The sequence below is a fragment of the Phacochoerus africanus genome, chromosome 4 (genome assembly GCF_016906955.1).
Source record: "Phacochoerus africanus isolate WHEZ1 chromosome 4, ROS_Pafr_v1, whole genome shotgun sequence".
Taxonomy (NCBI): Eukaryota; Metazoa; Chordata; class Mammalia; order Artiodactyla; family Suidae; genus Phacochoerus; species Phacochoerus africanus.
The window spans coordinates 105843896-106132253 of record NC_062547.1 but is presented as its reverse complement, the minus strand read 5'-3'; the positions used below and the strand labels follow the sequence as shown (position 1 = coordinate 106132253).

General features: G+C 34.5%; 1 long non-coding RNA gene across 1 annotated transcript; it reads left to right on the top strand.

Moving 5' to 3' along the window:
- The first annotated feature begins 60037 nt into the window (after positions 1 to 60037).
- LOC125126201 (uncharacterized) lies at positions 60038 to 278914 on the top strand. The gene is made up of 3 exons (XR_007134555.1): positions 60038 to 60164; positions 227149 to 227231; positions 277907 to 278914. It is a non-coding gene; the product is annotated as an uncharacterized LOC125126201 (long non-coding RNA).
- Positions 278915 to 288358: the final 9444 nt, after the last annotated feature.

Below are 288358 nucleotides of genomic sequence, written 5' to 3'. Positions count from 1 at the left end.
ATTAATCAAGGAAATTAAAGAAGGTGTAAAGAAACAGAAAGATAGTCCATGTTCCAGGATTGGAAAAATTAATATTGTAAAAATGGCCATACTACCCAAAGCAATCTACAGATTCAGAGCAAACCCTATCAAATTACCCAGGACATTTTTCACAGAAGTAGAAGAAATGATCCAAAAATTTGTATGGAACCACAAAAAAACCCAGAATTGCTAAAGCAATCCTGAGATACAAAAACCAAGTAGGAGATATAACTCTCCCAGACTTCAGGCAATATTACAAAGCTACAGCCATCAAGATAGTGTGGCACTGGTATCAAAACAGACAGACCGACCAATGGAACAGAATAGAGAATCCGGAAATAAACCCAGACACCTGTGGCCAATTAATCTTTGACAAAGGAGGAAAGAACATAAAATGGGAAAAAGAAAGTCTATTCAGCAAGAATGCTGGGAAACCTGGACAGCTGCATGCAAATCAATGAAACTATAACACACCCTCACACCATGCATGAAAATAAACTCAAAATGGCTTAAAGACGTAAAAATATAAGACAAGACACCATTAAACTCCTGGAAGGGAACATAGGCAAAACATTCTCAGACATCAACCTTAAAAATATTTTCTCAGGTCAGTCTCCCAATGCATCAGAAATAAAAGCAAAAATCAGCCAGTAGGACCTCATCAATCTGACAAGCTTTTGCACAGCAAAGGAAACCAAAAAGAAAACAAAAAGACAACTTACAGAATGGGAGAAAATAGTTTCAAATGATGCAACTGACAAGGGCTTAATCGCTAGAATATACAAGCAACTTATACAACTCAACAGCAAAAAAAGCCAACAACCCAATTGAAAATGAAAAATAGGCAAAAGACCTAAATAGACAGTTCTCCAAGAAATATGTATAGACGGGCAACAAGCACATGACAAAATGCTCAACATCCCTGATTATAAGAGAAATGAAAATCACAGCTACCATGAGATACCACCTCAAACCAGTCAGAGTGGCCATCATTAATAAGTCCACAAACAAATGCTGGAGGGGGTGTGGAGAAAAGGGAACCCTCCTGCACTGTTAGTGGGAATGTAAGCTGGTACAGCCACTATGGAGAACAGTATGGAGGTACTTTAGAAATCTATACATAGAACTACCATATGATCCACAATCCCACTATTGGGCATATATCCGGACAAAACTTTCCTTGAAAACACACATGCACACACATGTTCATTCCGCACTATTCACAGTAGCCAATACCTGGAAACAACCCAAATGTCCTTCGACAGAGGATTGGATTAGGAAGATATGATATATATACACAATGGAATGCTACTGAGCCATAAAAAAAGAACAAAATAATGCCATTTGCAGCCACATGGATGGAACTAGAAACTCTCATCCTGAGTGAAGTAAGTCAAAAAGAAAAACAAATACCATATGATATCATTTCTATCTGGAATCTCATATATGGCACAAATGAACCTTTCCACAGAAAAGAAAATCATGGATTTGGAGAATAGACTTGTGGTTACCCAGGGGTAAGGGGAAGGAGTGGGAGGGATTGGGAGCTTGGGGTTAACAGATGCAAACTATTGCTTTTGGAATGGACTAACAATGAGATCCTGCTGTGTAGCACTGAAAACTATGTCTAGATACTTACAACACAACATGACAATGGGAGAAAAAATTATGTATACATGTATGTGTAACTGGGTCCCCATGCTGTACAGTGGGAAAAATATATATAATAAAAAAAAACAAACAAAAATAATAAAAATGACTTCTTGAGATATTTTAATTAGAAATTTGTTTTAGAGGCATATCCCGCATTTGATGTGCAACTGAATATAGACACACATCATGTAGTCACACTCAGGCACAATTTCATCACCATTTAAAATCTCTTTAAATGATAAGATGTCAGGGAAATTTAGAAGGTGGATTAGTTTTTTATTGCTGTGTAGCATGTTGTACTGAGCATACCAATTTAAACAATGTGCTTGTCTCAGTTTTCAGGCAAGGTTTAATTGGATCCTTTGATCAGGGTCTGGAGGTAACCATGAAGGTATTAGCAGGGCTGCCTTCCATTCTGGAGGCCAAGATCTTCTTTCTGGCTCACAGAGTTGTTGGTAGAACACAGTTCCTTACAGCTGTGGCAACTGTGTTTCTCTTTTGTTGGTGACTGTCAGCCAGAAGTTGCTCTCAGTTATAGAGGCTACTCACAAATCCTGGTACACGTAGCTGTCTCACTCTGGGGACTGTCAACACAGCAGCTCCTTACTTCAAGCCCAAGAAGATCTTTCCGTCTGCTAACATGAAGTCTTATGTAACATAATCAATGGAGTGATTAATCTATCATCTTTACCATGTTCTGTTGGCTAGCAGCAATTGACAGGTAATGCTTACACCCAAGGCATAGGTATGATAGAAAGCTGTGGCATACTGGGGTTCATCTTGTATTGTATCCTCCATGTGAATTGAGGGATATATTTACTAAGTACATAGTATACATTAATTATTTGAAATGAGTTATTTTATACGCACCTGATAAATAATGATTTCTAATTTACATCATTGGTGTGATCAGAGACTTTATAAATTTTCCTTTTTTTTCCATGCAGATAATTATCAGTTTCTGTATAAAAGTTAAATGCTACTCAATAAGAATTTCTGGTAGAGGAAAACAAACATTAATTTTGTCCTACAATATTTTAAAATGATGGAAGGAAAGTTAATTAATATAAAAATTCATTTCAAAGATTTGCGATGAACTTGTTAAAATATTATTAATACTGTTTCAGAGAGGATAAGGGCCAAGAAAAACTCATATCCTAACACTATGTTTTTCTCACATTTATTTATAAACTAAATAAATTTTAATTTATTTGAAATATGCTTGGATATTCCTTTTTAAAGTAAAATTTGAAAATAATTTTGTTTTATTGCATGACCTCTGCTGACTTTTCAACATATGAGCAGTTTTACATGCAATCCTCTATGTATCTCAAATTAGTAATGGTTGCTTTATGGTCTGAAAGTCTGTGTTCCCCCAAATTTTAGTGTTTGAAACCTAATCTTCAGTGTGATTGTGTTTTGAGGTAGGATCTTTGGAAATGATTAGGTTATAGGCAAAGTCCTCCTGAATGGGATTGATGCCCTGGAGCGATCTCAGTATCAGTGTTGATTATTTTCCTAATAGTCAGTAGCTACAATTCCAGTAACATTGGTGTAAATAACTGAAATTGTAAAAAATTACTCTATTCATCACAAATTCATTAGTATAGTCTTAGCCTTACTTAACAGGTTACTTTACAATATTAACTTAACAATATAAAACAATGCAAGAACAACTTAAAAACATGTATGTATTTTTACTATTTAGAAAGTTTAAGATTCACAAACATAAAGAAAAGATTGTATCTTTTAACAGTCAATAACTATTTATTCAAGTTTTGAGGGCATATTTAGAAAAAAATAGATTTTATAAATAGAACATTTTATCTAGAGAAATAAAAAGGACCACCACTCAGAAATTATCATCAGTATTTTAGTAAACATATTTCTAGATATTTTTCAGTAAATAATACAAATTTATATAAATTAGATATAAAATGCTCTTAGGCAACCATGTATAATGGAAATTCTTTCCATATAGGATGTGTTTTATCCACATCAATTAATATAGATGTATGTCATTTTTACTCTTTTCTAGTATTCTTCTTTGGTATGGGTATATATAGTTTTAGCAATACATTATTGATTTATTTTTAGTTCCCTTCAAGAATCTACTCTAAAGCAATGCTGCAGAGTATGTCTTTACATACAAAATACTTAAGGCTCCAAATTTTTTACCTTCAGCTAAAGAAAATATGCAGGCTTATATAAGCAGCATAAAACTGGAAGACCAAATAGGTTAGAGCCATTACAAATTACTACACCTGCCCTGAAGGAGTGTTTCTTTGTTTTTATGGCAGATGACAAATGTACTTTTTTTAAAAAGTAAATTCATGTAGGTTATTCTGGAGGTCCTGTGAATGCTGAACAGTGAAATTATTTTTTTAAAAAAAAGGACTGAAATTTCTTTTAAAATGACATTGTGGGAAGCAGGACTTCATAACTTGTTGACTAAAGGATCAGTCTAGCTTTTGGTGGGAGTAGTAAGTGGGGTTGTTTGTTTAGTTGACATTACTGGCCAGTGGAGTTAGAGCATATGTAGAGTTTAGTATGGAATGGCAGTTAGGCAAAGCATAATTCATGCTCCTGGTGAAATTGTCAGTTACAAGTGCTGGGGGAAGTAATTGAATATTGTTTCCTGGACTTAATCTGTATTTACTTCTCTTTTTGTTCCTATGTTATAGGTCTTTGTGTTTCTACTTGAGGTTTTAAGAAATTTCAACTTTCTTCTTTTGCTGATTTTAAAAGTCTATTGATTTACTTTTCAGAAACTCTTTAAAAAGGTTTACCATATCCCACCTCTTTGCTCTTTTAAATTAACTGGCTCTTTGTAAAAAATCAAGAGCTTTGAATATTCAGGGTAGTTTACACATAAGTGTATTTAACACTTTAGCAGCTTTAACACAAACCACGTTTTTAGGAGATTAACAATCAGAGAGATTAAAATGTAGTTCCTATCATAAAAGATGTAAACAGTTGTGAATTTAGTTTAACTGTCTTCCCAAGATCCAAAAGTTAAATTCTCTAGTTGAAAAGCAAAGTGTTTGAAAAATAATATAAAAATCTAGTTCTGAATATTTGTGAAGAACCTACATCGAAGAATTATGGACAAAAGTGAAAACAGAGAAAATTAACATTATTTTTTTCATTCCCCAAAGGTATCTTACAAACCTAATAGCTACAGATAATTCAAAGTTTAATATTTTTGACTACAGATTTGAAAATGTAATTACTTGTTTTTTACATGTGTTCTCCCTCAGAATTGTTTTGGCAATCCACAGTTTCTTCAGTAGTACAAGTTTTGTATTAACCTTTAGGGCAGCAGAATGGAATTGTTACAGGTTTTGTAATTAGCCGTGGTTGTAAAAGTCAGACATTCAGAAGGCAGAGCTCACTGTCAGCGTGAACATCTGATGAAAGTATAAATTCACAAGGCGGATAAATCTGTTGCTGTAGCAACCAATCTTCATTCTCCACCAAAAGAGGAAGAACGAACAGAAAACAAGTAAAATGCCTTATTTCAATCTTAAAAGATAGCAATTCCATATGGAATTATGGATACAATCTTTAAATTCAACATTTTAACCAGGAATAAGTGACAGCAACTGTTCTATTTTTAAATCAACCCATCAGAAAAAGGAAGGACAGGGGAAATACTTGTAAGCCTCTGAAATTATACATTTTGTGGCAATAGAAATTTTCTTGCTTTTGACAACTGGTTTGTCTTGTCTTAATTTCTTTAAAATGTATTGAGAAATGGCATGAAAGCATTTTTCTCTGAGAGTATCTGTTGCTTCCCCAGAGCTTCAAAAACATTTTCCACTGATGTAATATATTGATACATTTTATTCTACCTTAAGAGACATTTCATGGACATGATTTTGAAGATTAGAGAGAAATGGACCTTACTTGAGTTACAAATATTCCTGGCTTCTAATAATCAAATATATCAAAGGAAGAAAGCAAACATACAAACAAATAAAATGTATTTAAAGAGCAGAATAAAATGTGATAATAATACAGAGACAGTAAAACAAGTAAGCTTACATAAAAGTGCATTTTAAAGGGCAGGGGCTAAAAAGCACATACAGTCATGATTGGACACCCACAGATACCAAACCCCACAGATGCTCAAGTGCCATATAAAACATGGCACAATAAAGTCAGCCTTCCATATCTGTGGGTTCCACATGCTTGGATTCAGCCAACTCCATTCTAGCTGCAGTTGGTTGAATCAGTGAATGAACTGCAGATATGGAGGGCCATCTGTATTTGGAATGAAGTGTCAGGGGAACCACTGTGCAAAATATTCCTTGAGGCAGGATTGATTTAGAAATAGCTGGTGGCTCTCTTCTGATTAAACTAGGAAATATCCAGAATGATATGAAATTTTAGAATATGTCTGATGGAAAAAGTAATGGCCTGATGGAAGGAGAAAATAGGTGTTGCCAAATATATTATCTGGTTTGGCAAAGGGCTTGAAAGTGAAAATGGAAAAATTATCTAGATGGGTATTTGGACAAGTATATTTGCTAAAAGTTGAAAGTCTGGGCAAGACAGGTGGGATCACAGCAATCCTTCAGTTGAAAGATTTCTAATAAGCAGTTGCAAAACTAACTACTTTGTTGTACTTAGAAAATTAGCTCTCTTTTCTGATTTTCCAAATGTCTTCCCAGGATCTATATATTGCTGCTTATATATTGCACTATTAATCTGAAGTTGTTTCAGAAAGTCATAAATTAGTAAAAAAACAAGAAAAAAAAAAAAACCCCAAAAAACCTTCTACGTTGCAGTAGTAGAGTTTTAATATAGAGAAAAAATTATAAAAATAACCATAATGTGTGTTTATATTACCTGTTAGCACTGTCTCAGTATCTTTTAAGTAGAGATACCTGACAAAATAACATTTAATGTCTTTATTAGAATGCTATTTCATTTGTGCAACTTAGTAACTCATGAAAATAGGAGGGAGCTATATTGGATACTTAATCATATGGAAACTGTTTAAGTGAAAATCTCAAATGTGTGTATCTAGGAGTTCCTGTCATGGCGCAGTGGTTAATGAATCTGACTAGGAACCATGAGGTTGCAGGTTCAATCCCTGGCCTTGCTCAGTGGGTTAAGGATCCGGCGTTGCCGTGACCCTGTGGTGTAGGTCGCAGATTCGGCTCGGATCCCGCGTTGCTGTGGCTCTGGTGTAGGCCGGCGGCTACAGCTCCGATTCGACCCCTAGCCTGGGAACCTCCGTATGCCACAGGAGTGGCCCAAGAACAGGCAAAAAGCCAAAAAAAAGTGTGTACCTACTTGGATTTCTTTAACACACATACATGGTGCCTATGATGGTGAGCACAGTTAGCACCTCTTGTCAGTATATTTCTCTTTATATTAAAACATGTCCACCTTCTTTTGTGGCTGGAGTTGAGATATTATTGGAACTCTTGTCCTTATCCAAATTTATTTGGATAGAGGCTATAGAATATTTTTGTCCATTATTTCTATTGATGTCGACATTGAGCAAGACTTAGCACTGAATGAAATGTGGGAATATTTAAAATCCAGCATGAATTTAGGTGCTGATTGTATAAAGTTGCCTAACTGAGCTACCAGAGCCCATACACCTCACACTCTCTCTCTCACACGCACACACACAAGATGAGGTCACTAGTTGGAAAATCAGATTAAAACCTTTATATGGAGAAGCTGGTTCTGCTGATCTCTCCTGGTAATTCCTAATGCTTTTCATGAAATGAAATGACTGAAACAATTTGAGGTATGCAAAATGATGTTTCAATGTGGAAGTACGTGTAGTGTAGCCTACATAAGCTTTTCTGAAAACCTCCTCTTTCTGCTCATGAAACTGCCAATGTACCAGTTCATGGTTTCCCTGTTTTTGGATATTTCATCTAGAAGTGATAGAACTGCTAGTCAGAATATTACTCAAGGATCTAAAGATGAAGTAAAAATTCATATAATGTATAGTTTGTATATTAAATTTGATAGTGGACTGGTTGACTGCGTTCAAAATAGTTTCTCTTAAGGCTAATTGTAGGGTTGGCTAGTATCTGAAAAATGCTGTTTCTTATTTTCCCTACTTTTAAAGGTTGTTTAAAGTGGGAATGTAAATCTGACTGCTGTTATGCCATCATGACCAGCACTAAAAGCTCCATTACCAAGTTCCTAGAGCTAATGTATTGAATATTCCCAGAACTGTTTCTCTAGACTTGGTCATATGTACATCTGTGCTGCAGTTTCTTAATAAGCTCTAATGAGTTTTTCAGTCTAATGATAGCATGAATTCTTTTTAAGTTCTATCTATCAACATAAAAGCAAGTAAAAATATTAAGGATTTGTAAGCATGTGTAAAGAGGATCTTTTAAGGTCATTCAAGAAAGAAAAGTACTGCACACTTTGACATTGGTCAGCAACAGCAAGGATCAAAGACTAGATTCTCAAACTTCCTAAACCTCCTGAGATTAAAAATAAGACTTAAAATTTTGTATGACCAAGCATTCTCTTTTTCATGTTATTAAGCAGCATCCATTTTTGCCTGAAGGCTGGCACTCAAAAGAAATTTTATAATAAGAAACATTTTGAAATAATATGAATTTTAATTAAAGAATTGAAAGAAATATTTGCTTATGTTATTGTGCTTAAGCTTCTTTTAAAACATATTTAAGATGTTATCTTTGAATAGGGATTATGAAACAAAATGAAAATTGATTTGTAGTTATGACATCCAATGTTCAGGTTCAGACACTAATATGAAATTTTTTTATTTTTCAAAATGAGTCCTTGTTAACTGAATTACATAAGCCACTTTAAGGGAAAAAAAGCTCTTGATATAGAAATTCAGCACTTAGGTTCCTACCCCAAGAAAAAAATTACGGGTAGTTCACCAAAAAACTACTTAGCGTATACTTACTGAATGCCTACCATGTGAAAAAAACTCTCAAGAAGAGAGAAAAATGTGGTCTTGGGCATTGCCATGAGTGAATTTTCAATTTATCGAGAAGAGATGAGTGTAAATGACATAATATAATAATATTATAGGAAATAAAGTAGAAAGAAACTTTTCAGATAACCATCAAAGTTGATTGACATGTTAATAAATGTATCACCTTAAAGGTGTGATATCAAGAAAAAATGAAATGTAAAGTAAAATACTGTTACAGTGGTAAAGTGAAAAGGCCTTGGATAGGTGTGGAGGAAGAAGTAAAGTTTATTCTAGGATCCAGGCATTACTTAATTTGACTCAAAAGTAAAGGAAGAATAAATGGACAAGCAGAGTATTTCAGTTGTATCAGGGTCATTGTGTACAGCACTTTGAACCCCAGATGACCTTGTTCTTGCAATGAAATTAGATCATACCTCAGCTTCTCACTACAAGTATTAGCTGTTGGGAACTAGGTACAAAATAACAATAATGTTAAAAATATCAGCTTTATTAACAGTAATCAAGACTAGGGATATAGATTAGGTTTATGCCTCAAATTGTCTCTCTTGTCACAGTGTATTCTCTGTGAATGTCCCTAGAGGGAATGTATCAATAAGGACAATCTATGGGAATGAATGAAATCTCTATGATTATACACACACACACACACACACTCACACACACACAATGTACCTGAATGAAGGAAATATATATTAATGAAAATATAGGGATATTAATGAAAATATAGGGAGAATGGTGAATATGTAGAGAGAATCGATTTGTATTTGGTTTAGATTTTTTTCTTTTCTCCATTTTTTTATGATTTATTTATTTTATGATTTTATTTATTTCTGATTTCTTTAGTTATAATCTTTCTAAGATAAAATGTAACCATACATATCTACAAAATGATCTCTTCCTTGACCTAATTATTCATTTGGGGAATTAGTTTCACTTTTATCTATTTTTTTTGTTGCCATCACAACAAAAAATTTATATAATTTTATAGGGAACATAGTTTTAAAAAGTGTTGAATCTCTTGTGTAATAAACTTTCCACATCTTTCTTCTGCCAGAGTTTGTTGACTGCCTATGACAAGGAACTCAAGTCCTTCTGATATATCCCATGTCATGTTTCTAGATTTTACTGTAACACAGTCTGCAATGATTCCATTAAAAAACATTGACATCTACTGTAAACATGATTTGAATGGACATTTTGCGGTCAGTCACCCTAAAATCATCAGCTTTGTTTAGGGCTGAATAGATCATTTTTGTACAAATTCATTTCCCATAAAATTTTACTTTGCACTTACCCTGCAATGCTTTTTTTGTTTGTTTGTTTGGTCTTTTTTCCTTTTCTAGGGCCGCACCTGTGTCATATGGGGATTCCCAGACTAGGGGTCAAATCGGAGCTGTAGCTGCTGGCCTACACCAGAGCCACAGCAACTCGGGATCTGAGCCATGTCTGTGACCTACACCACAGCTCACGGCAACGCCGCATCTTAACCCACTAAGCAAGGCCAGGGATTGAACCTGCAACCTCATGGTTCCTAGTTGGATTTGTTAACCACTGAGCCATGACGGGAATTCCCTATAATGTTATCATCTAAGTGCTTTCTGTCTTGTGCAAATTTTCATTCAACAGATCATTTCTAATTTATGTTGATCCATGATTTCTTGATTTCTGAATCATAACTGGAACATTTCCGTATATATGTAAGAGTAATAGTTATGATCGAAGCAAACAATTTATGTAGCATTCACTGTGGTCTAGGCACATTGTTATAAGTATATAGACCTATATATACACATGACCCTTTATGGAAAGTAATCTTACTGTTCCCATTTTTCAGATAAGAAAACAAATGTGTGACTGGGGTTACACAATTTCCATATTGCGTACTGTTACATGGCTAGTAAGTGACAGAAATACAATTCAAAATGAGGCATGTTTGTCTACAAAGTCCTTGCTTCCACCACTGTTTCATGCTAGCTCTCATGTGCAAAGTGTCTTTCAAATAAAAAAGCCAAATTAGCGTTAACACAAACAGAAACTAATATTCTTCAAATTGTAGTATACAACAAATAGTAACAGCAGTAAACAATTCAAAAAGTATAGTTAAAAGTACTAAGATAGAAAGCATTTTCCTTTCTGCTGTGAGCTCTCTCTTTAATTGCTATGTTGTATTGGGTATTTAATGTCATTTTAAGTAAGGAAAAATGAAAACTTTAAGGCATTGTCATTAATTTTTAGTGTTCATCTTATACAATGACAGCTTCAGCGCAAATATAAGAGCATTTAATTTATATGGGGAATCACTAAAATTACACAGTTTTTTAGCTCATAGTACATATATGTATTTCACTATTACTATAAAAATAGAATTGCACAAAATAACATGATTTCTCATTTCACTTTTGGTACAAGTTAGCATATTTTATTAACATTCTACTGTTGGTTTACTGATAAGGAAGGATTGAAAGAAAAAGTAACTCTGAGTTGTTCACTCTTGAATTCTGGGTGATCATTTTCCAGTTGAAGTAGCTATTTAGCTAGTACAGTGAAGTTACAACTAAGAAAGTGTACAGGTTCCCTTGACTATTTGTGCTTAAAACTGTCTCTGCCTTCTGTTTAAAGTGAGTGCTAGTTTCAACAGAAAGCATGACCACTTGAGGCTGTAAATGTCTCTGCTCGCTCAGTTAGAGGAGTAACACGCTCCCTTTGTTCTTGTTTTGGTCTTGGTGAAGCCCACATTTCACTGTTGCAGCACAATTGTGTTCATCCTTATAGGGCATTGGGAATGTTATATGTGAATGGATAGAGGAATAACAGACACACATACTGTACAGAGCTCCTCTGCTTACACAGGTAATCTGTTTTCTCACCTGATTTCATTTTCAAAACACACAAAGATAAAATTGACAATAGTTGCAAGATGTGACAGCAGAGAATTAAGCTGAATGTGAATGCTATGAATGCAAGCCCTGTTTGACTGTACCAGTCATGCCCAAATTCTCTTTACTCAATTTCATTTAACTTTATTCTTTCACACTGTACCTCTTATTATAATTTTTGTATATAACTTTCTAACTATGGTATAACATGGACTTGTACATTAAATTGTTAATAGTGCTTATATTTTGAAGTGCTGGAGATACCAGGACCTTTGATTATATGTATGATCATACGCATGTCTGTGTTCATATATATATATACACACACCTGTAGATATATACACATAAATGTACACACACTACAGTACTACATCATACATATAGGTTGACTATTTGCTTACTGTGATGAAAGAGCATGGTAAACCCATTTTCAAAATAGTTCGTGATGTAATCTCAAAAGCATATTTTAAACAGCAAAAGAAATATTAATGTTTCAAAATAATCTTTAAATGTAAGTAAGGTAACATCTATTTGACAAATGTCTATGCATCATTTAGCTTACATTATAGCCTTATAGCTTTATCCTGCTTGTCCTAGTATTTAGGTACTTATTCTTTTTCTCTGGTACAAATAGTTACTTGACCATATTCAAATATACTATTTATGAAAAATATGGAATTATTCTCCTGCTTCTTTCTAAGACAGGCAGGTTCTGCTTCTTATTTATGGTTCTGTTAGCACAAGCTAATATTCTTTCTGTCCTTACTATGTGATCAGTACCACTTAATATTAAATTAATGAGTTTGTTAAAAGTAAACCCTTAATTTTTATTTTTTTCCCTAAAGAGTATGATAGATATGTTCTTATTTAACCGTATGTGGTTGAGTTTTAAGAAGTGTTAGCTAAGAATTTTGCAGAAAAACAGCAGCCAAAGAGTATTCAGAATATTTCTGCTCTGTTGGAAATAGGCAGAGTTAGACATCTGTACCTCCTCAGGCCAACGTAAGGAAACATCTGTGAAGCACATATTAAATTATTTTCTAGGGGAACCAACCAGCAAACAAAATCTACTGTATTCTCAGCCAGAGAGAAATGGTGTGGAGCCAGAAGGGAAAACAAAATAAATTTACAAAGTCAGAGAATTGCAGAAATGGAGTTGTGATTTATTGGTCTATTCCCACTATTGATATGGTGCTGATCTCAGTTGGCAACTGAATTTAACAAAGCATATCACTTAACAAGATTCAAGTGTAGATTGGACTATTCAACAGGATTAGGAAGTTTGCCACTTTTCATCTTAAACTTGAATCAGTTAAATAAACACAATTTTGAATAAAAAAATCCAATAGTATATAAAATCTATTATGTAAAAATCACAGTGATTCAGAAAGAACTATGAAGAATTTATTTCTTTGAACTTGTCATCAAAATCCTGTCCATCTTTGTTGTGAGGATAAAGTTGAAATCAGCAAAGGCAACACTGACTAAAGGAAATGGCCTGGGTGGTACTTGAAATGGGAGCTCTTGCTGCTTTTTAATCTTGACTTTCTATGTGACTGATTTCAAAGAAACCCCACCCTAGCCTTAACCACCATAACCCTCTCTGTTCTACTTTTGTTTTAAATAAACTTTTAACAAACATTTTCTTAGGAATAATTTCAGATTTAGAGAAATATTGTAAAAGTATAACAGAGAACTAATCCCCATGTACCTTTCACCCAGGTTTTCTCCGGATGTTAACAAAACCATGATACACTTGTCAAAACTAAAAAACTAACATTGGTACATGACTATTACCTAAACTACAGAGTTCACATTTCAGTAGGATTCTGTTCTGGGATCCAGTCTAAGATATCCCGTTGTGTGTAGGCATCGTCCTTAGCCTCCTCTAACTTGTGACAGTTTTCTATGCTTGTTTTCAAGACCTTGAGAATTTCAGAAAGTGTGCAGGTTGGGTACTATGTTTGGGTTTGTCTGATGTTTTTCTCATTATAAAGCTGGAGGTAAGGTATTTTGGAAACTATCCCACAGAGATGACTTATACTTCGTATTTTACCATATCAGAAGATGTGTGCTATCAATCTGACTTAATTATTGTGACATTAAACTTGTTCGCTTGGTTGAGCTCTTCTATCTCTACTGCAAGTTCCTATTTTTGCTTTTATACACTATATTCTGTGGAAGCAAGCCACTAAATCCAGACAATATTAAAAGAAAGAAGAATTAAGTTCCATCTCCTAGAGGGTAATTTTCTTCAAAAGTGTAACTTTTCTGTAGGAAAGATATGTTCGTTTCTACCTCATAGGGAGCTGATAGTTTTAACATGGATGGATTGAATGATAGATACGTTAAATAAATAAGATACAATTATATTTCACAATCCAAGATCACATAACCTATGTGGAAAAAGTAAATTATTTTGCAGTGACTAGTTCTTCCTGAGCCTCTGATATTTTTTCCCCAAATGTACAGACATCTATTTAGTAATCTTAGCGGATAAATTTTGCAGCTAAGTAACAGTTTTTTTACATGTTTATTGACTCTTTCACAGGAAAACATGTAAACTTCTTAAACATAATAATCATGTTTAGTACATCATTTTGTATCCAGTGCCTTGCGCAGTATCTGGACTTTAATGGTCATTCAGTAGGTATGCCAGCAATACTGTTCAGAACCCAATTTAGTATCTTTAAAAATTGTCATCTGGCTCCTTTCCTATTTTATGTTACTAAGAATATGTAATTGCTAAATATTTGCATTTGAAATGTGTCTAACATCCCAAATGCAATTTGTCTAATCCTAGAAATGGGAAGTCACTTAACATGGCCAGCTGCTCTCCTAGTTTCTCCTCACCTACAACTAAGAAAATAATTGACCAACTGGAACAGGAAGTGAAATTTAACAACAGGTATGGCTATAGCCAGCTGTACCAGCTGAACATTTGTGCTGGTTTAAGGTATTCATAATGATGAACAGTTATTTACCTCCTTGAATGCATTTGCTTATTAGAGAAAGTAGAAATAATGAGTCAACTCTCCCTTTGTATTTTCACAAAATTAAAGAAAAAATTATGTTGTGGTGATCGGAATTTTTTGCTAACATCAGCTTATTCTGCCATTTGCTTCTCTGACATTATTGCCCTGAATTTCTTTGAAATACTTGTTTGCCAAGCATTGCTCTGCATAATTCATATACAAGCATACCTTGGAGATACTGCAAGTTCAGTTCCAAATCATCACCATAAAGCGAATAGCATAATAAAACAAGTCATACATATATTTTAGTTTTCCAGTGCATATAAAAGTTAAGTAAATATGATATTGTCTATCAAGTGTGCAATAATAGCATTATGTCTAAAAATAATGTAAGTATGTTAGTTAAAACTTCTTTATTGCTAAAAAAGCCTAATCATCATCTGAGCCTAGAGAAAATCATTGTCTTTTTTTTTATTATTTATTTTTTAAACTGAGGGGTCTTGCCTCAGTGTTGATGGCTGCTGACTGATCAGTGTGGTGGTTGTTGAAGGTTGGGTGGCTGTGGCTGTGTAAATTTCTTAGAATAAGAGAATGATGAAATTTGCCAGATCAATCGACTCTTCCTTTCAAAAACTATTTTTCTATAGCATGCAATGCTGTCTAATAGTGTTTTGCTCACAGTGGAACTTCTTTCAATATTGGAATCAGTCCTTTCAAACCATGCTGCTGCCTGTCTTACCAACTAAGTTGTGTAATATTCTAAGTAGTTTGGAGTCATTTTAATAATCTTCATAGCATTTTCACCAGAAATAGTTTCCATCTCAAGAACCCACTCTTTTTGCTCATCTGTAGAAGTTTAACATGAGATTGCAGCAGTCCATTCACATCTTCAGGTTCAACTTCTAATTCTACTTCTCTTGCTATTTCCAACACACATGCAGTTATTTCCTCCACCAAAGTCTTGAAATCGTCGTAGTCATCCAAGAGGCCAGCATCAACTACTGTCAAATTCCTATTAATGTTGATATTTGTATCTTTTCTCATGAATCATAAATATTTTAGTGACATATACAATGATGAATCTTTTCTAGAAGGTTTTTATTGATTTTGCCCAGACGCATTTGGAAAACCACAATCTATGGCAGCCAGAGCCTTATAAAATGTATTTTTTGCATCATCATCATAATCATCATCATTATTATTATTACTGTTATTATTATTATTATTATGTGCTTTTTGTAGGGCCACACTTGCAGCATATGGAAGTTCCCAGGCTAAGGGTTGAATCAGAGCTGCAGCTGTTGGCCCATGCCACAGCCACAGCAATGTGGAATCCAAGCCGTGTCTGCAAACTACACACAGCTCATGGCAATGCCAAATCCTTAATCCCCTTCTAAGCTTTGTGAGGAAGTCATGTTGAAAGCCAAGATAAGTCAGTAGCTATGCCTCTTTCAACACGACTTCCTCACAAATCTTAATCATTTCTAGGTTTTTTATTTAAAGTGAGAGACTCCTCCTTTCATGTATTTATCATTTAGAAGCCATAGTAGTGTTGATGATTGGCCTAATTTCAATACTGTTGTGTCTCAGGGAATAGAGAGGCTGCTAAAGAGGGAGAGAGACAGAGGAACAGCCATTTGGTGGAGCAGGCAGAACACACACAACATTCATTAAGTTTGCTGTTTTATATGGGTATGGTTTGTAGAGCCTTAAAATAGTAGTATCAGGGATCACCCATTATAGATCACCATAGCAAATACAATAATAAAAAATTTTGAAATATTCTGAGAATTATCAATGTGACAGAGATATGAAGTGAACAAATGTTGTAAAAATGGCGCCAGTAGACTTGATTGTTGCAGGATTGCCACAAACCTTCAATCATAAAAAATAATTCAAAATCTGCAAAGTGCACTAGAACAAGCTATGGCTGTATATCAACTCATTGGTCTTCACAATTACACTTTGGATTGAGTACTATTTTAATCCTAGTTTTACAGATGAGGAAAGTGAGACAGGAAGAACTGAGATAAGTTGCCCAAGATCATACAGATGGAAAATATAGGAACTAGGATTCATATCTCAGCAGTCTGGCTCCAGAGCACATACTCTTAATCACCATGCCCTTGGATTCACTGTCATATTTTCTTAGCACTCTTTCATGCCCATCAAAGTACACACACAAGAATATTCGTAGCAGCTTTTCTAAAGCTCAAAACATTTTAATTGTCCATCTGTAATACAATGGATAAATACATTGTAGTATACTAATATAATGTTCATATACATTAATCAAAATGATAAGCTTAAAAACAGATACATTTAATCATGTTGTGCATAAAAGAAGCCAGGCAATAGAGTACATACTGTGTGATTCCATTTATATGGAATTGAAAAATGGGCCTCTCTGATGATTGAAGTCATGCTGCTTTCCTATTTGAGTATAAGGCTTTGACCTGAAAGGATGACATGCTGTGATTTAGGTGATGGGAAACATTCACCAAAATACACACTTAACATGTTTTACCTCATGTGCCTTCCTGTATTTATTGTATCCCTGTATTAAAACATAAATAAGCCATCTCTTCTAACATCCACTGAGCAACTCTTCTGTCATGATCTTTTCACTGTTTGAGGAATTATTGAAGTAGCTCCTAAAAGTTCAGAGTGTGTATCTAAATATAGTAATCATTCCTTTATAAAATTACAAGTGCATTTTAATCGTCGCTAACATTTTCTCATTACCAACCAATCAATTTTGGTAACGTCAGAAGAGTACACAGTTCGCCTCACTGTCCCTCAGGCCTCTAAGGGATACATTTGTGAACATTCAAATGAACAATGCAACTGCTTGCTGTTCTCTCTGGAGCAAAATGTAAATTAGAATCACTCTGTATTATCGCATTATTATTTTTTCCTTCACAGCACTAATTTGCGTTTTCTTTCTTTTATCAAAATTTCATTTTAAAGTGGCTTTTTTTTTTGGTTTGCTTTGTTTTATCACTTAACCAGCTTTCTTTGAAGGAGTTCTTCCCATTTTTTTCCAATATTCAACTCTCTATCTAGAAAATGTCTTTCGTTAGAATTTATTGTTGAGAAGAATATATATCATCTCCACAGTCTTCTAATCACTTTAAGTATACTCTTTCTCTACTAATGTCATATTCTTCCAATGAGGCAAGCCTTGAAAACAATGACTGTTATATTTAACATTTTAATTTGAAATTAGAGATTTCTTTGGCCATAGCAACCTTTCAGGATAGATTAGCAGCATTCAATATGAGTTTTTAGACTTTCACAAAAGTTCCAATCAGAGAATACTCAGGGAAAATAATTCAGCTGGCTCTGCCTGTCTTCTTCCATAGTACTCGCAGCTTGAAACTCACATTTCTTATTTTAATCTTTCTGTGTTTTGTAGCGTAACTTTTTTCACCATCTGGCACATATAAACCATTTTTATTTATTCACTGGAAAACTACTGCTTTAGCAGAAAGTCTAAATTTATCTCTTACCTGCTGAACAGTTACTGATAATGGATGAAGTTTTGTTTGTTTTTTGTCTTTTTGCCTTTTCTAGGGCCACTCCCTCAGCATATGGAGATTCGCAGGCTAGGGGGTCTAATCAGAGTTGTTGCCGCCGGCCTACGCCAGAGCCACAGCGACACAGGATCCGAGCCGCATCTGCGATCTACACCACAGCTCATGGCAACGCCGGATCCTTAACCCAGTGAGCAAGGCCAGGGATCTAACCCACAACCTCATGGTTCCTAGTTGGATTCATTAATCACTGTGCCACGACGGGAACTCCTGTTTGTTTGTTTTATTTTTCATTATTTACCTCTTCATATCTCTTTCAGTTCCCTCAAAAACATCTCTGCCAGCTCAGCTATCCTTTTGAATTATTCTTCATGTCTAATAATTCAGAGATATAAAGCCTTCCTGAAATTCTTTCTCTTCAGACATTGCTATATGAAAACCAAGCCATTGGGAAAATAGCTTTAATCGATAACATAAACATAGAATGTCTCCTGGAGCTTGCTGGGAAGTTTTCCTTAGTGAGTGGCTATTGAGGATCTCATTAATTAGAGTCCTTTGTAGTAAAACATGAATCTGTCTTTACCCTACCTGCTCACTAAGAGTCATATCAGATTTCTTGTCCTTAATCAAATCATTTTCTGCTTATTTCTTAAAAAATATTTTAGCACAAATAGTCAATTTGCTGCAAAACCATAGCCTATTTCAAATACTCCTTTATTATACTTTAACTTTGGTGTGCTGATAGATTACTACTGTTGAGAAGTAATATACATTTACATACACACAAAAAAATAGGTATGTATACAGACAAGCTAATTACAAGTACGTAATTACTTACGAAATAGTGTGTATGAATTATAAGTCTCTTAGGATGAATACAGTGCTTTTTTAGAAGAATGGCTTGATTAGTGCCTAAGGTAGAAGGTGGGACACCCAGCATTACAAAGGAGAAAATCATCTGCCTTATGGAGGTGAAAGAAATTGGGGCTCCAGAGAGCAAACCAGGAAGATGAAGGGAGGAGTAGAGATTAAAGAGATAAAAAACAAGAGAACCAATTAAGATTCTTTCCTGTCAAATATATGTATGAAGAATCTGCTGTGATCCAGGTATTATCCCAGTTATTGTGAACAAAAGTTGAATTAGAAACTCATGTCTAATTCCCAGTGGCCTGACATCTTAGTAGTCAATAAAAGACAACCAAGTCATTGAGTAGAACAAATTAAGAATGAAGAAAATAGGGCAACACAGTAGGGAGTGAAGGTAGGATGCTCTTTGAATAGCTCCATGAAGGTAGATGTCTCTCGATGAAGACCTGGTAAAGTGGTAGGAAGAGTATTAGAGGATAGGGAACAATTATGTGTGGTCTTTGAGGCTGTAGACCAAGTCCCACCAGCCTAGCATTTCAATGACTTCACTGAACTCCTCTTTCACTTGAGTAATTTTTAAAATATAGAAAAAAAAAAAAAAACATGCCTCTAGATTTCATAGTGAGGTCAAGATGGTGAGGGGCACACAATATGTGCAACTTGCAGATTCAGAGGAAGAAAAATCAGACTATAAGCAGCTCTAGGGAAGCTGCCTGACAAGGCATTTGGCTTCAGGGATTCTAGGTCCATATGTAGTACTTCCCTGTCATTTAATTAAGTATATTAACATATTTATAATGGTACCTGAACAATGAAAGAGAAAGTAAAGAGAGTTCCATTAAAAATGTGTGTTAAAGAATGTTTCTTAATCTAGCACTAATATTCTATTAATATTCTCCAAAGCACTAAGAACTTTACCATACTTATTATAACTTATGAAATATTCCAAATAGTAATAAATGTGTCTGAGTATGTATGTATATGTTTATATATACCCTGTCTTTTAGCTTCAGCAGTGGCAGATAGAAAACTTATCCCACAAAAGAATGGAATAAAGGAAGGAAACTGGCCTTGATATTTGAGGCATTTCTACCATTTGGTGCCTCTGCAAGAGCTGTGACATTCACCTCCCTATGATAGTTTCATCATACCTAAAACAAATCTGAGCGAGTCACATAGGGCTTGGGGGAAGAATAGATGAAATTATATAGCAACAGTTGTAACAATGATAGAGACAGCTGCTAAAATAGTGTGTTATTATTTAGAACGTAGAGTTTGGACTTAAACTGCCTGTGTTCAAATTCCAGCTTTGCCAATTAATATTTTTACTGCTTACTAACCTTGAGGAAGCCATATGACTTCTCCAAAAGTCATGGTTTTCAGAATTAACAAGGAATCATAACTTCTCTACTTATATATGTAGTATTACGTTCATCATTTCTGTAAAGCATGATTTGGAGCCAGTCTTTACTTTCAAAGTGATTACTAGTTTATTGGTTGTTTTGATTACTTTTCCTTATGACAATTCTGTTTTGAACTTTTGCTTTTTAAATCATCAGTGAGAGGGTGAGGTGTTTACATTTACTTTTTGCTTTTGGATAGCATTTATAATTTTATTATTAGACTTTGTTACCCATGCACAAGTTGAGTTTCAAGGATTTTCTGAAGATTTTAACTTTGAAAAAAAAATCTGCTTCTTGATACCAAGTGATCTGACTCTACTATACCTTCCTCTATTCTAATTCTAGGATATAGTAAGCTTCCAAAAGCAGCTAAAAATGATAATATTTCCATAGTTAAAATGCAGACATTCTCAGCCTTTTTAAATGGAGAGGTTAAATGTTTGGTTTATATCACCAGCTGTATTTATAGTAACCAATAGGGCAGCTGATCAGAGTCAGGACCTCTGTTTGGAAAGACCACTTTTCTCTGTTAAATGCCTCCCTCTTTATCTGCCCTTATCAGAGCCTTTTCATTCCCATTCTATTCAATTGGCCTCCACAATCTGAATTTACAGGAAAAAGATCCCTCTTTTTGCGACATCATATTCTCTTGGAAAATCATCTGGTAGCATGCCTTGCACTTTAGGTTTACACAGAGAGTACAGGAGTACACCTGAGGCTCTCTTGCACTGTAATACTTTGTTCTTAAAACTCTAACATTGACCCTAAAACTAATCCAAAGGAGGCTTGAATGAAGGACGTTTAGTGCTTATCACTGTACTATATAAAATTTAATATTCTAGCATATCTATCACTCTATCAAGGACAGCTCACATCCCAATATATATTCCAGTTAGTGGGTTCCAGGTTGACTCTCGTTCACCAGTAACTCGGTGAATCTCCCAGTATATAATTGCTAGTATCAAAATGGGTAGGCAATAGTTTTGTCTTTGTTTCATTTTCTTATTTGAGCCTGTGGTAGCATATGGCTGAATTGACAAAGACACAGCTCACGACATCACTGAAATTTCTATTAATGAATATAATTTCGTATATATTATTAGTGTGGAATTTTGATACATATTATAGATGTAAACACATCAACATATCTACCTTAGTCATGGTAATATAAGAATGGTACAGTGGTCTAAATCTTTGAAATCATTTGAGTAAATTTGATGTTCAGAATACAAATCTGAAGCTGCAGCCCTGAATATAAACATGAAAGAGACATGTTACTTGCTCCCTCCAAGAAGAAAATATGTAACAAGCAGTGTTGGTAGCTACTTGCATTTTGAAAAGGTGAGAAGATGTTGCTCTCTTACAGACATTTAGAACTGCTAGTTGCTGTCCTAGGCAAAAATAGGGTGGGTGGAGCTATGAATTTTGAATTTGAATTAAGATATCCTTTATTTATGAGTATCGTACAAAAATAAGGACAGCAAATAACTATAAAATCCCATTGTGCTGCGTTAACCTGTTTAAGTTCACACACAGAAAATATGTGGAGTCCACATAACAGTGTTGGAGGTAAAACTTTTCAGCTGACAGTAATTGTTTGGGGGGGAAAAAAAACTTTGGGCTGAAAATAGTTCGGGAAAAAAGGATCCAGCCAGTCTGTGATATCAGAGTTTGCCCAATAAAGAGTCAGTCATGAAACGGGAGAATTCAGTGCTTTACAGATACTAACAATTCTTAAGTCTGAATTTGCAGATACCTTATCAATTAAAAGGAAATATAAATTAAACTGCAAGGATTATATTATTTAATATCATACTTTGAAAAAACAGAGAAGCAAATGCTAAACACTTTTTAATTAATTTCTCAAATACACTCAAGTGACTATTTTATTATGCAGTGATGTGATGTGCAAGAAAAAGATTAATAGAATGTCATAATAGAAGTCCAGGAATCAGAATTTATTTAGTGTTGTCAATTAAATTGGAATCAACTTAGATTTCATTAATTGCTATAGAGGAATAAGTAGATGTAACATCTTTGTTATTTATAGATTTATGAGCATCCTGGGAACTTTAAATAACTTTAAAATATTTGTAAAGTTATTCTAAATGAACTACTTTATTGTCTATAAAATTTCAAGTGTTATTATCTCTCAAACTATTGCAATATTGATATTAAAATAGGAAAGTCTTTTATACTCATGTATAAAATAATGTCTGACTATGTAGTCAAGGAAAACAGCCTTCCAGAGAGGAAAAGAATTTTATAAAACTATTGCAACCTATTCATTTTTATCCTAAGTTGTCATTTTGCAGCTTAGAGCACACGTGTCTTCAAAATAGTCAAAGGTGTTCTCTCAAACAAATGACTCAGATGACTGACTGTCTTTGTAAATATTATTTGTTCTATATATTTAAGAAACTAATTTTATGATTCTATTTTTATAGAAGTCAAAGTAAGGTCTTAGTACATATCTTAGTATTTATTTTTCTAAAATAAAGAATGAGTTAATAAGATGTGTACCTAACACAAAGGAGGGATAAGGAAGATGTGGTGCATATACACAATGGAATATTACTCAACCACTAAAAGGAACAAAATAACTGCATTTATAGCAACTCAGATGGACCTAGAAATTACCATGCTAAGTAAAGTCAGTCAGACAATGAGACACCAACATCAAATGCTATCACTTACATGTGGAATCTAAAAAAAGGACACAATGAACTTCTTTGCAGAACAGATACTAACTCACAGACTTTGAAAAACTTATGGTTTCCAAATGAGACAGGTTGGGGAGTGGGGGGATGCACTGAATATTTCAGATGGAAATGCTATACAATTTGGTTGTAATGATTGTTGTACACCTATCAATGTAAAAAAAATAAAAATAAAAAATAATGTGTTAATATTGTCCTCTGATTATTTTTAGAACACATATTTTGCACAGTTTATACAAAGTAAAACATTGTAGCTGTGTTTTTACCAAACCATATTCCTGGGGAAAAATGGTTTTATTGTTACCATGCCAGTGTAAAAATTAAACAAAGTTGAAATTTTGATACAAAGATTACTTTTCAGTTGTATATTTTATACAGTATTTTTAGTAGAACAGACAGTTATCTTAAATATGTTCTGTTCAAGTTGTTTTCAGTCTCAGTGGGTAGTAAAACAAAATAGTAATTTTGTTGGGGAAAATAGAAATCAATTGGATGCATTAACTATCGTGTATGCTGTGAATTGAAAGACTTGCTTGAAATAATGTGTTTTTCACAAAGCAATCTGATTTTCAGGTTCACTCTTCCTAGACTTGGTCATTTAAAGTAAAACTTCAAGTTACATACATGTATTGAATGGGTAAATCATATTTATTTAGGTGCAATATACTAATCTCAAGATGGATCTAAATCCAATTTAAGGATGATTCAATTTTTAAAGACATCTAGGTAAGAGAAATGGATAAATCAATATGTGTGCCAGTTGTCATGGAAATCAGTGATGAAAATAAAGCATTTTACTCATGAACTGATTTTTGGTTCTGTTGTCAGTTCTAATCATCTACTCTCAATGTTTACAGGAAATGGGCTTTAAGTAGCACTTTCATATATTTTTATGTTTTGAAGTAGCCATAGCAACAAGTATAATTATCATTCTTACATTCATAGACTGCCTTCTCAGATGGCTGTTTTATGTATTAAATGTCTTAAATCAGAGAAAAACAGTCTCTTAAAAGAAGTATAGTAAAGCAGACAAAACTGACTTGGGTTATTACACGTGACATTTTAGTGTTTACTCTGTACACACTGAAAAATCTATTTAGGCTCAGAAAAAAAACAAACAAAAAGCAGGCATAGTCTAAAAGCAAATTTGCTTTTTTTTTTTTTTCTTTCTGCTATGTTGAGGACTAGTATCTATTTACCATAAGCTGATCACTGCTTTTCATATATCATTCAATTTTTTTATTCTAGGTAGATTATATAGGACTTTAAACAATCAATTTATTTTGCAGTTCTCATGACCATAAACAAAAGTTATGAGGTAGTTCATATGACAATTTTGATTCAGAAAAATACTGTTTAAGTAATGATGTATTGCAGGGAGAAAGTAAGAAGCCAGAGGTGAAGGCATGAAAAATATTAGAATTGGAGAGAATATCTATGGACCATGAATCAGGAGATGTTAGTTATATTTCAAAAATAACTGAAATTAAGAACAGTTGCTTCAAATAAGATAACCAACAGTAATTATATGGAAGGAAGAGTCATTTTTCAGATGTCCTCAATTGGTAGCTGGCATCTACTGAGCTATGAAATGTACTGTGTACTAGGTTGGAAGCTTATATTGATTTTCTCCATCTTCACATGTCTCTGAGTTACATGTTTATTCCTACTTTCTTGATAAAGATATCACATCTGTACCACATCATCATTGAATCATATATCATGTAAAGTTATGTATGTGTGTATCTGTTACTGAACTTTCCATTGTTTTCTGTCAGTTAGTTTGCCTACCTCTTTGTCAATACCACACTGTCTCAACTATTCTGGCTCCATTCATAATCAGACTTATTACGGAAATCTTAAAAGGCAACTTTCTTTTTCTTTGAGACTCATAGTTATTTTCAATCCTTTAGGGTTACATATTCCACACACATTTAGAATCACCTTGTCAATTTGAATGAAAAGTTTAGTTGGCATTTTAATCTATTTTTCCATAAATTTAAAAATTACCATTGAGGAAATTGATATCTTCAAAATTTTTCTTCTAATTTGTAAACCTAATACATTTTCCCACTTATTTTTGTGTTTACTAAATTCCTCTCCCTTTCTCTCTCTCTTACTTTTGCTGCTATTAATATATTTTATTAGATTTTTTTTGTTAAATATTTTAAATGATGCTATTGTACTTGATAGCAGTTTAAATTTTATTTCTTACTTATTGCTGGTATATACAAGTTCAATATATTTTTTATCTTTCCCTTACATCAAATTAATATGCCAAATCCACTCAATAAATCTAATAATTTTTCTGTGCATTATCCTAGATTTTCTTGGTGATAATTATTTCTATGACAAATAGTAGCAGTATTCTTTCCAATCATTCTTACCTTGCAGGCTAAGACTTCTAATATGTTGTGGGAAAGTGCTGATAATGAGGATTGTTAGCTCCTGGCTCTCAGAGATATTTGAATATTTTGCCATTTTGTATGATACTGGCTATATGTTGTCAGACGTATTATTTATGAATTTAAGGAAGTTCCTTTTATTCTTTTTTTTTTTTTGGCTTTTTGTCTTTTGCCATTTCTTGGGCCGCTCCCGCGGCATATGGAGGTTCCCAGGATAGGGGTCCAATCGGAGCTGTAGCCATCGGCCTACACCAGAGCCACAGCAACGCGGGATCCAAGCCGCATCTGCAACCTACACCACAGCTCATGGCAACGCCGGATCCTTAACCCACTGAGCAAGACCAGGGACCGAATCGGCAACCTCATGTTCTTAGTCGGATTTGTTAACCACTGAGCCACGATGGGAACTCCCCTTTTATTCTTTTATTGGAAAGCTCAGGTTAAATGTGTCTGTGGTTCACTCTTAACTTGAAATTATGGAGGGAACTACATCCTGATAAACCTACTCTAAAACTAAAATAATGCATACCCAATATCTCTGTATTAAAATGTGTCCCTATGAGACAGAAACAGGATCTTCTGCCCATTGTTTTTATCCTTAGTGACTATCTAAGGGCTTACTGTATGGCAGACACTCAAAACTATTGCATTAATAAATAGGTATTGAAAAATTGTTAATAAAAGTTGATGTGCAGAGATATCAAACACATTCATAAAAAGCAAGTAATGACATAATTTGCAGAAGTTTGTTGCATTGTAACGTCTATATACATATATGGATGCAATATATAACAACTAAGATGACTATACATGATGCTTATGTCTTTTATTTTACTGGAGGTGTGTGTACACATACAGGAAATTTACTTCCTAGAGGAAATAGAGATTGTTAAATAAAAATACTTCATAGAGGAGTACCCGTCGTGGCGCAGTGGTTAAGGAATCCGACTAGGAACCATGAGGTTGCGGGTTCGGTCCCTGCCCTTGCTCAGTGGGTTAACGATCCGGCATTGCTGTGAGCTGTGGTGTAGGTTGCAGACGCGGCTCGGATCCCGCGTTGCTGTGGCTCTGGCGTAGGCCGGTGGCTACAGCTCCGATTCGACCCCTAGCCTGGGAACCTCCATATGCCGCAGGAGCGGCCCAAAGAAATAGCAAAAAGACAAAAAAAAAAAAAAATTCATAGATACTTTTATACTTGTTTCCCAAATTTAGTTCACCAAATCCTTAACTTCTTGCTCATTAGATAGTGTTATGAGTCATTCAACTTGAAAAGAACTTTTTATTCCCATCATCTTATGACTCACCAAAAGCTGTGTCTTCTACTTCTCAATTCTTACCCTTTTCCTAAAATGCTATTCCTATTTCTCATACTTTCTCTGAAACTGAGTTTAAAACATCTTAGAAACTATCTTTGAAAAATAATACATACCAAAAATACATTTTCCCATATGTGTGAGAGGTAGCATTTGGTGGTGGAGAGTATAAGGAAAGATGGAGGAGAAAAAGAATTAGTCAGGTGAACAGGTAGAATTTGTACATTTTGGTAAGCTTGATGATAGAAAGAGACTAATTACTGTGCCAAATTTGGTGCTTAATTCAGCTTTCTTAGGAAGAATTTCAAGAAGTTTTCTCTTAGGAGGATTCATTAGAACAACACTGGTAATTTTTCAAAATAAAACAGCTTTTTTACTCTGATGGTAACTATAATGAAATTTTCTCTCTGCATCTAAACAGAAAAATAGAGCAAACTCACACTAGTTATATATTAAATTTGATATAGAGAGAATCATGTAGAATAGGACTGAGAAACCAAAACAAGCAAAAGGGAACACAATGATAGTAATGTATGAAGAAACAACCAACAGTAGGTCTAGGAGGACAATAGAAGAGATGATAGAGTTACTAGACCCTAGAAGCTTAGGAGATTGTCAAGGACAGGTATCCAGATTTCTGAGGAAGGGATGACCACCAGTTATCATTGAGGGGAACAAGTTTAAATCAGTTCTGTGTTGATGTAAAAACACCAGAAACTGGCACCGAGGAGAAATGTGGTTTTCAATCTCAACTCCAGCATCACAAAGCAGAATGCAGAGCATAGGTGTGTAGCACAGAAACAATACCTTGATAATCAGTGCAATACTTAATTAAATTTTTCTGAGAAGAGTAAATGAAACAAAAATAATATTCATTGTAATCTTACTACTCAAATAATTACTAATATTTCAGTAAATATTTCCAATATTAAGCTATATACATATAATCTTGCAAATGTAGCATAAGCTTTTAACAAGCTTTTACAGTTAGGTACTTTATTTAGGAGCCATGCATTTCTTCCCATGTCAATATTAAATATACATTATCATTTTAATGGCTGCCTATGATTTTGTTATATAAATATATGAGGAGCTTTATTTAGGAGCAATGCATTTCTTCCCATGTCAATATTAAATGTACATTATCATTTTAATGGTTGCCTATGATTTTGTTATATAAATATACCCTAATTTTCAGTTTACTATCCTAATATGATTTTTTAGGGAAATTTCTTTTTCTCGTCATTATGTTATATGAGTAATAATCTGTGCTAGGAATATGTGAAGAAATGATTGAAAAGGGAAATATTTAAGTGTTAAGTGGAAAATGTATAAAAATTTTATTTTTAAATACATTTTTATTTTAAATGTGATTAACGTGTTCTGTATGGAATAAAACCACATTTTTATAATAACAAATCATATATCACTAGTATTATTTGCTTTCTAACATGACATTATGTGAAAAAACTTCATCAGTAATATCCATGCAAGTAAGAGCCCCCTGGTGGCTCAGTGTGTTAAGGATATGGTGCTGTAACTGCTATGGCTTGGGTTGTTGCTGTAGTGCAGGTCTGAATTTCCACATGCGGTGGGTGTGGTCAAAAAATCTATGTAAATGAAAGATAAATCTTAAAGGATGATATAAATTGATTCACATATGATACTTCTGTGCATTTAATGAAGAAACTGTTTTACCATTGAATGTCAGGGCAATTGAGGAACTCAAATATTGGAGTAAGCAAGTGAGCATGCATCACTTCTAGAGAAAACAAAAATTTAAATAATTATATTTTATATAATATAAAGCATGTATATTTCCAAGTTAAAGGAGAGGAAAGATGATAGTGTAAATTTAATAAAAATACAATATTGTACAGAAAATTTTTGTTAGTAAACATAAAAGTAACGTATTTGAAATATTTTAGCAAGATTCTTTAATATATATATATGACTTATTTTTCAGAAGGTTACAATATTATCCAATGTAAATGCAGAGGAAATATTACACTTACATTTGTATTGAAGATACCTATGTATCAGTGTTTAGGTATCAAAAAAAAAAAAATTAGACTTGGTGATGACCCATAGTGAGAATAAAAGTTTCCTTACTTTACTTCAAACAATAGTTAGAAAAGAAATGAGCTATAAGCATTTTATAAATGCTTAATTTACAGTAATCTATCAATAAAAACTAAAACATAGAGAAGAAATAAACCATTTTAAGAAAAATATAACTTTATAAACTTTACTTCTCTGGCTTTCTCCTTCCAACACCTAAGTTTTGATTATTTAAATATAGCTTGATTTTACATTTTTTTAAAAAGCACTTTTATCTTCCTGTATGTCAATTTAATACAAGGCAAATTTACACCTGGGGCTAAATGTTCCAGAAGAAAATTAATGTAGTTTGACATGCTTTTAAAAGCAACCTTTTTTTCCCCTAACGAGAAAAGTGACTTTGGAAATGAATCTAAGTAAAATGAAAAATCTTGTGTTATTTTTAAAGGTAAGTTAAATGCCTAGACATAAAAACGTATTTTTATATTTTATAGTAGACTGGTTTGGAAAGGCAATTTCCTCAAGAAATTTAATTTGAAAATTAATATACAATGACCCAAATAATAACCTCACCATTGCCCCTAGAGATTGATGTAGCAGCATAAAGTAAGTGAAATCCCTTGTTGTTATTTTCACTAAGTGTGGAGAAAATAATTAACTGCCATTATTAGTCCATGTTGCCCATGTCATCTTTAGTTTTCATTTTTATTATGAAATTATTTATTTAATAATCTATTTAATGTAAAATAAAAACTAATAGAGCAGTTTATATATAAAATGTAATGTGTATGTACAGATATACATATAGTACAGGTACAGGAGTTCCTGTCATGGCTCAGTGGTTAATGAATGCAACTAGTATCCATGAGGATGTGGGTTTGATCCCTGGCCTTGTAGGCTGGCAGCTATAGCTCCAATTTGACCACTAGCCTGGGAACCTCCATATGCCCTGGATGCAGCCCTAAAAAGACAATAATAATAGTAATAACAATAATAATAGTAATAACAATAATATAGGTATAAAATATATGTAAATAAAAATAGCATGAACAATCCTCTACCCACAACAGAATATATAATTGAAAATTTCATGCATTAGATACCTTTAATTCGTTATTTCTTCCTGACACTGCCATTTATCTTTGGACTATATTGCTTGGGAAGTTATTTTTTCTTATTTTTTTTTAAGTTGAGGTATAAGTGACATAAAAATATTATGTTATTTTCAAGTATATAACATAATTATTCCATGTTTGTACATACTGCAAAATAAATGATCACCACTATAACCCTCATTGATATCCATCTCCAAATATAGTTACAAATTTCCTTCTAACGGAAACAGAAGATTTACTCTCTTAGCAAATTTGATATATGCAACTTAGTATTATTAACTTTTACTCTAGTCACCATGCTGTAGGCTATATTCCTATGACTTATTTATAACTGGAAATAAGTTATAAATTTGTACTTTTTGATCCCCTTAACTTACTTTGTCAATGCCACCTACCCTCTACCTCTGGCCACCACCAATTTGTGCTCTGTGTCTATGAGCTCATTTTTGTTTGTTTTTGTGTCTCTTTAGATTCTATGTGTAAGTGAGGCCCTAGAGTATTTGTCGTTCTCCCCCAGACTTATTTCACTTGGTATAATGCCCTCAAATTCCACCCATTTGTTTCAAATGGCAAGAAATCTTCTCTTTAATGGCTGAATAATATTCCATCTTCTTATTCTTCCTTCGAGAAATACTTTGTTTTTTTTTTTCCATATCTTGGCTATCATAAATAAAACTTCAATGAATGTGAGGGTGCTTGTCTATTTTTTAGTTAATGCTTTTATTTTCTGTGGATAAATACCCAGAAGTGCAGAAATGCAACTGCGGATCACATTGCACTTCTATTTTATTTTTTTTTTCACTTTTTAAAGTTTGATTGATGTATATTTGATTTACAAGGTTGTAATAATTTCTGCTATACAGCAAAGTGATTCAGTTATACATGTATACACATACCCACTCTCTTTCAGATCTTTTCACTGTGTAGATTATCACAGAATATCGCGTAGAGTTATCTGGGCTATACAGCAGGTCCCTGATGGCCAATCATTTCACATACCTCAGTGTGAATTTTCCAATCCCAAACCCCCATTCCATCCCTCCCCCAAACCTGTCCCCTTTGGTAACCATATTTTTAATATTTTGAGGAAACTCCACACTGTTCTCTACAGTGGCTGCACCAATTTATATTTGCAGCAGTGTACAAGGACTCCCTTTTCACCACATCCTGGGAAACTCTTATTTCTTGTCTTTTTAATAGTCGCCATCCCAACAAATGGGAAGTGATGCTTTATTGTGGTTATGATTTGCATGTTCCTGATGACTAGTGGTGTTGATCACCTTTTCATGTACCTCTTGGCCCTCTGTATGTCTTCTCTGGAAAAATGCCTTTTCACATGTTTTTGTTCTGCTGTTTTTGCTATTGAGTTATTTGTTTATTTTTTGATATTAAACCCTCATCATATACATGATTTAGAAATATTTTCTCCCATTCAGTACGTTGCCTTTCATTTTGTTGATGGTTTCCTTTACCATATAGAAACATTTTTGTTTGATGTACTCCTATGTTTAATTTACTGTATATTATCACTTATATGTGGAAACTAAAAAATAAACCAGACTCCCAGATATAGAAAGCAAACTAGGGGATACCAGTGGGGAGAAGGGTTGGGGTTGGGGGAGAAGTAAGATAGGAGTGTGGGACTAAGTGGTGCAAACTGCTCTGTGTAAAATAGATAAGCAGCAAGGATGTATTGTACAGCACACAGAGATACAGCCATTATTTTTTAATAACTTTAAATAGATTATAATCTATAAAAATATTAAGTCATTATGCTATATACCAGAAACTAATATAATAATATAAATCAACTATACTTTAATACAAACACTATATATTCACAAGGTCAGTTTCCTTCAAATTCTTTTAAGATCCAGGCAGATACATGACTGTGTAGAGTGACTTGGTTTATAAAAATGGGTAGGGTGGAAAAACGTGGTCCCATGGACAAGCATGTTTCCTTTAGAAGCACACAAAGTATTTAAACAATATCATGGCTAAATAACAGTGCCCCTCACAGAAGTCTGCAATAGGGATTCCAACTCGAACTATACTAAAATATGTCTTAATATCTTTAGATTCTTGCCTTTGGCAATTTTCTGTGAGTTGTTTGTAGTTTTCTAGAGAGTATTCCACACCCTTTGTGGACAGACTTCCAGTTAATTGTGATTTAGAACTTGTTGCCTAACCTTTCTGAATCTTATGTTGTTCTCTATCTCTATGCCTAAACATAATTACCAATTTAGTTACTGTAGAAATTGTTTTGCATATTTTAATTATCTCTTTTTGAAATGTTATTAAATCAAATGCCATTTAGTTATAAACATAGTAAGTCATCAGTCTGGAAATCTTAAATAGACCCCCACCTTTGTCCTATGAGAAGGTGAAAGTTTCTTTTTTGTTAGAGCATGTAGAATATATTTGCAAGGTTTAATGACTGAGCAATTTTATGAGCATAAGCTTATTAATTCCTGTAATATGTTCAGATAGGACATGATCTTGTGATAAATATGCTTATAAAAGAAACAGAGTGTAATTTATATCTTAACAGTATTGTGAGGGAGGAAAAAAATGAAAAAAATGAGGAATGACCTGAAATAAAGGGAATATAGATTATGTGGAAGTGATTGACTATCTCCTGCTGATCCAGAGCATCAAAGATTTTATTAGAAAAACAAGGAAATAATACAATAGGAACATTTTAATAAATGAATAGAAGTAGATTTCTAGTGGACAAGGAGATGAAGTTAACGCCAGTATGTAAAATAAGGTAAGCGAAAAGGCAGAGATAATAAAAAAAAAAAAAATACTCCTATACCAGTGAGGAAACCACACTTGTGGATCATGCACATCACAAAATAATGATAAAGCAGATTTAATTTGGTTTAAAGAAATAACTCTCATGTACCACAAATTGAACATTGCAACAGGCACAGTGTATGTAAGATTATGTGCAGTGTCTCACTTAATCTACCCAGATGTATTTTGAAATGCCTCCTTTTTTTGTTTTGCCTCGCACATGATATGCAGAAGTTCCTGGGGCAGGGATTGAATTTGCTCCACAACAGTAACCCGAGCCACGGCAGTGACAGTGCTAAATCCTTAACTACTAGGCCATCAGGGAACTCCTTGAAATGCCTACTTTTTATCTCAGTTTTTACAAATATAGAACCCAGACTCAGATAACTAGGTAACTTTGCTTAAGTAGAACAGCTAGAGACAGAGGTTAGGATTTGAAAGAAGTTCAGTCTGATTACAAAGCATCCTTTGTGTGAACAGAAACAACATCCTAAACCACTTTCCTTAACCTGGGATCACACTGTGGGGTGACAAAGTAAATTTAGTCTGGAGAGATAGCAAGGAGAATGGATGGGTTTACTTATTTTAGTTAGTAAAATTTACACTGCATTCTGTTATTTACCTCTTATTTTTAATGTTAATTTATGACTGTGCCTAATCATTGTCAGTGCCAGGTTTTGTAAAACAAATAGTAGAATAACATGGATATTTCTAATGACCCTTTTGCAAAGCTCAAGTTGGCGAAGACTAAAAATGCAGTATTATTACCTACACCCCTATTCAGTTACACCTGCTTCCTCCAATTACTTCAGTATCATCAAATTACATAAATTATAGTATAATGAAAACATAAAGATGTGTTACATATGTATTTTCATCATTATGATCATGTAAACTAAAATATTTTTATTATGGGAAATAAATGAAACTATTATCCATAGATGCACTACTGAACAGAATTTATGCAAAAATAGACCAAGTGGTAATTACTACATTGACAATAAAAGCCTAATAAGTTCGTTTTTGTGCTCCTACACAGCTGTCCAGAAGGTGCAGCTTTTTGTGTTTTTTATTTTTTTTAAACCAGTTTACTGCCCGTGGGAGAAACAGCTGTCTAAACCCATCATCGGCAGGACAAAGAGAAAACAATAACATCTTTCAGTTATGCAAAATAGAGGTGAGAAAGTCAACAGAACAACCTTGACAAGTCTGAGAACCTGGTAGAGAAAGGCTGTGAAAGGAAATACCATGAAAGTCAGGGAGTGTGGTGAGTTTAGACCTCAAAAAGTTCTCTGTGCTTCCTAAACTCTTTAGGATACAAGAAGGAAGAGTGTCTTTAAAGAAAGGATTAGAGTAAAATATTCCCAAACTGAGAACTGTCTCTTCTAGCTAGAGTCACTTCATTATTCATTGTGTGAGGAATAAACCATTGGATTATGAATGGCAGGGAGGCAGACACTGTAACAGTGAGAAAACAACAGAGACTAAAGACCTCCAACTAGGATAGGTTAATGCTGTCATCATTTAGCACACTGCAGAACACTTCCCTTCTATTGGTACAGTAAGCTTTTAGTGTTCATTACCCTCTAGAGGTATTTTAGATAAGGGGATTTTGTTGATTTGGATTTCATTGTTAAGTATGTGATTTATTTGGTAGCACAGTGCAATGTATTTATCCTGTTTCTGGGAAAGAAAAAAAAAAACAAACTTAGCCAAGGTTAAGAGCAGTGAAAGTAGCAAACAGAGAAAGGAACTAAGTTAATATATACAATTCCTTATGAAACAAAAAGATCCCTTTTACATTGTTCCTATAGACTTTAAAACCACCTAGGGATCTCCTGTTTCATTTATTGTATCTAACCAGGATAAAAATATAAATTCTACCTAGAGTAAAAATGAAAACATATCCAGTGATAAAGAAACTGTTGATTTCAGTAATTCTAAATATCTCTAAACTTTCTAAAATTTGTTACAGTATCAAACATTATATAAAAACCCTTCTCAATACTGGTAAAAGATAATGAAAATCAGATATTCTAATTTGCATAGGACAGCTTGTTAGGTCAATATTAAAGGAACTAGTATTCCTAAATAAAGACTTAATGACATGTGGTAAGCACAGTTATAATAACAGAAAGATACTGCTTAATTTTTTATGAAATTTGTAGAACAAAATCCATCTGTAATTAATATCTCATTTTATTCAATTGCACTAATCAAGCGACACCTTAATATGGCATAAATTTAATTATGCCGCAAGCACCCCATGAAGCCTCTGCAGGTTGCCTGAGAATTTAAAATGGTACTAAAGAGAAAAAAGAAAAAAAAAAACAACAGATATTTTTTTAAATATTTCAATTCTCTTTTAATGAGGAAAACACTTTTAACACTGATGACATGATATATTTATCCTTTCAATAAAATTGGAATTGCTTTAAACAGCTGTAAAACAATTGTCACTGGACACATCTCCAAAATCAAAGATATGCTAAAAATATGGAAATGCATTATAATCATACTATTTAGGTTAGATTAAAATTTTCTTGATAATTAAAGCTAATCCATCAATAGTTGCAATCAAATTAACCCTAATCATTTAAAAACTTAGCATTCCACAAGTAAATGAATACCACAAATCTGAGGGAATATTTATGTAATAGTATTTTCATCACTATAAATTTATGACCCAACTTTTCATATTTGAAAGATACCATGTTTGAAAGACATTGTGTATAGATGACATTTAAACAGTAGGGTGGATAAGATTGTTGAGGAGAAAAACTAGAGGAGAAAAAAAGGTACATGACAGATGCTGGAGATAGTCATTCATAGGTGGGGTAGAAGTTGAAGACTTATGGGGGAGAAAAAGGATACACCCTATCCTTACCTAGTGATGGGATGATAGATATTTTGCTTTGTGCTGAGTGGTTAAGTAATGTGGGACTGGTCATATGACAGCTGTACATTTAGCTATATAAAGATGGGGTGTGATAGACCACAGCACTTCTAGGGAGTAGAAGGGAATAAATCAGATTGAACTGGTTTGAAGTGAATATAGGAGATGTAAAAGAATCAGATTTTGAAAATAAGCCATATAAGTTGTGGTAATCATCTTGATTCTTTCCTGAAAAAGTAAAAAATTAATAGGAATTAATCATTGGGCAAGGAAATCTCTGAAATATGAAGGACAAACTTAATAAATTTAAGCATAGCCGTAGGTTGCTATGTATCTCAAGTCAGCAGGGATAGAAAAATGGCACACTTATATATAACATTAGTTAAAACTGTGAAATCTGCAGTTCACTTGCTCTCATTCAAATCAATATGGTAGGTAGAAAGTATAATTTATCTGCTTTAATGCAAAAAATACTCTCAAGTACTTCACATTTTTTGTTTGTTTTAACTCCTGCTGGCTCTATATACAAAGAAGGTTATATTGGACTTTCTTTCCAAGTGTTTAGACAGCAGGTTTCTTAATATGGTCTAAGTAGGAGGATTTTTTTTCCTGATTGCTCCAAACTAGGTACTAAAAGAAAACATAGAAACAGTAAAGATAAGGATCCAAAAAGAGCTTTATTGTTGCTCTTGTTTTACAGCAGTTTAGCCTGAGCTCATGCGTGTTTGAGGTGAAAATCTACAAGCTGAAACTCTACATTTCTTCCTTTTTTGACAGAGTCTGGGCAAGTAATTGAGGTAGTGAATCCTTCAGTTACTGGAATAATAATGATAACAATAAAAATAACCACTAGCTAAGCATTTTGTAAATATTGTTTCCCATAATTTTTACTCTAGTAAAATTTGACTCCTTGTTTTAATGTTCTACAGCACACACCTTTAAATCTCATTCCTCTCTCTCCCCCTTCTGCCCCACATTTTGGGAAGTTGAGAGGAAAGTCAGGGCGATGTTTCCTTTGACACTGGAGGGAAATTCAAGCCAAGTGTGAGAAACTTCACCTCAGCTCCATCTTGAATAAAACTCAAGGCCAGTTTCCTTTCTCTACTCCCTCAAGTCCTTTTTGGACCTGCTTGGGAGCTGCCTTGTTTTCTGCGAGAAGAATCATTATATGAGTAACAAACACTTTCATGCTCTTTTGTTTTGTGTTCCATAATCAGACTCAACACTGAAACCAAAGTTTTGATATATGGGAAGGACTTTCCTGGATTTGCAGAGTGATTATAATAATTCAGTAACTCAGTAAAAAAAAATTCCGTGTCTATTTTAGGAGAACAGTAAACTGAAATAGGCAGCAGTTAAATGACTTGCCTTTAAAGAGTGTGAGCCTTAGGATCTGTATTGGGCTACAACTTTAGATCTGCCAACTAATTATAGATCTGATATTGAAATATTTTAATTTATGAGCCTTTCCACAGAAAGAAAATCATGGACAAGGAGAACAGACTTGTGGTTGCCAAGGGGGAGGGGGAGGGAGTGGGATGGACTAGGAATTTGGGGTTAATAGATGCAAACTATTGCCTCTGGAAGATAAGAAATGAGATCCTGCTATATAGCACTGGGAATTATATCTGGTCATTTATGGTGGAGAATGATAATGTGAGGAAAAAGAATGTATACCTGTATGTGTGACTGGGTCACCTTGCTGTACAGTAGAAAATTGACAGACCACTGTAAACCAGCTGTAATGGAAAAAATAATCACTATAAAATTTTAAAAATATTTTATTTATATAATTAATAAAATACATTTTCCCATAAAAATAAACCTCAGCTTAAATTAATTCTGAATTAATCAAGCTAAAATCAATGAAGAAGCAACATCTTTCAAAAACTGTATAAATATCAGCCTAGGCCAAACAGTTAAAAAAAGGTAAAAATAATTCATTAAACTACAAATCTGAATTTATGCAGGCCACTGTATTTGATAGAAATATAAATGAAACCAAAAATAAATAATAAAAATCCTCTTTTGCCCAGAAATGTCAAATCTTACAAATTAAATAAATGCCACCTTATTCCACCAATAAAAATTATATATATATATATATATAAATAACAACTCTACAAAAGGGCGAAATAAACAGTTGTGGCAAAATATCCCATAAAAGATAGAGACACTTCATAGTCAATAGGAATCAAGTAAAATATAAACGAATGCCATATAAGCATTAAAAAAGAGAAGTAGAAATACCTGGATTAAAAAAGTAACAGGTAAACAACTCAAGAAAAATAAGCAGAATTGAAAGTGCAGAGTCAAAGGAAAAAAATAAACTATTGCGGGCATCAGTGAGATGGGCACATCTATGTCCAGCATGGCAGGCATGAGAAAAGGCTCTAGAGATAAGAATCTTAGGTAGAAGACTCTGTGGCATCACTTGAGAAAGGTACTGCATAAAAACAAGAGTCGATCAAAGTGAGATTACAAAGAAAGGGGATTTTCTGTTTTTTTTTTTTTAACTGAAATATATTTGACTTGCAACATTGTATAAATTTAAGTGGTACAACATGTTAAATAAAAATTTACATATTATAATATGATTGCCCATTGTAACAATAATTAGCAACCCATTACATAATTACCATTTTTTCCCACTGTTTGGAATAATTAATTTCTGGTTTCTTAGCAATTTTGATGATTATAATATAATATTGTTTTCTGTTTTTACTATACTATGTGAAAGTTTGGCTTTTTTAGGTCTCTCATGTAAGGGAAACTACACAGTAGTTATCTTTCTTTATCTGATTTATCTCAGTATATTGTACTCAAGTTCCACCCATATTGCCAATAGCAGGATGTATTTATTTCTCATGGATGAATAATATTCCATTATATGTATATACTGCATCTTCTTTATTCATCATTTGATGGGCATTTACATTGTTTTCCTACTGATGCTGTAATAAACATGAAGGTGCACACAGCTCTCTAATATCCTGTATTCATGTCTTTTGAGTATATACCCAGATGTGGAATTGCTCGATCATATGGTCCTTCTATTTTTACTTTTTTTGAGGAATCTCCCTTTCGTTTTTCCATAGTGCCTGAACCAACTGATTTTCCCATCAACAGTGTGTAAGTGTTTCCTTTTTGCCACATTCTCAACCAAATTTACCTCCTCTTACTGTGATAGCCATTCTAACTGGTGTGAGGTAATAGCTCATTATGGTTTTGATTTGTATTCCCCTGATGATTAATGATTTTGGCTATCTTTTCCTGAACCTGTTGGCCATTTGTCTGTATTCTTTTGAAAAAATGTCTATTGAATTTTCTGTTTCTTTTCTTTGTTAAATGAGTTGTATGAGCCCTTTGTATGTTATGAATATTAACCCCTTATTTGGTATATGGTTTGCTAAAATTTTCCCTTATTCTGTAGGTTGCCTTTTTATTTTCTTAATTGTTTCTTTTGCTGTGCAGAAGCCTTCATGTTTCATTAATCAAAGGCAGATCATCGTAGTATGCTTAAACAAGATATTTAGGAGTGAGGTCAGAGAGAAGTAAGTAGCCCATTCCTTTAAGGAAATAAGGAAGCCATAAGCAAAATAATTTGATCAGATAAACAGTTGTAATGGAGTTTTTTATTCTTCAAGAATAAACTCAGATACTAGAGTTAAAATTTTAAATTTTTTTCTATTATAATTACTGGACTTAAACATTGAATATCTTCCATATCATCACAGACTTCATAAATACCAAATTCTGTTTTTTCTTTTTATTTTATTTTTTCCAACTTTATTAAGATAAAATTGCAATATAACATGTGAGTTTAAGGTGTACTCTGTGTTGATTTGATGTACTTACATATCAATTACTACCATAGCACTATATAACACCTCCATCCTGTCACATAATTACATTTCTTTTTGTATGGTGAGAATATTTAAGGTCTATTCGCTCATCCACATTCAAGTATACGATAAATATTATAGCTGTAATCACCACACTGTATTATCCACAGAACTTATTCTTAGAAATAGAAGTTTGTACCCTTTGACCAGTATCTCCCATTTCATTGACCATGAAGCCCCTGGTAACCACCACTCTCCTCTGTTTCTGAGTTCTGCTCTTTTAGATTCCACATGTAAGTGATACTATATAATATACATCTTTGGTTTATTTCCCTTAGCATAATGCCCCCAAATTCCATCCAAGTTGGGACACATGGCAGGATTTACTTCCTTATTATTTTCTCATGGATGAATAATATTCACTTAGGTTTTTCCCATATTTAGGCTGTTGTGAATAATGCTGCAATGAATATATGAGTGCAGATCTGGATTTCAATTCCCTTGAATATATATCTAAAAGTAGAATTGCTGGATCATACGGTAGTTCTATTTTTAGCTTTTTGAGGAACCTCCATACTGTTTTCCCTAGTGGCTGTGCCCATTTCCATTCCCACTAGCAGTCCACAAGGATTCCCTTTTCTCCACACGCTTGCCAGTACTTGCTATCTCTTGTTTTTTGGATGATAGTCATTCTGACAGGTGTGATACAGTAGTTCACTGTGGTTTTTGATTTTCATTCCCTGATGGTTTGTGATGTCGAACACCTTTGCCTATAACTATTGGCCATTTCTTTGTCTTCTTCAGAAAATTGTTCCTCTGCCCATGTAAATAAATTTTTATGATTGAGTTGTAAGTTTTTTAAATATTTTGTATATTAACCTCTTATCAGATATGAGTTGCAAAAAAATTTTTTATTTTCATTTTGTTGATTATTTTGCTGTCCAGAAGCTTTTTGGTTTTAGTTCCACTTATTAATTTCTGCTTTTATTGCTTGTGAAAAACATAAAATTATTAATATAGAAAGTGAAAAACTATCTCATAGTGAATAGACTTGAAACCTGTAGTGATCAATTTTTTGCTCTTTGAAGTAAAAATAACAAAGGGAAGCACTATTAAAATTAAAAAATTAATAATTCATTAAGTACATATACATTTAAATTTATAAAAATTCTTCTATATTTTCTTTGTTATTTTCTCAATTAAAAATTCTTTAAGGGCAAGAAAGTATCTTAGGCAACGCCAAACTTGAGCTGTTATAGAGCAAGAGAGTTAAAATTAAAAAAAAAAACAAACAAAAAAAACAAAACGTAGATTAGCTGCCCGGGAAAGCAAAATCTGAGGTTTAGATATAGGAAGATAATTAAGGAATGCTCAGATAATCAACACCTGCCGCAAAGATGAAAGCTGAAATGTAAGGCCATATCAACAAAGGCCTCTGTCGGTCCTATGATGAGCTCTGGAGTTAATATGGCCACTTTGAATTCATTCCTCATTTGGGTAAGATACCTAGGCCAACACTGACTAGATATGAGATACAGGTTGCCCTTAGGAAGGAGAAATGATCTTGGGCTAAGCAGCTTTTTCCAGCTAAGGGAAAGTCCAAGAAAGGGATTTTAGCTGAGAGATGTAAATCACCAGAACTCATAGCAGCCAGGGTAATTGGGGCTTCTGTGATAAAGCAGGTACCTGGGTTACTCACCATGGCATCTACTACAATCCATCTCTTAAGGCACATAGAAACACTTGTTAGGGAGATTGGAGATTGCGTCTTTGGATTCTGCTGTGCATTGTTTCCTGGGATGAAGGTATAAAAGGAAGGTTAGTTTGATAAACTGCAATTTCTGACTCTTGAACTCGTCTTGATGGCATAACTGTACATCAGTACCATCTCCTCTCCCATCCACTCTAGATTCTCTGTAACATCAACTAGCACCTGGTTAAGGTAGCCGAGAAATTAATCCTACTTGGTGGGGAAGGTGGAAGTTTACTGTATTTGCCTGTTCACAATTAAAATTGGTCAAGGGAATACCAAATGACCAAAAAAGTAAGTCACGTGGCTCTCAGAGTGATTTTTCTCTATCCTCTCCATCATTAAACAAAAGCCTTAGCCTCTCCTGCTGATTAGGGTCAAATTACCCCTTCCAGGATTAATTCTTCTCTTTGTCTGATCATGACAAATAGAATGTGATTGGGTGGTTCCCATCTCTGGAGCTTAAATGGGAATATTTCTGTGTTTCTTGATGGAAATATACCTCCTCTGGGGCACAGGGTCATTAAACCCCAAGAAACCCAGAGTTACAGAGATGGAAGGCACACATTTTCTAAGTAGATTACTAGGAGTTAAGGTAAACAGAACCACTGCAGATTTCACTTCTTGATTCCAAAACTAATTAATTTACCACCTGGAGACACATCACAATATAATAGTAATTGGTTTATGGCCTCTTTAAGGAGGAAATCACCTTCAAGATGACATTTCACCTTCACTTTTCCCTCCTTTATCAGCTTTGCATATAGCATTATTTTGCCATGAGCTGAAGAAAAGATGATGATAAAACAGTTGTGGGTGACTTGGGACTCTGGGCCGTCTGTACCCCCAGCTTGCATTTACCTCCCACCTTTGTTCATTCCTAAGCAAAGGATCTTCCAACCTCTCATTTTATGGATTACTGGTGGGTCCATACAGACTTATGATTTGGTGGGTCTGAAACCAACTTGCTCATGAGGAGCAGTTATAGCTGCATAGTCACTTGTTGCATCGTCAGAGAATCATTCCTACCAAGTTCATTCAAAGTCATTTGTCTGTTATACTGCCCTTAGCCAATGACAATTTTCTATTTTCTTGTGCTTCACTATATCTACTGTTTCTTGTTTATCTTCATATATCCATCACTTCAACAAGTCTGCTTTTTCTTGGGGTTAATTCACTTTTTTTTCCTTTTTATGGCTGTGCCTTTGGCATATGGAAGTTCCCAGGCTAGGGGTCAAATCAGAGCTACAGCTGCCAGCCTACATCACAGCAACAGCAATGCCAGATCCAAGCCACATGTGTGCTTTACACCAGAGCTCACAGCAACACTGGAGCCTTAACCCACTGAACAAGGCCAGGAATTGAACCTACATCCTCATGGATGCTAGTTGGATTTTTAACCCGCTGAGCTGCAAGGGAAATTTCCTTAACTCACCTTTAAAAATATGCTGGGGAAAAAAAAAAAAAAAGGAGTTCCCATCGTGGTGCAGTGGTTAACGAATCCGACTAGGAACCATGAGGTTGCGGGTTCGGTCCCTGCCCTTGCTCAGTGGGTTAACGATCCCGCGTTGCCGTGAGCTGTGGTGTAGGTTGCAGACGTGGCTCAGATCCCGCTTTGCTGTGGCTCTCGCGTAGGCCGGTGGCTACAGCTCCGATTCAACCCCTAGCCTGGGAACCTCCATATGCCTCGGGAGCGGCCCAAGAAATAGCAACAACAACAACAACAACAAAAAAGACAAAAGACCAAAAAAAAAAAAAAAAAATGCTGGAAGAGGCCATGAGTTGTTTCCTTTTGCTTTAATCCAGGAACAGTTTATAATATGATTCATACTACTTTAAGAACAAAAGTAATGATATGTTTTCCTAAGGTTACTTTCTAATTCGCTGAGTCGAATCTGTCATGATTTTGTTTTATGATTGATTGACTAGTTATGTTATGAGAAAATGGCAAGAATCCTCTTAAATTACTGTCACAAATAAATTGCATAACTCTTGGCATGATTGCAAGGCTAAATCAGCCTCAGGTTGATTCATTAGGCTATGAAGCTAAGAATCCTTGTATGAAGAAATAAACTGAACAGCTGCCTGGTGTTCACTTACAACCTTATTGTAAATAGCTGAAAAGATGTTGTCCTCTTGGGAGATTAGCATTTAACCTTTAACAGGAAATTTTATTGCATGTGTTCCCTTGGGACAAGTCCACAGCTATCAGATATGAAAGGTAAAGTGTCTTCCTTGGATAAATAGAAACACTTCTCTTACTTGAGACTCAGAATTTGAATGTATTTACCTGGCATTGCTGCAATAGGGTCTGCCTCAAGCCCGGGAATGAAAGTTCACATCAACTGAGTTAGGGAGGAAGGCTAGATAAAACTTGCCAGCAACAACAATATCGATTAAATTCAATTATCAAGGAAAGCCTCTTAAAGCAAAGTGTTTTATCCTTGAATAAAAGTCACTTTCACTCTGAGTAAAGAGGAGTTTGTCATGGAGGATGAGTAAACTCTCACCTGAGCAGTGGTAACTGCCCCGTGGAGGCTCCTACACAGGAGTAGTGTCTGCATACTGTTGAGTGACAGTTCCTGGTACTTTTAAAAGGTCTGTGGGATAAATCTGCTAAACTATAATTTGGAATAATAAAATTTAGAAGGGAGAAAGAGAAAGAGATACCTAAGATTTGGGGAGTGAGGTTCCTGATTATGGTGAATTCATTTCAAAAGCATTAAATTTAGAAAGTTAGAATCAAGTAAAGGCCATTTCAGAGTACACATTCCCATCACTATAAAGATATAATTACTATTCTCACATTGCAGTTTCCTTTTGGGAAGCAGTATCTGCAACAGAACATGATTTTCATCTACCTTTTCTTACCTAAGTTTAGAGTTCTCAAAATTGGCAAGGAAAAATGTTAGAGGAAGGGAACCAGCTGCAGCCCGGTGGATACATGGAATATAGGCCAGTTATTTTGCAAAAAAGATGTGGAAAATTATCTTTAGGCACTGACACTGATGTTTCAAAAAGGAAAGAAAAAAGATGGTAAATGTCTTTAGCAGAGCCTACTAATGGTTCTAGCTTTCATCATTTTCTTTCTAATAAAATATTGAATATAGGTGATATTTAATATGCAAAAGTCAATGGATTGTTTTATGCATAGGAGGAGAGATTATTGTTATGAAAATTTTTAAAATATATTATAAAATTTTTGTTTAATTTATCCTGATGGACACAATAACTGATGATATAGTTCTATGATTTTTAATATGAGTTATCATGTTCTTTTTACTTCTAACTGTATGCTATTCTAATACACATCTAATGCGTATTCAATGATTCGATACTCGAGCAGGTCTTATTACATCCAGTATCCACTTAATTAAACTCATTAATGCACTTAACTATTTTCATTACTGTAACTTTTTTAACATTTTATGAAATAAGAGGAATTTTTAATATTTTAATAATTATGTCAATTTTAGACAAGGCTATGATCATGAAAATAAAGTTATCTGACAAATAATACCATATATGACAGATAAACATATTTGCTGATCAATTGAAATAGAGACGTCAATTCACCTGTTAGATTGGTGTCTTCAGTATAATGAAAGGAAGTAGGAGTTTTCAAAAGATGGTACCTCGAAACCTAAATAACAATGAGAATCTCTAGCTCTTTTTCTTTTTTTTTTTTTTTTTTTGCTTTTTAGGGCTGCACCCACGGCATATGGAGATTCCCCGGCTAGGGGTCAAATTGTAGCTGCCAGCCTACACCACAGCCACAGCAATGTGGAATCTGAGCCATGTCCATGACCTACACCACAGCTCAAGGCAAGGGCGGACCCTTACTCCACTGAACAAGGCCAGGGAAAGAACCTTCAACTCATGGTTCCTAGTCAGATTCCTTTCTATTGTACCATGATGGGAACTCCTCTAGCTCATTTTCTTAGGGGAAAATTCACAAAGTTAAAAAAAAAAGTAAAAAGAAATCAACTAAATAGTACCTAGTATCGCTACTCATAAGCAAAATTCTCCATTATAAAGGAGATGAACTTTTATGCACATATTTGATGAATATGTCAGGAAAGAAAAGAAATTTGAAACCCATTATATTTCAACACACTTGTAATTTCAAGAATTTTTAATGAATTCAGACTGAAAAATAAAAGCGACCTGAGAGAGTCAATTCAGAAATTATTAAGTGTTATTCACAATGCCATTGGAGATGTTTAAACATAATTTTAAACTGTAAAGACTTAACTGTATCTTGCAAAAAAAAATAGCTTTTTTAAAGCTCAAGATGTACAAAAATGAAAGGAAAGAACATCTCAAAGAATTGAGAGCACATAATGTTCAAATCAACCAATAAAATAAACCAAGTAGAACAATACCAAAAGTGGAAGAGAAGGAAGTCAATATATTTCTAAGGAAGGAGGGAAAAATCCAGAACAGGGGTGACTGGCATTCCTGAAAAAGAGGACATAACATTGAGAACAAAAACATTACTGAATAATCCTTTTTAAAAAAAGAAAAGAAGGAAAAAGTGACAAAATGAAATGCTGAGAAGCATCCAACTTCCAGAAAATCTGCTTTAAGTTTAAATGTAATCAACAGAGTTTGACAAAAAAACCCAATAAACATAAAAATAAAATAGCTCAACCTGGTCTCCTACCTTGGCTCCACAAATCTGAATACTTGAAGGCAGTCAGCATCTAAAATTTTAACTTGTAAATTCTATACTTACCCATATTATGTATTTATTTATAAATAAAATACATATAAATATCAGATGTCTAAATCAACATGAAATTTGTATATGTACAAAATGTATGAATATATTTTTCCTATAAAAGTTGAACATGAGGTTGCGGTTTCGATCCCTGGCCTCGCTCAGTGGGTTAAGGATCTGGCATTGCCATAAGCTGTGGCATAGGTTGCAGACGCAGCTCAGATCCTCTGTCGCTGTGGCTCTGGCGTAGGCTGGTGGCTACAGCTCCGATTGGACCCCTAGCCTGGGAACCTCCATATGCTGTGGGAGCGTCCCTAGGAAAGGCAAAAAGACAAAAAAAAAAGTTGAACACATAAACTGGTAAACCATCAGATAAGTTAAATGGAGAATAATGTCTACATAGCAATATGGTAAAAAACAGAATAAAACATTGTAATTTAAAAAATACAAACAGTATAAAAGCTATCAATTGAAATCTAAAATAGATATTAGCAATTTCACTTAGCAACTACAATAACTGAAAAGAATAAAACCTTAGAGATAAAAACTCAATAGAATTTTCCAATAGCAAAAATGTTGCTGATACAATAAAAAGAGTGAAAGAGGCTAATTCCAAGATTTCTTCGAAAAGCCAGAGCCAAAAATACATCTTTAGAAACATACCTAATGGTTAAAAGTATAACCTCTGCTGTTTGCTAACTCTCTGACCTTGAGTTAGTTACTTGGTAAAGTAAGTTATGAAAAGTACATTCAATGGAATAATACATAATATGACACAGGTCTAAGTGATTTAGGGGGGCGGCATCTACCACAAGCTTTTGAATGAAGAAAGGTAAGTTGAACTGTATATGTGCCATGAATATACTTAGATACAAATTGATGAAGATGATACTTGAATAAATAAACTAAAAGTAACTGAAAACATTTCATTCAAAAGCAAGTTTTCTTGCTTACTGTTATTAGGTGAAAGAGAAGAAGATGGAGAAATGTGAGTAATATTGATAAGGAATATCGAAGGAAAACAGCTTTAGTTTAGATTATTATCTTTAATCATGAGAATGCCTTTCTCTTGAACAAGTAATTTTTAAACTACATTAAAAAATTTAGCTCCTTGATTATTATATTTATAATAACAATTTAATGGAAAGTTTTCCGCCTAAAGGCATGTTCTCTAAGAACCAATCTGTGTTGGATGATAAGCAGGATGCTGTGCGTTGTTCTTGACTTTCCAGATAGGGGTCCTTCTTAGGGGAAAAAAAAAAATAAAGGAAAAGAAAAATGTTACAAAGAGCAAACACTGCTGGCAGGCAGTGGAAAAGAAAGAAAGCCACATATCTGACATCAAGAAAATGCTTGGAGACTTTGCTAATGGGGTAAGAAGATAGTCCTAGAAACCAGATGGACTGGACAGCCAGTCTGTACTTAGTGTTTAAGTGAAAATGATTTAAATCTGATGACGTTCAAACAGTGGTCCATCATTTGTGTTTCCTTGTGCAAAACCAATACCATCAGAGGTAAAGTACAATGGGATTTAAAAAGGGTAGACATGCCTAATGGCTCTGCCTACGGCCCCTGCATTCTTAGCTCAGTTGCCATAGACAACTCTATAAACGGTCCAAGTACCTAGCTTTAAAAATAGAAGTTCCAGAAATGATCTTTATCATACTACTAGGACAGGATAGCAAGAGGTAAATGAAGTTCCAGTTTAAAAAATAAAATAAAAGGCAGTTAAGTTAGTCTAAAATGCAGATTCCTTTAATGTTTTTAAGTGTTTAATGTGTTTTTAGTGTTTAAAGACATTAAATAAAAGTTCATTATCTCCACTATTCTCACATACCAAAATGGCATTAAGGTGTGTATTTTTAGTTTTGATTTTTCTGTCATCCCTTTCAATAAGTTACTTGTTTTCATTGTGGTGATTTCCTACATTACAGGTCCTGGGAACTTAGATGTATGATAGGGCTTTAAATAATGCTCCTTAATATCTTATGATCCATAGACCTCTTTAAAATATAATGAAAATGATGAATCTGGCTCTCCATAAGAAATGCAGATTCATGTATAAAATATGCAAGTAATATCAGGGATATTTATGCACATTTCCTTACTATTTCTGGATTTAACATCATGACTGCTGTAGCAGAGGAGAATGGCTTAATGATTGACCAGTGAATAATACATGTGCAGCTTCTTCACTGGAAGAACCATCAAACAGGAGTGACTCAACATGAGTAATGGATGGATATCTTTTCTCTGTGGTTCCTGTTCTCAGAGAAAAGAAACACTAAATCAAGCAGATTCCAGGATGTTATACTCTGAAACTAGAACACTATAGACAAAATATCAAAGGGGAAAATAAACAACCCTAATTTAGGCTGGAGTCAGCAAACCAAAATTTACACAGAATGCCCCATAAGCAAGGAAAGTTTTTTCACATATTTAAATTTAAAAAATTTTTAAAAGACTAGTATTTTTTGCCATGTGAAATTATATGGTATTTAAATCCCGGCGTCCATAGCACAATTTTATTGGAACACAGTCAAGCTCATCTGTTTACATGTTACTTCTGGTTGCTGTTGCTCTACTATTTGCAGAATTGAGTAATTGTGATAAAGACCACATGTCTTGGAAAGCCTAAAACATTTACTCTTTGGCCCTTTACAGAAAAAGACATTGCTGAATTCTGATTTAGAGTATGTAGTCAATTAAATAATAGCAGTATCCAAATTAGGACAGTAGGTTTCAACACAAAGCAAGATGAAAAGTGTGCCCTTATTTTTAGTCCTGTTACCAAACTCATGTTCCATTGCTCACTGCTCAAAAGCCAGTAATTGAGAGGCAAATTTAGTAGAAAGGAAATGTGCTTTATTCAGAAAAGCTGGCAAACTGGGGAGAAGGTTGACTTAGGTCCTGCACCAACTCCAAAGATTCTGCTCAGCCATGACAATTTTTAATGAGCAAAAGGGATCAGATTCTTCCTCATTTTTACATCATGTGCAGACCTGCTGACTTCTGATTTTCCTTTGAATGCTGTCTTACCCAAATTTCTGCCTAAAAATTTGCTAAGGGGGAAAGTGTGGGTGAAGGTCAGTAATCCCTTTTAATCCAGGGAGGGAATCAGCAGGTTGTGCAAGGCATTGCATACATTCAGTAGAGCAGAAATCAGAAGTTAGGTTCAATGTTACCTAATGATCACATTTTTATAATTAAGTTTTAATGGGAACAGAAATGGACAAACAGGAAAGGGGTAAAAGAGCTGCTTGCAAGCCTGCGGTCCCTCTAAAGTATGTGGAATGACTGCCTTGCTTCTGTCTAAAGGCCTTAAGAAAAATAGTCACTGAATAGTCTTCATTTCATAGGGAGTCATATGATTTCTGAATTTATATTTTTGGAATGCACAAGGGTAGTCTTAGGAAGTTCCAGTCCTTAGGTACTTCACTGCATTCATTATGAAGATTCTATATTCATTCTTCTATTAACTGGAATATACTAGTTTTTATATAATAAATCTTTTTGAAGGAATTAATATATATATTAAAAGATTTATAATTTATAAGCATAAAACTCAATTTTGACAAAGTGAATACTTTCATGTAATTAGCATCCAAACCTATAAACATGAAACTCAGAAATCTCCTAGTACCTCTCCTCACCACTGTTTTTGCATTCTCTCCAGAGTAGGTTCTATTGATTTCTAAAACCAAAGCCAAGTTTTTGTACTTTCTGCATTATCCTTTGAATCTTGTTCTGTTTTCACTCACCATTGTCTATGTGGCTCATCCAATTTGATTCTAGATCTAGTTGATAATTTCTGTTGATCTAGAGTATCCTGTTGTAAGTATGTGAGAATATATGATGCCATTTATGATCTACAGTTTATGAAATTTTCTTTTGTGTTGAAGGTTATTCCTGTTATGTAGAAGTGGAATTGGTAGGCTATAACATAAGCATGTTTATCCTTAGGAGGTACTTCCTTAGAATTTGCCGAAATGTTGAACAAATTGAAAATGCTACAAGCAGGTCATGAGAATTGAAGTTACCGCAAAGTTCCGCAAGTATCTGAAACTGGTGATTTAAAAAATCTGGCTACTTGAGTTAGTGTATAGAAAAACGAAGTCGTAGTTTTAATGTATAATAGTCTAATGAAGAACATGGTAAGAAAATTCATACTACATGATTTCAGATTTTACTATAAAGCTACATTAATCCTAACAATGCAATATTGTAGGGATAGGTATAGGTATAGCTCAGTAAGGAAGAATACCTGTGAGGTCAACTAATTTTAACAAATATGTAAATGACACACAATACAGAAAAAATCATCTTTTCAGCAAATAGTGCTGAAACATTTGGAAATCTATATGCAAACAGTAAACCTCAACTGCTACTTCAAGGTGTGTGTGTGTGTGTGTGTGTATAAGTTAACTCAAAGTGGATTATTTGAGATATTAATGTAAGAACTAAAATTATAAAATTTTAGAAGAAAACTTAAAAAAACTGGGGGGACCTTGGGTTAGGCAAAGATTTCTTAGATTGCAAAAAGCCCAAACTTTAATGGAAAATATATTTGCTGAAGTTAATAAAAATTTAAAAGATCTCCTTGGATGACACTGTTAATGAAACAAAATAAAAGACACAGACTGAGAGAAAAATGTTTGCAAAACGCTTATCTGGTAAAAGGCTTGAATTCAAAATCATAGAAGTTTCTTGCAACTCAGTAATAAGTGACGTCCCACTATAGGAAATCGGGCAGCATTTTTTATCTAAAAATGAGCAAATGCTCCCCCATAGTCATATATATATGAATGGCAAATAAGTCCATGACAAGATCTCTGTCATGATCATCATTAATTATTAGTTAGGAAAATGCAAATATAAACAGTAATGGATACTACAGCATGCCTTCAGGGATGGCTAAAATTAGAAACACTGACTCTACAAAGTGCTTGAGAAGATAAGAGAAACTGAGACTTTCAAGTAACTGAGGAGATAAGCAGAAAACTGTCCAATGTACAAACACTCTAGAAAACAGTTTAGCAGTTTCTTATGAACTAAAAAAATACTTATTACATGAATCAGCAATCCTACCACTAAGTATTTACCCAAGACAAATGAGAATAATATCCACATTGATTTGCCTGTATGCAAATATATTTAAGGAATATTTTAATAATTGCCTCCCTCACCATAAAGTGTTTGATGAAACAAACAGATGCAGGTACACCAATTCACCAATATGAAGGAGCAAACTACTGATACATACATTTACATACATCTATCATATATCTGTGTGGATGTGTCTCAAAAGCCTTACACCACGGAAAATAAGCCAGACTCAGCCTTACACATGTGTATGAATCTATTCACATTCTGTTCAGGCAAAGGCAAATGTTTAAGATGGATGTGGAAGTTTTAGAGATGGTAACTTTTATAAGTGATGTTATCATTATTTATTGTGTTTTTATTTTTTTCCCTTTGCCAGTCATTATTTATGCTAATTTGAATAGTAAATATTTGGGTAATGAGAGTTCCCAGTATTGATATATTTACTTTTTATAACTTTAATACAATTTACCTTAACCACATTCTAAACAATTTATATGTGCTAGCATAGACAGGAAAAAATAATAAAAAAATAATAATACATATCCTATGTGTATATGTGTATATGTGGAGTCTTATTTTATATGAAGGTGGTGTGTATATGTGGAGTCTTATTTTATATTTGATGAAGGTGAGAATATGGCTTTTTTTTTTTTCTTTTTAGTGCCATACCTGCAGCATATGGAAGTTCCTAGGCTAAGGGGTTGAATCAGAGCTATAGCTGCTGGCCTGCACCACAGCCACAGCAACGCAGGATCCTAGTCACTTCTGCAACCTACACCACAGTTCACGGCAACACCGGATCCTTAACCTAGTGATTGAGGCCAGAGATCATACCTGCACCCTCATGGATAGTAGTCGGATTCATTTCCTCTGCAGCACAACAGGAATTCCCTGGCTTTAAGTTTTTATGTGCCCTTTTCTTTTGATAAAATGATGTATCTAAGTAACAACAATTTACCATTAATATATCTGTAGATCTTTAGAATATTCACTGTATTCACATGATTCCAATTCTTACACCACTCTCTTACTTCTCCAAAATATCCATCTCTAAAATATCCACATCCTTCTCAAATAAATAAATAATTTATTTCTCATGGTTCCTATCTTTACCGTTTTGTACAAATGTCCCTATATTTAGAAGAAACACATTTTGGTTTTTTTTTTTTTCCTAATACCTAGGAAATGTTATGGAAAATGTTAACCTCCCTCTTTCTGGGCATTCCTGCTCCATTTTCCACCTATTCCTTCTGGTTTCCATTGTTTCGGTGTAACATACTGCTTTATATAAATTTCCTAATGGAAAAAGCAATTCCTATCGAAGGCAACTTTAATGATTCTTTTAATTATATAACAATACAATAATTAAATTGGCACAGTTGGAAAGTCAATATATGCCATTCCTGCTCTAAAGAACACAAATGTATTACATATATGTATTTTTTTTTTTGGTCGGGAGCCTCTCTCCAGGGGTATACTCATATTTAGGTACCGGGGGATTTTTGGAAAAAATGTTCTAGCATTGCTGTACATCAAGTATAGATGAGAGAAGATAGCAAAGTTCAGCTGTCATTTGCAAGAAAATGATGAAACGAGTAATTGTGAACAAGTGGATTCAAATGTGTGAGGCGGTAACTCTTGAAAAAAAATCCTCAGATACAGTGATATGGTGAAATTTAAAAGATTTGCTTAAGATTGGGCAAGGGACATAATGTAAGCTTTCTTCTAAGACTTGTACTACAAAACTTTTGGCCCTTAATCATATAATACCATACCATTTTAAAAAATATATTCAGGAGATCTTAATGTATCTATCTAATTACAAAGTTTAAATAAAAGACTTCATCATGTTTCGTGATGTGCTGGCTAGTCTTATCAGACTCATGGAAAGTGATTGTGTTTATTCCTTCCCAACTTCTCATTTAATGAGTGATGTCACACTGGTAGCTTAAAATTGACCTTGGTAGGATAATTTACTTCTGAAAAATTGTCGAATGTTACACATCAGTCTTTTTCTCTCTGAAGAAGCTATTGTTAAAAAAACAAGCATCTGACTGCATAAAATCAGTTTCTTTTTTTCATTGAGTAGACCAGGACAGTTCTGGATGCTCAAAATAGATATAAATAATCTAAATTAAAATATTTTTTAAATAACTCAGCATAGCACAAATCACTTTTTAGTAGAAATCACTGGTAAAATTAATGAATGTCATTTTACAAACCTTTCAGTAAATGAACAAAGTACAATAGCAAAAATGTGATTTCTTCTAAGGTAAAAGATATGGGTATCTAAGAAATCTCCATTGAGTTTCAGCTAGTAATCCTGCCAGAAACAAATTCATTGTAGTGAATCATTCACGACATTTCCTTATTCAGTAATTGATAGTTGGTACTTGGTGAGATCTCCTAGAAAGAACATTTGTCTGTAAACAAAAGAAGGTTGTTGAAATTATAGATAGAAGCTAAATATTATAGGAAAATAAATAAAAGCATAAAATTGCCATCCATGACAATCTGAACAAACCAATATATCAAATAACAAACTTAAAGAAAAAATATAGCAAGTAATCAGAATGCTAATAGAACAGAAAATTGTTTAGGTACTATTAATGCTATAGTGATTGATTTCTGAGCACTTGAGCTGTTTATTAATTTCCAAGGAGAGTCATTCATTTGTCTAGCATAATTTTATCCCTGATATTATTTTCAATAGCTTTTGTTTTTCAAATGGGCCTTTAAGAATGCCGATTAAGAAGGATTGACATTACATTGAGTAGGCTTTGCTGAGATTCGCAGTTGTTTTAATACCAATAACATTACATACAAAGTTACATCAGATAACTTCTTCAGTGATTTTCATTTGTAATATGGCACCACTGATCTTCTTATAAAAATATACTCTTTGTTCAAGTGGATATTTGTAATTATGGGCAAAATCCTGGCTGTTGAGAAAAGCTTAAGTAAAACATTATTGCATAATGGTCAGACTGTGGCTTTAAAATTACTAAGGGAAGAGCTGTTGAGAGTTCAGGTAACTCTTTTGTCCCACTTTTGATAGAACACAGGTAGGTAACATCACCAGTGTAATGAAAAGTAAGGAGTAAATCTCAGATATAAGACAATTAAGAAATTCAAGATTACAACAGATTGATTGGGATTTTTTTCAAGTCTGCTATTAGTTCCCAGTAAGTTTGAATGCAAATCTAGAATTTAATCCAGTATTGATTAAACCCTTATTAATAAACAGAATTTTCCTGTCTTAGTGGAAGGCTACTTGTTCTTGATTCATTGTTTCTCAGTTTATAACTAGGCACCCATGATAATACTTATAACCACCACACTGGCATCAGTCTCCTTTCAAAATGAATGGAAATGAAATAATAATAACTTTCCTGTATTACAAGTTTTCTTCACTCAAAACAATGTTGATGACTTTTAAAATGTAGTAAGATGGTGATAACTGTCTGCCACACTAGTTTGTAATTCATGGACTCTGACAAGCCAGTATTATAGAAGTGCTATACCACAAAAATCGTATTTATCACCACTTCACACAGATTATCTTTCCATTCCTATTCCATAATTTTAACAACTGGTATCCAATATAACTAGAGAAGGACAGGTTAGAGGAATGATTATTCTCTTGGATGCAGAGATAGTAGATAACTAAGCCATTTATCTGATGATACTAAGTGCTTTAGGATCAATGCCTGTTGAGATGGGAGTGGATTTTTATGTACAATTCATGTGTAAACAACTATAGACTTCTTTTGTAAAATGTGCAGGAAGTGAATTCAACAACCAAGCAGAATTCCAGCAGAAACTGCGGACAGCTTGTAGGCATCCTAACTTCAGTGAAGCAAATGCTCATCAATGACATTAGGTCGTTGATCTCTGAACAGTTTTCTTTTTTCAATAGCTCAAGTGAAGCTGAGAGCATTGAATGCAACCAGTGGTGAATGCTGGTCCTTACTAGATGCAGTGATTATGGACTATGAAAAATTATCCAAAACACTAGAAATCAGGACATGATCTAAAAATGTTGAAGATTATACTTAATATTTGTTACAAGAAATACTTTTAAAGGTATCTGCTTTGTATTCTTAAACAGAAAGTAAATGGAAAAAAAAAACATGTTGGAAAGACATGATAAAATCATATAGATCAATAAAAATAAGTCTGATGACATAGGGAACAAATGAAAAGAACCAAAAATTCATGGTAAAATAAAAATTATTTTGTCATTTAAAAAAATAATGAAAATGATATACCCAGAAAAGGAAAAAGAAAATAGGCCAGAGATGTGGAAAAGGATAAGTTTGTCACTGCCTTATGAATGCATGGAAGGAAAAATAAAGAGATGGAAACTGTGAAAACAAGTAACTAAAAAACTTCCATTTGGAATAAAAGTGATAGATTCTCCTAAAAGACACAAAAAAAAATTGAACTGGGACAAAATTCAGTGATGCAATAGATAAACTCATTCTTAACTTTAAAAAGGGTTGAATGTACAAATTGGATTTTGTTGTTTCAGAGACAATCAATTAAAAAAGAATCACCAGTTGGAAATTTCGAGCTTCACTATTAAATAACAAGTTCAATCAATAAGAAAGGAAGCCCCTCTAAATTCAGAAGGAATTATAAGAAATGTGTTTCCAGATTAATATCTCCTGCACGTAAATTACAGAACCTGATTTTGTTCTTGAAAAGAAGGACTATATTTGCAAAATACCAAGTGAATTCTACTTGATATTTTAGAAATTCTAAAGTCTTGACGCTATTTAGGTAGCAGGTAGTTTTCCTAGCAAAATTTTCCTTTTCTTCTTCTCATCCAAGTTGAATGTGTATCTTTTTAATAAGTAGGAAAAAATCTCAATTGAAGATGCAAAAATAAATTGTAAAGGTTTTCTATTTAATGGATTCCTAATATTTTCTCGTTATATTACCTAATGTAAAATAGGTTTCTACTGGATGCCTCATTAAAACAAACATTCAAACAAAAAGCTCTCAGTTTTTCTTGCTTCTATGAACAGATGTCAATTCCTTTGCAAAAGCCAAATGTTCTGATTAGTTTGTTCAATCTTATGCAATACTTGAAGATACTTTAGGAAGATTCCCATTGTAGCTCAGTGGGTTAAGAACCTGACTAGTATCCATGAGGATGCAATCCCTGGCCTTGCTCACAGGGTTAAGGATCTGGTGTTGCCACAAGCTGCAGTGTAGTTCAATGGATGAGGCTCAGTGCTGGCATTGCTGTGGCTGTGGTGTAGGCCTGTGGCTGTGGCTCCCCTAGCCTGGGAGTTTTCATATGCTGCAGATGAGGTTGTAAAAAGACCAAAAAAAAAAAAAAACCACCAAAAAACAAAACACCTGCCTATAAAACAACTTTAGGAAATTTCTATAGGGCAGACATGATCTGATTAAGATTAAAAACCCAAAGGTATAGTTTTAAAATATACAAATATGCATGTAATAGAATCCAATTGATATTTAAATATTTTAACTCTGAGAATGTCATTTTTTTCCTTTAAGGTTAGCATATATAACTATTTCAAAATAATGTTATTGATTTCCCTCATGAGTTAAGAGGATAAAATTATTTACCTGGATGTAATAGTTACTAATTGTTTTTTAACTGTATGTGGTAGTTGAACTGCATGAACCCAAGGCCAGGTACTTTTACTTAAAATTTATGGTAAAGTTACAGTCTCCGTGATTGTGTAAGTGGTCACTTTAGTAGCCATTTTCTATAGATTCAAAAAGAGTATATATTTCCGATTTTTTTTTCTTTTTAAGGCCATGCCTTTGGCATGTGGAAATTCCCCAGGCTAAGGGTCTTATTGGAGCTGCATCTGCAGGCCTATGCCACAGTCACAGTAACGTAGTATCTGAGCCACATCTTTGACCTATGCTACAGTTTGCAGCAATGCCAGATCCTTAACCCACTGAGTGAGACTAAGGATCTAACCTGCATCCTCGTGGACACTATGTTTGGTTCTTAACCTGCTGAGCCACAAAGAGAACTCTGCATTCTTAAATGTCTATTTAGATTTTTTACTCTCTCTATATATTTTTAACAGTTGTGATTTTTGTGATTGATTTAGTAAAATTATTTCCAGTCACTTCACTGTAGATCTATTAAGGCAAGAATCATGCAATCATCATTATATCCATAGTGCCTAGCTCAGCATATGGCAGGGCAGGCAATCAACAAATATTTGCTGCAGTCTTTGCAGGAAGTGCCTAACCCCATGATTGAATAATTAGACCTCAGTTATATTTACATAGATAATATGCTCTAGAAACACACATACCATCCATGACTACATGCATCATAATCTTCTAACAGTTTCCTTATGCTAGAAAAACATGGTGCTAGTTAATCTGAATTTAGGAGATGTGTAAGAGAAAGTTAGGAAGTAATTATGTACATGACTAAATTGAAGAAAGTTGGTAAAATTATTTTTAGATTTCATTCCCAAATATTTAAAATACAGGGACATATGGGTTCAGAAAAACTACGTAGGTTTGCTCTGCGTTATGAGCATACAGAATAAGGGATGGATCCATCTCCATGTTTGGTCATACTCTGAGTACATTTAGTTCTGAAATCCAGAGTTTTATGAGGGGCAATAGTCAGAATACCTGCAAACAAAGCAAACAGGATAGGAAACCACTGAAGACAGCGGATTTGAAAGGTTTTTGAATCAAATAAAGAATGTTATACCTACACTCAAATGTCTTATGAGCTGATAAGAGTATTTGTCTTATTCTGTGGTGCTCCATAGAACAACAAGAACAAAGGATTAAACATGACAAAGGATCAGCTCTTGGTTAGATATATGACAAATATTCTAATAGTTATATTTTCTCAAAGATGAAAAGGACTTAACATTCTGGCAAAGATGAATTGTTTCTCTGGACAGATCATAACCACAATTGGTGAGCATCTCTGTCATCTTCCAATTATCTGTCTTTCTGACTGAAAACAGTTAAAGGCATATTATTGTTCATTCTCTTTAGTAATTGTCATCCTTTAAAGAACAATCAGTGAAAGAATAATTATATTTTAATGGGAAGAAGTTATACAACTTTTATATTCTAATATATAAATAATACATTATATATGTATTTATATGAACATAAATATACACTAATATATAAAATATATTATATATACATATTGTATATATGTATGTATTTATGTATATTCTACTGTATAGCCTATGAATGCATCTTTTTAGGGAGGTTAAGTTTCATGAAAAAATAACCAGAATTGTAATGGTGTACATGAACCAAAAAAAATTAGACTTACAGCGTAAAAAATATTTTCTTGTTTTCTAAAGAAGATTTAAGAGATTAGTTTCTTCATTTATATTTTTGTTTGAATTTAATGATGACATGGCCTAAGTTATATTTTGAAGTAACTTTTAATTTTTAAAAATAGAACAACAAAATAACTCCTTCTAGTGTTGCCCACCCCCTTTTCTATTTGCAGGCATAAAATCATACATCAGTAGCTTTGTGGGTGAATGCAGATACAAGTAATGTAAGGCACCATTTTAATTTAAATGCAAAATATTTATTGCTCTTACATAAAGTCAATAACATCCATACTGGTGAATAAGTGCCTCTGATCCAAATCAATTTTTAAATTACATAAAAATTTATTATTGCTCATAACTTTATATTTCTCTAGATACTATGTAAATCTTTAAAAACAATTAGCAAATCCAAAAGCACTCTGTACATCTATGAATTTTTAATGCCCTTTTACATGCCATCTTTCTTCCAAGTTGGAAAACTAATTCCTTTAAATGTTCCCTCCCTCTTCAAACCCTTTAACTCCTAGCACTAAAGGCAGCTATGTGGCACATAAATAACATATTAATTTTCATGGCCTATGCATCAGATGGGTTTTCAACTGTTTTAAAATGCTGTCAATCACATCTGACTCCCATTTTGCCATTGGCTGAATATGTAGGAAATAAGCCTTTTAGATGACATGAAGTTCTATGAGGAAATGGCCTATCATCCTGAGGCCAAGGAGTTAATCATTAAAGAATATGGGAGGTGATTAAACACAGGATGGAAGCAGAAAATGGTGGCAATGAAACTAATATTCCACATGGTGAAAAACTGTGTATTCTCCAGATTCAAATGTATTTATGGGGAAGTGTCTTTATCATAGCCCAAATATTTATTAGCCAGGATTTATAGCATGAGTTACATTTGTTTCAGGAAGGGTTATAAATACAGATTTTGCCTAAGCTGTGGAAAGTGATAAACACAACTCCTTCAGATAACCTATTACTAGTCTTTAATCTTCATCAATCTTCAGTAAGTTGTTTTCTTTCCCCCCTCTCTTTTTTATTTCCTTTTTATGGCCATACCTGAAACATACGGAAATTCCCAGGCCAGCTTAAGCCACAGCCACGGCAACACTGGATCCTTAGTCCACTGAGCAAGGCCAGGGATCAAACCCACATCCTCACATCCTCATTGAGTCCTTAATCCTCTGAACCCCAATGGAAAATCCTCATTTTTATTTTTAATGGAAGTTTATCATGAATATCTCAAAGAGGACTATGCTTACCATTGTTTTGTAATGATAATGAGAATTTTCTGTGCTCTGCTGAAAGGGAATTAGTCTAGCTGGTGATATGTGACTAATCACTGAGCCTGAGAGGCAGACAAAAATTAGCTTCTATATCTTGATTTTCATTTACCTTTTAGCTGAAGGAAGTACATGTGTGAATTGGTGGAGTTGTAACAGGTTAGGAATGGAAATATATGATAGGATAGTTTGAGTCCCAAATATTGACATAAAATGGAGTTTGAATCACATGGAAAGAGAGGCTACAACCCCTTTTTCCCTAAAGAACTTTATGTGGCACAGCTTCTGAGAGGAGGTGACAGAAAACTTCTCAGAGTGGGGAAGATGGGCAAAAAGCCTGACTTGTAAGCACAGTAATAATAGAGAAAATAGACACATATCATTTCTTTGATTTTCAGGTTGGGGTGCATCAAGTGACACAGTTGTATCCAAATCAGAACCCTCCCAGTGAGCGGAGCCAGAACTCTCAGGCAGCCTCTCGGAAGACGGTACTCTGTTCGAAACCTGGCTTGGAGAAAACCACAACAGGTGCCTTCGTGTTGTTGTTTTTTTTTGTTTTATATTTGTATTTTATAGTCATTTTTAGATGTACAGAAAATTGCAAAGATAACATAGAGAATCTCCATATGCCTTTCATTCAGATCTGGCCAATGCTAATGACGGTGTATTTGTCAAAACTAAGAACTGCATTTGTACATTGCTGTCAACTAAATTCCATACTTTATTCAGGTTTCCTCAGATTTTTTTTTCCGGGAGTGGCTTCATGTTCCATTCAGGATTCCATATTCTACTTAATCATCATGCCTCTTTTGTTTCTTCCAATCTGTGACTGTGTCTAAAACTTGCTTTGTTTTAATATGACCTTGACAATTTTGAAAAAATACTTTAGAATTTAAGGATTATTATTTACAGATATTACCAAGAAATATCCAGAACCATAACACATGGTGTCCCTTCATTCTACCAGATAAAGGATGCCCAAGAGAAAATAATTAGAGAAGTCTGGGAGTTCCAAAGATGGAACAAGTGCCTTGGTGGGTGCTAGGAATGTCATTGGGACAAGAAAACCTTTTAAAACAAAAGATAAATCACGGGCAGTACATATGGGTCTAATTATCTGACAGAAGAAGGAAAGCACAAAAGTTGGAATAAGAAGAAAAGAAAGTCAAAGTGAATAATAAGGCAAACAGAATATACATATATATGTATGCATATAACATATTGTAAATGATTTAATAGATTTATAGTATATATGCATTTCAAATTGTTTATTATTTTACACTAGATTTTTTTCAGTCTAATTTTGTCACTCTAAATTTAGTATTGTTCCACATCATAATGAGAGTTTGGCATATTCTACATCTCTTCTATTTATTAGATATACCTAAAAAATAGTAGCAATAAAATAGAGCAGATGGTGGAGAATAGGCTTGTTAAAGAAGAAAATTGAAGATTACTTAACAGTCAAGAAAAGGTAAGTCTTTTACTTTATTTCTGTATACAAAAAACAATCTTTCTAGCAATGATTCTTCTAGGCACCATTTGTTGAAATTGATCTTCTGAAATAGTTCAAACTCTTATGGTAGGCTTTAATGTAGAATCTTATATTATCTATCTGTCAAGTTCTGATAGACAATGAAAAATGTGTTTGGGATTCATCTGTTTCCTGCATATTGTTTTCATTTTTTAAGTCACTTGCCTCAATTTAAATGCTGTTACCGATTCATCTGTTGAGAATTATTGATGGATATATATAGTTCTGTCAAAGACAAATTCACCAGACCGTGAAGAAGATGATTTTATTCAGGTTGTTGCAATAGGGAGAACAGACCTATGTCTGTTGAGTGTCTCAGCAAGGTATTTTTTGCCTTGACCATTTTCACAGGGAGGGTTAAATAAGTTGTAGATAAGGTGCTTTTCACTCAGGGTTATTTATTTATTTTTAAATTTTTATTGAAATATAGTTGATTTGCAATGTTGTATCAGTTTTAGCTGTATAGGAAAGTGATTGAATTATAAGAATCTTTTTTAGATTCTTTCTCATTATTGTTCCCTGTGTGAGTAGGTTAAGTCTCCATTATTTGAAGAGGAAATGTTTATCTCTGTGTCTAGCTAGTTTCAGGGGAACAAACAGTTCTAATCTTAGTTAATTACTCATGTGATGAGGAACATGACATTGGCTAGGAGTGAAAGGGTAAGAAACTATATGTGTCCTTGTCATCAGGTATAGGTAGAGCGAAAGTTCTGTTTGTGGTCTCATCAATACCCATCATAAAAAATATTCACGTTGCATCATTTTCTCCATTAAATGTTCCATCATTATCCTTGCTGTGTAATACTATGTTAAAGATTGACTGGATCTCACATAATCGTATTTGCAATTTCTAACTGGAATGTGAAGGCAGGCTGGATTTACAAATTTATTCATGAATCATAAATGTGGCAAAGATACCTATCAAAAAAAAAAAAACAAAACTTTCCTCTCCTCTCCTAGAGAAATGAATTGCCACAGTGTGAAATCCATGGTATTTCAGGGTTGTATTTGAGAATATAATGTTGTTCAAACATAGCAATAACTTCAGTTTTCTGGATATATAATCACAATAGATGTGTCATTTCTGAAGTTCAAGGCATTTGCTATCTCTAATACTACCATTTTGCTCTGTCTTGTTGATACTTTATTTTCAGATATTTCTCTCACAAGTCATGTCTACTTGAACTTTCAACTCAGTTTATAATTCTTGACTCTTTGCTTTTGTCTGTGAAATTTACTGCTAGCATCCAAAAAGGATTTTAGGCAATAGCTTTTTTTTATAATAACTAGTGAAAGTCACCATATTTTTAATTATTATGTATGTACAATGAAAGACTGTGTATAACATCTTATTTGTAGGTACATCATAAGTGTTAAAACTACTCATAGTGTGAGTTCAAATGCCATTTCTAAACAGATCACTTTGTATTCCAAGAACTGCTTTGGTGCTCCTGCTTTGCATGGTTTATCTTGGTGCTGAGTCCTGGGGGTATATGCCAAATAATAATGTGTTTTTTACTTTTGAAATGGGGTAAAGGAAATTCTTCCACCAGCCCGTCCTTTCCTGGTTATAAAGGAAGTATTAGAAAGCACTAGTAGATGATGGGAGTTGTCTTTTCTAGAACTTTACAAATGTAAGATCCTGTTTTATTTGGAGAGTTCATCTAAACATGGAGAAACAGTTTACCTAGATATATTCATTGGTGTGAAGAATTAACTGAAAATTTGATTTAAGAACTTAGAGTGCTTTCTCTACTCCCAAATATATGTCAGCCCCCCAAAATCTATTTACTATTACACAAAATGCCATTCACTGTCGGGAAAAAAAAAAACCTTTTTCTTAGACATTTTATAAATGTAAGAGAGGCATTAACAAATAAAAAGTATAGAGGATTTAACTTTTGTGGAAAAAGACTGTGTACTTGGTTTATGCAATAGTTTGCTGTCTTAACCCGGTAATATGGTGAATGATAACTATTAGAGGAGGTTGTTGATGCTTATAAAGGTAAGCATCTATGTAATTCTACAGATGGCAAATCATTTGAAAACTTTTTATGTGACAGAATTAGTAAGCTAAAAAAGTAATAATCCATATCAACTGTATATTCATAACAGGCAGACTGTTAGGTGAATCATGCTCATTCAGGTCATTCCACCTTTCTTCTTTCTACATGGTTTTGTTCCGTTGTCATTTAATATAGAAGAGTCGAGACCAGTGGAATAATCAGGTAAAAGCAAATTTATTTAGCATCAAAAGGGGACTAACTTGATTTGTCACAGAAAAGAGGATGTCAGCACAGTGAGAGGGCAGAATTAATTAAAGACAGAACGGAGTTGGAAGTGGACCACAAGTTTGAGGCAGTAGCCTTTGGGATGGTGGGACTGTGAAGGAAAAGCTGTGAATGAATTTTAGAACATTGGTGCTATGTACCAGGATGAAATTCCACTGTTTTTTCAGGCTTGCCTTGCAAGTAAGCTCTGTAAAAATCACACCATTTTCAAATCTTTTGGACTTGAATTTATGTTCCTTTGAATGTGATACACTGTTAAAATTGGCCTTACAGAGAAAACAAGGGTAAATTATACAAATAAAGCCATTTTGAGGAATTAGGCCTCCCATGACCACAAGGATATAAGCCAGCTTCTTGAGTCAAAAGTCTCCTGTAGCAGCCCCTGAGCCCTGGTGGAATCTGTATTTGTATGGCGTGTAAAGGTGGCTATAATTACTCTAGTCTGAGGTCTGCCAAAAAGAATGACGATTCAGTTATTTTTTTACATGCATCACTTTATCCAAAAATCTAAGCTGAGACTAAGGAAGTAAAATTGGAAAATGGAAGAAATTAAAGAATGGTATTTCCACTTCCTAATATTAGAGGCAAGCCCAGATTTGGTGGATGGATTGTAGAGACTATATTAGCATCACTGCTGCAGGAATCTTCACTGTCACTAGGGATGTCCAAGGGCCTAAAGAAAAAAGTTATGTAAAATTCAGGATTGAATTTGACACAGCAGAGGTGTTGTGTACTCAACTTTTATGTACCATATGGTCTTTTAATTTTGATTAAAAAAATTGGGGGGGGGGTAATGACAGGCAAACTAAGCACTTCTGTTGCTATATAGCACAGGGAATCCTACCCAATATTCTGTGATAATCTATTTGGGGAAAGTATCTTAGAAAAAGTGGATGTGTGTATATGTATAACCTAATTACTTTGTCGTAGTATGGCAGAAATCATTGCAACATTTTAAATCAACTATACTTCAATAAAACTTAAAAGAAAATGGAAGCTTAGTAATAATTTATTTGTATTATGACTATGTAGGTCATGCACAAAAGATCTGATCAAAAAAAGAAAAAAGAAAAAGAAAAAGCTTATGTGAGGAGTTCTCTTGTGGCACAGTAGGTTGAGGATCCAGCACTGTCACTACAGCAGCTTAGGTGGACTCTCACTCAGCATTCTTCTCCACTGAAGCATTAAGGATAAACCTGATTCCTGTGAGTGGGAAAACTACCTGGTTAAAAACACAAAGAAATGAAGCCAAAATGCTCAGTGAAAGTGAAAAAAAAAAGTTAAGATTTTTAAACTACAATGGCATCCACTCTGAGAGTATTAAAATGGAAATGACAGCAAACATGAGAAAGATCTTCATTCTTCAGAGTACTTCAGGAAATGATGATAAATACAGCCCTTAAATAAAAATAAGAAGCCCAAATTGGGTTATGCTAGATTCATTAGAAAACAGCAAAATACAGAGAAAAAAGAGGTGAAAATTTAAAGAAACAAAAGAAAAAAAAATCAGATATATACCCAAACAGTAGGGATTTTGTCCACAGTAAAGATTAGTGGTTAAAAAAAAAAAAAAAAGACTAAACCCTTTTACTTAAATGATAATAATAACAACACAAGAAAGAAAGAAATAAAATAACAATAGTAAACAATAGTAAAAAAAAAAAAAATATTCTTGAAGTTCCCGTCCTGGCACAGCGGAAACGAATCCAACTAGGAACCATGAGGTTGCGGGTTCAATCCCTGGCCTCGCTCAGTCAGTTAAGGATCTGGCATTGCTGTGAGCTGTGGTGTAGGTCGCAGACGCGGCTCGGATCTGGCATTGCTGTGGCTCTGGCATAGGCCAGCGGCAACAGGTCTGATTAGATCCCTAGCCTGGGAACCTCCATATGCCAAGGGTGCTGCCCTAAAAAGACAAAAGACAAAAAAAAAGTATATTCTTTTTCAAACAATTAACCTTATTAATGTGAAAAAGGTTCATTGAAGATTTAAAAATAAAGAAATCATAAAAGGATATAGTCAATTTAGACCAAATAATAACAATTAGAAATACTAATAAATACATAGATAACTTCATTTGTAATTTAAAAAAATAAAAATACAAACAGGATAACACTTTTTCCACTAGTGACACCTGTTAATTAAGAGAAAAATGAGACAGAGAAAGAGAAAATAGAATAAGTTAGGGAATAAATTCATGGCAACACCTAACCCTTTCACAGACAGAATTGATGATATCTATATAAATTAAAATTACATTTACATTATAAACAATTGATTCCACATGTATTAATCTGTCATAGGGTTATACTTTGAAAATATACTTACATACACCAAAATATGGTTTGCAGTATTGCATATAATAACAAAATAAATATCATTATGTGAAGTTTAATAAGCAGAAATTATTTAAATAAATTCTGGTGATTGTGTGTGTGTGTGTATGTGTGCATATATATATAATACAGTTAAATACAATGAACAAGTTAGATCTTTTGTACTGATATGGAAATACATCCAAAAAAAGATAAAAAAGCAATATAAAAATGTTCATTGTACAATGTACTATATACTGAAAGGATAAATAGTATTGAAAAAACTATATGTTCATATTAAAAGATATGAATTGACGTGTTTATTTTTTTATCTAGCTATATGTTTACTTTGATGAAATGCAAAAGAATGTTACCAGTAGGTACATTTGACAGGAAGGATAGGGAAATAGAGAAGGGAGTAGAGTATTGTCCTTTTCATTTTATACATTTGAAATTTAAATATACCTATTTATTTATATTTTCAAAATCATCAGTATTGATTATCTGGGAGATCTTTTTTCTCCTCATAATTTTATATTTTAAAAACTTTAATAGTTGAAATATTTATAAAAGTTTCTATAAATTTTTTTGGTTAAAATTAATAATATTGTCACTTTATTAACAGCCTCATGTTTTGTCTTTTAATCTCCTTTAAAACTACGTATACCATTATGTCCTTGTATCATACAAAATAGAATCATTTTGTACAGGCTCATATTCTAATTTTATCACCTTACCTTTAGCAAAATCCAATATTATCTGTTTCATGCTACCCTACTTGTATAGAATTTAGAAGATGAAATAAATATTCACCATTCTCATGTTCTTCAAAGCTAGTGATATTTTTAAAACACATTTTTCTGATAAAGTAGATTTTTAAGGCTATATTTCAAAGATTGTTTTACTGTGCTTTGCAAATAGGTTTATAATACAAATTAAAACACATTCCATACATCTTAAATTGAAGGATTGCTTCCATTTAAAGACAACCAAATACTAATTGTAAAGAAAATGGAGTTTCTTAATATTTATGACATCTCAAAACCAGTTTTTCAACCAGTTTACTTATAAATAGCATTAAAGTTTGCAAAATATAACATTCTCAGTTTTTTTTCAGTAGAGGATAAATATCAGCAATTATATCCTGAATTATTAATTTAAGTAATATGTACTAATGGCATCATTGCAATCTGATGGATACAAAATTGTTCAAAGGGAGTTCTTTTCATAATAGTCTATAAAATAAAAAAAATTTAAATATTGAAACAGATATTAGAATCTTAATAGAATGAATTCTAAATATTGAACCACATATAAATAGAGAAGAGAGTTTGAATGGAAATATTTTTTTTTCTTTTCTTTGTATTTTGGTCTTTTCTAGGGCTGCACCTGCGGCATATGAAAGTTCCCAGGCTAGGGGTCTAATCAGAGCTGTAGCCACCGGCCTATGCCAGAGCCACAGCAATGCGGGATCTGAGCTGCATCTGAGACCTACACCACAGCTCACGGCAATGCCGGATCCTTAACCCACTGAGCGAGGCCAGGGATTGAACCTGCAACCTCATGGTTACTAATCAGATTCATTTCTGTTGCACCACGGCGGGAACTCCTGGAAATCTTTTTATGGTTAAAGTTATAACTCAGTGATTAAATCACTGTCAGTACACAGACTGAAAGGTATGAAGTGGAAGGCAATAATATTATACATTTAATCAATACTAATAAAAAATAGAATGTCTCAAAAAAGCAGGTCCATAGATTATTGAAAATATCTCAAAATGACTTTGCAGCAATATTAAATGGGAAATTGAATTTGTTTTCTAATATAATAGCAGTGCAGCATAAAAATAGAAGTGGGCAATCTAAATTTAATAACACAAATTGCATTATTATTGAGAAGATAATACTGAATCATGCTAGCTCCTGCTTTTATATCATTGTTTAGGCACAAATATCTCTAATGTGTTGTGAATTCAGGGAAGTTTTATTTTCATCTAGATTCTAAGGAAAACATTTAGAATTACAAAAGGTTTGTTTCCCAAGTTTAATCATACTTAATTTGATACTTCTCTTTTGCTGTTACACTTATTAACAGCTGAATCCAACTAGATGATATCTGTTTATAAAGTCATTCACTAAAATGTGTCTTTCTTTGCATTAAAAACAATGTCATTCATTGCACACCTAAATTGGTGTATGAAAAACAACTGCTAATTTTTGTATCCATTTCTTTCCTTTTACCTTAGAATCTAGGTCAAAGCCTTTCATGTTTATGTATGAGGTTGCCCCTCAAGGCAGAGTAGTAAACTTAAAATTTCATCTCTGCTAAATTAGTGACATAAAAGTCAATTTGCTTACCTGAAGCAGACTTTTGAAATCAATAACAAGGATTAATGTCAATAGAAAGCACATCTTGCTCATTCTTGCAAGTAAGTGGTCAGTTGTAGAAAGAATTAAGTGAATTGCATGCATCACTCTCAAAATGTTGTCAGTGAAATTTTATAGTTTCCTATGGACTGCCTTCCAGTTGGTGTCGCTGATATCAAATTATAAGACCCAGAGTCTGTTCACAATTCATATTATGTTTGATTATCTACCCTCAATACAGAACCACAATTTTCCTGGCTTGAGTATTTCTACTTATTTGCACTCATCTTCGGAAGAGGAAAAATAAAAAACAGTAAGCATACATGATTTAGGAACTGCTAAGACCAGCTCAGCAGGATGGGGCTGAAGAATGGGTGCTATGGAACTTAAGGAAAGAAAGTTAACATAAAACAAGACACAGAGACATTTATCTTAAGTAAAGGTGGGAACTGGGGGACTCAAGGTCCCGGGGACCAAGAGCCCTGCCTTAGGAAACCACACTGCTTTTATTGCGCTCAAATGAAAAAGGGGTTGTAAGTGCAGGATATAGGGTTTTGTTTTATTATTTTGTAAGTTCTTTTATTATTTTAAAAGTCACTTAGCTGGTAGATGGTTAAACTTTAAACTTTACACATTTAAGAATCATTAGCATTGAATCTGTATGTTGCCTTAGGTAGTACAGTCATTTTGATAATATTAACTCGTCCAATCCACGAGCATGGTATATCTTTCCATCTATTTGTGTCATCTTTGATTTCTTTCATCAGTGGCTTGTAGTTTTCAGAGTATAGGTCTTTTGTTTCTTTAGGTAGGTTTACTCCTAGGTATTTTATTCTTTTGGATGCGATGGTAAATGGGATTGCTTCCCTAATTTCTCTTTCTGCTCCTTCATTGTTAGTGTATAGAAATGCTGTATTGATTGATTGTATCCTGCAACTTTGCCAAATTCGCAGATTCAATGCAATCCCTATCAAATTACCAAGGACATTTTTCACAGAACTTGAACAAAATATTTTAAAGTTTGTTTAGAAGCACAAAAGACCCAGAATAGCCAAAGACATCCTGAAAAAGAAAAATGGAGCTGGAGGAATCAAGCTCCCAGACTTCAGATTATACTACAAAGCAACAGTTGTCAAAACTGCATGGTACTGGTGCAAAGACAGAAATATAGATCAGTGGAACAGGATAGAAAGCCCAGAATTAAACCCACGCACCTACAGCCAACTCATCTATGATAAAGGAGGCAAGACTATACAATGGAGAAAGGACAGCTTGTTCAATAAGTGGTGCTGGGAAAACTGGACAGTCACATGGAAAAGAATGAAATTAGAACACTCCCTAACACCATACACAAAAATAAACTCCAAATGGATTAAAGACCTAGACAGAAGACCAGACACTATCAAACTCCTAGAGGAAAACATAGGCCAAACACTCTCTGACATAAACAACAGCAACATCTTCTCAGATTCACCTATCAGAGTATTGACAATAAAAAGAAAAATAAACAAATGGGACCTAATCAAACTTCAAAGTTTCTGCACAGCAAAGGAAACCCTAAACAGCATGAAAAGACAGCCCACAGAATGGGAGAAAATCTTTGCAAGTGAATCAACTGACAAGGGATTAATCTCCAAAATTTATAAACAACTTCTGCAGCTCCATACCAAAAAAACAAACAAGCCTATCAAAAAATGGGCAGAAGATCTAAACAGACAGTTCTCCAAAGAAGACATACAGATGGCCAAAGTACACATGAAAAGATGTTCAACATCACTCATTATTAGAAAAATGCAAATCAAAACTACCATGATGAACCACCTTATACCAGCCAGAATGGCCATCATCCAAAAGTCTACAAACAGTAAGTGCTGGAGAGGGTGTGGAATAAAAGGAACACTAGTACACTGTTGGTGGGATTGTAAATTGGTGCAACCACTGTGGAAAGCAATATGGAGATTCCTCAGAAAACTAAACATAGAACTACCATTTGATCTAGCAATCTCACTCCTGGGCATCTACCCAGAGAAAACCACGACTTGCAAAAACACATGTACTCCGATGTTCATTGCAGCACTATTTACAATAGCCAAGACATGGAAACAACCTAAATGTCCATCTACAGAGGAGTGGATCCAGAAGAGGTGGTACATATACATTATGGAATATTACTCAGCCATTAAAAGGAATGAAATACCAGCATTTTTTGCAACATGGATGGATGTAGAAATTATCATGCTAAGTGAAGTCAGCCATACAATGAGACACCAACATCAAATGCTTTCACTGACATGTGCAATCTGAAAAAAGGACAGACGGAACTTCTTTGCAGAACAGATGCTGACTCACAGACATTGAAAAACTTATGGTCTCCAGAGGAGACAGTTTGGGGGATGGGGGGATGTGCCTGGGCTGTGGGATGGAAATCCTGTGAAATCAGATTTTTATGATCATTATACAACTACAGATGTGATAAATTCATTTGAGTAATAAAAAAAATGGAAAAAAAACATAAAAAAAGAATCATTAGCATTTGAGTTAGCTATCCATGCATAGCATTTCAGAGAATCCTCACTGTGCTTCCGCAAATGGCATGCCTATTTGCGGCAACCCTGTGTGCCTAGGTTTGCACCTTGGTTTTCTTTGCTAATGTATATTCTGCTAACGACCACTCATACACCACTTGGCCATGAGGTTCCTCTTTCTCTTATTCTTTAGAGGACATACTATGCTGTGCAAATGGCATGCCAATCTGCACAGGTCCGGCGCACCTAGACCATTGTATTATGTCCTCATTCAGCTGCCCCATGAATAACCAATGTCTTTAGGTCTTTGTTCTTAAGCTTAAGTCATTTACCATCACTGTGGCTGTTTCTCAAGCAGGAAGACAGGACAAAGTAAGGAAGGACAAGATGGAGTTTTCAGCAAAGAGGCTAAGAAAATATTATAAAAACATGTCTCACAACAAGGAACCGTGTCCTAAGCGATTTCCATACATTCATGTAACTGTCATCTCTAAATTTTATGGTAGAGACTTAACAAATATTTCTAAGAAGACATAATTTTAAATCAGAAGACGAATGTGCATTTCAGGAAAGATAATTTCAAAGCTTGACTTTTAAAGGTATTTGAAGAAAGGATTTCTAATATAGGATATAATTTTATGAAATTGTATCATGTATTTTCAGAATTGGAGTATTACAAAAATAGTAATTAGAGTTATTTACAACCTTATCCTACTCTAATTGAACAGGTGAAAAATTTCTGGTTGTAGTTTCTCAGTAGTGTTTCTTTTTTCCTCTCTCTCTTTTTTTTTTTTACTTCTATCATTGAGATAGCTGACAAAAACAAACAAAACCTAGTAGATCTAAGCTATTAAAACATATAAATATTCAGTGCCACAAAGCCCTAAGTAAATAATTTAAGACTTCAGAATACTTGAGAGAATTCTTTGCTAATTGTTACTCAATATAGAAAGGTAAAGATACGGGAAGCAAAAGTCTTACCTCTTTGTGAACTTCCCTGCCACTTTTTTGTTGTTTTTGGCTTTTTCACCATATAAGGTTAAGAACAGATCTGACCTGGATAAATGATTTATTGAACAATTATTCACATTAAACACTAAATAGATACAGAAAACATGTATTCCACTGGAAGTCCTCCAGGAACTACAATCCAATATCAATGTGGATTCAGTCATGAAAACAGAAGTCATTCTGCATTGAATATTAAATTAGATCTTTACATGACTTTGAAATTTCTTGGGGAGCGAAATTCAGGGAAAGTTTTTAACAGTTGTTCGGGGAGCAGCCACTGGACATCATAGACATTGGCACTGATGAGCTGAATCAGAGGTCCTCATGTGTTTGCCTGAGAGCTGCTACATTCTTTGAAGACTTCTAAGGAGTTCTCACAAATTGTTTAGTCTGTTACAACCAGGAGGGTGGTCTTCAAAAGCTTGCCAGAGTGCTGCTGTGAATTTCATTTATGCCCATGGAATAATGGCTTCCCCATCACTTTAGCCTTCCAAAAGTCTTGAATTCCTCTCAAAAGAAAATCTTACCCAATGAGCATACAATGTAAGTGATTCATGAAAATGTAGTTCCGCTTCACAGTTTGAAGTGATTTCTGACTTCAAACTGTCCTGTCTAGTAGACATGTTTGTGGACTCAGCGTCTGTCTGCACGTCTTTTATACCTATTACAGTTCTGACCAAAAGGAAGTAGCATCACACTTTGCTTATCTTGTCAGAACTGTCCTTGTTAAGTCAAAGGCATAATCATACAAATCACATATGTCATTCTATTCATCTCACGTTGGTGTTCATATCTTTTCTAGCTTGGTCACTATCCCTCCTGGGTATTGGCGACGAAAATTCAATTAACTACCAAGTTAGAAGGAAAAAAGGAATTTTATTCACGCCAAATTGAGGATTAAAACACAAGAAACAGATTCTCAGAAAACTCTGAGAACTGTTCCACCTGTCAGAAGTTGAAGGAATAGTTATATATATTTTGAGACAAAGGGTCCTACATCAAAATGACATACTGGTGTTTTACATAAAGTTCATCAAGGATACAAAGTCCAGGTAAACACATACAAAGTGAACAACAGCAAGTCACGATGACTCTCTACAGAGCTGGAAAAGAACACTATTCTTATAAGATGTTATAATGATTTTTCCAGTTGAGCAGACACTCCTAGCTTTGAGGAGGTCTTGTTAATGTGTAATGCAGATGCACAGTGCACATTAGGGAGGGAAAAGGCTCAAATATACAGAGAATTTTTTGTTTAATTTTTCTTCTCTTGCCTAAAAATAGAAATTTTATTTCATCAGAATCTTGAAACTTAAAGATTTGAATATGCATTATATCTCTAGTGGCCCATTTACATCAAATAATAGAATCATAGAAATATGAAAAACTGATTTTTAATATCTATAAATTTACATGTATATAAAACCAAAGAAGAAAATATGAATAATCACTACAAGGCTTGCTTTTGTAAAAGGTCATAGCTGGTATTTGTATTTCCCTTTTCACTACCCCTTCCACATTCTCTTCATCCTCATCCAGCATGACAGCTAGTCATAGTTTTTTGTCTAGTGAGTTCTCAGATTTATTTCTAAAGGAACCTGTACCATAAGTAGTCTTCATGTGTGAAGTAGTTCTATTTTTTTCTATTACTTTCTACCACAAAAAAAAAAAAAACACAACCAGATAGGTAGTAAGAGACTCTCCTGAGTTCCAGGACTACTCTCTGATACTATGGGCTAGTAGAAATTAAGACAAATCAGCCCAGCTAATGCAGTAAAACTCTTCTTTTTACCTAATTCTGGAGTAACAGAAGAATCTGGAGTCCTTTGGGGAAAACACCTTTCCCCTAAGAACCATGTCTGTAAATCATCAGAGCTAAATATTGTAAAGATACAAAATACAAGTTTTGCTACTAGAAAATTGTGATTCATGGTCTGAAGAACTACTCTCACGTTCTTGGACCACTCCTTAGTCCCCAGACGTATGAATGCAGCTATAACAGGAAGAGCACTATCACACTAACCACTAGTACAGAGCATATAACCCATTCTAGAGGACACTGCCTAGCACATGAAGTATTCAGCTAGCAGGTATTGTTTTCCAAATATTCCACAGCTTTTTAACAGCTTTAAGCTTGTTGTGTGTATAACAAGGCTTTACGGTAGATGATGGTACATGATTGCAAATAGAGCATTATATAAGAAAGGTGTATATTCAGTATCTTGAGGGTATAGTTCAGTGGTAAACCATTTGTAGAATAAATATCTAGTCTTAGGAAACACAGATGCTGTCATTTCCAGTATGAAGATATGTAAGATAAACTGTTACCAAATAACATGTTTGTCCCAGGGGAATAATGTCATATTGGGAGCTCACTGTTTATCATTGCTACTGACAAGGGGGCTTCCTCCTTGGATAGAGGAAGTACTGTGTTTTAAAGTCCACAAGTAACTTCTATTCCTATCACCAGGGTCAATTAATTCAAGAGGCCATTGTGAAAGTTGAGCTAAAAAAGGTTTAAATAGTCATTTTACAAGACCAGAGCTCTAACCCCTGAGCTGTAGGGCCTCTAAATAGTCTTCTAAAAAGTTGTTGAAGGAGTTCCCACTGTGGTGCAGCAAAAAATGAATCCCATTAGTATCCATTAGGATGTGGATTCAATCCCTGGCCTCACTCAGTGGGTCTGGGATCTAGCATTGCCATGGGCTGTGGTGTGGGCTGCAGACACAGCTTGGGTCCTGAGTTGCTTTGGCTGTGGTGTAGGCCAGTAGTTGTAGCTCTAATTCAACTCCTAGCCTAGGACATTCCATATACCAAGGGCGAGGCCCTAAAAAGCAAAAAAAAAAAAAAAAAAAGCTGTTGAAAGAATGAAAATTATGAATGTAAAATGATGAATAATATATTAAGATTTTAAAATTCTTTGTGTGGCAGGCCACAACACATTGACATTCAGATTGATGAAAGTTAGAACTCTTTGTTACTTATAACTCTGGATGATAAAAAACTACCAGGCAAGGACACATAGGAGGTTGTACTCAGGGACAGAATAAAAAGCTGGATCCATAGCAGGAAACAAATGGGGTGAGGTTAACTAGATTTCATGGCTGTCCGTGGATTGGCTGATTTCAGCATCTTCTGGGGCACCAGAGGCCTATTAGGGTGAGTACTTAAAGGCCCCAGAGGTGAGAAAGCAAAGAAGTGATTAGGTTGTGGCTTTAATCAGCTCTTCATATAGGAGGGGTGGCCAGCTTCTAGCCAGGGCTTTAAAATTCTCAAGACAGCACTGGGGATAAAAACCCTAAAAATCAAAACAACAGCAACCCCTTAAAAGCTATATTACATCATGAAGCATATATTAAGTGAATTGTACTAAGAAGGAGCCTTGAAGTATAACAAAATTTCACAAGATTTGACACATGATTGATTAGTGCTATTGATAATAAGCATTTTAAAAGAAGAAGCTAATATGGATTAGTTGGTAGCAAAGTTTCTAAACTAACAAAAGTTTAATTTGTGAAATGGGTATACTTGAGTTAGCTTAAGAGGAGGGGAAGAATTCCAAGCAGGGAATGTAAGAGAAATAATGACTTGGGAAAATATGTGAAAGAAGCATTTCTATAATTAAGTATTAATAATTGTTTGCAAGTTGTAGCCACATATTATAGGGGATTCTATTTGAGGCCAATGGACCGTATTTTTAAAAGCTTTAATTTTGACACTAGCTTGCAAAGGTATTTCATACTTATCTGTGTAGATAAAACAACATAGCTATTATTAGAAAAAGTTGAGCCTTTGAAGAATAACAGTTGCTGTTTTTAAGAGCAATCATTATCCAAAGTGTATTGGTGGTACTAGTAATTTTGAGATAAGAATTATCCAGATGTATTGAAAGATAATATAAATGATATATATATATATATATTTATATATACACACACACACACACACACATCTATGTATACATAGATGTGTGTGTGTGTTTTGTGTGTGTGTGTGTGTTTGTGTGTATGGCATTTCAACTACCCAGCTATAAAGGAGAAAGAGAAAGAGTAAAGACAAATTAATGAAATAAGTAACATAAAAACCAGTAAAATAAATATACTCTGTCCATAAGGTTTTTAAGAGGAAACAAATATAAGATTAAAGGAATTGAAGGGGTCACAGGAAATTAAGAGAGAAAAGTGTACCTTGAGAGATGCTGTGACCTTGAGGTGACTGATGCAGTTAGCCTGAAATGACCCTCTGAGGAATTGATAGGATAATCAACATCATTCTCATTCTCCCTCAGATCCAGGTCCAGGGATCTTGTTGCCTGAATACAACAATAGAGGAAAGCATGGTCATTGATTTAGTCCATACTGGTCTGCTTCTTGTGGAAAGCAGGATGTAAAGTGCATCTAATGACACAAATAGAAAATACCTTTGCAAAGGACACAGTAGTGAATATCAGATGATTTATCTGCTTTTACCTCTTTGCCTGAAGGAACTACATACCATACAGTTTATAGGAAAAAAAATTCATACCCAGAATAGAGAGTAGGCATTTGACATAATTCAGAGCAACAAAAGAACATCCAAAGTCTGGCTATTTGATAGTTTCAGAAGTTAATGTGTAGCCCAAGCTGAGAAATCCAAAATCTTCCTATAGTTGTTAATGCCTGAGCTATTAGGAAAAATATATTCCTGAAAGGGACTTAGGAATTGTTGAGAGGTAAATTGATAGATTACTCAGCAAGTGGTGAGGTTGTCCTTGAAGAATCTATCCAAGCAAAGACTGTGGGAGTTATGACATGAGAAACAAAGGCCAGAGGTTAAGTCCACAGGTCCCTTGGCTGAAGCTTGCTGCAATCAACACTTCCCAGTTCTCAGCTGTCTGAATCAATATGTTGTTGGTTAAGCTAGTTTGATATAGGCTTTGGTCACAAATTTGATATTAGAAGATACAATATTTCAAGCAAAGGACCTGAAATGTAAAATTGTCCCAGTTGAAGTTGAAATCAGAGCAATAATTCCTTCACCTTCATTTGGGATGTTCACAGTACTTAGAGCAAAGCAGTTGAGTTATTGCTCATTGTGTATATGGAAATCAGAAAGTGTATTAATGAGACTAAAGGAAACAAGTATCTTTTACAAGTGTTTGTCAGCTGTTTCTTAGGTTGTTTTTTTTTTTTCAGTAAAGTTTTATAAAAATTTAAACCATTTATGTCCAAGCTAGCCACCTGTGGTCTAAAAAGGCATAAAATATGGGTTTTTAGATATAATTTCTTTCTGTTGTCAACAAGCATATTTAGTGGTTAAGTAATCACATTATCTTTGTATATAGCAAAACCTAATCCTCTGCTTCCAAAGAACTTTTTCCCCTTCATTTCCATTTCAGCCACACAACAAGATTTCTTTCTCTTTTTCTCAACTAGTGAGTACGGTTTGCTTGGTGGAGCTGGTTTCTGGCACTTAGTATTTTCTTCTGAATTTAGGTTTCTTTTTATGTTTAGAAGCAAAAAGGAGTCCATACAGCCTCAACTGCCACATTACCTAGGAAGACAGTTTTATCTTGTTGAATCTTACATTTTGTTGTATTTCTACTTGTTAATGGCATCCGACTGCTTTTGGACATAGGGGTGAGGGAAAGAAATGTAAACAATATATTGCAGTGGTTTCTGCCCATGAGTCATAGACACCTATAGCAGTGTCCTGATTGCAAAATTATTTTGATATCATTAATACAGAAAAAATCAGGAAAACTCTTAAATAAACAGCCTCATTATTTCTCCCCAAGAATTTAGACATGAGGGTGTGTATGGAAATGCTTTCATTGTAATCTGGATAAATATAAAAATATCACCTTTTTAAAGAAAAAGAGTGCTCTTTTTCCATCTGAATATCAGATAGTTATCAGATCAGATGAGTCACTGTAGCAGCCTTAGCCAATAGATGTAGGATGGCATATTCCCACACTTAAGCTCATCCCAGTTGTAGAGCCAACACTGGTTCTCTCAGCCAGTGATATCAATAACTACAGCTGCAATGATTAGATAAATCCTATTGTAGAGATAAATAAATGAGACTCTCTTAGAACTGATGTCATTGTACATTCTTTTGATTTAAATCAATAACTTTCGGATTATCATTTGGCGTTCCATGCAAGTCTGCCTTTTTGAATATCCTGGTTCATGTCCTATTGCAAAGTACAGGTAGTATTCTGTTTTTATAAACTAATTCTATTTCTGTTGTAGAAGGTTCATTGAAATTGTATTTCTGACTCTTCAACATGACCAAAACTTGAATTGTTGTGCTGTGATGAAATCACCAAGCAAATGTGTCTTGGGTGAGAGCCATTTATCACTTCCTGCTTCTCAATACTAGATGAATATGCATTGCTCTCTATTCTTCCTCTAATTAAACTCTCATCACATTCAGGGGAGACATGTCTGGGTAACTCTGAGTTTATGTAGGAGCTCTTATAAGGGAAAGATCACTTTCTCTGAAGGTGATTCATGTAAACTATGTCTGCATGCTTTTCTATTTAAATGTTACTTGGAAACAGATCTACCACAGCTGCTTCAATAATTTCTTCCAGGTCAGTTAGATTTATAGTTGGGTACAGCATGTAAACTATAGGTTCTGGCTCTATAGGCCATATATATCAGCTTTACTACTAGAATGATCATGAGAGTCTCTGAAAAAATAGCCAAGTTTTGGCTATGTAAGAAACAACTTATTTGTACAATGTCCATTTATTTGCAATCAGAATCTGACAGGGTGCCTGAAAATGCTGGGCAAGGTTTCAGAAATCACAGCCAAATCCTATGACAGTAAATTATATTGCCAGAAGAACTGATATATTTAATATGTGATAGATCTATATCCTAATCTACCTTTTGTTAACCTTTGCCCTTTATGAAATATTCTGCAAAATGATTTCTCTGTGAAGTACAAATTTTTATTATTGAGCAGTATGAGCTGTTTAATATCCAGCTCAGGCAGGAGAGGGGAGGAACGAAAAAAGAGATCCAATTTGCAATATTTGACAGTTTTTGTTGGGCAAATATTCTTGCTCCAATGGAATCCAAACAACTAACATGTCATCAGTGAATGTGGAGTTAGGAAGAGTTGTGCCCAAAATGCTTTCATGAACCAGAGGCATTTGGCTCCAACACATAAGTGGATAAGATAATTTTAATATAGAATTGGATATAATTTTTATCAGGGAAAAAATAAAGAATCCAAGTTTAACACACCATAGAGCAGTTATAAAGATGAACATATGAGGATTTTAGATTTATTTAAATTGAGTTTTAAATGAAATGATTTTGGTTGGAAGTAATATATTAGTATATTTTGCCCCAGTTCATTCATTTAACCGCTGAAGAGAAAACAATTTCCAGGGAATATAGAGACTTACCTTAATTGTAGGACTGATTAGTTGAAAAACTTGAAGTATGGCTAATTTTCTGTGTGCCTACCGTGAAAATTAAAAAAAAAAAAAATGGACTAGAAAAATGAATAAAGATTCAGTAGATCAAGGTTTAAAAGGATTTTTTTAATGTGCTATTTAGAGTTCCAAATTCAGTGACTTCTTTCTTTTAGGACTAATAATTGTACTTTTTGATGGAATAAAAAAAAGAATCATTAAATTATAAGTGAAGTGAAAAGTTATGCTTCCATGTAATGTGAAATAAACATGTTCCACTCCATCACCCACTGAATTCAGCTTTAAAAGCTGAACAGAAGGCATGGAACAGCTAGGGAGCTCTGAAAAGCAAATAGTAGCAAGTATACTGAGGAATAATACCAGAATTCAAAAGAGCATCAAAACCGTGGTAAGTTCTCACTTTCCTATGCTGGTATTCACACTGACTTGGGCTTAGCGCAGCTTAAACCTGAAGTGGGTGTGGACTCTGCCCTTGTGCACTCAAGGATAAACCTTCTGGTGCCGGTTTGAGAAAAAAAGGGTCTCCTAATATTCAGAGATAGTAGGAAGACTCCTTGAGTGTTTACTTCTCTGTTCTCCTAGATCTTAGCACCCAAGCAAAAGTATGGTGTAGCAGCGAAAATAGGTGGCTGCAGTATCTAAAAGCCTAAAATAGGGAAATTTCCTCTGATGGGACGACCATGATTCCAAGAAGTTAAGACAGATCTCTGTGATTTTTATTTTCCTCTCTCTGTCTTCTTGTCTCTGGAATCAGAGTACAATGTGGAAAGTTCATGGCAAGTGCAGGTAAATAAAGGCGAGACTTGTGCCAAACAATATAAAAAACAAGCACCACGGTACCACGAAGTGTTAAGGGGATTATGGAGAGAGACAAACTTTGGAAAGCAACCCTCTAGCTGTTGTTGTATTGAGCTCACTGCTAAGATGTGCACATGTGTATCTGATCTAAACTGGACGCAGGGACATGGGACACTGAACTGTGAGATAGACCGCTGCCAACATCCCAGACCAGACAGTGGGTGGGGCACAAATGAGACAGTTCTGAATAGCCCTTCAGAGATTTTAAAACAACGCTTATGTTGAGGCCATGACCCACAGACCTTACTGTCTTAACCAGCTTAGATTGGTTTTCTGTCAGAACAGCAAAAATACTAACAACATGCTCTGTAGGATTTAAATAAGATAGTCTCATAATAAAAATGAAGAACAGAATAAAATTTCTTAGCATAAAGAGAATCAGAAAAATATCAACTCTTGTGGGGGAAAAACACCAATGGACATCAAATTTGAGACAACAGATGTAACATTTATTTCAGGAAAACTTTAAAGCAGTGCTTTGTAAAAACATCCCAACAAATAAGGACATACACCTTGAAAAATAATGGAAAGATAGAAATTCTCAGCAAAGTAATTAATGATAGAAAGAATGCAAACATTATTTCTAAATAAAATGGAAGTAGTATAGTTTTAAATTCCAAATAGAAACTGTCCAATCTGACCAAAAGAGCTCCTTTGAGAGATCATCCCTCATAGAAATGGAGAAAGGTTTCATACAAAAAAAAAAGATATAAAAAAAATGGAGATTAAAGAAGAGCCAGAAAAATCCCAAATTTGGCAAAATACTTAAATATATAGATTCAAGAAGGTCGCTGAACCACAGACAGTATATGCATGTTGGTTTGCAACAGGAGCTTCCCAAGCAGTGTGAAGCTGGCTCTTGTTCACGGAGGAAAGGACAGACCAAAGAGGGAAGCAGGTCTCTCCAGAGTGGAAAATAGTAGGTTTTATAAGCAAGAGAACTTAACAAGGAGGCTTATCTTGGGTGTCCACAAGATAGACATTCACACCTGCTGGCCAGTTTATACATAGGCTTTAAAGGGGTACAAAGCACATACACAGTCCAGATATTCTCAACAATGCATTGGTCTCCCTAGATTGTATTCTTGAAACTGGCTCCTACTGTGGAAAAGGTGGGCAGAAGGGACATTTCAAAGACAGGGATGGGGTGAGGAGCCTCTGACTGGATGGTCTTCTCCTCTTGATAACCTCCTCCAACAATTAAAGACCTGCCAAAAATTAAAGACGAAGTACTGAAAGCAGCTGGAGAAAAATGGCCAACTACTTACAAGCTAACAATTCAAATGATGGTGTATTTCTCTTAAAAGACCACATAGGAGAGAAGTAGCACAACATGATTAAAGACCTGAAATAAATCACTAACCAGAAGCCTGTATGCAATGAAAATATCCTTTAAAAGATATGGTGAGATAAATATCTTCTCTGATTAAAGAAAATTAAGAGAATCCATTGCATGGAAAAAAAAAAAAAACCCTATCTTTGTTTTTGCTTTCTAAAATTGCTATACAAAGTTCTTTAGGCAGAAGATTGTATCAAATGACAAAGTAGACTATAGGTAAAACAAACAAACAAAAGCTATGAAGAATAAGAGGGATATTACATCATAAAAAAGTCAATTCACTAAAAAGATGTACTCTAAAATATGTTTGTGCCTAACAAAAGTACTTCAAAATACATGAAGCACATGTGGACTTTTTATTGAAATACAGCTGATTTACAACATTATAATAACTTCAGGTGTACAGTGTAGTGATTCAGTGCTGTTACAGATTGCACTCCATTAAAAAATATTACAAGATAATGCCTATAAATCCCCATGCTATATAACATATCCTTGTTACTTAAATATTTTATACCTAGTAGTTTGTATCTCTTCATCTCGTACCCCTGATTCCCCCCTCCCCATGTTTCCTCTTCCCTTTTGTAACCACTAGTTTGTTTTCAATATCTGTGAATTTGTTTCTGTTTTGCATATGCATTCATTTGTATTCCTTTTTGGATTCCATGTGTAAGTGATATCATACAGTATTGCTTTTCTCTGACTTGTTTCACTAAGAATAATATTCACTAGGTCCACGTTGCTGCAAATGGTAGAATTTCATTTGCTCTTACGGCTGAATAATATTCTATTGTATATACATACCATGTCTTCTTTAGCTATTCATATGTTGATGGGCACTTGGTTTGCTTTTTTATCTTGCACTATTATAAATAGTGATCCTTTGAAAATTGAGGTGCATGTGTCTTCCTAAATTGGTGTTTTCATTTTTTCCATATATGTATATACCCAGAAGTGGAATTGCTGGATCTTATGGTAGTTCTATTTTTAGTTTTTTTGTTCAACTATGTGTCCATGCTGTTTGACATATGTGCTGCACCAATTTAGCAAATACGGACTTAATAGAAAGAACAGATAAATCCACTGTGTAAATTTTGAGGCTTCAACACTCTTCTTCAGTAAATGACAGAATTACCAGAAAAACAACATAGAAGAACCGAAATACCATAAACCACTTGGATCTAGTTGACATTTATAGAGTACCTCACCCAACAGTAGAAAATATATTTTTTCTAGTGCACATAGAACATTCACTAAAATAGATGATATCTTGAGTCAGAATCTAAAGCTAAAACTAAGCATAAAAAAATTAGGGAAAATGTGATTTTAAGTACACATCTTATAGCTATCAATTCCTCTTTGCTCTGTCTTTCCACCTCCTATCAATTTTATCCATTTTATTTTTCAGATTTATGATATTTAACAGTTGGTTTCTTTCTATAATGCTTAGGGGTTTGGCTCTAAGTTATGTGATCATTATCAGTTATCTATTTGTTTTGTTTAGCACAGCTTCTCCATTGCTGATTATCTTATTTGTGTTTATTTTATTGTTGGTTGAAATACAGTCAAGGCCTTTCTTTAAGAATTTCTCACCTTTTTTTGGAATAGTTTCATCTTCATTTCATCACTATTGGTTTAATAGTTTATAACAGTTTGGCTAATTATAATATTTGGGTCAAAAGATCTCTGAAAAAAATTCTAATTTTCTTGTTTCATTGTCATATATTTGTGTTGGTTATGTGGAAGACACCATTGTCTTTGCTTTAAAATAAGGCCTTTGCTTTTTTTAATACCTGTTTTCTCATGAATTGATTTTATCCTTTAATTTAATAGCAAAGAGGCAATTTTTAGTATGATTCAGATCTTTCCACGGCAGTAGCTTCTAACCACCCACATGAGACAGTGACATGCAATAATAAGCATTGTTCGCATATCTGAATTTTGGCTGTGGAAACTCTGCTTCAGGCTGTTGATTGCCAGTCAGGTCAGCTGGAGAGGATCTGTTCTGTGCATCTCATTTTGGTATCCAGCTAATGGGACAGTGAGTTTCTAAAGGCAGTGATTACAGGCTTATAAAGGACATGCAGAATTGCTCAAAGCACTCAGAGCCTAGTTTTTGAACAGGTTGACTGGATCTCTTCCCATATGCCTTCAGTCAAAGGAGTTACTTGGCAGAAACAAACTTTGGGAGAGCGGGAAGTGGCTCTTTAATTGAGATTGCAGGGAAGGGAATGATTTACTGAATAATAATTCCATCTATCATAAAGCTTAATATTGACTTTTCAGCATCAATTTTTCTTGTTAGTCTGTGTGCATTTGTAAATCTACAAATTTGTTTCTTTCACAAAACTTATTTCTGTGACTGTCATCTTGTATATAATTTCTTAAAGTTCAACCACTCCCTGCCTTCAGGGTTTATAACTGAGAAGTTGTTCACACCAGTATTTTAATTGTTATCTGAGTCTAGCCAGTTTCTTGAAGGTCATAATATATTTTTCAAATGTGTAATGATGATTTTTCTTTATCATTTTGTTAATATTACTTGAAGTCATCCTGTTTACTCATTTCTTTGTTCATTTAACATGTATGTTTTAAGTATTTACTATGTGCCAGGTATCATTATAGATATAATGGTTAAACATAATAAAATAATTCAATCTCATGTACATTTTAGTTGGTGTATTAAACAAATTAATAAAATAAGTCATTGGGAGTTCCCGTCGTGGCACAGCGGAAACGAATCCGTCTAGGAACGATGAGGTTGCGGGTTCAATCCCTGGCCTTGCTCAGTGGGTAAGGATCTGGCATTGCTGTGAGCTGTGGTGTAGGTCGCAGACGCGGCTTGGGTCTTTCATTGCTGTGGCTGTGGCGTAGACCAGCGGCAACAACTCCGATTCATCCCCTAGCCTGGGAACCTCCATATGCTGCGGGTATGGCCCTAAAAACTCACAAAAAAGATAAAAAATAAAATAAATAATTTTAACCATCCTCATAATAATAATCATAGTAATTGTCTGTTGGTTAAGGTCTCTCTCCCTTGCATACTTACACATATATATTCCCTACTTATATATATGTTTTCTGCATACATATATATATACACATCTATTCTCTACAGACTATTTTTTTTTTACGACAGTGTTAATAAGTATAGTCACCAAGTTAGACTATCTCCTTAGACTTTATTCATCTTAGAGTTTGAAAGTTTGTACTCTTTCACCAACCTCTCTCTGTTCATTCCCTCCAGCTCCTGGCAGCCACTCTTCTACTCTGCTTCTATAGGTTTGACCTTTTTTGGGATTCTGCATAGAAGTAGTACCATGCATATTTGTTTTTCCCTGTCTGGCTTATTTCGCTTAGCTTAATGCCTTCAAGATCCATTCATGTTTTGGTAAATAGCAGGATTACCTTCTTTCTCATGGCTGAGTAATATTCTATTCTATTATATATATAATATACATATATATATAATATACATAACACATAATATATATAAATAGCACATCTTATTTATCCATTTATCTGTTAATGAACACTTAGGTTGCTTTCATCTCCTGACTTCTGTGAATAATGCTACAGTGGACACAGGTACCTCTTCAGTACCCTGTTTTCCTTTACTTTGGATAGCTACACAGAAGTGCTATACTGGATCACATGATAGGTCTATTTTCAACTTCTTGAGGAACCTCCTTACTCTTTCCTGTAGTAGCTGCACCAGTTTACATTCCCACCAGCAGTATACAATGGTTCCCTTTTTCCGTATCTGTGCCAAAACTTTTTTTCTTGTCTTTTGGTTGATAGCCATTCTAACAGGTGTGAGGTCATACCACCTTGTTGTTTTGATTTGCATTTCCATGATGATTATTGATGCTGAGCACCTTTCCATAGACCTGTTAGATATCTGTAAGTTTTCTTTGAAAAAATATTTATTCACTGCCTGTGCCTGTATTTATTTATTTATTTTTGGCGATGCCAGTGGTAAGTGGTCGTTCCCGGGCCAAGGATCAAACCCACGCCATAGCAGCCACCCAACCCACTGCAGTGACAACACCAGATCCTTAACCTGCTGAGCCATAAGAGAATGCCTTTGCCTATTTTTAAAACATTCTTATTATACTCCACTAGTAAAAGGAAAGGATCTGCTTCTTATTTTGGTTTATGGTTTTTAACATTCTATTTCTTCATTATTTGTATGTTATATATTCCTTCTTTCCCTTTTCATCTTTTTGGGGTTTTTTGCCTTGTGATTTGTTTTTTAACTGGTCCATGGAGAAGAGATGATAGACAACAAACTGCATATATTTAAACCATACATTTTGGTAAGTTTTAATGTTTGAATATATCTGTGAAATAATCACTATAATCAAGATATTAACATATTCTTAACTTTTAAAGTTTTACCCCTTTGGAATTTTTCTTACTGCCCTTTCCTCCACTCTGAACCAAGTCTGCAGGCAGTCACCATCTTTCTGTTTCTCTGACTGGCGTTTCTAGAATTTATGTTAATGGGATCATACTGTATGTACTCTGTTTTGGTCTTTTTGGCGTATATACATTTAACTGTCTAGAAATTAAACACTCTCTATTTGTACCAAAGATATCAGTCTTAGCTTCCAACAAAATCATATTATATCATTTCTATAAGCTGTCCATAGTTTCCCAGTCCACAAAAGAGATCACTTCCTTGTCTTACCACTTTTTAAAAAAAATTCTGGCATTAATCTATTTTTGGTTAATTTATGTACCTCTGTCCTCCATCTCTACTCACTTTGCATAAAATTATGAAATCCATATTAACTAATCTGCTTTTTTCCCTCTTTTTCTTACTACCCTCAAGTTGTCTTTTCTTTCTTTATCTACCTGTTAAATTCAGAGGTCACATGTGCTATATAGCTGTAAACTCATGTTGCAGGTGCTTTAGTCACTATGCTTTAAAAACAAGACACACAAGGAGTTCCCATCGTGGCACAGTGGTTAACGAATCCAACTAGGAACCATGAGGTTGCAGGTTTGATCCCTGGCCTTGCTCAGTGGGTTAAGGATCCAGCATTGCCGTGAGCTGTGGTGTAGGTTGCAGACACGGCTCGGATCCCACATTGCTGTGGCTGTGGCATAGGCCAGCGGCTACAGCTCCGATTAGACCTCTAGCCTGGGAACCTCTATATGCCACGAGAGTGGCCCAAGAAATGGCAAAAAAGACAAAAAAACAAAAACAAAAATAAAAAAACAAAAAAACAAGACACACAATTATGATACTTTTGTTATACTATTTGATTTATCAAATGCATTACTAAATGATTAACTTCTTAAGAGTAGAGATTGTTTATTTATGATTTTTCTTTCCAAGTGTCCCAGTAGAGGGCCTAGAACATGTCATTCTCCATAAGCATATATTGATGAACAAATGAAGTAATGAACAACAGTGTAAAAATAAAGGCTCATTTTGCTTGTTTGTCTTTGCTGTTTCTTCACCAGATATGTGAGCATTGGCAATAGTATAGCAATGAAGTTTCTGCACCAAGTCATTTCTGTGATGTCACTTCTGTGACAGTTTACAGCATCATATATGAAGCTCAGCTACCATCCTCTTAATGTCACCCTCACAATGCTTCTTTATAAAACAATTTTTTGTGATATAGTTTACACAGCACATAATTCATCCATTTATAATATATGGATTCAGTGGTTTTTAGTCTCTACACAGAGTTGTGAAACCATCACCTAAGTCAATTTTAGAACATTTGCATCATGACAAAGTAAAACCTTGAACACTTTAGCTGCCATATCCCTACTCTTCTATCCCCTCTCAACTCTAAGCAACCACTAATCTACATTTTATCTGTATAAATTTGCCTATCCTTTAGATCCCATATAAATGGTATCTTAAATGTGTTCTCTTTTGTGAAGGGCTTCTTTCACTTAGCATAATGTTTCAGGGATCTTCCATGTTAGAGTATGTATAAGTACTTCATTCTTTTTTATCAACAATATTCCATTGTTTGGATATAGTACCATACTTTGTTTATCCATGCATCATTTGGTAGACATTTCCACCATGTGGCTATTGTGAATGATGCTGCTATACATTCCTATATAAGTGTTGTGTAAGCATATATTTCATTCCTCTTGAATATATACCTATGAGTAGAATTGTTTGGATTAAGTGATAACTCTATATTTAATTGTTCAAGAATCTGCCAGAGCATCTTTCAAAGTGATTGAAACCATTTTACTTTCCTGTCACAATATATGAGGTCTTCATTTCTCCATACCTTGCCAACACTTATCTTTATTCTAGCCATCTCGGTGGGTTTGAATTCAAAGGTTTTTGGGATGTTAAAGTTAAAATAGCAAATTGGTGCATTACGACTTAAGAAGAAAAAATTATAACTAGTCTTTTGCAACAACCATGCTCTAAGCCTGATAATGAAAATAATTCCATTTGGCCAAAAACCTGATTGCAGTTCAGAGATCTATGCTTTTAAAGTCAAGTCATAATATCTAATTCAAAATTATCCCTTTTAAGAAGCAGTTTTTTTCATAGGAACTTTGGCATATTCTGACAATTTGTGGCTTCATAACATTTTGAGAATTAAGATAATTCCCCAGATTTTGTCTTATTTTTGGATAACAAAAGCCAGAAATCCTACAATTGCAGACTCCTCTATATCTAAGGTGCAGTTCATGACCTTGATTTCATTAGTCAGATGCATTGGATTTGGAATCAGTCAGTGTGATAATGAAGACTTTATTCTTTTGGGACTTTTGTAGCAGAAATGCTGGCACCCAGATGCAGGTGTCATTGATGTTAAATAGAGTGTCTGGGCATTGTTTTTACCGTCTAGCCCTCCAGAAGGATCTGTGAGCAACCCAACACATTTTAATAATCTACCTAGAATGGATTTTATTATTTGCATTCCTGATTGATATTGTTCTAAAATGCTTCTCCAATTTACTTCAAGTTACATATAAACCAGTAAAGGATTCAAATATACGCATATATAAACAAGTCCCTTTCTGATTCCCATTACATTTCCTTTCTATACCTCTAAAATGATAACAGAGATATAATAAAAATTTATTTAAGTATAGCAAAAAGTCAATTTTGTTTTAAATGTAATTCCAAGGGCATAATATTAAAAATTCTTCTTTTACTTCTACCAGCACCTGAAATTCATGTCAACAGTGTTTCAACAGATATTCTCCTGTACAGGCTTTTATTTTTCTCTTATCATTTTTGAATTATGGCTTTTTAGTGAGTAAAAATTAAGTTATAACAAATCTGTTTACACATTTTTGTTCCTATTCACTTCTCTTTAGAGTTTTAGGGAGCATTTTTGCTGTAATTTTTCCATGTATTTTTCCTTGATGCCTGCAAAAACCTGTTAATACAGATATCCAAATGCCACCCTAATAATACTCTTGGATGTGTGCAAACACATTTTCAGGAATCTTTTCCTTTTCATAAATTATAGCCTACCTTGGAAATGACAGAGTCAGGTAAAGTGATATCAAATTTTATTTCTGCTGGCTAGCAGACAGACTAGAATGAATAAAATGATATTTATGTTTTTGCAATTGAATGTTCAAAATAATCTTAAAACTCTCTAAGTAAAAATATGAAATTTTAATTTATTATATTTCTTTTATTTCTTTTTGTACCTCCCCTGCTCTTCTACTTTTTACTTTTTTCAGTCTTTACTATATATATATACACAATAAAGAAATCTAGGTATGTTGCAACCAATAGTGTCAAGAAAAATAAAGAAATAAATGTCTCAATTACTTTCTGTACAAAAATAAAATGCTAGTATCTAACTAACCATCTATCTATCTACCTCTTTTTTTCATTTTGTGTAGTTTGAGGTTTCCTTGGCCTATAAACTGTTAACATGTTGGGGACCTATGAGAACTTCAAAAGAAAACGCATCTCTCTAGAGTTCAGAACATTAAAGAATGCAATTTTTAAGGAAAAAAAAAAGCTGTTGCCTGGAGCATGTACTCTAGGCTGTTTTGGACTGGAACATCACCATAATGGTTTGAGAGGTATTCCTGCTCCAACACTAGCAGAGTTTCAGTATTTTGAGAGAACTCAGCAGTCTTTGGAAACAAAATGGCCAATAAAATCTCTGTAGAAAAATGGAATATAAGTAAGTCTGATTTCAGGAAATTTTTTAAAAATATGACATTTTCATATATTAAATTTGTGGGAGCACTTGTGAGGACCAGTTTTTATACTTGTGTAGTGCTAAGATGTTTGCTGTACTTTACCTGGGAGAGGGAATTTTGTACTAAATAAATAAACCATTCATGTATTCAAAATAATCAAATAGGCACCTACTCTGTCCTAGACAATGTGTGGTGCTAGTACTTTAGTGTGACAAAGCAGACATACTCTAGACTTTTATGGTGCTCATATTCCAGTGTGGCGACAAACAGAAAAGTAAATCAGTTTTAGACAGTGATACATAACATGGAGAAAATAAAACACAGTAATTAGGGAGTGGCCTTAGATGATTGGCCAAGGAAAGTCTCATGCTTTAGTAAGCATATTTAAGCTGAGTTGCAAATCATTAGATAGGAGCAATTGTGAAAATATCTACGAGTGTTCTCAGCAAAGAAAAAGACAAAACCAAAGAACCTATGGAAGGGACATATTTGCTGATTTCAGATAAAAAGACAGTATGATTAAAATGCAGTGATTAAGAGGTATAGTAGGACTAAATGACATACTGTATTATATATATACATTCCATATATACTTCAAGTATATTAAAAGATATTTATATGTATTAATTTTAATTAGAAGTTATTTAGAAAATAGAGTATTTTTCTCATTGAAATGTACATGTATGTGTAACTGGGTCACCATGCTGTACAGTAGAAAAAAAATTGTATTGGGGAAATGACAATTAAAAAAAAAGAAATGCTAAATACAAGGTTTCGTTCATGCAAATTGGGCATGGAATGGATATCTGGCCCAATGTCACCAATCTACAGGTGAGTCAGCAGTCTAACAATTAAGCTAGTAAATATCATCTGTTAAACAAAATAATCAGTCCTTCTGTATCGGAGAGTTTTGTATAAAACATGAAGAGCTAGAGTTGCAAGTAGTAGCATGATCAGAAGCTGAACAATACAAATAGAAGATGCAGGAGAAGCCATCATGATGCCGTGAAGTATGTGCTAGAATAGCAAATAATATGTACCTTTTGTATTCTAAATGATTACACTGTTTCTGAACAGAGTTACAGTCTCCATGAGGTATGAGTGAGCTGAAGCTAAGATTATACTGTTTAATGAATTCCTCATGTATTTTTAATACTGTATCATTAGTGTATCTGCACATATTTTTCCATTACGTTATAACAGAACTTTCAGGACATGTGCTATTTCATTCTCCTGGAAAATCATCTGATGAGATAAATGTACAAGGTTTTAATAGTAAAATCTGAAGGTCATACATTTAATAGGTAGAAAATACGGAATTAAAATTAAACCATATTTGACAGTAGAGTTAATATTCTAGAATGAACATAAATCTAGCCAAGTGTTTTACATAACAGTGACTTACATGTGGTCCAGTTTGCACTTTAGCACAGGTAGAAATTGGATGCAAATCAAGAGAATAAGAAGATAAGCCACAGGCTGGGAGAAGATATTTGCAAAAGATATATTTGACAAATGACTACTAAGAAAAATATGTAAAGAATAACATAAAACTAAATAAGGAAAAAATGAACAAATCAATTAAAAAATTAGCAAAGGATCTAAACAGATGTCTCACCAAAGAAGATATACAGATGAAGAATAAGCATATGAAGAGTGATTCAAAATCATATGCAATTAGGAAATTGTAAATTAAAACAATCATGAACTAATGCTACACACCTTGACAAAGTGACAACATTAAATGTTGGCTAGGATAGGGAGCAACAGGAGCTCTGAGTGGGAATACAAAATGGTATAGCCATTTTGGAAGACAGTTTAGCAATTTGTTATAAAACTCTTAGCATATTACCCAGCAAGGTGCTTTTGGTGTTTACCCAAATGAGTTCAAAATTTATGTCTCCACAAGAAGCCTCCCACAGATGTTTATAGCATCTTTATTCATAGTTGCCAAAACTAGAAGCAACAATGATGTCCTTCAACAGGCGAGTAGATAAATGAACCATAATATATCCAGATAATGCAGTATTATTTAGCATTAAAAAGAAATGAGCTACCAAGCCATGAAAAGACATGGAGGAAACCTAAATGCGGAGTACTAAAAGAAAAAAACAAAATGAAAATATTGTGTGATTTCATCTATTTGACATTCTGGCAAAGGCAAAACTATGAAAATAGTAAATGGATCAGTGATTGCCACAGGAGGGACAGAAAAACAGGGAGAGTACACCGGTTATCTAGGGCAGTGGAACTATCCTGTGTGACACTGTAGTCATGGATACATGTCGTTACATGTTTGTTAAATCCACAGATGCACAACACAGAGTGAAATCTAATGTAAACTATGGACATGAGTGGTAATGATGTGTCAATGTATGTTTATCAGTTGTGACAAATGTGCCCTTCTGGTGGGATTTCATTGTGCAGGAAAGTGTGCATGTGTAGTAGCCAGTGGTATGAAGGAACTATCTATACTTTCTGCTTAAATTTTGTTGTGAAACTAAAACTGTTCTAGACAAAAATTTGCTTATACAAAAAAGGATGTGAGAACTCTGAGAGAAAACAGAGGAGGTTTATCTATAGCCAAATAATTCTACATTACAAGAAAAAATTTTGTTTAATTTGTGGGGTTGAAGGCAAAGTCAGTTTGAAACAACACAAAGGTTTATGTAATTGCTTGTGTGTTAACCTTTCCAGTAAACTTACTTAAATCTTTTTATTTTAATGGTTTGGAGCTATTCCTGAAAAAAAAACATAAATATACTTCTATTAATTTCATATACCACCACAAGTAATAGTTTATAGTATTGTAGTGATAATAACACAATACGTTTATTAAAAACTGATAATTGGTTCTTCAGTTTTTAATTAGTTAAGGTATTATTTAATGATAGCCATTATAAAAATCATACCAGTGATTTCAGAATATCCCAGTTCTTTTAAAAGGCAAAAGGCCACACATTTGTCTCAAAACTTCATTCTTTTTTTCTTTTTTCTTTTTGACCATGCCTGTGGCATATGGAAGTTTCCAGGCCAGGCAGGGATCAAACCTGCACCACAGCAGTGACTGAGCCACTGCAGTGACAACACTAGATCCTTAACCTCCTATGCCACAAGGGAACTCCTTCAAAACTGTATTCTTGAGCAAAATATTGCTGTCTTTAATCAGAGCTTAAATACAGAGAATACATTTCTTCCTCAGAGATTTTGTCTTCTAAGGGGAATATATCTATATGGAAAAAAATCGATATAAAAATAAAAATTTTTGCCCAAAAGTAAGTGAAAATTTTTATGAAAAGGTACATGAGATTAAAAGAGAATGACTTGATTTGAGTACATTTTCACTTGTATCTACCCTACTTATTAATTACAGTGAAAGAGAGTCTATTTCTTGTATATTCATTTAGTACTTTGCTATAAAAGTGATTTGAGTTCCTGTTCACAGAGATGAGCTGAGAAATTATGAGACTTCTCAATATAGACAAAGAATGACTAATTTTCTCATCTAAAAATAGATTTGAAAAATTTTCTATATTTCTAATACATTTTATCCTATTTTAACATAGTGTAGATATTTGTAAAATTCCTTGAGATTTGGAATATAGGTCTCTCTTCCTCTTCCCTTCACATACATTTTTAAGAATCTAGAAACTTGTCAGCTTTGTCTTCTTCTTATTGAGAGTTTTGAGAACTACTTCTGAAATGGTGGATTTTTCTTTCAATTCCCTCTTGTAATTCTATAAATCTACATCCTGCTGTATACCAACTGGGAACTATGTCTGGTCACTTATGATGGAGCATGATAATGTGAGAAAAAAGAATGTATACGTGGATTGTAACTGGGTCATCATGCTGTACAGTAGAAAATTGACAGACGCTAAACCAGCTATAATGGAAAAAATAAAAATCATTATATAAAAAAATAAATAAAACAAAAAAATCTATGCTTATATTTATATTACTCTATATGCACTTAAATGTGGACAGTATACTTTACCTACATGCTTACCTTATTAGTCCTCCTTGTATCTGTGATTCCCTTTGTAGGATTATTTCCTTTTTTTGAAGGTCCAATTTATTTAATCTGTGAGGATTGCATGAGGCCTGAAATGAGAGCATTTGCCTCAGATAGGTGCACAAATACCACCATTCTGAGTAATTCTTGATTTCTTAGTGTGGAATTCTCCATCTCATACTGTTAATATAGAATCAACCTACAAACCCATATGAGAATGGCCAATGGTATACATTCCTAAGGATATTTTTTACACCAACTCTAAGCCAAATCAGTTATTTTTACTTCTTTTATTCTCTCTTTCTGGAAGGCACACTTTATAACCTTTAACTTTTAACTAAGGGCTGAATTTGTGAATATCTGTGGCTTCAAGGAGGGCTTTATGGTCCCACTAACCAAATTCCATGTGCTTAGTATCTAAGAGATTACTGTAGCCTGTACTATCCAGGAGGAGCCATGGCATTTATTGCTTACATGTTGGCTTCCTTTGTGCTTTAAATTTTTAGTTACTAGGAAAATGTGTTCCTTTGTTGTGAGTTTAACCATGCATTTAAATGTGTTTTATTTTCTAGCATTTCTGTTCATATATTAAATAGAAATTGTTGTGTCATATTCATATTTTTTTTCCTTTTAACTGTTTGTTGTTTGAGTAACAAGCTTATACTATTGCCAGAAAATTAAGTTGGTGTGAACAGGTATCCATTAACTCATTCTGAACCTAGGGGCATAACATTAAATCTTTATGATTTAAGTATTCTATTACTTAGAGATATCACTAAGATGGTATAACAGTAAGTCTTAGCACCCAATCCCCTGCACAAACCCCAATTTAATCTATATGGGAAAATAATCTGAAAGGAATGTATGTTGTGTGCATGTATAACTGAATCACTGTTGTACAGCAGTAATTACTACAACATTATAAACCAGCTATACTTGAATAAAACTTTTAAAAAAAAGAGAAAAATAAAAGACGAAACAGGAATCAGAATACCTTTATGACTTGACCAGAATCTGGTTAAGAAGTTGCAGTGCCCCTAACAGGTATAAAAATAAGAACAGCTGCATCAAAATGGGTAAGAAGAGCACTTTCATTTTACGAGCATCAAACTCTCCCTGCAATCCAGCACAGCTCAGTACTGAGGGACATCACCTTGGCCTGAAGTACCTGTTTCTGTCTTGCCTCTACAGGGAACATTGAGGACTCCAATACATTTGAATGTCTGTGGGCAGCTAAGAACAGGAAAAGTGATGGGGGCTTACTGTAGCTGGCACAGCTGTAGCCCTAAGACTTCTCCTGAAGGAAGGGAGAGAAGTGAAGTGTGCCTCTGGTGTTCTGAATGTTCAGCGCACTGCTCTAGGGAAAATGTGGCTACCAGGGCTCTGTAAGATTGGGAAAATGCTCACAGCCTTGAGACTCCTCCAGAGAGTATAATGTGTGCACCCACCGAAAAGTTTTGAGAGGCTCCCCAAATTTCTAGCCAAGGTGAATACTGAAGGTAAGGTCTTTCTCTCTTGAAAAGAAGCCATAAAGTCCAAGACAGATGGCTGTCTCTTCAAATGAACAGACATAAATGCAGAGCATGGAATAGAAAAAATGAGGGGAATATGACAAAACCTAAGGAGCAAAATCATCTCCAGTGATCTAAGGAAATGGATATCTATGAATTGTCTGAGAAATGCAAAATAAAGAGTATCAGTGAGTTGCAAGAGAACACAGATGGATAACTAAACAAAATCAAGAAAGTGATACATGAACCAAATAAGACTATGGACAAAGATATAAAAACCATAAATAAAGCCAAACAAATTCTGGACCCAAAGAATACACTAATTGAACTGGAAAAATCAATAAAAAGTTGCAACTATAACCTTGATGGAGAAGGAACTGGTGAATAATATCAAAAGGCAAGTCATTTGATATTATCCATTAAAAACATGGATTTACATAAGATTATACTATTGATTTGTAAATTATTTGAGGCTTTGCCCTAAGGCATCAGTAGTTATATTGCCCCTGAATTCAAAGAATTAATATTGTTAAAATGCCCATACTATCCAAAATAATCTATTGATTCATTTCAATCCTAATAAAAATACAGTGGCGTTTTTCACAGAAATAGAATAAACAACCCTAAAATTTATATGGAACCACAAATGACTCCTGAATAGCCAAAGCAATCTTGGTAAGAAAGAACAAAGCTAGAGGCATCATGTTACCTGATTTCAAGCTATCTTACAAAGCTATTATAATTAAAACAGTACAGGACTGACATACAAGCAGATACGAATAAATCAGTGGAATTGCAAACCTAAGTTTGTTACAATGATTGTATAATGAGAATGCAGTTGTGGGGGAGGTGGGCGCCTAAGCTCTGATGGGCAAATGCTCAATATGAGGGGCTTCCCCTTCTTGGTTTTGAGGGAGCTTGTGGACCTGAGGGCCAAGATGCAGGATGTGGTCTGATGCAGTCATTAGAGTTCACCATGTGTGGTTACCATCCCACAATTCTTATTTGTCTACTTCGGCCCCTTTTTTTTATCTGCCCTATTCATGTCTATTTGCTGCCTCCTACAGATTCACTTTACTTGAAATTATAAAATTTTTCTATTTCTATATTTATAAAGCACTGTTAACACTATTTAATAACATGGAAAAGCTTCACTCCTTATATTTTATAAGCAAACAAGAATAAACCTGTTATTTAGAATTGCTGTGTAAATAGCACTTTCTTCTAGAAAAATCAAACATTATTCTAAAAATGAGTTAAGTATTCAAAAGTCTCTCTAAACCAATTAACCTTGGCATTTCTGAAGAATTTGAGAGACTTTATAACCTGATGTATTAATTCAAGCCCATTTTGTGTTGTATCTTACTCTGTTGACAGATATTCCTAGAATATATACATAATGATAAAATTTATAAGCAACTGAAAAGGCTGTTATTGTCGAATTAAAAAGGTTTCCATTAAGGCATGAGGACTCAACTTTAAAGCTTGGCAGGACCATGTTTTACATAGAATAGACACAAAATTTTTCTTTTACAGATGAAAATCAGGATTAAATAAACCCAGAAAAGGATAGCAACAGCTTCTCTTCTCCAAAATCTAAAAGAGACAGCTAATCGAAACAAAGTTTAGAGGGAAAAAAAATGCTAAGAGAGTTAAAATGCAGTATCAGGACACCAGGACACCAGCCTGAGCACAGAAGCCCTCATGAAAGCAAGATTTGTTGATTTTTGTGGGCAAATGGCACAGCACTTGTGAGTGAGGCTCCTCAAGGAAATCTAAACGAAACAGATGGCATTGTTAAAGTGTAAAAAGACTACTGAAGCTCAAAACAAAACAAACAACAAAATGGACACAGAAAGCTGAGTCTATCAATTTTCCAGGGAAGTAAACCCATGGCAGGGAGAAAAATGAATGGATGGTCTGATGAGAAATATAATTAGGGTTTTTTTTAAGTGCAAGGAAGGGGAGTTTATCTTAGATGTGTTAATTAAAGATCAAAAATGGACAGGGAATTTATTGTTAGTAGATGCAAACTATTACATTTAGAATGGACGAGCAATGAAGTCCTATTATACAGCCCAGGGAACTGTGTCCAGTCTCTTTGAGAAGAACATGATGGAAGATAGTATGAGAAAAAGAATGTGTGTATACATACACACACACACACGTATGACGGGTCACTTTGCTATACAGCAGAAATTGACACAACACTGTAAATCAACTATATTCTAATAGAAAAAAAATTTTAATGAATTTATCAAATAGGCCTGTACTCAATGTATTAAAATAAATCTCCTTGCTCATTTAAGTTCATTAAAGGTCTGGTGATGGCCTTTTATCTCCTTCATCTGTTAAGGTCAATTGTTAAAAAAAAACTACATTCAGTTTTGATATCTCCTAGACCACACTGAGTATAAAATGTACCCTCTGAAACAGAACTGAAAAACTTGAAAACAGTGAACTACATTGCTTCAAAAAATGATGTTCTTTCAACTTGAAAGTATTTATGGACTGTTTCAATTAGTCTTGACCAGAAAAATGGAAATGTAACCAGGCTATTTAGTTTTTAGTACTGAAGAAAGTGCACTAGGATCTTAGATATCACCTAGTCCAAAATCTAGGGGTTTATTTTAGGTATAAACCCTCTTTGGTTCAAAAAGTGTTTCCCTTGAACAACATTAAAACGCATGTTAATAGGAGAAGCAAGACTGGTGTCCCTGTTGGAAAACACCAGGTGGCTGCTTTTCATCATGCTCATTGACTAGCTTGTAATTTATAACATATTTTAATATTTAAATATAACAAAAAATACTGAATTGTCAAAAAAATAATCTAAATACTTAAATGTAACAAAAACACACTGAATTGTCAAAAAAGTTTAGTCTAAACATGTTATAGCCACATTGTCTGAACATTCTGGCTGTATTTTCTAGGTTCTTTGTCTGTTTGCAGCAAAGAATTGGAGCAGTGGACACCTTGGAAAGATTAAGCAGGCTCTTACAAGCAAAAGTGTTACAGCTCTTTTGGATGCTTTGAAAGTGTTACAGCAAGTTTATTAAAGGGAAAGTGCACTCGCAGAGGGAGAGCAGGCTACCCTGTGAGTAGGGACTGGCCCCTCTTTACAGTTGGGTTTTCCTTTATATCCCCAGAGTGAAGACCTGGTCCCCCCACCCTACCCCCCACATGGGCCTAAGTGAGGGCTGAGGTTGATTGGTCTCAAGTGTATGCCACATCTGCATGGGGTATATTCAGTCTTCTGGTTGGTCTCAGGCAGGACACCTCACCTGCATGGGGCATGGATCATGGGGAAGACATTTGTTGTTGTGCAGATGCCTGTAGTGCATATATTGCCCCTATAGAGGAGGGATGAGGAGTGGGCCTCATACCTTTCCTAGTAGGGAGTAGGACAGAGCAGGCCAGATTGCTCAGGTGGGAAAAGGGGCATTACAGTGAGACAGGTGCAGTGATAATATGGGTCTGCTAATTCTTGTCTGGGCCAGAGGCTCTGAGTTCAGTCTCTTTGAAGGGGACCTGAAGCCCAACAAATAATTTAAAAAGAAAAATACAATTTTCCATCAAAAAAAAAGTAACATTTGTGTACCTACAATTCTCCTTTTTATTTCCTAAGTAAAATTAAGACTCCAAAACTTGTTTAGGGCTTATTATCTAACAGCAGTCACTGTTTCTGTCATAATTAACATTTCCGATTATTCTTTTTGGCTGGCAGTGAAATCATTTCAAAGACTATATTTAATCCCTCTAGTAATATATCTACAGCAGCCCAACCACTTTTATAAGTTTAATCTGACCTTTTCTAGAACTGTTTGAGTGGATAAATAGGGAAATGTAACTGTCTGTTGGCAGCCATTGACATTGTTGGGCTTTCTACTGAGATAATGAAAAAGTAAGTTTGCGGGGTGTTGATTTCATACAATTTTCAAACTGAGTTACTGCGCACCTCCATTAAAAATTCAAAATATAATGTCAGCATTATAGAAAGATATCCTCTTTGTATATACAAGACCCCCTTGGTGGCTTTTGTAAATTCAAATGCCAAGAATGAAGACATGGATGCTTGGAAATAAAGACTCATTAAAAAGAGTACAGAAGGTAGAACATGTAGGAACCTTATGAAACTTTACAATTTATTTTAGGTGACAGCATAATTATATAATGTTCTTAATTAAACCTAAAGAATCAGGGAAAACCCACAAAATATCTCTACTACTGAAATTTTATTTAACCCCTCCCCTAAATTTTGCTCTGATATAATGTGCAATGATAACTTGTTTTTCGAACATTGGGACTTAGAATAATGCCAAGATAGAAATTAATTCATATTTTAGCACCTTGAATATTGGTGCATAATTTTTTTTCCTCCAGTAATTCTTTAAAGTGGCTTTAACATCCTGTCAAACAATGTGTTCTGGGTTTGTTTGGGGATTATCACCCACTTTGAAAAAGTCTTGCCCTTTAAAACACTAGTAATCCTAAATACTGTCATTCAATATTTCTTTAGGGTTTAATGATTATGAGGTGGCAGAATTTGTCATTTTGTGCATCAGTTGAATTTGAATTAAATTGACCACCACATGGAATTCAGAATAAGAAACCTTTGCATAGAGTAAGGAGTATTTAGTTTGCTATTAAATGTTCGCATGATTATGCAATTAATTTCTTACTAAATATATGAGAATGTTTTAATTTTAAATGGTTTGCAAAATAACTCCTCTTAGATCTCTGTATACACTTAACCTCTTTAAAAAAAAATGGCCTATTTGTTTTGTTGAACTTACTTTAAAATTGTAGAATGAAGATGGTATAAAAAGGGGAAGTCCAGGGAGTTACCATTGTGGCACAGCAGAAACAAATCCAGTTAGTATCCATAGGGATGCAGCTTCTATCCCTGGCCTCGCTCAGTGAGTCAGGAATCTGGTGTTGCTGTGAGCTATGGTGTAGGTTGCAGACTTGGCTCAGATCCCACATTGCTGTGGCATAGGCCTGTAGCTATAGTTCCAATTCAACCCCTAGCCTGGGAACTTCCACATGTGGTAGACGCAGCCCTATAAAGCAAAAAAAAAGGGGGGGAGGAGTATTATTCTTTTTTTTTTATATTGAGATATAATTGACATATAACATTACATTAGTTTCAGGTTTACAAAACAATGATTAAATATTTGTATATATTGTAAAATGATCACAATAAGTCTAAGTCTAGTTAACATCCATCACCACACAGTTTCAAATTATTTTTGTGTGTGTGATAAGGATTTTAAGATAAACTCTTTTAGCAGTTTTGGAATATACAACGTGGTATTATCAGCTGTAGTCACAATGCTATATGTTACATTCCATGACTTGTTTATTTTGTAACTGGAAGTTTGTAACTTTTGACCCCCTGTGCCCCTGTTGCACCCCCACATTCTTCCCTGCTGCCTCTGGCAACCAATAATTTAATTTGTTTTCTATATCTAATGCTGCTGTGAACATGGAGGTGCAGATATCTTATTGAGTTAGTGTTAGTCCAAAAAAGGAAGAACAGCTGTTAGGGAATAAGTAGAAAGGTAATTCTTGACATGTAGAATTTGAAATGTGAGCCGTTGTTTTTTGTTTTTTTTTTTTAATAGAGATGACTTTGTTCCCATTTCATTAGAGTACTTAGAACATCCATGAATCCTTGATATCCATATATATATATATATATAAAGCAATAGTTGTATTTACTGTAAATAGCTGAGTTAATCTTCATGTTGCATAATATTCTAGTTAACATCATTTTACTTTAGCAAGAAAGTGACTTGATTAAATATTAAGTGGAAGATATGCTTAAGTGAGAGTAGATGCTGTAATGTGTCCTTTTCTATTTGAACTCCAGGATGCAACTTAATGCAAGTATGGATATGTACAGTTATGTAAGATAGCTCTTTGAATGATTTTTGAGTTTTTGAGAAAATTTAGAGAGTGAGGATTTCAGGGAATAAGGATTAAGGATTTAGGGAAAAGTTCAATTTATAATCTGGAGAGCTTAGAAACACAGGACACCACTAGGGCTTCAGAATACAAAACTGATATGGAGCCAGAGATTTTATACCAGGTACCATACCTAAATATTTGCATTTTGTTTTGTTTGTGAATCAGTCCTTCCTTGACTTTATATTGATTTGCATAAAAACTAGCATATGAATAACACATTAATGTATTACAAATCTTACCAGTTTTCTAACAGCTCAATATATCCCACTAGTGTTGAAACAAATTGGTCTACCTACATTTCTAGTCCAGAAATTAAACAGCTATATTCAGGCTTAGATAAGAACCTGTCAGAAAAACAAAATATATTCTGATCCCATCCTTAGATATTTTTCCTTCATCTTTACTGAAATACAATATTTGCAAAAGCTATTTGACATTTTGAGATGATTATCTTTCATTAAATATATATTATATATTTATTTATATTTATATTTAATATATAATATATATAATATGTATTTATAAATATATAAATTGCTTTACACCTGAAGCTAACACAACAATTTAAGTCAACTATGCTCCAATAATTTTTTTTTTAAATTGGGATTTAGTGGCACATAAGAGTTCAGTGAGGTAACATGGAATGAAATTTTGAGAGTTAATCCTCATGGTTCCAAATTTAGGCTGCAGAAACTCAAGAGGGAGGAAGACAGGGTTGGAGTTAATTGGTAGAATCACTACTACTTGTTAAAATAATAAATGCAGCAAGGATAAAACTAAACAGACTCACAGAATCAACAGTAATATTCAGCAAGTATTTATTGAATGCCTGTACTTTGCAGGACCCTTGGGTAGGTGTGTTGCCTATTTCTTTTGCTATCATGGATCAGATTGTTTTAATGGCTTCCTCAAGAGAAGAACTCGGGAAAGGACTGGGGAACAAGTAAGAAACTACCTAATTGAATCCTCTCTCATCTCTCACCTAAAGAGAATGCTGCCAGCAATAGGGACGAACTTATTGTGCAAACTAGAAAGTCAGTGGAGTAAATGAGACAGGAAAAGAGTCGTATAGGTTAATTTCTAGTTTTTGCTTAGGATACACTCTGGAAGTCTACAAAGACTTGTGCTACCAACCAGGGTTTTTGTCCTCCTTAATCAATAGAAATTGATAAGAGGCCAGACAAGAAAATTAGGCCAGGTTTTATTGGGACTGCTGCTGCAGCAGGAGGGAGCAAAAACAAGTAGCAGGTTCCCTTGCTGGCTCCCTGAGGCAGGCTCCTGGTTCCTTAAGCAGGATGAGAGTAGAGGTGGGTCCAGGGGCTGGGCTGGAGGTTAGGGTGGTCTGCACACCCCCTTGGTGGTGCTGTGTGCAGAGTGCATGCACAGTACCAGGCTTTTGCTCCAGGCTCCTCAGAAGTGGCAATTGAGTTTTTTGGTCTTTTTGTATCTTGTTCATGATTTGCTCCATAATTTGTGATTTAGAATTTTTTTGTATTTTCTAGCTAGAAAAAATATTTGTTCAAGTGCAAGCACTGTTAGCAAAGGGTCCAAGATACCAGGTTTCAACCTCAGTTGATCAAACTTACAGAGCATACATGATAGGATTTGTCAAACATTCAATTTATCAACTCTTAGATGAGCCTATTTGAGAATCTCAGCATATGACCTCCAAAATTATGAAAGTATAATTGTCAAAAATTTCTTTACTCCCAAGTACATATGAAATGAACATACATCAAATGTTTTATTTAACCCATTATTAAGGGTATTAGACAATCTGCTGTGCACAACTCCGTAACAAGCATAGGGACTTTCCAGACAGTAGTGATGAGAGATGAATTCAAGATGACGCTCAAGGTGATCCCATTTAGCACAAGATCCTCAGTGTGTGGACAGATTATTTTGATGTAGTTATCCCTTTCCATTCTTTCACCACATTGGTGGTCCCAGCCATAGACTTGAAAAAGTATACATTTCTAAAAGTTAAATCCATAACTTTCATGATTTTCAAACATAAAAGCATATACTAATGATTTTATATAACCAATTAATGAATGAGAGGAAAATTAAGTTGTTATGATTGCTCCAATGGGCATCTGTGGAGGGATTATCTCTAGTCAATTTAACAAAGAAATATTGAGATAACATTGGGTTAGATATGAAAATATTTAATGCTCAACAGGCCATAAATCTTTGGAGGAATCTGTTACACCAGGTAGAATCTCATATCATTACAGTATAAAAATGTGTAAATTAGGAAGAAATTTTTACTTAATCTGAGACTATTAATCAGTAGATAAAGTACATTAACTGAAACTATCATTAGATATTTTTGTCACCATTGTAACATCAAAAGGATTTGCCTCTTACATTTTTGCATCATTTTGCCACATTTTGGATAATGATTTTTTCCTGATAATCATTGTCACCTGTCTTCCCCACATGGATATTTCATATTGCCAAATCTCCTGGCACAAATATCTAACTATTTTAGTGATTTTACAAGCCCCCTCCTTCTGACTTGTGCTGAAAAGGGAAGAACCTCCCTTCCTTTCTCATGGTCATGAGAAAAAAAACATGTCATGCTCACAACTCTCCTTGGTGAAATCTTCCTTTCCAAGGTTCAGTCCCATCATTTTATATCTGGACATGGGTGAGCACTAATATAGGAAGAGTTGATTTGTGAAAAGCATAAAGGGTCATTTCCCTTTCCTTTACATGTTTGTAATATTATGTATGTTTCTTGGACTTTGGGGCTCAGCCATAGCAGTTATAGAGATTCCATATCAACATTCTGCTGTAGGAGTTCCCATCATGGTGCAGCGGAAATGAATCTGACTAGGAACCATGAGGTTGCGGGTTCAATCCCTGGCCTTGCTCAGTGGATTAAGGATCTGGCATTGCCGTGGGCTGTGGTCTATGTTGCAGACCCGGCTCGAATCCCGCGCTGCAGTGGCTGTGGTGTAGGCTGGCAGCTTCAGTTCCGATGCGACCCCTAGCCTGGAACCTCCATATGCCGCGGGTGAGGCCCTAAAAAAAAAGCAAAAAATAAATAAATAAATTCCACTCTCTCTAAGGCCCTAAAAAGTGCCCATGACTGATTGTTATCACTCTACACTACGTTCTATTTGGAGAGCTCCCTATCTCCCCTCATCTCTAAATTCTGAGCACATTGGGCTTTTGTCTCTAGTCTGAACTAAACAAAATTTCAATGTGCATTTTAAGTATCAGCACTATATTGAAATATAAAACTAATTTCCTGGTTTAGATCTGAACTGAGAAGGTAAGCCCTATAACTGTGGTCTCACATGACAGTCCATGTATGTGCAGTATTGACAACACTGGAGACACTCACTGAAATACAAACACCCAGTTTGGTTTGGGGGACTGAGTTAGAATTCTGTGGTTTGGGCAATTTCATGGATGGTCACAGTGCCCAACTCGGTTGTGGATGGTCTGCTTTTTTGTTGAATGTTGTTGGTTTAGAGACTCCTGGGTATCCACTGGAGCATTACTCCTTACAGCAGCAGTTGATCATTTTACTATTTAGCCATTTCGTGAAAATGTTCATATGGTTCTTTCCACTCCCCATTTAGACACAACAGAAAAACTAGGACAAAATTCAAAATTTTAAAGTCAGTTATAAATGATACTACTCAAATATTCAGTATCTTCATTTTATTTAAATATTTTAGTATTGGGAGTTCCTTTCATGGCTCAGCAGTTAATGAACCTGACTAGGATCCATGAAGATATGGGTTCCATCCCTGGTCTTGCTCAGCAGATTAAGGATCTGGCATTGCCATGGGCTATGGTGTAGGTCACAGAAGTGGCTCACTCAGATCTCGCATTGCTGTGGCTGTGGTGTAGGCCGGCAGTGTAGCTCTGATTCGACCTCTAGCCTGGGAACTTCCATGTGCCTCAGGGTGTGGCCCTTATAAAAGCAAAAAAAGAAAAAAGTATTATTTTTAAATGTGTTAAAAATAATAGAATAAAACTAACAGTAAAATCACATTTTACCATGGACATAGTTATATACAGTAGAGATACCCCAGCTCTCATTCAGGTTTTTATTTGATAGATAGGTGATAAAGAGCTATCCATAGTAATGTAGATGATCATGTTTAAACATCTGCAATCAGAAGTTTGCCTCCTAATAGAGCCCTTTGGGTAAAAGAGCTCAGTCCAGGGCGTGGGACGCCTCAAACAAAAGGATGATGCTCTGGGTGGTTCAGCAGAACTGTCAGTTTTAGGTTATGGCTTCTGGGCCTGGAGAGTGGGATGCAGTTCTTGGCCTTGTACTTATGTATATATTTTTAATGGCAGCTATTCACAGGCTGGCACACTGGCATGAAATTATGTTCAGTTTATTCCATATGGCTACTGAATCTGGTCCTCTAACCGAACTGGTATGTAGCCAGGAGAAAGTTGGAATTTCAGAGAGGTAACAGAGTGACAGGTTTTGAGCCGTGACTACAGTCATGACCCCTAAGATCTTAACAGGTCTACTTTATCAAGCTTTTCTCTTGTCTTTTTCTTTCTTGGACATCATGACATATAGACACCTTTATCCTTTGAATGTGACCTGTTTCTGGAGCCTCTCTGATAGTTCCCATTGGTCCCTCTGTGGGAAGTGAAAGTCTTCCACGTACACGTGACCAGTTCCCATCCAGTTTTACGGTTCAGCTGAGGGGACAGCTCATTCCAGAGGGCTTCAGTCATTATTTCTTTTGCTTCATAAAAAATTCGCTTTTCATGTATTATCATAAAAGCCTCCAAATGAATGTCATAAAATTATACTGGAACTATTTACTTGGCTGTGACCTCTGCTAGTCAAAGTGCCCTTGGACATTTTCTCTCTTTCAGTGTGATCACCTGATATGAGACTTATAACATAGCAGGCCTTCAAATAAGGACTGATAATTAAGTTAGGTATGCTTATTCTGCCTGGCTTTATCCAAGCCTGCTGACAATGTTCACACTTTTGAAATGTAGAAATAATCACAGGATTTTATTCAAAAGAAATTTTCCATGCAGTATTATTACTGTATTTTCTAATTGCTTTATTTATTTATTTTTTTGTCTTTTTGCCATTTCTAGGGCCGCTCCCGCAGCCCACATGGAGGTTCCCAGGCCAGGGGTCCAATTGGAGCTGTAGCTACCAGCCCACACCAGAGTCAGAGCAATGCAGGATCCAAGCTGCATCTGTAGCCTACACCACAGCTCTCGGCAATGCTGGATCCTCAACCCACTGAGCAAGGCCAGGGATTGAACCCACAACTTCATGGTTCATAGTCAGATTTGTTAACCACTGAGCCACAACAGAAACTCCTCTAATTGCTTTAAATGATATTTTCAGTTATGTATGTTATGTATTCATATTTTAGGTCATTTCTCAATTGTGTCAGTTCTGTAATATGCAAATTTTCAGTAACTTTAAAGTCTATGAAGTTACATTTATTAATTGTCCTGACATTTAGTAATACATATTCCTTTATTATACCCTAAAATTTCTACAAATGAATAATAAAGAAAATATATTTATTCCATAAAAATATTTAGATATTGATAAGAATCTCATAAATATTGGTTCTCATTTATTAGTTGAGCGAAGAATTGCAGTATTTCATAAAATTTCCCTCAGAGTCACGGAACATCTGAACATATGTATATCTAAATAAAACATCTGAATGTGTATTGGTTTAAAAATTTTACCAAATTGGAGTTCTCTGGTGACCTAGTGGTTGAGGATTTGGCATTGGCACTGCTGTGGCTCGGGTTCAGTCCCTGGCACAGGAATTACCACATGCCATGGGCATGGCCAAAAAAAAAATAATATTTCTAAAATAATTTTCTTCCATTAGAAAGTTCTTTGAATTAGGAAATTGGAATTTTCCATTAATGATGCTACTAATATCACTTTGATGCTACTAAAAGCATTCAATCTTTGTTGAATGATTTTATAAATCATACTGCTTTAGAATTAGGAAGTAAAATACTAAAGAATTTTGAATTTATACAGCAAAGATTTCATCTTGATTTGATTACTAATGATTTTACATCTGAAACAAATATGTTTATACATCTTCCTCCACTTACAGTGGGACTACATCCTGATAAACCTATTGTAAGTAGAAAATGCATTTAACACATCTAATCTACCAAAGGTTATAGCCTACCCTAATTTAAATGTGCTCGAAATAATTATATTAGCCTATAGTCAGGCAAATATAGTTTACTACAAAGCCTCTATTATAATAAAGTATTGAATATCTCATGTAGTTTATTGACTACTGTACTGAAATTAAAAAACAGAATGGTTGTATGGGTACAGAATGTTTCTAAGAGTATTAGTTGTTTACCCTTGTGCTGGCCTGGCTGACAGTTGTGGGTGCTCTCTGCTCAGCATCACAGTGAGTGTCCTACCAAATGTTGCAAGCCTGGGAAAAGATCAAAATTCAAAATGTAAAGGATGCTTGCTACTTAATGCATATTGCTTTTATACCATTGTAAAGTTGAACATTGTAAAACAGGAACCATTATGAAAACCTAAAGTGCTCAATTTATATTTTTATAGTATGTTCATTATAAACAAAATTATACTTTGTTTAATAACATTGTTCAGGAGTTTGCATCGTGGCTCAGCGCTTAAGGAACCCAACTAGTATCCATGAGGATGTGAGTTTGATCCCTTGCTCAGTGGGTTAAAGATCTGGCATTGTCATGATTGCAGAAATGGCTCAGATCCAGTGTTGCTGTGGCTGTGGTGTAAACTGGCAGCTACAGCTCCAGTTCCACCCCTAGCCAGGGAACCTCCATACGGCATGGGTGCGGCCCTAAAAAGACAAAAAAAAATTAGTAATAATAACATTGTTCACTTACTGAGAATGATACATTTTTCAATGATTTCTTTTTTGGTCCTCTAATTGGTATATTATTCTGAGAGAAAAAAATCACGTGGAAAAGCTGTGATTCTAAGTCCAAAGTGAAATTATTCTTTTCTCTACCATTTTGATGAGTAAAGCTGAAAGGCCTATGATGACCTTTAATCTAATTCCAAAGATATAACACAACAGAGATTTCTTAGTTCTAAATCTTGAAACAAGTATCAAATTGCAATGAACTGACATATAAAACTAAGCTTACTATATTCATAAAATAATTTTCCACAATAACATAAGGGAATATATAGTTGCATTTTTAATTAACCATGTGCAACATAGACATGACTTAATGACTATGGAAAAATAGCACTGACTTTAATTCACTACTTTTGGAAACATGAATTAGGGGATTAACATTATCTGAAGCTACTTAGACCTCCTCAAACATAAATTATCTTTCTTGGAATGTTAAAAATTTCAGCTATCTGTTGAAATAAAACAGTACATTTATACTTGGAAAATAATTGTTTATATTGTCTTAGGATAGTTTTTTTTTTTTTTTGAAGTGTCTTATTCCTTGGATAAATTAGCATTGTAAAAATCATTTTTTGGGGCATTCCTGTCGTGGCGCAGTGGTTAACAAATCCGACTAGGAACCATGAGGTTGTGGGTTCGATCTCTGCCCTTGCTCAGTGGGTTAATGATCCAGCGTTGCCCGTGAGCTGTGGTGTAGGTTGCAGATGTGGCTCGGATCCCGCGTTGCTGTGGCTCTGGCGTAGGCTGGCAGCTACAGCTTCAATTAGACCCCTACCCTGGGAACCTCCATATGCCGCAGGAGCAGCCCAAGAAATGGCTAAAAGACAAAAAAAAAAAAATCGTTTTTTGTAGGCTGGTGGCACTTAGGTTTTCCAAGCATAATTTGAAGTAATTATTTTTTATAGTACCATCTTCTTATCTGTAATTACAGTATACCTATCATCTCAGGTAATTTATTCCTTAATTTTGAACTAGTCATAGTAAAATAAATAATGAAACACATTTATAAACCATCTCCTTCCAAAAAAGAATCTGAGAACGAGTTGCAAAAAAATGGGAGCAACCAGTAAAGGTTGATATGGTGGGTTTTCAGCAGTCAGCAAAATCAGGTAAATATGGTAATTTATGAGGCAATATAAAATTTCCTTAAGAAAATCATTTGTATAAAATTGTTAATAGGTAATTCATGTGACCTACCCCAGTGACAGATATGATGCTTCAGTATTTGCTCCTTTTTTGGACCCAATTTCATTTCTTTGGAAACTTTGTTGATGCTTTGTGATTCTGGTATGATTATACATCATTGAGACCATTCTTCTTCCAATCTCAGGGGTGTCTCTAGACTGGTTAGGAAGTTGAATCTTGAGCAGAGACCCACCACTGAGGAATTCCTGACCTGATATATGGACTGGCACTAACCTAGACAAGAGCCCTAAACCTCTCCTAGTGAGTCTCATAGATGCTTTGTATCCTCTCCTTCACAACACCTGGCTGTTCAGTTTCTCACTTCATTCTTTGTTTATTCCTTCAGTAAAAGCTTATGCTCTAAGCTTAAAATCAATAACATCAAAAATCAACTATATAAAAAATTTTAAAAAAATAAAGTCTACAAAAAATTTTTCAGTAACACTAAATGATTTAGGCACCATGTAGAGCAATACATGAGGCAGTATTTGCCGTGGACAGTGTTGTCCACATCAACATTGTTAGCAAAGAAATCTGAACAAGATTGGTGGTCTGTTTTAATTAAGGATGAGGAACAGATTCAAAGTATGTTTCTTAGTTTCCCTAAATCACCTTACTCTCATATTTCACTGTAAAGAAATAAAACCTTGGCCATGCTTGTACTGGTACTGGTAGAAACGTTTCAGCTCTATTACTGTAAAAAACTATTTTGGAGATATTGTTGTATCAACACAAATGAGTGTACACATTAATTGATGTCACAGTATTGTATGACTAACTTATATATAAAAATACTTTTCTATTGTTAGTCATTTAGGTCAATTCCAAATTTTATATGTCGTAGAAAATTGTGTGACTCTATTTCAGAGTTTTTCTTCTTTTGTGTATGTGTAGATATACTGGGTATATTTCTAGGGGTTGTATTTTTGAGTCTAAAATAATGTATATTTTACATTTTCATGGATATTATCCAATTTTTTTCTAAAAATACAACACTGCATATCAAATGTATAATAGGAAACATAAAATATATTTCATATTCATTTCTTTTACCAATAATCTATAATTGTATAGAACTGACACACACAAGGAAGAGAACAATCTTTTTTCCCTGAACTGATAGCTAATTATGATAAAAATATCTGTTGAAAATTTCAAAATTTGCCACCAGTTTAAAATTCACATTTAATGATCTATTAATGTCTAACATGAATTTGGTTCAGTTTTCTATTTTTTATTCCATTCTATTTATCATTCCTTTTCCAGTGTCAAATAGTTTGATTTACTTTTCTTTAAGAATTCAAGATCAGAAAATTCTCATACTTAACATATTTCCCTACCTCATTCTATTTTCAACCTCCCAATTATCAATTACATTTTGTTCTACTGTTAATATGTTACTTTAATTTTTATTGATTTCAATAAGATACTAAAACTTTCCTGCGATATCGACTTTGAATATATAATCTGTCACATCATTAAGAAAAAATGCAGCAACGGATATACTTTGTCACTTCTTTACACTTCTAAATAGAACTTTTACTTTGTAATATTTACTGTGTTAAACTGTATGAAATTGGTTTTATTGTAGATGAAAATTTTCTTATATTAGCTCTCCTATATGTTTCAACATATGTGTTACTCAGTTCTCACAGCTCTTTAACATTAGTTTTATATTTAGATATATTCATTATTAAAGAAGTACAGTTTTTACTGTAAATTCTCAATTATCTAATTTTGCCCTCACTGCAAAAGGCTTATGATATGGTATTTCCTGAGCTAATGACTGTCATTTCTATCATAGTGTCCTAAGAATTTTGATAGGAATAATATTCTTGGACAACAGTTTTGCATGTGTGCATGTGTATTGGTGTATTTATTATAATTCAAGTACATGAAGTTCACCACTTTAACATGAACAACTAAGTGGTTTTTGTACATTTCCAAAGCTATACAACCGTCATAACCAATTCCAAAATATTTTCAACATTCCCCCCAAAAAAAAACTTCGTATGGGTAAGCAATCAGTCCCTCTCCTTTTTTCCCCTTGGCAACTAGTAATCACCTTTCTGACTATTTAAGTTTGCTTAATCTGGTTATTTCACATAACTGGAATCATACCAGGAGGCCCTTAGTGTTTGTCTTCTTTTACAGCATAATTTTTCGAGGTTTGTTGATGTAGTATGTATCAGTTCTTCTTTCTTTTTTATGAGTGAATAATATTCTAAAAATATGTAATGGATAAACAACTATACATGTATGTGTGTATGTATGTATTAGGTGTATGTCTACCTAGTCATCCACTGATGAACACTTGGGTTGCTTCCACCTTTCCACTACTGTGAATAATGTTACTCTAAACATTCATGTGGAAGTTTTTGTTTAAATATCTATTTTCATTTCTTTTAATTCTGATATAATTCCTGTAAAACAAGGAGTGGAATTGTTGGGTGATGTAGTAATTCTACTTTTAACTTTAAGAACTGACAAACTGTTTGCTGCAAACAGTGGTCGCAATCATTTTATGTTTTCATCAATAGTGTATGAGAGTTCAAATTGCTCCCCATCTTCAGCAACACTTATTATGTTTTTAAATCATTGTGTCATTCTTGTGGGTATGAAGTGGTATCACATTATGGTTTTGATTTGCATTTTCCAATGACAATGATTTGGGGCATTTTTTTGTGTTCTTATTGGCCACTTGTATATCTCCTGTGGAGAAATAACTAGTAAAATGTTTTTTTTCCTATTTTTAGATGGGTTACTTAACTTTTTAGGTTGAGCTTCAAAAGTGCTATACAGTTTTTTTTGTTTGTTTGTTTTTTTGGATACTATACTGTCATATATAGGACTTGGAAAAATTACCTTCTATTCTGTGGGTTATTTATTTATTTATTTTGTCTTTTTTGGGCTGAACCTGCACCATATGGAGGTTACCAGGCTAGGGGTCAAATTGAAGCAGTAGCTGCTGGCCTACACTACAGCACAACAATGCCAGATATGAGCTGTGTCTGCAACCTACACCACAGCTCACAGCAATGCCAGATCCCTAACCTACTGGGTGAGGCCAGGGATTGAACCTGCGTCCTCATGGATATTAATCGGGCTTGTTAACCACTGAGCCATGATGGGAACTCCAAAAGTTTTTGTATATTTGATGAGTTCCATTTGACCTGTTTTTCTATTTGTTTGCCTATGTTTTGGGTGTCACATTTAAGAAACTGTTGCCTAGCCCAAGGTCACAAAGGTTTATACAAATTTTTGTAAGTCTTCTATAATTTTTTTCTTTTACATTAGGTATTTTCTAAATTTTTTTTTCTTTTGTCTTTTTTGCCATTTCTTGGGCTGCTCCCTCAGCATATGGAGGTTCCCAGGCTAGGAGTCGAATCGGAGCTGTAGCCACCAGCCTACGCCACAGCCACAGCAATGCAGGGGATCCGAGCCGCATCTGCAACCTACACCACAGATCAAGGCAACACCAGATCTTTAACCCACTGAGCAAGGCCAGAGATCAAACCCGCAGCCCCATGGTTCCTAGTCAGATTTGTTAACCACTGAGCCACGACGGGAACTCCTATTTTCTAAATTTTGATTTAATTTTCAAAATTTAGAAAATAGGGTTCACATTTATTCTTTTGTACATGAATGACTCAGCAACAGAATGAAAAGATAGTTTGTTGAAAAGATCATTCTTTCCCCCATTAAATTTTCTCAGCATCTTTGTGAAAAGTCAATTAACCATAAATGTGAGAGTTTATTTCTGGACTCTAAATCTACTCCTTTGGTCTATATGTCTATTCTAATGACATATTTTTCATGAAATACATTTTCTTTCTTACTGTAGCTCTAAGTAGATGTTGAAGTTAGGAAGTCTGATCCTTTTTCTGAGTGTTAGGATCAGCCTGTATATTTTTGTAAAAAAAAAAAGTTGGAATTTTGATAGGGATTACACTGAGTATGTAGATCAATTTAGGAGTATTACTGTAACAATTTTAAGGCATCCTACCCATAAATATAAAGTATCTTTCAATTTATCTAGGTCTTTAATTGCTTTAGGTAAAGATTTACAGGATTTGTATTATTTTTTGTTTGTTTGTTTTTGTTTTGTTGCTTTTTAGGGCTGCACCAGCAGCATATGGATGTTCCCAGGCTAGGGTTTGAATCAGAGCTCCAGCTCCTGCCACAGCCACAGCCACATGGGATCCGAGCCTTGTCTGTGCCCTACACCCAGCTCATAGCAATGCCAGATCTTTAAACCACTGAACAAGGCCAGGGAATGAACCCACATCCTTGTGGGTACTAGTCAGGTTCATTACCACTGAGCCACAATGGGAACTCCTGATTTGTAGTTTTAAGTGTACAATCTTTCACCTCCTTGTTTAAACTTATTCCTAATTATTATTTTTGATGCCATTGTAAGTGGAATTATTAATTTTATGTTTTGATTGTAAATTGCAAGTGTATAAAACTGATTTAGGGGTACTGTTCTTGTGTCCTGAAACCTTGCTAAACTTAATCATTTTGCTAAACATCATTTTTAATATATTTTATGGATTCTTTAAGGATTTCTATATACATAAAATCAATCATCTACAGATGGGGTAATTTTCTTACTTTCAAATCTTGGTTATTCTTTTTCTTGCCTTAATGTCTTGTCTAGAATCTCCAATACAATGTTAAATAAAACTGACAAGAGCAGCCCTGTCTTTTTTACCTGACCTTCAGGTTAAGCTTTCAGTCTCTCGTCATTAAGGATGGTATTAGTTCTGGATTTTCTGTAGATGTTCTTTATCAGTTTATGGCATGTCCCATATTTATCTAGTTTATTGAATAGTTTATCATTAAGTAGTGTTGCGCTTTTTTAAATGCATTTTTTTGCATCTACTGTGATGGTCATTTGTCTCTTTTTTCCCAGTGTTCTACTAATATGATACATCACATTGATTAATTTATGTACTGAACCAGCCTTACATTCCTGAGATAAATAGTACTTGCTCATGGTATGTAGTCCTTTAAATATGCTGTTGAATTTGGTTTGTTGATAATTTGTTGAGACTGTGTCATTATCTGTGCCATTATTCATAGAGGACACTACCTATAGCATTTTCTTTTGAGAAATCGGTCTAATTTTACTATCAGGATAATTTCATCCTTCTAAAATGAGTTAAGAAGTGTTCCTTCATCTTATCTATTTCTTGTGTTAACTGTTTAAATGAATCCACTAGTGAAATCATCTATTCCTGAGTGATTATTTTTGTGGAGTTTTTTGATTACTAATTAAATCTGTTTACTCTTTATTTATTCAGGTTGTTTACTTTTCTTAAGTTTTGGTAGTATGTATCTTTCTAGAAATTTACAAAACATAATCTAATTAGTCACCATATAATTGTATGAAGTGGATTATAAGGAAATACTTCGATGTCTATAAAGTCTGTAATAATGGTCTATTTTTACTTCCTAATTTTAGCCATTTGAAACTTTTTTCTTGGTCAATGTAGCTAAAAAGTTATTATTAATTTTGTGGCTCTTTTCAAGGATCAACTTTTGGTTTTATTGATTTTCTCTAAAATTTTTCTAGTTCATTTTTTTATTCTCTATTCTTTACTCCTTTCTTCGGCTTTGCTTTAGATTTAGTTTGATATTCCTTTTTTAATTTCCTAAGGTTAAGATTAGGTTATTAATTTGAGAGCTTTCTTCTTTTTTATTGTAGGCAATTATAGCTATAATTTTTCATCTGAGCACTGCTTGGATTATATGCAATAAGTATTGATATTACAAAGTATTTTGTAATTGCTTTGTGAATTATTCCTATACTCTAGTTAATTAGGAGGGTGTCATTTAATTACCACATATTTGTGAGTTTCTTAAATTTCTTTCTGTTACTGATTTCTAATTTCAGAGAATATAATTTATATGATTTTAATTCCTTAAAATTTACTGAGGCTTGTTTTTTGAACAAACATATACAGTTGATCCCTGAACAATGTGGGTATGAGGGATGCCAATTCTAAACCCCGCATCAAAAATCCAAGTATAATTTATAGTCAACCCTTTGTACCCACTATTCTCTGTATTAATTTTCCTCTACAGCTGTAGTTCTGTATCTGTGGATTCAACCAACCACATATTGTGTACTACTGTATTTCTTATTATTCAAAAAAATGCATGTAGGTAGACCCACATAGTTCAAACCCATGTGTTCAAGACTCAGTCCTAGAAAATGTTCCATAAGCACTTGGGGAAAAAAACCTATACTCTCTCGTTGGGTGGAGTCCCCATTAGTTCTCATTGGCTTATAATGTTCATGTCTTCTATTTTTTTTTTGCTATCTTCTGTCTAGTTATTTTATTTATTATTTATAGTAGAGTATTGAAGTCTCCCAATATTATTGTTAAAATGTTTCTTTCTACCTTTAGCTCTCTTAGTTGGCACAGTGGATGTTGATACATTTGATGTCCTCACACAGGTCTCTGAAGCTCCATTCACTATTTTTTTTCTCATTTTTTTTTTCCTGTTCCTCAGATGGGTTAGTGTAAATTGATCTTTTCTCAGGTTTGCCAATATATTCTTATGCCTGGAAGAATCTGCTGTTGATCGTTGGTACTGAGTTTGCCATTTCAGTTATTTTAGTTTTCAACTACGGGATTCTTTCATACCTTTTTATTATTTATATCTCTGATAGAAATTCTCTGTTTCTTGAGACAGCATTCTTACATGGTCCTTTGATTATTAAGACATAATGTCCCTTAGCTCTTTGAACATACTTAAAATAGCTAATTTAAAGTCTTAGTCCAGTAAGTCTTACATCTGGGCTCCCTCAGGGACAGTTTATATTGACTGTTTTCCTTTGTGTTGGTCATACTTCCATGATTTTTGTATATATCATAATATTTTGATGAAAAACTCCCAGAGTTTCTTACTGCTACTTGCTTTTATTGTTAGGTTATTGATATTTCTGAACTAATTTTTAAAGTTCATTTCTTTGTAATGTATGTTTCTTTGTAATGTTTGGCAACTATACTATTTATTGGTCAGAAAAATGACTAAATAAAAATCTTAAATTTCTGGAATTAGTCTCCCAGTCTTTGCTGAGAGGCTCTGTGTGAGTGTTGGGATACACATTCAACATTCAATCGGGTATTTTTAACTCTGATTTAGCCTTTATTTTATGCTTGTGCAATGCTTAAGGTATATCACAGGTGAGACCTTAAGACTTTCTCATGTTTTTCCTAAACATGTACCTGCCCATCAATGCTTGTTGCTTCCCAGGAATATAGCAGTTTTTTAAAGCACCTGCGGACATCTCATCTTTCAGCTTTCCCCTTTTATGATTTTTAGTTGAAGCTGTTGTTAGTGACAACTTTTATAAATACCCCTAGGCAGTCATGATGTTAAAAGCTTTTGAAAAATACCTCTTGGGTATTGCTCTTAGCACAAAGTTCACATGAGGTCAAATAAAAATAAGCCATATCTACCAGGGAACCACTAAACAGGTGAAGTAATCACTCTTCTTTGAAAATAAAGCTTAATGATCTCTGGCACCATTTTGTTTCCTCTAATACCAGAAATATGGCCTACTGTCTTTTCTAGGCTCCTACTGGATATTAGCTACTGGAGTTTCATCTCATTCTCTCTAGAAGTCACTTTTACTTCCCACCAAGCTAGAAGGTATAAACATATCACATGAGTGAGAGGAACTAAGAATAAATAGGAAATGTTAGAAAAATTTTTGTTGAAGTATATTTGATTTACAATATTGTTTCATATATACAGCAAAGTGATTCAATTCTTTTTTAGTTTCATTCCTCTTATAGGTTATTACAAAATGTTGAGTATAGTTCCCTGTGCTATACAGTAGGTCCTTGTTATTTATTTTATGTATAGTAGTGCATATATGTGAATTTCAAATCCTAATTTATCTGTCCCCAACCCGCTTTCCCCTTTGCTAACCATGAATTTGTTTTCTATGACTGTGGATTTATTTCTCTTTTATAAATAGTTCATTTGTATAATTTTTAAATTAAATTACACATATAAGTGATATCATATAATATTTGTCTTTTGGGGTCTGGCTTCAGTAAATATGACAATCTCTAGGTCCATCCATCTTGCTGTAAATAGCATTATTTCATTCTTTTTTGTGGCTAATATTCCATTGTATCTACATACACACACATATACACTGCATCATTGTTATCCATTTGTCTAATGATAGACATTTAGGTTGCTTCCCTGTCTTGGCTATTGTGAATAGTGCTGCAGTGAATATCAGAGTGCATGCATTTTTGAATTACAGTTTTTTCTGGATATATGCCCAGGAGTAGGACTGCAGGATAGCATGTAACTTTGAGTTTTTTAAAGAACCTCCATGCAGTTCTCCACAGTGGCTGTACCAATTTACATTCCTACTAACAGTGTAGGAGGGCTCCTTTTTCTCCACATCTCTTCAGCATTTATTATTTGTAGATTTTTTTAATGATGGCATTCTGACTGGCATAAGATGATACCTCATTGTAGTTTTGATTTGCATTTCTCTGGTAATTGAGCTTTTTTTTTTCACATACATTCTGGCTGTATGTCTTTGGAGAGATATCTGTTTATATCATTTGCCTATTTTTTGACTTTTTTTGATATTGTAATGTTTATATATTTTGGAGATTAATCCTTTGTCAGTAGGCTTTTCATTTTGTTTATGGTTTCCTTTGCTGTGCAAAAGCTTTTCAGTTTAATTAGATTCCATTTGCTTATTTTTGTTTACATTACTCTAGGGGGTGGATCCAAAAAGATATTGCCATGGTTTATCTTAAAGAGTGTTCAGCCTATATTTTCTTCTAAGAGTTTTATAGTATCCAGTTTTATATATAGGTCTTTATTCCATTTTGAGTTTATGTGTATGGTGTTAGAGAATGTTCTAATTTCATTCTTTACATGTAGCTGTCCAGTTTTGCCAGCACCAATTATTTTTTATTTTTTATTTTTTTTGTCTTTTTGCTATTTCTTTGGGCCGCTCCTTCAGCATATGGAGGTTCCCAGGCTAGGGGTCTAATCGGAGCTGTAGCCCCCAGCCTACGCCAGAGCCACAGCAATGCAGGATCCAAGCTGGATCTGCAACCTACACCACAGCTCACGGCAACGCCGGATTGTTAACCCACTGAGCAAGGGCAGGGACCGAACCCACAACCTCGTGGTTCCTAGTCGGATTCGTTATCCGCTGTGCCATGAGGGGAACTCCTCAGCACCAATTATTGAAGAGAATGTCTTCTTGTATATTCTTGCCTCCATTGGTGTGGATTAATTGACCATAGGTACAGGGGTTTATTTCTGTGCTTTCTATCCTGTTCTATTGACCTATATGTGTATTTTTATCTTGATGCCATTTTGTTTTGATGACTGTAGCTTTGTTTGGTGTACTCTGAAGTCAGGGAGCCTGATTCTTCCAGCTTCATTTTTCTTTCTCGGTATTGTTTTAATTGTCCAGGGTCTTTTGTGTATCCATACAAATGTAATTTTTTTATTCTACTTATGTGAAAAATGCCATTGGTAATTTGATGGCATTGAATCTGTTGATTATCTTAAGTAGTATAGTCATCGTGACAATGTTGTTTCTTCCAATCCAAGAGCACATGGTATATCTTTCCATCTGCTTGTGTCATCTTTGATTTCATTCATCAGCATGTTATAGTTTTCAGAGTAAAGGTCTTGTGTCTTTTTAAGTAGATTTACTCCTAAGTATTTTATTCCTTTTGATATACTGGTAAATGGGATTGTTTCCTTAATTTTTCTTTTTGATTCTTCATTGTTAGTGTATAGGAATGCACGATTTTTTTGTATTAATTTTGTATCATGCAACTTTACCAAATTCACTGATGAGCTCTAGTAGTTTTCTGGTAATATCTTTAGGATTTTCTATGTATAATATCATGTCACCTGCAAACAGTCACAATTTTACTTCTTATTTTCCAATTTGGATTCCTTTTATCTCTTTTTCTCCTCTGATTGCCAGGGCTAGGACTTCCAAAACTATGCTGAATAACAGTGGTGAGAGTGGGCATCCTTTTCTTGTTTCTGACCTTAGAGGGAATGCTTTTAGCTATTCACCAATGAGTATTATGTTAGCCGTGGGTTGGTCATATATGGACTTTATTATGTAGAGGTAGGTTCACTCTCTGCATCATGGTAGAAACTATGAGAAAAAATAAAATGGAAATACTAGAATTTTTTATAAAAGTGATGACAGAAATGGAACATTATTTCTGACTGTGTCAATAGAACTAATAATTAGAAGAAATTCAAAATGCAAATCTATCATTAGGAATTATTAAAACTGAAATGCAAAGATAAAAGAAATAACACAAATATAACTAGATGCCATACTGGACCTAGATGACTGTATTAGAATCCAACTTATATATAACTGCAGAAGTAGAATAAAGAAAAAATAGTATAGAAGAGTGGAATGCCAAAGATTTTTTAAAGTTAATCGAAGACACTAAACCACAAATCCAAGAAACTCAGAGAACACTTAGCAGGATAAATTCCAAGAAAAAAAAAAAACATACGCATATTGATTAAAGCTCTGAAGACCAATGAAAATGAGAAAATACTAAAGGCAACAAGAAGGGAGGAGACAAGATGGTGGAAGAGTAAGAGGAACACTCACCCCCTCCCACAAACACATCAAAAAAACACATCTGCATGTAAAACGACTCGCACAGGACATCAACTGAATGCTGGCAGAAGAACTTAAACCTCCAAAAAAGGCAAGAAACTCTTGACATAATGGGGTAGAAGAAAAGAAAAAGGGAGAGAGAGAAAAGGAATCAGGATGGGACAAGCATTCCTGAGAGGGAGCAGTGAAGGAGAACAGGAACCCACACCCTGGGAAGCAACCTAACCAATGGAAATATCAGCCAAGTTGGAAGGATACCCAAGATGCTGAGGAACGTGCAGCAGGAGGTCTGAGAACTGAAGAGCAGAGTGAGAGAAGCACAGATCATCCGAACCACTGGCACAGACACCACAGCTTGTGATGCTCAGGTGGGGGCTGGGTGTTGAGACTTAGGCTCCAGAGGTCAGTCCATGTGAGCGGGCTGGGGTTGGCAGTTACACTAAGGGCTGGAGAGGGGAAAGCCACAGCCCAGGAGAATGTCCTGACCCAAAGAAGAGAAAAGGTGACATTGTTGTGGAGGGGAGAGAAAAAGGTGGTGGGCCTCCAGCATAGAAAACTCCTTGTGCCCCAGTGTGTGTACCCCAGGCCACCCCCACCCCCTTGGGCCCTAGACTGTGCATCTCAAGCAGAGCCCCTCACAACCAGAAGTCACTTGCTAGCCCACCATAGACCTGGTGTCTCCAGCAGTGGAAAGCCACTTGCTAGCCCACAGTGGACCAGACCTGAAAGTGGTGGGAGCAAACCACCACAATTATACCTGACTCCAGAAGTGGGCGTGGCCTACCACAACTGGGGATATCTGAACAAAAATCATTTGCAGCCCCAACCACTTCAGAGGGCATCACAGAGAAGGACACTATCATAGAACACCATCTGATGTTGCTCACACTCCCCCAGAGCACACCTGCACTGCAGCTGCCACTGCCAAACTTTCTGGGAGGGGCCCAAATGCTTGATCACTGTCCCTTCATAGGAACCTGCAACTAAGAGTGCCTTTTTCAGCACATCCTGTGGAGGCTAAGCAGGACCAGGTCCTTCTTGCATGACTTACAGGTGGCGGGGGCAAACTGCCACAGTTATCTCCGGCTCCAGAGGTGGCAGTGGCCCAACACAACTAGGGGTTGCTGAACAGTACCACTTGCAGTCCCATTCAAGGGGGCTGACCAATAGCCCCCTTGCTCTTGCACCCTTAGGAACATACTGACCCTGCTGCCGCCACTGCTGAATGTTCAGGGCAGTACCCACATACCAGATGTCTGTCACTTCCCAGGATCCTGAAACTAGGAACAGCCTATGCAGCACCTCCTATGTGGGCTAAGTACAACTGATCACCTCATGCACGGTCTACAGGTGGTGGAGGCAAACCACTGCAGTTATTTCTGAAACTAGAGATGGTCATGGCCCACTCCCAGTAGGGCACCCTAAACAGGCACCACCTGTGGTTCCAATCACCTCAGAGGAGGGCACTGCAATCACACACAAGCTGTTGTTGCTCTCACCCCCCTGGGAACTCACACACCCTGCTGCAGCTACAGCCAAATTTTCTGGTCACTGTGCAGATCCTTCTAGAGCCCATTATCACTTCCCAGGGCCCTGCAAATAGGAGTAACCTGTACCACCTTCCTGCAGGGCTTTGCTTCTGTTGAGAGCCCAACAACCAGGCACTGAATGCTGGCCCTGCTCATTGCCCCCTTCCTGAAAACACCAAGCATCCTGGGGATAACAGACTGCTTACACCAAGAAAGAGACAGCAAAGATTCAAACTCCTGCACCAAAAAAATAGTAACTCCCCCCCAAAAAATACAAAGGGGTATTCTTGCATAGAAATATAATTAGAAGACTATACTTTGGCTTCCCCAATCTCACAGAAAAAGAAAAACATAAGCAAGATGAAGAAGCTCAGAAACCAGTCCCAGTTAAAACAACAGGAGAACTCACCTAAAGCAGTTAACAATGAAACAGACCTCTGCAGTCTGACAGACTTTGAGTTCAAAAGGGAGATAGTGAAAATACTGAAGGAATTAAGATAGGATATGAACAGTAATGCAGATTCCCTCAAAAAGGAACTAGAAAATATAAGAAGGGGCCAAGAAAAACTGAAAATTCATTTGCAGAGATACAAACTGAGCTAAAGGCAATAAAGACCAGAATGAATAATGCAGACGAACGAATTAGTGATGTGGAAGATAGAAAAATGGGAATCACCCAAACATGACAGCAGACAGAAAACCAAATGAAAATACAAGAAAGCAATATAAAAGACCTACAGGATAATATAAAGTGGGCCAATCTACATTGAGAAGGAGAAGAAAAAGAAAAGGGTATTGAAAATATATTTGAAGAATTATGGCTGAAAACTTTCCAAATCTAAGGGATACTGATATCAAGATACAGGAAGTACAGAGGGCCCCAAACAAGTTGAACCCAACAGGCCCACACCAAGACATATTATAATAAAAATGGCAAAAGTTAAAGATAAAGAGAGGATTCTAAAGGCAGCAAGAGAAAAGCAAAGCATTAAGTATGAGGGAATCCCCATAAGGCTATCAGCTGATTTCTCTACAGAAACACTACAGGCAGAAGGGAGTGGCAGGATATATTTAAAGTGCTGAAAGGAAAAAAATCTGCAACCTAGAATACTCTATCCCGCAAGACTATCATTTAAAATAGAAGGGGAAATAAAGAATTTCCCCAGCAAACAAAAGCCAAAATACTACAGCAATATGAAACACATTCTACAAGAAATACTGAAAGGGCTTCTCTAAATTAAAAAAAAAAAAAAAAAAAGAGGACGGTCTAGGATGGAAGAAACCACATTTGGAAAGCAGCCCCTTAAATAAGCTAGCATACAGATCTAACCATGAAGATGTTAAAAAAAAAAAGACATTAAAACATACAATGTGGGCAAGAGAAGTAAGAAAAATTAGACTTTAAAAAAAACGTTTTAAGGATGTGTTTGAGCCTATATGATTATCAGACTAAAGCAGGCAGATATAGGAAGGGGTTAACATACTCAAAAAACAGGGCAACCACAAATCAAAACTGAACATGACATTCACAAAAACTGAAAATAAAAGTATTCGAGCATAAAATAAATGGAAATCATCCAACCAAAAAAAGAAAGGAAGAAAAGAGAAACAGAATCAACTGGAAAACAAGGTTTAAAATGGCATAAATACATATCTATCAATAATCACTAAAAATGTCAATGGACTGAATGATCCCATCGAGACACAGGCTGACAGAATGGATAAAAAAGCAAAAACCTTCAATCTGCTGCCTACAAAAGACTCACCTTAGGGCAAAGGGCACTTATAGATTGAAATTGAGGGGATGGGAAAAGATACTTCATGCCAAAGGACCAGACAGAAAAGCAGGAGTTGCAACACTCGTATCACACAAAATAGACTTTAAAACAAAGGCCATAAAGACAAAGAAGGACACTATTTAATGGTTAAAGGATCCATTCAAGAAGAGGATATTACAGTCATCAATGTATATGCCCTGAATACAGGAGCACCCAGATACCTACAACAAATACTAGCAGATATAAAAGGAGAAATCGATGGGAATACAATCATAGTAGGAAACTTTAACACCCCGCTCACAACAATGGACAGATCCTCTAGACAGAAAATAAAGCAAAAGATATTCTAAAAGAAACAATGGAAAAGTTAGACTTAATCGACATTTTCAGGACATTACATCCAAAAATATCAGAAAATACATTCCTTTCAAGTCCCCATGGATCATTCTCAAGGATCAATCACATACTGGGGCATAAAGCTAACCTCAACAAATTTAAGAGTATAGAAATAATTTCAAGTATCTTCTCTGACCACAGTGGCATGTAACTAGAAATCAACCACAGGAAAAGAAGTGAGAAAAAACCCACTGCATGGAGACTAAACAACATGCTATTAAAAACCAATGTATCAATGAGGAAATCAAGAAGGATATTAAAAAATACTTTGAGACAAATGATAACGAAGACACAACCACTCAAAATCTATGGGATGCTGCAAAAGTGTGCTCAGAGGGAATTTCATAGCAATATAGGCCTTCCTCAAAAAAGAAGAAAAATCTCAAATAGACAATTTAACCCATGACCTAAATGAATTAGAAAAAGAAGATCAAGCAAAACCTAAAGTCAGCAGAAGGAAGGAAATCATAAAGATCAAAGAGGAAATCAATAAAATAGAAATTCAAAAAACAATAGACAAATCACTCAAACCAAGAGCTGGTTCTTTGAAAAGGTAAACAAAATAGACAAACCTCTGGCTAGACTCATCAAGAAGAGGAGAGAAAAATCCCCCCAAAAATAATAAATTAAAAAGGAGAAGTCACAATGGATACTACAGAAATACAGAAAACCATAATAGAATACTATCAACAGTTATATGCCAACAAATTTGACAACCTAGAAGAAATGGACATTTTTCTAGAGACTTACAGCCTGTCCAAACTGAATCAAGAAGAAATAGATCAACTGAGCAGACCAATCCCTAGGAATTAAATTGAATATGTCATAAAAATACTCCCTACAAATAAAAGTCCAGGACCAGATGGCTTCACAGGCGAATTCTACCAAACATACAATGAGGAACTTAAACACATCCTCCTTAAACTTTTTCAAAAGGTTGAAGAAGAAGGAACACTCCCAAAGACATTCTATGATGCCACTATCACCCTAATTCCAAAACCAGACAAAGATACCACCAAAAAAGAAAACTATAGGCCAATATCTTTGATGTATATAGACACAAAAATTCTCAACAAAATTTTAGCTAACTGAATCCAACAACATAGAAAAAGGATGGTACACCATGACCACGTGGGATTCATCCCAGGTGCACAAAGAGGTTCAATATACGTAAACCAATCAACGTCATACACCACATTAACAAAAGAAAAGTCAAACAATACATGATCATCTCAATAGATGCAGAAAAAGCATTTGACAAAGTCCAACATCCATTCATGATCAAAACTCTTACCAAAGTGGGTACAGAGGAAACATACCTTAACGTAATCAAAGCCATTTATGACTAACCCACAACAAATATAATACTCAATTGAGGAAAGCTGAAAGCCTTCCCACTAAAATCTGAAACAAAACAAGGATGCTCACTCTCACCACTGTTACTCAACATAGTATTGGAAGTCCTAGTCACAGTGATCAGACAAACAAAAGAAATAAAAGGCATCCAAATAGGAAGAGAAGAGGTAAAACTGTCACTGTATGTAGATGATATGATACTATACATAGAAAACCCTAAGGACTCAACCCCAAAACTATTTGAACTGATCAACAAATTCAGCAAAGTAGAAGGATATAAAATTAACATTCAGAAAATAGTCACATGTCTGTATACTAACAATGAAATGTTAGAAAAGGAATACAGAAATACAATGCCTTTTAAAACTGCATCACAAAAAATCAAATACCTGTGAATGCACCTGACCAAGGAGGTAAAGGACTTATATGCAGAGAACTATAGAACATTAATGAAGGAAATTAAAGAAGATGTAAAGAAATGGAAAGATATTCCATGCTCCTTGGTTGGAAAAATTAATATTGTAAAAATGGCCATACTACCCAAAGCAATTTACAGATTCAATGCAAACCCTATCAAATTACCCAGGATAGTTTTCACAGAACTAGAAAAAACCATCCAAAAATTTAAATGGAACAGCAAAAGACCCAGAATTGCCAAAGCAATCCTGAGATACAAAAACCAAGCAGGAGGCATAACTCTCCCAGACTTCAGACAACATTACAAAGCCACAGTCATCAAGACAGTGTGGTACTGGTACCAAAGCAGACAGACGGATCAATAGAATAGAATAGAGAACCCAGAAATAAATCCAGACACCTATGGTCAATTAATCTTTGACAAGGGAGGCAAGAACATAAAATGGGAAAAAGAAAGTCTATTCAGCAAGTATTGCTGTGAAACCTGAACAGCTACATGCAAATCAATGAAACTATAACACACCCTCACACCATGCACCAAAATAAACTCAAAATGGCTGAAGGACAAGATACCATCAAACTCCTGGAAGACAACATAGGCAAAACATTCTCTGACATCAACCTTACAAATGTTTTCTCAGGTCAGTCTTCTCAAAGCAACAGAGATGAAAGCAAAAATAAACCAATGGGACCTAATCAAACTGACAAGCTTTTGCACAGCAAAGGAAACCAAAAAGAAAGCAAAAAGACAACTTACCAAATGGGAGAAAATAATTTCAAATGATGCAACTGACAAGGGCCTAATCTCTAAAATATACAAACAACTTATACAATGCAACAGCAAAAAAACCAAAAACCCAATTGAAAAATGGGCAAAAGACCTGAATAGACATTTCTTCAAGGAAGGTATACAGATGACGAACAAGCACTTGAAACTATGCTCAACATGACTGATTACTAGAGAAATGCAAATCAAAACTACCATGAGATACCACCTCACACCAATAAGAATGGTCATCATTCATAAGTCCACAAATAACAAATGCTAGAGGGGCTGTGGAGAATAGGGAACCCTCCTGCACTGTTGGTGGGAATGTAAGCTGGTACAGCCACTATGGAGAACAGTATGGAGATACCTTAGAAATCTATACATAGAACTACCATATGACCCAGCAATCCCACTCTTGGGCATATATCCAGACAAAACTCTCCTTAAAAAAGACACATGCACCCGCATGTTTATTGCAGCTCTATTCACAATAGCCAAGACATGGAATCAACCCAAATGTCTGCTGACAAATGACTGGATTAGGAAGATGTGGTATATATACACAACGGAATGCTACTGAGCCATAAAAAAAGAACAAAATAATGCCATTTGCAGCCACATGGATGGAACTAGAAACTCTCATACTGGGTGAAGAAAGTCAGAAAGAGAAAGACAAATACCATATGATATCACTTCTATCTGGAATCTAATATACGCCACAAAGGAAACTTTCCACAGAAAAGAAAATCATGGACTTGGAGAATAGCCTTGTGGCTGCCAATGGGGAGGGGGGAAGGGCATGGGGTGGATTGGGAGCTTGGGGTTAATAGATTCAGAATGTTGCCTTTGGAATGGATTAGAAATGGAATATTGCTGTGTAGCACTAGGAACTCTGTCTAGTCACTTATTATGGAACATGTAATATGAGAAAAAAGAATGTATACATGTAAATGTAACTGATTCACCATGCTGTACAGTAGAAAAAAATATACACATAAATAAAAGATAAAAAAATAAAATTAAAAAAAGCAACAAGAACAAAGAAAAATATTACTTACAGAATGACACGATAAGAATAAAGTAGTCCTTTTCATCACAAACTCTGGAAACGACAAGAGAGTGACATCTTTAATGTGCTGAAAAGAAAAAAAAGGTCAACGCATGATTCCATATCTGGTGAAAACATCTTTCAGAGTTAAAAGTAGAAATAAATATTTTCACAGTGAAACATAAACTGAATTAATTTGTTGCCATTAGACTTACTCTGGAAGAATGTTCAAGTAAAGTTTTTCAGAAAAGGGAATATAATCAATCAGAAACAAATAGGCAGAAAGAAATGAAGAATGTTGAAAATGGAAAAAAATGTATTTTATTTTCAGTTTTTCTAAAAGATGACTGAAGAAAATCAGACCAAACAATGTATTGGGTGTTGATAAAATAAAATTCATGACAACAATGGCAGAAAGAATGGAAGAGCAATTAGTAATGCCTAATTAAAAATATCTTACTCTGCACACGAAATGGTGGAAGTGGTTTTAGATTATTTTTAAAAGTATGATGTAGAACCTAGAGTGATCACTGAATTTATGTTTAAATAATATAACCAATAAATGAGATAAAAAAGAATCATTGAAAAACCAGGGAAGGCAGGAAAAAGAAAAAAAATACAAGGATCAAATGGAACAAATAAAAAATAGCTAATAAGCTGCTAGAACATACTCCAAACACATAATCACTTTAAATTTCAATGACCTAAATTCACCTATTCAAAGAGAATCTTATACTAGATTTTTAAAAATGATTCAGCTATATGTTGTCAATAAGAAATCCACTACAAGAGTTCCCTGGTGGCTCAGAGAGTTAAGGATCTGACATTGTCACTGCTGTGGCTTGGGTTTGATCTCTGACCTAGGAATTTCTGCATGCCATGGTTGTGGCCAAAAAAAAAAAATCCTCTACAAATATAAGACATTGATTGCATACTTATCCATCCTTTTATGTCAGCCAATCGTTCATCAAAGAAATCTAGAATAACTATATTCATTTTAGACAAATTGCACTTCAAAACAAAGTTTTTCAAGGATGAAGAAGAAAGTTACATAATGATAAAAAGGATGTATTTCCCCCAAATCCATAAGAATCCTAAATGTGTATACATCAAAATACATGATGAAATAATGGATAGAACTGAAAGTAGAAATACATGTATTTGCAAGTGGTTGGAAACATTAGTATTACTCTCTCAGTAACTGAGAGTACAAGTAGCCAAAAAGCTGATAAGGTACAGATAATCTGAAAAATACTATCAATGAACAGGATATAATTGAAATTTGTAGAACACTCCACCAAACAATAGCAGAATACACATTCTCTTCAAGTGCACAAAGAATATACATCTAGATAGACCACATCCTGTGATACAAAATAAACCTTAAAAAGGCAGAGATTATACAAAGTGTGTTCTTGGACCAAACAACATTAAACTAGAAGTCAGTGATATAAAGGCATCTGGAAAATCTCCAGCTATTTTAGAAATTTACAAAACACACTTCTGCCTAATCCATAAGTCAAAAAGAAAGTCTGAAGAGCGATTGCTTTAAGTTAGCTGCTTTTCCTCTTGGCTTAAAGAATAGTGATGGATGCAGTGGATACTGAATGGTTAAGTTGCAAGTCTACAGTAGATGAGTGTTAGCCTCTTTCACTCCCTGCGTACCTTCTTAAAATGGATCTTCCACAAGATAATTTTTAGTTAGTATTAAGTGTGGATGCCAGATTTTGTTCCCACACCTCACAACACTAAGAGGAGCGCAACTGTTGTGGATGGAGAATGTGCTCTCTTTCTAGATTCCTGTTAAGATAGTGATATTGTTGGATTTCTATTGGTGCCTTCCCCCTTTATTTTTATTTGTTTTTGTTTATTCCTATTTGTAGACAGAAAGGAGGTTCCATCTATACTTTTACTTGGAAGTTTTTTCTCTAGTGTTTGTAAATTTTTTTTTAAAGTATGCCATATTTTGTTTATGGTGACAAATTTTTCATCCAACAATAAGTTTATTGTATTTTGTAATAAGATTTCAACTTGACTAACATGATTCATAACTAGGGAACAAATCTGAAGATGAATTGTCAATTTCAAATGTAACTTGGTTGAGAAAAGAACTTTGAAGTGAAAAGTCATACTTAAAGTTGTGAGTAATTTCTAAGCCCACTATGTAATACTGCTGGTCTAATCATAGGGAAAAAAAGCATTTCTAAGACATTATTCACTCAGCTGCTTGCTTTCAGAGAGAAGATGGATCTTTAAAAGCACTATGCTAGGAGTGACATCTGACATTAACAGCAATTTCTTAATTTGGTCCATTAGATTTTCCTTTTATCACATTTCATCTTATCTCTTTGGATCCTTTTAAATAATGTTTTATCTTACAAGTTACCTTTGAAGGTGTAGCTTTCGATACACCTTTCAGAGAAGAATGTATGATACATGTGCCCAATTAAATCCCTAAATATTACTCAGAGAACATTTCATCATTATTATCCCCCAAATCCCTAGTATACTTTATAGTTTCATTTCATATAAAGGGTAAACATTAACTTCAGTTAGTGTAGAGATCCAAAAAATTATTTTTCCTTATGTTATTGCTTTTCTACCTTATAAATCTGACAACATTTTTTCCTCCCCTATTTTCCTTTTTCCTCAAGTGAACATGAAATTATTAAGCATCATGTGTAGTATCAATGTTTTAATTTGTTCAGCACTTAGCATGGTGCTGTAAGCATGGAATTTTGAAGGTGAGGGTTATTTAAAGGCATTTGTGTATTATAATATTGATAATATTATATATATGACATGTAGAATATATAATATATTATATATTTTATAATATAACTAATAGTATAATATGCATATATAGAAAGAATGTTAACATTCATAGTGGTAACTAATGGATCAAAATGTAGTATAATCCCCTTAGATATACCAACAAGAGAAAAAAATACATATATGTAGAAAAAGAGGCATTCCCAATGTGTTCAAAATACAAATAGTCCTGATTTAGCTGAACCTCTCTTTGGTTGGGGGTAGGACATTTGTAAACTTTTGTTTAACATATCTTCCGCTAATGATCATACACCAAATGACTAAACAAGGAGCTATTCTTTGTGAGAGCTCCCTAAGACTGATGCTAATCAGGTGTCTATTTCTCTAGTTTATTTTGAAATAATTTTAAGACTTAGAGTAGGTTTGCAAAGACTTGGAAGGACATCACAGCCAAGGTGCCAGTTAGACCATTTACCACTATGCAGCTGAACCACACTGACTCTACATTGTCAGCTCCATCTTAGACCAGAAGCCTTACTTCTTCCCCTTTTTTCATTTGCTGAGCTTTAGGCTACTTTGGAAAGCACCAACTAGATAAGTTCCTGATTGACACTTACTCTTGCTTTCATCTGATACGAAAACTATCTTTGGCTGAAGCAGATGGTTAATGGTCTGTGAAAAATAATGGTCATGAGACACCCCGGGAAAGCCCCAGTTCACATTGGTATGGACATACTTCTCCCTTAGTAGTCAGATTCTATCTTTTGCTTTGGTCCCTTTAAATTCCCATCCTGGTGGCATGGAGTGCAGCTGCCACTGCCTCTGGGTCCTGATCTATCTGATCCTGCCTGTGTGTAGGCAGACCTTACCCAAAACAGACTTCACGTTTGCACTTTACGGAGTTGCTTACATTGTTTTTTGGTCTCAAAGTTCCTTCTCAGTTCAGAGAGTATTATTCAGTACACCTGCAGTACACCAATCACTTTTCTTTAGAGAGCTCCCATATACTGCCTCACAACAATCTTTTAAAGCAAACATTGCCATTTAACAGAACAAAAAAGCAAAAAATAAAACAGTGAGGATCTCTCACCCAGCAAGTGTCAGGATTATATCTTCATCCATCTCACTCAAATCCATTATTCCTCCTCTTTATATTCCTCCTTCCTAAGGAATAGAGTAGTAACATTAAAACACACACACTTACACGTTCAGATTTAGATACCAGAATTTTATTGGTCTTGCAGCTAACAGGCTGTGACTTGAGGTATGTAACTGAATTTTTCTGGGCCTTAATTCCTTCATCTTGAGTAGAAAAGAAGTAGCTGAACCATAAAGCTCCATTAAACTCTGAAGTTTTATGATTATTTTGGATTCATTCTCATGAGCACAGGACATATGCCAGAGGCATATCGAAGATTTGTGTGGCCTAATTCCTCTTTAATCTGAGAGACTAGTTTAAATAATGAGAACAGAAAACTTGCTACTGCAGATTGTCTAAAATAGATCAATGTGAACACATTTATAGGGCCCTACAAGAATCTTAGAAGGGGTGCTTGCAAAGAAGGGGCCCAAAAGTTTATGCTTCACTGTAAATTTGCCTTCTATGGCCTGCTTTAGTGGTGGGTGCTAAACAGAAATGGATGGAATGTTTAAATTGTGCTGTCCTGGAATTCTCCTGATGTTCTTTTTGGTCAAAGTATTGGGGAGGAAAAAGTAGAGAAGTGGTCCATTTTTAGTGTGGACTCTAAGACAAAAGGAACATTACTTCCAGGAAAGTCCAAAAAGTCTCTTCCAAAACCATACCAAAGAGGTAAGATGAAGTTGCTTTGGTTATGGAGATAAAGATATGATAGGTAAAAAGCATCTACTTGCTTTCATTTCAAAATTAAGCACTCAACAATGCATCTAGTATACTATAAAAAAACAAGGACTTCCAAAAGCTGTTGTTAAAAAATACATTACCCAAGGACTATATATGAAAAATTTGGTAATCAAAGACTAAGGTAATTCGTGATGTGTCTCATGATTAAGTATATTTAAGAGCATTAAAATTGGGGGATGATGTCTAAATGTAATTGTAAATGTGTTAAATGTGGATAAATCAACATTAGGTTTCAGGCTACCTGCCTTATCTCATAGATTACTATGCATTTGAATTCACAAAATCCCACTGGATAGAAAAAGTAACTAACTCAACTTGCTGCAGACTAAAATAACTCATGCTTCTATTGATTTCACATCTGCCTAATGTAACATTTATTTTTGTTTTTATTTTTTTTAAAGGAGGATACAGCTTTCAAGTAATGATGAGAACATTTACTGCACTGACATCTCTCCAAGATAAATTACCAAATCCCCCAAGAGATAGGAAAATGGAGACTATTATTTTCCACATGTTGGGCAAGGTTACTGAGAAAAAAAATACTATGTAAAATAAATATAGCAAAAAATGTGCAAAAAAGACAACAAAATAATATTGGAGATTGAAAACATGTAGTATCCCCATAGTTCTGCCAGACTCAGTGTCTACACAAAGTACTGTCTTTCTTTCAAGTGCCAGTAACTTAGGTCAGTTACAGTTCTCTAAGAATAGATTTAATTGCTTTTTTTCAATTATAAATTTTTACCTCTCTTAGTAAAAATGATTTTATTTCATACAATGTCCCTTCCCTGTATTTCAGAATTGTGTGCCCTGGTATAGAATTTCCAATATACTTATTTCCTTTTCTGCTATAAAATAAACATAGCAAATAAAAATCTTGTGTATAACTTTCTAAAAAAGAGGATGTTACATTTCATTTGTTCATGGATGCAGATATTCTTTGAATTAATACATATCTTCGTTTTGAGAATTATTATCTAAGTTTGCTAAATGCAAGAAAAGTTTAATTTGATATTGCTAATGTTTAACTACTACTAACTTACAGATTAACACTAAGTGTGTTTTATTATAGGAATAAAAGAAATATACTATGACTGCCATCTTCTCATTTACAATTTCACTATTAGTTCTGTGGAAATTACCTAAAAAGTGCTTTATATATGAATTCAGCCCATTAATTACATTGATATTATTGCAATTATATTATCAGCTTTTCTGAACCAGTTTATCTTTTCTGTGCTTACAGCTGTGCTTAGAAGTAATTTTCTGTAACGCACATGTTCACTATGTTCTCTGAAGTAAGAAAGAACTGAGGAAATGATATACCTCAGAGTATGTTTAGACTGTATCTCTTATATAGCTAGTATATGTAATACAAGACTAGTTCTTCATCTGTAAACACTTAATGGTGGAAATGTGGTGGCAGCATAGATACTGGTCTTCCCAATTAGAGTAACTAGATTGAGAAACAAATGAACATACTTTCTCACACACTGAGATAAAAGCAGGTAGTAACCATAGGACCAGAAGTAGCATAGAGAGACTACAGACTATGATGCAAGTCTAACAACTGTCAAAGGAAGGAATGAATAGGAAGAATATTAGTCCACAGCCCAGTTCTGAGATAGATTCAACCTGGCTGATGGAGTGCCCTTTGATGGAGTCCTGAAATGGGCAGAAATCAGACGGATCTAGTATTCCAGACCAAACTCAAGTCTTAGGCCAGGAGCAACCTTGGGGAAGCAGGCCTTTAAATGCTGTGACACAGCCAATATGGGGCAGCCGATGGATGTTAGTTGTCAGCTGCCTTTTCCATAACAGTCTCCAAGAGATCTGAGCAGCATACCTCCATGGCTGCCAAAATCCACCCAATACAGCACATACAAACACTTTTCTAAACCCTTGCATGGTTCTCTTGGATCTTTATTTTTCCATGAAGGTTAATGACATGAATCACAGCTCCTTTTTCCCTCACTGTTGGTCTTGGGGCCACAACAGTGTAGGAATTGCAAGATAACTTTTAGAAAAGATAGAACACATATGTGAGGCTGGATACTGAGCATATATCTTGTGACCATGAGGTAAAAAGTGATAAAAGAATGAAGAGAGTATGTAAGAGGCAAAGAAGACATTATAAAAATTAAAATAGGTTTTCAATTTTTTGAAGCTAAACACAGAATTAAAAGTTCAAACTAGATAACTGAAAATTGAACTAAAACATATACCCAGATATATAGGTTAAATTCTGTAAAGAAAGGAGAGAAAATATGAAATGGAATTTGGAGTAGATAAGATTTTAAAAAATGTATTAGATTTCTAATAATGACTTCATAAAGTAAGAAGTAATTTAAGGAACATATTCTTTAATAAGGTAATATCAGTAATTTTCCTGAACTGACCTAAGATATGTATTATTTAACAAAGTAACAAAATTATAATAGACCTCACACATGAGAAACAAAAGCTAATCCATAACTAAGACATACAGTATCAAAACTACTGATTTATCAAGTAAAAAAGATAACCATCAAGATGAAGAACAGATTACCTATCAAGGAATAACACACTGATCACAAAGAACCACAATGGTTTTCAGAAGATACTGAAATAAGCTCATCAAAATGCTGAAGAAAATTACTATGAATATAATTTATACCAGCCACACTATTATTAAAGAAAAAGGGAAGGAGATATAAGCAGTAAATAAAATGATAAAACATGGGTAAATATGTATAGCTATTGTACGTAAATAATGACAAAAACTCAGTGTGAGATGGTTAAAAATCTGGTAGAACTGAATTTTAAAAACAATGTAGAAGATGAGAGAAATAGCTGGATCAATTTAAATCTTTCTAAATACCTTTCCTGGCACCACAGAAGAAGAAAGATAGCTAACCTTTTCTGAAAATTGCTTTAAAGTAACAACTAAAATCGTGCAAAATATGTACTCCAAATTGGCAGGAAAAAAAATGAATAAAAACATGTAATTTGGAACAGGCATTCTTAATATGGACGTTTTGGGTGAACTATTTCTTTGTTGTGTGGGGCTATCCTGTACATGTAGTAATACCCCTGGACTTACCCACGTGATGCTAGTAGCACCGCCTGCTGGTTGTGACCATATGACAGCCAAAAGAACCTTGCTTGGAACCATTGACCTAATCCAAGGCAGAAAAGGAGAAAGAAAACATAATCCATAGGAAACAAAATATACATGACAGAAACACTTCAAATATTTCAGTGATCATAATTGATGTAAAGTTTTAAAAATCATTTCTTTAAACAGACCCTTAAACTGAATTTTAAGAATCACAGCTACCTATTGTTTAAATTTTTTTTACTAAAATAACAATGATTTAGAAAGTTAGAAAATTGAGGAATGGCCAAAACAAAATAACAGACAATTTTGTAAAATAAAAGTGATATAAATAATAATATGAGAACTTAAACAGAATTGCTTAAGTAGGAATAAAGGACAGTATCTAAAATACAAAGAATAATTCACCAAGATATAAAAAGCATGCACTGTTATAGACCTTTTCCAATAAACTAAAAATACGTAAAGCATGAACTGTTAAAATTCAATAAAAATATTTTAATGTATTTTAATTTTTTCAAAATGAATTCTCCAATAGAAAATTAAAAACATTGACTAAAGAGTAGTTAATATATAGACTATGTATTTTTATTTTTATTTTTTTTGTCTGTTGTTGTTGTTGTTGTTGTTGTTGTTGTTGCTATTTCTTGGGCCTCTCCCGCGGCACATGGAGGTTCCCAGGCTAGGGGTCCAATCGGAGCTGTAGCCACTGGCCTACGCCAGAGCCACGCAGGATCCGAGCCGCGTCTGCAACCTACACCACAGCTCACTGCAACGCCGGATCGTTAACCCACTGAGCAAGGGCAGGGACCAAACCCGCAACCTCATGGTTCCTAGTCGGATTCGTTAACCACTGCGCCACGACGGGAACTCCTATTTTGTTCTTTAAAATATATATTTCATATATATGAACATATGAAATATGTATAATATATATGAAATTTAAAATGTATATATGTGTGTATATAAGTGAAATTTAAAATGTATATATATATGTGTGTGTGTGTAGACTGATAGATCAATTTCTCCATGTTAGTAATATCTCCATAACTACCACCGAACACATGAACTCTTTCCAAAATTTGATCATGTTTCAGGACACAAAATGACAAATTTATAAAAAGAAAATAATAACATTAGTAATCACCCACTATACAAATCATCTTCTTTACACACAATAGTAAAATAAAAGCCCTACACTATCTCTTTATATTTCTGGAACTTGAAAATAAACACTCCTAAAAAACTCTTCCACTTAAAATGAAATCACAATAGAAATTACAAAATAATTGAAAATACACGAAAATGGAAATAATATTATGTTTCTTCCTCTAAGCTCTCAAGGGCTTATCTTCAAGGTTGCGAAAGAAGTCTGCACAGTAGTTGTTAACACCCAGCCAGCTTCCCCACAAGTCACTTGATTCAAGGGGTGCAACAGAAACCTTCCATTAAAACCATTAGCATTAAACCCACATGTCTCAGAAACTTCTAATCCTGTTGTCTGTGAGAAGCCTCAGCACTTTGGGTAAGACATCCCTTTCCCTTGGACTTCTGCCTATTCAGGCAAGTAAATTCCAGAAACACACCCTGTTATATCCCATACTACACAAACATAGCAAGTAGCAACTACACTTATCTGCCATGAATCCATTGAGACTAATCTCATTATGTCTGTTTATATCAGCTACCAAAAGACTCCCTAAACTGCCAGGTTACCTTCTGTTTCTATACCTTAATCCAGTAAAGCTCTTTACTGGAGCTTTTATTTCTCCTTTTGCAGTTTTAACTCCTTGAATTCTTTTATCCTATCCACTGAAATCCACTGTTAGGCATAGGAGTTATGCTCACAGGACAGAGAATTTTATGTATATTATTTCAGTAGTCCTTTCATTTGTTTTGCTCAAATCCCAATCCATGGATACATGAATTAGTGCACCAATGCCCTTCAAGTTCTCTCAGTGGTGGCTTTCTTTTTCTTTTTCTCAGAGTTCTGATGTCAGTGTTCTTGAAAGCTAACTAGGAATTCTTTTATTTCTAAAGCCACGTGAGAATCTAGTTCCACATTTTTGGTAGCTATTTTCCAGGATAATCCCCAATACTCTTTATTTCTTTGGATTCACACATCCATGCAGTCCTCTCCCATGCTGACAAGGACTGCTCTGTATAACCAGTATGCTGTTGTGGGAAGTGACACTGTGACTTTAAAGACTAGGTCATACAAGACACTGAAGCTTCTGTGTTCTTGAATCCTTTGCTCTGAATCTGGCCGCTATGTTTTTCAGGATGCTTTGCCAGTCCTGTGGAGAACTCCACATTTTGAGTAATCGAGAACTCCTTCCAGCCACCAGGAGCAACTTGCCAACAATACAAGTGAGCCATTTTTGAAGAAAATCTTCCAGGCTCTGTAAATAAACTCTGATGATCCCAATCACAGCTGACATATAAAAATAGCAACATCATAAAAGAGATCCCAAGGCAGAAGCATGCTGCAAAACTGTTCCCAAATTCCTCACCAAATAGTATTTGCTGGGTTTTTAAACCTCTAAATTTTAATTAATCAGTTTGTAGCAAAGCATAAGTAAGAGAACCATTTTTTTTTTTCTACAATCCCTAGCTTTGAATCTCAGATCAACAGACTGTATCAGCCATCGCATTTCATTATTGCTATCATCTGCCTAACCCCCAGGACATCATCCTTAATTTTCTAATGATTTGGCCTACTGTCTCACTGTCACTCTTTCCAGTATTAGCTCCAGTCATAATTCTTGGAAGTTTCTATATATATATATAAAGATAACTCTTCCAACACTCTAGCCATTCAGTTCCTTGAACTATACTCCCCCAGTTATTTTGTCCATATTGCTATTTCAGATACTTACTTTAATGGTTATACCACAAAATTTACAATTGTCAGTTATTGTGATATTGCTATAATTTCAATTTTATGTATCCTACTGTGTTATCACCAGCTTCTCTCTGCCAGCTCACATACTCTAGTGCCCCAATGCCCATAATACTTCAGTCTTCTGAGAGTTCCCATTGTGGCGCAACATTTTACAAACCTGACTAGTATCCATGAGGATATGGGTTTGATCCCTGGGCCTTGCTCAGTGGCTGAAGGGTCCAGTGTTGCTGTGGCTGTGGTGTAGGCTGGCAGCTGCAGCTCCCATTGGACTCCTAGCCTGGGAACTTCTATATGTCACAGGGCCTTAAAAAGAAAAAAAAACTTTAAATCTTCTTTAGGTCTGTAATCTATGATTTGCCTTGACTTTCCCATGTCCTTCAAATGATGGGCCTAAGTTGTGGCTTACGCCAGGGTACTACTCCAAAAAAAAAAAATGTCCTTGTGAAGGTTAACAGTGATCTCCCATTGCTTAATCCAGCGGTCATTTTTTTGCTTTTTATCTTTGGGTTTTTTTTGCTTTTTAGGGCCACACCCATGACATATGGAGGTTCCCAGGCTCAGGGTCAAATGGGAGCTGCAGCCGCAAGCCTACACCACAGCCACAGAAATGCCGATCAGAACTGTGTCTGAGACCTACACCACATCTCATGGCAGTGCTGGATCCTTAACCCACTGAGGGAGGCCAGGAATTGAACCCCACAACCTCATGGTTACTAGTCAGATTTATTTCCGCTGTGCCACAGGGGAAATCCTTGTGGTCATTTTTTTCACATTTCCACATCTCACCTCTCAAACTTTTTATGACTACTGACACAATTTACCACTCCTCCTTCCCTTAGGTATTGTCTTCATTTTATTTCCAGAACACCAGACAGACTCTCTTACTTTTCCTCTTTCCATGTCTTTTTTTCTTTTTTGGTGGTTTCTTCTCTTTTACCTAAACTTTTACTGTTGAAATTCTCTGGGGTTCTGGCATTGGTACTCTTTCTCATCTCTACTTTCTTTGGTGATTCTTCCCATTCTAATGGTTTTAATACCATCTCTATGTTGAAAAATCCCAAAATTTTATCTCTAGCTCAGGCCTGTCCTGAACTCTAAACAAATATGATCTTACCAATTCCATATTTCAAGTTAGAGGTGTAAAAACTTTTCTCCTACTTGCAAGAAACTGACTTCAAAATATTTTCTTGCTCCACTTACAGGTCACCTCTTTGTTAATCATCCCATTATTTTATCTGGCCAAATATTTTGAAATCATAATTGTATATTATATCTAATACATTAGCATATCCTATCTTCTCTACTTTAAAAATGTATAGAAAGCATGCCCCGTGCTGTTATTCTTACCAGCTATTCACAGCCACCATTATTTCTCAGAGCATCTCTGATTCATTCCTACATCCCTTTAATCTGTACTTCTCAGCAGCCAGAGTTACTACCTAGACATGTAAGTCACATATCCCCTTGGCTAACTCTTTTACCTTTTTCAGTCTGCTCAAATTTCTCATTTTAATTGAAGCATACTCAGGCTTTCTCATTTGACATTGCATTGCACCACCACTTCCCTCCTGGTCTCTCCTAATCTGATCTGGGTTTTATATTTTCCATGGTACTTACCATTTTCTCACATAATCATGCAATTTTCTTATTTTTTGTTCTCCCTGTACAACCTTCCACCCCTCACCATATGAAAGCTCCATAAGGACAGGGCTGCTTCTGTTTGTTTTTTAGGTTCAAACTAATATATTTTTTTTTCTCACTGGTTTCATTTGAAAGCAGTTTTTACCACTCATTAGTTAACTCTTGACATTTAAGGCTTTAAAAGTTCTTGTCAATACTATAGGTAAAAAATAGCATATGAAGTTAATTTTATGAGTGTTTACAAAAATATATATTCTGGATACTTAATTTCTTTTTAAAAATTGTTATATAATTTTAAAGATTACTTTCCTTTTATAGTTATTACAAAATGTTAGATGTTTTCCCATGTTGTACAATACATCCTTGAGCCTATCTTACACCCAGTATTTTGTATCTCCCATACCCTCATGCCCCTCCCTACCTCCTCACAGAGGACTGTATCTGTGAGTTTATTTCTTTTTTTGTTATATTCGCTAGTTGTATTTTTTACATTCCACATGTGATATCATACAGCAGTATGTCTTTCTCTGTCTGCCTTAATTCACTTAACATAATGTTCTCAGAGTCCATCAATGTTGATGTAAATGGCAAAATTTCATTCTTTTTCATGACTGAGTAGCATTCCATTGTGTGTATTACAGTCATTATCCATTCATCTTTTGATGGACACATTGGTTGCTTCCCTGTCTTGGCAATTGTAAATACTACTATTGTGAATGTTGGGGTGCTTGTATCTTTTAAAATTAGTATTTTTTGTTGTTGTTGATGTATACCCAGAAGTGAAACTGCTGGGTCATAAGGTAGTTCTATTTTTAATTTTTTTGAGAAATCTCCATACTTTTTTCCACAATGGCTAAAATTTACATTCCTACTGACAGTATAGTAGGGTTCTTTTTTCCCCACATCCTGGCCAGTATTTGTTACTTTGTTCTTTTTGATGATAGCCATTCCAACAGGTGAGGTGATAGCTCATTGTGATTTTTATTTGCATTTCCCTGATGGTTAGGGATGTTGAGCATCCTTTCATGTGCCTTTTGGCCATCTCCCTTTCCTCTTTAGAAAGGTGCCTATTCAGTTCTTCTGCTCATTGTAAAACCAGTTTTTGGGTTTTTTTTATGTTGAGTTGTATGAGCTATTTATATATGTAGGATATTAATCCCTTATGGTTCATTTCAATTACAAATATTTTCTCCCATTCAATAGGTTTTCCTTTCATTTGTTGATGGTTTCCTTTGCTGCACAAAAGCTTTTAAGTTTAAAGTAAGCCCCATTTGTTTATTTCTTTGTTTATATTTGCTTAACTTTAGGAGATGGATACTGGTTTTGTTTGTTAATATTGGTATATTCCAATTATCAAGAATGGTATAGGTCAAAAGTAAATAATATATAAATATCTTCAAATAAATTAATAAAAGTATTATAAGTAAAATCAAAGGAAGTTGCTAACTCTGTATTTAGAATATAACCTTGCTATGTAACAGGTACAGTTAAAGACTGAAAATGCATGTTAAGCATTTAATCAATAATCTAGAAAATAGAAAAATTTAGAAAAAAGCAAAAGTTAATATAGTAGAATAAGAACTATTTATCTAAAAATTTAAATAAAATAGGTAAACTTCAAATAAAATGAATGAAATTGAGAGTGTTGAAATACAGTGTTAGAAATGAAATGGAAACACAATTAGAGATACAATATAAATTATCAAATAGGAAGAATACCGTGCACAAATTTCTGCCTATAAGTTTTTCCAAACTGATATGAGACAGGCATAATATTAATCTATTAAAGAACAAGAAAACCTGACGTCCCAATAGACAGAAAGTGGAATGAACAATAGTCCAAAAGCTTTGATAAACAACAACAGAAAAGTTGGCTCAGACACTGAAAAGCTGAATTTACTAAACACAGGTGAAAATGAGTATCCCTGACCAAGCAAGGACTCTGTGCAGAAAGCCAACTTCTGGTGAGCATTTGCAACAAAGCGAGGGTATTAGCAAGAGAGTGAAGTGAAGCAAGGAGATTATGCGCCAAAGATCCAACTCCCCAGTGGTTTTCAGGCAAAGGTTTTTAAAGACAGTTTTAGGAGAGGGTTGCAGGATGGTGATCATCCTGTGGACATTCTTCTTTCTGGTTGGTGGTGAGGTAATTGGGTGATGTTTCAGGAATCTTAATGTTCTGGTTCCAAACTGTCTGGGGTCTATTGCTTGTGGTCAGCATGTAGTCATCATCCTCTACCTGGGTGGGGGTCTCAGTTTCCACAGAACAACTCAAAGATTCACTTCAGATTGTTATCTATATCCCTTCAGGATGAACTTGAAGTCCTGTGCCTCTGTTGTCCTAATGATTAGATGCTTGAGTCTGTTCTTTGGAATTTGGGGAAAGCCTAGGAGATTAAGCTTTTTTCCTACAAAGGAACAAGACATGGCAGGGCTTCTTTTTACCTGGGAAGGGCCCCCCAAGGGTCCTTATTGATAGCAAGCCCCCCTTTTCTTTGACAATCCTTAATTCTGAGGGAAGCATGGATGGGACAAGAAAGGGAATAAAATTTTGGACAGAGAGATTCATCATAAACTCAGTAAGGGAATTTGGTTACATAGTAACTCAGTTTCAGTAAGACAAAATCTAGGCATGGATATAAAGGCACCTAAATAATTTTTTAAGTCTGATAAGTATTGTAAACTAGTAGCTTCCACTATAAGAAAAAATATAATGCTCCCTTAATATTGTTGATTTAAAAATAAAAAATATAATGCTCCCTTAATATTGTTGATTTAAAAATAAAAAATATAATGCTCCCTTAATATTGTTGATTTAAAAATAAAAAATATAATGCTCCCTTAATATTGTTGATTTAAAAATAAAAAATATTGTTGATTTAAAAATTTAAAAATAAAAAATAGCCCTCAAAATCCAGCCATTTGAAACAAAAGTTATCTATTCTAAGGGGAGGTTAGTTCAGAAATGCAGGAATGCTTCAAATTTTGGGGGAAAAAATGCTTACAAGGAAACATTTTATTCAATCAGAAAAAAACTTAGAAAATGCCCATCATTCAATCATGATAGAAATGTTTAGTAAACTAGAAATGGAAGGGAATATCTTACCCTTCCTACCAAAATAAAATTTGCCAAAAACTTCAATAAATATAATACCTAATTTAGAAATTCTTTCTTTCTTTTTTCTTTTTTTTTTGTCTTTTTAGGGCCACACCCATGGCATATGGAGGTTCCCAGGCTAATCGGAGCTACAGCTGCTGGCATATGCCACAGCCACATCAATGCCAAATCTAATCCATGTCTGTGACCTACACCACAGCTCACGGCAACACCAGATCCTTAACCCACTGAGCAAGTCCTCATTCAAATTAACTTTCACCAATAGTTTGTTGCTATTAAAAAAATTGTAAAATAGAGCATCATTAAAATATATATTTTTTTTACTTTCTTCTTTCAAAATAAATAAATGCTTATTCATTTATAGTTGCTATTGAACTTAGTGCTTTTTTAAAAGTGTGTTCATTGTTTGTATTGCTTTTCTGTTTTATAATACATAGCATTATAGAGAATGTTCAGTTTATTTTCTTTATAGCAAGAACTCAAAAATATTTCCACATCTACCTAAGCATAAAATCCTTCTAGAATTGCATCTGTTTCCCCAAATATATGCAGTTGTCTTTCTCATGCTAATATTTGTTTGCTTTGTTTTTTTTAATTTTCAAAGCATCAAACTTAGTTGTAAAAAATTGTTATTCATTTATATTTCCTGCATTGCATAATACGTAATTAAATTACTTAAGTTCAAATGAAATACATATGGCATAAATAGATTTAGGATAAAAGCTTCAGAGTGTTGATAAACCTACAACCCATTACCAGGAAGTGCATTATGAACTATGAAAATAAATAACCGGTGGAAATCGTGTATTTTACAGAGATGAGGAAAGCTATCTGGTAAATTGGTAAATAGGTTAATCAGTGGCCAGGTAATAGAGATCCTGCTATATGCTGCTGATGGATTCACATAAAAGTAGTCCAAATATGACTCTAAACTGGAGAGATACAGGTAAAATTCAGCAGAGTGCTGTCTCCTTTAGAAAGGAAGATTTGTCTAAGGAAGGGAACAAATTAGAAAGTTCTTTCTGCATTACTAATATTTGGTTTCCAAAAGGAAAATTATAAAGCAAATATGCAAAATGTCAACATTTTAAAGTTACACTTGGTGAGAACATCAGCTTCTTTTTAATTCTATATGTCTGTTTCACCAAAAAGGAAAAGAAAATCTAAATCATCCATACTTCCTATTTTGGGATTATACATAATTAGATGTAGAATATATTCCCTTTTTTTCCCCCAGGTGCATGGGTAAGAAATAGCATCTCTTTGTTATTTGACTGTATTTCTTTAAATGTGAGTTTGAAAATGTTTTCATATTTCCAAAATCCATTTATGTATCTTTTTTGTTGAATATCCTGCTCATATATTTTTATCTCATTTTCAGTCAGGATTTTCTCCTTAATGCATCAATTTTAAGTTTTTCTGTATTAAGAGCATTATATATTTTTCTCTTTATATAGTGCAAAAGTTTCTTCCCATTGTCACGGTTTTGTTGATTATTTTATGTTGATATTCACAGAAGAAAAGCTTTAAATTTTTTACATGTTTTAATTCATTAATTTTTTTCATTTATTGACTCTGTACTTGAGTTATAGTTAGAAAGTCTTTCCCTACCCTGAGATTTAAGAGAATTTAACCCCTGTTTTCTTGCAATACTTGTATGGCTTTTTTTTTTTTTTCACATTTGTACCCTTAATTTAACTGGAATTTTTTCTTTGTACAAGAAGTGAGTTATGGATTTTATTTTCACCCCAATCAGGAGCACACTGGTGAAGGAATGTGAAACCCTGGGGACCACAGAAATAAGGGGAGTCCACATTCTCTTCAGGGTTTTTTCCTTGAACCCTAGTGGGTGCTCCTGAAGATTATTAGACAGATTAAAATAAAACATCCTTTTAATGTCACAGACCTAGAAACAAAGAATAGTGGTTCTGATGCAAAAGGCATGCAATTCTCTTTGTTCCTTCCTCCACCCTCCCCTTAAGGATCAAATCTCACTGTGTGAAGATAAGAACAACAAACACTGTCCCCATTGGGCACTGAAATGAACATACTGCATCTGAAGGAAAATAATCAAAAACAAAACAATACTGTCCCAAGGCAAGGTGAACCCAGAAGAAACACATCCAGGGAGGGACAGGGGCCCTGAAAGTGATTAACAGTCAAGACTCAGGGATTTGGAGGTTGTCTCAGACTAAGGCTAAATCAGAAAAACAAACTACATTCCTCCCTCAACACCAGGCTAACAAGAGATATATACTGTCAGTCAGGGTTTTTCAGAGAAATGGAACCAACAGAGTGTGTACACATACCTCCATATTGCAGAATTTTCTGATTAGGTTTTCAGCCATAGAACAGCTGCTTTTTACTTTATTTGTCTACTTGCACCCTGCACTTGGCCTTGAGGGGCTGTTCAACACCTTATGGGCATATTGCTTATAAAATATTAGATGCATGCATGTTTTTACATTTCTTTTTGGGGGAATTATAATTTCTCAAGTCCTAGTAGCCTGGATATGCTGAACTGTATGTCATTATTGCCTCCCTTGCCCATGGAGAACTTCGGAGGCTCTTGGTTACTACTTTCTATTTAAACTCTAAATATTTTCCAGAAGTCAGCAGGTGATCAAATTCTCTGAGAAGGATTAGCATTAGTGAATCTGGGGCTTTTTTACTGTCCTTATCTGTTCTCTGAGATCTAAGCCCCTTGAGTTCTGGCTGTCTTTGATGTTTTCTGATGCCTTCAAAGTTTTGTTTTTCATTTTTTAACCTAAGTTTTATAATTATTAGTGGCAGAGGTTTATTCTCACATTTTGCTGAGGTCATTGATAATGTTTATCCTAATTTTTTGGCCATGCCCACAGCATGCAGAAGTTCTGGTGCCAGGGATCCAACCCATGCCACAGCAGTGACAATGCTGGCTCCTTAACCTTCTGAGCCACAAGGGAACTCCATAGCCTAACTTCTTAAAATTCTATTTTCTCTATTAAATATTTTTCTTGGGTATGAAATGTTTGTTAGTTAAGTCTGTTATACTGTTGCTCTCTCATACTGTTCACTATTTTTAAATTTTGGTGATTCTTAGCTGAGTGCATATTCCACAGCTTTTAATGTTTGTAGACACTTATTGATTTACATTGTAGTTTCCCTTTATTGAATACTACTGGGATAATATATGTGTGTGGACACACAGCTGAAGAGGATATATAAGATTGAATATGAATTTATTAAATGAATGTGAATTTATTACAAAGTAGATTTTAGTATTTAATCATTTAGAATCTTGATCTCATGTCTACTGGATATAACCAAACCTATGCATGTTTCCTTGCCTTTCTAACCACAATTCTGAAATAACTGCTAATGACTAAAAGAATAAATGTCCTTTTGTTAAATCTTTGTTCTGCGAGGAGTTGAGCAGTGAGAAAGGATTTAAGATTATTTTTTTTGAATGATCCTAATACAAGATCAGGAGACATAATGGTTAGTTAGTGTGCTGGGCTGAATACGAACTGCACCTTCCTCCCCGCCATCCCAATACAGTGCAGTCCTATTCCCTGGAATCTGTGAATATTATCTTTCTTGGAGCAAAGGTGGTTAAAGATATGATTAACCTAAAGATTTCTGAAATGAGGAAAACATTCTGAATTACCTGGGTAGATTCTAAATCCAATGACAAATACTCTTATAGAAGAAAGACACACAAGAAAAACACATCCACAGAAACACTCAAAAGAGGCAATGTGAAGACAAAGGCAAAGAGTGGAGTGCTGTGACTACAAGAGAGGCTGACGGCCACCAGAGGCTTAATGAGGTAAAAAATGGATTCTCCCCTTTATGGGGAGTACTTCTCTGTCAATACCTGGATTTTGGACTTTCAACATCCCAAACTATGACAGAAAAATCTTCTGTAGTTTAAACCCCCAAGCTTAGGTTAGTTTGTTTTGACATCTCTAGGAAACTTTTACCTTCCTTTTTCTGAAAGATGTCACTTCTAGTTTTGGAATATCGTGAAACCAGTCATATTTTTTCATTATACTGCCCTATACATTTGATAATTTGGTTAACTTCTTCAGTATTATCCAATATACCTGCCATTTTTCAAAGATACTTTAGGAAATTGGGGTCACTAAGTGTTTTTATCACTTAGAAGCAGAAGAGAGAAGTTGCCTATCACAATGTTTAATTTATTAACTTGAACCAATCTTCATCATATTCTGAATGTACTAATTTTAATCCATTTAATTAGCATAGTTAATATATTAAAATTATTTATGACATTTTAATTTTGATTTCTAATACTCATTCCATTTCACTTTATTTTCATTTTGCTTAAAAGCTTGATTCAAAAATTGATTATAAAACACATAAAATGAATGAATATTTCAACTTCTATTCCATTCTAGTGTGTCTTCCTTTTCACTTGTCATTCATATGCAAGATGCTCCAGCTATGTATGAAAGGATGAAAAAATGTGAAATTAAATAATATTTTGGATAAAGGATATGGATATCAGGCTATTCAACTTAAATGAGACATTTGGGAAGAGATTTCTAAGAGAATTGATATGAAAGTGTTAGCAACTTCACTAGGTTTCACTTAAGTTGCCTTAATTGCTGATTAAAAAGTAAAGAATAGGAGTTCCTTAACAGCTCAGCAGAAACTAATCTGACTAGTATCCATGAGAAAGCAGGTTCAGTCTCTAGCGTCATATAGTGGGTTAAGGATCTGGTGTTGCTGAGAGCTGTGGTGTAAGTCATAGATTTGGCTTAGATCTGTCATGGCTGTGGCTGTGGCTGCAGCTCTGATTCAACCCCTAGCCTGGGAAACTCCATGTGCCAGACGCAGCCCTAAAGACAAAAAAAAAAAAAAAGAATAAAAATTAAAGTTGTAAATTGTTTTCAAAAGTTCCAGGGACTTTGCAGTATTTAGACCTTCTTTAAAGTTTCTTTCACACACTGGAGTTCTCAGAGCTTTGATTTTTAAATATATGACAGATAGGATTCAGTCTTAGAAGACTGTGCTTTGACACTATAAATCGGTCGAACTCCAGACACTGAGATTTATCATCATTTATAGGCATTTTACACTCCTGTTAGAGGTTTACAGCATGGTTAACACTCATAGACTTTGAAGAAATCCCTAGAGTTCATCAGTCAGTTATGTGAGTTGAAATAGTAAATAACTAGCTCATTTGCTGGGATAGAAAAGACAGGTTATTTTTTGCAGAGTTTAACAAACAAGGCAAAATTACTGGTTTCATGATAGAAGCTTAAGTCTTATAATTAAACTTATCACCCTGTGACCTTGCATGCTGATTGGTGAATTGATGTTGAGTAGCCACTGCTTCCTAAATTCTAGATGGCACAGAGTAGACTACTACAATGGAAGTGGCTAAAAATTCTGCCTGTTACAGCATACTAGAATCCATACACACATAAATGAATGACTCGTGGTTGTTCTGAATTGCTGTGTATAAAACGAAAGAAATTTAGTAAGAAAATTATGGTTAGACTATTTTCTAGGCCAAGGGATTGCCAGAAAAAGCTAAAGTGGGGTTAGGTTAAAGTTTATAATCACTTCAGCAGAGATAGAGAATTAAGCTCCATTAGCCTTATTTTTAAAAAGTCTTTATATCATATGAAGGAGTGAGTGAACATACTTTAAAATTATACTTTGAGTTTTTTTTTAATAGGCATAAGATCATTAAACAAACACTTGGCAATATGATTTTTTTGATGAACTTTAGTCTCTTTGGAAGGACATGTTTCTAGACCCTTTTTCTCAAAGCTTTGAGCCTGTCACCTATGGTTGACAAAGACCAGGCAAATGAAACTCTTTGGAAGCTGGTATAAGTGATGGTTATTAATTGTTAAACATTGAACATCTAAGTCTATACACATAGGTCATCAATTTTTACATAAATCCTTTGATTTTGAAAACAAGTAACCCTAATTAAATCCTTACTGGAAGAATATTATAGTAACCGAAAAACTATTTCTACAGAACAACTCCTGAACTTTAGCCATCATCAGGCCTTAATCTGATTTTTCACATACATGATTTTGCCCCGATACTCCATTTTCCTTGCCAGTTAGAGGTAATACAGTGCAGCAGCTTAACTCTGACTAAGCCCATGATGAGGCGGGTAATGAGGTCCCAGCAAGTGAGCCGTAATAATCCTGGCTCTCATGTATCTCAACCAGCCACACAGATCAACACCAGTATTTTGCTATTCCCAGTGCTGCTTCCTGTCTGCTGTTTAAGCAGTGAATAATGTAAGGGGATTGCCACGGAAAAAGTCTTTCATCCTTTTATCACCCTATCCTCAAACAGACTGTTGCTCATGTGAATACTTTAGTCTGAAACATGTTTTGAAGCTCTGTTACAGACATATGAGGTGAAGCTCAGACATGGGAACATTGCCAAATATACTCAGTTTTTAAGATTTTATGTTTTGTTTTTCAGATACGAGGCCTACTTATAGACTTGCCATATAGACAATAAACCATATGTCAAACAATAAGTATTAGTTATAAACAGTAAATGATTGTGTTTTTAATTGTTTTTGTCACAGCTTTTTAAAATTATTCCGTGCTGGCTTAGCCACATTTAGGGATTTAATATTTAGAAATCTTTGCATATTACTTTTTTTTTTAAAGATTTTTAGGGCCACACCTGAAGCATATGGAAGTTCTCAGGCCAGGGGTCTAGTCAGAACTGCAGCTGTCTGCTTATGCTGCAGTCATAGCAATGCTGGATACAAGGTACATCTGCGGCTGGATTCTTAACCCTCTGAGCAAGGCCAGGAATTGAACCTGCATTCTCATGGATGTTGGGTTCATAACCCACTGAACTACAATAGGAACTCCCTGCATATTACTTAATGACATTTTAATAAAATGAATATTATTAGACACTTCTGATAAAACAATAGGTATTTATCATTCATCATTGACTTTACATCACTTTTCCTTAGCACTTTTATATTAAATAGAATTAGAAAGTATATTTTATCAAAAATTGGTTAAAATTACTGCATTCTTGGGAGATGCCTTATGGCACAGTGTATAGCATCCAGCATTGTTGATGCTGTGGTATGGGTTCAATCCCTAGTCCAGGAACTTCTACATACTGCAGATTTGGCCAAGAAAAAATGTATTCTTTAGTGTTAAAAGAATGTGTAATGTTTTATGTCCCAATTAAACTTTCCTTCATTCGTTATGAGTTTAGCATATATTTTATTATTTCCAGTTTCCATTTCTTCTACTCTACCCACACCCAAAATATATTGTTTAAATCTTTTAAACAATATCTTTAACAATTTATTTAACTTCTTTAATAATCAGTTGTTCAATTGTTTTAGTGCCTTAATTTTTCAGTTGCTTTGTTGTTCTAAGTTTCCTACTACATTAAATGCCTTAGGTAGTCCATTAATTAATATGAACACTTATGTCATCAAGGCATAAAGTGTATAAAATTCAACCAAATAATTTTTTTTTAAATGGAATGATGCCATCAAATCTACATTTGTTTACAGGGTGAGAAATTGCACAAAAGAAAGTGACCTAAACTTCAGAGCAAAACTTTGTATGTCAAAACCACAAAAATAAATTTTATTTTACATCCAATGTCATATTTGGAATTATAATATGGTAAAGCTTATTTTCATTTGCTATGCCACCTTGCAGGGAAAATTTTTTCACATCTAGTTCCATTGCTTACTTCATTCCTTTATACATTCTTTTCAATCTTATTAGGGCACCTACTCTCAAAGAATCTGTTTCTAGTCTCATCTAAAATTCTAATGTTGCTTGGAACAAGGTGGAAAAAATAGTGTAGCAGAACAACTCTGTGTTCACTCTTTAAGGTGTGTTTTGAAGTCCATCCAAGAGCTAGTTGTTACATATTGTAATGGACAGGTTTTGCTTCAGGGGCTGATTACTTTTATTGATTAACACTATGGCTGATTTACTAGCTTTTGCCTGCCTAGAGAATGCCTGATTCCTTGAGGAGTAAGGTGAAGATTGTTGAAAAACACTTGCCAAACTGTGTCCATTAGAGCAGAACAGAGAGGAAGTTGCTTTTCTTCTAGTTGAATAAGACTGAATTAGCAGGCGCAAGAACAAATAAAATTTTCTGCTCTGGAAATACTGAATACAAGCAAAAGCTTAAACACTGTATAATTATAAAAGACAAGCTGTGGTTGTAATGCTTTATAGAATCCAAAAAAAATCAGTATCCAAAAAAGTCTGGGAAAATAATCATGTAGATTGATTGCAGTTATTTTGTCTTTTTAGATCAGCAAATTTTCAGGGTTTTTTATGATCATCTTTAGGTTCTTACATATTTTTTCAGGATATATATTTAGAAAGAATTATGTATAAAGATAATACATCCAATAAATTCTGTTTTGTTTTAATGCAAAACTTGAATTTTCAACTATGGGATTACTATTTTAAAAATCACATCTTTTATTCAAACAGTTTCAGAATGCAGATAAATTGAGTTCCAGAAATATTAATGTGGACAATGTTCTAGAGTCAGTAAGAATTGTGGGTGACAGAACTCTTGATATCCATGTATCCAACTCAATGAGTCATCCTAAGTAAGGGCATATCAGTATCAATATCCAACAGTATCATTGTTAGATATTAGTGGATTAAAATGTACACTAGTATAATTAGTGTTAGTGGATTAAAATGTACACTAGTATAATTTTTTTCTTTTCCATTACATTTAGAATAATTATAATCCCTAAAAAATTTAAAAATACAAAAACAACACAACAATTAAATATCCAAGGACGTATAAAAATAAAACAATAAAACTTCAGAGAGTTCCCACTGTAGTGAAGCATAAACAAAACCAACTAGTATCCATGAAATTGTGGGTTCAATCCCTGACCTTGCTCAATGGGTCAGGGATCCAGTATTGCCGTGAGCTGTGGTGTAGGTCGCAGACATGGCTTGGATCCCATGTTGCTGTGGCTGTGGCACAGGCTGGCAGCTATAGCTCCAATTCAACCCCTAGCCTGGGAACTTCCATAGGCTGCGGGTGCAGCCCTTAAAAAAAGCAAAAATAAAACATCAGTTTGCTTCAACCAATAAAAGAAAATAGACCACTGGATTTATAAGGAAAGGGAATAAAGATGTTGATACAAAAGTATCTGAAAGGTGAAATGTTGTTAAAGAATTATTGGTAAAGAATGTGGGAAAAAAGAGCAGATATCAAGATCTCTCAGTACCACACTTTCTTGATTACTGTAGTTTTGTAATATTGCCCAAAGACTGGGAGAGTTATGCCTCCTGCTTTTTGTTCCTCAGTATTGCTTTGGCAATTCCGGGTCTTTTATGGTTCTATATAAATTTTTGGATTGTTTGTTCTAGTTCTGTGAAAATGTCATGGATAATTTGATAGACATTGCATTGAATCTGTAGATTGCTTTGGGCAGTATGGCCATTTTTACAATATTAATTCTTCCAAACCAGGAGCATGGAATATCTTTCCATTTCTTTGAATCCTCTTTAATTTCCTTGATGAATGTTTTCTAGTTCTCAGCATATAAGTCTTTCACCTCCTTGGTCAGGTTTATTCCTAGGTATTTAATTTTTTGAGGTGTGATTTTAAAAGCCATTGTATTTTTGTATTCATTTTCTAATATTTCATTGTTAATATACAGAAATATGATTTCTGAATGTTAATCTTATATCCTGCTACTTTGCTGAATTCATTTATCAGTTTGAGTAGTTTTTGTGTCCAACTGGCACATGAACAAATGATCAAAATCATTGATTATTGGATAAATTCAAATCAAAACTACTATGAGATATCACCTCACACCAGCCAGAATGGCCATCATTAATAAGTCCACAAATAAGAAATGCAGGAGAGGGTGTGAAGAAAAGGGAACCCTCCTGCACTTTTGGTTGGAATGTAAATTGGTACAACCACTATGGAAAACAGTATGGAGGTACCTCAAAAAACTAAATATAAAATTTCCATTTGACCCAGCAATCTCACTCTTGGGCATATATCCAGATAAAACTTTCTTTGAAAAACACACATGCACCCATTTCTTCATTGTAGCACTATTCACAATAGCCAAGACATGAGAACATCCTAAATGTCCATCAACAGAGGGATGGATTAAGAAGATTTGGTATATATACACAGTGGAATACTACTCAGCCATAATAAAGAACAAAATAGTGCCATTTGCAGCAACATGGATGAGACTAGAGGCTCTCATACTAAGTGAAGTAAGTCAGAAAGGGGAAGACAAATACCATATGATATCACTTATATCTGGAATCTAATATACTGCACAAATGAACCTTTCCACAGGAAAGAAACTCACGGACTTGGAGAACAGACTTTCAGTTGCCAAGGGGGAGGGGGAGAGAGTGGGATGGACTAGGAGTCTGGGGTTAATAGATGAAAACTATTGCCTTTGGTGTGGATAAGCAATGAGATCCTGCTGTAAACTATATCTAGTCACTTGTTATGGAACATGTTGGAGGAGAACATAATGTGAGAAAAAGAATGTATATACATATATATATATGTCTGTGACTGGGTCACTTTGCTATACAGTAGAAAATTGGCAGAGTATTGTAAACCAACTATAATGAAAAAATAAAAATTAAAACATTAAAGTAAATTAAATTAAAATAAAAACAATAAAAAAGATCTACCTCACCAGCTTTTAAATATAAATATAAAAAGGGAAAACCCACAAAAGCAAGCTAATATGCATATTCACAGTATCAAGAGGAAAATAATAATTACAATTTAATATTATGAATTTTATAAACAAAGCAGCAAGAAAACTTCTACTTCTAGCTATACATGACTACCTTATAGAACAGGACCAACCTTTATGCTATAAAAGGGAATGTCTTTAGGTCTCATTTATTTATATTTTTAATTCCATTACTATAGGAGATGGATCCAAAAAGATATTCCTGTGGTTTATGTCAAAGCGTGTTCTGCCTATGTTTTCCTCTAAGAGTTTTAGAGTATCCTGCCTTACATTTAGGTCTTTAATCTATTTTGGAGTTTATTTTTGTGCATGGTGTCAGAGAATGTTTTAATTTCATTCTTTTACATGTAGCTGTCCTTTTTTCCTACCGCCGCTTATTGAAGAGACTTTCTTTTCTCCGTTGTTTATTTTTGCTTCCACTATGTTAGATTAATTGATCATAGGTGCATGGGTTTATTTCTGGGCTTTCTATTCTATTCCATTGATCTGTATTCCTATTTTTGTGCCAGTACCATAGTGTTTTGATGACTATAGCTTTGTAGTATAGTCTCAAGTCTTGGCTTAGGATAGATCTATTTTTCTTTATCAGGATTGCTTTGGCTATTCAGAGTCTTTTGTGTTTCCATGCAAATTTTTTTTTGTTCTAGTTCTGTGAAAAATGTCATTGGTACTTTGATGGGGATTGCATGGAATCTGTAAGTTGCCTTGGATAGTAAAAGCTTTTACGTAGCAAAGGAAACCATTAAAAAAAAAACTGAAAAGACAACCCATATAATGGAAGAAGACATTTGCAAATACAGCAACTGATAATGAGATTAATCTCCAAAATAAATGAACAAATCATAGAGCTCAATATAAAAAACAAATCAAGAAATGGGCAGAAGTTCTAGACATTTCTCCAAAGAAGATATACAGATGGCCAAAAAAACCCATGAAAAGATGTTCAAAATTGCTAATTGATAGAGAAATGCAAATTGAAATTACAATGAGATGTCACCTCATACCAGTCAGAATGGCCATCATCAAAAGTTCTACAAACAATAAATGCTGGAGAGAGTACAAAGAAAAGGGAACCCTTCTACACTGTTAGTGGGAATGTAAATTGGTACAACCGCTATGGAAAACAGTATGTAAGCGCCTCAAAATCTAAAATAGAACTATCATATGATCTAACAATCCCACTCCTGGGCATCTATCCAGAGAAAACCATAATTCAAAAAGATACATACACCCCAATGTTCATTGTGGCACTATATACAATATCCAGGACATGGAAGCAACCTAAATGTTCATCAGCAGAGGAATGAATAAAGAATATGTGTTACATATATGCAATGGACTATTATTCAGCCATAAAAAGAATAAAATGTCATTTGTCACAACACAGATAGATCTAGATTTTCTCATACCAAGTAAAGTTGAGTCAAAGACAAACATCATATAATATCACTTATGTGAAAACTTTTAAAAAATGATACAATGAACTCATTTAGAAAATGCAGTCATAGACTTTGAAAACAAATTTGTGGTTACCAAAGGGGACAGGCTGGGGAAGGGATGGGTTGGGGATATGGGATTGGTATATGCGCTCTATTGTAAATGGAATGGATAGTCAGCAGGGACCTATTTTACAGCACAGGGAACTCTAACCAATATTCTGTGATAACCTATATGGGAAAATAATCTGAAAAATAATGGATATGTGTATGTATATAACTGAATCACTTTTTTGTACAGCCGAAATTATCACAATATTATAAATCAACTGTAATTCAATAAAACTTTAAAATATGGAAAAATAATTAACTAACATATTCTGCTTAGAACTGGGCCTGGCTCTTAATAAATGTTAGTAATGCTTTTATTTATACAATGTATATCTCCCCTGCTAGAATCTAAGGATCAGAAAACTATCTTTATTGCTATTTTACTCTCAGCATGTACTGTTATGTCTGGGGCACAATAAATAGGGCTGCAAAAAATGGGTTCAATGAACCAAACATAACTGATAAAATTTGTTAGCATAACAACAAGAATAAGATTTTAGTTAATAATTATGTCTCAATGTTGTTTCATTAATTGTATCAAATGATGTTAATACTTGGAAAGCTCGGTGCCAGGGGTTGGTATATGTAACCCTTTGTACCATCTTCTCTCTTTTTCTGTAAATCTAAAATGGTAATGGAGTTCTCATCGTGGCTCGGTGGTTAATGAATCTGATGAGGAACCATGAGGTTGCAGGTTTGATCCCTGGCATTGTTTGGTGGGTTAAGGATCTGGTGTTGCCATGAGCTGTGGTGTAGGTCACAGATGTGGCTCAGATCCCACATTGCTGTAGCTCTTGTGCAGGTCGGCAGCTACAGCTCTGATTAGACCTGGGAACCTCCATATGCCACAGGAGTGGCCCTAAAAAGGCAAAAAAAAGACAAAAATAAATAAATAAATTAATAAATAAATAAAATGGTACTGAAAAATAAAGCCAATTCATTATTCAGGAATTAAGTACAATGAAATAAGAGCTTACTAGTATGATGCGGTCTGATTAACTTCATGGTCATATGGTAAATGGATGAATTAAGACAATGAACTAAATGAATCAGAAAAACCTGAAACTGAAGAGTATATTGCCTGAATACAAAGGTTCTACTAAAAGTGTGATTGCTTAATACCAACCCCAAACAATTAAAAGCTCATTTGGGAATGATAAAAGGCCTAATTGGCTAAAGAGGTGGGTCATGGGAATATCATTGACAACAATACATGTCATAGTTTACATTTCACATTAAGTTGCTTTGCATATACCTAAATCTTATACTAAAATAACAATTTCACTCTTTTAAGAACATTGAGGCTATATCTGAGAATTTTTAAAAGATCTCCAGACTGGGTTAAAAGCAGTAAATACCAATAAATAATTCAAAACCAGTACCCTTAGTAATAGGTGCCTAATAAATATTTAGGGAAGGAGTAAAATTAAATAAGGAGATACACGAGGCTGTCATAGGAATGCTATACCTTCAGTGAAATGAGATTATATGTAGAACTGTTTTGTATGAAATAACAATTACACCACACCCTAAAAAATAAAAGGGAACATCCCGATAAATTTTAAATGAGGCTGCAGTTACCTGAAGCCTGAATGGGAGTTCCCCTCTGTTGCAGCAGGTTAAGTTTCCAGTATTGTTACTGCAACAGCTTAAGTCACTGCTGTGGTGTGGGTTGGATCCCTGGCCTGGGAACTTGCATATGCTGTGAGGGTGGCCAAATAAAAAATTTTGAAGGCTGAATGATTTGATTTTGAGGTGACTCATTTGAGGTGACTTCCTGTGGGCTTGGTAGCTAGTACTAACTCTTGATGGGTGACCGCCATTGTTTTTGATAGAGAACTCTCCACAAAACAGCTTGAGTATTCTCCTAGCATGGCAGTTGGATTCTCCCAGAGGGAACAGAGCTTGAATTCAAGGTAGAAGCTGGTACACCTTTTATGGCTTATTCACAGAACTACCACACCACTCCATGCCTAGTATTTTTTTTTTTTTTTTTTGGTATCAAGGATAAGCCCTGTTTGAATATGGAGAGGACTGCTTAAGGACAAAAATAACAAAAGGTAGTCACTGGAGTTCATCTTTGAGGCAACTACCAGAGGTATTCAAAAAAAAATAATAAAACAACAAAAGCCAGTACTATAATTTATAAGTAGAGTTGTACCTCATAATTATATGACACTGTGATTCAATTTCTAACTTTCTGTGTCCCAGATTGCTAAAAAGTTAAACTGGGTAACAACATATTCTGAGCATGAGTGTAGATAAACAAGTGTTCAGACACATTTCCAATGAGAATAAAATTTTGCAATACCTAACAGAAGCAATTAGCATATAACTTTTGACCTAGGAGACTTGCCCCTATGAAAAACATAAACGTGAAAATACATATTTGAATAATTATTCATGCAGTAGTATATGTAATTAAAAACAAAAAGGAAAAATGAAATGTTTACACATAGAAAAGTGGTTGAATAAAGATAGTACCACCACATAATGGAGTATTATATAACTTTAAAAATGACTTCTGTGACTAATATGGAGTGACTTCAAAGATATCTTGTTGATTGTTTGATTTTTTTTTTTCCTTTTTCTAGGGCCACTCCTGCCGCACATGGAGGTTCCCAGGCTAGGGGTCTATTTGGAACTGTAGCCACTGGCCTACACCAGAGCCACAGCAATGCGGGATCTGAGCCGCATCTGCGACCTACACCACAGCTCATGACAATGCCAGATACTTAACCCAATGAGCAAGGCCAGGGATCGAATCTGCAACCTCATGGTTCCTCGTCAGATTCGTTAACCACTGTGCCATGATGAGAACTCCTTTTTTTTTTTTTTTTGCTTTTTTTGCTTTTTAGGGCTGCACCTGCAGCATATGACGATTCCCAGGCTAGGGGTTGAATCAGAGCTACAGCTGCTAGCCTGCACCACAGCCACAGCAACACAGGATCTGAGCTACATCTATGACCTACACTGCAGCTCACAGCAATGCTGGATCCTCAACTCACTGAGCGAGGCCAGGGATTGAACCTGTAACCTCATGGTTATTAGTCAGATTTGTTTCTTCTGCACCACAATGGGAACTCCAGATTGTTTGATTTCTTATTAAAGTGTAATTGATTTACAATGTTGTGCCAATTTATGCTGTACAGTATACAACGGAATACTACTCAGCCATAAAAAAGAACAGAATAATGCCATTTGCAGCAACATGGATGCAGTTAAAGATTCTCATCCTAAATGAAGTCAGAAAGAGAAAGGCAAATACCATATGATATCACTATATATGTAGAATCAAGAATATATTTTTAAATGATAGAAGCAAAGTACAAGAGAATATTATTAGTGAGTCCCTTTTTCACTTAATAAAATATGTGAAAAAAATAATAAATATGTTTGCTTTTTTTCAAAAGAAAAACAGAGCAAGTAAAACAAATACTAATGGTATTGATTACCTAAAAAGAGTGTGTGGCAAGAGGTGGAAAGGTAGAAGACTGGAAATGACATTCTCCACTTTCCTTTTTGCTCAATATTCACTTTCAGACTCATATTACTTGTTTATATACTAAAAAAAAACAAATGAAAACATGTTGAATCTACAGCTAGAGTTTGAAGAATATAAGTTGAGTCTAAAATATTTCTTTTTGCGCCAGAAAATGTTACTAAAATATTGATACATAAATTGATATACAGCACGAATTTACAGGCGTGAGCGTGCCTATATGTATATACACATCTGTTTACATGCATGTGTAATGTTTATGTATATTTCATAGCTTTGTCTGGGAAGAGAGTGTTACAAGAAGACAGAATAATGAGCACACTGACCTTTGATTTGGGGGTTTTGATCATGATTTTTAAAAATAAAAATTTTGTCTCCTCTTGCAATGGATTACTTTACCATCTAATTTCCTTATGTTTATCAAGTTGGCCTGGATGTCCTGTATATTTAAAAAATAGTAATAGAAATGGCTATTATGTAGTTTTTTGCTTCTTTGGTTCTAGCTTATTTGAGGAACAAGTATTGAACTTTATAAAAGTGTTTGGGGGATATCTTTTAAACTGGTCATGAAATTTCCTTCTAGTATCCATTAATGCAGTTAATTAAATTAATATATTTTAGATTATCAAATAAAATTTCCATTCCTTTGACTAAAAAGTCTATGGCCCTGAATCATTTTTCTGAAGCATAGCTGGTTTATATTTTTATCTTTATTTAGGATATTTACATATATATGTACAAGTGATACTGACTTATGGTAATTTTATTATCCCATTTGGTAATAAGATTTTTTGTTCTTTTAAAATCGCTTAAAGAGCTTTTTATTATTCAAAACAATTATATCTTAAAAGTTTAAAAGGATGAAGAGTCTAGGATTTTTAAATTTGTATTTCTCTTCTCATCAAGGGATCTTTTTAATAAAAGATTTTCTTAAATTTCCCTGTGGAAGAAACTTTTTAAAATTATGTGTTATTTTGGTCCTTTTTTAGGGCTGCCCCACGGCCTATTTGAGGTTCCCAGGCTAGGGGTCGAATCAGAGCTGTAGCCGCTGGCCTATACCACAGCCACAGCAACGCCAGATCCAATATGCATCTGGGACCTACACCACAGCTCATGGCAATGCTAGATCCTTACTTAACCCACTGAGCGAGGCAGGGATTGAACATGTGTCCTCATCGATCCTAGTCAGATTCGTTTCCACTGAGCCATTATGAGAATTCCAAATTATGTTTTATTTTGCTTATGGATTCCTGTCTTACTGCTTGTGATCACAGAACTTCTATTTCATGAAAATTACTTTTTTCTCTCATAATCATATTTAAATATTGATACTAGTGTGAAAAGGTGATGTATCCTCTATTATTACTCTATAAATCTGATACATATCTATAATTCTATCTCTCTGATCATATTCTTTAGTTATTGTCTCCTTTTTTTAACTCCATAATTCTATTCTTCTTTCTTCCAACCCAGACGTAGCCACCAGTTTTTCAATTGATGAATTTCCTCCTCGCCCCTGTTTTATAATTTCACAACACATTTATTTGCCTATAATAAATAAATAGGCTTATTCAGGTCCTATGTTGGTAAATGTGTCTCTAGGTTTTTTCAAGTATATGCCACAATGAAGAATGGCTGAAATAGATAAATCTAAAATTTAACTAGGTATTGTAAATGATTATTTATTTGTGTATCTGTTTATTCCTATATTGTTTGCTAATGGAAAAGAATATCAATAACTTTTGTAAAGTGATTTTTCATCATGTGTACACTTTTAGAATTTCATTATAATAAGTTGCTATGGAGACAATTGTTTTATTGATAAACAATTCTATCTTCTGTAAATTAGTTTTCTTGCCTTCAAACCTTTATATCTCATTGTTTTATTATTTTATTATATTGACTAGAACTGCCACTAAAATACTGAATAAAAACTCTGCCATTTAGCATTCTTAATCCCAATTTTTTAATCAGAGTGAAAATGTTACTAATGTTTCAACAAATAACAAAATTACTAGAGTTTTAGGTGAACATTTCGGTTAGTTACCAAAACATCCCTTCTATTTGCATAATTAAATGTTTTAACATGGACAAATATTCTGTTAATATGCAAACGTATATGAATAGTTTTCTTAAAATGTTTTTCATCTCTACTCTTTTGGTTTAAAATTTACTTGGTCCCAATGTATTAGGTACTTATGTTTTAACGAAGATATATGATTATTCTGTGTATATATTTTTAGATATTGCTATCAACATTCCAAAAAATGTGAGAGGTTGTTGCTATCTATTATCATCAAAAAAAAAAATGGTATAAGATATGGCATCTAATTTCCTTGAAGATTTGGTAAAATTCAATGTAAAACTTTGTGACTGGTGCTCTCTTCATACAGTTTTGAGTGCAGGATAGATTTCTTGGTAAGATCGTTAAAATTACATTTGTTGAAAATTACATTTGTTTACAATTTTGTATGGAGTTTGGTAGTTTTCTTTTCTTTGTACAATGTTTAATTTTGTTTAAATTTTCAAATAGAGCTACTTACCTACTCTTTTTTCGTCCACATTTATTGAAATATAATTGACAAACATCACTGTTTAAGGTGAACAAAGATTTGACATATATATATAATGAAATGATAATAAATTTAGTGAATATCATCACTAAATATATATACAAAAGACAAAGAAAAAAAGTTTTTTCCTTGTTGTAAGAACTTGGGATTTACTCTCTTAACAACTTTCATATATATCATAGCAGTGTTAATTATATTTATTGTCTTGTATACTACATTCCTAGTGCTTTTTTTAATCTTATAATGAAAAGTTTGTACCTTTTGGCTACATTTATCCAAGACATCCTTCTTTCAACCCCTATCTTTGATAATGACTAATGTGACCTCTTTTTCTATGAGTTCATTTGTCTGTTTTTGAGGTATAATCGACCTACAACACGTTAGTTCCTAGTGTACAACGCAATGATTGGATATTTCCATGTAGTTCAAAATGACCACTGTAAGAAGTCTATTTACCATCTGTCACCAGACAAAAATATTACATAATTGACTATATTCCCCACATTGTATATTTCATACCCATGACTCTACTCTTATTTGAATGTTATAATCATGACTTATCAGCAAGTCACTGCGCCTCAACTTTAACACACACACAAAAGTGTCAACATGACCTTGAAAAAGTTATTATCTATTTGGGAAATATAATTATGCCTTAACCAAAAGAAGACTCTTAGAAAAGATATTTCAGTCAATTTCTAGTTAGGATGCTGTGGCAATACAATGTAGAAAACACAATGTAGATAAGGCAAATAAAACATTTTTCCCCAGAGCCCTTACTCATAAACTTTAGAGACTGCATGTTTCAATTTTGAAGCCTCTTAAGACTTTCCTTTCTGAATCTAATACATAACGAAAGTATTTATTTCTCTTCTGGATTTTCAAGTTTAAAAGATGCTATAATATGTTTTATTTCCCACTAAAAGTTTTTTTTTTTTTTTTTTGGTTCAAAATACTTTTGGTTTCTACTATTTAAAGAATTTCTGGCTGTGTTGTTTTCATTATGTGTTTTACAACACCATTAATAGAAAATAAATGCCTCCCATTTTTTTTAAAACCTGTAAGAATTTTTTAAAAGGTGCATATTCTATTATTAAGTTAATCCAACAATTAAATGTTCCTTTTCTGTAAATACCTATTCATTCTAAGACACTCATGGAATTTTTTTTTTTTTGCCTTTTTTTTGGGTCTGCTCTTGCAGTATATGGAAGTTTTCAGGCTAGGCTTCGAATCAGAGCTGTAGCCACCAGTCTCCACCACAGCCACAGCAATGCGAGATCCAAGCCACATCTGCAACCTACCCCACAGCTCATGGCAACACTGGATCCCTGACCCACTGAGGTAGGCCAGGGATCAAACCCACATACTCATGGGTACTAGTCAGATTCCTTTCTGCTGCGCCACAATAGGAACTCCCATTCTAAGACATTTTTTCAGTTTCTTAAATGGTTTCCTTTGCTGTGCAAAAGCTTTTGCATTTAATTAGGTCCCATTGGTTTATTGTATTACATATATACAATGGAATACAACTCGGCCATTAAAAAACATAAACTAATGTCATTTGCAGCAACATGGATGGAACTAGAGATCTCATACTAAGTGAAGTAAGTCAGAAAGAAAAAGGCAAATACCATATAATATCACTTATTTGTGGAACCAAAAAATATGCACAGATGATCCTATTTACAAAACAGAAACAGATCATGGCCAAGGAGAGCAGACTTGTGGTTCCTGGGACAGAGAGACTGGGGGAGAGAGTGGAATGGATGGGCAGTTTGGTATTTGGGGGTGCTAATTGTTATATTTGGAATGGATGGGCAGTAGGGCCCAACTTTATCGCACAGGGAACTCTGTGATTGGATCATTTTGCTGTACAAAAGAAATTGAAGAAATTATAAATCAACTATACTTTAATAAAAAAAAACTCATACAACTGCTTTGGTGAAAATAAAACAGCATCTTCTTATAAAAAAGAAAGAAAGAAAGATAGAGAAGAATAAGCAAAATACTCATCAAAGGTAGCCAGTGGAGTAGGGAGAAAACCAAAGAAAGGCGAATTAAAAATGTTAGTGAATAGAATATTTCAAAAAGGAGAAACTGACCAATGGATTTAGCAATGCAAAAGATATTGCTGACTTTAAGAAAATAATTTTGGTAGAATGACTTAAGAATAGATAATTTATGGTGAGAGAAACTATGGAAAACTTTCGAGAAAGAAGGAAACAGGGTACTAGCAGGAGAGAAGACAGTGGTTCAGGAGATGACTTTATTAAGGCAGAAGAAATAGAGTCTGTGTGTTTATTGATGGGAAAGTTCCAGAGGATGGACAAGAAATAAATACATAACTATGCAACAAGAAGGGAAAAGCTAAAATGATGCTTTTAAGTAGAAGAGAGGGGATGGTTCTGGTGCACAAATGAAGCAGTTCACCTTTGTAAAGAGTGGAGAACTCATATATTTAGAGGAAAGTAGACAGAGTACAAGAGCACAGATACCCAAGTGAAGGGTTTATGTGATGGTGGGAGCTTTCTGAAATTTGCTTCTCACTGTTTTTTCCTTTCTTAGCAAAGTAGGAAGCAAGGTGAATGGTTGACAATGTAGATGAAGGAAAAGTTTTGACAAGAGAAATAAAACAATGAAATGGTCATCTAGAAGAGTGGAAAATTGAATGAGTCAGAGAAATGTAGCATGAGTGGTAGATAGGATTAAGGAAGCTGAGAGATGAATGGTCACCTCTATAGAGTAAGATCAGTCATAATCATGCTCATTTTTGAGATGAGGAAATCAAGGCAAAGAAAAAAGTAACAGGTCAATAGTCACACAGCTGTAAATGTCAGAATTAAAACATGCGTCCAGTCTGAACATAACGATGGTTAATTAATTGCATCATCCTGCCGAAGTAATCTTTATGGCTTTACCAGCATTTCCTGTGGATTCCAGAAGGTAGAGTGTTGTCAAAATTTGAAGTAAATCATTCTTTAGTCCCTTGTGAAATAACATTACATTCTCAAATGGGGTTTAGGAAGCAGCAGTTCCATAAGCCAAAATGGGAACTAGAGAAAGCCTGTTATTTTCAACTTCAGAGGCACTCAGAAACATAAACCAGTATGAAAATGACTGTGAAACAATCATGCCCACCTATATATGCCATAAGATTTGGGTGATGGTAAGAAAAACTATACAGAAAGAAAAAAAATTATTGAAAAACTGAGCCACTTAAGCGCTGAAGATTCTTCTTTCATAATCTGCTGACTACAGGATACATGAATTACAAGATGATTACCCCGCCCCCAAGCTTCTATCACAGGTATCCCTTAAAAATACTGTTTGCTCTGCTTAAAATGATTGAAATGGTAGAGTTTGTGTAATTTATATTTTACTACAATGAAATTAAAACATATAGATTGTAAGATCATATTGTGGGATTCATTCACTCTGAAAAAAGTTATACGAATTTCAATATGGAAGTAATTGAGTTGCAAAATATAGTTTGACAGTTGTAATACAAAAATGAAAGAAGCCTTTATTGGGTCTGAGCAAGGCAAGTTTCCCTATATTCTTAAATTATAGAAAATAAGCATTTATCAAATAAGCTTAATTTTATCTCTAAAGTTCCAGAGCAAATGGTATTAGGAGAAAGAATTGGGGGGGACGTGGTGGGAGAGAGGCATGGTTAGAAAGCTTAATCAGAAATAGCAATAAAGGAAGAGGAAAGCCTGAGTTGGGGTGACCCTGTCCACATGTCTACTGTGAAAGATTTCTCCTGGGACCACTGGTATTACACCAGAACTGTTGACACCCTCAGCTGTACTCTGTCCACAATGACACATGCCCAATGGTAAATAAAGCTCTCCTGCAAAATCTACAAAGATTCAGTATCTTCCAGACAAATATCAACCATAACATATGAAATACAGACACTTGGCAGGAAGACTTTAAAATATAAAAGACAGATGAACAAGGGGTTACGAAGCGAGGTTAAGGCATTTGGAGCTAATGAAAGGCGAGGAGTACTTGTTAATCAAAATGTTAATGTTATTTTCCTCAATTAATTATGGTTGTAACATGAAACGTTAAGCAAGAATAATTTAGACGGCCTTATAGGCCAAAGTTTAAGAAATTTTTGTCCCCTGTAATATACTCCAAACCAAATTTGATAATTCTCTGACCTTAGTATACAGCCTTGCTTTAGGACAGCTATGATTAGTTTAAAGAGTCTCATTCAGGAGGTTTACAATTTTTGCTTTTTATTTAAAATATAAAATTGTAGAAATGTGATGTTTGTTTTTCATTCTCTTTCCAGTAATATTTTGTCATGAGAAATGCAAACTGAAAGTGGAATAGAAGCTGGGCATTAGCTGATTCTGCTAAATTTCTATTTCCAAAACAATCATTATTTGTAATTATATTTTGCTTCCATAATGATGGTTATTAAATTGACTCAGTAAGAATGAGAACCTAACAAAATAAAATAATTCTAGATAACCTTACCTTGACAACAGCACCTCCAGAAACGTTAACTATTTCATGGCAGCTGGAAGTTTTTCCCACTGTTTGTCTTTTAGGGAGGAGGCATTACAAGGAATCTGGTCATCAAGGAAACAAAACTTTTTGTATTTTTTGCCAGTTATGCTATGAAACAATGCTAATTTTTAAAGAAGTATTAAATCAATCAAAATTATAAAATTACTCTACAGAATATAGGATTGTTAAAATGAATTTCAATCTCAAGTAGAAAAGTATTCATTTCCAATAGTTTTGTTACACCAAAAGCTTGGATTTAATCAGTGAAGTGTGTGTTTCTTTAGGACATAGCTGCTAACCTACCTGTTGCATTGTATTCTGTGCACTTACTCTATCATCCCCCAAGTTAAGCTTCCATGGTTCTGACTAGATATTATGGCTACTCTATCAACTTATGATCATAAAGAGAGGAGGAAGGCAATGACTAGTGTACATAGCATGTTCAACTTTTACATTTATCTTGCTAGTATTGTAGCAATTAAACATCTACTCTCTTATTGACTCGTCTCATTTCTTTAGTCAAAAGAATGCAAACTATGCTACGATTCTACCAATTTACTCTATATGCTTTTTCACTCTTAAGTCCTAGTGACCTGAATATATTCAATCTCAAATATATTGAACTAAATGTGTTTTTCAGATGTATTTCCCCCTCCATAAACCATATGTCTGCCTCTGAAAATCCAATCATCCAAGCAACAAATACATAATATTATCTATAATGTCAGAGTTAGTTATTTTGGGTATTTATTATAACCATCACAGATATAGGTATAAATATAGAAACATTAGGTGTAGATAGACCTGTCTTGCCTAAGTAATGAGAGATAGAATATACAAAGAGAGAATACCTAGACCATATATAAAAATAGAACTGCCCCACAATCTGGAGAAACCAATCCAGGAAGACAAAACACAGATGGTGCAGCAATTGGCCCAAAACAGTTAGTATTTAATCAATAACTGACAACTTCCAACCAGCTAGAGAAAGCCAAATACACTCCCCTAAACAATCATACAATTTTCAGCCTCTCATGTGCTTCTTCTCAAGTGGCTCATCAGCCTGTACCTTGGACCAGAACTTTTGGTTAAGTACATTAGTACTTATGCTGTAGTCTTTTCTAATCTTGTGTACTGCTGCATACATTTACTATTTTAATATTTTATGGTGATTCATACATGTTATATACTATTTATAAATTTTATTATTTTCCAGCATCTATCACGTGATTTTTAAGTATTAAGTGCTCAGTAAACATAATAAACCAATGTATTCTTTGTCTTATTCATCATTTATTTTGTGATACACATGGAAGTTAAGGTACTATCCTAATAAAAACTACATTGCATAATACAACTGGCTGATAAAAGAGATTTTTTTAACATGATTGAATATTAATTGAAAGTTATCTGTTTCATTGACTTCAATGAGTTTGGAAATTTGTAAATTATCTCATCATTTTTTAAAATTAACTACTTGCCTATTTATCTAATAGGATGATCAATAAAATCTAGATTACCCTCAACTTTAACCTTAATGCTTTTACTTTCCGAATACTCCCAAGTACATATTCTTGATTTGTTTAGGTCTCCTTGCTTCTATTTTTTTGAATTCTGTTTTTCAGTATTGCTTTGAGTATTTCTATATACTCATAAATTAAAACTGAATTTTCAGTATTTTCAGCATTGCTTTGAGTATTTCTATATACTCATAAATTAAAACTGAATCAACATATCTTCACAATATCCATGTGTTTGATACTTTGCACAGATAGAAATTATTCTGCTTATTTATAATATCCTACTAAATCTTTCCTTAAGGTTGCTTTCAGTTTTATGGTGTATATATCTTTTTAAAAATCTCCTGCTTTATTTATTCCTCTACTGGTATTTTCTGTAATTTTGTGCCTCTCCTTCAAGTGTATATAAAAGGTAAAGAAATATGAACAATTAAAATATAATATAAAATATAAAAATTAAAATATAGTTTGCATTTGATGTATAGTAAAAATATCATAAACTTTGAATTTTCACCTTATATTTGTCTTTTGCTTTTGCTATTTACATGTTTTCTATGTTAATGCTAGCACATCCTCGTTAGATGTTTTAAAAGTTTTAATTTTTGAGATAATTGCAAGAATCTAGTATATATTTAGCTGATAAGCTTTGCTTTTATGGAAGTCACAAATTCTGCTGCTGCTGCTACTGATGATAATGACACAGGGAGAGTGGAAAATAACCTAATAATTCTACTTTTTGTCTTGGAGTACACAATGAAAAAGAAACTTACATTATAGCATTTATAATGCTTAGTTGTTTTTTTCCCCTTCAAAGTTCTCCAATACAGCATATTCACTTATTTTGTAGAAAGAGAATCGTCCTTGTAGGCAAAACTAAGCTCCCATTTGCTATGTATCAGCATTTTCTTTAATTCTCCTTCAGGAGACCTTTCTTTCTTATTTCTTGATAAGGCAGGAAATAGAGTGAGCCCAAGGGTATTATTTAATTACATGCTTTCTCAGCTACAAATCAAATAGGTCACTTTGCTCTGAATGAAACCTTAATGACAAAGGAGGAGACATCAGAAATATTATTAGAATAATGATAGTCAAAACAGATCCTGATACAGGATAAAGCAAGGTAATTTTCTAGATCTCTACCAATAGTGACAAGTAGGAGACACTGTTGGGTTGACTGTCCAGCCCAAGCTAATGATGCCTTTTTTTTCTACCATATCCATACCTCTCCCCTCCAATTCACAGGATTGAAGGTCCAGTGGGGCTGTCAGTACAATAAGCCCCACACCCATATACACAAATGCTGAGAAATACCTAAGACAAGCACAGTCAATTCCCCATGATTTGAAATTGGTATTTGGCAACTGGTGTGTAAGATATTACATCCTAATATGTGCAAAAAAAGGGGGGGGTGACTTAAAAACTTGGGTAATATAGTACAATTTGCTTCCAGTACTTGGACAAAATTGCTGATGAAGAAAAAAAAACAACAGATTGCAAAAGAAGAAGAAAGTAGATAAACACTGCGAGACTTAAGTGAGAAAATCTTAAATTCTTAGTATATTTCTTTTCGCTACTAGCTGCTGTCTAGGTCCTGGCTATATTTTTCCTTCTTTGAATTCTCAAAATAAAGAGTTTCCTTTTCTTAAACTCACATTGGTTTCTATCACTTAAAAATACAGTAAACCCTTGAACAACATGAGGTTTTGGGGGCCCCAACACTCTGCGAAGTCAAAAATTCACGGTTGTGGGACAAATATGCAGTTACAGTTCCTCCACAGTCATGGTTTTGCATCCTGGAATTCAACCAACCTGGGATCCTGCAGTACTGTAGAATTTATTATTGGAAAAAAAAAACCTGCTTATAACTGGACCTGTGAAGTTCAAACTTTCATTGTTCAAGGGTCAGCTGTAATGCAGAATCAATGTGACATATGCCAGCCTAGTCTTGGCCAGAGATAAACTAATTTTGCAAATTTGGCTGTGAAAATTTTTGTCATTCTCAACTACTTAGCATGGCATTCTAAGATGCGTTATACTCATATGTTCTCAATGTCACAAAATGGCAAAAGAAAATAACTCGGGGGTATATATGAAAATTTAAAAATGTGAATTTTAAGTTAGAAACTTCTAAGATTCTATCCAAAAAAACAAATATTTTCCTGTGTCTCTTTTTCATCTCTATCTCTCCCTAAATGTGGAAATTGCCTGGAAGATTAGCAGAGGGATGAATAAAACCATCAATGGTGATCCCTATCTAGAAAACATCATTCCTGTCAGCCTTGGTGGTCAAGCATTAGGATGTGATCTGGGTGGAAACTGCCACTGTAGTGGCTTAAGGTGTCCTATTTGTCCAAACCTGTTCTTTCATAGGTAGAGTATTTCAGATAATGCTAATGGTAAACATTTGGGAAAGGAATGGCATCCCTCCTTATATAATTGAATGATTGGAGCTAGAAAAGCTACCCCATAGGAAGGCATCTCATAGCATCACAGGCTGCCTTCCCATGACCACATCCTAGCTCTGCAGAGAGGACAGGAGGCTGCAGGAAGCACTAACACGTGAGTCAGGACTGTGCTGAGCTCAAAGACAACACCCTAATGTCTGTCTGATATGTGGAAGATCCCCAGGTAGACTCACTGCTGTAAAAAGTGGTCGTGAGAACTTAGCACTAAGGTAACACACTTCAGGTAGTGGCTGATCATTTTCATTTGTGCTTCATTTATACCACTAGACTGTTTGCAATGTAAAAAATTTAAATATTACTCTTTAAGCTAGTAACCTAAGAAGTGGAGTAAAGAAATTCCTGAAAAGAATGACATACATGTATAAAACTGAAGTGACATGTACTGATAGAATAGCAACAAGGAGGGAACTCCTGGAAATTATTTTTTAATAATCTGTAGAAGAACACACAAAGTACAGGAATCATATGTGATACTAAGTGCTCCAAAAAAAAGAACATATGTCCCCATCATATGGTAGTATGTTATTTCAAATGGAAATTTATGAAAACCCTCCTACCATTCCAATGTCAGCATGGAGAATTTTGCAGTGATGGCTAAGAATTTATGAACTACAGTGTTTATTTCCCCTAACAGCTGGAATCAAGGAGACTTTGGAATCTAGTTTTTGGCCAGGGAAAATAAGTTTTCCTCAATACAAACATTCATGGAAATGATTTAACTTGACTGGTAATTATTAAGTGAGCTTAATTTTCTGAGATAGTCCATTTTCATTTCAAATTTGGCATTTTGAAAACTGAATTCATAATATCCCTGAAAAAAAAAACATTTCAGGGTTACCTTAATTTTCTGATCTTCAGTTTCTATGTAGCTTCTCTCAGTCATTCTGAGAATAGTTCGGTCTATTCTCATAGCTAACACTCTATGGTGGGCTCCCCTGGAACAATAAAACAATACAGTCTCTTTTATTCCTGCTTCCAAATTTGTCATTATAATTCACTTGTGTCCTACTTACTAGTTTCTCTGCATCATAGGCTATGTAGCCTGGTATATAATACTCCCAGTTCTGGAACTCTAACTTTTCATCTGGTCATACCTCCTATTATGTACACAAACCACTGCTAGTGTGCAAAATGGCATCACCACAATTTCCCCCCCACAAACTCCATTTACTTTCCTGCTTCTATGCCTTTTTGCATAGCACTCCAAGCTTCCACCTTTCTAAGGATCAATCTCCTCTCATTCTAGCTCCTCAAAAATTTTTTTTTATCTCCTTAAATTGCTAATGTAAAACTATCCATCTTTTAAGGTTCAGTTGTATCTATCTTCACTCTTGGCATTCCACCTCTATCTACTCTTACTTCCAGCTTCTCTCCACAGGGATCTGTTCTATGTAACTCCTTGTATAGGTTTCCATCTCTCTTTGATCAACTATCACGTTCTATCCTCTGCTAATTCTTTTGTTGTTTTCTTTTATTCATGCCTTGTCACCTTCAATAGACTAAGAATGCTGAAGGCAAAGATCCTGTTTCTACGTAACTGTGGACTACATGTTGCTCAGACTTGTTGGTTGATTAATTCATATAGTTTAGTAAAATAAAACCACTTGGGTTTATAAGAGCAGCAGGATATTTAGGGATGGTGAAATAAATTTCCTGCCGAACACAGACTTACTTCCGAATGTCACGATAAAGTAAAATGTTGGTAGTTTATAAAAAAATTAGATGACAAACAGGTAATTAAGGTGTTGCATATTTGCTTATAGCAATCAATACTAATAAGTGCCTAAAAGATTTTAACAATGTGATGAAAAATACTCAGTAGCTGTAAATCATACACTGAAAAAAAAAACCCACCATAAATCCTTTCAAAATATGGCCATGTATATACATAGCAAACAAGCAGGAAAAGTTAGGACATGTCATGGTGAAGAGTAGAGAAATGGAAAAAAAAATGTCTCAGAAATATTCTTTATAAGAGAAAAATATGAGAACTAAGTCTCTGTTGTGTGCTATTTTATAGACAGCACTGTACAATAAAGTGTGACACAGTGTTTGGGAAAGAGATCTCAAAATTATTGATTTTTGTGGTTCTATACATCCTCCTCTTACACTGAAAAACCTGTTACAATCATGCCCACTGCAGTACAAAACAGGATGCAAAGGATATTCTATGTACCAACAGTAGAGATGAAATTCAAACAAAATATAAACATACTCAGGCAAAAACTGACAACAGAATTGTTATGTCTAAGCAGTTATGACTCATTATCTATCATGCAGTGTTAAGACAGATACTCTGTCTAAAAGAGATATGCCTTAGGAAAGGTTGCCAATAAAATCACACAGGTTGATTTCCAAAGCAGATTGGTGAAGGAAAACAACTCAATTTGAGGAATAGTGAATGAAGTATCACTTACTCATACTGGTTCTCAAGTGCTGAAGGATAACTCCCTTTTGAATATCAGCCAGCACATCTGGGACTGACTAAATAGGCATCTAACAGAAACGATGGCCTTTTCAAAGAACACAAGCATGATTTGAAAGTTCAGCTATAAAAATTTATTTTTATTTTCTCAATCTGCTCTGGTTTCTGTAAGATGCCATGGGTGGGTGACGTGGTATCTACAGTAATGAACCCAAGTCAGAAATGAGGGAGGATGGCTGACAGATGAGGGACACTTGGGCCCTTAGACATCCTGCATGTAATGCCTTTGGGATGCCTCTCCAGTGCCAGCTGGAGCAAGTCCACACTGTCTAAACTGTCAGGAGTAATTCTGTGACATCCCTACAACTATGGATGGGGATAGATGTCTGTGCTCTGAGGATCCTAATCTCTCCATTATTTTAGCCCAGCTTTTACAAATTTCCATAGGCACTCATGCAAAATCAAAGGAGCACAGTCCCCCCAGCTATATGCCCAGGATACCAGCATGCTTTATAAATATTTAATCTTTCACAATACCACTGATTTTCACAGTTTATCTTCTGTAACCCAAACGCCTTTTGTGTTAAATTTGTGCGATTTGCAAACAGATGCTATTCAGCATTCAGTGAGATATGAGATATTTAAGTATGTAATAAAATGGGTTAGAATTAGGAATGGAAAAGTATATGAAGGCTATAGATGGCACTAAATTGAAAAACATAAAAACACACAAGTGAGCTCCAAAAATCAATCCAAATAAACTACACAAAATGAAGAAAGAAATAATATACCTTTCAAAAAAGTTTTGAAACTAAAAAAAAAAAAAAAGAAAAATGTAAAGGCTTATTTTCAAGACTGATGAAAAAGAATGAGATGGAAGAGGATTTCAGATATTACTAATTAACTAGCTATATAGTTATCTACACTGGAAATAAAACATATTAAGAAATGAAACAAAATCTGCCCCTATCATACAACTATAAACTAAAATTATTATTTAATTAGTCCTCAAAGATTCAAAAAATCATCAAAACCCATATGACTTTCTATACAAGAAATACATTGAAAGCCAGATAAGACAAGTTACTGATAATAATAGTGCAAGCAAATGGTGGCGCCGATTCTGTAATCTTGATTTTTAGTTTTGGTTGTTGCTCCTTTATGTTCAGTGAACTTCCAAACACACAAATATACATGTGCTAAGAGTTTTCCAGCCTTAATCATAAACTACAAGCACTAATGATACCTATGAAAATGTATCAGTAAGAAAATTTCACAGTTTATTGAGTGTTGAACTAACCTTCAAAAAAAAAGTTTGTTAGATTCGCTCAGAACACACATACTGAAAATGCTGAAAGATTTTAGAGTTAGGAGTACTTCTGCATTGGCAAAGTGGAGACAACTAGGATAGATACTCTCTGGTAAAATGTGGAGAGAAGAAACATAAAAACACATCATTTCAATTAGACACTCATCTAGACTCTTGGAAAACAATGAAATTAATTTCCTCTTTACTTATTATTTAATCTGCTGCATTCATCTTTCAATTTAACATAACTTTAAATATCAGAAGTTTAAATTCTTTGACATTTAAAATCACTTACACTTGGAAAATCTATTCCTGAAAAATAGTTTATGAGAAATAAATGTGGTTATTTTCATTGTGATAAAGAATTTGTGAATCAATATATGCAATTTAAAATCTCTTGAAAATGTATTATTTGGGGATAGCAGATTGGCCGTAATGACATTTATGTCTGGTTGCATGTCACTCTCCTATTCCATCTATTCAGTTTCCATACTATCCCATGCTGTCATTAGGGCAATTTGGAATTGCTTATACTGGAAAAGCATGCTCTGACACAAGAGTGAATTCAGTTAGAAATGGGAACACTCAAGTTGGGATGAAAAATAGATTTCTATTCTGGATAATAAGGGACTTCAGAGGGTAAATTCTGTTTACTGATACTGACTGCATATTAAATTGTAAATTTTGACAAAGTCAAAAAAGCACTATACTAAATTAAAGCAATGTAACTAAGATAATAATGAAATGTTATATTTTAGTTACTAAGTGTTATAGTTTTAACATTTATGTGTAGAATCATGTAGTTATATGAGATTTCTGTTTAGTAACTAAAATGTAGTATAAAACTTCAGTTTAAGGTATTGCTATATAATTTATAATCAGCAGGTTTCATCATAAATATAGAAGTACATATTTGTTAAATACAGATGATCTATCATTGCATTTAAAGTCTTTTAAAAATACATTCCAGTTTCATTATGCTCCACTAAAATGAGCACCCAGTTTTAGAAATAGTGCATATTTATTTAACTTCCCTATATTCCTTAAATAAGCAAGTATAGATCTTTATTCTGGAAGGAAAAAAAAAGGAAGAGGACTCATAAGCAAACATTTTTCATATCAAATATATAGCTAGAAAGGGGTATAATCTATTTAGTTATTTCTGAGAGAATTCACAATGTAGAGAATCAATAATAAATTACAAAAAATATTTAATTTATGGATAGAAATATTAAACATATAAAAATCTCTTTTCTCTTTTCTGAAATTACCCATACTCAAAATGGGCAAATGTTTAACAAGCAATATGGTAGCATGGATTATTTGTGTATTAGTCATCATTGTGTCTCTCCAGGTATACAGGAGAGGATTAAGAGGTATTTGTTAAATTAATGAACATATGAATATGTGCCTTTTGCCTTTTCTGAGTTGCAAGATCATTTGTTTCACTTTTAGACAGTATTACTTGATAAAGTTTTTGTAGGATATTTAAGACACTTTTGGGGTCATCTAAAATGGTGAACTCAAAAAAAAATTCACATTTTCTAATAGGTTTTGAGGAGAGGAAAGGATAAACTATTTTAAAAATCTAACTTCTTTGCAAGGCAATTTATATTAAAAGGAATATCAATTTGAAAAATGGTTTAAAAAATCTATGTATAGTTATAAGAGAAGAACTGACATACCTTCTAACCAGGTTTTTTCTTTTTTTTTCTTCATATTTTTACTCCTTGCAACCTATCAGGGCTGATATTGTCTGTATGATACAATGGATGCTAAAAGTTTTGTCCTAAGGCAAACAGTTTTATATAGTGTTTGTCTCTGCTAATGGTGCTCTGTACTCCTTACAGATTAGAGAGCTCAGGAAACAGTCAGCAATGGAATGTGAAAGAAGGGATTCTAACGCTGGGTTTGTTCACACATGTAGGTGATTAACCGGAAATAGAGAGATGATAATAGTTAAGGCAAGTTAAGTGCCAATTAAAAAATGTGGCATTTGCTAGAAAGGACTGGGGCTCATTTTTAGGTCTCTAATCTTCAAGTAACTGGGAGAGAATTTCTATCAATAAGAAAGATTCTTGGAGTTCCCTTGTGGAGCAGTGGGTTAAGGATCTGACATTGTCATTGCAGTGGCTTGGGTCACTGCTGTGGTGTGGGTTTGATCCCTAGTCTGGAAACTCCCATATGACAGGGCTTAGCCAAAAAAAAAGAATGAGTTTTACCTTTTTTTAACTTTATCCATGACCCTCCATAATCAATTTCCTTAGGAAGAAAGAGAAAGAAAGAGGAAGAAATATGAGAGAGGATAAATGAAATGTGTTCTTAGGACATATGACTACCCCTTGTCAGAGGAAGGCAGGGAAACTTGACTGACGGTCATTGAGACAATCAGCAAATATTCAATGATGGCCTGCTCTGTATGGAATACTGTTCAAATACTTGGATAAATACTGGAGGAAAGTAGGGAGTGATTCATGAATATATTGAGGTATGAGAGTGGGGTGGAATAGTAAGAGATGAATTGAAAGAAACAACAGGGAGCCTGACCATGTAAATCTCAGCAGGAGCTTTGATTTTCATTGTGAGGCAGATCAGAAAAGAATGGAAAGTTCTGAAGAAGAGAAACATGGTCTAGTTTACTTTTTAATAAAATCATATTGGCTGCTATGTTCAGAACAGATTGTAGAGTGCTAAACTGGTGAAACCCAGAGACCATTTTGGAGGTTCTTGAAATAATTTAGGCAAAGGCAGCAGCAGCTATGGAGATGATAAGAAGCGATCAGTTCTGGATACAATTTGAACATTAGGCAAACAGGATTTGCTGATGAATTACATATAACGGATCAAAATAATAGACTAAGACTAAAAACAATGGAGAAAGTTATTTTTTTGAAAGTAAACAAGGACTTTCTACCAGAAGTGAAAATGATGCTTAGCAGGCCAAAGCAAAAAATTTCCCTAACAGTTACCAAGAAGATATGTCAAACAAAATAGAAAAAAGAAAGGTGGCCAATTATTATTGCTACAACAAAGGTTAGAGACAGATCGCTAGTGGGAACAAATTAAAGCTGATGTCCAGAGTTTTGTACTGCAATTCTTTAAGCAGCTTGTACCCAAGGTCAGGGTTGACTGTACCAACTGGAACATGACTGACTCTACATGGTTTTGCCAATTGGACTTTTTTGTTAATAAAAGAACTAAAAGGCTAAGAAACTACTAAAGAAAAATAGAGAAAGCACGTATTTTAGCATTTAAAAGAAAATGAGAAATATTAATGACTAGGCTAGTGTCCTTATTATCATAGGGTCTACATACTTAATGCATGCAACTGAACTCTGAGCAACAGCAGTTCCCCATGTTCCCAGCATGGTTTTGCCCACTGGCACCAAGAAACAAGAATCCCACTAGCTACTTTTTAGTTGTAGGATGGAAAAAGAAATAAGCGTAGGCATGGTTTCATTTCAAGTGTTCTAGCCTGGAGCAACTCAAAGTGTTTCGGTAAGATCTAACCAAAGAGATTAAAGTGAATGCAATAAATGTGAACTGACTTTTCTAACCAAAGGATGTTATTACTCTGAGTAATTTTAACACATATATTTTACATACATATATTTGAAATTTTAAGATAATTTATGAAATAGAACAAAATAAAAATATTTTCTTGAGTGTATGGATAAAAATAATTTTAAATGAAATAACTGGGTGAAAGATTTTTCTTCTTGGTCAATTGGTAATGTTAACGAATTAAGATAACATTAAGTATCTAAGTTAAATGCTACTTCAAATACTGACTAAAATAAAAAATTATGCCTCTAGCTTAAACTCAGTAAAATGTGAAGACAATGATTAGAAAAATTTGTGTTTGCTGCACAAACCCTGGCAAGCAAAGCACTGCTAAATACACAGTGCACAAACATGAGTTGTTGACTAATTGACACTAAGCATAGTTTGAGTATGCTCATTTTTTTTCTAAAATTACTTTCCATTTTGATTCTTACTAATCACACAATGCAAAAGGGTATTTTTCATGAAGTCTTATCTTTTTTATGTTAATAATTCATTCAAATAATTTCTAATCACTGATCTCACCCTTCATTTTCTTTAGCCATCTGTAACATATGCTACTTAGCTGTAAAAGTCAATGTATGTGATGTGTACATATCCTGATTTAATAAAACTATAGAGCAACAACCAGTAAGTAAAAAAATACACTTTTCAGATGAGACAGTCTTCAAATAGACAACTCCCTCATCATTTTTGACATTCATGCTTCTTAACAGAGAGATGATTCTATGTAATACCAATCCACACATACTCTAGAGTTTCAGATCAGTTCTAGAAGCATACAAGATATATTTCATCTTATTTCTGGAGCAACAAACTAAGATGTGACCAAATGGATCCAGGCTCCTGGTAGTGAACTAATGAAATTCAAGAGCCAACAATATCTATCGAGTGACTTCTGAGGACTCTTCTCATAGAAGGGTTAGTTAACATTACCAATTGACCAAGAAGGTAGGTAAATCCATAGACTTAGAATCTATGTGTTCCAGAAGGTAAACTATTTAAATAGCTAATCCATTTATATTTGTTTAGAAAGCATGTATGTGTGTAAAATAGTAGATGTATAAAACATTGTATAAAGCAAAGAAATATAAGGAAGAACAAGTAAAGAAAGATAAAGTAAAATCCTTCTGTTTTGATATTAATATTACAGGCAGGTATTAAATTTTTATCTTGAAGTCTTGTGTATGATATGTATGTGTCTCCTGAAATAGACTCTATTTTACTCCTTTTGTGTATTGTCAGCTGCTGGGCTGGTAAGTCTTACTCTAACCACCAATGAAGCTTTAGGCATGAACAAAGCAAGAGACAAAGAAATGCTGGAGGTTGGAATCTAATATGCAGCACAAATGAACATCTCCTCAGAAAAGAAAATCATGGACTTGGAGAAGAGACTTGTGGCTGCCTGATGGGAGGGGGGGAGTGGGAGGGATCGGGAGCTTGGGCTTATCAGACACAACTTAGAATAGATTTACAAGGAGATCCTGCTGAATAGCATTGAGAACTTTGTCTAGATACTCATGTTGCAACAGAAGAAAGGCTGGGGGAAAAATGTAATTGTAATGTATACATGTAAGGATAACCTGACCCCCTTGCTGTACAGTGGGAAAATAAAAAAAAAAAAAAAAGAAATGCTGGAGGAATAAAAAGATTCCAAAAATCTGGGTAAACAAATAACTGTAATTAGCTAATGGACAGCCACAATTCTCCTCTGTAAACATAATACTTTACCATATTCCTGGGGTTTGTCCTCCAGTCTCCTTCATAACATACTGCCCTAGCGTCTTACCATGGAATTCTCAAATATATTAATATTTTTGTTATGTTTATTCAGTATTTAATTTGAATCATTAATCTCCCTCTGGTTCACCTGCTCCTGCTTTCTTGGTTTCTGGTTGTTCCCTTTTACTTGATCTTTTAACCCATCCTTTAAGATATAGCTCAAATTTAAACCACTTATTTCTTTCCCTAGGCTATTAAATCCCCTTCCTTATTAAACTGTTCCTAAGTGTATCTTCAGTAAATTTGCAAACATCTACAAGACATGTCCAATGTTTTGCCCTCTTTTATGTTCCATGCAGTACCAGGAACTATTTTTTAAAATTAGTATTTGATGATTTCGTGATCAATTTTCTAGCATTAGCCAAAGTTTGTGATTAAGAGGTGTTTTTATAATCTAGGATAGGTTGTTTAGACTTTTAAGTCTTGGTGATGTAGTAATAAATAGTGATAGCTAATTTTGTTTCCATTTGCACTGATCTGAATGTGAAAGAGTTTGCGATTTTTCTCCTTATGTTTGTTAGCCCTCTAATTTTCTTCTCTAAATTGCTCATATCCCTTGCCAACCTCTTTTGTGATATTTTTATTTTCCATGTGAAGTCACAGGACTTTTTTGAATTTTCTCTATATTATTCTGTTGTCAGTTTTAGACATTGCAAATATTTTTTCTCGGTCTATTTTTATACAGTTTGTATGTACTCATTATAACAAATTCAAACAATAGAGCAATGGGAGAAGTAATTGCTTCTTCCTGCCTATTTATTCATAATAGGGCTATTTCTTGTTGGTTGTTGAATACTCAGCATATTATACAAAGTCAAGCACAAAATATGTAATCTATACTACATGTTTTGAATGTATTAAAATGAAGTACAAGCAGAATCACATTAGATACAGGCAAGAGTTTTCAAGCCCTGGGCTCTGTGCTCTGGGGGACTCACTATTGCTCTCTGTCAGCTGAATCCTTCCTGGAATGAGGGGTCCATGTGATGAGGTTAACTGTTGGACCTAAGCCTAAGATCCTCTTCTAAACCCTACTCTAAGCATCTATGATTCTTGTGTTCCCTGTCCAAATTGTCCAAAGCCTACTTTCAAGATTGAAGCAGGTCTCTTCTCTGGAAAATAATGAAGACAGGCTGTGCCACAGATAAGGGCACATCTATTTTTTCATGATGGTCAAATAAAGTAAATGGATAAAGCTGGGATGTGAGGCCTTCACAGTGTAAATGGAGCTGAGAACATAAAGAAAAGGATACGAGCCTGGGTTCTGCTGCCTCTGTGGAAACTCTATAGAGTGTTGTTTCTAGCAACTATAGGCCTCCAGGAAGTTTTCCAGGAGAAACAGGCTAAAAGTTATGTGTGGCCCCTCTCACCTTTCAGTCTGTCTCTAGTGCAACTTATTGACAGAGCTTAACCAGGGACATAGCTGGCAAAGGAAAAGAAGTTTGCAGAATTAAATCTCTAGCACCACAGACACAGAAAAGGGTCAGTATCTAATTGAAAGACAAGAACTTAATTACTGACACAGCATGCTGAGGAACTACATAGTCACAGCAATGTTCAAGAAAGAACAAAATTGGAGGATTTAAGTAACCGATTAAAAGATTTATTATAAAGCTATGTAATCAAGAGTGTTATATTGGCATAAGGCTAGGTATTTTGTTAAATTAAACAGACTGCAGAGTCCGAAAAAAAAAATAGGAGGTTCATATTTTGGATAAATGTATGGAAAAAATTGAATCTCAATCCCTACCTCATGCTTTATATCCAAACTCATTTAAGAGGGATTATACCTGAATTTAAAATTTTAAAAAATACAGCCTTGAGAAAAAAACGTAGAAGAATATTTTCAAGAGTCTGAATAGGCAAATATTTCTTGAGAGGCCTAAAAAAGCATTAACCGTAAAATTTTAAAGATAATAATGTATTAGACATCTTCAAAATTAAAACTGCTCATCAGAAGTCCCTGTTGCAAATCACAGACTGGGAACACTTTTGCTATATGTATAGCTAACAAAGGAATCTTATTCAGAATGTATAATGAAATCTTACAACTAAACAAACAACAAGAAAACAGCCAATTTTAAAAATGGAAAAAGATGAGAAGACACAATACACAACAGAAAATGCAAGAATGGTCAACAAATACATGAAAAGGTGCTCAAGAATATTAGTCATAAAGGAAATCATGACGAAAATCTCTATAAGATACCATTTCATACCCATTGGATTGGCTTAAATTGAAAAGACTGACAATTAGAAGCATTGAAACCATCTACCTCATCTCTGTTCCGATTTAGGTTAATAAAAATATTTCTGCTTTATACAAAAAAACATTTTGGAGTTCTCTTGCATTTTCTTGCAGTGGGTTAAGGATCTGGTGTTATCATTGCAGTGGTTTGGGTCCCTGCTCTGGTGCAGGTTTGATCTCTGGCCCAAAAACTTCTATATGCCATGGGCAAAGCCAAAACAAAACAAAATTTCTTTATTTCTTATGATCCTATGAAAAGACATTTGTACATAAATATATTTTAATGGTACACTGTCTAAATATTCTTGATGAGATTGAAAATTTGAGTTACTTATTCTACCAGTTTTATTCCAGTTTCTTCTATTTTCATCCTGAGATGAATATCTTAGATTGAGATCTGGCAATGAAGTATGTGCAGATCCCTGTTAGCAGGTTAAAAAGGAATGGGAAATCATCAAAACAAGAAGCCACACGAAGGTGACAAGAACCTAGAAAATCCATGAATTCCAGAAATTCTCCCAGAAATCATTTCCTTTGGAAGAGTTATCATCTCCCAAGATGAAGTTATCTCATGGAAAGAAAAATATCCTCCCCTGACTTCACCCTAGCCAAAGGCAGAGCCTTAAACCTATCTATTCATTCTTGGTTACAAAGCACATAGAAACCTATCACATATTTATTGAAAGTGGAATAATCCTCACCAGGTCTTAAGCTCTGGCAGCAAAGTGTGGAAAACATATTCCACTGAATGAGAATCCCAACTAGGTTCAATAATTTATATCATTCTTTTTCTGTTACAACCCCCACAATACTTAATACATCTGCTATATAGCAACATGTCTGCTGGAGCATCCATGTGGAAAGACATTTAAAAGCCCAACAGGAACATGTATGCATTATTAAAGCTGCAATTGCAATGCGCAAATATCTGTAGATACCAACAACTTGTAGTTTATCTAAAAGCATATAATAACAAGGTGTTCTTATTGCAGGCTGGAGGCAAAACTGCCATCTCTGAAAATTTTCTCTAATTCAAGAAAATTTTAGTATTTCCTGAAATATGCAATTATTGATAAGGAATTTAGAGTTTTAAAAATATTTTTAAAAGTTTGAAAAAAAAATAGAATCAAAGCAAGCTTATGTATATATGTGTTTAGGAGGAAATACATGATAAAGGTTAACAGAGTGTAAAAGGACAGTGATCATAACTGATTGCTGTTAAAATGTATTACTTTTGCAAATTAAAAAAATAACATCTTTGAAGAGTCCTCTTCAAATGGGGAATCTTGATGAAAATTCATCATGCTAAACCTCCTTCTACAGATAATATTATCTTCTGACTTCCTTTTGTTGAATATTTAATATGTCACTTCAAGCAAAAAAAAAAATCTTGAAGAGAAAGATATACAGCACAGGTAGTTGCTTAAGGCATTTATTCATCTTCTAAAAACAAGCTAAAAAGAGTATACACAAATATATGGCATGCCAATATATGGGGCAAATACATTTAAAATTTGGCAAGTAAATTAAAGATACTTAAGATCAGCCCTTTATTTTTGTTATGACTTAACCAAAACAGCATATGTTTAATGATGAGTAAACAACAGATTGCATTACATTTCTAAGAAATGAATTTTTTCTAAGAAACTGAAACCTCATGTCTCTTAATTACCAGCAATAATTATGCTTTAGGTAAATCTCATAAACTGTGATATTAATATTGAATTAAAAGGTATACCATATTTATATTTTTGGAAGTTGTTGAAAATAAAACATTTATCCATTTCAGTTAGAAACATGTATTTATTGGCTCTAAATATCTCTTTCCCAAATAAAGATTAGATGAATATTCTGCATTTTAGTGGCATTAAATGCACATTTAAATTCTGTTAATATACTCCGTACACTTATAATATGGCAAGCATGAGCAAAATGAGTATATGTACTTTATCATTTTAGCAATTGAAACATCTTAAGACTGGCACAATGAGTGGCTTACTAATGGAGAACATGTTCATACCCTTTTGGATAATGAGAAAATCTAACCAGCATAATACACAGATTTAGATACTCAGTAAATGTATTCTGGGCCCTCTTTTAGATCTTTGTTTCTCCACAGCAAGGTGTTTGAGATGGCTTAACTGCTTCCCCAAAGGTATGCTTCTCTTTGCATAGTAGAGTTGTCTAGGCAGTGCTCATGCTGGGAACCATATTTTGCATTTCCTCTTAAATCTGGATGGGGCTTTATGCGTAGTCCTCTAAAGGAAATACAATCACAACTGAGCTATGTAGCTTCTACAAAGAAAATGGTGAAGAAGTGGAAATAGTTTGCTCTACCTCTTTTCCCTCAATATGAGCTGGATTGTGGAATCCAAAGCCTTAACAGGGATCCAAAGTTTCAGTCTACATCCCTGTATCCTTAACTGGAATAAAGCCACAAGTGAAGCATAAACATACTTGTTGATCTGAGGGGTCATTTTTTTCAAAAATTCTAAGTCAATGAAAAATGATATTTTATTTGTGGTAGCAGCTAGAATGATTGAAACTAAGCTGCGATTAGTTAACCAGACCAGGTATGTTATAAAGTTTCTCGCTTGAAAAGATATTGGTTCTCATGAAAACCAATATAATGGCTTAACTTAATGATTTTCAGAGGCTCACTTATATAACCATTTTTGCAGAAAAGTTTATTTTTTAAAAAGCTTTCTATTATAGTACATTTAAGATTTAATGAAGACCTGTTTTTTTTTTTCAGAAACTCTTTTGCCTTTTAATCATGTATTGAAAAAGTCTGCTTTTATTCCTAATAGCAGACATGTACATATTCTATGTCAATGGCAGTATATAAATATTTTCTTACTAAATTCCTAAAGCAGTGTTATTAATAGGCACTTACTCTATACCCATTTTGTTGATGAATAAAGTAAAACTCAGAGTTTAAGAAATTTGTACAAGGATGTACCTAGTAAGAGATATAGCTGACAGGTCACCATGCTGTACAGTAGGAAAAAATATATAAATAAATGAAAAAATATATAGATCTGTATTATTTCCTGTATTATTTTTTTCCAATGCTGCTATAACAAATTGCCACAAATTCAGTGGCTTAAAAAAATAAAAATCTATATATCTGTATTATTTCCTGTATTATTTTCTCCAATGCTGCTATAACAAATTGCCACAATTTTAGTGGCTTAAAAAAATAAAAATCTATTAACAGTTCTCTTAAGTTAGAAGTCTTCTTGGGTCTCACCTGGCTAAAAGCATTATGTTGGCAGAGCTGTATTACTTGCTGAAGGCTCTACAGGAGAATCTGTATCCTTGTCTTTTTCAGTTTATAGAAGCTGCCCCATTCCTTGGCTCGTGCAACCTCCTTCCACTACCTTTAAAACCAACAACACTGAATTCTGATTTTTCTTCCATAGTCACATCTCCCTCTGCCTCCATTATTCTGCCTTTCTCTTCTACTTGTAAAAATCCTGTGATTGCACTGGGTTCACCTGACAATCCAGGGTACTCTCCCTATTTTAGTGCAATATGATTAGCAGGCTTAATTCCATCTGCCATCTTAATTCCCCTTTGCCAGGTAACTTAACATATTCCTAGGTTCCTGGCATTAGAATGTAGATATCTTTGGGGGAGGGGGAGCACTATTCTATCCACCTCATTTCTCAGACGATACTCTCAGCCATAATACAGAGTGTTTCATGGCCTAGACCACATGTGGTAATGTTGACACTACAAAATAATTCCAAAGAATTTTCAAGATAAGATGCTAGAAAATAGTCACTTCTTGATAATTATCTTCAGACAAGCTTTAGCCATTATTAGCGTACATCCTCTGTTGAAAACTTTATTTCACAAACCAAATATTTTTTTTCTCCTCATGAATCTAAAAAAAATAGGAGGAAAAAATGCTCACATAGTCATCCACAGCAGGTAAATTATAGTGCAATTTTCAGCATCAATAAAGTATTATTTCTATGGAAATAATAGTTAGGGCTTCATTTTTCTCATGTTCATTTCCAGAGTATTCATGTAGGCACTCTCCTACCAAGGAGTTCAAGTAAATATAAACATAACCAAGAGGCACAACTGTATAAATAAAAACAAAAAGCCCATATTTTTGCAAGATGGTCACAAAGGGAGTCTAAGTTTTTATGGAGCTGCCATGTGAGAATAAAGGGATGGAATTTGTGAAAATATAGTGTGCTATCAAAAAAAATTAAGATGTCTTAATAAAAGAAAATATAATTTGAGCATCTCTGCTTTAATTTTACATTAACTATAAATGTAAGAAGATTTTAGTTTTTAGAAAAACAATTTGTCAAATGAAAGAAGATGGAAAATTGAATATTCAGAAGTCATTCAATCAATTCAAATTTTGAAGTATTATGTCCTTGCTTACTGTGCATGCGCAATTATTTTTACATGTAAATTTAAGTATTACATGAATGTGTTGAATTCTGGGAGGAGCAATAATTAACATGCAAAATCACAGGTAAATTGGAACTAGTTCTTTAATACTAGGGTAAAGGAGTACCTGGAATGTAAACAAGCACACAGATAAGCTAATTGTATGACCTTGAATCATGAAATAACTCCTCTGCCCTGTTTTCTATGTGTAAATGCATGGGTTTGAACTTCAGTGGTTTTCAAACATGAGCATGCCTCAGAATTACCGGGAGAGCTTGTTAGAAACTCGATACTAGTCCCCAGCTCCAGAATTTCTAACTCAGAGGTTTTGAAAAAGGGCTCAAATTTACATTTCAAACCAGTTATCAGATGATGTTGATGCTGCAAATATAGAGCCAGACTTTGGTAATCAGTGAATAAATTAATAGTTCTTTTAGCCGTTAGTAAAGGGTATCAGTCACTCCATATGCGTTTTCTTCCCTTGTCTTTCTTTTCCTTCTTCTTCTAAGTGATTCTTCTTATCTTTCACACTCCACTGAGAATTAGTGAGTTCATGTGATCATGTCAGCCCAATAATTCTCTAAATCTGTGTACATACAAAAATCATATGTAGAAAATATTTTGAAAGAAAAGAAAGAAGGAAAACAAAGATAAATTCTGTTTGCACTGAGTTGTTACCCTGTTCCTTGAACTGTGATAGATGCCATGTAAGGTGGAAGAAAAAAATGTAAGAATTATAAGGATCCTGCTGCGAAAAAGTTAATAATATATGACTAAAGGCCATAAGAAGAACAAATATAAGGGTGACAGAAAGGAACAGAAAAAAATCAGAACTTAGAGTAATTCAGAAGTCTAGATCATTTTCTTTAAAAAATAAATTATGTGACAAGCAAGGGTTATTTGCTGAACTCTGAAAGTTCCAAAAACTAAGCCAGTTGAATAGAACATGCAAACATCTTAGAAACAACTTAAATTGCACTGTACCAATGGCAATGATCATCAGCATAAGAACATAGCAAATGACACACACAGAACCCCACAAAGTCTCATCCTGGTTTCTAAAAGTATGGTCTCTATGGCAGCTCCTTGGCAATGGTGCCATTGTGCAAAAGCCCTTTGAGGAGAGTCTCCATGGCACACATAATGGTCTGCAGAGTCTCTAGAATTTATTACTGCCTTGCGGTCTGCAAGGCATCTAGTATTTTAGAGAGAGTCAATGATCCTGAGCTGCTATGGCTTGTAAGGGTCAAAACATCAACATATGCTTCCAATTAATAAGTAAAGGATGAGAGAAACTATCTCTTTGGATGTCATAATTCTTGGCTTTTCATCCCATGTAGGCAAGAAGAAATAATGACAATGTTTAAATAAGATGAACTCAGTAGGATAATGTAACCCTGATGAAATTTATAAGGAAGACTTTTGCAGAATTCTTAAGATTGCCATGACAGCTTCTCATTAGGGCCTTTCTGTGGTTACCTAGTAAATCAATACAAAAGTGAAAGCAGCACAAGGCGAATGAAAGCATGTTAACTTCTCGATTTTTAGATCCCAAGTTTGGAAATTTTATTTGGGTGGACCCTGGGAGAGGACTGAGTTGCATATTACAAGCAGTTCACCAGATACTTAAAGACTACTGTGCATTCACTGCAATTCCCCAAGCACATTTATATCCATACCTACAAAAATTATGAGGAAAAACATGGTGCTTCTTGAATGTACAATTGTCTGGATAAAAGAGGCTTAAATACCCATATGGGGGAAAAAAGGAAATGGATCTATAGAGAATACATGGTAAAAGTTTACAAAAATTGCCTATCTTTCTCAATTGTCTGCAATTGTCTAATAATTATGTAATGTATAAATAATTGATGTAACAGTTAAACTAACATGACAAAAAACACTTGAAGAAGTTGAATGATTGGAAATGAATATCCAAGGGCTTGACTAAGAGCAGAAGTAAGACATAGTCTCATTTATTTTCTTCCACTAACCTCATGATAAAAGATTTGTGAATAGAGCACACTATGAAAGTTGAGTTAAATTCTGTGAATGAGAAATAAGATTTAATATACCTTATAAAATTTATGATCATAATGTAATATTAATACTTAATTTCAATGTTTAGCTTCTCTTTGGATTCCCTTTAAAAATCTGCCTCTCCTATTTCAGGAACCTAATAAAGATTAGACCTATGCACAGGGAAAATATATTCATATGTTCCATCTTAGTCATCTTATTGATATCTACATGTTAATTGGGAGTGGCATCTTTCCATGTTCCTGACTTTATTGTACTGTTCTCTGAGAAAGTGCCCCTTCCCCACCAGTGACACCACCTGCAGGTATATGAGCGTGTACTGCTTATACCTGGGAACATCTTGGGTGTAATAAATTTATATATTTACTATGGAAGTTTTCCAAGAGATAGCAATGAATTGTCTTATTCTTATAAAATCAATATAGCATTATTGTTTGCTAAAAGAGAGAACTAGAGTATACCTGGGAAGTGAAGCTGTATTTAATTAACAGAGGTGCCATAGAGGTCATAGATAGCTCTTCTTTTTTCCCTAGGTTGTTCTCTAAATGGCTAAAGCTGTGATTGCCAACCATAGCTTTTGTGTCACTGCTGAGACCACACTGTTCTCTAGAAAAAGAGCTAAAATTTGTGGTAAGCAGAAAAACCCACCTCCCCCAACAAAGATGTCTATATCCTAGTCTCAGGAACCTAAGAATATGTTAAGTTACCTGGCAAAGGGGAATTAAGATGGCAAATGGAATTAAGACTGCTAATCAGCTGGTGCTAAAATAGGGAGATTATCTTGGACTGTCCAGGTGAGCCCACTCCTATATCCAGGGTTGTCACAAGTGGAGAAGAAAGGCAGAATGGTGGAGTGAGAAGGAGAGGTGACTACAGAAGGAAAATCACCAGCCTAATTTCTGTGTTCTGAATTGTGCAGACTCTTTCAGACAAATAGCTCCTTAAGCTTTGGTTAGTTTCTCTGTAGGAACCAGGCACTGTCTTTGGAGCTTGTGTAATAGCAGACATCAGCAGATTTCCATTTCTTTATCCCTCCCAAAGAATCCATGAGCAAGTAAGTTCTTAAATCTGTTACCCACCACTACTACGCATATCAATGCATTCACTGAAATCTTAAGGACTCTGAATTCCAATCTAGGCTCAATTTGGTAAACAACTCACTTTACTTGTTATTTTTATATTTCTTTTCTTTTTATGACCACACATGTAGCATGTAGAAGTTCCTAGGGGTCAAATTGGAGCTGCAGCTGCCCGCCTATGCCACTCTCAGGGCAATACTGGATACCAGCCTCATCCGTGACCAACGCTGCCGCTTGTGGCAATGCCAGATCCTTAAACTCACTGAGCAAGGCTGGGGGTCAAACCCTCATCCTCACAGACACTTTGTTGTGTTTTTAACCCACAGAGCCCCAAATAAACTCCCACTATACTTTGTTTTAACCTATGACACTAATTCTTTTGGTTTCTTCTTTTTTCATCCTGGATTTCTTTTTTTTTTTTTTTTTTTTGGTCTTTGCCCATTTGAAGGTCTCAATAGGCAGTTTGAAGGTCTAACTTCATTATTCTTCAAAATATCCTCTTTTCTTGCTTAGGATCCTCCTACTAACACTAGTATTTTACAGATCCAGGCATCCATTCTCATATAACACTCCTTAAAAGATCAAAGATTTTTGGAAATAGCATTTTTCTCTTTTTTGAGGGGTAAAGGGAGAAGAAGCAATGTCTCTAGAAAATAAAACAAGCAGAACATACTTGATTGTCTTATGGAAAAGGAAACTAACTGGCCCGAACAAAAAAAAAAAAAAAAGAGAGAAAGAAAACCTTTTATCCAGTACTAAGAGACTTAACAAAAGTAAGGTGAGTTCTGAACACAAAGATAAAGCAGAAGGGATTCTTTGAAGTTGTAACTAGAGTATTAAGGAGATTTTACTCCATACTGAGCATGTAGAAAACAGACTACATAAAATTACCAAGAAAGATAATAGCTAATGTTAAAAATGTGGCACTCTTGCTTCAGTGCAAAGTAAAAGAATACAAATGTTGCATATTAAAGTTTTATATCATTATGCTTAGTTTATACAAATTCCTGAATTATAACTGTATAGGAAGTTATGTATGAACACATAAAATTAGGATTAGTGGTTTGGTCCTGACAGTTATAGAAATGGAAGATTAAAAATATACTGTGTTGAGACAGTACTATGTAGAATATTTGGTGGAATAAATTATTAACCAGCATTTATCATTTTAGGATTTTCCTTTAATAATCAAAATCCAAGCAGGTTTTCAACTGACATATCTTTTATATCAATATTATTTAAATAAAACTAAGTGATTGTAAAAGTTGCCATACTTTGCCAAGTCACAAATAGAAATAAATATGCTTATTTCCCAAATCATAACACATCCAACTCAGACTATTTAAAGATTACTAGGTTAAATTCACAAATATATCTCCTTATGAACACATGCAGTAGCTTGATATATGAAATGCTTAATTGGGAGAGAAACTGCATCCATAGGGAAAGAAGTGACCAAAAGGATTTTATTTTTTTAAATGTAGTTTAAAGGTCCTGCAGTCTCTCCAAACCTTGATACGAATTTGGATGGGAAGATAGTTCATACTACATTAATTAAAAAATTAGAAACCACTTAGATTGATAAATGAAAATGAAAGAAATCCTTCAATAGAATTTACATTTCCAGTTGAATTGAGAATAGGTAGCCTAGCAAAATAACAGAGGTCCTTAACAATAATCTCTAAGATGAAGTCAATAATGTGAAAGGAAGGAAATCTAGATAAGCTTCCGACCAGAGAAAATTGTATGCTGTCCAGTGGAAGCCTAATTGTGGCCCATGTGACACCAAAACACACACACACACACACACACACACACACACACACGGCTACAGTTTAATGCAATCATATTTGCCGTTGTCTTCTTGCACTCATCTTCCCAAATCATCTAATTTCCCCCTCTTTGCAAATAAAAATGCTATTATCCCCTCTGTGCAACTAACCTTGGCCCATTAAAATCTTATTTGATGTTATTACAGATTCTCCATGATCTTGTTTTTGAAAATAGGCAAGATTTTTAAAAATCTTTTTGAGGTAATATTGAAATAGTTGAATTTAGAATTCCTAACCACTTGATATGTGTTAAAAAATATCTGTGAGACTTTGGGGAGTTATTTATTTTTTGGCTATCAATCCCTCATCAATAAAATGAGATATTATATGTGTTCTTATCTGCTAAGAACTCTGTAGGAGGTTGCGTCTAACTAGGAAATATTGAGTATGATGTTAGGCATCTGAGGTTTCATTTTTAACAAAGTTGTTGACAGGAAACACCAGTCAGGAAGATTATTATTCTATCACCTTTTTAATCATTTATGTGTTATGAAAATTTGAGAGCATACTTTAAAAATAATCTAATTTCTAAATATCTTTTATTTTAGTCATCTAAATTAGGTGACATTTTCAATGATTCTTTTTTTTTCCTTGCTAGTGTGTTATAGGAATTGGGAACTCTCTAGTACTTATTGGTAAAAGATTTTTATGGGATTTCTCCTGTGGTGTAGTGGGTTAAAGATCCCGTGTTGTCACTGCAGTGTCCAGGTCTCTGCTGTGATTCTGGTTCGGTCCCTTGCCTGGAAATTTCCACATGCCACAGGCACAGCTTAAAAAATATATTATCATTACACTTCTTCCTAATATCTCTTTAAAGCACACGTCAGAAACTACTAGCACACAGGCTGTAACCAGACAACATGTCAGATTTATTTGGTCCACTGAGATGTCATAAAAGTTTTATATTATTGGCAAATATCAAATAATTTGGCTATTTCAAATACATGTCTCAATTTATTTATTTTTTCCATAAGAAGAATGAGAAGGAGAAAGAGAAGGCATTTTGGTGCGTTTGAAAAACAGTCTATCTTTAAATGATCAAGAGTGCTCTAAAGCTATTTATGAGTTTCTGCTTATCATGATTATTTGTTGTCTTTCTCTCACCCAAATAGCATCACTTACATTTATCTGCCTGCCCCAGTAGGCTTTGTTGCTTGTAACTCTCATATTAATATCATCATGTAGAGATTAATGGAAAGATTAATAAAACAGAGAGAATAAAGTTGATTTTAATTAATTTGCCTATACTTTATAATCTTCAGTTTCCTTATCTATAAAATGGTGATAATATCTATCTCAAAGGGTACTGTGAGGGTTAGTTGGAAACACATATGTAGAAAAATATAATAACACTGCACAAAATATTTACTACCAATATTTCTTACTAAGTTATAAGGTATCAAAGAAGCAAAAGGTTTCATCGATACTAGGGGTAGATATCACTTCATAAGCTATGCAGATAAATCAAGACATCTTTACACATATCGTAAAAGAGCAAGCTAAATAGGACTAAAAATTATCTATGTGAATAAACATTCTTAAATAATATTATTTTGTAATCTCACAAAAATGTTTTGTTTGATAGACTATATTTACAGTTATATTTCATTTCACTAAGTCAAACTAAATAATATTAGGAAAAAGGCCTACAATATCCAATATTCTTAAGAATTACAATAATGTCTTCCCAAATCCCTTTTCTTTTTCTTCCCTCTATACCAGCCTCTTTCATATCAGAAACAATGAGAGCAGCATAGCAGGTATTGCAAGCTTAACCTCTAGAAATAAGTGTGGAATACTTTGGAATGGGACAGTAACTTTGAGATAACCTAGTAAAGCTGAATCTAGGAAAGGGAGATTCAAAAGGTTAAAGTAATCAATCTGATGTAACAGAGTTATTAATAAAATATCAGCGATTTTAATCTAGAAATCCTAAATTTCAGTCCATTCTTTTCCCAAAAATATTATTTTGGTTCCAACCCTACTTAATTTTAAATGTATATATGATTCTTTAATCAAGATTTATCATATTTAACATAATTGTCCTCAATAAAATTCAAATAGAGAAAAGTTCTAAGTTTTAAAGAACATCACAATACAAAAATGTCTTTTATTCCAGCAATCATTGCAGGTTTAAAGGAGTCAGTATGACTGAGAGAAAACAAGCTGAGGTCATCACCATGAGAGACAAAAAGCTTTAGTTTTTCATTTTTTCCCTTCCAGTTTCTAAATTAAGTGCTATTTTCAAGTGGACTCATTTGAGAGCATTGGATAGAGGAAAAAAAAAAGATAAAAATACAAGCTTCACACTAGAAAATATATTTTAAATATGTTTATAAGACATTTGATAAAGAACGTGTCAAAATAAAAATTTGTAAAAACTCAACAATAAGAAAATAACCCAAATATAAAACATTCAAAAGATCTATGTAGACACTTCACCCAAGAAGGTATACAGATGTCAGAGTTCCCATTGCGGGTCAGCAGGTTAAGAATCCCACATCATCTCCATGAGGATGTGGGTTCAATCCCTGATCTTACTCAGTGGGTTAGGGATCTGGCCTTGCACACGCACGAGCTATAGCACAGGTCACAGATGCAGCTCTGATCTCTTGCTGCTGTGGCATGGCTTAGGCCAGCAACTGCAGCTTCAATTTAACCCCTAGCCTGGGAATTTTCATATGCCAAAGGTGCAGCTGTAAAAAGAAAAAAACAAAGAAGAAGAAAAAAGGAGGTATGTAGATATAAAGCATATTATATATAGATGTAAGCATATAAAAAATTCCCATATTTTATTAGAAAAATGCAAATACTGCAATGCGATGTTACTACACATCTATTATAATAGGTAAAATAAAAATTTAAAAACTGACAATACAATTTGTTGGAGAATATATAGAGCAAGTGGAATTCTTATTAATAAGCATTTTTGGTGGATTGTTCAAAAACTACACATAGTTTGACATATGATCTAGCAATCCTACTCCTAAGTATTTACCTAACTTATTTGAAAATCTATTTGTATATAGAAATCTGCATGCCCAAATTATACAGACTTTTCCCATAATCACCCAAAACTGGAAGCAATCAAGATATTCTTCAGCAGGTGAATGGATAGACAAACTGGCATACTCACACAATGGATTACTATTTGCCTTTAATAAGCTATCAAACAATGCAAAGACATGGATAAACAATTACTGCTTATATTTAAGTGAAAGAAATCATTCGGAAAAGGCTACTATATTATTCCATTTATATAATTTTATGGAAAAGGCAAAACTACAATTACAACATAGCAGTGCTTGTTAGGGGTGTTGGGAGGAGGAAGAGTTGGATAGTCAGAGAAAGATATATATAAGGTAATCAAATTATTTTCTGTGATGCAGTAATGATGGATACATGCAATTATACATTTGTCAAAGACCATAGAACTTTCCAGGGTAGAAATAAATCTCACTGTACAAGAATTAAAATAAAAAAAAAACTTTGGGGATGCTGGGGGGGGGAGGACCTAGCATAGAATGAATACTATAACCCCCCCCAAAGACCTAACTGTATCACAAATGTATGAAAAAAATCTCACACAAAGGGTGGAAGAAATGTCCTTGATATAATTATTTTAGGAGATTGAGAATAAAAGCAAAGATAACCACACATAAGCATTGTATTCTACCTGATATGCTAACAACTTGGAAAATGATATACATGGATACTGAAATTGAAAAAAATAAATGAAATGCAGAAGGTGGAAGCCAGTTATCTCAGTACCGAATAGGAGATTACAGACAACCAATGGAAGAAAGCTAAAGAGATAACATGTGGTAATGGATTATGCATCAATATGAAGTCATCCTTAGTTTAATCCAAAGGTAGATACAAAGACATAGAAATATTTATAGAAATGTGTATATGCCTGAGTTAGTATATGTATATATATTTCCTTCTGACACCTGACAACCTGTAACCAACAGCACTCACCAGTGATTATCACACCTATTATCAAGATATTGTTGCTAATACAATTCTCCAAAAAAAAAAGGAACTGGGACAATTTGAATAAATTGCTGAGTTTAGGACTGAGGATCATAAAATATACACGATATTGGAAGTTCCCATCGTGGCTCAGCAGAAATGAACCTAACTAGCATCCATGAGAATGTGGGTTTGATCCCTGGCATCTCTCAGTGGGTCAGGGATCTAGAATTGCCATGAGCTGTGGTGTAAGTGACAGACGTTGTTTGGATCTGGCATTTCTATGGCTGTGGCATAGGCTGGCAGCTGCGGCTCTGAATCAACCTCTAGCATTGGAACGTCCATATGCTGCAGGTTTGGCCCTAAAGAAAAAAAAGAGAAAAAAGACAAGATATCTCTTGAGAATCTTATAATGCCAGAAAAGTATCAAAAAAGAAAATGGAGTATGCCAAAGGACCCAGAAACCAACTGTAAAAACTCCCAATGGCCAAAGCTAGACAAAAAAATGAAGCAACAAACTTGAAAAAGGAGTATTTTATTATAATCCAAATTATGAAACGAATATATAGAGAGCTATAAATAAATGATTAAATACATTTTTAAAAGTAGAGAGTATTTCCCAACATACGAATTTCCAGGACCAGGTGGTGTCACATATAAATTCTACCAAATGTTTAGAAAAGAGAGAGCATCTATAATTCTCAAACTATTTCAAAAAATTTCAGAGAGGAGTTCCTGTTCTGTCAGTAATGAACCTTACTAGTATCCATGAGAATGCAGGTTTGGTCTCTGACCCCACTCAGGGGGTTAAGGATCTGGCAATGCCATGAGCTGTGGTATAGGTCACAGAGGCAGCTCACATCCTGCTTTGCTCTGGATGTAGCATAGGCCTTCAGCTGTAGCTCTGATTCAACCCCTAGCCTGGGAACCTACATATGCCATAGGTGTGGCCCTAAAAAAAATGCAGAAAGGCTTCCAGACTCATTCTACAAGGCATCACCTTGATAGCAAAACCAGACAAAGATTCTAGAAAAAAGAAAATTACAGGCCTATGTTACTGATGAACATACATGCCAAAAATCTACAACATATTATCAATTTGAATTCAACAATACATGAAAAGGATCACATAACATGATCAAGTGAGATTTACCCCAGGGATACAAGGAATGATCAGTATCCACAAGTCAATTAATATGATGCATTAAAGTAACAAACTGGCAAATACAAGGCATGTGATTTTCTCAACCTATGCAGAAAAGCTTTTGATAAAATGCAATATCCATTTATAACTCTCAACACAGTGGGCCTAGAGGGAATGTATCTCAACATAAAATAAAAGCTGTATATGACAAGCCTATAGCTAACATCATACTCAATGGTGAAAAGCTGAAAACACTTCCTCTAAAATCAGGAACAAGACAAGGATACCCATCCTCTCCACTTCTACTCAACATAGTATCGGAATTGCTGGCAACAGCAATCAAAGAAGAAATTAATCCAAAATGGAAAGGAAGAAAACTATCATTGTTTGCAGATTTCATGATACTGTACATATAAAATCCTAAAGATGTCAACAAATAACTACTAGAATTTATCAATAAATTTGGTAAAGTTGTCTTATACAAAATCAATATACAGAATTCTGTTGCATTTCTACACACTAACAAAGAACAATCAAAAAGAAAATATAAGACAACAATCACATCAAAAGGAATAAAATAGCTAGGAATAAATTTAACAAGGAGGTAAAAGACCTGTACTCAGAAAACGATATGACACTGATGAAAGAAACTATATGAGGATAATAAGAACAGATAGAAATACATTGGAAGAATTAATATTGTTAAAATGGTCATACTACCCAAAACAATCTACAGATTCAATGCAATCCCTATCAGAATACCAATGGCACTTTTCATAGGACTAAAACAATTCTATAATGTGTATGTAAATACAAAAGACCATGAATATCCATAACAATCTTGAGAAAGAAGAACAAAACTGCAAGTGTCATGTTCCCTGACTTCAAACAATACTACAAAGTTACAGACATCACAGCAGAATAGTACTCATTCAAAAACAGATGCACAGACCAATGAATCATGCTAGAGAGTTTGAAAGGAACCCACACTTATAAGGGTAATTAGTATAAGATGAAGAAGGCAAGACTATACAATAAAGACAGCCTCCTCAATAAATAGTATTGGGAAAACAGATAAATGAAAAAGAAATTATCTGGACTAATTTTCACATCATGCACAAAAAAAATTCATTTTTTTTTTTTTGCCACATCCTTTGCATGCGGAAGGTCCCAGGCCAGGGATCGAACCCACCCACAGCAGTGACAATACCAGATCCTTAACTGAGAGTCCACTAAGGACTCTGGATTAGGCACTTAAATGTAAGACCTGAAACAATAAAACTTCTAGAAAAAAAACATAGGGACTTCACCTTTTGTCATGGGACTCAATATATATTTTGGAGGATATGTATTTTCAGGCAAGAGAAACAAAAGGAAAAATCAATAAATGGGGTGATATCAAATAAAAAGCTTATGCACAGTGAAGCAAACTATCAGTAAATGAAAAAGTCACTTACTGAATGGGAGAAGATATTTACAAATTATATATATGATAAGGGGCTACTATCCAAAAGAAGTCATATAACTCAACATTAAAAAAACCAAACAACCCAATTTATAAAAATCTGAATAGACATTTTTTTCAACAAAAACATACAGATGGGTGAAGGACACATGTAAAGATGCTCAACATTGCTAATCATCAGGGAAATGTAAATGAAAACCACACTGAGATATAACTTCACACCTGTCTGAATGGTTATGATCAAAAAGAGAACAAATAACAAGTGTTGCAAGGATGTCAGGAAAAAATAATCCTTATGTACTATTGGTTTGAATATACATTGTGGCAGACACTATAGAAAACAGTATGGAAATGTCTCAAAAAATTAAAAAATAGATCTATCATACAATCGAGCAATCCCACTCCTAGGTATTTATCCAGTAAAAACAAAAACACTAGTTCAAAAGGATATATGCACCGCTATGTTTATTGTCACATTATTTACAATATCCAAGATATGGAAGCAACCTAAGTGTCTATTGGTAGACAAATGAATAAAGATATAGTATTTATGTTATCAATATAATATTACTCAATTATAAAAATGAATGAAATATTGCCATTTGTGACAACATGGATGGATCTAGAAGGTATTATGCTTAGTGAATTAAGACAGAAAGATGAAATACTCTATGATTTCTCATATGTGGCATCTAAAACACCAAGCAAATGAACAAACATAACAAAACAGAAACAGTTACGTAACAGAGGACAAACAGGTGGATGCCAGAGGAGAGAAGAGACAAATTTCCCATGCTGAAGAACCCCAAATAATTTATGCTGATACTCCACCTTCAAAGAGCTCATGTATAACTCCTTTAAGTATGGCCTGTGCATAGTGACTTCCTTGTAAAGAGTACAGTATATGCGGGAGGGGAAAGCAGACTAACTTCATAGTGGAGAGAAACATGGCACTAAGACCTTGGTTTGATGATCATGGAAACATCATCACTGATGTCGTGTAGACAGCATTTGATATGATGTTACGAGAGTGGCACTTTATCCCATTGTCTTTCTGCTAAAAACCTATAACCCCAACATAATCATGAGAAAACTTCAGACAAATCTCAACTAAGGAGAACAGTACAAATATTTTGATACTCAAATCTGTCAAGGTCATGAAAGATAAGCCACGTCCAGGAGGAACCTAATTTGACATGGCAAACATAATGCAATATTGTGTTTGGGATACTCAAACAAGAAAAAAGAGATTAAATTAAAAAATTAAGACAATCTGAATAAAGCATCAACTTTAGTTAATAACAGTGTGTCACTATCAGTTCTCTGTGACAAATGTACCATATCAATATAAGATATTAATAAGGTAAACTAAATACAGGATTTATAGGAACTCTATTATTTTGCAACTAACCTGTAAATCTAAATCAACTCTAATTTAAAAGTTTATTTTTAAAAGCAATAAATGAAATAAATTATCAGTTTTCCTGGAAATTCAATGCAGACATCTTTGTGCTGGAAATTCATTTATTAATGACTGGATTAAACCATTTATTGTTTAATACCTGATTACTATGTTTTAAAACCTGGGTGGGATTGACTTCTACAATGTGAAAGTGGAGAAGAAAAATGTAGGGGAGAGGGGTATGCCATAGCAATAAACTTCTATTCCACAAAGTGGCACAGAGTCAACCTGATAAGCAACCATATCAAGAAGGAAAAAGACCAAAAAGCATATCTGAAATCATCTGAAATGTTAAGAAAAAAAAAAACAGAATCTCAAAGTACATACATATCAATTAAAAACAGTTTGAAATCACCATATTGCAAAACATACACTATGTTCCTGACTGATATAAAGCTTCTTACTCATTACGGTTAAGTTAGCCTTGACACACTAGAAAGCAGCTGACAAATAGACATAGAAAATCTAGGTTTCTGTGCCATCTCTACTAGATAATATGGCACTAACCCTTCCCAAATTTCAGTTATGTTTTTTCGTAAAATTGAAATGATTATAGTTAATTAAATACTGTCTATAAAGTACTTTTACATAGTAACATCTTAACATTTACTTAATTTTCTTTAATTCACTTGTACAAACCACCCTTGATCCTGCATTTGCAAGCAAATGGAGATCAGTCTAGGAAAGATATTATATCAATCAAAGTATTTAAAATTGGGTTGAGTTGGATATTTGTGAACTAGTTTAAAAATTCCCTGAGTGAAAAAAGTTTCAGGAGTTACCTGAGTTCTACAGATGAAAAATGCGCAATGAAATAGATGTCTGAAATATAAGATTTCACGGTGAGTTGCTACTAGCATAAAAACAGATCAATAGAGACTATGTGTTCTCAGCCCTGCAACTTTGTCCCTAACACTTATGTCTTAAGACGTCCTTCTAATTTCTTTCTGACAATTTGTAGCAATCTGTAAATCTGAAATACTTAACTATAGGCAGTCCTCACTCTGTATGGTAGCATGATGCCATAACAAATATCTTGTAAATTGTGATGTCAATAATTGTTCTGTTCAGTCACAGAACTATTAACGTCACAAGTTACAAGATATTTTTAACATTTTAAAAAAGATATTTAAAAATTTTTCTTCCTGTCAGTTATAAATATTTAAGAAAATTTCAATATAACTAATATCTATGTAATGCACGGTGTTTTAAAACATTGGACACGTTGAGAATTAAAATGTTCTATTTCTATGTAAATAACTCATCAACAGCAAGAGTAGTTTACACAGTGCTGATCTTCCTGTCATATAATTTATGATAGAGAGAAAAAGCATCTCTATTATGTCTCGGCAAACTGTCATACTCCTTTCTCAATTTGATTAGCCATAACATTTTATTCTTTGCCCTTTCAGTGACATAAAATGTCTGCAAGTGTTCCTTTAGTGTGATTTTTTTTCTTTTTTTTTTTAATTGGCCAGTGTCTCTTCCTCTGGAACTTTCGCACACTTTTCTCCGCAGCAATCTCCTCTTTGCATCTCTACATTTGCCTTCACTCAGTTCCGTTGGTGGTAACCCAGAGGCGCTCAAACAGCTGTAGTATCAACATTCCCATAGTCAGCTATTTCTTCTGGAATTCCCTTATGTTTGTTCACATCTCCCTTGCAGTATTGTCATTTTTCCTTTTTTTCACCTATACTTTTTTTTTTTGAGAGGCTCATTTTCTCTTTCAGTAATGCATTTTTGTAAAATATCATATGGGTTTATCATCAGGGACAAGGCATCAATACAATGACGTGCTTATATCTGATATGAAGTGAATAATATGTGTAGTGACTAATCCCCAACAGACTTTGAAAAAAGTGTTGGGATTGGGGCTGGTCAAGATGTGGACATGTTATTTACACAGTGATTTGTGGACTGAGGTAATTGTAGCCAAGTTTGTACTTTATGTAATTACCTACAGTTAATATATTCTAGTAACTGAAATATGAACCATGTTAGTGGGGGACTGGTGTTAGTTAACTAATCTGTGGTAACTAAAATCTGTATCTATCAGAGCCATGCAAAATGAGGACTGTTTATATAATAAGGGGTGATAAATAAATCCAATTTCAATTAATACTTTTATGCATGCAAATTCTTTATGGCAAAACTGTTTCCGTTTCTTAGGAAGAGGCCATGTATGAGAACATTCATTTTTCTTTTCAATCATTAAAGAAAGATTTATTACATGATTGTAATATACCTTCCAGGAGAATAGAAATCAAGACTAATCTCTGTCCTCACAGTACTTACACTGTAGTAGAGAAAATACGCAATAAATAAAATAAGTTATTAAAAACTCAGATAATGGTAACAGCAAAGGAGAAAATAAAGCAGGTAAGTGTAACACAGTGTCAGGGAGGAAGTCAAGTTTTAAATATGGAGATAAGGGGAGGTTTCGCTGAGAATCTAATTTTTTAGTAAATACCTAATGAAAATAAGGAAGTGAGGCTTATGTACATTTTATAGAGGAGCGTCCCCTATAGGGGGAATGGTAAAAGTAAAGGCTCTGAATTAAAAGTAGTTCCGTTATGTTTAGAGGAATAGAGAGGAAGCCAGTGCAGCTCAGACAGTGAGAAGAAACGTGAAAGAGATGAGAGAAGAGGGCTCGGTGAACCAGGTTACACGGGCGCCCAAATATCTTATTTATGGCTTTGTTGTACTCTGTCTGAGATTACAAGTCATAATGAGGCTCAAGCAGAAGAGTGGCATGAACTAATTTATATTTTAATAGTAGCACTCTGGCTTCTTCCTTCAAAATATACTGAAGAGGTGTCAGGGCAGAAGCAGAGAGGTAGTTAAGATTCTATTATTATTGCAATAGATTTCTTTTCAGGAAAGAAATCATGGTGTCTCAGACTAGCATAGAGATTCTGGAATGATGGTAAAGAGCTGAGTTCTGTCTATATTTCAAAATATAGCAACTTTCCAGTGTCAAAAAGATGCTTGAACAATCCTCTAGAATTGATTGAAAAGGAATTTGAGATATTAATTTCCTTGTAAGGAGGAGGTAGAGCTCAGGCACTTAGCTTCTGTAAAGAAATATATCATCGGCCATGATAGATCTTTCTCGCCATAATGTGCCAATGTTTTCCCCTGACAAAAAAAAAAAAAAAGGTTTGAGAATAAAGTTGGAAAGAAGAAAAAATCAGCATATTTGACCCAGATTTCTCAAGGTTAATTGCAGGGGTTTCTTCACCTTTGTATGATTTGTCAGCTTCAGTTAAAAAATAATGAAAGCAGAGAAAGGATCCTATCTAAGACATAAGATAACAGGCAGCATGACACTGTTCAGAGAGAGCTAACCCACACTACGGAATAAAAGGCAAAGTCATGGGGCCTCAGGGATTTTCCTTTGAAACAACATTATACTCAACAACTTGAATACTTAAAAGACTGATGCAAAAACAACAATGTTTGCTTTCAAAAGAATCCCACATAGAGGCATACTTATTCAGATGAATTCGCATCTCTCTCTCTCAAATAATTCCAGTATCCAGATGGAAACTCTCTCAGCCTTTGAGTATTTGCATTTTCCACATGCAGCATAGAATGTAACTATATTCCAGTGCCACATTACAAGGTGTTTTTTACATAGATGTGCACACATATCTGTGGAGAATATGTACTTAACAGATAGGCCAAAACTCTAAGCTATAGGTGCTATCTTAGTTTAGCCAAATCCTTTTACTAGCTATTGTACCATGTCTATCCTTTGTGTTCCATTCCAGGTATTCCCTCCCTCAATATACTTTACAGCTAATGCTGCATGATGTTCATTTTAACACATTCTGTCCTCTAAAGTAAACAAATGGATACTGATTTTTGTCAACCCCAGGTGACTCATCTTTTGTAATTTGTCATGCCAGATTTCATCAGCCACTTCATACTGGCTCAGTGGAAAAGCACAAAATCCAATTGATTCAACACCAAATGATTTATCATAACATGACACATTTTAAATGATGAAGTTCCAGAATAGACACAGTAAAAGGCATTGCACTCTTCAAAAAATTCATGGGAAAAAAAGAGAATAAAATCCTTCTTTTGTTAAATCAATGTTCACAAACATATTGTTAGGCATTTTGATCTCTATGATAAAAAACTCAAGAATAACTGCCATGATTTTATTTATATATTTATATAATATATATAAATATCATACATACATATACATATATATATATATAATTTGCAGATTCAGAAGTTGGCTAGGTAAGTATAAACCTAACGTACCAAATATAGCACATTCCAATGTTTACCCACCAAGTTTACCTTGATTTCCCAAAGATTCAATTCCAGCCATTTAGCACCTGCTAATTATGAGAAATATAACTTCTAAGTTCTTCTGAATAAAATTTCGGATTGCTTCCAAGACCAGCACATCATCAAGAAAAGTAGCTAGACTCATTATCCAAGAATGTGTGATTGCAATGTCAAATGAAGCATTATTTTGTCTGGTTTTCACCGCATCATGCTTCTTCCTTGGCAGACTACCAGCTGACAGATTTTTTTAGATAGCTCCCAAAGGGATTTCCATAAAGCCCACATGTCAATTTCCCTATATACTATGTACAGGAATAAAATGAACAATCTTGATATACATTTAAAAAGATACCATCACTGCATATACACCTTATTTGGATAAATGTCCTCCTAATTTACAGATATTTAACCATAACCCAAATACTTGATGTGTTTACCCTTATGACTGAAGTGGCATTATGTATGACATTTATAACTTACTGTAATTGGGTAGAGTCAAATTTCATTCATTCAGCACATCATAGCTACTGATAATGGCCCTGTGCTGTTTGTGATTTCATTTTATTGTCACATTACTCTGAGGAATACAATTAAATCTTTGTTCTAATGATGAGAAAGCTGAAGCACTGATGCTGGAGATTTTAGCAGACAAAACCTAACCTGAGGTGTATGTAGACAAATAATTTAAAAATTAATTATGATTAAGTGTAATGAATCTTAATAATGAAGGGTTAGTGAAAATGGATAGCAAAAGGAACTGGTCAATTTTTGAGTAGCAAGAAGAACTCCAGGGATAGGGAAGATTATGATAAGAATTAGGTCAAGGTAGATGTTTCTAGTTAAAAGTGGATGAGGAAGACAAGAAGGAAGAGGTGGAAAAGGTTTCAGCATGTGCCAAGCACTAGATATGGAAAAGCATATGTAACTGCAAGGAGTTTAGCATGTATGAAGATGAACCCACTGAGCAATGCGTGGGATGGAGCCTGCAACCTCATAGTTCCTAGTCAGATTTGTTTCCGCTGCACCAGGATGGGAACTCCTAGAATTTACATTCCTTTTTTTTTTTTTTTGGTCTTTTTGCCATTTCTTGGGCCGCTCCCACAGCATATGGAGGTTCCCAGGCCAGGGGTCCAGTCGGAGCTGTAGCCACCGGCCTACGCCACAGCCACAGCAACGTGGCATCCAAGCCATGTCTGCAACCTACACCGCAGTTCAGGGCAACACTGGATCCCTAACCCACTGAGCAAGGCCATGGTTCCTAGTCGGATTCGTTAACCACTGAGCCACGATGGGAACTCCCTAGAATTTACATTTCTAACTGGTGATGCTGATGCTCCCTTTGAAAACCACAGGTCGAAAGAAGGAAACTGGGAAGCAAGTCAAAAAAAGCCAATGTCATGCAGTCACACCTGTCTTCCTCCCCCTATTGTTGAACATAGGAGAGGAGCTCTCTAGGGAAACAATGTGAAATAAACCCAAAATGCCTGCCTTCTCTCTGGCCTTTCCAGAAACCATATTCCCCTACAAACTCCATTTATACAGTACCTAATCACGCTTTCACAAGATTATGCCAAGAGGGCTTTCAGAAGAAAGGGAGTTGGTTCTTGAAGTCAATTCTGATTTTCTATAGATTATACATGTATAGAATTGGATTGGTCATTTTCTTTTGTTTTATGACATAAGCTTTTCTCAAAATATGGCTCATTTTTGTTGATTTTTAATAATAATAAAATAGGCACCCATACATCAATCACCCAAAACCAAATTTAGACTATTGACTAAAACCTAGATTGAACCATATCAGGAGGTAGCACCCTAATTCATCTCCCTAACTCTCTCAGCCTGAATTAATCTTCACTCTTAATCCCTTCTATTCTCTACATATAAACTTATACATACATGCGTATATCTGAAAAATTCTTAAATCTTAAGATGTTTTAGCTTTATATAAACTATATTATGCTATATATTATGTTTGGGGACACACTTGTATAATCAGCATTGTATTGGTGATATTCCTGTATAATTATGTGTCACTGTAGATCAGCTATAGTCTACTGTAAAATACTTTATCACATGGATACACTACAGCTTTTCATTTTGTTTTGCTTCTGTGAAAAGTGTTGCTGCAAATATTCTTATATGTACAATAATAATACATATGGTAATAAATATGTACAAGTTTATCTTGGATAGTAACCTGTGAGTGGAATTGCTGTGTCATCCTGTGTGTAAATGTTCACATTTAGGAGGTAACACCAAACTTTTTTCCCAATTGATTATAAAAACATTCCCACCTGCAATTAAAGATACTGTGGATCTATATGCGCTTCCATATGTGATGTTGACAAACTTTTAAAAAAAATTTTTAAAGTTTTTTTTTAATTTTAAATTTTAAATTGTATTTCATAGTAATCTCAATTTTCTCTTCTTTCCTGATCACTAATGATCTTGAACATCTTTGTGTGTTTTCTATATGTGTTTCCCCTTCTTACATGTTTATCATTGTGTTTCTCACTATTTTATCATACTATTCGTGCTTTTCTTACTGATTTAAACAACTTATTTGCATAATCTTCTAATTATTTTTCAGTTTTATGTATTAATAGGATCTTCAAATATGTAGCTTGTCTTTTCATTATCAAAATATTTAAAGCAATTGAAAAGCTTCTATTTAAAATATATACATCTTTTATAATGATTGTTAGATTTTGTTTAAGAAATATTTCATTAGTCTAAGAATTAAATTTATTCATCACCTCTATTTTCTATATATTTTAGAAGTTTACTGTGGACACTTACATACTCAGTCTATTCTCAGTTGTATATAATGTGAAAAAAGATCAGACTTAATTATTTCTATATGAAGAACTTAATATATACTAAGAGAATAGTATATAAAGATGAGCATATAACCAATTAGGATTTACCCAAGACACTCAGGTGGATTAGAAAAATTCATAAATATAATTCACCACATTAAAAGATTAAAGTGGGAGTCATATGTGAAAATAGTAAAATACAGTAAAATATTTGGTAAAGCTCACTACCAAGCCATTATTAAAAAAAAAAAAAAAAAAAAAAGCTCTGAGTAAGAAGGGAAACTTCTTAGGCTTCTAAACAAATACTTATAAAGCCAAACAAATAAATAAGAAAAATCTGAACTCACAATATCCCAAATGTAGAAATTTTATATAGTGTCTCTTTCAAATCAGAACTAAGAAGAAATGCCAATGACGCTGTTGAGAGTTTAGCTTAACTACTTCACAAAAATTGATATCTTAGCATCCACTTTGTGTGGCAAAGTGTCCTGCAGGGCCTCTAGGTAACAAAGCCCCCTTCCTTAGCCCTTGCCCTGGACTGCAACCCATGCAGTCACGAGTAAATGTAAATCCTAGTTAAACTTCCCAGGAAAGACTTTGTGCTAAACATTCTTCCCCAATCCTTCCTTGGGCTTCCCCCTTATGAACACCTTGGATAAGATCCCCAGGATGCTTACCAAACTTTGCTTTTTTCAGTTTGAATTGGTCCTACCCTAGCACAGGAACTCCAAAACACTCCAACTGAGGACCCTGATAAAGGCATGTGACCCAGGTCCTGCCAATGCTCTCTCTGTACTCTTCCTTGACCTACTCTAGTGGCCCCTTGAGGCTGCTGTGTACTTTCTCCAGGACATGTGAATAATGAACTTCTGTATTTCAATTCTCTTGTGTCCTTTTGTTGAACCATGGCTCACCATCAGACTCTCCAGGGCTCTACTTAAATGTTTAACACGGTTTACTCTCAATCTAGAATCTCTCCCTCTCTCTCAAAAACACACACTTAGATATGCACACATGGTTAAAATTTAACAGGGATCTGTTAGAGAATATAAGTTTTATATTTCAGAAAAGAGAAAAGCATAATAATTGACAAATGCTATAGCAAAAAACAAGCTGAGCAAAGAGGATTCATATAGATGATTAACATTAATTATTGGATGAATAATATTTTATATGCCACTTTGATAACTGTAATTTCTCCACATTATATAAAATCTCCATGTAATTGAAAGAAAAAATTTGAAATTAAGGGAACAAAACACAATTGAGATAACCAGTTATTCTATGGAGATAAAACTTTTCTTTTTTAGAGCCACAGAATATGCAAAGAAGGTTAACAGTATTTCCAAAGCTGAAAATGAGCATAATATAAGGAAGCACCTATAATTCATTTCATTGGGCATCTTTAACGCTTGAATAAATACAATTAAGGAACATAAGTTAAGATTTTGAGCAGGAAGGATAAAGAGAAATTCTGCTTTAAAGAGCCACAAGCTGCTACATTTTCAACATAAGCCATACATTTACAGGGCACAGAAGTGATTAGATAACTCAATGTTTTAATCAAGAAAGTCCCCTGAATGTGTAGGGCAGAATGAGTATCTTGTTCATGGTAAGAAGCAGAATTACATTATTTTAAAATAACAGAGGTAATTTTAATCAAGATTTGCCTAAATTTGTGAGCAGAGTGAATAACTGATTACATAATAATCAAAAAAGTAATCTTGTTAGATGGTGATACCCAAATTTTCATATATCTAAAAATAATCACTTAAATTTTCTCTCCAATTAGATCCACAAGTATTAGTGATAAAGGGGGCAGATGTTTTCTTTAAAACTAATTTTTATCAATAGAATTTAGAAATGCAGACATGGCTACTGTTACATAATTGACCTGAAAAGGATAGTTTATTTTTTTTTAAAGAACCATGTAATCCTTAAAGGCATGCAAACAGTTCAACATTGTTTGAACATTTAGCTGGTCAAGTATCTGTTTAAAATAGCTTCTTTTCCTTCAATAATCAAATGTTTATTGAGAATCCACTGTTCCATGTCTTAGAAAAATGTTTGGATAGCCGCAGAAAAAGCATTTGACAAAGTCCAACATCCATTCATGATCAAAACCCTCGCCAAAGTGGGTATAGAGGGAACATTCCTGAATATAATCAAAGCCATTTATGAGAAACCCACAGCAAATATAATACTCAATGGGGAAAAACTGAAAGCCTTCTCACTCAAATCTGGAACAAGACAGGGATGCCCACTCTCACCACTGCTCTTCAACATCGTTTTGGAAGTCCTAGCTACAGCAATTAGACAAACAAAAGAAATAAAAGGCATCCATATAGGAAGAGAAGAGATCAAACTGTCACTGTATGCAGATGACATGATACTATACATAGAAAACCCTAAGGACTCAACCCCAAAACTACTTGAACTGATTAATAAAGTCAGCAAAGGAGCAGGATATAAGATTAACATTCAGAAGTCAGTCGCATTTCTGTATACCAGCAATGAAATATTAGAAAAGGAATACAAAAATATAATACCTTTTAAAATTGCACCTCACAAAATCAAATACCTCGGAATACACCTGGCCAAGGACGTAAAGGACCTATATGCCAAGAACTATAAAACTTTAATCAAAGAAATCAAAGAAGATGTAAAGAAATGGAAAGATATTCCATGTTCCTGGATTGGGAAAAGCAATATTGTAAAAATGGCCATACTACCCAAAGCAATCTACAGATTCAATGCAATCCCTACCAAATTACCCAGGACATTTTTCACAGAACTAGAACAAACAATCCAAACATTTATATGGAACCACAAAAGACCCAGAATCGCCAAAGCAATTCTGAGAAACAAAAACCAAGCAGGAGGCATCACGCTCCCAGACTTCAAGAAATACTACAAAGCCACAGTCATCAAAACAGTGTGGTACTGGTATCAAAACAGACAGACAGACCAATGGAACAGAATAGAGAATCCGGAAATAAACCCTGACACCTATGGTCAATTAATCTTTGACAAGGGAGGCAAGAACATCAAATGGGAAAAAAAAAGTCTATTCAGCAAGCATTGCTGGGAAACCTGGACAGCTGCATGCAAAGCAATGAAACGAGAACACACCCTCACACCATGCACACAAATAAACTCCAAATGGCTGAAAGACTTAAATATACGACAGGACACCATCAAACTCCTAGAAGAAAACATAGGCAAAACACTCTCTGACATCAACGTCATGAATATTTTCTCAGGTCAGTCTCCCAAAGCAATAGAAATTAGAGCAAAAATAAACCCATGGGACCTCATCAAACTGAAAAGCTTTTGCACAACAAAGGAAACCCAAAAGAAAACAAAAAGACAACTTACAGAATGGGAGAAAATAGTTTCAAATGATGCAACCGACAAGGGCTTAATCTCTAGAATATATAAGCAACTTATACAACCCAACAGCAAAAAGGCCAATCAATCAATGGAAAAATGGGCAAAAGACCTGAATAGACATTTCTCCAAGGAAGATATACAGATGGCCAGCAAACACATGAGAAAATGCTCAACATTGCTGATCATAAGAGAAATGCAAATCAAAACTACCATGAGATACCACCTCACACCAGTCAGAATGGCCATCATTAATAAGTCCACAAATAACAAGTGCTGGAGGGGGTGTGGAGAAAAGGGAACCCTCCTACACTGTTGGTGGGAATGTAAACTGGTACAGCCACTATGGAGAACAGTTTGGAGATACCTTAGAAGCCTATCCATAGAACTTCCATATGATCCCACAATCCCACTCTTGGGCATATATCCAGACAAAACTCTACTTAAAAGAGACATGTGCACCCGCATATTCATTGTAGCACTATTCACAATGGCCAAGACATGGAAACAACCCAAATGTCCATCGACAGATGTTTGGATTTGGAAGATGTGGTATATATACACAATGGAATACTACTCAGCCATAAAAAAAAGAATGACATAATGCCATTTGCAGCAACGTGGATGGAGCTAGAGAATCTCATACTGAGTGAAATGAGCCAGAAAGACAAAGACAAATACCATATATCACATATAACTGGAATCTAATATATAGCACAAATGAACCTTTCCACAGAAAAGAAAATCATGGACTTGGAAAATAGACTTGTGGCTGCCTGATGTGACAGGGAGGGAGTGGGAGGGATTGGGAACTTGGGCTTATTAGACACAACTTAGAATAGATTTACAAGGAGATCCTGCTGAGTAGCATTGAGAACTATGTCTAGATACTCATGTTGCAACAGAACAAAGAGTGGGGGGAAAAAATATAATGTATACATGTAAGGATAACTTGAATCCCCTTGCTGTACAGTGGGAAAATTAAAAAAAAAAAAGAAAAATGTTTGGGAAAAATCATATAAGATTTCCTTTTGGCTTGAGTTTAAATTCTAGTGGAAGAAAATAAATAATATATAATATAAAAGCAAAATATGTAATATGATAAATATGAAAGGACTAAGGGGGAAAAGTAGAGCATGAGATTAGTGTGCTCCCCCCCAGTAAGGGAGGAGAATGGAATTTAGCCAGGAATCCAGGGATGTACACAGGACATGGTATACACATCCCAGATGTATAGTCTGATAGGACCCACCTAACCCTGGACTTTGGTTTTCTGCTCCATTTCCTAGCCTCAGGAGAGTTTGCCCAAATCATGACAGTTCTGTAGTCCTAAATAGCCAGACATTCCATCTGTTGCCTCATTTTCTAATACAACTGATAGTTCTTAGACTTTCCCAGGAATGAGGGAAGGATATTAGTATGGCTCTCATATTGAGCAAAGACAGCTTCAAGAGCCCTAGAGCCCTGGTCAAGCTGAACTGACCATGGAGTTTCTGTGTTTACCACTGACTATCTAGAAATACTGTGCATCACAGTCCATAGTATTTAGGAATTTACATCCCAGAAGGTTAACCCTGATGAGTGAGAAATACAAGATGGCAAAGAGACCATATAAATTATTTGTTCTTTCTTCCCCTGATGGTTGGTTCCAAGAAGCCATGATTCCATAGGCCACTTCTAGAAATGGCTTGAGTGGCCCAAGAGAGTGAAATTTCTTGTGAGAGCATCAACAGTTCAATAGGATCATGTTGTATTATTTTATCTGTTGCCCCCTGACTTATTTTCCTTTTTCTTATATACACTTACCTCAGCTTTGTCTCAAGCCCTCTTTGTTACAAAGCTCAAGAGATATTCGTCAACTCTGTTGCCTAACAAATTCTCCAATTTAGTGGATCAAAACAAAAGCCATTTGTTATTTTTTATGAATTAACAGGGTACCAGGGAACTTCTAGAGATAAGGGTCAGAGTTGGCCATTCTTAGCCTGGTCACTCATATCTATGGTTCATAGGCTAAAGGCTGCTAGTCTGGGTTAACCTCAGCTGGAATGATTTGGCTCTAGTGTACATGGTCTTTTATCTTCTTGGCCCTAGGCTTACTTTCTGGGTGGTGACCAGGCTCCAAAATTGTAAGCATAAGTGTGCAAAGTCTCTTAAGGCCTAGGCTTAGAATTACAACATCACTTCCACAGCAGGCTACTTCCCAAAGCAAAAGTTATCCTAAAGTCAAAGAATGGAAAATGTCCAATCTTTATATTCATAAAGGCAGCTGTGAGGTCATATTACAAGGAACAATGTCAGTAGGAGGGAAAGAATCATGGCAATTTTGCAATCAATCTATTATGCTAGGATAAAACAGAAATCCTCATTGAAAAGCTGACATTTGAATAAAAATATAAAAAGTTGTGGGAAAGAGCTATGAAACTATCTTAGTAAAAACCACGCAGTCATGGAGGACATCCAGAGCAAAGCCTTTAAGGCAAGACCATGCTTGGATTATTAAAGGAAAAACAGGAGTTAAAGCAGAGTGAACATGGTAGAAGGTCCTAGGATATACATCATTGAAGTCCTGAGGTCTAGGATGAAAATGAGTGAATGATTTCAAAGTTCAAAGCACTGACTTCATGACATAAAAATGCTTTTGGCTCGCTGGCTCTCAGGTAAGAAGAAATTCCTCATCTCAAAATTGAAAGAACAGTGTAATGAAGTGTATTTCAAACAGTTTCAAGCAGCTGAGCAACTTCTTCCAGTGAACTCTTTTTGAGAGATAGTTAAGAGGGGCCATGCTCAACCTCGTACCTCCCTGCTTTGTGGCAGTCTTGAAGGCTCTTTCTTAGAAAGATTTTTAAATAAATAGACTAGATGATTTTTAAAATCTTGTTCATACCTATGACTGTATAGATAAAAAAAATGTCTTCACAAACTGCCTGCAACTCAGAAACTTGAGCTGTTAACAGGCTGTTTATTCCTATCCCTCCTTTACCTGTCACAAGAAAAAAAAAATCAGTCTTTCAAGCTATTTATTTTGTCACTACATTTATAAAAATCCTTAACTCATATGTAGATGATATATATTATACTATTTCAGAATTTCTTTCAATCACTGTTTTGAAAATTCATTAGAGGTAATGTTGCCTAGAATCATTTTCTGAGAATCTCAGTAAGTTTTATCAGTTTCTGCTAATTTAGAGTTCCTAGGTGCCTAAAACAAAAAAAAAATTCTAGTAGAAAAAACCATTTATAATATAATTTTATAGTTTAATAAATTTTATAATATATTTATGATTCTGATATAGATGCAGGATAAGCTAATAATTTATTTTTTGATCAGTGGCAAAAGTGTACAAATCCGTGAACAACATTTTAGTTAACTACATTCATTCACGTCAGTGGGAGGATTTTCTTATTTTTATACCTAACTACTGGATTTCATTTCTTCCAAAAGCCAACAAAAATATAAATAAATATTAATAAAGCATACACTTGGAGAACACCTTAGACTACTTCTGTTAATCTTATATAGTAGTTACAGTCGTGCTATATCTGAGTATGCAATATATCACTTGTTTAAAACCAAATAGTGAAAACAATGTATGTTCATGTGTCCTACAATCAAACATTTGATCATAAAATATGATCTTTTGCTGCTAAATTATGAGCCAAATAAAATATAATTGAGCATTAAACACAGTATTTTATATAGGAAACCAGTCTTTTCTTAAAGTAAGTGATTTTCATTGATATTATCATTAATCTTAATAAAAATTAAAGAATTTTCATTTGCTTATGATATTGTAAATAAATTTTAATAAAGATGTAAGTGGTTTTAAAACTTGTCATTACAGTATTCTCAGTGATACCATTTTCTTTTCTGCTTTCCTAATTTTAACTTGTTATTGTTTAAATTGTTCATGTCTTCAAAGTTTTTTTTTTCCTTTCTTTTGATCCAGAAGTGCTGCTTTTAATTTTGAAAGCCATTTTCACAATCCAGCTACTATAGATAATGCCTCAAATAGAGAGTGGGAAAATGTCACACTATTTCTTTCAGTCTCTAGTAACAGTTCATGGCACTTAAACACATTCTTGCAAGCAGAATATTGAAGATAAATAATTTCCTTCATATTGCTGCAGAAATGCAAAAAATAAATCTTTGATCTAACATTTGACATTTATTAACTTGAATGTGAGATTAACTATAGCATTTACCCTGAAAAATATTTCACACTCATTAAAAATGTTTCATTTTAGACTCTCAAAAAATGTAAACGCCTTAATTCTGTAATCCTTAAAAGACTCCTATAGCTAGGTAATTATTTTTATTCCTCTTTTATTGATAAAAAAATTCAATGCACTGCAGTTATGCCACAGTCATAGCAAAAGTCAAATTTGACTATAAAAATGAGTTTTTGAATTTCTAGCTTTCTACTACAAAGTTATGATTTTAATTCAAAATGTTTGCTACTTTTACTTTCAAAATGTAGTTTTCCTAAAAGATATAATATGTAAAAATGTTTCCCTCTAGTAAACCAAACAAAATTAATACTCACTTTTAAATACTAAGATTTTCTAATACATGAACTGTGAATGGTTATACTGAAAAAAACTCATTGAATATTTACTTGCTCAAAAATAGCAAAAGGATGTATGAAAGCTTTGAGAAAGGCAGAGTCATAGGATTTGTGTATTAAAAATATGAGATGAATTTTCATTTTGGAAATAATGTTTTATCAAATTATTTACTGCAAAGAGTAATGGAGACAAAAATGCACCTACAGCATCTGGAAGTTTCCAGGCTAGGGGTCGAATCTGAGCTGCAACTACAAGCCTATGCCACAGCCACAGGAATGTGGGATCCTAGCTATGTCTACAATCTACACCACAGTTCGAGGCAACATCAGATCCTTAAACCACTGACCAAGGTCAGGGATCGAACCGGTATCCTCATGGATACTAGTTGGAGTTTATAACCTGCTGAGCCACAAAGAGAATTTCCAAAAAGTTAAAGTTTTTGCTGATCATATCGATGTGAAGAATGGGCATACTGGTGTGTGTAATTGGAAGTTATACTTATAGCAAGAGTAGTTCTGCATTACAACCTAGGCATAAGTTTACCTAAACATTTTCCTTTTTTTAAGATAAATTGATTTTTTAAAATTGAGGTACAGTTGATGTATCTGGTGTTAATTTCTGGTGCACAACAGAATGCTTTTGATATATATTTTAATACGTATTACACATGTATATTATATATAAATAAATATAAATCATATATATTATATTTATATGGCCAGACATGAAGTGGGATGAAGTGGGATAAAATCATATATTTATATAATATATAAATCACATATATAAATATTTATATTTTATATTAATACAAACATATTAATTTATGTTTAGATTTTTATATATTTATATATAATTTATATATACATTATATATAAATGTTATATATATAATTCTTTTTTAGATTCTTTTCCATTACAGTTATTACAATATGCAGAATGTAAAACCTTTTGCTACAGTAGGTCCTTGTTGTTTATCTATTTTATGTATAGTAGTATATAACTGTTAATCCCAAACTCCTAATTTATCCCTCTATCTCTTTCCCCTTTGTTAATCATAAATCTGTTTTCTACATCTGTGAATCTGTTTCTATCTTGTAAATAAGTTAATTTGTATCTTTTTTTTAAGATTCCACATAGTGCTATTATATGATATTTACCTTTCTCCATTTGAATTACTTCACTTAGTATAATAATCTATGTTGCTACGATTGGCATTATTCCATTCTTTTTTATGGCTTAGTAATATTCCAGTGTATATATTATCTAAACATTTTCATGACTACACATTATCAACAGTTCATCCAAGGAATCATCTGTTATGTCACAGCCTCTGTCAAATTCAATATGCTTTTGTGACACCATGCCATTCTCACAGTGAGTTTTATACTTATTTGAAGAATTATATCATTATCTATCTTCTTAACTGGACTATAAAGTTCATGGTTGGATTTTAATGGTTTCTGTTTTCCATACCATTCCATGTACTTATCTTTCACATATTAAGTAGGAAAGTATTATTTAAAAACCATTTGAGTGAAATATCTGGCTAAATTGTGCTTCAAAATTATTTTTCATTAAAGCACAATTTAGCCAGATATTTCACTCAATATTTTCATTATCAATAACATTATGATACAGTTATGGTAAAACATCTCAATTCATTTACTCATATAACAAAATGGGATGGCAGTGTAACAATGCTTCAAGCATTTTGTGGCTTTAAGATAACTTTTAGAAAATGAATCAAATATTCTGTTTTGAATAATGTTTGTTCATTAATGTAACTTACTCTGTTTTTATCATGCCACTACTGACATAAAGTATCATAAATTAATTAATTTAGTGGCTCCTTTGAATAAAGCCCAAGTTTTTTGGTCAAATTTTTTTAATCTTTAGATCCCTGCCAAGTCTTTTGTTACCTCTCTTTATTAAGTTCATTTTGAATCTTTAGTTCTTATTATTAAATGGAGGAGAGTAAATGGATTCCCAAAATTAAGTTTAACAAACCAACTTAGTACATGCTCTGGAATTGCCCAGAATTTCTCAGAGTTAATAAGCTTCATATATTATTGCAGTAAGCACCATTTTGGGCATCAACTGTGTTTTAAAACAGACAAGAGTATTCTGCACTATTCTAACTTAAAATATTTTATGCTCCATTAACTTACTTAAACTGAACAAGCTTAATCAATACCAATAGCCACAAAAAAGCAAAACTACATCAACTAGTACCACACTGTAGAGAAAAATGTGTAAACATCGTAAACAAACATGACTTGAATTGTAACTCTAAACTGGAAATGAGCAATTTGGTGTTTGTGAAGAAGAACATTCATAAATATCTGCATGTCTATGTGTATATGTGATCCAGAGTGTTTATCAAAAACACTGCACCCATCAACAAAGGCAAATGTAGAATGAGTGGGTCAATTGTTCAATACTGCCCTTGTGAAGTGCCATTGTTCCTGGCCTGAGTAGGGAACTCAAGCCTTCTGAGTCTGAGTCTGGCACTCTTCTCACTGCAGTATCAGAAAGCCTATGCTGGAGCCAATTACTTTCAGGTTCCTACAATGTACAATCCCTCCCAGCCCCTGACAGTTTTTAATCTCAATATCAGAGGCAGTCTTATTTTCACTCGAGGTATATTTTACTGAAATCATTTAAATTTATATGTAAATATTAAATATCTCAATGTTTATTTGTAAGGGCATTTACAGTGTTTTTTTTAACGGTTTAAATTTTGTGTATCTTTGATCAGCTCACATTAATTTCAGATACGTTCAGTTTCACAGACACATAGACAGTAGAATATCTTTTGCTTAATATACACTCATTTGAAATAGAACTATCTTCAATTTATTTGAGATCTCATAAAGAATGCTGGTAATAAAGCCATATGAAATCATAGTTGTACATGACTAAAAGTTCCCTTTTCTTTTTTTTTGTCATTTTCAAATATTGCTGTTGGGTATACTTTTAAATTTAATCAGAATAAGTGTATGAGGAAAAAAAAAAGTTTCACATAATATCCTGTCAGTGAAATTAGTAAAACCTGGAAAGCAATTTTCAGTTCAGTATGAGGATCAGGAGATAAGATGCAATATCGGTTCATTTTCACTATAGCAAAAGAAAGTGTAATTTCAGTACTCTTCTAACTTCTATTATCCACACGGGAGCTGTTATTATCTGCATAATGTACTGAGGCATATGCAATTAGGCTTACTGTTCAGATTAGTCTCCCTTGGTTTCAAGTCACTTTCACTTGAAACGATAAAATTAAATTAGCAGTCTTACCCAGGTCAGTGTGAAGTCTCTCCCAATGGATTTTGGATGCTATTGTTGCTCAGATACAGTTTTCATATCATAACATTGGATGCATTTGGAATACAGATATTTTTGCCCCATTTGTAGGAATTTTTAATAAAAGAGGGCAAAAGATAATTTCATTTAATTCAATTTCTCTACTTAGCTGTTGTACAGGAATTTAAAATAGTAGTAGAATGCTTGGAGCTAATTGTATACTTTTCTTTGGGAGTTACAAGCTATGTGATGAGATTTATATTAAAAATTAAAATATATTGACAAGATTAAACAATACTGAATTCCACTTGTGATACAAATTTCCTTTTTCCTTTGAAACAGGAGGTAGAATTAACCTATGAAGTTATGTCTAGGAAAGAATTAGTCATTGCATTTTCTGCTTTTATTGTCTCTTTCTTTATATTATTTTATATCCTTTCTCTTAAAGTAACAATGATAAATAATGTACATTTTTTAAATATAATCAGAGGACTTTTTTATATTTGTTTCTATTGTTCTTTGACTTTTTTTTTTTTTTGGTCTTTTGAGAATGTAAGGAATCTAGAGAGAAATTTTTTTTGAAAGAGAAATAGAGCAAACCCCTAAATATTCTTATGTTCAAATTACACTGATTTATAACTGATAAAAGGGGAACACATGGAATTAACGAAAATTCAAACAATCTCAACAGAGGTAGCTATATTCTTGCCCTGTCTGTTTACAACAGGAAGTAAAATTTTACCCTAGGCTTTTGCCATAATGCATTGTTCTTTGTTCCTCAATTACACCTGACACTCATCTTCCCTCTCCTTCAAAACCCTTGTACCATTTATTGCTTGACTACCTTTTAATTTTCCTTCAAGCCAGAATTTTGTCACTTCTGGGAATGCTTCCCTAAAAGAGTAAGAAGGGTGCACATCTTTTGGAATCCTGTAGCACCACATTCTTACCTTTGCATGATACGTGCATACTGTTTAGCTCATCTTTAAGTCATGGACTACCTCACTCATTTCTATTTCTCCCAAGTTCTACACTTGTTTTTAATAGAGTAGAAATTGAATACTTATTTGTCAAAAGACCGACTGAATAGAATGAATGAATTATTAAACAAACTAGATATTGTTTCTAGAGAAGTAGAAAATAGTGGCAACAAAAAACAAGCTAAATTTGAAAGACTATTTAGGTTGTCATAAATCCATCTATAATTAATTATTTTCTATCTTCCATTGTAATATATATATTTTTTCTCACTCAAAAATCAAATCTGGCTTTGTGTGTGTGTCTGTGAGAAAGAGAGAGAGACAGAGATGGACAGACACAGACAGATGCACAAACTATGGCTGGGTGCCTACAGGGCAGCTATCCCATCTTCAGTTCACATTCTCTACCATACCGTATGGCATTGTATCTGATTATCTCACCACCTCACACATATATGGTACCTACAAGCCCTAGAAAGTAAGTGTTTGAATTTCGGATCCTGGTTCAAACTATACCTTGGGAATAACAACTCTAATGACAATGGAAAATTAGACCAAAAAATGTATTTTAACCTGGTGATGTGTCTTTATAAAGGGATCAACCATTGTATTACTTGGAAAATTACTTTTTCTAACACATTTACTACTGTTTGTTTTAATTTAGAGACTCAATTTAAATATAAATTTCTCAGAGAAACAACCACAGGCATAAAATCCCTCTCCAGAACCCTAAAACCAAGTGTTTGAAGATTCAATGTTTGGTCCACAATTGATTTGACTGAAACACCTTATTAGGATTCTTGTAAAGCTCACTTGTTCTTTATTTCACTGAGTGTGATTATTTGTACATTTTGCTGCAGAAATGTTAATGTGGTTGATTATGAGGCAGTGGCAATATGTAAAAGATGTTCCAAATTCCTTTCTAAAGTAAAAATAATGGAAATTCTGAAATTTATCTGATCCCATGGATTTCAATTAAAGTAATTTAAAAAAACATGTAAAATAAATAAAAAACAACTTCAAGTGTCAACAGAGTTAGACTAGAAATTTTTTAAAAATATAGAAAAATAAAAAAGAAACACTTACTGTAGCTGGCAGAGAAGGGATAATTCATATAGTAATGTTACAAAGGCATTCACATTTTTCCCCCAGGGGAAAACTATTTTTAATTTGAATCCAAAAGTGAAGATAATTAATGTATCTGGTTACTATATTTTTTTTCCAGATAGAAATTCTCATAATTATTCTTTTTCTTTTCTTTTCCTTCTGGGACCACATCTGTGATATATGGAAGCTCCTGGACTAGGGGTTGAATCAGAGCTACAGCTGCCAGCCTAAGCCCCAGTTACAGCAATGCCAGATCTGAGACGCATTCACGACCTATACTGCAGGCAGCAGCTCCTGGCAGTGCCAGATACTTACATCACTGAGCGAGGCAAGGGATCAAACCCACATCATCATGGATACTATGTTGGGTTCTTAACCCACTGAATCACAATGGGACCTCCATAATTCCTTGTTTTAAACAACTTTGTCAGTTTGTGTTTGACAAACATTAGCAACTAACTTGTTTATTTTGAGCATATCTTTTTTTTTTTTCTTTTTAATTTTTTTTTGTCTTTTGTCTTTTTTAGGGCTGCACCCGCAGCACATGGAGGTTCCCAGGCTAGGGGTCTAATCTGAGCTGTCGACTACCTGCCTACCCCACAGCCACAGCAATGCCAGATCCAAGCTGCGTCTGCGACCTATACCACAGCTCGTGGCAACACTGGATCCTTAATCCACTGAGCGAGACCAGGGATCAAACCCTCAACCTCATGGTTCCTAGTCAGATTCGTTTCTGCTATGTCACAGCAGGGACTCCTATTGTGAACATATCTTAAAAATATTTAATTATAAATTAAATTATAAATTATAAAAAGATTATAAATTATAAAAATATTTAAAGATAACTATAATGATGCTACTTTTTTCCTCCTTTTTGAACTTTTTATTCTCCTTTTCATACATCCTAATCATGTCACATACTATCTTAGATATAAGGTAGGATTATCTAAGAAGAGATTCAGTAGTGTAAATAAAGCATATTCTCTAAAGAAGTGGTCCCCCCAGAGGCCCTGACAAATAATGATGTCTTACCCAGCATATCTGGTAACAGCTGCTAATGAGGGAAGGTAGTGAACTTGCCTATGACATAGAAGAACCTCCCTGGCCTTTTTCTCTTTTCACATCATGGCTGCATTTGTTGTCCTAGGTTTTCAAACATATGTGACTGGAAATTGAGATTTTTGAAAAGAAAATAAGCCCAATTAAAAAACAAAAAAAAACCCCACAAAAAACAGAGTTCCTATCATGGTGCAGCAGAAACGAACCTGACTAGGAACCATGAGGTTGCAGGTTCAATCACTGGCCTCACTCAGTGGGTTAAGGATCTGGCATTACCGTGAGCTGTGGTGTAGGTCGCAGGTGCGGCTCAGATCAGGCGTTGCTTTAGCTCTGGGGTAGGCCGGCAGCCATAGCTCTGATTAGACTCCTAGCCTGGGAATCTCCATATGCCCTGAGTGTGGCCCTAAAAAGACAAAACAAAATGAAACAAAAAAACTGGCCTTAAGAATTTTTTGGTTTTGATAATGTATATTGCATATGATGTAACCCTTTCATTCTATCCAAATAATGATGCCTCTCTTTATAATTAATCTGCATCCTATCAGCTTGAATCTCAGAGAAGTATGACTTTTTCAAAAGGGCTTTTTGCAAAACTTGATGCTAACTTGGAAGACTTACCACAGTATTCAGCATACAGGAAAACACCTAATGTAACTGAAATTCAGAATTAACAGATACATGCGTGTGCATAAACTTCAAATGGCCTGAATAACAATTCATTTCAAAGTTCATAAAAATAGATTAATAAGAAAATATTAATTTTCTAGAGAACTGCATAGTCTATCTTATTACTGTCTAAATTTATTTTCTGCAACTGACTGATAAAAAGTATGCTTTACAATCCGCAAACAAGTGTGGTATCATACTACTGCCATAACACTTGGTGGGGCCTAAGCGGTTAATAGAAACTCATTCCAAAAATAATTTTTCTAAGAATGCTAAAACATATGCATTAAAGGGACACTATAGTAAAGAAAATATAATGTATTCATATATGTTTCCGAACTGAATAAAAAATAGGACCATCAAAATTTAGACCACAGAAGATGAGTGTAGCTACTTATACAATGAATGAACAGAAATATTCAGTCTATTGAACTTTTCCTCAGCAAGCATATCAGAAGATGACTTAGTTCAGACTTGTCTGTTAAAGCATTAATTTAAAAGGTTCTTATCTTGCTTTGCCAAACTCCCTTCTAAGCCACTATCTTTTTGAATGGCATTAAACTTTAACAGAGAAAAGGTGCTTTCTATGCAGATGATGAAAAATGCCTACAGCAGCAGAAAATCAGCCAAGTAACAGTCAAAACAAATTGTCTCAATAGGGTAGGGATCCAGTTATTTGTGAACCTGAAATATTAAATCCTGTCTTAGAGCAGTAAACTTGTTCTGGATACACTGACATAATAGTAAATATCTTGAAAGTTGAATTATGAAGTTCATGAAAATTAAAAGACCACTATAATGCAAAGATGTTATATTTTCCTATTTCTGTGTCACTCATTTCAATAAACACTTAATCATCAAAACATTTTGAAATTTAAAATTTGCTCACAAGGTGACCCCAAAACATGGATAAAATGATATTTTTTATTTTGATTACAATATGATACATTCTATATAAATAATTTGAAAAATAAATATTTACTGTAATCCTATCAAGATAATCTCTATTAGTATTCCTTCCCTGTATTCATTTGTATTTATATTTTATATAATTAATTTTAATTTAGGTAATTATGCAATGTACATAATTATAACTACTTACAATATCTCTACATTTTAATTTAAAGTTAACGTTTGACTCTTTCTACTGATAAAATGATAATTCTGTGTGATGTATTGAAATCTCTATGTATTAAATACATAGGATTCTAACTTGCTTTCTTATTTAATATTATATTGTCATAATTTAAGCATATCTCGATTTTTCTTTGCATGAAGGACATTATAACTTATTTAATAATTTGTTTATCTTGTAGCATTTTAGTTATTGAAAACGTTTTATTGTTTCAATAAGGCTGTTCATAGCAGTTTGAGTTCTTTCTTTTCTTTTTCTTTTTCTTTTTTTTTTTTTGTCTTTTTGCCTTTTCTAGGGCTGCTCCCATGGCACATGGAGGTTCCCAGGCTAAAGGTCTAATTGGAGCTGTAGCCGCTGGCCTATGCCACAGCCACAGCAACGTGGGGTCCAAGCCACATCTGTGACTTACAACCACAGCTCACAGCAATGCTGGATCCTTAACCCACTGAGCAAGGCCAGGGATCGAACCCGCAGCCTCATGGTTTCTAGTCGGATTCATTAGCCACTGCGTCATGACGGGAACTCCAAGAGTTCTTTAAATAGGTATCTAAATATTTCCTTGGAAGAGACTGTTCTAGACATTACATCCTCAGGTATCTTGATCCACACAGCTGAAGATCCTTCTGGAAATATCATACCAAGTGACTGCCCAGAGTAGTCTGCAGACATCCATCTCACCTACTTCTCAAAAACAACAATACCATTTATCCTTTCTAACTATTGCTGTGTAATAGATAAAAAGTAGTTATGAATGAGATTAAATAGAGGGATACACACATTATTATTAAAACATGAGGTTAAGGATTGTCAAGCTATAATTTTTAGTGTATTCCTTGTCTTATTAAAAAGCAACAGAATGATATTAAGAAATCTGAAAAGATGGCTAGGCCCAAGGCACAAGGAAAATGGGAAGGAAATTCTTGCCGTGTTTCAGCAGACAAGAAATTTAAACTAATTTCTCACAGATGGATAACTGAGGGAATACTTGGTTGGTATACCACACAAAAATGGGTCAGATCAGTGGGCTCAGTCACTTGGTTTAGTTTGTACCCTGAGAGACATGAAGTCAATTAATGTACTTTAAATGGAGGGCAGGAGCAAGAAGGGTCTGTCACTCAACCAAATCAGCCTTCATGGCAACTAACAGTTGGATCATGCAAAATCTACCTTAAGTCACCAAATTTGGGACCTAAAATACCTTAAATAACCTTCATTCTTCAAGCACAAATAAAGCTATGTCAAGTTCATGTTCCCCCAGCTGTGCTAAGTATAATAAAGTTAATTTTGCTTGATGAACATATTTACCTGATGATTTTCTGGTGTACTGTTCCTGTCCTTTCTGCAAAACGGTCACCACAGAGGACCTGGCCAAATACAGCTAAACAATTTTTTAATTAAAAAAGAGATTGAATATGTACCTTGGTGTTGAGCATGGAGAAAAAGATCTATGGTAGAACCTTTTTTTGGAGGGGGGGGGGTTTAAGGCCGAACCTGTGGCATATAGATGTTCCCATGCAAGGGGTCCAATTGGCGCTGTAGCTGTCGGTCTATGCCACAGCCGCAGCAATGCAGGACTCGAGCTACATCACAGCTCACGACAACTTCAGATTCTTAACCCACTGAACAAAGCCAGGGCTCAAACTCACAGCCTAATGGTTACTAGTAGGATTCATTTCTGCTGCACCTCAATGGGAACTCCTGATAGAATCCAACAGGGCTTCTGATTTCCTAAATTAGAGCACTACATATTTAAACATTTCATAGCAGAGAACAAGACAATAACTGATCCTTTACTATTCCTTAGAGCAGAGTTTATTGCTGGACATGCCTAACCCAAAGTGCACAGAGTTTCTGAGTTTCTACTGTCTTACTCTTGTTTTGTTCATGGGAGTCTAAATCTAGCAAAGATCTGTTCAACGTAACTTATATTAGCAGAGACTGCAAAACCTTTTACTTCTGCAGTTGGAAAGAACCCACTATTAGGGTGGGATCCTGAGATACAGGGTACTCAAGCAACTTATTTGATCAGACATATCTTCGTGGATTGGTATCAATCTGATATACAAATTGTAATCATTTTGTATCCATCTCCTCTGGCTCAAACTCTTGCCTCTTATGTGACTCTTATTAGAGGACCAATTTTTGCACTAGTGCTTCTAAATATAAAAATAAAGGAAAGCATAATTTATAATAAAATGACCACTTCAGGGAGCTTTCAATACAAAAAACATTCATTTAAAAAGCTTCTTATGGAAATGAGAATTGGGAATAGCCATCTGAGTTGCTGAGAGGAACTTCTCTCCAGCTTAACTATCGTCTAAATGGTAAATAAATAAATAAATACATAAAGGACTAATTTAAATGGATGATGTGCATAGTATATGGATTTTACCTTAGTAAAAATATATATTGGTTCAGGGTCCTGGGCATATGACCAAATAGATAGCTTATACAGCATGCCAGTTTGACATTTCTAGTTATTATTGAAATAATACTGTATTAGTATATGAGATTAGTTATACACATAAGAATCTATTCTAGCCAGTTTAAAGAGAAAGGCATTTATGGAGTGTCACATTCCTATAAAACCTCCATGTAGGCTATAGAACCAACTTGGATGCTAGGAGACACATTTTACTAGGGACTGTCCTGATAGGAGAAATATCAAGCCATGCCATGGCAATCACAGCCATGATCAAAATTTAGGGATAAAAAATATTCTTAGAAAAATAAAAAGGATACATTTCTAAATATTCAATGGTCTGCATTTTTGACTGTTATGAAAGAGTTTGCAAAAAAGAACTCAGATTCCAAAATTGCTTCCTTCAGGATTCCTTGATTAAGATAAAGAAATAATGTGGAAAACTTGAGCCTATATTGAATTTAGCTCATTCTATATCTTATATTCCCTGCATACCTTTATGTTTCTACTTTTCTTTCTGACCCTCTCCCTTCCACTCATTCAGGTCAAATAAAAATTCTGGAAGTTCAGCTGGCCCTTTACATTTCAGCTCCTCTAAAGCTGGTTGATTTTAAGCCTTGGTCTATCAGAATTAAGAACTATTGAGAAGATTCTCCCCAGTTTATACATGACAGTCTAAAAAAATTACAGAGAGTTTGGAAAAATTCATGGGGTAGAAACTTTGTTGCATTGCCCATGTCTCCCTTTAGGAATTAAAGCCTTAATTGGCTCTAGGTCACACACTTTCCTGGAGGAGACTATGCACAATGTAATATATTAATCTCTTGTCTAATTTAATTCAGAAACTCAGATCATATTTTCAGACATTTTTCCTTTTACACATGAGCATGAAAACCTAAAGTTTCCTCCCTAAACTGATTTAACTATACCCCATTTATTTAAATGTCTTTCTAAATAATTCAATTCCAATTTTTAAAAATTTTATTATAATTTCTTTTTATTTTGCAGTTATTTAAAATATATTTTTAATTCTCTTGAATTTAATTATCTTTGTACAGAAGAGATATGGTCTATGTGAAGTTTATTGTTTGGAATTTGTTGAAGTTTGCTTTGTGACCTACTATGTGTTCCATTTTTGCAAATATTCCAGTAAAACTGAGGTTGTGGACCACCAAAGTCCTTGCACACATCACGGCAACACCAATTCCATCATTTATCTATGCTTTTGATTTCCCACTTTCTGATTATGACTTGCCTGTGAAAAAGTCCCACATTTCCCACCCAGTTCAATAATGCATTAAAGGTAAGTTTTTAAAATATTTTATTTACCAGGGGTTATAAGGAGCCAAAGTTTTTGATGAAAATGTTCTATTTCTTAATTATAGAATAATTATACACCACACACACACGTATCATTAATTAATGTGTGTGTGTGTGTGTGTATATATATATATATATATATATATATATATATATATATATATATATACATACATATCAAAACTCACCAAACCATGCCTTTAAATTTAGTGCATTTTATGGTATGTAAGTTAGTGCTCAATAAAGTTGATTTTAAAAAATACTTGAGCATTTTCAGTAGCTATACGGGAAGTAACGTTGTTAACTATGTAGTCAGGCATATTGCCTTAAAAATCACCAGCAAATGTTGCAAAGATGAGGTGGCAAGTTTCAGGCAGCATTTATATGCCTGAACTGACCGAAAGCCTGAATAAAGTAGATAACAGAAACAAGACAAGTACAAGACTACTAGGTCAAAGCAGGAGTTACAGATGTGAACCAAGGCATCAGCACTGACAACAGAAGGGAGGAGAAATGTGATATCCAGGATGACCGCATAGCACTCAGTCTCTGATGAGGCCAGGATCAAAGTCCCCTTTGTCAGAGGGAAAGCATGATAGGATTATCACACTGTGGTAAAATGTATTGCTTACAACTAATATATCCACATTAAAAAATTCACATGGGTTCATTTGGAAGAGTGCAATGTAAGTCTTATACTTTTTCTAAGGAACAGAGAAACAAGTGAATAAAAAATGTCTCTATCAGGGAGAGTAGAAGGTAATTGCATTCGAATGCATCTACATCTCTGGAAATGAGGTACTGAGAGTATCATATCAGAAAGATGAAAAAAGAGAAGAGATGACCTGTAGGTAAATTTCAGCTATTGCCAATTTCACTGTGAGCCATATCCACTAACTGGTGGCGGTGGTAGCAATAGTAGTGGTGGTGGTGGTGGCGATGATGATGGTGAGGGTGATGGTGTCTCTATTTTAGGTCTTACCATCCTTTTAGACCACACTGTTTACTATTGGCCTTAGAGATTACAATAGAATTTTTTTAGATTTAACATTAAATCCTGTCTAAAACCAAAACACAGCAAAAAAACTTTAAGTGCTGAATCAAGAAAGACACTCAGAAGGAAAACCTATAAATATCAATAGTGTTTGTCATTCAATGAATGAACTGTAATTGCTGACACTTCTCTAACTGGAATAACAGGAATGTCAGCCTAAATATGGATCGGATTCAGACAGTTTTTTAACAAGATCTCTCCAAGGAGAGACATGTGTTCAGGAAGGAGTATTCAGCAGTAATAGAAATCCATTCTGCAGTTAGTATGTTTAAAATGGTTGCCAGTTTCAATATGTTTTACCTAAAGATATGGTCATCTTACTAAATATTACTCACACTGTGGGATATAAGAAATGTCCTTTGTAGACTGAAAAATGTATGTCCCCAAATCTCAAAGGGACCAGTGAGGAAATGGGCATTTTATTCAGCCTGCAGCCTGAGAAGAGTTTTGTAAAAAAATTTTAGGACTTTGCAGTGGATTAAATAGTAATACAAATTCCCATCCTGCTACTCTCTCTATATATTGTCTATTTGGCCTGATTTACTTGATAGTGAGTACACATTTGGAAGAATATAACTTAAATTATTAATTTCAGGAGTTGCTATGAATACAGAAGAGAGAGAAAACAAATTAAATTCAGGATGAGATTTCTATTCTTCCAGGACAACTGAATTACACCTATAAAATATATCTGTTGTGTAAGCTATTTTTTCAGAAAAGTGATGATTGTAGATACAATATTCTAAAACATATAGTATATAACACTTTCTCAAATGTTTACCTTTTCAAGAATCAGCAATAGTATCTTACATCAATCCTTACAGGACATGGAGATAGGATTTACAAATTAATAAACATGTATTCTTAAACACTTTGGGTATAAATATTCACTAATTTAAAAGCTAATGATTTTTCTTCACCATTTTATCCTTAGGTTTGAACCCATTTGAACTCTGTCAATTTTCCCAGAAGCAGTTCAACATGGAGAACCAAGTTTTCATGTAAACAATGAAGGAGGTCAGTGTTACCATGCATGCTTTCAATTCGATAATACAGAAATTTTCTCTTAGTATTCACTTGGAACTAAATATCCAATGGTTTATTAAGGGTATACTATTCTGAAAGTAGATGAAGGAGTAATAAACTGCCACACCTGTTTTTCCCAAGTTTAGAAACAATTTAGAAATAAGACAAAGTAGTAACAGCAGACAAGTAAAATGTTACCATTCCTACTAATGTGTATATATGGCATTGGGACCAGGATCCCTAGTTTTACCCTATTTTAAGTAATGCATGCAATATCTCTATTCCATCCTTTTTCAAGCATTAAAATATTTATCTCTAGAACATAATTAATTAGGTCATCCTTTCAAAAGCAGTCATGCTCTAGAAAGCAAAAAGTAATTTTTGAACAACAGCATTTCTAAGACTTGATATATGGCTTTAAAACCCAATCTTGCAAAACAATGTAAATTCACTTAATGTCACTAAACTGCATAAATAAAAATGGTCAAAATGGTATATTTTACCACACAAGCAAAAACAAAAACAAAACCCTACCCCAAAACAAGAACAAAAAATTAGCTCAGTTCCCTGCCTCCATTCTTACAGTATTAAAATTTTCTAAATTCCTAAAACTCTGGGTCAACAAATATATGGATCTGAGGAATGATGAAATTCCTGGTTATTATTTAAAATTACAGTATCAAGTCTGGAACCCCAATGTATACAAGACATTTGAGCTACATGAAAAATAAGTAACATCCACTCAAAAACTATAGACATAATTGAATCCAATCTGTTGTTTGTAGTTACACATAGACATTTGTTGGGGGTAGGGGGAAGTGGCTACATTTTAGGCTTACATTGTAAAGGGACTATGTAATTTTAAAAAGTTCATTGACACACTATCATCTTTTAAATGCCTATTTTCCTAAATGCTACAGAGCACCAAGTATTTTAAAATCATTTACATGCTCACTATGTAATCCTAATAGTTCACTGACATAAAAGGTTTTGGTTTGATTGTTGTTGTTGAATTTAAGTCACAAGTAAGTGTTTTATAATTGTGTAACAATATTTCAAAGCTGATATACTGTAGTTTAAAATTCATGCAATCATGCAAATACAGTAAAAGACTATTTTAAAACCATCCAAGAGTTTATTATTAAGCCAAAACCATGTGGCTAAGGCATTTGGCAAGAACTCACATATTTTATTTACATAGGAAGTCATTAAATATTATTTATGAGAGAGTAAGTATGACTATTCATCTAATTAAAGATCAAACCCAAGTATAAATTAGAGTGTGTGCTTATCTGGAATGCTTGTTGGTGAAGATTAGAGATTTGTTTCTACTCCTGGGTGTTATGTACATACTGTGCATTTATAAATATATCCCTGCTAGGAAAGCATTAACCAAGGACAGCAGAGGAAAAAGAAAAAAGCTCTGAAACTTTATTACTAAAAGCAGTTTACTAATCTCTAAGCATTTCCTGTGATTCACTTAGGAGTTAAGTATCTGTCTATCTCACAGGCGAGCTCATACAGGCAACTACTTTCACACACTTTGTCTTAATTATAATTGAGAAACTTTCAGTGAGTTTTTCCTCAGAGGCTTGTTTACAGATTTGACTAACAAATAAAACAATGCAAATCCAGGTGTTTAAATATTTACATTTCTTGAAATCAACCACTTTCTGAAACTCTAACAACTAAAATGTGAGATATTTCTACCAACAAGGCTTACTTGCAGATCACAGAAAACGGTGTTTGTTTGTTTGTTTGTCTGTTTTTCCCCCAGTATAAGAAAAACTTATCTTCTAGCTTTCAGAGTTACAGGTATTGCTGCTAGGGATTTTCTTCTGAGAAGCCTAGCTGAGAAATGTTGGATTTATTGTTCTCAAGGGCTTTGTAGTATTACTAAGAATAGGATTTCCATTGAAAAAGGGATAAAGAAACAAATTTACTTATTTGTAAGTGTATTTTCTTTCTAGTTAATGAATGTTTGACATACACAAGGATGGGTAATGACTTTTGGAATTCTTACCTTCTCTTAGAGCCCTTGTAGAAACTGAAGATATATTGCTAACAAAATACTTATTTATTTAGTGCTCATACATGCAGCGAGTATTGCATCAAGTCTTTTCCAGATTATCCTTATTTTTCCCAAACTCATTAAGAAAATAAGTGTTATTTTTATCTCATAAAAATGAAGACACAAAGGCAGACAAGTAAGATGTCTAAGATATCAAAGTTGATGGTTTTCAGGATTAAGTGTCTCTTTAGCCCACATTTGCTTTTCTTTTTCTTTTTTATTTTTTTCCCACCATCCCAGGGCTGGAGATGTTCCCCAGCCAGGGATTGAACCTGCACCATAGCAGCAACCCAAGCTGCTGCAGTGACCATGCCAGATCCTTGACCCATTACACAACAAGAGAACTCCCTAGCCCACATTCTTAGCCGTGTGTGTGTGTACACAAGCATGCATATATATATATACTGAATTTTACCTATTAGAATCCCATTTTATTCATCTTCCAGGCTGTCTCTGTTTAATTTATCTCTACTTATCCTATGCTTTCTGTTTCTCTTCTGTCAAACTTTAAACTGTTTGTGAAATTTACTCAATGACTTCATTTTCTTATCTTTTATATAATCTCAATTCATTGCAAGATGGCATCCACTCTCAATAGGTTTTCATAGTATAACTGTATTTACTGAACTTTTAAAATGCAATTTTCCAAAACCCTGGAGATTTTTGATTCAGGGAGTCTGTTGTAGGAGCCAATAATCTGGATTTTTTTAAAAAAAAATAAACAAGTAACTGCTATGGTTCTCTCTAGTACTTTTCCTCAGGCATGATCATTTTCAGTTGCTTTTGTCACTAATTCTTAATCTACATGGATCTGTATTCATGTGCTCACTTCTTACATACTAGTTAAAGGTACTCTGACAGCCCTCTCCTCTCCACCTCATCTTTGAGATCCTTCATCCATAATCCATGCTCCAACCACCACCATGCTTTTCTAATCTCTCTGATCCAGATTTGTCTTCTGATTGCTTAATCTTTATATGAGAAGTCTTATATGTTACCTATGGTGGAATATCTCACAGGATGCTCAAACTCAATATCTCAAGCTGATCTTGTGTCTTTTTATGCCAAATTTACTCCTTCTCTGTTTAGTATCTTAGTGGTGCCACTAACCCAAGTGAGAAACCTGAAAGCCCTAACCAAATTCTTCTCATTCATGTCCTCTGTCCAGTCATTCACTATCAATTACATCTTCATTTAGAGTGTGTTCCTGGTTCTCTTCCATCTTGCTTTACTGTTTCTGTCATCATCTGTGACTCAGACTTTTTCTGATACTGTAATGGTTTTCCTTATTCCAACCTCCATTTCACATTTGTATTCCCAATACTGCTGAAAAAGTAGTAATTTTAATATACAAACATAACTATACCCCTTCAATTGATCAAATATTTTCAATGGTGACCACTCCCACCCTTCCATAGTTTGAATGTGACACTTGAACTTTTATGATTTGGACCCTGGCTGTTTGTCTTGTTTTGTGGCTATGTGGTAACCTCTTGCATTTTAAATATGTCCACACAAATCATTTATGGATATTCAAGTCAATCCTGCAATTGTGTAGCTCTTACTGGTTGGAAAGAAAAATGGTACAACCACGTTGAAAGAAATTTTAGCAATTTCTTACAGAGTTAAACACAAACTCCCCATAGGATCCAGCATTAGCACTTCTAGGTATTTACTCAGCTGATTTGAAAAGATTTGTCCACAGAAAAACAAGAACAGAAGTGTTTATAGCAGCTTTATTAATAATTTCCCCAAACAATAATTAACTAAGATGTCCTTCAACCAGTGAGTACTTGTGGTACATCCATACAATGAAATATTCAGAAAAAATAAAAGAAATGAATTATCATACCACCAAAAGACACAGTTAAACCTGAAATGTATGTTACTAAGTGAAAGAAGCTATCCAAAATATACTACATATTGTATAATTCCAATTAAATGACATCTGGAAAAGGCAAAAATACAGAGGCAAGAAAAAATTTAGTGGTAGCCAAGGAGCTGGGGATAAATGGGGATATTTGAACAAATGAAGCACAGAGGATTTTTAGGACAGTGAACTATGTTGGAAGATACTGGAATGTTGGATATTGACTTAGGCATTCTTCAAACCAGATCAATGTATAGCACAAAGAGTAAACCTTAATGTATAAAAGTTAAGAAAACTCATTTAAGCAGTTCAAGATTCAGGAAGGAATGCAGACTATGCCAAAGGAATAGAATTGAAATAGAGATATGTAGAACAACCTCAAAGAAGGGGTTGAGGGAAGAGATTCTGTGGAAGTGAGTGGAGTCTGTGAGACTGAAGACACAAAGGACTGCAGAGCAGGACTGTACTTTGGTTGATAAAGTAGTGTCCCAAAATAATATAGGCAAAAATCCTAATACCACTGTGCAAGTATACTGCACCTGAACAACTAAACGGATACGTGATGAATGGTGGGAATCAGTTTCCTCATAGTCGAAGAAGGACTGAGTACATAAGAGGAAGAGGCTAGAATGATTCACATGATAATGTATCATAGTTAGAAACATTGGTATAAACTCATAGTTTAATATAGATACAAATGTTAACATATAGAAATATTTATACATATGTATACACTAGGAAGAGGGGGAAAAACTGTAACTTTGCCACAGAGAAACCTGAAAAACACCACCTCAAAAGATGATCAAAGTCAATATTGAGCTGTCATGTTTATATTATGTATCCTTGATATAATGTAATAGAATGGCTCTCTATTCCAACCAAAAGTCTTAAGTATAGTCTAATCATAAGAAGAATAACAAAAATACATCAGAACATTTCTACTAAAAGAGCGTTCTAAAATTTATTTGATCAATACTCCTCAACACTGTCAAGGTCATAAAAAACAAACAAACAAAAAGTCTAAGAAACTGTCAACAGCCAATAGCAGCCTATGGGGACATGCCAAATAAATATAATGTGGTATCCTGGATGTGCTACTAGAACAAAGAAAGGGCATTAGATAAAAAAATAAGCATAGGCTAAAGCAACTAAATAATAGTTTACTACATTTATATACTATACATTGATAAAATTTCTCTATTAACTTCTTTGGGATTTTTAAAAGGGGATGCATTTTTATACTAATCATACCAAACTATAAAAATTACAGAAATCTCTATGCTAAAGTATACTATATGCTGATAACATTTCAACACTTTGCAAAAATGCCTATTTCCTGAAGCAATGATAATAATAATAATAATATATGAGGGACACATTTTGCACAATGTGGGCTAATTTCCTATTACTGTAGTTTATAAAGAAGAAATCCAAATCCAGTCCACAAATTTTCAAGTAACATTCTATTTTCCCAACTTGTATCAATATTTTAGTTATATCCATGACAACTAAAACATAATTCAAGAAACAAAGATTTTCCAAAATATAAAGTAATGCACTTTAGGCTGCTATCTAAGAAGTGCCATTGATTTCACACTCTTGAATGAGGCTGATTTTCAAATAAATTATGTGCTATATTAAAATTTGCACCACACATATATCATTTCCCCCCTTCATACTGAGGTAGACATCTTATGTGAAAATGTTAAGGCTGTCTGGGGTGGGGGGTGAAAAATAAAAAATAAATAAATAAATAACTCAGACTTTTCCAGTTGAATACATAAAATGCTTTGTTATTTCCCAAAGTGCAAATTAGAAACCTTCCCAATTGGCTGTGTTCCTTTTTTTTTTTTTTGTCTTTTTTGCTACTTCTTGGGCGGCTCCCGCGACATATGGAGGTTCCCAGGCTAGGGGTCGAATCGGAGCTGTAGCCATCGGCCTACGCCAGAGCCACAGCAACGCGGGATCCGAGCCACGTCTGCAACCTATACCACAGCTCAAGGCAACGCCAGATCCTTAACCCACTGAGCAAGGGCAGGGACCGAACCTGCAACCTCATGGTTCCCAGTCAGATTCGTTAACCACTGTGCCACGACGGGAACTCCTGGCTGTGTTCTTAAAACTGAAATCTGCCTCCTCCATGGAAAAGCATTCATATTATGAACTATGATTCACAGGCACCTGCTAACCAGACTCTAGCTCTGCCAAGATCATAAAATTACTATTTTCAATAGTATGATTTTTCATCAACTGTTTTAATAGTGCCTTTTTTTCTAGTTTTATTTATGCCTTATTGTAATGCTTATGCTTTCCCCATTGTGATTTATGGAATATAGGTGAGTTTTTTCATCACGCCCTTAAAACTATAATGTAAATAACCACAAAACAAATAATACTATCTACCAACTGCCCTTTCTGATGCTCCAAATTTTGAAGCTGTGCCTCTATCTATGGGAAAGCAATATTATCTTGTGTTTGGTTCCCCATATGTCATTGGCTTAGCATTTGACAAAATAGTTTCTATTCCAATGTAGTTTAAAGAAGAACACAAGCAAACACTCAACAAAATCAAAGGGCATCATGAGCTGTGTCTCAAGGGGTTCATTCTGTCTGAACTGAATTGATCAGAAGTTAAAGCCCATTTCCTGGAGAAAAAGGTAATGAACTAGAAATCCTCACAGGGCCTCTCGTTTTCCTGGCCTTGTATCTAAGAATTACAACATCAAAAGCCTACAGAATCAAAAGCAAGTTACTCTGCTCCAGGGCAACATTCCCTGTTTTGGTTTGGGTGATAAAACTAGTCACAGGGTAAATTGAAAGTATTACTAACTTGCTGTCTAAATCATTTACTGTTGCTGGAAGCACCAAATTATCATTACCACAGACATTATGGTAATGTTTGCTAGTCAGAGCTTTGCAAATTTACTTTTTTAGGCATTACTTCATGAGTGGAGACATCACCCCCCAAGTTTTGGAAAGATTAGTTGCACGTCTCTTTACTGCAATCCACGTGTCAGTCACTATCTGCTGAAATTATATACTCTTATTAATAGGAGTATACTGCCATGGACTGAACTGTGTCTCTCTGAAATTCATATGTTGAAGTTCAACCCCAGTATTCCTACATGTGGAGGTAGGGCCTATAAAAGGTAATTAAAGTTAAATGAAGCCATAAGGGTGGGACCCTGATCCAAAAGGATTAGTGTACTTAAAATAGACATCAGAGAGCCACTCTCTCTGTTCCAGCATGAGCACTGAGGAAAGGCCATGTGAGGACTCAGAGAGAAGGCAGCAGACCATAAGCCATGAAAAAAGTCCTTACCAGAAACCAAATTGACTGGCACCTTGATCTTGGACTTTCAGACTCCAAAACTGTGGTAAATTTAGTATCTGTTGTTTAAGCCACACCATTTATGGTATTTTGTTACAGCAGCCTGAGCAGACTAATTTATAAATCCACATAATGGTTAATGAAGACATATCTGCTCACCACACTTTTAATTCCCCAAAACCACGTTCCCAAACTCTTTTATTTAAATATTTACTCAGTGATCTTTCTTCATCATTAATCAAATCTTTTTCTTGTGTTTTTTCAGTATAATTGAGTGAGTGATCACAGCCAGTACAGAAAACACTGTTGGTTATCACTCTACACATCATTCTCACTAAAAGAGACCTAAATTTATTCCAGCATTTGTTCTCCTACAACATAATTATGTGGTAAAAGCATGCTTGTTTTCAACCACTGAAAGCACCCTTACTGTTAGTGGTTTATGGGTTGGAATATGAATGATTTTGATCAATGAAACCAAATGTGCTAAGGAGGGAAATGCTTCATTACAAGTCTTCTCACTGTTAAACGGTGAAACACAAGAATGAGTCATCTTTGCCTTACCTAGACATTATTTTGTGGATATGACATCTAGAACTACGTTAGCATCTTGCAAACAAGAGAAGAACTCATTTAGGTGGAAACTGAAATACTGAGATAATATAGCAGAAAGATGCAAAGAATCTAGAAGTCTGAGGGTATTACTGAATCTTGAATTAAATAGCATTGGAGTGTTCCAATATATGGACTTTTTGTTAGGCAAGATAGTAATAAATCTCTCATTTAAGTATTATTATAAGTAATGATAATTATACATGATAAGTACATCTTCATTTATAGATGCATTCAGAAACTAAAATTTATACTTCCTCCCTTGAGCTGTCTTCAAGATAAAAGTTTTGAAAATAATTTTGCTGTTTAAACTCTGAATGCCTTTCACGTTAGAGGGAAAAACATACTTTGCATTAAATTCTATTTTTTATATTTCAGTAAAATCGATACATAAAATTATCCCAAAAATATGTGGAAATAATATGCAAGAATTACATACTAGTACATTTAAGGGTACTTAATTAGTAAGGGTACTCAATGAGAACTATCCTTAGAAGTCAAGGGTAGAAGGAAAACTTTCCACTTTATGCAGTGTTATGTTTTGAGTTTTTAAAAAGTTGTAAATGTATTACCCATTAAAAAGTAAATGTTCAATATTTTTTAAAGACTGAAGAGGCCATTAAAATTAGTTATTTAAGGGAAGTAAACATAGAAATGATTAATATTTTGATCTCAATACAGAGGTCTTTATGTAATGAATGCAAATATAGGGGTATGTTCAAAACTGTTTCAGCAATTTTCCTTGTCAATTCATATCTGATTTAAAATGTCTAATTTGATAACTAAAAGAATTCTAAATTTTCTGAGCATGTTTATGCCTTATTGCCCTTTCTAAATATCTTTATACAGAAATATGTATTCAATGTCATCAACAAGAATCAGAGTATATAAAACTAGGAATATATTTGTTCAGTGTGGATTAAACACTATACACTCAAGGTAGAAGAGTAGTAACACAATTACTGCCAGTCAGCAGATTCTATCTATACTGATAATTCTTTTTTTTGGTGGGGGGGGGGCGTGCCCGTGGCAGGTGGAAGTTCCCAAGCCAGGGATCGAACCTGTGCTACAGCAGCAACCCAAGCCATCATGGTGACAACACTAGATCCTTAACCTGCCACATCATGGAAGAGCTCCTATACTGATAATTCTGATTGCATGTAGTCAAAGTGAGCTGATCATTCTAGCTGATCTAAGTGGATATTCCTGAAAGTTTGATAGTTATTTAGCTTTCTAATATATGTTTTAAAAATCAGTAATTATCTAAGAACTTCTACTAAGCCATAACAAGACATATTACATTAAATTAATAAAAATTAACCATAATGCCTAGTGCTACCTGAGCATAGTAGAATGAACACACTCAAATTTCACCCATGGCAGGAATTTATACATTACATCTAAATATCCAAATAAAAATGGTCATGCCCTTAAACCATTAAATTATCCTTCTTATGGAAATATATCCATTGGAAATCACATCATTAACAGCTGGGAAATAATACTCCCTGTTGCTCTAGTGACTGTCTAATGTTACTTCAGTGAAGTTTTACAATGTCCTTTAAAACATCCATTTAGCTGCCAGCATTTAGAATAGAGGGCTCCGCAGGGCATCTCATGTGATCATTAGAAATGCTACTGGGTAGATTAACAGTAAAGAGCCTGTTTTATATTGAAAAGACAAAGTTAATATTTGGACATAGTAGTGAAACAACCTAAGTTAGAGATGTTAGTTGGCAGCCAGATAGAAAAATAAGAGATGAAAAGAAATGGATAGATTTGAAAAGTGACTCGTAGGCAGAGCCAAAAGAATATGTACATAACGACTGAGAGCATGTGGAGAATCAAGATGTGTCCAGAGATGTGGATTAAGCAACTGATACATAATTTGGAAAATAGTTGAGAAATTGCGTTATAAGCACACTGAATTCTTGACTATAGTTATAGATGCGGAGGCAACCCATGAGAGATGAGAAGATCAAATGGTGAGCTGGTGAGGGATGCTGCTGAAAGCCTCCAGTAATATTTGCCTCTGAGAAAGGCCAACAATCACAGTTTGTGAAATGAGAGATAAATTATCTTCTGAAAAGTTTGTTCTCTTTAATTCCATTTAAAAAAATATTGAGCAACTACTATATGCAGAGACATAGCCATAATTTAAAGAGGAACAGAATCTAATTCTTCCCTTTAATAAATCTGTCTTCCAAGGAAGAAAATTCATTCAAAAGTTAGAAATGATTTTTAATTATATTTATTTTTTATTCCCAAGATGAAAAAAGAGTAGTACTTTTCATGCTAATCTAATGGGTTGGCCACCCAAATATTATTTTATACATACACACATATGCACACTCAAAGCATATATGTATATATATTTCTCTTTTATAGTTTTGCAAATAACAAATAGCTATGGAAAATACAGTTAAATACAGGGTACTTAGAACATAGGAAGTCTAATAAGTAATACCTTTAAATAAGTGGAAAATCACCAAAGTTTAAAACATCTTAAATTCTAATACATAACACTAAAATTAATATGATGCATTATCTTTACAAAAATCTTCTAAGTTGTTTGGTGGAATTGGATTAGGAAAACACTACGGCTCTTTGAACAGAAAGAGCTAAGTTGGAAAGAAGAATAACATGTTGACTCTGAAGATGAATGATTATAGTTCATTGCACTGTTTTTCTTTCTTTATGCATTTGCTTAAAATAGAAATCTAGCATTTGTTGTTTGGACAATTACCTCCTCTATAAAGAAATTGTTCACATAGTGCCAAGTGAGACCAGATGCTACAAAATGGTATCCTCCTATACTCAGTTTTATAGTTGTTAATTTCAATCCCCTGCAAATGCTTCTCGATTCCACTTAAAGGAGATAATAACTGTGATGTGCGAAGCTTTCATTGTTACTAATTTATTTATTTTTATAGCCTTGTCTCATATAACAATGTGATTTCTTCAGGCTTTATTCTCTCTTTCAAAGTCTTTTATTACTTAAATAATCTCATTACCTAAGGCTTTCTCTTGTTCACTTATTTGGATTCTCATAACTAATACTCTTATTTATGTTGGAAATGCTGTATTAAACACTTTTGTCAAGAAAAGTGGACAATTTAGTGATAACAGCATTGTGTACACAGTTAAGCCACACATATAGACAACTGGTGGAAGAGAAAGAAGGTAAGTCAATCAATCGTGTGTATGTGCCTGGCAGGGTACATGCATGGGTTGACTCATTCAACCTAAAGCAATTTTTTGCTTTAAGCTGTTATATTTGGTGGAGCCATGTCAAATCACTTCATTCATGAACTGACAAATTTTTATGTTTTGATTGTTATATTCCCCTATTCTGCTGCATTTGAAAAATGTGTGCACTGCAATATAGATATTATTATAATAAAAGGGAGAAAATTATCCAACAGAATTGATGTAAGAAAGGTCCTTGAATCTTGGATTTCCATTCTGAGGAGAGTGAGTTATACTTATATTACTCGATTTGGAAAAAAATATATATATTTTTTTTCTTTTGGCTTTTTGGGCTGGGCCCATGGCACATGGAATTTCCCAGGCTAGGGGCAAATAGAAGCTACAGTTGCCTGCCTACACCACAGTCACAGCAATGCGGGATTTGAGCTGTGTCTGCAACCTACACCATAGCTCACAGCAATGCTGGATCCCCGATGCAGTGAGCAAGATCAGGGATTGAACCTGAAGCCTCATGGATACTAGTCAGATACATTTCCACTGCACCACAACAGGAACTTCTGGAAAGAAATCTTGTAATCCTTGCTATTTAAAAAAGAATAGGTTCAGGCTGGGTCCAACATCAAATACTAAATTAGAGCAAAACAGAGGAGAGTGAGAGAGACCATATTACACAAGAGTTTAATGTTAATTACTACCATAGACTAAAATCTAGGAATAGAAAGAAACAAAGCCCTACACATAATCCTTTCATCAGCTGTAATTTTCTACTTATAATACTAGAAAATTTCTTCTAGTCATGGGGAAATGGCTTTCGTTTTCAACATAGGTGTTCTTATAAAGACTAGCCTGACTTATAGATGACACACATCTAAATATTGACATCTTTTGATCTGATAACAGTCTTTTTATTTTTAAGAAACAACTATTGTGGTGAAAGTGGAAAAAAAGAGAAAGCAAGCAAGGAAAGAAAGAAAGGAGATTAATACTTTTATTATCAATTCTTTTTTCTCTCAATACTTTTTTGTTCAGTATGTATTTGTTTACAAATATGTCTATTCCTTCGCCAGTTTCCTGATGCATTGTCTCTTCTTGTAAATCTGATGTTGATTACATAAACTCGTTTTGAATGAAAAGGCAGCTAGCTTTAACTGCCACACTTTGCAAAAACTAAGATTTAGACAGAAGTAACAAACTTGGGACAAAAATACTTTAAAATTTTAAAGACTTTAAAAATTGAGTCTTTCCGGAGTTCCCGTCGTGGCGCAGTGGTTAACGAATCCGACTAGGAACCAGGAGGTTGAGGGTTCGGTCCCTGCCCTTGCTCAGTGGGTTAACGATCCGGCGTTGCCTTGAGCTGTGGTGTAGGTTGCAGACGCGGCTTGGATCCCGCGTTGCTGTGGCTCTGGCGTATGCTGGTGGCTACAGCTCCAATTCGACCCCTAGCCTGGGAACCTCCATATGCCGCGGGAGCGGCTCAAGAAATAGAAAAAAAAAAAAAAAATTGAGTCTTTCCATGCTTTCAAGGAATTGGTCACAGGAAAGTAATCCTAAACTGAGATGACATTGCAAGAACTAAAGTATAGAGGTTCTGATAAAAAATAAAAATTAAAAATCACTGGAAAAAAATGTGTTCAAATTTCTCATACCTATCTACTAGTCGCAGCGTTTTTTTAAAACCCAGTTTCTTTTCTTAAAAGACCAAAAAGCTAATTTACTATTATAGATCCACAGACGTTATCTTATTCATGCTATAGAAAAGTCGTACTAGTTATTCTGTATATTTCATTCCTGAATTTCTAATAGAAATTGTGGAATTTTTTCATATTAAAACAAAAACAAAAATAATTGTATTAAAATACTTTTTAAGGGCAAGCCAGCCAGTTTATTTGTATTGAATCTAAACTTTAGATCTCTGGCTCAAGAGTAACATGGGAAACCTTTAAAGACCAATAAATCTTGTGTTAAGTCAGAGATGGTTTAAACCGGTCATATGATTCCTAATATTCTGGGCTAGCAACTAATATATCTATGAATACATTTTTCCTCATTTCACAAACAATTGCAGTATTGCTAAGTTAATGGTGAGGCGATAAGACAGCCACTCAGAATAAAAAGGTGGAATAAATCATTTAATTTAAAAGTAAAATGTTTATCACTGAATTTAAAAAACCAACTGAGTGGAGTACTTTTTGTACCATAGAGGTTCAATTAAGAATTCCAGCCCTTAAGTTCCAAAATAATATCTTGTGTATGCATTAATCTTAAAACAATTATTTAAGAAATATAGTGATAGACATAAAATTGACCTAAGATATTTGGAAGACATTCTCACTTCTTATTTCATAGCCTGTTCAATATGTTTCTCCTGTATCCATGAATGCAAAATTTTTCTCAACATTTTCTGAGCCACTGATCCTTTTGAGAATACAAAAAAAATGTACATATACCTACATCAATGAAATTTGCATATAATTAAAATTTTCCTATATAGTACACCGAAGGCTATTTGTATTCTATAAGGTTTCATGTACCAAAGTTAAGAATACATGGCCTAAAACAATGTTTTATCAGTTTATAGGCTTTTCTAAACCTAACACCATCATTAAGGCTTCTTAAAATGGCAGGCACTCAGTAGGTGCTCATCAAATATTAGTAGTTAATGATGATAAACATCTCTTCCTTCCCCTCACATGTGATAATTTGACATCATCTGTCATGTGAAATTTCTACCAGAAATATTCAGTCCATATCTTCTGTTTCCCAGGATATTAAAAGCAAAGCAATTTTACAGGATGAATCAACCTTCCAATAACTAGAGATTAACAAAATCTAAGTAGCCTGAATAAGTTCATGAGAAAACCAAGATGTCTCAATTCTGCTGAACTTAGTTCTATAGGCTCAAAGGCTCAGAAGACCAATAAAATTAGGTAACAGCAAGCAAAAAAATTCATATGCAATTATATTTGAATCTACTCATAATGAGAAATGATGTCCTTCTGGGGGTTGCAGCAATTACCAACTCTCATCATTATTCATTTGTCTTCTCCTTCCTGGATACCCAGAAGATAAAAATTTCCACCCTACTTACAGTTACTCAGGGTAATGTGACTAGTTCCAGCTGGTGGAATATACACTAAAGTCACAAGTGTCACTTCTTGGCTGAGACACTAAAAAACCCCTGATCTACCTTCTAGCTTGCTCAAACCATGACTGAGACCTTGGAAGCCCCATGTTAATAATGCAAAACCACAAGATAAGATCTTAAAAATCTCTTTGAAGGGAGTGCCCCTGGAGAAATAAAATTAGGATACTAATATTTCAGGGCGTATTTTATAACTCAGAATGGCTTAGCCTAATCTAACACCTTAGGCCAGATGAAATTTTGATTATTTTAATTAAAATGTAAAGGGTAATAAAAATGTTGAGAAATCAAGTTGATAGAAATTGGTCCAAGGATTTTGAACATCTTTTTATCACCTTCACAGTTCACACATTATACTTGAATATGCTGACGTTGCTTTTAGCTCTCTGTAAAACAATGGAAAATATAAAATTTCTGAGTGAATGTGGAACCCAAAGTGGCATTCTATTGCTCATGTTTGGGGTAGTTACATGGGAACTACTGTGGAATATGCTTGCTGACGGGCTACAACTGAAAATTTGCTACAAATTCTTAGACCATCTAACTCCAGAAACTCTATTAACAGTTTACTTAATATCATCTTTCTCCAATACGACTGAGAATATATTGTGTGTGGTTGCTGACAAAATCCACCAGAACAAGGCAAAGTTTAATGCCATTTAAGTAAAATTAAAATATACTCTGTTCACTAAATAGACTATAAAGATGTATATTCTATAGGAAGAGGCAGAGAGTTTCCTAAACAAAAGAATATAAATTATTTTTCCTTATCCAGTGCCCTTAGACAAACATTTTATCAATATCCACTATTTTCATCAGCAGGAAACACTGCTAATGGAAAATACCGGGAAATTTAAGCCCCAAATTGTGGGATGGGATTTTTTCCAGAATTCTTCTCAAAATCAATCACTCAGTTGTCACAAATCCCTTGAACCCAAAGTTACTTTTAAATTAATGCTTAGCATACCTTCTATGATATTAAGTAATATGCACATCCAGCAAGAAGAAAGCTTAACATCCTTCATAAGCAGGATAATAAAGGCAGTAATTGCTAATAGAACACTTGCAATGACCTGATGTCGAGCCCATAAACACCTACGCATTGACTGTTTCAATTGCTCTTAGCTGAATCTCAAAAGGTGGCAGACCATTTTTTAGTGCAAACTGGCATTCAATTACGGTGTTCACTTAATTAACTATAGTATTCACAAGGTCAATTTTTTCTCTATACACAAGATATTACATCTTCCTTATCCAAAGGAGACAAAGTAGTGTCCCTGCCTTTCTGTCATTAGAGACTAAAATCAGGTTAGTATCTTATTAGATCCTTGAAGATAAAAATGCATTGTTCAACTGAATGGGGATATGGAACAAATATTCTAATCATAGTAAATATACTTTGAAAACTAGGGTATCACTTGATAGGAATTAATTCATCCCCACTGTATACTGGGGAAAGAAATAAACAAAGGCTCTGAGATCAATAAACTCAGGTGACAAAACAAATGAATAAAAGACCTTCTACAACTTCTGTTGAAGTCATATACTTTCTATTTTTAACCCAAATAAAACAAGTCTTTCTGGATTTAGGTGTAAGGCAAGCTCAGAAATGTCAAATGTTATTAAACACATAAACTCAGAGAAAACATGTCAACCTTGCAAATACACACACACACACACACACACACACACACACACACACACACACACACACACACAGGCATGCACAACTCCAGAAGCACTGATAAACAGCTATGAATTGTTTCTCTTTGTTTCTTTAAAATTACTTTTCGAAGCAGCTGCTCATGTGCTTTCCTTTCTCACCTCCCTCTTTTTTATCTAAGAGGCTCTCATCTATACTAGACTGCCATTCTCTCTTCACATCTCTATCTCAATGGCTATCTCCTGTCTCAAGTCCTTTCCTTCCAAATGTGTCTATTTTTTCCAAGCACATACTTTTTACCTCTCATCTCTCTGTTAACTCAACAAAGTCGAACAGAAATATTTTTTGTGGTATGTGTAGTGTGTGTGGAATTGGCTAGAAAAGGAGAAAAATAAATATATGGAAACTCATAGCATAATATAGATTTTGTTCTTGTCACGCCCGTATATATGTGCATATATATATACACGTGTATCTTGATCATTTATTTTATCAAATTTAGGATAGAAAGCTATGGTAAAACTTGAGTCAGTGCTTTTTTTTTTTTTTTTTTACTTAAGCCATTAATTTTACCTCTTTTACTTTGGAACTCTTAGTGTCTCAGAATATTCTTTTTCCAGAAAATTTTGAGACAGAAAATCCATTTTGCCACAAGTTTTCTCTTTCAAATACATCCAAATCCAAAAGTGCAAACCCCAGGGATCTAAAAAAACATAAATTTACTAAGGTAATATTTGTATAACTTGCTTGTCAGATGGACAACTTGAGTGGGAATAAAACCTGTCAACAGAGAAGGTCTACCACCTATTAAAGTGAAACTATATCTTTCAGATTTAGTTTAGTCATTTGTAAGCTGGAGAGAACCACCTTCAAAATTTACAACTAAATATTGTAATATGTATGAAATCACTTGAGAATTTTTTAGTCCAATGGAAATATTTATGTTACTCTTGATCACCTAGTCAGATAGTATTAAGTGGAATTTGCTGGAAACAGATCTTTCCATTGCTTTCCAAGTATCCTCTTATGCATATTTTTAGTATTTGCTCAAGCATTCAATATGATTATTTAAAGCCATGAGTAAAGAATTAATAGAATAAACTCTAGAATTAGACTAAGCTCAAATTCTGGGTTCTACCACTCACTGCCCACAGACTTAGGGGATGTCATTTAACCTCTTTATTGCCTCTGAATCCACAAGTGTAAAATGAAGATAAAACTAGTACCAAACTTAAGGTATTAAAACATGTAAAAAAAAAAATCCCTGGTGGCACATAGAAAGTATTATAGAAATTACCAGCAAAAAAAAAAATAATATTTTCATTATCAGTATATCATGGAGTCTATGAGAAAACTCAAAAGCCTGAGATTAATGAAAATATTATTGAAGTTGCCAATTCAAACTTCATGTTTGCAAATAAGTCAATATTTTCCAATATATTCATGTCAATTTTATAATATTGGTTATAATTCATTACATATTAAAGCATCATCATTTAATGAAAGGAACACTACGTGGGAATAGGTAGACTGGAGTTGAAATCTGTTTATCTTTAAGCAAGATAGTGAACATTTCTTTGTCTTATTTTTTGGCATGTATAAAATAGTAATAATATAATTCTAAAGATTTTGCTTAATATGGAGTTCTTCAAACAGTTCTTGGAAAATGGTTTTTAAGAAACATAGTATTACTTACCTTTTCCTGCTATTTGGGTGTGTGTGTGTGTATTCTTTCTAATATTTATGCCATAACAGGGGCCTAAGGACTTCAGACTCAACTTGTATATTTCAACTGAGGAAAAATTATAAGGTCTTAAGAAATTCATATTCTTAAGAAATGATGCTCTAAAGAAGTGATTCATTCTATGGCCCTGGAAATCTATGGTAGGCCAAGGATATTTCTACAAAACCACATGTGCACTCAGCCTGGTCTGCTAATTACATAAACAATGTAGCATACATATGAGTTAACACAACATACACAATCATTTAAAAACATGACTTTTTTTTCTGTTATGCATTTTCTTAGGCGATAATAATACTATGTCCTAGGAGATAACCAAATTGTTAAAAACTAGTTCTTATTCTAAAAACCTGGAAACCACTAGTCAAAGGACACTCAAACTAAACATTTTAAAGTTATTTTAAATCTCTGATTCAAAGCAGGGCTCTTATTTTAACTGTCCATCTTCCCCCACACTCTGGTTATTTTTATAGTTTCCTCTTTATGCTCTGATTTTATAGTGTGACTGCTCATGCATATTTGTTCCAGATTTCTAATATGCATGGACTCATGCACTCTCAGAGTTAAAAAGGACCTTAAAGTCGTTTAGTTTAACCATCCATCAGATGCATGAATTATTCCTATTTATGTCCACATCCACTTTTGTGGTATCTTACATATACCCTAGACATTAGCCCTATAGCCAAACATTAACTCTGACTCTAAATGAAATGCTTAATTCATCAACACTTTTAAAACTTCCCATTTGTAACAAAAATCTCAATTAAAGTGTATTTAACCACTACTGTCACAAAATGACTGATTCTCTATAGCATATATTGAACTAGTCTATCATCAGTATTCAGGTCATTCTCATGAATTAAATTAAATGCTTAGGGAGCTCCATTAACTCTTTCAGACCACTAGGGCATTAGTATACAAAGTACAGTAACTGTAGTAGAGTTATATACCAGAGAGGCATGAATAATAGAGAGCGTGACAAGAAATATATAGAGTCAGAAATAAATGACCTTTATTAGAATGGTACTTTTTAAGTACATGTTAAATACAAAAAGAAACAGATTATTAAATACTGTGAGCTGCCATTTAAATGGATTTCATCAGACATTTCAATCTATAGAGGTCTCACTCTTTGAAGCATCACATTAAGAGGGAGTTGTATTGCCTGCTACAGACCTCACATTGACAGAGAGAGATTAAGATAATGACAGTCGATTAAAATAACTGCCTAGTCAGACTTAAAATGATAGGCATTAAATTTGTGTTGATTAACCGTTACATCCTCCTTAAGATTTTGGTGATGCAAAATGAAAAGTACTGAATTTAAAATTTCTCCTTTTTTCTTGCATTTTCCCCCAAGTCATATGCTATTTATGCAGCTTTACAACTGACATTAAAATGACACATGATTAAAATATTCATTGTACTTACACTGAAGGGACCTTTGTCCAATAATTTTGGATATAAAAATAAGGAACGTTGTTCTTCCTAATACCTTTTCTCTAACTTTTACTTTCATTGCTACTGAAAATTAAGTGTACGCTACATAGTCTAGCATCAAAGTAGGCACTAAGAAGGAGATGAAAAGATACTCTTTATGATAAAAACTGCATACATTTTAATTTCCTTGTTCCTATGAAATGAATTGATTTCTAGCTGATTTCCAAATACACAATGTAAGAGTCACTTATCCAAATAGATGGTCAGTATCAGAAAGCTCTAGGAGGTTCCTGAATTATAATAGCTCTGAGAGATGCAAGGGATGCACAAAGTTCCCACAGAATTTACCGTATGAAATACCCTGTGTTAATTTTCTGTTTCTGCCATTACCAATTATCGCAGGTTTAGCATCTTGAACAAAAAACTTATCCTTCAGCTCTGCAGGTTAGAATTCTTAAAGTCCAATGGAGGTCTCACTGGGCTACATTCAAGATATCTATAGGCTGCATTCATTCATCTCTTGGATATTCAAAGGGACAGTCTATTTCCTGCTTGATTAAATTGTTAGCAAAATTCAGTTCCTTGAGGTGGTAGGACCAAGGTCCCCATTTTCTTGCTAGCTGTTGTCATAGGACCTTTCCAGAGCCTCGAAGTCTCTGCATCCCTTAGCTCAAGGCTTTCTCTTCTTCCTCCATTTTTTCTTTTCTTTTCTTTTTTCTGCTCCCAGGGCATGTTGAAAGTTCCCAGGCCAGGGATCAAACCCAAGCCATTGCAGTGACAACACATAATCCTTATTATGGATTAGGGCTACCAGGGAACTCCTCTTCCTCCAGCAATATCTAGTGTCTCTCAGACTTCAAATCTCTATTTCGCCACTTTTTGTCTCATCTCTTACCCATACAGGAATGCTTCTCAATTTTATGAAGGAATGCTCCTTAATTTTTGTGATTATATTGGGGTCACTGGATAATTCACGATCATTTCCCCATTGCAAGGTCTATACTCTGCAAAGTCTCTTTTGCCATTAAGGTCACATGGGATTGACAGGTGTCAGGGATTTGGCTGTGGACATACGTGGGGGACAAGTTTCTGTCTCCCAGGTATCCTAAGAGAGTAGGTTGAAGTAGTTGAATATTCTAGGACTACTAACATAGGGGAAGAAAAATCTAGACCCAAAGATTTTACTCCAAATTTCTTTGTAAGAGAATAAAAGAAATGAAGTTAATAGTAGTTCTGTGATTTGAAATATCTGGATCTATAAAGTGAAATGGATAATTGAGGTGTCATTAGAGAAAAACAAACTGCCAAAGTCAAGTACATATATTCTGCCTGTTTTGGGAAAATATGAAGTCTGACTTAAGTATTTTCGGTAGACAGCTACTGATTTTGCCATCAAGCATCTTTTCACCCTTCTAGTAACCAAGCCCTGGCTTTTCTCTGGGGACCTAAACTCTCACTTCACTCTCAATTCCAGCTTTTGCATGTAAAGCAGACGAGGTCTGAACAATCCAGCAAAATGCATTCCTTTAGCCTCTTAGCTTATGTGTTAGGAGTTCTAACCAAACTTTAAAGAACAGATCTTTTCAACAATATGTAGTCTTTTTTCCCTGATCCCTTAGAAAAATGAAATATACCCCAACTTCTTTTAAGAAGTCACATAACCTTAGCTCCAAAACCTGATGAAGTTGGCACAAAAAAATGATTATAAACATGGATGCAAAAATCTAAGTAAAATATTAAGAAAGCAAATAAAGCATTGTAGTAATATAACACAACATAATGGAGTTAATTGAGAAATGGGAATATGACAGCATTAAGGTCTCCCTAACATACTTTTCACAGACCTTGAAAAGTTATTGTCCCTCCACTTTCACATTTCACACTCTTATTTGCTTATTTTATTTGTTAAGTTAGGACTTTCAGTTCTTCATTTATAAACTAGAAGCAACTCCAGGTATTCTTTCCCTTTTGCCAAATGTATCAACATTTTCCCCAAAACTAATATAATTTTAGTTATTAGTTTAGATATACTTTATCAAAATAAAGAATTTTTCTGGAGTTCCCGTGGTGGCGCAGTGGTTAACGAATCCGACTAAGAACCATGAGGTTGCGGGTTCAATCCCTGGCCTCAATCAGTGGGTTAAGGATCCGGCGTTGCCTGTCAACTGTGGTGTAGGTCGCAGACGTGGCTCGGATCCCGCGTTACTGTGGCTCTGGCATAGGCCGGTGGCTACAGCTCCAATTGGACCCCTAGCCTGGGAACCTCCATATGCCATGGGAGCGGCCCAAGAAATGGCAAAAAGACAAAAAAAAAAAAAGAATTTTTCTCCTATTTATAATAATTTTTATCAGCCTACTTTAATTTTATCATGTCTTTTCTCCATTATTTTAGATAATCATATGATTTTGTTTCTCTTTCAGCCCATCATTGAAGTAGACTATACCAACAGATTTTCTGATATTAAATCATCTTCACTTCTACTTGATTGTGATTTATTATGATTTTCATTACAGGGTTGTTTCTAGTTCAAATTTAGTGAAGATTTCTAAAGGAAACAGTATTATTTTATAACTGAGATGGTCCTACAACTGTTTTACTTATACTACTTTATCTTACTTTAGAAAACAATTGTTTTACTCAAAAATTGACTTTGAAACATTTTCCTCCATTTCTATTTTCTGAAATGACACTTATTGTATAGGATTTATCTTTTTTTTTTTTTCTTTTTTCAGGGCTGCATGTGTGGCATATGGAAGTTCCCAAGCTAGGGGTCCAATCAGAGCTGCAGCTGCCAGCCTACACTTCAGCCACAGCAACATGGGAACTGAACCGCGTCTGCAACCTACACCACAGCTCAAGGCAATGCCAGATACTTGACCCACTTAGTGAGGCCAGGAACCGAACCCACATCCGCATGGATACTAGTCAGGTTCATAACTCATTGAGCCACAATGGGAACTCCTAGGATTTATCTTTTATTTTTTATTTTTATGCACCTGTCAAATCCTCTGTATTCGAGAGAGTTTGGTTGGGGGTATTTTTATTATTGATTCAATTTTTCAAGTTTCCTATTTAAGTTTAATACTTTTCCTTATAGCATAATAGAATTTATTTGGCTAGATTTTCCTTGGCCATCTTCATTTTCAGTGTATGTATTGAATTCTCCCTTCAAAAACTTTGTACTTAGAGTTAAAAAAATATTTGATACTCTATCTGCTTCTCCCTAAGAGACCTAATACATTCCACAAAGGATTTTTCTAACAAAAATAGTAAGAGCCAACTCTTCAATATTTTTGCTTTGTCTTCTTCCTTCAAATCCCTTAATACACATAACTGAGGGAAATTTTTTGTTTGGGGTTTTTTTCTTTCTCTTTCTAGGACTTTTCATTTCTTTAGTGCTACATCAGTCTGTTTCTCAAGAAGTGGAACCCAGGAATGAAAGTGCAGCAGTCTCTACCATAGAAAGCTGGTGGTTACAAAACCAAAACAAAACAAAACCAGTAAATTTGAATTTCCGGGGTGATGGACAAGGAGTGATCATCTGTGCTCAGACATCCCTAACCTGCAGGTGGCAGTTCTCAGTCAACCTCACTATAAATTTCTCCATTTCTAACAGAACTGGCATTGAACACAGTGAGGCACCACAGGGTGATTTGGTTTCATTTGTTTGTATTTTTTGTTTGTCTAGGTGAATTGATTAATTATTCAGTTGACTTTCAACTCAAGCAGAGAGGCAAGGCAAGTCCTTTTACTTTGGCTCTCACCAAAGCATCAGGGAGCAGGAACTCCCAGATTTGGACAGTTAATAACTAAATCTGATAGGTGCATGACCTAGAATCTGCAACTTCTCAGCTCTGGCTTTACAGTCACTACAGAGAAGTTGAGAAGAGGGAGAGAGAAGCAGACATGCTCAAAGTGTCATAGCTTTTCAATATATCTAATTTGTTTTCTTTTTTAAATTTTTTCCTTTAAAAAATTGTCACTATAGTCTTAAGAATATATAAATAACACAAAAATATAAAACCATAAAAAGATTATGAGATGATAAACCATGAAACATAAGTTTTGTTTACACACGTCATGTATCCTCTAGTTCACTTTTGCCATATACTAGTGCTGTTAATAGTTGCTTGTGTATACTTCCAGAGACATTCTATGCATAAAAGCACATATATATAAGCTTGAATCATAAATTTTAGCATGTTATTATCAGATATCTGGCCTTTGCCTTTTTTCTATTTACTGCGTCAAGTTGCCTCTCATATCTATAAGCTTGACCTGTTTTGTAAAATAGCCACATAGTATGCATCCAATTGTATGATACTCCATAATTTATTTAACTATTCTTTTATACTAACAGACATTTAAGTTGTTTTAAACTTATAAATATAATGCAGTAGTATTACTGTACCTGACTACTTGTGTATATGTAAAGTTACATTTCTTTTCTTTTTTATTTTTTTATATGATGATTTTTATTTTTTTCCATTATAGCTGGTTTACAGTGATCTGTCAATTTTCTACTGTACAGGATGGTGACCCAGTTACACATACATATATACATTCTTTTTTCTCATAGTATCAGGCTCCATCATAAGTGACCAGACATAGTTTCCAGTGCTATACAGCAGGATCTCATTGCTAATCCATGCCAAAGGCAATAGTCTGCATCTACTAATCCCAAGCACCCCATCCATCCCACTCCCTCCCCTTCTCCCTTGGCAACCACAAGTCTCTTCTCCAAATCCATGATTGTCTTCTCTGTACAAAGGTTCATTTGTGCCATATATTAGATTCCATATATGTGATATCATATTGGTATCTATCATTCTCTTTCTGACTTACTTCACTTAGTATGAGAGTCTCTAGTTCCATCCATGTTGCTGCAAATGGCATTATTTTGTTCTTTTTTATGGGCTGTGTAGTAGTCCAATGTGTATATATACCACACTTTCCAACTTCTAGTATAAATTCCTAGAAGGCGATTTAAGGTATCAAGTGGCATATGAATTATAATAGTTATAGCCAAATTTTTCTACATAAATATGTCAATTTACACTTCACCAATTAAGTATGAGAGCAGTGCTTTCCCTAAGCACCTTCGACAAACAAAGATAGTATCATATAATTCTTAGATATTTGCCAATTTGATAATGATTTTATATTCAATATTTTTAACTTGAACAAGAATAGTTTAAAACAGATTTATGAAGGTATAATTTATATTGAATAAAAACCCACTTTGGCTTTTAAGATGTACTGTTGTATTAGTTTTTACAAATGTACAAAGTCATGCAAAACTACTACAATGAAGATATAAAGCATTTCTATCACTTCCAAAAGCTTCTTTGTGCCACTGTGTATTAATTCCCCTCCCCCATCCAAAATCTCTGGAAACTATTTACTTGGTTTTGATCCCTATAATTTTTCCTTTACCATAATGTCATATAAATTAAAATATATGTAATCTTTTATGTCTGGAGTCTTTCGTTTACTGTGATTCTTTTAAGATAGCTATGCTATTGCAGGTATCAGTTGGTTATTACTTTTTTATTGTATGATGTACCATAATTTTTACCTATTTCATAAACAGTTAATGGATGTTTAGATTTTTGGTGTGATAAAGAATAAATCTACTCAGTGCTTTCATAGAGGTATCGGGATAGACACATTTATCTAGTGGAGCATTGCTTGATTTAATGATAATATATGTTTAATTTTAAAAGAAAATGCCAAAATATTTTTCTAAATGGCTCTAGCATTTTTTATGCCCACTAGCAATATATGGGACTTCCAGTTATTTCTGATTATTACCAGCACTTGGTATTGTCAATTATATTTTTTTAAATCATTCTAATAGGCATGTAGTGATATGTCAAGTGGTTTCAATTTGCATTACATCAATGACAAATGATATTATGCATTTCTTCATGTGTTTATTTACCATGTGTGTCTCCACTTTCATAAAGAGTGTATTCAAATATTTTATGTCTTTTATCATGTTATTTGTTTCTTATTATTGAACTGAGAGGACTTTTTCCAATCTTGTATCAGTTATGCATTTTTCACATATTTTCTCTTAGAAATGTCATGTTTTTAAATTTCTCTGTCTTTCAAAGAGCAGACATTTTTAGTGTTAACTTTTATTTAAACATTCAGGCTCTTTTGGCATATCTAAGAAATCTTTGCCTACACAAGTTCATTGAGATTCCCTTTTCCAGTTTCTTCTGTATAGTTGGAATTGTAGGTTTTACATTTATTTGTGTGTTTGATTGATATATGGTTTGTAATTTTTCTAGTGCTGTATGTTGAAAAGACCATCATTACTCAGCTGAGTTTCCTTGGAACATTTTTGTAACTCAGTTGAACACATATATGTGGATCCATTTCTGGACTCTTTTTTTAAAAAAACCAAGCATTTTATTTTATTTTTTTAATTTTTTTTTTGGTCTTTTTTTTTGCCATTTCTTGGGCCGCTGCCATGGCATATGGATGTTCCCAGGCTAGAGTGTAATCGGAGCTATAGCCGCCAGCCTACGCCAGAGCCACAGCAACAAGGGATCTGAGCCTCGTCTGTGACCTACACCACAGCTCACGGCAACATCGGATCGTTAACCCACTGAACAAGGGCAGGATCGAACCCACAACCTCATGGTTCCTAGTCGGATTCATTAACCACTGAGCCACCACAGGAACTCCTGGACTCTCTTTTAGTCTGTTCATCTACATGTTTATCCTTATACAAATGACGTTAACTGTATCATGATTATTAGAACTTCAGCCCAAGTCTAGAAATGAGGTAATGTGTGAGTGCTTGCTCACTAGTAGTTCTCTTTCAAAATTGTGCTGGATCTTTTAATTTCCCATATTGTAGGTGCTTTAATGTCCCATATACGTTTTAGTATGGAACTGTCAAATTTTAAAATGCATGCTGGAACTGTCATCAATATTACATTCATAGACCAATCACGGAGAATTGACGTTTTAACAATAATGAATCTTTCAAGTCCATGAACACACCTACTCTAAGGGTAGAAGGTTGTTTCTATTTTTTGTGACCCTTACCCTGGCAACAATGAATCTTTGCCTATATTATGGTTATAAGACCAATTATAACCAGTGGCATTCCTACCCTGCCACCAAAGGCAGAAAGATTTTGCTTCTACCTACACAAGTAAGAGTTTTGCTTGGGCTCTGCTTTCAAGGAGGGAAGGGTTTGGATAAATGGACAGGGATTATAATCTCTCTCCCACCAGCAACCAATCACTTCCAACACGCCAGCCTGGCTACATAATTTGTGACTCCCAGTGCAAACTAAACACCTTGACCAAAGTCTGTTAATAATTTCGAGATGGTGATAACAGGACACTGCACTAAATGCAGAGCTCTTCTAAATGGGAAGCCTAAGTCTGTAAAGGCTGCATACCCATGACCTTGCCTACTATGTCTGTGCCATACACACAAAAAGGCTCTCTTGGAAAAGTGCTTGTAAAGTGAATACCAACTACCCTTGTGACAGGGTGCCAGCTCATACTTGGAGAATTTGTTAAAATTTTAGCTGATTTCTTCTCAGCTACTTTTATGGTAACCACCTATTTCTTCTTGTGTCTTGTGAAGGAAAGATAGGAAGTTCCATTCTTCCTCAGAGGGGCTCATTAGTCTTAAGGATTCAGTATACAGTGTTGTCTTCTAAATTCCAAAAAAAGTGATGATTTTGTAGATTATCAGTTCTGGAAGCTGGCACATCCAAGATCAAGTTCCCAGGGGGTGAGAGCCCTCCTACTGATTTGCCAGCTGCCTTCTAACTGCATCCTCTCACATGGCAGAGAGAGAGCTCTGGTATCTTTTCCTCATATAAAGGAAGAAGCAGTATCAGATGAGGGCCTTAGTCTTAGGACCTCATTTAATGTTATCACATCCTCATAGGTCCTATTTCTAGACTGGGGGTTCGGAATTCAAGATATGCATTTGGGAGAGACACACAGTCCCTAACAGGGATATAATGTGGAATGCATTTCACATAGGGTGGTAAGGAAAAGTCTTTCTGATAGGGTGATAGTTGAGCCTAAAACTAAAGGCAATAAATGATGGGAGTAGCATGATGAGAGAGAATATTCTGAGACAGAATGACCAGTGAATGCAAAGGTCCCAAGCCTGAGGTGAGGTCTTGCTTACTATGTAAGAAATAACAGAAAAACCAGAAATGAGAGCAGAACCAAAAAAGTAGGATATAATGTTAGAGAATAGGAATTGATGTCTTATAGGGAGATATTTTGCATGAATTAATCTGATTAAATATTCTAGGCCTCCATCTATGGCATCAGTTTTTTATACAGAGGTTTGAAAAGATGACTCTCTGTAACTATTTTAATTTGCCTGGATTTGTGATTGCTTTATATTCTCACCTACTACATTCTAATATTTATGATTTATACGTTTTTTCTTTGCTGAGCTCACATTTCAGTTAATTAAAAGAACCCACTTTATGTTGATTTACTGATCCTACCATTTAAATTCTAACATATTGAGTTCCCATCATGGCTCAGAGTAAACAAATCTTACTAGTATCTGTGAGTACATGGGTTCAATCCCTGGCCTCGCTCAGTGGATTAAGGATCTGGTGTTGCCATGAGCTGTGGTATAGATCACAGACCCAGCTCAGATCTGGCATTGCTGTGTCTATGTTGTAGGCTGGTGGCTACAGCTCTGATTTGACCCCTCGTCTGAACCTCCCTATGCTGTGGATTTGACCCTAAAAAGACAAAAAAAAAAAATTTCTAACCTATTACTTTCCATTTGACTTTTGCCACATCAATTTGTCTTTAGGCTCTCCCTGAATTTATTGTTTGTTTCTTTCTTTCTTTCCTTTCTTTTCTTTCGTTCTTTCTTTTCTTTCTTATTTTTGTCTTTTGTCTTTTTAGGACCGCACCTGTGGCATATAGAGGTTTCCAGGGCAGGGGTCAAATCAGAGCTACAGCTGCTGGCCTAAACCACAGCCACAGCAATGTGAGATCCAAGCCGCATCTAAGACCTATACCACAGCTCACGGCAACACCGGACCCTTAACCCACAGAGCGAGGCCAGGGATTGAACCCGCAACCTAGTCCAATTCGTTTCCCGTGCGCCACAATGGGAACTCCTATTGTTCCTCTTTTCTAATACTTACATTTAATTCTAAATTCACTTATTTTCATTCATACTACTGCTAAATGGAATACTCTCGGCCTTTACAATTCAGCATCTCCATTTCTATTGATATCTATATCTTTAGAAATTTTATTTCTTCTGTATATTTTAAAACAAAATTCCTGTATACTGAAATTGTCTTTGTTTCGGACAATAATATTTTTCTCCTAACTTAGGGTTAATTTCAATTATTTTAACTTTAGAAATGGATAATATTTTTCATAGTATTTCCATGTTTAAAATTGCTATTTTCCTAAATTTGTATCCAGTTTTGTGTCTGTTCTTTGAACACTTGGGGATAAAAATTGTTTTATTCACTGCCTTTAAAATATACAATGCAGTATGTTAAAAATGAGTTCTACCTTGTTGTCATTCATCATTTACTTACTTTTGTCTACTTAAATTTTCATTTACTGAAAGAAATGAATTAAAGTCTTCTCATTTTATTAAGTTTTGCTGCCTTCTTCAGTTTTGTATTTTCTTCATAACATTATTAATTACCCATTATGTTCTATTTCACCAGAAAGGATATTGGCTCCATGAAAAAAGGGAAAAATTAAAATCTGTTTACTATGTAATCTCAAAGCCTTGAAGATTGGCTGACATATAAAAGGGGCTCTGTAAGTGAATGAATAACATATTAGAGCACAAATATTCATGTCAGATATATCAGTTGAGTTTACATAATGAATTGCTATCATTGTCCCTTTTAATACTTTTGCTCTTATTTCAATATAATCCCTTATTAAGAATATGGCTCCTAATGTCCTTCAGTTTTCATTCTTCTTGTTTATTTTTAAGGGCCACACCTTTAGCATATGGAAGTTCCCAGGCCAGGGCTCAAATTGGAGCTGCAGCTGCCAGCCTACACCGCAGCCATAGTAATGCTAGATCTGAGCCACATCTGTGACCTACACCACAGCTTATGGCAATGTTAGATCCTGAGGGGGCCAGAGATGGAACCCGTATGTTCATGGAAACTAGTTGGGTTCATTACCCCTGAGCCTAAATGGGAACTCCCATCTTGTTTACTTTTACTCATTTATCTTTGCTCTTTAATTTTCTTTCATGTTTTCTAAGTTATTATAGATGTGTTGCTTGCAAACAGTACATAGCTGAGTTTTGCTTTACACTCTAAGTTGGATGAGATTATTTTTTTCCTTTAAGTGAATGTCTTTACCCCTCTTCCATGTACTGATTTGAATGAGATTGTCTTTGTCTTGTCAACTAATGTTATATTATCCTTTATGTTTTTGTGATTCTTTTATATTTTATCATTTATTATATGGTCCTTTTTATATTGAATAATTTCTTCTAATAGTTTATATGGTTGCAATCTTAAATTCTTCTGGTCAAAATCAATTACCATCTTTTTATGTGTACAATAGAAAATATTGAAGAAATATTTCATAAATATCAGATTATCATTTAAGAGATAGTATTTTCAATTTGATCCTCACAAAATTAAAAATTATGAGATTTGGAAGGAACATCAATCCAACCACCTTTCTCATAAGAGAATTGTTTCCATATCATCTTTGATAAATGCATATATGGCCCTTGATTGAATGTCCCCTTCTGCACAAAGACCTCACCATTCTGAGAGCCATTTCTTAATGTTGGGGAGTTCCAAAGCTTATCATGTGATTTCATCTATTAAGACAATTTCTGCTCAAGTAATTTCAACTTCTCATCCTAGTTCTTATTCCTACCACATGTTTAGATAACTATCTCAGTTCTTCCCACTTTCTTTATCTCACAAGTAATGACAGCACGAACTTTAACTGTTCCAAACACCAATTTCTATATAGCTTATTTAATAATGTGCTTTTTATATATAGCATTCAGCCAAATTCAATGTTGCAAATATATCATTCCCAGTTAAGAAGAGCATGATATCCTCACCTCATCTAATCTATACTTCATATATGTTAGTACAATCTAGAAAATGTTGGTTTTTTAGGAGCCAAATTTTAAAAAGTAGTTCCATGCTGAATAGCATTGAGAACTTTGTCTAGATACTCATGTTGCAACAGAAGAAAGGCTGGGGGAAAAATTTAATTGTAATGTATACATGTAAGGATAACCTGACACCCTTGCTGTACAGTGGGAAAATAAAATAAATAAATAAATAAATAAATAAATAAATAAATATGGTATCTAACATAAAAAAAAAGTAGTTCCAATCTTTTCAAATGTATCAGAAGAAAAGAAATGAAACCTATAGATAAAGCAAAAGCAATATTAATTCAATTTCTCTTTATCTGACAATTTATACTACAAAATTCTAATCAGTTATCTAGAGGGTTATCTAAAATAACATGCCAGAAATTGGAGAAAACTTTGATGAAGGGAAACTCAAGTAAAAGTTTATGAAAAAGGTATCAAAAATAAATTTAATCACTTTGCACTTGGATCTGTGATGTCTGGATAATTCAGGTTTTCCATTTTTTAATCATTCAAGGATCACCCTAAGTTTTATTTTTTTTAATGTTGTATTTGTATATTTATTTATTTTTGTCTTTCTAGAGCCTCACCCATGGCATATGGAGGTTCCCAGGCTAGGGGTCGAATCGGAGCTATAATTGCTGGCCTATGCCACAGCACACTAACCAGGATCTGAGCCATGTCTGCAACCTACACCACAGCTCATGGCAATGCTGGATCCTTAACCCACTGAGTGAGGCTAGGGATTGAACTCACATCCTCATGGATACTAGTCAGGTTCGTTAACCACCGAGCCATGACGGGAACTCCCATCGTAAGTTTTAGATGGATCCTAAGATTTATACCTTCTTGGTTATTTATTTAAGGTTATATCTTGAACCATTTTCTTCCTTTCTGTCCCTCTATACATCTATTTTATATATATATACACACACACACACACACATACACATATATACATATATGTATGCATATATGCTCTGTGATTTCAATGCTCTTATGCTTTGAACTCACAGATATCCTGTGAAGGAAGGTAGGAGGAGGTGATTGCAGAAGGAAGAAGTTGTAGAAGCAGGGCTATTTAAAAAAGCATTGATTTTTTTCAGAGAGTTAATTTTGGAGGCACACAATTTAAATACCCCAAGTAGCTCTTGGGAGCTGTCTTAGTCTGTACAGGCTGCTCTAATAAATTACCACAGAGTGGGTATCTTACACACACAAATGTTTATTTCTCACAGTTCTGGATGCTCCAAGTTTGAGCTCAGGATTGAATGAAGGTCCTCCTGAGTCACCAACTTCTTATGGCACTCTTGCATGTTAATTCACTTATTTAATGCATTCGTTAATCTCAGTGATGAGGGATCTGCCATCATGATGTAATCACTGCAGCCCTAAGTCCACCTCATAATACCGTCACATTGATCATTAGGATTTCCATAGATGAATTTGGAGGGGGCCATGAAATTTAAACAATAGCAATAGTATAGACAATTGTACTGAAATTGCTAAAATTTTGGTGTCTACTAAACTGCTTTGGCCCAAAATGTGAAACAGTTGGCAACAGTTGAATGAATTTAGCCATCCAAGTTCCCCATGCTCACACCTGTGTGTCCATCTGCACCCACGTTGCTGAATAAACCTAGGTCAAGATTGCTAATGATCCACATGGCCATCTGCCATTAGAGACTATTAAAATTGACCATTATACAATGACTCTTCTAATAAATGCAAATATATTCAAGGAACTCTCTCCTAGAGTCTCATTTCTCTGAATGAACCTACTCCTTACCTTTTGCCACTGACTTTGTGTTCACATCTGTAAGAAAACAACAGCCTTTTGTGTTTTGCTCATTCATAGCCCCATGACAAAATTTGCAAACCTACTACCAGTGTCTACTTTTTCTTTCTTTTTTTTTTTTTTTTTGGTTTTTAGGGCCACACCCATGGCATATGGAAGTTCCTAGGTAGGGGTCTAATTGGAGCTATAGCCACGGGCCTACCGCATAGCCACAGCAATGTAGGATCTGAGCTGCATCTGAGACCTACACCACAGCTCATGGCAACAATCCGTTGCTGGATCCTTAACCCAGCAAGGCCAGGGATCAAACCCACATCCTCATGGATTTTAGTTGAGTTCCTTGACCTCTGAGCAATGACAGGAACTCCCCCGGTGTCTACTTTTAGCTTCTACTTCTTCTCTTTCAATGAACCAAATGTTGTGTTTTTTCCTATCATAGGTAATTTTTTTCTTCCATCACATTCAAGAAATTTTATTTTCTCAGTCTTTCTTTTTTCCTCTCTTAATCTATATCTCCCTATTAGATTATCCTCATCACCACATAAAGCTGATCTTTTGCTTCTCATATTAAGTAATTTTAACCTCTCTTGATTTCAAATTCTTCACCAGCAAAAACTTCTCCATAAACTGTATTCAGAAAATTACTTACATTATCCTCACCTCCACTTGCTGACATCGCATCACTCCTCACACCACTCCAGCCTGCCTCTCACCCACCCTCATCCACCAACCACTTCAATGAATCTGATTTGGAACAGATTACCAACAACTTTCATTTCTTCAAAGCCAGCGTATACTTTCATATATTTATTTAACAAAACACTGAAACAGGTAACTTCTTGTTTCATATATTGCTCTTCTCTTGTGTTTTATAACAAAATTTTAATCTCCCACTTAATCCTCTGCCTTTTCTTTTACATTCTTCTCTGCAAATTTCTCCATGTTGGCCACACCTTAAACTGTTGTCCTATCCTGGGATATGGTCCTAGCCCCACCTTTGCTCTATATACTGTCTCTGTAAATAATCTTATTCTCATGGCATTAAAAACTCATGGTTTACTCATGAATGCCAGATTTTCTTCTCTCAGGTATATATAAACCTGTATACTTGAGCTCAACCTGAACATGCTCAAATCTAAACTCTTGATTTTCCCTACCCAAAATTGTACCTTCCTAATCTTTCAGTTGTTCAAGTTTTAAAATATTCAAGTTACTGTATAGCAGATTACCATATATTGATTGTCAATCCCCAAAGAATAGGGTACTGTGCACCGGTTACAATCCCAGGGGAGGACTCTAAATACTTCAGCCCACTGCTTCTTGGTAGAGAAGTTTCCAAGGAAAACACAACACGGTCAACCACTGGATGGAATAATGCCTTACTTGCATAGGGAAGAGACAGAGCAAGATCAGCTTCTGTAATCACCACCGGTCCCCTGTGGCCAGTAAATCTCTCCAGGCAGTAGTTATAGGACAGATTGCCCCTATATATCCACCTTGTGCCACAGTGGAAAGGATTCTGTCCCCTTCTGGGGATTCTGTCCCCTTCTGGGGATTCTGTCCTCCTTGGAGGACGGATATAATGGCGGAGTTGGCCAAGAGCCATATGACATACACACTTAAAGCAGAGACATTAAAAGAGAATCACAGAGCAAGGAAAAAGATTCCCCTTTTCACTTTCTTTTCCCATATAAATTATCACAAGATATTGAGGAGAGTCCCCCATGCTATTCAGCAGGTCCACACTGACCATCCCATTCCATATACCATAATGTGCGTAAAGAATGGATATGTGTATATGTATAACTGAATCACTTGCTTGTGCAGTAGAAATTACATAACATTATAAATCAATATACTTCAATAAAACTTTAAAAATAAAAAATACAAGTTGAGGGAGGTAAGTAGCTCAGACCTCATGACAAACTTGTCAAAAAGGTAAAACATAACTCTTTAAAATGAAAAAAGGGGGGGGGGATGGAGATATTTACACACAAAGTGATAAGCCTGGCACAAGCTCTGTGGGCTCCTTATCTCTTGGTAAGGAAATGTTCCAAGCCCATGACCTATTGTTATGTGGCAGAATGGAAAGAGAAAAACTGAATGCTCAGGACTGCCTTTCCCAACAGTTATCATTAATTTCTACCCCCAGCTTCCACCACATGTTTACCACAGGGATGTAATCAGAGTCAGTTCACTTTTCTCTATGCCTATTTCTGCTCCTTAGACCAAGTCACTCTGAAATCTTCCGTAGAAGACCAGTATTGTTCTAAATGGCCTCCTCTCTTCCTCTTTTCCTTTCACTCCATTCTCAGAACACTCAGACTATAATTAAAAAACAATCAGATTGAGTCCCATGATTTAAACAAAATTAATTGCCTTTCATATAAAATACAATATATTCCAATTTCCAACAGATCTCTGTAGGTACTGATAACTTACACAATCTTCATGATCTCACCCAACATGCTCTCCCTTTTACTCACCATGGTCTAACCACCTTAGTTTTTAGTTCCTTGAATCTGCACAGTGGTTTCCTGTCTTAGGGTCTTTGAAATTTTGGTTCCTCTGCCTGCAATGTGTTTTGCTTAGATATAGACATAGCTGACTTGCTCTTATAATGGGCTTCCCCTTTAATTTCAACTTCTCAGAAAGACCCTCCTGGCCATTTGAAAAGGATTCCATTACTAACACCCACCATTATCTGTTTTTACGGCATTCTGTAATTTTTAAAGTTGGTACTACCATTTTAAAATTTTTGCTTGTGATTCTCCCCTCTCACTTCATGTTTTAAATATAACCTCTGATTTATCATAAGAGAAAAGCGATTGTGTCATAATCATTTTTTTTTTCTGACACATTTCCTTACACTTAGCAGGTATCCCAAAGCATTTATGCCATTAACTTGCTTCTGCCAGGTATATATGAATTGGATAATTAAAACAGTAAACAATTTAAGATTAGAATAATAAAACAATAAAACAAATTTAAAAAACTCTCAAAGTCCTAGTTTATGAAATACCCAGAGAAGTATAAAATAATACTCCATAGTGCCTTGATATATACATTTCCTTCTACTATAGACATTCATGACATTGTTTATAATCTTAAAATGACAATGAGGTTTTTTGAAAATTTGCAGTTTTCATGGTCATGGTGTTCAGTCACCTGCTAAATACTATGCCCCTTTGGATTCAATCAATACATGCTTATTCAAAACAATTTTAAAAATTACTTCTAAAAATATATTTAATTTCATTAATTCATGTAGAGTTTTGATAATTTTAAAAAGCTTCACTGTAACTATGAAATTGTAGCATCTGATAAAGAATACTCTTTGTCAGTGCTAGGGGAAGGCAGATAAGAGTGGAAAATTGATTATGTAATGTTTTGTGTGTGGGAAAGGGCCTTGTCCTAACAATTTAGTATCTATAATAGGAATATAAAAGAGTCATTGTTTGAAATCTGGAATAATTTTCCATTGAAGAGTACTATTTTAGTTTTGTGCAAATATGGAATTAAAAGTTATTTCCAGAGTTCCCATGTTGGCTCAGCCGAGAACAAATCTGACTAGTATCCATGAGGACACGGGTTTGATCCCTGGCCTCGCTCAGGAGGTTAAGGATCTGGTGTTGCCATGAGCTGTGGTGTAGGTTGCAGAACTGGCTCAGATCTGGTGTTGCTATGGCTGTGGCATGGGCCGGCAGCTATAGCCCTGATTGGACCCCTAGCTTGTCAACTGCCATATGCTGCCGGTGCAGTCCTAAAAAGCCAAAAGACAAAAAAAAAAATTGATTTCCGATTATCTAATTGTATGACTCTCCATTTCTGTCCTTGAGTCAAACTGTCTCCTAAGTAAGTGACTCACAGCATACCTCTAACAAACACAAAAAATGCAACCAAATATCATTAAGATAAAACAATATTGTCAGAATCGTGAGAAAAATTTTCAAAACTTTTTTTCATTTGTTTTTCCTTTTCAACCTAGTCAGCTTATAGAGCTAATTTTTCTCTACCATCATGTTTTCTGTAAGTTTAAGTTCCAAAAGATCATTTCTCTGTGCCATGTTTTTATGATTAAAATAAAAGGAGGTGACTTTTTTTGTCTTTTTTTAGGGCCGCACTTGCAGTATATGGAGGTTCCCAGGTTGGGTCCTAATCGGAGCTATAGCTGCTGGCCTACACCACAACCACTGCAACAACAACATCCTAGCCACCTCTACAACCTACACCACGGCTTACAGCAACTGCCGGATGCTTAACCCACTGAGCGAGGCCAGGGATCGAACCCTCATGCATACTAGTCAGGTTCGTTACCACCGAGCCATGATGAGAACTCCAAGGAGTGACTTTTTTATATTATTAATCAATGTTTTTACTCTTTCCACCTCTCTGTAATCAACAGTTTTGAAAATTTATTAAAGGGCACATGGGATGTTAAAAACAATTATTTTCAATACCATTTCTAAAACTAACCACTTAATTGTTCTAGTACAGATTTACTTCATAGGGCAGATGAATAAAAATCTGAGGATGGGGAGAGAGTACACATCTTTAGGATGTACTGGCATGTCTAATATGTGCTAAGCATGGATCCAGATGGTGAGAGTGCAGTAATAAAAATGGCACAAAGGATCCTAGCTTTATGGACTTTAATTGTGGCAACTAACCATTAACAACTAATCATACAACATTATTTCCACTTAAGATACATATTTTAAAGGAAAAGCAAGATATTATGCAAGTGACTGCAGACAGAATGATCAGTGAGGTCTCTCTAAGGAAATAACATGCAATCTAAGATCTGAGTGATAGTCTTGGGGGCTATCAATACCAAGTTCATAGGATAGGAAAGGACTTAGCATTGTCAAAAAACAGGAAGAAACCCAGTGCAAATCGAGTATGATGAACACGGGAAATGGGCACTAGATGAAACTAGAGGAGTTCCCGTGGTGGCGCAGTGGTTAACGAATCCGACTAGGAACCATGAGGTTGAGGGTTCGGTCCCTGCCCTTGCTCAGTGGGTTAACGATCCGGCGTTGCCGTGAGATGTGGTGTAGGTTGCAGACGCGGCTTGGATCTGGCGTTGCTGTGGCTCTGGCGTAGGCCAGTGGCTACAGCTCCGATTTGACCCCTAGCCTGGGAACCTCCATATGACGCGGGAGCTGCCCAAGAAAAAAAAAAAAAGAGAGAGAAACTAGAGAGGAAAATGGCAGCTTCTTCACATAGGATCTTGTGAGAAGTCCATGGTGGATTCCTGATTTTCTTCTTTGGACAATGGGAAACCACATATAGTTTTGTTTCTTTGACTGGTTGGTTTTTCATGAAGAACTGTATGTACTTACTCTGTATAATTTGATGAGTTTGGACATAAGCAAACACCCAGATCCCAGCACCAAAATCAAGATAACAAACATGCCTAGCAGCTTCCAGTTCCTTGCGTCTCCTGGTGTTTGGGCTTTTTGTTTTGTTTTTGTTTTTGTCAAAAGAGGGACAAAAATGAGTCTGAGTGCCAAGAGTAGATTAAGGAGTAGTGTGTGTAGGGGGGTCATCTGGCAAAAAGGAAGGTCACTTACATGTTATTGCAGCAGGAAAAGTGGAAGATAATGGTGGCAGTGAAGATGGAGAAGAGACAGATTTGGGGTATGTTTAGAGGCTGAGGAAATAGGATTTAACCTAACACTAAAAATTTGCATTTTGTATCTGGTTACAAAAAGAGGAAAATTCAATGTTTACCTGCCTTTTATGTTTTGTGTTGATTTTTTCTAATGTTTTGTATTTTATTAATTTTAAGATATTTACAATTTATTTTTCCATTAGGTATGACAGTACCTTTAGATGAGGCATTTCATTGCCATGTGGAGATATATTTTGGTTCAGGAAAGCACGTGCTGTGACGAGGAAAATGTCCTTTTTTTCCTCACTCCTTATACTATGCTGTCTTCATAAACTGAAGTTCCTTAGACTAAAATATATCTGACTAATGTTAATTACACATTGACACATAGTTTTTAAGTCATTATAAAGCTTCACAAACACTTACTGAATTCTAAGAAATATTCTAAGATGTGTCAAATGAACAAAACCACAAGAATGAGTGCCACAAATTAAGAACTGTGTGAAATGAAAAAAATAAATGAGTGGCAATGAACTCCTTAAAATAATTATGAATTAAACTACTGAGTGCTCTTCTAAACTGGAGCCACTTCAGATGTGTAGCATATTAAGAAAGAATAACCTGCCATTTCATTCTGAGCAACTGATGTGAAACTTAGCATTCATTGTATTCATGTCTAATACCTTTGAAGGTCTGAACAGAACCCGTATTTCCAGATGCATTCAATTTGTTCTAAAATAACTTTAACACAGGCTTTCAGTTTAGATGTGGGTGTGTCATAGTCTAAAAGCACAATTTTCTAATACAAGAAGTACAGCATCACTATATACAGACAATGCTTTCTAAATGCTATTAGGTACCACCAGGGTTGTCACTCTGGGTTCCTGTGTGAGCACTGGCGATCTGGCCTTTGCCACTCAGCATCTGCGCACCTTTGGGCAAGCTGATGAACTTCTCTAAACCTCTGTTTCCCCATATTAAAAATAAAGAGTTTGAACTAGGCAATGTATGAGGTTCAAGTCCATTGTTACCGTTCCCTCCATTACAATACACTAGATATGGAAATACTTAATTTTGTTTGATCAGACCCCGGCACAGCAATCTCATCTGGAAAAGACTCTATGGAGAATGAAACAGAATCAAAAAGACCATTTTGTTGTCATGTAGTCAAGATCATAAACTAACCAGAAAAGAAGTGGAAAATGAGTTTCAAGTCATATACTCACTCTGGTAGAAGTGTAACACTTCTGGAGAACAGAAGTGGAGAACAACTCTAATGTTATGCCTGTGTTCATTGGGAAAGTGCTGAGAAGCTATTTTTGGCACTGATATGGGATAGGAAAGCATAACATGAGTGCCAGTATTGACTGTCCTCAAAAAAATAACAATTTTTCAGTTCCTCAGTACCCAGTGAACTGTGATGGCAGTCAGGATGACCTGGGGCTTCTCCAAACCACAGACCTAAAGAGAGAAGGCCCAAAGGACCACCATGCAGATAGCTTATATGGAAAAAATTCGGATTCAGGCATATAAATAAATAGTGACATATCAATGCTAACAGGCTGCCCCAAGACTTGGAAATCTGTTCCCCCTTATTTCTAGTATTTTTACTCCCTGCTTGTAGTCTTTTCAAACTATGTGGATTACCTCTTTAGTTCTGGAAACAGGTCAAGTCTGGGTAATTGCGATCTTTTGTACAATTCTAAAAAACAAAAAATTGAAAACTTAAAAGCCCTCCATGAAGAGGTATGGATTATACATTCTATAAGCAAAGAGAATGCATGGGTATCTTCAAATTTGGTAAGCAAATTTGCAAAGATGATATTGCAAAGATGATAATGAATGACTCTAATATTAAGTAAGGATTCATGTTTCTCATTGTTCAATTTGTGTTACTTTTACACTCAAATGTAGGGTAGTGAACTAAAATGAACCTAACTGTTTATTATTTGCAAGGCTGTGAATAGCAGTGATAAGTGTGTCAGAAATTTGAATTATGGGTTCACTAACACATAGGTGCAGGAGCCAGGCATAAGTGAAAGCCAACTGTGAGTAATCAGAATAGACAGAGGTTAGTTACCACTGCAAACTCAAAAAGTAAGAGCAAGAGGGGAAAAAAATGACTGATTTAGAATATTCCTACGTCTCCACTCCAAACACGATGTATATTGAAGTCTGATTTGATCTAATAAGATGTGAGTATTGGAACTAATGACATTATACAAATGTACTTCAGGATTTATCCTGACAAAATAAGGACAATAAAGAGGTAGTAATAACTATAAGTTCGTTCATCACAACATTGTTTATGAATGTCCACAGTTTAAAATCATAATGATGCATAAAAATTGATATTTGGTTAACTGTATTGCATTTGTTCATTAGAATACTTTGTAACTATTTTAGTGCTGCTTTAGAAAATTACATAGTGTTAAAAGTTGATTTAAGTCTCTAAGTGGGTTGATTTTATCATTATATTATAAGTACCACGTACAACCTGGCTTGTTATAAATAACTAAAATTCAGTAAGTATAGTACAATTCCACTTTTAACTCATACAGAAAAGTTATCAAACACCTAAAATATCAGCCACTTTATTAGTACTGACAAGAGAATAAATAAAAGGCCCTATCCTCTGGGATTTTTCATAACATCACACAAACACAAAACAACCAATTTAACAATAAAAAATATTATGCCAGCATATAATAAGTGAAATAAATGGGGGAATTCCATTTGGCTCAGTGGGTTAAGGATCCAATGCTGTAATTGCAGTAGCCCAGGTTGCTGCCGAGACATAGGTTCAAACTTTGGCCAGGGAACTTCCACATGGTATAGGCACAACCAAGTAAATAAATAAATAAATAAATAAAACTGAAAAGAACAATGATGTAGCAAGTTATTTGGTTATGTAGCAAAGGATTACTACATTGTAACTTATGTATTACTGCATTCTATATAGAGTGGCCAGGATAGTGCTCTTTGATTATATAACATCCAAAGAGACCTCTGAAGAAGAAGAGAAAAAAAAGTGAACAGAGATATCTACATGGGAGCAATTTTCCTCTTCTGATCTCTTTGTATTTTCTAAGTATTTAATAATGAATGTGTATCTTTGTTTATATTTTAACTGAAATTTGTATTGAGACAACTGTAGATTCATATAAAGTTGTAAGAAGTCATACAAAGCAATCCTATGTATACTTTACCCAATTGCCACCAATGCAATTTGCAAAAAAGTAGTATATCACAAATATTGTACTGACATTAATGCATTCCACTGGCTTTATTCAACATTTCCCAGTTTCATTTGCATGTATGTGTGTTGAGTAGCTAAACTATGTGTGTATGTGTGTGTTGAGTAGCTAAACTACTTCGTGATATTATTGCCTCAGCATCTGTTTTGTGTGGTTGAGAAGCCCAAAAGGTCCTTGCCCTGACACTAGCCCTCCTCTGATTACACACCCTAGGTAACAGCCCACGGAGTCACAAGCAAATAAATATAAGTTCCTGATAAGACTTCCCCAATAGCCCTTGTGAGCAATAGCCTCTAATGCCTCTCAGGGCCTTCCCCTTGTTCTCCCCTTAGGTAAGACCTCTCCCTTGCCCTGGAGTTACCAAAGCCTTGCTCTTTTAGATCTGAAATAACCCATCTGCCCTTACCTGGGAATCCCAGAGGATTCCCCCCACAGACCCTAATAAAGTCATGTGCCGCAGGTTTCCCCACACCCTGCTGTCTGCACCCTGCCTTGACGTCCCTGGGTAACCTCTTGAGGCATCATGCTATGTACCACCTCAGGGCCTGACAGTAATAAACTTCTGTATTTCATTTCCCTTGTGGTTTTATGTCAAACTGTTAAAAATGACCTAAAAAGTTTAAATTTCCCAGTAAATTCTTATTCCATTAAATACTTTAGAAATATACATTTTTGAAATGTTATTAACTCCAGGGAGTTTACAATAGGACAAAGAACCCTGAAGTACTAACTTCTGAGATTTTTACTATTGCTTATTAATTTTCCATTTTAAAATACTATATAATTGAAATTACATTTTTAACTGTGATTATGGATCCAGACTTATATACAGATCATTTGAAGCATAAGCACAGTCAATTAAACTAAACAAATTCATAAGAGAATTTCAGGTCATCATAAACCTACCTGAAATTGTAACAAGCATGGCATAGTCTCTATGGGTTCCTGAAATATATTTGACATTGAAGAAGATTATGTTATACTCTAGTCAAACTAGAGAGAGCCAACCAAAAATTCTAAGAAATAGCTGAAATTTTAAATGAGAAGGGTCTTTTTGTTGTAAAGGAGTTTAAATATGAGCATTAATTTTGCAAAAAAAAAAAAAAAAACTCCTAACAGATGATTACACAGAATCACCTCATGTAAAGAGACCTTTAAATACTCATCATTTGCCAACAAGCTCATGAAGAGATGTTCAACATCATTTATCAGCAGAGAAATGCAAATCAAAACTACAATGAGATACTACTTCACATTTGTCAGAATGACTGACATTTATAATAAGATAAGAAATAAGAGTTGGTGAGGATGTAAGGAAAAGAGAACATTCATGCCCTTTTGGTGGAAATGTACGCTGGTGCAGCCACTACGGAAAACAATATGGAAGTTCCTAAAAAAGTTAAAAATAGAACTACCTTATGATTCAGTAATTCCACTCCCAGATATTTGTTCAAAGAAAACAAAAATACTAATTCCAAAAGATATATGCACCTCAATGTTTTGCTGCAGCATATTACTTCAGGCAAGATATGAAAGCAACCTAAGTGTTCATCAATAGAGCAGTGGATAAGGAAGAGGTGGTGTATATATACATATGACCATAAAAAGAAATGAAATCTTTCCATTTGCAACAACATAGATGAACCTGGAAGGCATTATGCGAAGTGAAATAAGTCAGACTAAGATAAAAACTGTGTAAGTTTTCACCTATATGTGGAATCTAAAAAACAAAATGAATGAATAAATATAACAAAATAGAATCAGACAGACAGAGAACAAACTAGTAGTTGCCAGAGGGGAGAAGGGCAAAAGAGGTGAAAAGAATTAAGAGGTACAAATTATTAGTTATAAAATAAAGGTCATAGGGATGTGATGTACAGCAAAGGGAAGAAAGTCAACAATATTATAACTTTTTATGATACATAATCTATAAAATATCAAATCACTATGTTCTATTCCCAAAACTAGTATGATATGGCAAGTCCACTATACTTCAATTAAAAAAAATTTTGCCTTAAGAGGTAAAAAACTAGCATTTTTTTGCAATTTTTACAATACTAGGATCAACATAATGAAAAACAACAGAACCCACATTTTAAAAATAGTCTCCTGATTTCCTCTCTTAGTGACATTCCTGGCTCAAACTTCATGCTGCCACTTGGTGAGCTGCTGACTACAGGCTCTTTCCCTCTGCCACCAATGATCGCCCCACTAGTAAGCTATGACATCATACAAACTGGGATTTCTCCTTTGTTCCATTAAATAATATGTCTCTGATAGCAACATAAATATATGGCAACAAAGTACATTCTCCACTTGGTTTGTAAGCCAGGTATCATTGTCACTATTAAGAAGGTTCAAGCATTCCTTCTCTCAATGCTAGAGTACGAAGAGTTCCCAAGAATATTTACTGATCAAAAATGTAAATCACGGAGTTCCCATTGTGGCTCACTGGGTTACATACTCAACTAGAATCCATGAGGATGTGGCTTCAATACCTGGCCTTACTCAATAGGTTAAGAATCCTGCACTGCGTCAAGCTGTGGCATAGATCACAAAGCTGTGGTTTCAATGCCGTGTTGCTGTGGCTGTGGTGTAGGTCAGCAGCTGTGGTTCTATCTCCAATTCAACCCCTAGCCTGGGAACCTCCATATGCCATGGGTGTGGCCCTAAAATGACCAAAAAAAAAAAATGTAAATCACATGGGTGACGGAATCACTGAGAAGCAAAATCAAATTTAAAAAAAAATTAAATCCAACAGTCAGGTAGTTTCTACGGCAGAAGTGGAGTAGGGATGCAGCCCATATAAAAAGGTTATTCAGAAGCAGTAAAGCCCATCAGCAGATCACAGGATGGCCCACTGAACTTGGTTCTCAAGAACACAGGTGGAACAGGCAAACATTTGAAATGCTCTGGATTAGTCTCATGGAAATCCAAAAGCCACAAAGAAATTAACTGACATTTAATAATGTTTGGCTGGCTGGTTTCAGGGTAGTTCAGTTACCATTATATAAATGCATATTCCAGTAAAAAATTCAGTCTCTGTTACATTACATATTTTCAACATTTCTATATTTCCTGTCACACTAAATCTAAACTGTTCTGCATGACATTTAAGAAGGTCTGTTTTTTACATTTCATTCTCTCCCTCAATCCTTTTTTTTTTTTTCTCTCTCTATCCTAACACTGTTTGGCACTTTGATCTCTATGACTAGGGCCTAATATACTTGCCTAGCCTCACTAGGGACATTTAATGCTGTTGCTCTCACTTGCAATTTCTTCTTCCCTCCTACATGAAATCTACTAAAGAAAAGTTTCAGCTAATGGACCCATGGTGAAGCTTTGTATAAGTGAATTGTTATGAGCATATAGTTAAGATCAATTCCAGTTTCAAGGATGCACGTGGAAAGTGGACTCCAAACTGATTTCTAAACCTGAAATTTCTGGGCAGGGCCCCAGGGACTACCATAAAGAGGAGGATTTGAGGGGAAAGTAGAATAGGCAGTATTTGAATAGGTCTGATGATATAGTCTTCCTATTATGTTGATTTTTATTTATTTTTTCTTTTTACAGCCACACTTGCAGCATATGGAAGTTCCAAGGCTAAGGGTCAAATAGGAGCTGCAGGTGCAGGCCTATGTCACAGCCACAGCAACATTGGATCTGAGCTGCATCTGAGACCTATGCCACAACTTATGGCAATGGTGGATCCTTAACCCCCAGAGTGCAGCCAGGAATCAAACCCACATCCTCATAGAGACTACATTGGGTCCTTAATCTGCTGAGCCACAATGGGAACTCCTCCTATTATGGTGATTTTTACAAAAGCAAGATTTCATCTGAAAAATTAAGGTTCCCTGTGAGAAATATTTTTAAATATTTTAAAAGTGTCTAAAGTCTTTTTGCACACTATGTGAGTAAATATTATGTGTGTGACTTAAGGGTGTGCACAGATTTTATTTCCATAATTCAAACAAGATTAATTAAAATTGTATTTGAAATACAGTGTACAAAATGGTAAACAGAATAAAGATTTTTTGTATGAGAAATTTTTTTATTTAATTCGGGTCCTGATTTGTAGAGTGTCAATTATAGCCATTGACTTTTTTCTCTTCCCAATGCAACAAAAAGAATATTTGTCTATCTGTGATAAGTCTTTGTAGTTGATAAATTTATCGCTTTTCCTGTATTTTTTTATTTTCTCATCAAATATTTCTATTATACAGAATTCTTTTAAAAGATATGGTAAATGTTTCAATGTGGCACCCGCAACTACTTAATGTAACTAATTCTTCAGTGTTAATTATATTTATCTCTAATATTAAGATTCTTAGGCTAATTTGTGGAAAATCATAAATATTGCTAATGATTCTCAATTTTTTATATCCATATAAGAATTCTGACAAAAATATTAGCTTTTATTTTTATAAAAATCATGGAAAGTGTTATTACTGTCTACCTCTACTATCACTATTGTTTAGTTTTCCAGATACTTTATTTGTTGACATATAAAGAAATGAAAATAGGACATGCTCTATGGAATTCCCCAAGTAGAATCCTCTCTCACGTAGCTAATTAAAATTTTCTTCCTGGGATAAATTTTTATGCATTTATTTTACATCATTTGGAGTCAAAAGGAAAAACGTATATTCTCCAGAAGAAATGATTTTTATTTTACACTCATGATCTATTTTTGTTTGAAGCATTCCTTCATTTCCTCTGAGTCCAACTTAAAGCAATATACTCAGAATCAAATTTAGAATATAGTTAATTTCATGATGAAATTAATTATTGGGAGTTCCCTGATAGCCTAGTGGGTTAAGGATCTGGTGTTTTCCTTGCTCTGCCTCAAGTAACTGCTGTGGCATGGGTTCAGCCCCTGGTCTGGGAACTTCCACATGCTGTGGGCACATTTTAAAAAAAGAGAAAAAAATAAGTTTACTGAGAAATGATTTTCAAGAAAAGGAAACAGGAATATATATCATATAGATAAAGATGAGAAAGTAACTGGTAAGTGGGCTGACTGCTAACAAATCACAATCAAGCCTCCTTCAATGATTATCTTAGGGACCAACACGGTACATAGGTATGATTCCTTTATCACATAGCTCTGGAGAACAGTTTTCACCTGAAGATGAAGAAGTAAACCTCATATTCCTGATGCAAACAAAATATCCCGAGGTTCCATTGTGGCTCAGAGGAAATGAATCTGATTAGTATCCATGAGGATGTGGGTTTGATCCTTGGCCTCACAGTGGGTCAGGGATCAGGCACTGCTGTGAGCTGTGGTGTAGGTCACAGACATGGCTCAGAGCTTATGTTGATGTGGCTGTGGTGTTTGCCAGCAGCTGTAGCTCCAATTTGACCCCTAGTCTGGGAACTTCCATATGCCAGAAGTGTGGTCCTAAAAAGCAAAAAAAAAAAAAAAAAATCCTCTTTTCCTAAGAACAGGGCTACTAAACTAAATAGTACATTCCAGAGAACTACAATAGGAATCATACTCAGTGGTTTACGGGAATTAACGTGATTTCTCAAAAATACATACATTTTATAGTAAGAACAAACTTTTAGTTCTCACTTTATGACCATATTAAGAAAGAACCAAAGTTCTATTTTCTTTTTTTTTTTTAAGAAATAAATTCAGGAAGATTAGCTTATAGGAGAAAAGAACCAAAACCTGTGTGAGTCAGATCCTCGGGACTTTGTTAGGGACTTTCCTAGCCCAGTGACTTGCTTCCCCCATCAGGTCACAGTGTGTGTGATTCACACAGGCATTTGAGCAAAACCGCAAATCACTACATGCTCTGCACTTTTATTACCACCCATAAATAGTCCAGACAGGGAACATAAAATCTATAAAAGATAGAAGTTTGAGATAGAGCATAGAAACAAGCTATCTGCAAAGAAAAGGATGTTTTTCGTACCCATAGGAAGAAAAAGTAAAATACTTAGGTGACCATTGTAAATGAGAGAAGGAAGTTGCAAAATGTTACAAAAGAGTCCCTTGAATAATTGTACAAGAAAAGAAAATGCCACTAAAAATAAGGTCTTAGTTTAACAAATCAGTTGAATGCATTTTAATATATGTATAACCCTCCAAGGTATTTGCATAAATTAATATAGCATTAGTAAGTTGGGTAAAAAAAACTTTTTTTAGGAAAAAGTTCAGAATTTTCTATATTTTCCTGAGGAACCAGTAGAAAAGTATGTCTTTTTTTTTTTTTTTTTGCCATGACCGTGGCATGTGGAAGTTCCCAGGCCATGGATTAAATCCATGCCACAGCAGCAACTCCAACAACAATGCTGGATCTTTAATCCACTACATCATAATGGACCTTTCCAATGTGTCCTTTAATATGATTAATTCCTAGGTTATCACTGAAAGAAGGATAATACACTTGCTAGACATATACATTTAGACAATGATGAGAGCTCATATTCATTTTGGAAGTTCTTTTTAAAAAATCATTTAGTATTTAAAATGATTACTCTAAAAACAAAAAAAGTATGCCCACAGAGCCACTGAGAAAAGTAAATTTTTATTACCATTTCACATTTCTGCTCACAAATAGTTCTCTCCAGCCTGGCAACTATTCCTTATTCACTAGGCTTGGTTTATAAAGACTTCTTATTTGATCATCAGATTCATCAAATTATGATGAACATCTATTAGTTATAGTGATTCAAATGTATATTTTTTTGTCATTATGAGTCTTCAAGGTTTTTAAAAATGGGATCCCACTTATTCTGAGCAAGAGCAGGTAACAGTGTTTTATAGAATTTAGAATTCTAAGGAAACCACACGACCTTGGAAAAAATGTACAGAAAAAAAGAAATAATTTCAATTCTTTTTAAAAAGAATTCTCTTCTTTGTCACTTGACAAAAAGGTCGCTTTTCTGACAAGGAAATTATTCTTTTACACCAAGTAGTTCTAATTTAGGCCTAATCAGAAGAAGATTTGGAGCCGTGAGATGAAAAAGGCAGTGATTCTAGAACATCAGTTAAATTTATATCATTACTTTAAAGTCTTACAAACATTTCTGGTTATACTTTTAAGTTTGGAAGACTACAAAAGAGCACTCTTTCAGCCTGTGGCAACTCTGTGTCCTAAGCTATGTGCCTGTTTTAGCACTGAAAAAGATAATATGCAATGTGTAATTTTAGACACACTGTAAAAAATAGAAGAGAATAAAATAAGAATAGGAATTGAATTATTAATAATACTGCTGTTAGAGATAAGCCTTTTGTCACTTTATAGATAGAATTTAAACTTTTGGGGGGTCTCTCAGTCACAGAACAAGTAGCATTGGTTCAAATGTGTTTTCAAAAAGAATTATGTTTGAGAATGGATAAACAGACACATGGTCTTGGAAAGAAACTGTTAATACTGCTATACATTATTCCTGAACTGACATCTTTGAGTTTCTTTTAAAGAAATGAACACACACACACACACACACACAGAGCAAATCCCATTGTGGCTCAGCAGATTAAGAACCCAACTATTATGCATGAGGATGCAGGTTCAATCTCCGGCCTCTCTCAATGGGATGAGGATCCAGTGATTTAGGTCACAGACGTGGCTGGGATCCCATGATGCTGTGGCTGTGGTTTAGCCACAATTAGACTCTAGGCTGGGAACTTCCATATGCCGCAACTGCAACCCTAAAAAAGAAAAAAAAAAAGTGATGATGACACAGATTGGCTATTACTCAGAATCTCAAGGTGTAATTAATACATTTGCCAACACAGCAGAAAGGTGGGAACACAGTCTAACTTGGGAAGTAAAAAGAAGCTGACTCAGTGAGTTTGGGTTGCTGTAACAAAAACACCAGAGACTGGGGTGGCTTAAACAACATTTCTTTCTCACAGTTTTGAAGGCTGGGAAAACCAAGGTTAAGGCCCCTGCAGATCTAGTGTCTGGTAAGAGCCCAGTTCTTGACTTGTACTTCGCTAACTTCTAGCTATTTCCTCATGTAACTCAGAGAGTCCTTTTTCTTCTCTTTGTCTTCCTGTACAGGATCTAATTCCATCATGTGGGTTTATCTTCATGACGTCACCTAAAGCCAACCACCTCCCACACACTCCATCTCCCAACACAATCAACACCAGGGACCAAGGTCCCAGCACATGAATCGGTGGGTTGTGGATAAAAGACACCAACATGCAGTGTACAGCACCAACCAGTTTGAAAGGGATTAAAACAATTCTGACTTTCTTAGGACAGGGCACTCCATAATTCAACAAAGAAATATATTAAAATAACCTCTTTTGAACTGAAAGAGTCAAACTTTATAAATTTAATAATCTATAAATTCCAGGCAAAATTAGATATCAGAAAGAGCTTTAAATATTTAGTAACAGTAACATTTAAAAATAACATGTATTTAGTCCTCTATTGGGTGAGAATTTAATATTGCCTTTAAACAAGATCTTACAAATATCATCACTGGCTACCTATTACTCCAGTAAAAATATATTTCATTTGGTAATTTAATCTTCAATGAGTATAAACTGTGCAAAAAAAGGAGTGCTTTGGAAAGCTCTTCAATACAAAAAGATGTTACAAAATAGAAGTACTGTTAACTAGACTTGAAAGAGCTAATGAATCATTCACTGGAAAATTTCACCTGAGCAGGAAGTACACCGCCATTTGGATATTACCTTTTTCAGTGAATATGCAGGAATTAATTGTAAAATGAATTGCACCTACTTCCATTAAGTTGTAAAGAAATGTAGTGTGATGCAGTTTTCTGATACTTGAGATGCCCAAGAACAATTTTCACACCCCATTGCTACCTATAAATGAGAGGTAAAATGAAATCTAAGACATAATAGGAGCCCTTTAAGCTCTTTGATCACTCATTATGTGGATTTTTCCCTACAATATCACTTTAGCTTCCCTGATTTATACATCAGAACTGAAAATGATTCAGATTAGATGTAAATGTTGCAGGTATTATTAGAAATCTGGTAAACTCTTTCAGCTCAAGTGATTGAAACAGAACCAAATTTTTCATTTGCTCAATCTTAACCATATCATATTTCCCCATGCAACTGTTATTAATTTTTACAGACTTTACAATTGCTCTTTGACATGTCAAACTATGTGTTTTTGCAAATTTTCTTAAAATATTTTTATCTCATAGACTAGTTAAATAATAATTGTGAAAAAGTGAAAACTGAGAATCTCTGACTATAAAATCTGTACCCTTCCAAATCAGTTTAAGGATTCCTGGATTTCTGGTAGGTGATCCCTAACTCCTATATACACCCCTCATTTCAAATCCGATCCCTATGAGCTCTTTCAGGTTTGCTACTGCATTTTTTGTCTTAAAGAAATTAGCAAATTCTGAAAATCATTAGTACTAGCAGAAAATCCTTTCATTTGTTGTCTCATAAACAAAAAGGTTGAAAGAACACTCACAGCAGGAATAATTGAGAAAAAAGTTAGAAACTTCCTGTGTTCATAGAATTTTTCATTTATTATAATCAAGTGCTGAGATGGAGATATCAGAGGAGCCACAGTCCAAAGTAAATTCTATTGTTAGATATAAAAATAATTGTAGAAATCCCTCAATCCTGAAGAGCACGCATGAGAGGAGAATGGGTCTGAGAGATTGTTTTTAGAGAGCATTTCTTCAGAGAGAACTTAATTGTGATCCCTGGCCTCTGAGGGAAAGGGGGAAAGGAGTGTTGCCTCATAGGCAGAATCCAATCAAGAAGGGCTTTCATACAATTACTTGATTACTTGGAGGACTATGTTTATCTTTCAGGGTGCATAGTGATGGGCTGGTGTCTGATGATGTCAGAGGAATCTAAGGTGCAAAGGCTGGCTGAAGCAACATGTGGCATCAGAATGAAAGCTATGGGCTGGGAACTACTCCATTCTCAGATTTGGCTGAAACAATGATGCTCGAGCATTTCCTGTGAATCAGATGCAGGCTACATAGAAGAGAAACGGCTCAGGGTTGTCTCAGAGCCTATGAATCAAGGCCTCCTAGAGAGGGAAGGGAGACTGAAAGGTAAAAGGTGGAAGATCACTGTATGCTTAGGGTGTGGATCAAGTCCAGAGTGACCAGCCAAAAGAGACATTTTCTATGAATGACCATGGCAACAGCAGCTTGGGCTCTCTCCTAAAGAAACTTAGGAAATGGACAAATATAGGATGTCTTCAAAATCCTGCCATATTCCAAAGAGTATGAGACAAAGTATTTCTTTTGTCACTTATAACCTGGATAGATCAGAAAGCAAGGCTAGAAATACAATGCAAGGAAAATTAGAAGTCAATGCAAAGCCATTTTTCTTATAGCATTCAAGGAGAACATGACACAGGCGTTGGCCCAGAAGAACTACAGCATGAAAAGTGGAGCTGAGAAAGATGAATGAAAGACTTTATTAGCAAACGAAACCCAGAGTTGCAATAAGGAGGGCAAGAGGAGCTGATGTCTCAAGGAGGAAGGAAGCTCTGAGTAAGAGGATGTGATAGACAGTGAAGATTGAAAAATGTCTGATTGTCATGAAAGTGGCTTTCCTGGAACGGTATAAATCAGAGTAATTTTAAACTGGAAAATTCACTGATTTTCCCCTTAAATAATAGATGTTCTAGAAGTTTTGAAAACTGCTAGAAGTTAGAACAACTATTTCTATCTCTACCACTTCTTTCCTGCGTGCCCCTGAGTAAGTCACTTGTAAGTCATTGAATAAGTCAGTCAGTCACTGAGTAAATAAGTATGTCTACTCTTGTTTCCTTAAAAGAAAATAATGCTTGGAGTTTCCACTGTGGCACAGTAGCTTAAGGATCCTGCATTGCTACAGCTGTGGAATAGGTTGCAGCTATGGCTTGGATGCTACCTCTGCAAGAATTTCCATATGCTGTGGGTGTAGCAAAACAAATAAACAAACAAAAAAACAAACTCATGTCAGAAATGTTTTCAACTGATAAGATAAAGTGGTAAGTGGCTGACAATTTATTTCAATTTAAAGGTCTTCAAATGAATAAACTGCTTTATTCAAATGAATAAATTTCAGTGTGGATTATTTAGATAGGTATTTATACATGTTTACAAAAATTATATAATTAAACTCTTTTTGCAGTGCCATCTGGTAACATCCAAAGTGATTGATCCTGTTACTGCAAATATCTCAATTTTCTTAAGGAAATATTTTGTAGAAAATGAAAATTAACTCTAAAAATTACAAAGGGCTGTGTTTAATACAGTTATACAATTAATTTTTATTCCTCAGATGGATGAGTATGCAAATAAATAAAGTTCTAACTCACAATACATTTGTATACAAATAGAAAACTCACTATAAGCTATGTTTTCACAGAGGAACACTATAACTCAGTACCACTGATGTCATCCTTATCTCCATAAACTGGTCCTAAATATGGGGAGGAAAAGGTAGCTCATGAAAACTGACCCAAAAAAGCTTATTTCAGCAATTATCCCCTTGATAATGACAGACAACCCCTAATCCCAGTTAAAACTTAAACCAGTTCCCAAATCTGAGGAAGTGTTTGATGACAATATGTATGATGGAAGCTAAATAATACCTAACACAGCTAAGATTTAAGTCATAACTTCCTGCTAGAATTTAATATTTAAATTATTGCTAAATGAAATGTACAAAAAGTATATCCCAAAACTGGTGTCATGAGAAAGAAAAACACTCTAATATAGTTTTTAATGTCACCTGTGCAAATTATTTTAAAGTAAAGGAAATCTGAGTTATTGGCATTTTACGTCTAATGAAAATATTTAAAATGTAATGATATAATGTACAAGCTAATCAACTCAGACATATATATGCTCACTTAAAATTAATTTGTCATACCCTACAATTCAACAAAATTGCACAGAATCATCCCTCGGAGAAAATACTATATTTATCTCCATGGAATTTTTAAATTAAAAAGAACTATAAAATAGTAACTGTAAAATAAGCCTCAAAATTACACACATCTGATTGTCCATGAGGAATGTCCTGTCAATGACCACTGGTTTAATATGACAAGATTATCACTTAAAATATGAATGCACATTAAAATATATATTGGTAATAATATGGTATTAGGATATCTTATGCATGGAAGAGGAAACGTCAAGCCATCATTTATCACTTCAATCTACTCAGAAAATAAAATAGTATCAATATATATCATTCTTAAAGAATTGCCTGATTTTAAAGAAATATCTTCAGTAGGTAGTGACCAAGTAATAGTTTGCTTCCATATTAGAATGTAAAAATTTATATCACAAGAATTTTCCTTTTTTTCATACTTCTAAACAAAAGGAAATAGGAAAATATGTGATCAAAATGAATGGCAGACACACACACAGATGTGCATTATATATACCTGCAAAATGTTCATATATTCCATTTACCCCTATCATCATAATATATCTTTAAATTATTTATCATATTCATAGAAGAGAAATAAAATAAAATAAGATTTTAGAAAGATTGAAATAGATGTATTTTGATTTAAATATCTGATCTGGGATTGTGATGGCTAACCTCGAGATGGCTCCCAATGACCCACTCTTCTGTCATTCATAATCTTCTCCCACATTATGTCATAGTTGGTCTGTGGTGTCACCAATATAAAATGGCAAAAATGATGGTATGTCTCTTCTGAATTAGGTTATAAAAAACAGTTCAGCTTCCCTTTTGTGTACTCTCTCTCTCTTGCCACTTCTGCCCACACCCCTCTCTCTTGCTTTGCACCTAGAGAAAGTAGGTGCATGTTGTACTACAGAGGGGCCCACAGTGATGATGCTCTGCCAACAACCATGTGGATGAGTGAGCTTGAGATTGGATCCTCCAGCCCCAGTCAAGTCTTCAGATGACTGCAGTCCTGGCCAGCAACTTAATTATAAGTCCATAAGAGATCCTGAACGAGAACCACCCAAATTTTTGACACACAGAAAATGTGAGATAAATGTTTGTTTATTGTTTAAGATACTAGGTGGGCGAGTTCCCGTCGTGGCGCAGTGGTTAACGAATTCGACTAGGAACCATGAGGTTGCGGGTTCGGTCCCTGCCCTTGCTCAGTGGGTTAATGATCCGGCATTGCCGTGAGCTGTGGTGTAGGTTGCAGACGCAGCTCGGATCCCGCGTTGCTGTGGCTCTGGCGTAGGCTGGCAGCTACAGCTCCAATTCGACCCCTAGCCTGGGAACCTCCATATGCCACGGGAGCGGCCCGAGAAATAGCAACAACAACAACAAAGACAAAAGACAAAAAAAAAAAAAAGATACTAGGTGGGGCAATTTATTATACAATAACAAAGATAATGATTTGAAGATCATGAATATAAATGAAGATACAACTCTTGTTTATTTTTTCTTTTAATAGTAAATTTAATAGTAGTATTTTCAGACCAAAACTTTTTAAACCATGTATTTGCTTTCTCACATCCAGCTTTGTTTGTTTATTGAGGTGAATTTTCTCAATATTAGATTCATAAAGTTTTTAGTACCTTAAAAATTTACATATTAAGGCCCATTTTATTTATTTAGCTCCATGTCTAACATTTGTGCTGATATATGTCACTTAATAAATTTTAGTCACTGCATTCCTCCCACTAATGAAAAATGAGATTTTTGAAATATGTCCATCTAGACCTCTGAGAAGATTCTACACTTGTGAGGCTAGAGTTGCTACTTGCTTGCAGTAGGAATTACATGCACTTTTTCCTTAGCTTGCTTTACCTGACCAAGGTTTTTTAAGGCTGTAATTCATTTACCATCCTCCCACCCCCAAGCACACATACCCCACAAAATTATAGACACAAATAAGGATCTCTTGGGCTGAATATGTTTTGCTTTTGTACCTTCTGCCATCCAGGAATCATTTAGAAAATGTAATAATATATACACAATCATCTCTTTTTTCTTTCTCCTATATTTTTTTGCATTGCATTTGTATTGCTACACTTCCCGAAATACACTAGCTTCTGCAATATGTTTTTATTTTAAAGGTATTTAGTGAAATAGTAGAAGTAAAAAGGCCAAAAGTTACCTTGAACCTAAGGTCAGATGTGACAACACAAGAAAATGTCCAAATAACAGAAAATCACCCTATGAGACAAGTGACCTTTTTTTGAAATGGTGACATAATGTGGTTTTGGGGGTATTAAAACTACAACACACAAGGCTAGTTGAGTAAATATGTTATAATCAAACTATATTTTGTTACACTATTTTTAAAAATTGTTACATTTAAAGTTTGTGTGAAATGGAATCCTACAATTGTATGTGTCTGGTAGGGTTTTGTAAATTAAGGAATCTAACTAATGTTTTTCCCCTGGAGACTGATCTAAAATTATATATATATATATACACATATTATTCTTTATATGTTAGAGAACCTATACCATTGAACAGAGATAAATGACATTTGGATTAATTTAGTCTTTAATCCCTATCACACCAGGGCTATGGTTCTTGCTCACTTATCTGGAACCACAGGAAACATCAATATCTTTGGCACAGGAAGGTGTAAATATTCAAATACTGTACCCAGGTCCAAGTCAACTTCTTCCTCTCATTAATTTCTAAATAAACAGTTTTCAGTTCTGCCTAATTTTGCATATTTACCCTTTTCTTTTTCACCAGAACTTTGCCATCTGTGGAATGTATTGTGGCCACTTTCCAATGGCAATTCAACTCTAGGTTTAGGAACTCACTTCACTGAACAGAGCAAATTAATTTTTGGCATCAGTACATAGAGCAGCAGGTAATAGGGAGGTGGAGAGGTGGGGAGACCCAGAGAGCTCTGTCGTTGGCCCTGGAGCCAGAGAAGTAAGCTGCTTACATGCCTGGTAACATCTGAGTTTCTTCTTATCACATGTTATTGAATATAATATTTCCATATATCAGTGACTTGTGCTGAATTTCTCCTTCTCTATCCTTCTTTCACATAACTCAAGACATGAAAGGTAACCTTCCACCAACACCTTCAGTAACAAGCTGGCAGTTATCTTTCAAGTGGTCTGAACAGAGCCTCTGTATCTTTTGAGATGCTCTACAGTTCTGGAGTTCAAATCCCCAGTGATCTTTGCTAAGTACAGTATCCAGTTGCCGCCAAAGGCTCTAGTCAGCACTTCTGCTTGCAGATACTACTAAACCAGCTGGCAATCAGGTCAGGAAGTTCAAAGTGGAATTTTTAGTGCTTGCTTTTGCTCAGGGCTCCATTCAAATTCAGATTCTCTCTAGTGTCTCCGTGAATTGGGAATAAAATAATCCTAAAATAGGAAATGTGATTTCACAAAAACCCAAAACAGCCACATTTCTTTTGGCCTCCTGTTAGTGGCAGGGTCAGGAAAGACAATAATTTATTTTTCACAGCTTGAGGGGTATCTCTGATTTCTCCAAGCCAAATAATTCCAGAGAATTAAACACAGTCGGCCAGCTGTATAGTCAGCTGTGTTTATCAGCCAGCCACTACGTGTCAATATGGAAGACTTAAACTCTCCTACATTCCTTCCTCCAAGGAGGCAATTACCATCATATCACAAATTCAAGGAACCAACTTCTAATGGTTATCAGGTTCAGTGTCACTATACTAAATTATGCTCTGTGCCAGTGAGCTGAAATATCCCCGTGGAAAAACCATAAACATATACTGAAAATCATTTCACATAAATGCAAATAGTGTCGTACTGAATTCTAAATAGGTATGAAAAAGAAGGCATGAGCCAAGTCTATTATGGCATACCAGTCACCTTTAGTCAATTACCCTCTTGCACAGTCTTTACCATGCTGGTTATGGTCTAAGTAATGAGGAGAACCGCCTTGTTTTATCCCCAAGTGCCTATTGTCATACTTTATGAGTGAGTGAAATTTAATGCTCCCCCTCCAATCATTTCCTTAATGAGAACCGTGTTCTCATACTTTGGGAATTCTATATTGCTTAATTTTCCTATAGAAAAGTGCTTGGGAAATACAAAGGTTCTCATTCAGCATGTCCAATTAAAATGACATAACATGCCCTTCACATGTAATATCAATTTCAATTTTCACGTTCAAACAAGGCCAAGAGAACCTTGGAGTATATTATTCAGTTACATTTTCCAATCTATAACTTAGTTACAACCTATGTACCCTCCACCTTCTGTGTGTCCTCCAGATTTCTAATCTGCACCTGTAAGAGTGCTCGCCCACTCTGCTGGGACATCACTAGACACTAGTTATCTGCGTACCTCCCTCTCCAGTTTCTCACACTACCCCCAGACCATCTTGCCCCTTGTGAAAGGCATTGGACCCCCTGCTGGCTTTTGGATGAACCAATTGTAACCATTCTGTCAATCATTTTTACACTCTATTTCTTTATCTGAGAGACTAAATTTAGCATCTTATCCTGCTGCAAGGCTTTTGCCAATTAATGGGAAGGCTATAGAGAGAGCTATCCCAGCATCGAATAATTCTAGGACCTTTCCCTCCCTTTGCATTCTTAAACAATATGCCATAGCCTAAAAAATTGATGGGAGTGAAAAGCAAGATAGACTTGCCAAAGGTGACTTGCACAAATCATAGAACTCAATTTCACTCGTCTATTTGACTATCCTTATAGGAAGAACAGCACTGGTTTTATTGCTGTACTTTTACAGTAAATTTTGATATATAGTGGAGCATGTCCTCGCAGATTCTTCTTCAAGATTATGCTGGTTAATTTTTGTTCTGTTGGCAATGAACATTAAGTATTACTTTTGTGCTTGGAAAAAAATAAATAAACTTGCATTTACAACCCCCTCAAAAATTTTTTTGGTTCTAGGCATTCTAATGTATCCTAATATAAATTTTTAGACTTAGCTTATAAATTTCTAATAAATTACAATGGCGTTTGGAATAAGACTTCATTTAATCTATAGATCAATTTGGGGTAAATGGACATTTTTACAATATTGAATTTTCCCATTGATTAGCAAGTTATCTCCTGTCTTTAAATCTTTAAAATTGGGAGTTCCCGTCGTGGTGCAGTGGTTAACGAATCCAACTAGGAACCATGAGGTTGTGGGTTTGGTCCCTGCCCTTGCTCAGTGGGTTAACGATCCGGTGTTGCCGTGAGCTGTGGTGTAGGTTGCAGACGCGGCTCAGATCCCTTGTTGCTGTGGCTCTGGCATAGGCCGGTGGCTACAGCTCTGATTAGACCCCTAGCCTGGGAACCTCCATATGCCATGGGAGTGGCCCAAAGAAATAGCAAAAAAGACAAAAAAAAAACTCTTTAAAATTTCTTTCAATTTGTAAACTGAAAAATGAATGAGATTAACTTATATTCTTCTTCTCATGTAATTGCTTTGTCTAGGTTATAACTTCTTGGCTTATTAAAACACAAACAGACAACACTCAAAATACTAAGTGTTTCTGTTTTTTTTTTTTTTCCCACTGTATAGCAAGGGGGTCAGGTTATCCTTACATGTATACATTACAATTACATTTTTCCCCCAGCCTTTCTTCTGTTGCAACATGAGTGTCTAGACATAGTTCTCAATGCTATTCAGCAGGATCTCCTTGTAAATCTATTCTAAGTTGTGTCTGATAAGCCCAAACTCCCAATCCCTCCCACTCCCTCCCCCTCCCATCAGGCAGCCACAAGTCTCTTCTCCAAGTCCATGATTTTCTTTTCTGAGGAGATGTTCATTTGTGCTGGATATTAGATTCCAGTTATAAGTGATATCATATGGTATTTGTCTTTGTCTTTCTGGCTCATTTCACTCAGTATGAGATTCTCTAGCTCCATCCATGTTGCTGCAAATGGCATTATGTCATTGTTTTTTATGGCTGAGTAGTATTCCATTGTGTATATATATCACATCTTCTGAATCCAATCATCTGTCGATGGACATTTGGGTTGTTTCCATGTCTTGGCTATTGTGAATAGTGCTGCAATGAACATGCGGGTGCATGTGTCTCTTAAAAGTAGAGACTTAACAAGGGAGGTGAAAGGCTTGTATACTCAAAACTATAAAACATTGATAAATGAAATTAAACAAGATGTTCACAAGTGAAAAGACATCATTTTTTATGGACATGTTTCTATGGATTGGGAGATTTAATATTGTAGAAACATTCATACTACTCAAAGCAATATACAGATTTAATGCAATCTACCAAAATCTCAGTGTCATTTTTATAAAAAAAAGAAAAAATAATTGTACAAATCTTAGGAAATCACAAATAAGCATGAACAGCTAAATCAATCCTGAGGATGGAGAACAAAGCTATAGACATAACACTTCCTGGTTTCAAAATATACTACTACAAAGCTACAATAATCAAAACAGTATGGTACTGGCCTAAAACCAGGCAAAGAGAGCAATGGGACAGACAGGATGGAGAACACATATGGTCACCTAAGCCTTCTGTAAGTTTACTAACAATATACAATGAGGAAATGACAGTCTCTTCAACAAATGATGCTGGGAAGATTGGTTATCTACAGAAGAATGAAACTGTCCCTGTATTTTACACCATTCACAAAAATCAATGCAAAATATGACCTGAAACTGTTAAATTTCTAAAAAGAAGACATAGGAGAAAACTTCTTGATACCAGTCTTGCCAATATATATGACAACAAAAGCACAGACAAAAAAAATAAAAGAAAAATTAGACACATGGGACTACATTAAATTTAAATATTTCAGCACAATAGCAATTAACAAAATGGAAATGTAACCTAAAGAAAGAGAGAAAATTGTACAAACTGTATATTGGAAAAGAGGTAAATATTTAAAATGTATAAAGAGAGAGTTCCCACTGTGGCTCAGCAAGTTACAAACCTGATGCATATCCATGAGGATGCAGGTTCAATCCTTAGCCTTGTTCAGTGGGGGTTAAGGATCCAGCATTGCCATGAGCTGAGATGTAGGTCACAGACACAGGTCAGATCCTGTAATGCTGTGGCTGTGGCCTAGGCCAATAGCTGCAGCTCTGATTCAATCCTTAGCCTGGGAAATTTCATATGCCATAGCTGTGGCCCTAAACTATAAAATATAAATGTGTATGTATATATTTTTTCAGATATACATGTATGCACATATAAAGAACTCATACAATTAAATAACAACAAAGAACTATCATACAATCCAATTTAAAAATGGTCAGAGAAACTAAATAGACATCTTTCAAAGAAGACATTCAAAGGACTAAAAGGTGCATGAAAAGATGCTCAACATCACTAATTATCAGGAAATGCAAAGCAAAACCTCACACCTGTTATCAAGAAGATAAAAGATAAACATTTTTGAGAAAGTGAGAATGTGAAGAAAAGGTAAGACTTGTACACTGTTCATGTGAATGTAAATTGGTTCAGCCACAATGGAAAATGATTTGGAGGTTCCCTGAAAAATTAAAAATAAATCTACCATATGATCCAGTAATTCTACCTTTGAGTATATGCCCAAAGGAAATGAAAACAGAATATCAAAGAGATACATTCACTCAAATGTTTACTGTATTATTCACAATAGCCAAAACATGTACCTAAGTGTCCATCAATAGATGAATGGATAAAAAAAGTAATATTCAATATATATATATTGAATATTACTCAACTATAAGAAGGACATCCTGACATTTTTGACAATATGGATAGAACAGTATACTAAGTGAGATAAGTAAGCTAGAAGAAGACAAGTAATGTATGATATTACATATATGTGGAATATAAACAAACAAACTTGTAAAAACAGAGAGCAAAACGGAGTTACCAAGGAATGAAGGGCATGGGTCAGGACAGATAATGGTTAAAGGTACAGACCTGCAACCAGTTGTAAGTAAGTCCAAGGAATCTAATGAGCAGTATAGTGAATACAGGTAACAGTACCATGTCATAATCACCACACTTACTTAGATACTAAAACTTAATTTTTGTAGCTATTAAAAAAAAATTATAATTGTATAAGGTAATAAAAGGTAATAAAGGTGTTAACTGGTGCCACAATGGCAATCATATCACCACATAAATGTATCAAGTTAACATGTTGTACATCCCAATCCATTCTTTTCCAAGTGTGACACATCTCAATAACATCATCTACCTACTTGCTCAAACCAAAAGGTATTATTATCAATTTCCCCATTTTTCTTGCTCCACACCCAGTGAATCACTGAATGATCTATTTCAACATCAAACCCTATCTTCAATCCATCCTTATCTGTTTATCCTGTTTTTTGCTTATGACTGTGTCATTCCTCTACTTTTATTATCCAGTGATT